This window comes from Malaclemys terrapin, chromosome 22 (assembly GCF_027887155.1).
Source record: "Malaclemys terrapin pileata isolate rMalTer1 chromosome 22, rMalTer1.hap1, whole genome shotgun sequence".
Classification (NCBI taxonomy): Eukaryota; Metazoa; Chordata; order Testudines; family Emydidae; genus Malaclemys; species Malaclemys terrapin.
In genome coordinates this window covers 1732360-2016943 of record NC_071526.1, presented here as the reverse complement: position 1 = coordinate 2016943, position 284584 = coordinate 1732360, and the positions used below count along the sequence as shown (strand labels likewise).

Here is a 284584-nt window from a genome sequence, read left to right as displayed (position 1 = left end):
AGCAGGCCAGCGGGGGGTTAGGTGGTGAAGAGGGGTGTGATGGTGGGGCTGAGCGGGGAGGGGGTGGGTCCTATTTTACTGCTGTGATCTGGTCACCCTATGTGTGCCATTTCTTCCTCTCCCCCTCCCCCCTTCCTTTTCAGCCCACAGCTGTTTCAGTGGGGCAGCGCTGGGGAAGGAGGGTTTGTTTCTGCGGGGCGGGCAGCACTGGGGGGGGCTGTTTGGGGGGGGGCTGGGCAGCACTGGGGGGGGCTGTTTGGGGGGTGGCTGGGCAGCACTGCGGGGGGGAGCGCAATTTTGTATTCTTGCCTCGGGCGCAAAAATAGCTAGTTACAGCTCTGCTGCAGCAGTCTAGGCTGGAGCCTGGCAGCCCCGGGGCAGACACTGACTTTTGAGGAACAGGCGGGCTGGCTGTTGCAGCCAATGCAGCACTTCCGGTGGTTGGTGGCCACAAACAGCTCTTCATGCTCTGCTCTGCACCATGAGGGGCTAGTTCCTGTTCCAGGCCTGCTGGGAATCACCCCCCCCCCCCGCCCTCAAGCAGACACCAGGTACATCCTAGAGCCTCTTTCTCCTGTCTCATTAACTGAGGGGGAGGGGAAGGAGACAGTGGTGGAAATAGTAACTCTGCCTATGGGGAGTATCCCCACCCTGACTGGAGGGAGGGGGCACCCCAGGCTCCTTGGCCCCATCTTGGCCACCCCGCAGCCTTGTTCTGGTTGCCAGCTCAGCCGAGCCTGGCATTGTCCTTTCAGCCAGCCCCAGCTCGATGTTCAGGGTCTCAGCAGCAGCTACAATATTTGAAGTTCACCTGTGAGCAGAAAAGAGACTGACCATGAGCCAGCTCACCCCACAGCAGCACGTCCTGTACGGCGCCGGAGTCCCAGCTTCTGGTGAAATGTCTCCCCTGCTGGAGGGATGCCAAGGGGTGATGGCTGGAGAAAGCTCTTCCCTGCAGAACATCCAGGCAGGCAGTGACCAGGCCATCTTGGCCATCTGCACGGACACTGGCATGAAGCTGGCAAATCCATGGGCCCAGCTGAAAGGCCAGGCATGAGCAGTAACCAATAGGCAAAGCTCTGAAGTCCTGAGGGCTGGAGCTGTGCTTTGCAACCAGGAAAAGGGAAAACTGCTGTTCTTCCAGGGGCAGGAGGGCAAAGCACCAAACTACCAACCTGACCCTGCCCTCCACCGGGCAAAAGAGCTGAGTGGGTGGCTGCCACCTCCACCTGCTGACTCTGCAGGACGCTCCTGCAGGTTCCACACATGACCCCACCTGGTATGTGTCAGTTGGGGGGAACAGCAGGGCATGGGGCAGCCTGACGGGGAGCAGGGGTGTGCAGCATTCCCAGAGTAATGGAAAACACTCAGATGTAAGGGCAGAGGGAACCCGTTTAGCAGGGTCCAGGACAAACCGGCTCTCAACCAGTGATCCTTGGGCTCCACAGCCTGAGGCATTTGCAGACAGATCTCTGGGCCACAGGAAGAGCCCAGGGTCCGAGCTCTGCCGCAAAGGGGCACCGTCCTGAGATCTTCCCCGGGGCAAGGCTGGGAGTGCCCAGTTCTTGGGGGCAGGGGATGGGACGGGGGGGCTGGAAGTGCTCAGTTCTCTTGGGGACAGGGGAGGGGGTTGGGGGAGAGCTGGGAGTGCTCAGTTCCCTGCCGGTAGGGTTGCCAACTTTCTACTCAACAAAACTGAACACCCTTGCCCTGCCCCCCGCCCTGCCCCTCCTCTGAGGCTCCACCCCTTCTCCGAGTCCCTGCCCCCGCTCACTCCATCCCTCCCCTCTGTCGCTCACTCTCCCCACCCTCACTCATTTGCTCATTTTCACCAGGCTGGCTCAGGCGGTTGGGATGTGGGAGGGGGTGAGGGCTCTGGCTGGGCATGCGGGCTCTGGGGTGGAGCCAGGTGTAACAATGCTGGTTCTGGCAGGACCCAACTGAGAGTGCCAATACAGGACAAATCGCTTAAACCAGGGCAGTTACAGCCCAAGGCTGGAGTTTTTCCACCTCTAAGGCAAACGAAACCAGCCAGACAGAGAGGACTTTGGTTTTACCTCCACTGGTTAACCACAAGTCACACAAGCAATTCCCTTAGGCACTCCAGTTTCCCAGTATCACCACCAGTGCCACTTGTTAGGGGGAAGAATGATTATGAAAACCAATACCCCAATAAAAGAAAAAAGGTTCTCCCGATCCCAAAGGACCAAGCCCCAGACCTAGGTCAATATACAAATCAGATCTTACCCACAAATCACGCTGTTGCCAATCCTTTAGAATCTAAAGGTTTATTCATAAAAGGAAAAAGATAGAGATGAGAGCTAGAATTGGTTAAATGGAATCAGTTACATACAGTAATGGCAAAGTTCTTGGTTCAGGCTTGTATCAATGATGGAATAAGCTGCAGGTTCAAATCAAGTCTCTGGAGTACATCCCCAGCTGGGAAGGGTCATCAGTCCTTTGTTCAGAGCTTCAGTTTGTAGCAAAGTCCCTCCAGAGGTAAGAAGCAGGATTGAAGACAAGATGGAGGAGCTACAGCAGCCTTTTATAGTCTCTTGTCATGTGGCCTCTCTTTCTTTGTTCCAAAGACAAACATTCGGGCACATGGCAAGAAAAAACCTTAGAGTTCTGTCCATAGGCATGTTCCTGCATACCTTGCTGAGTCACAAGGTGTGTCTGCCTTCTCTCCATGGGTCAATTGTATAGCTTATGGTCCTCAACGGGCCATCAAGCAGGCTAGGCAGAGCTGATGCCAAATTGTCTGGGGTATCATCCAGAAGCATAGCACACATTGGAAATACAGACCCTATAGAGACAATATTCATAACTTTAAATACAAAAATGATACATGTACCCAGATAGCATAATCATAACCAGCACATCACAACCTTGTCTTAGACACCTTACCTGACCCCCTTTATACAAGATCTGGTGCCACTACAGGACCTTGGTTGCAACAATGATCCATATGGCCCCCAGCCACCGTGATGCCCGGAGGCTCCTGGGCACTGTCTCGACCCTGCACTTTAGGATGGGGTTGATTGTCTGTGGTCCCTGGGAATGGGTGGTGGTGACAGCGAGGCTTGTCAGTGCTGGTTGCTGCGTCCCCTGCCAATGGGTATGCCCAGAAACTGCCCCCCTGCAATCCAGGGAGGGGAGGGGGTGCGGCGTGGTTTGGGGGGAAAGGAGAAGCAGGGTGTTAAGGTGGGAGTTGGTGTGGAAGTTGGCTCAGTGTGTGTTTGGGGGGGATAGTAGAGGGAGATGACAGCCCCAGGGTGAAAGTGAGGGGGGGCTGAAGCAGGGAGATTGAGGAGAGCCTTTCTTTGGGGGTTAGTTGTGTGGGGTGGGGACAGTAGGAGGGACGGGGTGGCAGAGCCCAGGTTGGGATAGGAGCTTGAGGCTGGATTGTGGTGGCCTTTGTGGTAAAGTGCGTCTCTCTCTCTCAGTGGCCCTTTCTCCCTGCAAAAGATGGGCACCAGCAAATTTCCCCCCCACACTCCGCCCCAAAGTTTTGTAAACATTATTGTACCAAAGTAGAAACTGCAGCTTTCAAAAAATGTATTTAGGAAACATAACTTTGGGTGGAGGAGATGGTGGTGGGGAGATGCAGGTGCAATGCCACTGACTGCCACATCCGGGCTTAATATGGCTCATAAGTGTGCTAATTAAGCACTTGTGTTCAGGGCCCCAAGCAGGCCCTGAGTGTTTAAACAAAAAAGACAAAACTAACAAACAACCCCCTTCAACACAAACCAAATTCAATGATATTCTGGGTACATTGATGTTAGCCCAGTTTGTTCTCTGTGGGCTGAATGGAGGTGTCAATCAAGTGTGGCTTCAAATATCTTATTTTGTTTTTGAATAAATGTTTTCATCCCCATCCCGGCAATACCACATTTACTATGGCATCAATGGCGCTATCACGCCGGGCCCACACTTGGAAGGGGCCCATCACGACCACATGGGGGCCCACAAACATGTTTGGCACTGGGCCTACAAACAGTTAATCCGGCCCTGCTGAAAGCTGCTTGCCCAAGGGGCCGGGTGGCTGGTGGTTCTAGGGCAGTGGGCAGCACTAACGCGCATTTGGCCCCTGGGGCTGGGAAGGTTTATGCAGCAATTTTGATGGTTAAATTCTGGCTGAGTGGCCTGCCTGGGACGGGCTGGTCCTGTGAGTGCCCTGGGGACAGCTGCTTCCTGGGGCTGTTGGGAACACACAGGTGACAGCAGCAGCAGCTGACTCCAAACCCAGTGGGGCCCGGCAGCAAACCCTCCCACTCCCAGCCTCTCCGCCCATGGCAGGAGCCAGAGCTTTGTCCAATCATCTTGTCTCTCCTAGCCAATGAGGGTAGCAGGTGAGTGGCACTGCAAAAGGGATGCGCCGATAGGGGGCTGCATGACCCTGCCCCACCCATCGGCTTTGCCTTCCTATCCTGTGGCAAAGCCAGTCCCTTTGTTCTCTGTACAGTGCCTAGCACAGTGGGGCCCTGGCCCAAGACTGGGGCTCTTAGGTGCTATAGTAACACTACCAATAAATAATACGTAGCCAGCACAAAGTGCAAGACGCTGCTCTGGGGAGCTGGCTGCAGGGCGCCAGGTGAAGCTATTCCCAAAGAATCTCGGCTCAATCGCTTTTTGCATCACGTCCAAGGCAGGTGCTCACCCTTCTGCCCATGCTGCACACCGTGTATGTGTCCAGGCACCCTTCTGCCTCAGCTATACACCTCACCGGCTGCCCGCGTGGCGCCGCCAGCGGGGCAGGGGCTGTGTTCAAGGGCTGTCAGGGGAGTATGGCAGTGCAAGAGTTAATGAAATACTGTAGAGTCCAAGGCCAAGTGTGAAACCCTCTGTGCTGGGGTTTCACAGCCAGGCCTGTCTCTGGGCTGCTCAGCCGGGCTGCAGTGACTCATAGCGAACGAGGAAGGAAGTGAGGATGTGTGCGCTCTTTAGGGATGTTACTTAGTGCCAGAGGGTGGGGAAGGCGGAAGGGGAACATGGGCGAGCAGGACCAGCGCACGGGGGAGCTCCCAACACTGCCTGTGGGGGCCAGGGCCAGGCCAGCACAAGCCAAGCGCCCAGGCTGAACTGCTCTTTCCCAGCTGCCCTTGCAGCCAGCAGCGTCCAGCGCATGGCAGTCGCTGCTGATCCGCCGGCAGGAGGAATCAAAACCCAGCACATGGGGCTGTTTCACTTCTCGTCAACAGACTAAGGAGGCCTGGTGGGGCTTAAACAATTTTTTTGGCATTTGTTTTACCTTGGCAGTATCAGTACCATGGGCCCAGCTCCTCAAAGGAAACCAGTGAGAGTTAGGCACCTAAATCTCTGTGACTGTCCTTCCAGTTTGCTGGAGGACCTGGGTTTGCGATGAGCCCTAAGCCACAATGGTGAGCCACAGCGGACAGGTGTTGTTCAGCCTCCAGCGACTGGTTCTTCAGCTCAGGTTGTAGCAGTGTCTGCTTCCAGGCCTGGAGGTTCCCCATTGAAGTCCTGGGGGCTGGCCCCGATGGGGGCTGTCACAACGCCTCCTTATTGGAGAAGGCGGGGATGAGTCCTTGAGCCAGGATGTGAATTAGCTGCTGGAATGAAAGGTGTTAATAAAACCAACCCAATGGGTTCAACCAGTCTGAGGCGAAGCCCCTTCTCCCTTTGATCTGCCCTCTTGGCTTGGGATGGCCCCATAGAGCCTTCCAGCTTCAACAGCACCGGGACATCTAGGGTAAAGCACAGCAGACCCCAGCCCCCTGGGCTTTCCTGGGGGGCAATGGTGACATTTGGGGCCTTATATTCCAGTGATAAAGTAATTAAAATGTATGTATTGGCAGTGCCTGCAATCTCACCTTGTAGAAAAAAATAAAGATGATTTACCATTATAAAACTTTGTTTTTATTGCAGAAGAAACAGCACACACAAACACACAGATGCTTTCCGGGAAAAGAAGAACCAGTGAAGTACAGACTTTCACAACTGTGTGTAGGTCCAGCTATCGTGAAAGTTATCCGAGGGGGTGGAGTGAAGGGGAAACTGAGAAGTCATAGAAGATGGAAAGAAATGTGTGGGTGGAGTTTGGAGGAGCATGGAAAAGAGTTCTGAATGTGCTGCAGTGGAGGTCGAGCACTGATCTGCTCAGTCTGCAGCACTATTAAGGACTTCAGCATCTGCGTTTGCTCCTCCATTACTTTAAGCATCTGCTCAGTTGTGTCCTTAACAAATGCGTGATTCTCTTTTCTGTCCTGCCATTCGGCTTCCCAGCACTCCTTGCATTCTCTTTTTTCTGCATTGGAGCACTGCAGGACCTCCTGGAACAGGTCTTCTTTGCTGTGTCTTGGGCGCTTTCTGATCTGGTGGAGACGCTCAGCTGGAGTGCGTGGGGTGTTCCTCAAGGCCACATCTGGTGAAGCATAGGGGACAATGCACAGAAGCAGGATTAAGTTCACGCACTGAAACATTTCAGTTAAATGCACCTTTTGTAACATTGCCATCACTTTCTCACTGACCCTAGCCAGGCACACATCTCTGCAAACACCCAAAGCATGGTGAGTGTTGGCAGGGGGGAGAGGGCACTCCACATGGGGAAAAAAGCACACACTCTTTGCAAGGGTCATGGTGCTGCATTCTGGGGAACAAATTCTAAAATACTCCCACATTTTTCCACAGGCAGGGGTAATGCTAGCAGACATCTCACTGCTAAGGGTAAGCAGGGAAATGAGGGCACATCTACTCCATGCTTGTGGCTTCCACCCTGCTCCCTATTCTGCTCGCCTATGTGCCACTTTGGTCCCTGCACAAGTGATTGCCGAATGGCACAGGAAAGTTTCCTACAATGGGGGAAGGAACAAAGCTGTTCTGCATGGAACCTTCGGCAGAAGATTGTCGACTACCTCCCGGAAACTTTCCTGGAGATCTCTCTGGAGGATTCCCATGAGATCTTGGTGTGCATCAACACCCTGTTTCACCGTACCGATTAGCTACACAGGGAAACGTCCACCTCACAGAAACACAACCAGCCTCCCACATTTCTATGCCCTGAACCCACCTCCGCACTATACAAGCCACAGCCACTTACCAGATGGTCTCATCTCCTGCTGCTTGTTCAATGAAGAGCAATTGCTGAGACTGGCTAGACACTACTGGAGTGGAGAACAGTTCCTGGCCGCCTGCCCCACCGAGCAACCCCGCTGGGAGCTGCACATCCTCATCTAACTCCACCTCTTCATCAATAACTTCATCCTCTGGGTTATGTCCTCTTTCCGCTGCCTCCGTGCCCTCCGAAGTATCCACGGGGATCTTGGCGATGGAGGTGGGGTAGCCACCGAGGATAGCATCCAGTTCCTTATAGAATCGGCAGGTCGTAGGTGAAGCACTTGAGCGACAGTTTGCCTCCCTGGTCTTATGGTGCGCCTTCCTCAGCTCCTTTGTCTTCGCTCTGCACTGCAGCGTATCCTGATCACAGCCCTTTTCGCACAAGCCTCGAGAAATCTGCCCATAGGTATCCCAATTCCTACAGCCCCAGCACAGCTGGGACTGCACAGCCTCCTCTCCCCATATACTGAGCAGATCCAGCAGCTCTGCAGTGGTCCAAGCAGGAGAGCGTTTGCTGTGATAACCCGCCATGGTCACCTGGGAAGATGCAATGAGAGCTCTCCACCCCGAGCAAACAGGAAATGGAATTTCAAAAATTTCCGTGGCTTCTAAGGGGGAGGGGCGGATGGTTGTTTCCCTGGCTGCAGGGCAGTGCAGTTCAAACTGCTGACCAGAGTGGTCAGGATAGGCATTGTGGGACACCTCCTGGAGGCCAATTCAAGTGATGAAATCAAGTGCGGTGTCTACACTTGCACTTTGTTGACAAAAATGTAGAGGAAAAAGATGTAAATCTCTTGTGAGGGTGGATGTATTTTGTTGCCAAAACTGGGCATTTTTCCCAACAAAAGTCACCTAGCAGTGTGTACGCACTCACTGTTTGGGTTGACAAATGACAGTTTTGGCGACAAAAGCTGATAGTGTAGACAAGGCCTGGTGCTACATCCACAGCTCTCAGCTCTGCCCTGAGAAGTGCACAGGAGCCGCCCAGCGTGAGCTTTGCCTGCAGGAGCCTCAGGGCAATGGTGCTGGCCGGAGTGCAGTGAGGGACGGTTGGAGCATGGGAGCCCAGCGCTGGAGTTGTGGGTGGAGATTAAAAGAGAGTGCTGCCCAGGACGGAGGGCGCTGTGGGGATCACAGGAGAGATGGGGAGCTGGGGCTAAGCTATGGATATGTTTATGCAGTGCTCAGCGCAGAGGGACCCTGGCCACTCCCAGCATATAAATAGTGACAGGAATGGAGGCTAATTTCCTGCATCCTTTGCTCTGGCTTCCTCCTCACCACAGGTGAGACGCCCAGTCAGGGACCTTTTCCCCACCATTCTGCTCTCCCTGCCACACCCCACTTGCCGCAGACGTGGCCAGGGGACAGGGCAGGCTCCCCAGCGGGTGGCTGAGCAGGCAGTGGCAGAGATGCATTTCCTAGGTTCTGGGCTGGCTATGGTTGTCTTTGAAGCCTTCCACTATCACCTGGAGGCTACAACCACAGCAGAGAAGGAAATTACGTGAGCAGGCTGAGAGCTGTGGTGAAACCTGCCACAGACAGCTCTGGTCACAGTGCCTCGTCATGCTGAGCACGGAGCATGGTGAGGCTGCTGCGCGGTCCGTGGAGTACTGCAGAGGGGAGTCCAGGCAGTCCAGGCAGCTTTTCCTTCCCTGCTCTGAACTGCTCCTGTCTGTGGCCCAGGCAGCAGGTGAGCATGAGGAACTCAGTGAGGAAGCACTGTGACAGCATCTCACCCCGAACCCGACTGGAAGTCATTACCATTTACAGCACAGTGAAGGCCCTACATGTCTGAGCACTCACCCAGGCTAGGCTCTAAGGACCTCCCCGTGGGAGGGACGCTGCTACCTGCTGTTCCAGGCTCCCGCGCAGCCCTGTTGCCAGCACATCCAGCAAGGAGGTGTGGGATGTTATGCTCTGAGTGCGGCTGGAGAGGAATGGTGCCGGGGGCCTGTCCCACTTCATCAGCAGAGGAACCCCAGTTCCTGGGGTAGATTCTGGGCCCCTACAGCCTCATCAGCCCTTCTGGGATGAGGGGACCCCACATGATTGCCCAGAGCTGGTGCTACCATTAAGGCAAACTAGGCGGTTGCCTAGGGCACCAAGATTTGGGGGCACCAAAAAGCAGTGCCCCCAATTATTTTTTACAGCGTTCCTATGCCCCCTCCCTGAGCGCGCGGTCGCCACTCCACTTCTCCTGCCTCCCAGACTTGCAGCGCCAATCAGCTGTTTGGCACTGCAAGCCTTGGAGGGGAGGAGAACTAGAGCGGGGGCGGCGTGCTCGGGGAGGAGGCGGAGCAGAGGTGAGCTGGGGTGGGGAGCTGCCACACAGCTCCCTGGGGGGGGGGAGATGCCGCCGGGGGAGGCACCTCAGGGCAGGGGGGGAGCTGCTCCAGGGGGGCGCCTCAGGGTGGAGGGGGGGCGGGGAGCTGCCACAGGGCGGGGGAGGGGGGCGCAAGGTGGAAGTTTCGCCTAGGGCGCGAAACTTCCTTGCACCGGCCCTGTGACTGCCTCTGCTGCTCCCAAGCAGAGGGGCCCAGCTGTCCCTCTGGGCAGGAAAACGGGGCCCCAAACTGCAGTGCCTGCCTCTCTGGGCAGTGCTGGCTGGGCTCAGGCAAGCCCGGGGATGTGACTCACTCAAGCTCCCACAGGGATGCTGGGGCAGAGTGAGGGGCACAAGCTGGACGTGCTGACTTGCAGCCCCCTGCTCTAAGCCCTACCCCGCACTCCCCCTGCCAGGCCATGCACAGCGCAGACCCGGCGGGGCCCTGGCTGGGAGGAGAGCCTTGGGTATCCTTCCAGGGGAAGGTTGGGGGGCTGGTGAGTGGAGCTAGGGGGCCCAGAGGCAGATGGAGGGCTGGTGTATGTGCAACCCCAGACACACATCCCTCCCCTGCTACCAATCCCTCCCTTTGCAAGGGCCCCAGTCTTTACTCCAGAGTGGTTGCAGCTGGCCCTGGCAGGGGGCAGGTTGGCCTCTATTCCAGGGCACTCGGAGCTTGGCCTTGGCTAGACAGCAAGGCGCAGCGCAAGCCAAGGAGACACAGTGTGGAGACAGTCTGGTTTGGACAGGCCGAGATGCCAGGACCTCTGCTAAGCCAATGCACCCAGTTCCTCATCTCAGGGCTCACAGACGAAAACCCCTCCAAGCAGAGCAGCAGCGTCAGCACAGAAAGGCCCAAGCACCCGGAGTGCTGGAACAATTTTTATAGCAGGGGAGGCGAAAGCCATTGAACAAACCTGTAAACGCTGGCTAGGATGGCCGCCGTGCGTTCAGTGGCTTGGTCCAGTGGCCCTGCTGGGGGCTATGAATTTTGGCATGTGAGGCCATGGCAGGGGGGGAAAATACTGTTTGGTGGGGATAATGCACGGGAGCCTAAAGAGAAGGGGTGGAATTCCTGGCACTGAGGCAGCCAGGGCTTTGTAAGAGGCTTGGAGCACTGCCAGCAGCATCCGCCTCTGCTTGGGGAAGGAAGTTATTTCAGTCAAAAGCAGAAGTGAAAGACACAGTGCAGTCCAGAGTGCCCCGTCTCCCCTTACACTCAGATCCCAGCAGAATCACAGGGAGGGTGCGGAGCCATGGAGGCCCTCTCTTTCCAGGAGTATATCTTATCCCTGGACATTGCATCCCTGCCCAGGGTGCTGAAGGTTTGTTCCGGGGTGTACTTCCAAGGTGAGTACCTGCCTGCTTCCTGACCACAGCCAGGATGTCTCTGCTGCTGGTGCCAATAGAGTGGGGCCTAGAGACCCGTATCTGCAAAGCCTTGAACTCCTTCAGGAGCCAGGGAAGCAGGGTGTTGCCTGTAGTCACTGCAGGACAGGGCTCTCTCCATCCCATCCCAGCCTCACCTCATTCTGTGCTAGCAGCATAGAGTGCTTCGATAGCAACCACGCTGCGCCACCTCCCCACACCAGCAGGAGATACTGTGGTGACAACACCCGGCAATGGGGAAGGGTCCTTCTGCCAATCCAGGGCAGGGAGCCTTCACTTGTATCCAAGCAGCTTGTGGAGTGGGCTGTGATCTGACCATTGCAATTCACTGAAACCCCATGCACTCCCCCCGCCAAAGCCTGTCTGTTGGAGTGACACTGGCTCTCTTCTGCCCAAAGGGAAATTAATACAATCTGAACAATGACGAACACAACCCCTCCCCAATCACAGTTTTTATCCCGTAATGGAAGAAGGGCAGAGACTGCATGAAGGAAATGTGCTGTTGCTATTGATTTTACGGGGGTTCTCAGCTACTGCACAATGGGCAGCAGGACGAGACAATTCATTGGCCTCTGGCTCCAAAGTCCCTATAAAGCAGCTGCGCTGTGCCACAAGGCACAGACCTGCCCGCTGAGCTGGAGCTGTTGATTCTCAGGTGGAACACTTCCCGGAGGCAGATGTCGAACTGGAGAGAGAGACCAGCTAGCACTAAGGCAGGCAATGTTAAGATGGAGTTAAGAATATGTAACAGCATGAAAACATGCAGCGCACTCTTCCCTGTAGTGACAGCACGTGGGTTTTATGGTGTTGATTAAGCTTAAGATTTATTATATTTAAGTCATTGTAGGGTTATGGGCCCAGATTAGATAAAACTGATTTTTAAAGGCACATCTAATTTTTTCTTTCTCTGTGTGTGCATGCATGAGTGTTTGTGCATACATGCGTGAGTGTGTGCGCGCACACGCGTGTGCCAGCCCGCACATCTCCCTGCAGGGCAAAATTAAGGTTGTTTGCGTACCCTAGCTGTGCATTTCCATATTTTAGCATGTTTAAATTTTGTTTCAGTTTAACACTAACTTTGAATTGTCTGGGTTTATAATGGTTGGTTGGGATAATTACCCCCTCCCTGGAATGTGTTTTACCCTAAATTACTGACGTGTCCTCTCAGCTTTAACTTCATTGGAAGAATTTCCTTGTTTTTTACATTAAAAATGTCATCCATGGTCACTGCAGTATTGTTGTACCCGTGTTGGTCCCAGGCTATCAGAGAGACAAGGTGGGGGAGGTATTATCTTTTACTGCACCAGCTTCATTCGGAATTAGAGCTTGGTTCAATAGAAGATATTATCTCACCCTCCTTGTCTACCCATGACCGCTAACAACAAACCCAACGGGGATGTTGATGGGTGATGATCTGAAGAGCTGTAGAGTCAACACAGAAACGGCTGGTCTAGTTCAGTCTCCTGTCCCCAGCAGTGGCCAGCACCTTCAGAAGAATCATAGAAGATTAGGGTTGGAAGAGACCTCAGGAGGTCATCTAGTCCAACCCCCTGCTCAAAGCAGGACCAACACCAACTAAATCATTCCAGCCAGGGCTTTGTCAAGCAGGGCCTTAAAAACCTCTAAGGATGGAGATTCCGTGACCTCCAGATGATACTAAACTGCTCAAGATAGTTAAGGTCAAAGTAGATTGTGAAGAACTTCAAAAAGATCTCACAAAACTGAGTGATTGGGCAACAAAATAGCAAATGAAATTTAATGTGGATAAATGTAAAGGAATGCACATTGGAAGAAATAACCCCAACTATACATACAATATCATGGGGGCTAATTTAGCTACAACAAATCAGGAAAAAGGTCTTGGAGTCATCGTGGATAGTTCGCTGAAGACATCCACACAGTGTGCAGCGGTGGTCAAAAAAGCAAACAGGATGTTAGGAATCATTAAAAAGGGAATAGAAAATAAGATGGAGAGTATCTTATTGCCCTTATATAAATCCATGGTACGCCCACATCTTGAATACGGTGTACAGATATGGTCTCCTCATCTCAAAAAAGATATACTGGCTTTAGAAAAGGTTCAGAGAAGGGCAACTAAAATGATTAGGGGTTTGGAACGGGTCCCATATGAGGAGAGATTAAAGAGGCTAGGACTTTTCAGCTTGGAAAAGAGGAGACTAGAGGGATATGATAGAGGTATATAAAATCATGAGTGATATATAGAAAGTAAATAAGGAAAAGTTATTTACTTGTTCCCATAATACAAGAACTAGGGGCCACCAAATGAAATTAATGGGTAGCAGGTTTAAAACAAATAAAAGGAAGTTCTTCACACAGCGCACAGTCAACTCTTGGAACTTCTTGCCTGAGGAGGTTGTGAAGGATAGGACTATAACAGCATTTAAAAGAGAACTGGATAAATTCATGGATTTTAAGTCCGTTAATGGGTATTAGCCAGGATGGGTAAGGAAGGGTGTCCCTAGCCTCTGTTTGTCAGAGGGTGGAGATGGGTGGCAGGAGAGAGATCACTTGATCATCACCTGTTGGGTTCGCTCTCTCTGGGGCACCTGGCATTGGCCACTGTCAGTAGACAGGATACTGGGCGAGATGGACCTTTGGTCTGACCCATTACAGCCATTCTTATGTTCTTATGTTCTCCCTAGGTAACCCATTCCACTGCTTCACCATCCTTCTAGTGAAATAGTTTTTCCTAATATCCAACCTAGACCTCCCACACTGCAACTTGAGACCATTGCTCCTTATTCTGTCATCTGCCACCACTAAGAACAGCCGAGCTCCATCCTCTTTGGAACCCCCTTTCAGGTAGTTGAAGGCTGCTATCAAATCACCCCTTACTCTTCTCTTCTGCAGACTAAATAACCCCAGTTCCCTCAGCCTCTCCTCGTAAGTCATGTGCCCCAGCCCCCTGATCATTTTTGTTGCCCTCCGCTGGACTATCTCCAATTTGTCCACATCCTTTCTGTAGTGGGGGCCCCAAAACTGGACACAATACTCCAGATGTGGTCTCACCAGTGCCGAATAGAGGGGAATAATCACTTCCCTCGATCTGCTGGTCAGTGGTCCTACTAATTCAGCCCAATATGCTGTTAGCCTTCTTGGCAACAAAGGCACACTGCTGACTCATATCCAGCTTCTCATCCACTGTAATCCCTGTCGTCAGGCGTCACCAGTGTGGTGCTCTGCTCTGTTCAATGTTGATAACAGTCGTCTGCGTGTGTTCCCCCTGTATGCCGCCCTGGCTCTGCGCAGATCACTGACACAGCAGATCCCGAGAAAACCACCAACGACCACAGACTCTGATAAGGTACAAAGGCACTTGGCCAGGTTTATTGTCAAACGAAGCACAGTAAGAGTTCCCCACAGACTCTACAGGACATACTATGAATATGTGTCCCCAGCAATGGACCGGCTCAGTCAATGGTGGGACTCTCTGCTGCCCCCTAGGCTGGACAAAGATGTCCACTCAGGGATGCATTCTTATACACAGATACAAACAAGTTACACATCACTCCTGACGCATCGAGGAACAACCCCTCTGCATGTTGGGGTGCTGCCTCTCTCCTGGTACATATTGGTTCGAACAATCAAGTCTATCCATCATATTAACCTTTTGAACCTATCTTTTAGGATGGGTCAACTTATTCCTCATTATCTCTGTGGAATATGTTCGTACTGAACTTTTCTGGTGTCATCCTGGCCCATGTTTATCCTATTAGTGCTTGATACCCTTTAGATATGTGTATACATCCAATTAACAGCCTTCTTCTTGCCAGCTTCTGTGAGCAGGGCCTGCCTCTGGATCACAACTTAACTTTGCTTTATGTTAGCAAAGTCTTGTCCATTACTTTAGTTCAGGCCTTAGGCCTCAGACCGGGCCTCTGATACCAAGGATTTATGTTTCAGGGCCTCATCTTACTACATTCCCCCACTTTTTGTCTTTTTCTGGGGAGGATGTTTACCCATCGTCCCAGAAAAGCATAATGCATGGACTAAAGATAACCCAGTGGCCTAAACACTGTTATGTGGTTACCTTATTTTACCATCCATACACTCATGCCCCACCTGTCTTTAGTCTGCACACTCCTTCGTATGACTGATGGACAGATTTTATTATCCAATTATTTTTAGTCCCTTATGGTGGGCCTCTGAATGTCAGGGCCATGATTGAGGAATGTAGTTTTATGACTGAGCCTTAGAGGTACTCCCAAATAATTCATATATATGAATAATATGGATATGGCGTATATATTTGTAGCGTATATGGGTATATATGTATAGTATGAATGTGTGCATATGACACCACCTTATATCTAAGCATAACCATGTTTTTCCAATCTGGTGTTGTGCTTTGGCCCTTTTACTTTGGTGACACAGATAGAAACACACTCCTATTAGGAAAAAGAACAGGAGTACTTGTGGCACCTTAGAGACTAACAAATTTATTTCAGCATAAGCTTTCGTGGGCTACAGCTCACTTCTTCGGATGCATAGAGTGGAACACACAGACAGAAGATATTTATACATACAGAGAACATGAAAAGGTGGAAGTACGCATACCAATTGTAAAAGGCCAATCAATTGAGATGAGCTAGCAGTAGCAGCAGAAGAAAAAACTTCGAAGTGATAATCGAGATGACCCATAGAAGGTGTGAGGAGAACTTAACATGGGGGAAAAAAATTCAATTAGTGTAATGACCCAACCATTCCCAGTCTCTGTTTAGGCCTAAGTTAATTGTGTCTAATTTGCATATTAATTTGATTTCAGCAGTCTCTCTTTGGAGTCTGTTTTTGAAGTTTTTTTGTTGCAAAACTGACACCTTCAAGTCTGTCACTGAGTGATTAGAGAGGTTTTTGAATGTTATGATTCCTGATGTCAGATTTGTGTCCATTTATTCTTTTGCATAGAGGCTGTCCAGTTTGGCCAATGTACATGACAGAGGGGCATTGCTGGCACATGATGGCATGTAGTTAGGTCCTATGATGGTGTCACTTGAATAGATATGTGGACAGAGCTGCATCGGGCTTTGTTGCAAGGATTGGTTCCTGGGTTAGTGTTTTTGTTGTATGGTGTGCGGTTGCTGGTGAGTATTTGCTTAAGGTTGGGGGGTTGTCTGTAAGCGAAGACTGGTCTGTCTCCCAAGATCTGTGAGAGTAAAGGATCATCTTTCAGGATAGGTTGTAGATCTTTGATGATGTGCTGGAGAGGTTTCAATTGGGGGCTGAAGGTGGCGGCTATTAGGGCAATTGCAGTTATCACCTGTATCATCATTAGTAATAGGCTGAGTGTTTTGAAATACCGGGATAGGCGTTGTTATAGAGTGCTCCACAGTATTATGTATATGAGAAGTAAAATAGAAATCTGGAGTAGTGACACTACAAATGAGGCTTTTATATATAAATGTCTTGTAATTAGTTACTACACAGTACTGCCCATTTATGTTATAGGTTACCCTTACTGCTGGTTGTCACCCTCTGGTAAGCTTTGCTGGGCAGGAAACAGGAACTGCTAGCTTCTGTTCCATGGATTGCATTGCTCTGTGATACACCAGTAGTTGACGTAGATCCAGTTGTTTTTCATGGATGCTGTCTTTCAGATAACCTACTGAATGGACAATAACCAATTTATCAAGTATTGCTGTGTCAGGAGTTAGTATTGGTACCCAGATTGTTTTGAATAACATGTGCCTCAGTTAGGATGCAGTGTTACTGATCCCAAATTGTGACCAATACTAACAGGCAATTTATTTATCTAATTTGTAGTTATTGTGTAACAATGTTTTTTTAACCAATTTGTTTCTCCTTGCCTTCATGTTGTTTGCTGCCATTCGTTTGTTGATTTTTACCTGTGTGTTGGTTAAACAGTTTAGCAAGGTTATGCACATTGTACATGTTGTACAACAATAACACAATACAGCAATAATATAACAGTACAATAATACAGTAGTACAGCAGGGAAGGGCAGCAAAGGGCTGACAGAATTGTGAGGATAAATAGCTGGTTAAGGGAGTGGTGCTATAAGGAGGGCTTTGGGATGTATGGCCACTGGGAGGCTTTCGGGGACAGACAACTGTTCTCACGGGATGGACTTCACCTGAGTAGGGAAGGAAATAGACTTCTGGGAGGGAGGCTGGCTCATCTCATCAAAAGAGCTTTAAACTAGGAATTTGCGGGAGACGGTTGGGAGATGTCCAGTTAATCTCCACGCCAGATTCCAACATTGAAAAGGAGGGTGATGAGATAAGCACAGATATAGCTAGGGGTAAGGGATTGGACATAAGAAGGAGGGGGGGATGGACAGTACGGGGTCCGTACCAAATTGCATAACTAATGGGAGAGAGGCTAAACAGCATACATTAAGATGTTTATACACCAATGCGAGAAGCCTAGGTAACAAAATGGAGGAAATTGGAGCTCCTGGTCCGAGAAATGAAACCAGATATCGTAGGAATAACCGAAACATGGTGGAACGGTAATCATGACTGGGGTACAGGTATGGAAGGGTATGTGCTGTTTAGGAATGACCGGAACAAAGCTAAAGGTGGCGGAGTAGCATTGTATGTCAATAATGAGGTAAACTGTAAAGAAATAATAACTGATGGAATGGATAAGACAGAGTCTGTCTGGGCAATACTCACACTGGGTAAAAGAACTACTAGAGCCTCCCCTGGGATAGTGCTTGGGGTGTACTACAGACCACCAGGATCTAGCCTGGATATGGACAGAGAACTATTTAATGTTTTTAGGGAAGTAAAAACTAATAGGAACTGTGTAATTATGGGAGACTTTAACTTCCCGGATATAGACTGGGGAACAAATGCTAGTAACAATAATAGGGCTCAGATGTTCCTAGATGTGCTAGCTGATGAATTCCTTCATCAAGTAGTAGCTGAACCGACGAGGGGGGAAGCCATTTTAGACTTGTTTTTGGTGAGTAGTGAGGACCTCGTTGAGGAAATGGTTGTAGGGGACAACCTTGGCTCGAGTGAGCATGAGCTAATTCAGTTTAAACTAAATGGAAGGATTCACAGAATTAAAACTGAGACTAGGGTTTACGATTTCAAAAGGGCTAACTTTAATAAATTAAGGGGACTGGTTAGGGAAGTGGATTGGGCTAACATATTTATGGATCTAAAGGCGGATGGCGCCTGGGATTATTTCAAGTTGAAGTTACAGGAGCTGTCGGAGGCCTGTATCCCGAGAAAGGGAAAACGGTTCGTAGGCAGGAGATTTAGACCGAGCTGGATGAGCAAGCGTCTCAAAGGGATGATTAAGAAAAAACAGAAAGCGTACAAAGAGTGGAAGAGGGGAGGGATCAGCAAGGAAACCTACCTTATTGAGGTCAGAGCATGTAGAGATGGAGTGAGAAAGGCCAAAAGCCGTGTAGAGTTGGACTTGCGAGGGGAATTAAAACCAATAGTAAGAGGTTTTATAGCCATATAAATAGGAAGAAAACAAAGAAAGAAGAAGTGGGACCGCTGAAGACTGTAGATGGAGTGGAGATTAAGGATAATCTAGGCATGGCACAATATCTAAACCAATATTTTGCATCGGTCTTTAATGAGGCTAATGAAGGGTTTAGGAATAGAGGCAGCGTGACAGAGGGGAATAAAGGAGGGGGATTGACATTACCGTAGCCGAGGTGGAAGCCAAACTTGAACAGCTAAACGGGACTAAATCGGGCGGACCAGATGATCTTCATCCGAGAATATTGAAGGAACTGGCGCGAGAAATTGCAAGCCCATTAGCGATAATTTTTAATGAATCTGTAAAATCGGGGGTGGTACCGTTGGACTGGAAAATAGCTAATGTGGTTCCTATTTTCAAGAAAGGGAAAAAAAGTGACCTGAGTAACTACAGGCCTGTTAGTTTAACATCTGTAATATGCAAGGTCTTGGAAAAAATTTTGAAGGAGAAAGTAGTTAAGGACCTTGAGGTCAATGGCAATTGGGACAAATTATAACACGGTTTTACGAAAGGCAGGTCGTGCCAAACCAACCTGATCTCCTTCTTTGAGAAAGTAACAGACTTTTTAGATAAAGGAAATGCGGTGGATCTAATATACCTCGATTTTAGTAAAGCGTTTGATACAGTACCACACGAGGAATTATTGGTTAAATTGGAAAAGATGGGGATCCATATAAAAATCCAGAGGTGGATAAAGAACTGGTTAAAGAGGAGACTGCAGCAGGTCGTACTGAAAGGTGAACTGTCAGGTTGGAGGGAGGTTACCAGTGGAGTTCCTCAAGGTTCGGTTTTGGGTCCGATTTTATTTAATCTATTTATTACTGACCTCGGAACCAAATGTAGGAGTGGGCTGATAAAGTTTGCGGATGACACAAAGTTGGGAGGTATTGCCAATTCGGAGAAGGATCAGGATATCCTACAGGGAGACTTGGATGACCTTGTAAATTGGAGTAACAGAAATAGGATGAAATTTAATAGTGAGAAGTGTAAGGTTATGCATTTAGGGATGACTAACAAGAATTTTAGTTATAAGCTGGGGACGCATCGGTTGGAAGTAACGGAAGAGGAGAAGGACCTCGGAGTCCTGGTTGACCACAGGATGACTATGAGTCGGCAATGTGACGTGGCCGTGAAAAAAGCTAATGCGGTCTTGGGATGCATTAGGCGAGGTATTTCTAGTAGGGACAAGGAGGTGCTGCTTCCGTTATACAAGGCACTGGTGAGACCTCATTTGGAGTACTGTGTGCAGTTCTGGTCTCCTATGTTTAAAAAGGATGAACTCAAACTGGAACGGGTACAGAGAAGGGCCACTAGGATGATCCAAGGAATGGAAAACCTTTCGTATGAAAGGAGACTCGAGGAGCTCGGTTTGTTTACCCTAACCAAAAGAAGGCTGAGGGGGGATATGATTGCTCTCTTTAAATATATCAGAGGGATAAATACCAGGGAGGGAGAGGAATTATTTCAGCTCAGTACTAATGTGGACACGAGAACGAATGGATATAAACTGGCCGTGGGGAAGTTTAGGCTTAAAATTAGACGAAGGTTTCTAACCATCAGAGGGGTGAAATTTTGGAACAGCCTTCCGAGGGAAACAGTGGGGGCGAAAGACCTCTCTGGCTTCAAGATTAAGCTAGATAAGTTTATGGAGGGAATGGTTTGATGGGATAATGTGATTTTAGTCAATTAGGCAATAACGTGCCATCGCTGGTAAATAGTATCAATGGTCAATGAGGGTCTGGCTGGAGAATCTTGCCTGTATGCTCGGGGTTCTACTGATCACCATATTTGGGGTCGGGAAGGAATTTTCCTCCAGGGTAGATTGGCAGAGGCCCGGGAGGTTTTTCGCCTTCCTCCGCAGCATGGGGTGGGGGTCGCTAGCTGGAGGATTCTCTGCAACTTGAAGTCTTTAAATCACGATCTGGAGACTTCAACAGCTGAGTTAAGGGAAAGTGGGGGGTCAGCTTTTGTGGCCTGCATCATGCGGGAGGTCAGACTAGATGATCATAATGGTCCCTTCTGACCTTAGAGTCTATGAGTCTATGAGCAATAATACCGTTGTTTTACACAGTAACCAAGTTGAAATTAAATGACAGTTTATCCTGGTCCAGCTAGTGATTTTTAGCTGATTGTTGATACCATATATGGACAATTAAACGGTAGATAGAGGGGTATTTGACCAGTCTCTTATTTATAAAGCCCTTCATTTTTCTTTTCTTGATGCTTGGGGGTTTCTTCACTGTATACTGATATTTTCTGGTGTCTTTGGTCGGTGGGATGCAACTTAAACAACTTTTGTTAGTTAACAGAGTAAAGTTTTTGTTTGTTTTCCTTTTTTGTTTTTTGTTTTCAGTAACCCAAACTTAATACAAAGTTTTACTTAGTTTGTTTACAATGTAATAGGGACAACGTAATAGGGACTGAGTCTTTTATAACACAAGCTGTACTTTTGCAATTGTTGTGTAGACATTCATTTTCATTTGAGGTGCATTACTAATATTTCATACTAAATGTAATGCTTAACGGCTAAAATAAATGCTCACAATCTTCTGTGAGAAGGTGTATTGCTTTTTTTTCCTGCTGAACATTCTGTGTTAGCAAAAGAGTCAATAACATAATTTTTACCAAGCTTTTTAGAGTTAATTTGCTTTGATACTAATTTCACTCTTGTTAACTGTTTAGAAGCACAAACTTTAACAACCACTTTCCATTAACATAACATAACAAAAGAAAAGCATATCAAATTAAACCAAAACAGATTTTAATACAAGTCCATGCAAATACTTTGAGGATATTAAACTTTCATGATGCTTTGTTGTGTTTGGGAGCCAAAAGTGGAAACCTGTTGAAATTGTTTGGTTAGCGTTATGCATAAATTGTTATTTTTAAACATTTTTGCAATCACATTTTTATAACTATATTTAAAAGTGCAAACAAGTTTATAAAAACCCAAACAAGAAATTGACATTTTGTTAATATTATCTTTACCTTAATGTTGAGGTTTCCCCTTACATTTTTTCTTTGAATAACAAATAAAAAAACCTTAAAAAACAAAACACAACTGTGATTGATAAAACAGAATTCTTTTTGTTTGCAATTGAATTATTTGTTGAGGCAGAAATATATGTACACATATTTGTAACTGAAACCTTTTTGAACTTTGCACAAAAAAAGTGGTGCTAATAATACTATGATTATACCCCAACCAGGAACTTAAAATAGTGTGGTACCACATATACATATATTTTTAAACGGGTATAAAATTGACTTTTGTTGCAACAAAATAAAAATAATAAAAAGGAGTCATGTGACACACACAAGACCACACACGTGACATACAGGACTAACTTACAATTAAAAACAAATGGTGCCAGAATTCTATTCATAACTATACAAAATAAGGCAAACAAAAAAAAATAATAAAAAAGGTTAAACATTTGAATAAACTAGTTATTACCTTATTTAAAACTTTTAACATAAATTGATAAAAATATATATTAATATTTGCCAAATTTACAAGGAATTTTGCATTACTTTATATTTAACATTATTTTAAAACTCTGCTATATGGAAATAAGAAAAGTCCATGTTTCAAATATTAGTGAGTGGTTAGGATTAGAAGCAGAGTCATTTCTGTTGCTTGGCAACCATATCTTCAAGAAAGCTAGGAATAATTCCAGCTGTTGCATTCTTGAAGGGTTAAAATAATTAAAAAGGGTTAAAATAATTAACTTACTGGATTTATTTAAAGTTTTTACCTTATTTTTTCTTTGTTTGTTTGTTGTTTTGTTCTGTTTTCAATTGCTTTATCTTTTGGAGGTTTCTGTAAAAACTATAACTTTTAACTTTTAACACACAGAGAGAGAACCAAAGTGAGGAGAGGCGGGGGAAACGGGGGAGTGAAGAGCAGCCTAGGAAGGTAGTGAGACCTGAGTCAAGAGAGATTAACTCTATCAAGGTATTTAAAAGTACAGGCAGCAGCAGCGAGTTTAGCAAACTGAGGAAGCATATAAAGGAAAAAAACTTAACCGGTATGTAAAAATATTTGAGACAGAAGGTTATATTTTTAGATATGAGCGCAGAGTATGGTTCTGTGGGTCAAAGCAGTTGGGAACCAGCAGAGTTGGGAACTGCACCCCTGGTTTTTATCCTGGCTTTGAGAGGAGAGTGGGGGTAGTTACTTGCTCTTACAAAACCTGAATTTGTTCCCCCAGTGTCTGTTGCTTTTGTGTGCATGCCAAATGGATGGCGGGGGTACCCTTTTTTGCTGCAGTTAACTGTTTTTGGGCAATTCCATGTGTTAATGCATTAATTCTAGGTGTTAATCTGCTTAATTTCGGTTTTTTACTTTGAAATTCTTTTTTATTCACTTCCCTGCGATTGAGTCGCAGCTCCTATCTCCTAATGTGCTCTGTGAACTGTTCCATTTTTTCCTTCATCTGATTTACCAATTCAGAGAAAGTATTGTGTGCTACTTTTTCCATTTGTGCACTTACTTCTCCTGTTCTGACAGGCACCAGTCTAGGTGTCAGTTTCAGTTTAACCGGAACCTGGCTTTTATTATAAGGTGGTGGTTGCAATGCAGTGGACCACAGTTCATCTTTGAATTTTGCTATTTTCCATTTCTGTGTCCATTCTTCAGGCCCAGGGGAGCTACCTGAAGCCTGCTGTTGACCACAAATATTTATAGCAGCGGACGGCGTATCTCTTTTTTGTAGGTTTCTTACAGCTGTTTTCAATGTTTTGTTCTGTTCCTGTGCTGGTTGTCTCTGGGCTGCTCACCCCCCTGCAAGGGGGGTGGGAGCATTCCAGGGCTTTGTAGCTTCTTTTCATTCTTTTAACTCTTTTTTTTTGGTTACTGTTACTTGCCCCACCAGTTCAGAGCGGTGCTGTTTTAACAGCCATGGTTATAGTTTGCAATAGTCTACATTTCAAGGCTACTGGCTCTGCCCTAGCCTTACAAATTACATTACATGTTTCTTCCCCATTATATTTTTTAAACTCTGTGGGGATTTGCAGGGAGGGGTTAAGGGGGTTTCCTAGCTTGTGGTTTTCTGTCATGTTAGATGGCGATTCCTACAGCGGACAGCTCGCTTACTCACCAGATCAGCAGTTGTGGTCACCAATGTTGTAACACGTCACAAGTGTGGTGCTCTGTTCTGTTCAATGTTGATAACAGTCAGCTGTGTGTGTTCCTTCTGTGTGCTGCCCCGGCTCTGCAGATCGCTGGCACAGCAGACCCCGAGAGAACCCCCAATGACCACAGACTCCGATAAGGTACGAAGGTATCCAGCCAGGTTTATTGTCAAACGAAGCACAGTAATAGTTTCCCGCAGACTCTACAGGACATACTACAAATATGTGCCCCCGACAATGGACACAGCTCAGTCAGTGGTGGGACACTCCACTGCCCCCTAGGCCGGACAAAGACACTGCCCCAGGGATGCATTCTTCTACACAGGTACAAACAAGTTACACATCACTCCTGACGCATTGAGGTGCAATCCCTCTGCGTGTTGGGGTGCTGCCTCTCTCCTGGTACATGCTGATTCGAACCAACAAGTCTATCCATCATATTATCCTTTTGATCCTGTCTTTTAGGATGGGTCAGGCTGTTCCTCATTATCTCTGTGGAATGTGTTCGTACTGGACTGTTCTGTTGCCAACCTGGCACCTGTTTATCCTATTACAGCTTGATACCCTTTAGGTATGTGTATACGTGCAATTAGCAGCCTTCTTCTTGCCAACGTCTGGGAGCAGGGCCTGCCTCTGGCTCACCGCTTAACTTTGCTTTATGTTAGCAAAGTCTTGACCATTATTTTAGCTCAGGCCTCAGGTCTCATACCGGGTGTCTGATATAAGGGTTTATGTTTCAGGGCCTCATCTTACTACAGTCCCCAGGTTCTTTTCTGCAGAACTGCTGCTTAGCCAGTCAGTCCCCAGCTGTAGCAGTGCATGGGATTCTTCTGTCCTAAGTGCAGGACTCTGCACTTGTCCTTGTTGAACCTCATCAGATTTCCTTTGGCCCAATCCTCCAATTTGTCTAGGTCCCTTTGTATCCTATCCCTACCCTCCAGCATATCTACCACTCCTCCCAGTTTAGTGTCATCCGCAAACTTGAAGGTGTGAGAAACACCACAGCAGGCAGATGTGGGAATAATCTGCCCAATTAAGGCCTCATCCTAATCCCTGCTAATCAGAGACTGATCATTAGAGATTGAAGGTTTGATTTCCCTTCTGTGCTGTATAGGTATTTATACCACACTCATCACCATAGTATCTGAGCACTTTGCAGGAGTGCATTAAGCCACATGACTGCACATGTGTCGTGTGTTTTTGTTCTCTCAACCTTTCCCCAAAGGGAGACCTGTGCAGGGGAGTGTCTTGGTTTGGTAGGGTGTTTTTGTTTAAATAAATATATACCTATTGCAAGATGTTTATATTAGAGACTGCAAGATCAGAGAAATGCCCCTTGCTCTTGGGGCAGACAGTTGTGAGCTTTGTGATGGTCCCTTCCGAAGAGGGTTGTTAGTATTAACTCTTACAATTAAAGGAACCTCCACACTTGTTTTTCTGATTAGCTTTTCAGGCCAGATTCCCAGGGCACTTTGGCTGCTTTACCCCATTCTGGAGCAGCACAAAGTCTCCAGGATGAACTGGCCAGGATAAACTGTCATTTAATTTAATACGCGATGTGGACCTGCGGTTGAAAAGGATCCTGAAAGGAGCAGGTAAGAACCCCTTGATAATCCTTCATGTGGGAACGAATGACACGGCTAGGTTCTCGTTAGAGAGAATCAAGGGAGATTATGCCAGGCTAGGGAAGACTCTCAAGGAGATAGAGGCTCAGGTTATCTTTAGTGGGATTCTGCCTGTTCCGAGGGAAGGGCAGCAAAGGGCTGATAGGATTGCGAGGATAAATAGTTGGCTAAGGGAGTGGTGCTATAAGGAGGGCTTTGGGATGTATGGCCACTGGGAGGCTTTCGGGGACAGACACCTGTTCTCGCGGGATGGGCTTCACCTGAGTAGGGAAGGAAATAGACTTCTGGGAGGGAGGCTGGCTCATCTTATCAAAAGAGCTTTAAACTAGGAAGTTTGGGGAGATGGTTGGGAGATGCACAGTTAATCTCCACGCCAGTTTCCGGTATTGAAAAGCTGAGTGTAATAAGAGGAGACATAGCCGGGGAAATGAGATTGGACATAGGAGGGACAGGGGGGACGAACACAAAGAGGAGCGCAACATACAGTGCTAGTAATGGGAGACAGGCTAAACAACATATATTAGGCTGTTTGTACACCAATGCGAGAAGCCTAGGTAATAAAATGGAGGAATTGGAGCTCTTGGTCCGAGAATTGAAACCGGATATCGTAGGAATAACTGAAACGTGGTGGAATGGCAGTCACGACTGGAACGCAGGTATGGAGGGGTATGCGCTGTTTAGGAAAGACCGGGATAAAGGTAAAGGGGGGGGGGTGGCATTGTATGTCAATAGTGAATTAAGCTGTGAAGAAATAATAGTGGATGGAATAGATAATACAGAGTCCGTCTGGGCGATACTCAAGCTGGGTAAAAGTACTACTAGAGCCTCTCCGGGGATAGTGCTTGGGGTGTGCTATAGACCGCCGGGATCGACCCAGGATATGGATAAGGAATTGTTTAATGTATTAAGGGAGGTAAATACTAATAGAAACTGTGTAATTATGGGGGACTTTAACTTCCCGGATATCGATTGGGGAACAAACGCTAGTAGCAATAATAGGGCTCAGATGTTCCTAGATGTGCTTGCGGATCAATTCCTTTATCAAGTGGTAGCTGAGCCGACGAGGGGGGAGGCCATTTTAGATTTGATTCTGGTAAGTAGTGAGGACCTTGTTGAGGAAGTGGTAGTGGGGGACAACTTGGGCTCCAGTGATCATGAGCTAATTCGCTTTAAACTAAATGGAAAGAGTACCAGAATTAAGTCAAAGACTAGGGTTTATAATTTTAAAAAGGCCAATTTTAACAAATTAAGGGGACTGGTAAGGGAAGTGGATTGGGCAAACGTATTAAGGGACCTAAAGGCAGAAGAAGCCTGGGATTACTTTAAGTTAAAGATGCAAGAGCTGTCAGAGGCCTGTATCCCCAAAAAGGGAAAAAGATTACTAAGCAAGAGACTTAGACCGAGCTGGATGAGCGACCGGCTGAAAGGGGCGATTAGGAAAAAACAGAAAGCGTACAAAGAGTGGAAGAGGGGAGGGATCAGTAAGGAAACTTACCTTAGCGAAGTTAGAGAATGTAGAGATAGAGTGAGAAAGGCCAAAGGCCAGGAAGAGTTGGACTTAGCGAGGGGAATTAAAAGTAATAGCAAGAGGTTTTACAGCCATATAAATAGGAAGAAAGCAAAGAAAGAAGAAGTGGGACCGCTGAAGACTATAGCCGGAGAGGAGATTAAAGATAATCTAGGCATGGCGCAATATCTCAATGAATATTTTGCATCGGTGTTTAATGAGGCCAATGAAGGTATTAGGGATACTAGCACCGTTACAGAGGGGCATACGGGATGGGGGATTACCGCATCCGAGGTAGAAACAAAACTAGAACGCCTTAATGGGACTAAGTCGGGTGGACCGGACGATCTTCATCCGAGAATATTGAAGGAATTGGCGCGGGAAATAGCAGGCCCATTAGCGACTATATTTAATGAATCTGTAAACTCGGGGGTAGTCCCGTTAGACTGGAGAATAGCCAATGTGGTTCCTATTTTCAAGAAAGGGAAAAAAAGTGACCCGGGTAACTATAGGCCTGTTAGTTTAACATCAGTAGTGTGCAAGGTGCTGGAGAAGATTCTGAAAGAGAAACTAGTTGAGGACCTTGAAGTTAATGGCAAATGCGATAAATTACAGCATGGTTTTACGAAGGGCAGATCGTGCCAAACGAATCTGATCTCCTTCTTTGAGAAAGTAACGGACTTATTAGATAAGGGAAATGCGGTGGACCTAATTTACCTGGATTTCAGTAAAGCGTTTGATACAATACCCCATGAGGAACTATTGGTTAAAATGAAAAACATGGGGATCGATATGAAAATCCAGAGGTGGATAGGGAATTGGTTAATGGGGAGAATGCAGCGGGTCGTATTAAAGGGTGAATTGTCGGGTTGGAGGGAGGTTACTAGTGGAGTGCCTCAAGGTTCGGTTTTGGGACCCATCTTATTTAATCTATTTATAACTGACCTCGGGACAGATTGCAAGAGTGGGCTGATAAAGTTTGCGGATGATACGAAGGTGGGAGGAGTTGCAAACTCGGAGGAGGATAGGGATACTCTGCAGGGAGACTTGAATGAGCTTGTGAATTGGAGTATTAGAAATAGGATGAAATTTAATAGTAAAAAGTGTAAGGTTATGCACTTGGGGACGAATAATAACAATTTTAGTTACAAGATAGGGACGCATTGGTTAGAAGTAACGGAAGAGGAGAAGGACCTAGGGGTCCTTGTGGACCGCAGGATGACTATGAGTCGGCAATGTGACGTGGCGGTGAAAAAAGCCAATGCGGTCTTGGGATGTATTAGGCGAGGTATATCTAGTAGAGATAGGGAGGTCCTGCTTCCGTTGTATAAGGCGCTGGTGAGACCTCATTTGGAGTACTGTGTGCAATTCTGGTCTCCAATGTTTAAAAAAGATGAACTCAAACTGGAACGGGTGCAGAGAAGGGCGACTAAGATGATCAGAGGAATGGAAAACCTGTCGTATGAAAAGAGATTAGAGGAGCTTGGGTTGTTTAGTCTGACAAAGCGAAGGCTGAGGGGGGATATGATTGCTATCTTTAAATATATCAGAGGGGTTAATACAAGGGAGGGAGAGGAATTATTCCAGTTTAGTACTAATGTGGACACGAGAACGAATGGATACAAACTGGCCGGGGGGAAGTTTAGGCTAGAAATTAGACGAAGGTTTCTGACCGTCAGAGGGGTGAAATATTGGAACGGCCTTCCGAGGGAAACGGTGGGGGCGACGGACCTGTCTGGTTTTAAGATTAAGTTGGATAAGTTTATGGAGGGAATGGTTTAATGATAAAACATAGTAGCCAAGGAAAACCAAGCAATGGTACATGAACAACATAATGGCCAACAAGGGTCAGGCTAGAGACTCTTGCCTATATGCTCGGGGTATTACTGATCGCCATATTTGGGGTCGGGAAGGAATTTTCCTCCAGGGTAGATTGGCTGAGCCTCTGGAGGTTTTTCGCCTTCCTCCGCAGCATGGGGCAGGGATCACTAGCAGGAGGGTCTCAGCCGATTGAAGTCACTAAAACACAGGACTGGGGACTTCAACGGTAGAGTACAGGGAAGGGTCTTGCGGCCTGCAGCATGCAGGGGGTCAGACCAGATGATCATAATGGTCCCTTCTGACCTTAATGTCTATGAGTCTATGAGTCTATGAATTTCAACGTGGTTACTGTGTAAAAACAACTATTATTGCTGTACTACTGTATTATCGTTGTACTGTTATATTATTGCTGTATTGTATTATTGTTGTACAACATGTACAATGTGCATAACCTTGCTAAACTGTTTAACCACAAGCCACAGCAGCAGTGCAGAAGTAAGGGTGCAATGCTTACTTAACCAATGCTTAACCATTACTTCTGTCTGCTGTTGGTGGTGGTGTTGCCTTCAGAGCTAGGTGCCCAGCCAGCACCCGTCGGTATCAGGCCACCCTGCCAGTGCTTAATTTGTGCCAGGGCTGATTTCTGGCATCTCTTTCAATACAAATTAAGCACTGTGGAGAGGCTATGGTGCCTGGAGGTGTGTGTGTGTGGGGGGGAAGCCCAGGGAGCCCGTGGAGCCCAGGGGTGATGGCGGGCTACCAAAATACAAGTTCATCTAGGGCGTCATTTTTCCTAAGGCCAGCCTTGCTGGCTAGTGTGCTTAATGCTGCTCCTCACCGAGATCCAGTCAGGGGCCTGCAGATTTTACACAGCCCCTGAAACCTGGATGGGAACAAAGGGTGTGATGGGGTAGGCAGAAGCCAGGAGTCACCATCTGGAGATTTCAGAAAAGGAGGAGCGGTAAAGACCTGATACCAGACACAGTGTGGGCCTTCCAGGCAGAGCGCAGGTGTGGGGAGAGGCTGTTGCAGGGTCCAGGAGGGGGAGGCTGTGGCGGGTTGCAGCATCCATGGTGGAAGGGAGTATTGTGGGTTGCCTAGGGTCCATGGGGGAGGCAGAGTCTTGGAGAGAAAGGTGTTGGAGGAGTCCCCTGGAAGGGAGTTGTGGGGGAGTGTCACAGGGTCTGTGGGGGAAGGGGATTGTGGGGGGAGGAGGTCACAGGGGGTGGGGGAAGTGTCACGGGGTTCATGCGGTTGGGTGGATTGCTGGGTCCATTGGGGAAGGTGCTGTTGTGTGTCTGAATTTAATAACAATGCAAGATTGTCAAAACAACAGGCTCAAATGGAATTATTTAATCAATGATTAACACAGCATATAGAGAAAGAAAAGCTCTCTTACCTCTCTGTGTGTAAGGTGAAGAGCTGGCCCCTTTCCTCCCACTGGTGGGGTGCTGGCTAGATGTTCATCCTCATCTAACTCCCCATACCTCTGTCCTTTTTAGGATGTGAGACAAAGCCATTCCCTTTTGGAGGGAAAAATTATTTCCCTACAGTTAATTTCACTGTGTGTTGTTTTCAAATTCCCATTTTACCTAATTACATATGGAATTTCTTGTATGGCATCTTAGGTTGTATGGCATCTTGTATGCCAGATACGCTGAAGGGATTCCTAACTCAGTTATTATTAAGGACACTGTTGCAACAAGCACTTCCTTACGAGTTAAAACATCTTTCGATTTGTCATTATTTCACATATCACAGAAAACATATGCAAAAACAAATACCTCTTATCAATCAGAGCATAACTGAATTATATGTGCCTCCTTATCAATTACCAAGTCTTTGTTCATTATAAGACACTTTTGCAGGGACCTTCATTAGTTTTGAGAGATCCTTTTCCTGGACACCTGGAGTCTCATAGTCTTAGAGGTGCAGGGAATAATTAGATGCAGCCCAATTACATAAATTCCTGAGAATTGCTTACTTGCTAACTACAGGTTCAGGACAGAACTTTCAGCTTCATAGATACAGGAAACTAAAATATATATAGATACACAACATAAAAAGGATTTTGGTTATCATGTAAAAGAATCATGAACATTTAATATATAAAAATCATAGAAGTTAACCGTACTATGGGGAGGTGTCCCAGAGTCAGTGGAGAAAGGGCGTGTGTGTGTGTGGTGGGACACAGGGTCCATAGAGTAAGGGGACAGTAGCAGGTACCCAGGGTCCATGGCAGGGTCCCAAGGGAAGTAAGTTGGGGGCATTTCACAAGATCTGTGAAGGAAGAGAGCTGCAGGGCGGGGTGTCACAAGGACCGTGGAGGAAGCAAGTTGAGAGGAGTCAGAGGGTCCATGGAGGAAGGTAACAAATAGCACTTAAATAAGGAACTATGTTTTGATTGACTGTAAATTACAAAATAGTTCTCAGGTCACCTCAAGTCACATGTGACTATTATCCTGTCATGGAAAGATAAGGTTCTGCTATTCCCAGAGCTGGAGTTTAATACTGAGCAAAACTCTGCCAAATATCATACCCACATTTCTATTTTGCATTTTCATTCTAAGTAATCATACAAATAACTCAAACCCAGTATTCCAACAATTTGTCCCAAACTGTTGCAGAGAAATTGTATGGACAGTTACAAATTAAGAAATCAATGGGAACCCTGTTTTACCTATCTGATAGAACTGGAAGGGACCCTGAAAAGTCATCAAGTCCAGCCCCTTGCCTTTGCTAGCTGTACTGAGTACTGATTTTGTCCCAGATCCCTAAGTGGCCCCCTCAAGAATTGAACTCACAACCTGGAGTTTAGCAGGCCAATGCTCAAACCACTAAGCTATCCCTCCCCCCCATTTTCTTCTTTGATAAATTAAGAACTGAGGAAGATGGCTACATTTATCACCTTGTGTTTAATTATGTAACAACTTTAAAAATATGCATCCTGCTGAGTGTTGTGTCTGTGAGCCCAGCCACACAAAGAGTGGCCAGCCCCACGCACTGCATCTTCACCCTGCCAACAGCCTTGCTCACCCACCCCATTGTCAACCACTGGACCCCCACCCCCCACTCGTGAGCGGGCGGCTGGTGAGCAGGGATCCAGCCAGCAGCAGGACCTGCCAGTACTGAGTGGGGGGAGACAGAAAATACGGGACAATTTGCCTGTTTTTAAGAAAAAGTTGGGACAGCTGCAGGAGGGTTTAACTATGGGACTGTCTCCTTAAATCTGGGATGCCTGGTCACCCTACCTTGAATCATTTTTGTGGCTCTTGTCTGCACCTTCTCCAATTTTTCTGCATCCTTTTAGAAATGTGGACCCCAGAACTGTGTGCAGCATTCCAGTATTGGGTTCACAAATGCAGTATACAGAGGTAAAATCACAACTCTGCTCCTACTCATGTCACCATTGTTTATGCATCCAAGGATCCCATTAATCCTTTTTGTCACAGCATCACACTGGGAGATGAATGTCTCAGTTTTCAGGGGTTAGATATTTGGACAAGAAGTTGAATTTTTCTGCAGAAAACAGACACTTCTTGTGAAAAAATTGGTTAGTGGCAAACCCAATTATATGATGAAAAGTAGTTTTAACGGATAATTTTGTCACTTATGGGGGTTGAACCCCCAGTTCCTTACTAAAGGATAATTTGCTCACTATAACTGTGTGCGCATGTAGGCATGGGCAGCAGGTGAACGTGCCCTTGGGGGAGGCTAGCTCCTGGCCCCTCCCCCTCTGCCCGAGGCCCAGCTTCCTCTGCCCCTCCTCCCGCACTGGAGCCCGGAGCACACACCCCACACACGGCTGCCTCCCCACACCTGGCCCCAGCGCCGGGAGGATGGGTGGCGTGGGTGGCCTCAGCCGGGGGGTCTTGTGCACACTGCGGCACCAGCCTGCCTGCTCCAGCCTCTCAGCCACAGAAGGGAATGGCAGCAGGAGAGAAGCTGGGGGTGGAAGGTGGGCGGGGCCATGCCAGGCTGTTTGGGGTGGCACAGCCTTCCCCTGCCTACGATACCCACTGCCCATACAGGTAGGTATGTTTTCGGAGGTGAGGTGCTTGTGACACAGGCCAAAGGCAAATGACATGTCCAGCTCCTTCTGATGTTCACAGGGCCATGGCACCTGGGTTGACCCAGAGTTATTTTGTCACTCAGTCAATCAAGGGCCAATTCCTTATTTGGCCAGTAAATAATTAATAACGCATTAATTACTAACGTAACCAGTTATACAATCCAATCACATGTTTGGTGACATTTATGTAATCTTACACTGATGAACTTTTACAACATTTTGGCCTCCGAATAAGGCACGAAGACTGAGGAACCAGTTCCAGCCTCAGATGGAAGCTGCCCCACAAGCTCCTCAGGACCAGGAGACACTGCTCTCCTGTCCCCGTGCCATTGGGACGGACTCGGGGCCTGGCTCGAGCCAGCGCGGGGAGCATTGTCCCAGGGGATGGAGGAGGTGCCCTGACAGTCTGTTACCAGCCCTCATGCTGAGACCCTTTCTGCTGGATCACTCCCACGCAGGGCTCAGCAAAAGCAGAACTCTTGGCTCTGAGTGGGGGTGGCTAATCTCTGTGGCACTGAATGAGGACGGGAAATGAATCAGTGTGAGAAAAATTAGTCAGCAGCTTCCCATAAGCTTTAAAATAGCCATTAGGCCGTGTGCTTCAGTTCACTGCACATATAAGGGGACACCTGGCCAGGCAGCCTGCAGCTTTGGGGGAGGCCAGAATGTGACAATTCTCGAGGTACCCAGGACTGCAAGTCAGCCTCTAGCAAGAGCCTTGCCGTGGTGGCTGGGTACTAGCCTCATCACACCACCAGCCTGTTGGCCACTCCAGCACTCTCCTCTGGGCTGTGCCAGCCCCGCCTTCACCTTGCAGGGTAACAAGAGGTGCCCCCCAGGAGCCTCCACAATTCAGCTACTTTCGCCCCTTCCTCTCCCCCACCTCCAGCAGGTACAATGGCTGCCTCCCCGCCTCCAGCAGGTGCGACTGCTTCCCCCCACACCTGCCTCCAGCAGGCACGACTGGCCCCCCACCCCCGCCTCCAGCAGGTGCGACTGCTTCCCCCCACACCTGCCTCCAGCAGGTGTGACTGGCCCTCCACCCCTGCCTCCAGCAGGCATGACCGCTGACCCCACAGGTGGCTCCATCCTGGAAGCCTGGGGGTTCTATGTCAGCTATCTCCCCCCTCAGGACAAGACTTTTGTTACAGTTGCTGGTGTCTAGGCCAGGTCAGGTTGGTACCCAGGTCCCGGGAGCCGGCATCGTTTGCAGTGGAGTCCCTCAAGCCCTGAGCAAGAGAAGCCATGGTGCTCCCATGGCCTTGCTGTCTACAGTGACCCCGCCCTTGGGTGGGGCAGTCTCTGGAAGGCGTTCTCCCTGCTCGCCGTTTCTCTGGCTCAGGAAGTGCCGCCTCGGCCCCCAGCTACCGTGCTCACAGCCACGGCCCCAGTGTCGCCCGTTAATGTGGACGTCCCTCTTTCCGGAGGGGAAAGGCTCACGAGAGCACAGTCACTGCCCACAGGGAGACCTTCTGACTCTTGCTCTGCACACACCTCCTTCCCAGCCCTCCTCAGTCCTGCTGCTGGCTGGAGGGGTCCCCTGCCCCACCAAGGAGCATGCTCCCTGGCCTGGACTGCACAGGCCTGTGCAGCCGCTCCCCTCCTGATAGGCCTGGTGGCTGTCCTCCACCAGTAATAGCTCATTAGCCAACAGGCTCTGGCTGTCTAGGGTGGGAACTGATGCGGGCCCAGCACTGTCATACCTGGGAACATCACAGTCTTTATTGTTTGTCCTTCCAGGGGTGCAACAGAGCTCTTAACCCACTGTACTGATGGGGAGCTGAGGCCCAGAGAGACTAAGGTCCAGAACCCCAGAGGTAACTAGGCACCTGATTCCCACTGAAATCAATGGGAGTTAGGCACCTAAGCACTTTGGAGGCTCTGGGCCGCACTGCCTTGCCCAGGGTCTCACAGGCTGCCTGTGGCAGAGCAGGAGTGGGCCATCCTTCCATCCTTCCTTCTCCAAGGTGTGGTGCTTCCTGGGGAGCGAGGGCCTTGCTGGGGGACAGTGAGGTTCCACCCCGGAGACGGGCTGAGTGACTGCAGCGCTGTCAGTGATGGCTGATTCACTGCAACCGCAGAAATGCCCATAAACCGCCCCCATGTTCCCCTGCAGGGTCTGTGTACGAGATGAGTGGCAGAGAGTGCTGCTTATCAACAGGGGACCTGATGAAAATTATTGGCCTTCGCCTGCAGAAGGTCACCTGCGAGGATCCAGAGACCGGGCTAGCAACAGAGCTGCCTCTGAACTTCAAAGGTAAACTGGGACACCCCACGCCCCACCACACACAAACACACCCCATCCTCCCCCTCACACACCCATCCACCACCCCCTCATATACACACCCCCACCACTACCTCCAGGCCATCCGCACACACACAAATATACACACACACACATCACTGCCTCCAGGCTATCCACACTCCCAGCTCCCCCCGACACACAAACACACATACACACAACCCCCACTACCTCCAGGCCATCCGCACCCCAGCCATACACACACACACACACACACACACACACACACACACACCAGCCCTCCCCTCTCCCCCAACAAACTGCCTCCAGGCTTCATCCATCAGCTCCCTCACACATAAACATCCCCAACACTACCTCCAGCCATCCGTACACACACACAAACACAAATGTACACACACACATGTGCACACACACACACCACTACCTACAGGCCATTCGCACCCCAGCCATACACAAACATACACATACAGACACACAGACCCCCACCCCCGCCATTACCTACCAGCTATCCTCATCCCAGACATAAACACACACACACACAGTCTCACCATCCCCACTCCACCAATATATATAGGCCAGACACGTACCCTGCCATGACATATAGGCTTCGCCCCCCCACACACTCCCCAGCCACGTATAACCAAACACAGCCTGCCCACCACAAACAGGCCCTGCTAGGGTTGCCAACGTTCTGATTGCAGAAAACTGAACATGCTTGTCTAGGGTTGCCAGGTGTCCGGTCAAAAGGGACCCTGGGGCATAGATGCCGGTGCTCGGGGTGGGGGCAGTGCACGGAGCCTCCCTGGCCACAGAGACATGGTGGCTGCTTCCGGGAGCCACACAGAGCTGGGTAGGGAGCCTGCCTCAGCCCCGCTGCGCTGTCGACTGGACTTTCAATAGCCCGGTCAGCAGCCTCCAGGTTCCCTTTTCGACCGGGTGTTCCAGTCGAAAACCGGATATCTGGCAACCCTAGCCCCACACACATGCCCCAGCCACACACACCCTGGCCACCACATGCAGGCCACACACCCCACCTCACCCAGTGGCCCTGCACAGGACACACACACACACACCCAGCCACATATACACATGCCCGTCACCTCCAGGCCACACCCCCACTCTGGCCGCATTTGCTGAGGTGGGCGTGGCTAATCCCCAGCCCCGCTGCTGTTGTGGGGTGGGTGATGGGGTGGGGCAGCCCCTCATGCAGGTGCTGCTGGGATCTGTCCATGGCTCAGGCTTGTGTACAGATGAGGCTCCATTGAGGCTCCTCATTCCTGGGGTCCCTGGTTCAGGGTTGCCTGGCCAGGTTTTCCCAGGACTGTCCCTTTGTTGAGGTAGCTGTCCTGGAAGGCCTGCCTGGGTTCCAGTGCACATGGCCAACTATCCAGTGTGATGGGCTCAGGATCATCCCAGACGCGGCAACTCTGCCTGCCCCACTAACGGTGAGCTTCCTCTGGCCCTCCTGCAGGGCATTTCCAGCCCAGCCGAGACAAGCTGTCATACACGAGCCTGAAGAAGCTTGCCAGGACCAGGCCAGCAGGGCTCCAGGACATGCCCTTCTCCTTCACCTCAGCAGTTGACTTGACCGTGGATGGGCAGGTCATTCCCAAGGGCCAGCCTATTTCCCTGCTTTCGGTGGCCAGGCATGAGGGCCAGGAGTTTGCCAACTGCACAACCACGGGGCCGGACGGGCAGCATTTGCTCTGCCTCCCCTTCTCCCTCCAGGGTCAGTTCCATGAGTGCAGCAGGCAGCAGAGCTACATGCTGAGCCAGGTGCTGCAGTCGGAAGCCCTGAGGGGCCAGCACCTGAAATGCTCTGCACTCGGCAGGCACTCACTGCTCCTCTGCCCCGTGTACGAAGTGCAGGCGATAATGCACAGTGAGTACGGGTGCAGCCGGGGCTGCTGGGGGGGTGTGTGTGTGTGTGAGAGAGAGAGAGAGCTGGATGGAGTGGTGTGTGTATGGCTCCGTGCCTCTGGGTCAGTTTATGGGGGAGGTGTGTCCTGGAGTCTCTGTGTGTGCTAGGGTGATCACCCATCCCTTCTTTTAAGGGGCAGCCCCTTATTTCATTGATTTATCCCTTAAGGCAACCACTCAGCCCTTATTGTAAAATGTACTGAAATGCACTAAAACAGATCATTAGTACGTTTGAAACTTCAAGTTGAAGCTTATGATAATTGAATTGTACACTTGAGAGAACAATCCATGCGATGCGAAGGGAAATAGTGTTTCCCTAAAATGTCCGTTAATGTCCCTTAAAGTTGTGGTTTTTCCTTATTTCCATTCAACGAAGGTGGTCCCCCTAGTGTGTGCCCATCTCAATGTGTGTGTTGCTGTCTCTGTGTGACTTTGTTGGGGAAGAACTTTCCTTTCAATGAACTGAGGCATTTATTTAACTGACGCTATTAAGAGCCCAAATAATCCACATCAGACAATTTAAGCTAGTGGGCCAGACTGGATAACAAAGCTGGCAATACTTTTCCAAGCACCGATGTGAGTAACCAAAATGGTAAATTGTGCAGATCTTCAGAATATGATGGTGTTGCCCCTGGGTTCCCCTGGGCTCCTTGGCCCTGGCTCACCTTGATGGGGCTCCTTGGGCTCAGCTCCTTCTTGCCTGGGGGGCGGGATAAGTCATGGCATCTCCCAAGCGCCACCCATGTAAGACATCAAACCGAGCAGTCCCAGTGAATTGTACAAACCTGCCCCACCCCACACTCTCCTTTTTCACATGAGCAATGGGATGGTAACAATGCTGATATTTACATGGGAACCTAGGAACTGCCAGCCTGGATTCAGAGTCCCACATTCCAAGGCCAGAGGGGGGCATGTGATCATCTAATCTGACCTCCTGCATAACACAAGCCAGAAACCTGCCCCCAAATAATCCTTAGAGCAGAGCTTTTTAAAAAAATCCAATCCTGATTTTAAAATTGTCAGTGATGGAGAATCCACTGTTCCAATGGCAAATTGCTGTCACTGGTAAAAATTTACACCTTATTTCCACTCCACTCTGAACTTGTCAAGCTTCAACTTCTAGCCATTGTTGTGTTACACCTTTCTTTGCTTGTTTGTGTGGCCTACATTCTTTGTTCCTGGATGTATACATTTATATTTAGCCATATTAAAACATACATCGTTTGCTTGCCCCCAGCTTACCAAGTGATCCAGATCACTATGTGTCAGTGACCTGTTCTCTTCATTATTTACCACTCCCCCAATTTTTGTGTCATTTGCACACTTTGTCAGTGATTTTATGTTTTCTTCCAGGTCATTGATAAAAATGTTAAATAGAGTAGGGCCAAGAACCAGCCTCCCTGGGACCACACTAGAAATATACCGTTCGATGACAATTCCCTGTTTACAATTACATTTTGAGACTTATCAGTTAGCCAGCTTTTAGTCCATTTAATGCACTCCGTGTTAATTTTATATCTTTCTAGCTTTTTAATCAAAATATTGTATGGCATCAAGTCAAATGCCTTACAGAAGTCTAAGTATATTTCATCAGTACGTGTAATCTCATCAAAATAATACGGTATATCAAGTTAGCTTGATAGGATCTACTTTCCATAAACCATGTTGATAGGCATTAATTATATTACCCTTCTTTAATTCTTTATGAATCAAGTTCCATATCAGCTGTTCCATTATCTTGCCCAGGATTAAGATCAGCCAGACAGGCCTATAAGTACCGAGCTCATCCCCTTTTCCCTTTTTAAATATTGGCACAACATCAGCTTCCTTCCAGGCTTCAGAAACTTTCCCAGTGCGCCGAGACTTACTGAAAATCAACAATAATCGTCCAGCAAGCTCCTCAGTCAGCTCGTTTAAAATTCTTGGATGCAAGTTATCCAGACCTGCTGCTTTCAAAATGTCTGACTTTAGTCACAGCTATTTACCACCTTCCTGAGATATTAGTGGAATGGAAAGAGTGTTAGCATTATCATCATATGATATGTCTGCATCATCTATTTTCCCCCAAATACAGAACAGAAATATTTATTGATTACTTCTGCTTTTGCTGCAATATTATTGATAATTCTACCATCACCATCTAGTAATGAACCAATACCATTGTTTGCATTCTTTTTGTTCCTAATATACACCTCTACCCCGATATAACGCTGTCCTCGGGAGCCAAAAAATCTTATCGCGTTAGAGGTGAAACCGCGTTATATCAAACTTGCTTTGATCTGCCGGAGTGCGCAGCCCCACCTCCCTGGAGCGCTGCTTTACTGCGTTATATCTGAATTCATGTTATATCGGGTCACGTTATATCGGGGTAGAGGGGTACTTTAAAAAAATCTCATTCTTATTGTCCCTAACTCTGCTGGCCATAGGTTTCGCCTTGTGTCACTTTGCTTCCCTTCTCCATTTTATACAATTCCTAGCTTCTGATTTATATTCATTACTATCAACTTCCCCTTTCTTCCATTTTTTGTATATTATTATTATTATTATTATTATTATTTTGTATAACTGCCTTCACTTCCCCTTTAAACCAGGTTGTTTTTTTAACCAATATGGCCTTCTTCCTTAGTTGTGGAATTTTGGCTTTTTGGGCATGTAGAAAAGTGTTCTTAAACAATTTCCAATTATCATTCACATTTTTCTGCTAAAATTTTTCCTCCCAACTGAGGAACCCAACATCAGACCAAACATACAATAATCTCACCTCCAAGGGTGGCCAGCACCAGATGCTTCCAAGAAAGGCATAAGAATCCCACAGTAGCCAAAGTGATATAATCTGTGCCTTCTCTCCCAGGTCTCACATGGTCTCTAATAGTTAGAGATTGCTTAAATCCTGAAGCACAAGGTTTAACATCCCAGTTCTGTGTATCCCTAGCCTGTTCTAATATTCCAACACTTTTTTTAGTATTGAAATAACTGGATATTCTTGGTCTCCATATAGACTCATAGACTTTAAGGTCAGAAGGGACCATTATGATCATCTACTCTGATCTCCCGCATGATGCGGGCCACAAAAGCTGACCCAGCCACTCCTGGAATAATTTTCTCCCTTGACTCAGCTGTTGAAGTCCCCAAATCATGATTTAAAGACTTCAAGTCGCAGAGAATCCTCCAGCAAGCGACCCCTGCCCAGCAAGCGACCCCTGCCCCATGCTGCGGAGGAAGGCGAAAAGCCTCCAGGGCCTCTGCCAATCTACCCTGGAGGAAAATTCCTTCCCGACCCCAAATATGGCGATCAGCTGAACCCCGAGCATGTGGGCAAGATTCTCCAGCCAGACCCTCCGGAAAAAGTTCTCTGTAGTAACTTTTAATATCCCATCATTGACCATTGTTACTAATTACCAGCGATGGCACGTTATTGACTTATTGACTAATCACGTTATCCCACCAAACCATCCCCTCCATAAACTTATCAAGCTTAATCTTAAAGCCAGAGAGGTCTATAACTATCCAACCCCTTTTTGAATCTTGTTAAATTCTTCACCTCAGCAACTTCTTGGGACAATGAGTTCCATATCTTAAATGATCATCGATGGATGCCTGTGGTAATCCCTCACTGATCTGAGTGGGGTTTTTCACACCTCTCCAAGCTGTTTTCTCAGGCTCTCTGCAGACTCAGCTCTGCATTAGTTACAGTTGGTTCATGTTTCTGAGCTTGTCTTCACAATCATAACAGCTACAGACTTTTCTTAAAGCTGAAAGCTCGGATTGTGGAGCACAGAACATGTCTGAGCGGTGCCGGTACCGTGCTTGGCTGCCACCAGCTGCTCCTGGGCCCTGAGCTGAGCAGCCATAACAGTCTCACTCCTTACAACACTGGCTAGCACAATAGGAATTAGGGATTCCTATTAGACCTATGAGCCCCCATCTTATTCATGGCCCAGGTGCACTCATCACAAGTCATGGGAGGTGTAACGTTCAGCTATGGACAGGGCTTGGAAACATCTGGCTAAAATGGCTCTGCTCTCGGCTATCTGCTCCTCCAGTCTCTCTTAGAGGCATGGGGTAGTTTCAACAGTGCCAACCTCACGTGATCAAAAATCATGACTCACACCCAAAATTCATGAGATTTTAAAAAAAGATTATGTGTTTTGGTATGTCTTCTGGGTGCCAAATTCCCCCTGCCCAGCCAAATGTGTGGGTGACAAGTGGGGCCCAGTGTGTGGGGTGACAAGTGGGGCTGCCCAGTATGTGGGGTGACAAGCGGGGCTGCCCAGCATGTGTGGGGTGACAAGTGGGGCTGCCCAGTGTGTGGGGTGACAAGTGGGGCTGCCCAGCGTGTGGGGTGACAACTGGGGCTGCCCAGCATGTGTGGGGTGACAAGCGGGGCTGCCCAGCATGTGTGGGGTGACAACTGGGGCTGCCCAGCGTGTGTGGGGTGACAAGCAGGGCTGCCCAGCGTGTGGGGTGACAAGTGGGGCTGCCCACACTCCCAGATTCATTGGGTTGGGGGATCTTGGCCCCTGCTGCAGGAGCTCTCACCCCCAGTTTTGCCCATCACCTGTCCAGCAATTAATATTACCCCTCAGTGTCCAAATCAAGCTTGCCCCCGAGGACCGACCTCCTATCAGTTCAGCCCCTCGTCACTTCACTCACCAAGCCCCTAATCTCTCAGTTCTGTTCCACAGCTTCACCTCTGCTCTTCCTGGGGTTCTCCAACCCCTCTCCCAGGCTAGGGGGGCTTCTGGGGTCCCCTTTCCCCCTCCCAGGGGGGATCAGAAGTGTGCCACCTGTCCCCAGGGTTCATAGGAGCCAGCCTGAGCTGCTGGGCTCTTTCTCTTGCTACCTGACCGTGGAGAATGGCTTCAGGTTCTGAAGATGGGGAGACAACTCTTCCTACAGCAGAGTGATTGGTTGCTCAGCCCCAGGAGGCAGGCAAGTGGGGCAGGCAGCCAATCAGAGCGCTCAAATTCATAGAGGGGCAGAGTTTCTGACATTAGCAGCTGGCTCCAGCCCGGCTGAAATCCACCTGCGCTGACAACGCTGCAGTCCCCCCAGGGCGGGGTGAGGGCCCAGTCTTGTGCCTGTCAGTGTCCAGCTGCACGGGAGAATGGTGTCAGGCTGCAGACCTGCATGCTTCACTGAGAGGTATTCCCTCAGCAAGGAACCAGCCCCCAGGAGCCCAGCGAAGCTTAGGGGGTCACACGCCTGAGCATCTGCACAATCTTGTGTGAGCGGCGACTCATTTTGGTGACTCACATGGGTGGGGCCTATTTTGTGGTTGGAGCTTGGAAGAGTACCATTACCTTTCCCCCTAGAGCCCTGCCTTTGTATTTCCCCAGTCCTAGGCTGGTTGCGTGCTGGACCAGTCCCCCACGTGGTGCACAGGCTGCTGGTAGTCTCAAGGAACTGATCCTGCAGCTGGAGATCTCTGTAGCGGATGGATGTCTTGGCCATGCCCCCATAGACCCCATTCACCTCTCAAACTGTGGTTTAAACTTGATTGTAGCCAATTGGGGGATCTAACAGCACTTGGAGCTGGGCACAAACAACACTGGAACTATGTTATAAAACACGCCTCTGCCTAGAATAGCAGTGACCTAACACAGGAGTCCTTAAACTTCATTGCACCACGACCTCCTTTGGACAACAAAAATTACTACGTGACCCAGCCCGGGACAGTGGGGCTCAGGCTTCGGCTTCAGTCCCAGGCCTCAGCAAGTGTAAAGCTGGCCTTGGCAAGCCCATTAAAATGGGATCGCAACCCACAGTTTGAGAACAGCTGACCTAACACATTTATCTCTGTCCATATTGGCCAGGTAGTTAGCCACACACGCACTCTGCCACCAGTGGGGGCAAGCAACTCTACACAGTGTTTCTGTACCCACTGATCAGTGTGTTACAGGACCTCTCCGTGCTGATCCACAGATTCTGATCTAGCCCAAGTAGAAACTTTAGCTCATGCTACAGCAGCTCATGCTTTCAGCTCTGGATGTCCCCTATTCATTCCACAGGGTCTCAGGATGACAGCTGTCATGCTGAGTTTTTAACCAGTATTGGAGCCAGGGTCAGTACATCCTGCCAGCATCTCAGCCTGGGCGCGAGCAGCAGTGCAGACCGGGGCTCTCCCTGGCAGGGAGATAACCCCTGGTTATTGTAGGCTGCAAAAGCATCTGGGGCCTGATTCTCAGCTGGCATCACCAGGGTCAATGGGGTGACACTGGCTGGGGTCGGGACTGCTGTCTCTCACTGCTGCATGTCTCGCCCCTGCAGTGCGGAAGGAGGTGGTGAAAATCCCCTCCACCCTGGAAGTGGATGTGGAGGATGTCACCGAGGAGTCTCAACACATCCACTTCATCAAGCCGCTGATGCTGAGCGAGGTCCTGGGGCTGGAGGGGGCCTTCCCCATGCAGGCCGAGATCCTGGAGGGTCCTGAGTACCCACCTATCTTCGAGAACGACTGGATTCCCCGCCTGCAGAAGGGGCAGAAGATCCAAATCCATGGCAAGTCCTGTGCCTGGAGGATCCTCGCCTCGTCCAGCAAGGGCAGGAGGGGCTCCCGGCACTTCCTGCTCTCCAGCACCTACCAGGGCAAGTTTCGGAGACGCCCCCGGGAGTTCCCCACAGTCTTTGACCTGACAGCGAGTCTGGAGAAGGGTAAGTGCCTGCGGGTGGTGGTGACTAAAGACTGTGAGAGCCCCGAGGAGGATCTGCCGTCTCTCAGCATGGGGGACCGGCTGGAGGTGCTGCACCTGGCCAAGACCCAGGTCTGCAGGCAGGCAGAGCACAAGTCCATCGATGTCCTCCTGTGCAGCAGGAGCAGCGGCGAGGACGAGGAGAGCGAGCAGCTCATGCTGCCGCTGCACCTGGAAGGCGGCTTTGTGGAAGAGATCAGCGACAGCAGGAGATACAGCCTCCCCGAGATAGTGGAGCAGCTTCAGCTGCCCTGCGAGGTCAAGGTGGCAACCAAGGATTCTTCCCTTGCCAATGACGTCCTGGGCTCTTTCTCCGCTCTGCGGCTGGAAGCGCAAATCACTGAGCCCTTCTTAGTGACCAGCTTATGCGAGGCGCCGTCAGTGAGCTTCCAGATCCCCCCCCAATGGCTGGACATGGCCGTGTTCTTCACAGAGGAGCCTGCCCCACCGCAGACATCCCTGACAGACAGGTCAAAAGTCGAAGAGCTGACAGAATCCTTTTATTATCATTTGCTAAAGCTGATGCCTAGCAATGAGGCTCCCCCACCACGGCCCCCCAAAAGAAGGGACATCAGGGACAAAGCAGGCACCCAGCTATCTGGAGCCAACGAGGTAACTGAGAAACCAAAGGTACGAACGTGTGTGTGTGTGTGTGCGCGCGCGCGCAGCGCTTTTACTGCATCTCAGAAGGACTCAGCCGGGCAGCAGAGCACAGGAGGAGCTGGGAAAGAAGGGGACCCCTGCAGAGGTTGGGGTCCTTGCTGGTCTCCCCACTTCCCTGCAGAAATTCTAGTCTAAATTCTGCACCCCAGCTCTCTGGTGTCCATTTGGGACTGGATTTCTTGGCAACTATCCCATGGCTTGTAGTCCACACACCCTGCTACCAGCATCTTCAACAGACTGAGCTACAGCCTTTTATTTTTAAAATAAATCTTATTCCTCTTCCCATTAGCCACTGCCCCCTTTGTCCAAGTCGAAGTGCACACCCGAGGAGTCTGGGCCGCTGTCCCCCAAGTCTAGGAATGTGAGGAGTCCCCCGATTGTCCGGAGCTCCCCGAATGAGTACTCACCACATCAGATTGGCTCGCAGATGGCCTCCAAGCCTAAGAAACCCTTCGAAGAGGTCAGAGGTGAGACTGTCCAATAGACTTGCTGCTGTAGCACTAAAGATGAAAAGGAAGTGCACAGCATGATTCACTGTGGCAAAATTATTAGGACTAATCTGATGACGCTAAGGGAAAACTACTGGGCTGTGACATGGTGCCCCCATTGCTTGGGACGCAATGTTGGACACAATTCTAAAAAGGCAAGTGGGAAACAATTATTCCAAGTGCTGGAGAGGGGGTCTGGGAGTGCTTGACCACTGCAGGGGCCGGGAAGTTCATTATTAGGGGGTTTCCCCTGCCTCTGCAGCATCAACTTTCCGGCTCCTATCAGCCTGCATAGAGATTAGATTTGACCAAGAAGTGGAAAAACCACTTTGCAAAACATTGGGCCATTTGGAATTTCTTCCTGTTTCAAAGGGTTCAAATGTTTAAATTGTTTTACCAAAAAATCTGAATAGTCAGAAGTTAGCTCTCCCCTTTTTGCCACTGAGTGCAATAAAATGAATGTGGTCCAGGGTTTTCCTCACACAGTCCTTTTTTCCTTTTTTTCCAATCTGTAGTGTTTCAACTTTGGAAAAGCTTCCAAGTAACAGAATGACAGTTTCATTTCTCCTTTTGTCCCTTGGTAACTTTTCTAAAGTTGGAGAAGATTTGACAACTTACAGAGGAGAAAAGAGAGAAAAAAAAATTCTAGACCTTATTCATTCTACTGCATTCAGTAACAACAACAACAACAAAAGAGTGAGAAAGGGGGAAAAAACTTGGTCTCAAAAAAAATTATTTCAAACATTAAAATGAAACTTCAATTTGAACAGAAATTAGATTACAATTTTTGTTTAGAACATTTTTATTGACAACAAATAAATGTTTCATGGGAAGATATTGTTGGTTTTCAGAAAACACCATTTTCAGCAGGAAATTTTTGATCGGCTCTAGGGTCAGTGGGATCTGTGCTTGAACATACACAGTACTATAAAATGCATATCAGTACTCTAAGAAAGCAGGGCCTAGGCATCTCAAATTGGGCACCCAAAATTAGTGGACCATATAACAATTTTGGCCTTAACCTCTCTGTGTCTCTGGTCCCTATGTGTAAAACAGGAACAATACCCACCCACCTACCCCTCACCTCACTGAGGCTGTCCAGGCAAGCAACCTTAATTTTGATGCTTCTTAACTTTTGAGTGCTCGATTTTTCCACTTTTATATTCTTTAAAGTTTTGTTAATATAATGTAAGAAGAAATCAGGCTGTTTTGTTAACTCAGGGAGCATATGCAGAAAGGGGTAAACCTTATGCCAATGCAGATAAAGAGAAGTAGGCTACGATCATAAAAACAAATCTCATGCTTGAGGGTGGGAACTGATCTCTGCAGGGGCTGGAAAGGATGTGCCCTCCCACTAACAGCACCCCAAAACTGGCTCTAGGTTCACTGAACTGTTTTGTTTGGCATCCCCCTCAAAGCATCAGATACCGGCCACTGACAGAAGCCAGACACCAGTCTGGTTAGGTCATTGGTCTGATTGAGCACAACATATGCTGCATTCTTAGCAACATGCAAACACACTATATTGCCCATTGCTTTTTATGCTCTTAGCTCCTGGGCTTTTTGCTGTTAGTCACCTTTGCTAGTATTGTATTCAGATAAAAGTATTACTCTTGCCTCTCAACACTGGCAGGGAAGGAGAAGGAGAGCCCAAGAATCTGCCTCTCTAAAGGGTTTCTATACCCTGTACCTCCCTAGTATCTTAGCACATGGAGTCGTCCAGGGCATCCCAAACGCTGTCACAGCACCTGCATGGTATTCTCTTTCCTTTTCCTTTTAGATGCGAATGTCAGTGATGGCTCTGACCACGACTATGAACTAATTGAGGATGACCTTACAAAAACAATTGATAAAATGCAGAAGGCTGTTCTTCACTACTAGGACTCCAGCATACAGGACATGACAAGATGCCAGCCTACGCCAAAGCCACTCCCAGTTCTTAAACTCAGAGATGAGCACTTGCAAAAGCTAAATGCAGCACTGAGTCCTATGAAGTGGCTTCCAACTGCCCTCACCAGTGCAGCCTGAAGAGACAGCTGGGTTCCAGCAGTCACTGCTCCCTTGTGCTGCAAGCAAGCCTGCAGATTCAGAGACCTGTCCTCTATGTACTAAAGCAGAGGGCTGGTGTTATCGGTCCTATGGTAAGCTAAGTGCTGTCCTTAGCTGTGTAGTTTGGAACCAGGGTTGCTGGAACAATTTGTATAGTGGGGGGTGCTGAGAGCCATTTAATCAAGCTGTAAATCTTGTTTATGAGGGAAAACACTTCAAGTCTAGGGGTGCAGCAGCACCCCCAGCACCCCTAGTTCCAGCACTTATGTTTGGAACCCCTGGTTTACACTGGTGCACCAGGACAAATAGGCGGGTTAACCAAGTCTCTCCAATGATTCCCCTAGCAGGCACAGAGTCCCAGTATTCAGGGGAGTCTCCCTTCAATAATTGAGTTGTGTGGATTCAGCTCCTCTGAACTCTGAGATCTACACTTTTGAGCTGAGCAGAGCAAAGCTGATCCTGCATCAGCATGCCAGCTGGGGGACTGTCAGGGCACACTGCTCTCCTGCACCTGCTCTAGGACATTTCAGAAGTGACCCCAAGACAATATACTTGGGGAACAGTTTTAGTAGTTACCCAAGGGATGCGCCATGTTCTTACCCCTGTATAAACCTGTATACCCCATTGTAAACTTCTGGGATGTGGTGCTGGTCCTAGAGCTCTCTTTCTGCATTTATACTTGATCTGAAGCACCTTAATTCAGAGCTATAAGTAAGGGGCTGGAAACGCAGCACCCCTGGCAGGGCCGTCCTTACCCGTACGCAACTGCGTGGGGCACCAGGAAACTTGGGGCACCAAATTTCCTGGTGCCCTGCGCAGCTGCATGCTGCTTCAGCCCTTGCCCCACCTCTTCCCGCCCCTGAGGACTGCAGCAGGGCAGGGCCTGCACTCACCGGCGGCAGAAAGTGCAGGGACCCAGACCCAGCCAGTCCCCCAGAATAGCTAGGGACGGCCCTGACCCTGGAGTCTCGCCTGTGTGCACTCACACCCTGAGGAGGCCCATAGGCAGTCATCTACCAGTTGGTGTGGCAGCGCTTGAGTGATCTTTCACCCGCACTGCATGGATAACAAAGAACACTTTTCTGCAGCTGCTGCATGCTGTTTTGGGTGTGGTTTAATATTGTAGGTCATCTAGGCAGGCCAAAGCTTTCTACCCTGTGTGCCTAAAGTTAGACTCAATAGAAGAAGCTTCATTATGGAATGGTGCTGAGCAGCTCTCACTGTCAGTGGGATTTGTGGGTACATGGCCCTGCTGAAAATTAGGCTACTTTGTTTAGGTTCCTCACTATGTATTTAGAAACTTAACTTTAGGCAGCCAGGTTTGGCAATATAAGCCTCAGACTATCTCCTCCTGTGTGAGAATCAGTACAGCACTGGCATGCAGGGCACTGGGTTAGTTTAGCATAGTTTGTACAGTGCAGTGCTGGCTACAGCTGGGACCCACACAAATTGCTCACACATTTACATAATTGTAGAGTATCGGGGTTGGAAGGGACCTCATGAGGTCATCTAGTCCAACCCCCTGCTCAAAGCAGGACTGAGCCCCAGACAGATTTTTTCCCCAGATCCCAAAGTGGCCCCCTCAAGGATTGAACTCACAACCCTGAGTTTAGCAGGTCAATGCTTAAACCATTGAGCTATCCCTCCCCCCCGGTTGCCCTGGTTCTGAGGACACAACTCAAACACCAAGGCACAATGTCCTATGGAGAAACACTTTGAGGGCTGGAATTAGACACATTCTACAGCTCCAGCTGAACTCATTTCTCCTTTTGAGGACACTGTAAAAAGCTGCAGTTGTGAACCCCATCCCCCGTTACTTTCAGTGAGTTGCTGGTTTGTCTCAGCCATTTTTAGACAACCAGAGGCTACATCTTTGCTCACAGCTGCCAACATTCCACCTGTCCTTCAGCTCACAGGGTATCTCGTGCTTGTGAACAAGCCTGTTGGACTATCTTCCTTTGGCATGCCCAGTGTGATACTTGTGATGACTCTGCTGCGCCCTTGGTCTTTGGCTCTCATTTATAAGGTGGCAAAAAAATAAATAAAATAAATAAATAAATAAAAAGTGTCACAATGCAACCCCAGCAGTTTTATTTAAAGTTTGGAAAAATATCTTGAAGCCTCAGGATCAATATTCTCTATGCAACAAAATGCATGTCACAAACTGCATCAAGGGAGAGGGAAGAGAAATAATTGGATGGCTTGTTTGATTTTAATGGTGTAAAAATTGAGGTTCTTCGACGGTAGCATCATGCAGTGCAGGAGAGCACTTCCCCCTGAAATCTGGACACAATGCAGGCATGACAGGCTTGGTGAAGCAGGGCTGGAAGACACCTGCTGACTGCTTTGAGAAACAGGTAGAAATAGGAATCTAAAGAGAACTGAATCCTAACCCCTCCATCTGACTGAAAGCAAGGCCCTTTTGCTATTCATCCAGCCAAAGGGAGGGTTATACTCTGTAATGTGACTTTAACAATGGTTTTGTGGCACTCCACATTTATTCTTATCTACTCTCCAGCAAGTCTGCTCAGTTTGCCAGCCAAAGATTTTTTTTTTTTAATCTATGAAAGCAGACTGGGATCTGGGGCTAGTGATAGGGCAGAGGGTCTCAGAGCCTAGGCTCCAGCCCAAGCCCAAATTTTTAGCTCAACAGTCCAAGCTGTGTGCCTGAGACTCAGCACTGTGGGTTTTTTATTGCAGTGTAGACATGAAAATCAAGTTAGTGCTTCTGGTTTGTGCATCACTAGAGTCCATACCCCCAAAGCTACCGTACATACCTGTACATCACTTGTCCTCAAACTTATACCCTTGGCTACAGCTCTGCTGCGACAAGAACCTGAATAAAATATTGCATTCAGTGGGCTTGCACAAGCGTAACACAGCAGAATCTGAAGACACTAGAGGGCAAAGCCAGTTCTGTTGATGTGTGAACAAGGAATAATCCAGCTCCAGCTTCCAAAGCTGAACAGCTTCTGCAGTGCCAAACGAGCAGTAAAATCTTACTCTCATTTACATACAAAAAGACTACATAGAAAACATTAAGATTGCAAATTGAAGCAATTGAAATGTAGAAGTGCCAGATTTAAGGTTGCCAATTACAACCCAGCTCCAATCATGATAGTCTGTAATACATGAACATATGCCTCTCCCGCCCCTTTTTTTGGAGGGGAGGGTCACAGAACTCCTACCTCATTTAGTGCACTGGACAGCTGTTGCTCAGATACTCAATCAGGTAGTTGCTGAACCTACGAGGGGGGAAGCCATTTTAGATTTGGCGCTGCTGAGTAGTGAGGACCTCGTTGAGGAAATGGTTGTAGGGGACAACCTTGGCTCAAGTGATCATGAGCTAATTCAGTTTAAACTAAATGGAAAGATTAACAGAATTAAATCAGAGACTAAGGTTTACGATTTCAAAAGGGCTAACTTTAATAAATTAAGGGGACTGGTTAGGGAAGTGGACTGGACTAACATATTTAGGGATCTAAAGGCGGAAGGCGCCTGGGATTATTTCAAGTTGAAGTTGCAGGAGGTGTCGGAGGCCTGTATCCCAAGAAAGGGAAAACGGTTCGTAGGCAGGAGATTTAGACCTAGCTGGATGAACAAGGATCTCAGAGTGGTCATTAAGAAAAAACAGAAAGCGTACAGGGAGTGTAAGGCGGGGGGGAATAGCAAAGAAACCTACCTGATTGAGGTCAGAGAATGTAGAGATGGAGTGAGAAAAGCCAAAAGCCGAGTAGAGTTGGACCTTGTGAGGGGAATTAAAATCAATAGTAAGAGGTTTTATAGCCATATAAATAGGAAGAAAAGAAAGAAAGAAGAAGTGGGACCGCTTAAGACTGTAGATGGAGTGGAGATTAAGGATAATCTAGGCATGGCACAATACCTAAATGAATATTTTGCTTCGGTATTTAATGAGGCAAATGAAAGGCCGAGGAACAGTAGAAGCGAGACGGATGGGAATAAAGGAGTGGGGATTGACATTACTGTATCCGAGGTAGAAGCCAAACTTAAACAGCTTAACGGGACTAAATCGGACGGACCGGATGATCTTCATCCGAGAATATTAAAAGAACTGGCGCGGGAAATTGCAAACCCGTTAGCGATAATTTTTAATGAATCCGTAAACTCGGGGGTGGTACCGTTGGACTGGAGAATAGCTAATGTGGTTCCTATTTTCAAGAAGGGGAAAAAAAGTGACCCGGGTAACTACAGGCCTGTTAGTCTAACATCTGTAATATGCAAGGTCTTGGAAAACATTTTGAAGGAGAAAGTAGTTAAGGACCTTGAGGTCAATGGCAATTGGGACAAATTACAACACGGTTTTACGAAAGGTTGATCGTGCCAAACCAACCTGATCTCCTTCTTTGAGAAAGTAACAGATTTCTTAGATAAAGGAAATGCGGTGGATCTAATATACCTCGATTTCAGTAAAGCGTTTGATACGGAATTCTGAGGAATTATTGGTTAAATTGGAAAAGATGGGGATCGATATGAAAATCCAGAGGTGGATAAGGAACTGGTTAAAGGGGAGACTGCAGCGGGTCGTACTAAAAGGTGAACGGTCAGGCTGGAGGGAGGTTACCAGTGGAGTTCCTCAAGGTTCGGTTTTCGGTCCGATTTTATTTAATCTATTCATTACTGACCTCGGAACCAAATGTAGGAGTGGGCTGATAAAGTTTGCAGATGACACAAAGTTGCGAGGTATTGCTAATTCGGAGAAGGATCGGGATATCCTGCAGGGAGACTTGGATGACCTTGTAAACTGGAGTAATAGTAATAAGATGAAATTTAATAGTGAGAAGTGTAAGGTTATGCATTTAGGGATAACTAACAAGAATTTTAGTTATAAGCTGGGGACGCATCGGTTGGAAGCAACGGAAGAGGAGAAGGACCTCAGAGTCCCGGTTGATCGCAGGATGACTGAGTCGGCAATGTGACGTGGCCGTGAAAAAAGCTAATGCGGTCTTGGGATGCATTAGGCGAGGTATTTCTAGTAGGGATAGGGAGGTGCTGGTTCCGTTATACAAGGCACTGGTGAGACCTCATTTGGAGTACTGTGTGCAGTTCTGGTCTCCCATGTTTAAAAAGGATGAAATCAAACTGGAAAGGGTACAGAGAAGGGCCACTAGGATGATCCGAGGAATGGAAAATCTGTCGTATGAAAGGAGACTCGAGGAGCTCGGTTTGTTTACCTTAACCAAAAGAAGGCTGAGGGGGGATATGATTGCTCTCTTTAAATATATCAGAGGAATAAATATCAGGGAGGGAGAGGAATTATTGCAGCTCAGTACTAATGTGGATACTAGAACAAATGGATATAAACTGGCTGTCGGGAAGTTTAGGCTTGAAATTAGACGAAGGTTTCTAACCATCAGAGGGGTGAAGTTTTGGAACAGTCTTCCGAGGGAAACAGTTGGGGCGAAAGACCTCTCTGGCTTTAAGATCAAGCTTGATAAGTTTATGGAGGGGATGGTTTGATGGGATACAGTGATTTTAGTCAATAGGTCGATAACAATGGTCAATGATGGGATATTAAGTTATTACAGAGAACTTTGCCAGAAGGTCTGGCTAGAGAATCTTGCCTGCATGCTCGGGGTTCAGCTGATCGCCATATTTGACGTCGGGAAGGAATTTTCCTCCAGGGTAGATTGGCAGAGGCCCTGGAGGTTTTTCGCCTTCCTCCACAGCATGGGGCAGGAGTCGCTTGCTGGAGGATTCTGAGCGACTAGAAGTCTTTAAATAATGATTTGGGGATTTCAACAGCTAAGTCTAGGAAGAGAATTCTTCCAGGAGTGGGTGGGTCAGGTTTTGTGGCCCGCATCATGTGGGAGGTCAGACTAGATGATCATAATGGTCCCTTCTGACCTTAGAGTCTATGAAAACTATTGTCTGTAGGATCCCTGCCTTGTTTGTTGCAGAAGTTGGAAGGCGGGTTACTACAAATGAGGCAGGGGACTCATAGTCAAAGCAGTTGAATGCTACCCTAGGAAATGATTCCATTCCCACCTCCACCAGATAGTTCTTCCTTGATGCTGGGCAAGTCACTTAAACCAAACTTCTCCCAGAGGGCCACTATGTGTTCCTTATGTTCTGGGTGCCCATACATGGGCCCGGCCAAGCACTCACTTTTGCTACTGAAGTCAGTGGGAGCTGTGAATATACAAAGTGCTAAAAAACACTAAACACTCAGAAATAAAATCAGGCCCTAGGCATCCAAAGTTGGGCACTTAATAATTTTGGCTTTAAACTCAGCCACAGTTCCCCATCTAAGTTTTTTAACACTCAGTAATCAGCACCACGCAGGTGCTACAGTAACAAATGCTATAAAAAATGCCCCTGGGAAAATTTCTTATTCTGTGCAGGGTTTGGATGGTGTGCAGTAAATAAGCCTGAGGTCCACACTGAAGGAGGATAAAAAAAAAAGTGACTAGATACCCATACAGTGAGCATCATTCATTGAATGAGGTGGGGAACCTGTGGAAAAAAAATATAAAATGGTCATGTAAATAGTTATAAGCACAAGGGGGCTGAAGCAAAGTTCATGGAGGCCACCTTAATTCTGGCATTTCCTAAATAGCAGTGCTTTATTTTTGCAACCTTATTTTTATTTTAAAAGTAGGAAATTATTATTATTTTTTTTTTTAAGAGAGGAAAAAAAGTTCAACATGAACTGTGTAGTGAGCTCCACACGGGTCATCAGCAGAATTGGAACTTTGGAAGTTATCTTTGTTTTTAATAAAGACAAAAATCTGGAGTGTTACATTTAGTTTCTGAACTTTCTACTGTGTTCACATTTTTTGTGAAAGATTAACCCTTTAAAAAAAGTTTACTCCAGAGGCTTCATGCATTTTCCATCGCAGTGGGAGAAAGTACAGGATCTGTTTATTCAGTTCAGGGAATATGCCAGGGGTAAGTTCCATCAAGGTGGAAGCTTTTCTGCCTTTGAGAACGCCCCTCACAAGCACATTTAACCCAAACTAAAAAGCTTTATTGGAATATCAAAAGTTTCATTAACAGGATCATCCTGTAATACAAATACAGATGTAAGAAGTGCAGAAAGTAGACAACTATTCTTAAGCACTGTACCTTGCCAGGCTCTCTAAGAATAACCCACCTTTATGAATTAAACAGGCTGAAGGCTGGCCAAGCTGAGAAGCCATTTCAGAACAATCGGCCAGTGACGAGGCTGGGCAGACCCACTCTCTCCCCCCCCCTTACCAGTGGTGCTATATGAGATGGATACTAGATGAACAAAGGCTCTGAAGCTTCCAGTTCTTCACATGGAGGTCATTTCTCCCCTGAACACCTGGTTAAGCTTTAGTCACTCGGTCTCATATTATTTGAGTCTGGTTAGGGGAATACTGTACATTTACTTTGCTGCTCTTGGTTTGAGAATTCTGAATGCTCATAGAGTAGCTGCTGCTTTCAAGGGATGTAAGTAGCAGAGATCACCTTCTGCAGAGAAAAGCTTGGCAGAGCTACTTTAAGATATGTACACATAGTACTGTAAGTACAGCATAAATTGGTGCTTGCATGGAACCAAACCCAGCAAGATAGGGCAACTCTCAGAAGCACCTTTATTCAGCATCTGTAGATTTATAGTGATCGTCATCCACAGTGGAATAGATGTGTCCCTCACTGCTAAGAAATTCAACCGCTTGCCTGAGGAAGGAAAAACAACCATTTCATTATCGACAGCTTCTTTCTGGGGTGCATGTCCTCAGATCATTGCCACTGCTCTCCTCTAGCATCCCATCCAAATGCTTCAGCAGCCCTTTCTCCACAGCAAGCCAAATTGCTCCGTGTGTCAAAGGGAAACAAAGTTATTCAGGATGAGCACACACCTTCCCAAGGGCAAGCCTACATGGCCCACCCAATAGCTTCCAGCCCCTGCCATCTATGGGAGGAAAACACCACCACTTAACTTTGTTCAGCTAGAGGAAGTAGCTATGGCTACCTTTTGCAAAATGAGATGGGATATAGAAAATGGCAAGATCTAAAATGACATGCTGAGCCCCAACACCTTCTCAACACTCAGGGAGGCTGGGGTGGGGGGGGAGAGGGTAAGAAGCCAGTCCACCCCATTGAATTCTGCCTGATATCCAGGGTATGCAAGATGGGCTTCAAATTCAGATACGTAACAGAAACAGACACATTGTCCATACTACTTTCAGTCACAAGTAACTTACACAAATGTAAAAGCAGTATTATTACAAGCTGATACAGCTCATTGGTGCCCCACTCAACTCCTCAGCTCATCTTTCTGAAGTTTTAAGAAATGTTTAGATCTGGGCTGACACCAAGCATGAGAAACTGGTCAGTGTGAAAGGAAAGTGTGGGAAGGTAATGGCTCTTGCTCTATGTTAATGTGGAGGGAAGGAAGGGCAGGGGGTGCAATATTGCTGTGGCAGAGGAACCAGGAGTGCACAGTAAGTAAACATTTCAGGATATCAAACTGTTTAAAGACAGTGCTGTTCTGTCTTGGACAGACTCATCCCTTTCTGAGAATCTTCCTAGATAAGTTGAGTTTTTAGCAAGATCTCTGGAATTCACCTTTAAGCCTGTTAAGTCCTCAGATGAAGTCATTCTCTGACAGCTACCTGCTAACAGGGCACCTCTGTTTTAGTGAAGTCTTTTCAAATTAACCTCTATTGTAAATAATGGATGAGAGTGAGTATCCCACCAACACCTTGGTGATAGAATTAATGGTGCACTGCTACACAGATATGCTGAGGAAAAAGCAGATTCTTGACCTGAAAGAATTAATGGGATCTTTGCCCCAACATTCACTCCTGTTCCATCCATCAAGATAAGTGAGGCAATATCTGGAGTCCCAGCACTCCTGCATGTTACAGTGAGCCAGTGCATTTCTTTATCTCACTCTCCATTTGTCAGGTACTACTAAGTAGGTTCAGGGAGGACAGCTTTGGGTTCCAGAACATCCTTTGTCTCTATATACTTACTTGATTGTTATCATATTGATGTTATGTAGTTGGGATTTCAGCTCCGTCAGGCTCAAGCCTTCTGGATCAGAGCAGCTTTTAATCAAATTTAACACCTGACAAAGTAAGAAGTTATAGACATGGTTAGCAGTACACTCAGGAGCACAGCAGACTCTTCCATTTCATATTCCCACAGACTTACGTAAAAAACTCCAGACAGCATTGCCTCCACTCCATGCACGTGGCTATTACTGAGCACAAATGTATTCATTCCATTTGCAGAATGCTTGCAACCTTTCCTATTACTGGAGGATGACATATTCCTTCCACAGGGAGAGTTGAATTCCATTTTTAGTTGCAGTCCATGAGTCTGCCATAAGTCTAGCACTACTTACTACCTTCAGGCTACAGCTGAACTCCCACCAGTCAATGGAAGGGTTACAAAAAAGATGGATAGAATATGACCTCTATGTAATAACTAAACTTTGATTTGCCCTGTATCACATTGCATTCAGCTTCACTCAGTGTTCATGCATCCTGATCGCTGTAATGGCAAGTTACTGTTCACACATACCTGACTCTGATGTGCTGTAAGTCCATTCACTGGCACACTACTGCCACATCCATAGCTTGCCATATCACCCATCCCAAAGGAGCCCAGAGACTGAGGCATTTTTGATGTTGTCTAAAGTTACAGAATAAAACAGCTGTGGTCACAAGCTACTTCAAGGCCACAGTAATAAGACAGAGAACATATAAGAACGGCCATACTGGGTCGGATCAAAGGTCCATCCAGCACAGTGTCCTGTCTACTGACAGTGGCCAATGCCAGGTGCCCCAGAGGGAGTAAACCTAACAGGCAATGATCAAGTGATCTCTCTCCTGCCATCCATCTCCATCCTCTGACAAACAGAGGCTAGGGACACCATTCCTTACCCAACCTGGCTAATAGCCATTAATGAACTTAACCTTCATGAATTTATCTAGTTCTCTTTTAAACCCTGTTATAGTCCTTGCCTTCACAACCTCCTCAGGCAAGGAGTTCCACAGGTTGACTGTGTGCAGAACTTCCTTTTATTTGTTTTAAACCTGCTGCACATTAATTTCATTTGGTGGCCCCTAGTTCTTATATTATATGAACAAGTAAATAACTTGTCCTTATTCACTTTCTCCACATCACTCATGATTTTATATACCTCTATCATATCCTCCCTTAGTCCCCTCTTTTCCAAGCTGAAAAGTCCTAGCCTCTTTAATCTCTCCTCATATGGGACCTGTTCCAAACCCCTTATTTTAGTTGCCCTTCTCTGAACTTTTTCTAATGCCAGTTTAGAGACTAACAAATTTATTAGAGCATAAGCTTTCGTGGACTACAGCCCACTTCTTCGGATGCATATAGAATGGAACATATAATGAGGAGATATATATACACACACACAGAGAGCATAAACAGGTGGGAGTTGTCTTACCAACTCTGAGAGGCCAATTAATTAAGAGAAAAAAAAAAACTTTTGAAGTGATAATCAAGCTAGCCGAGTACAGACAGTGTGATAAGAAGTGTGGGTATATATATCTCCTCATTATATGTTCCATTCTATATGCATCCGAAGAAGTGGGCTGTAGTCCACGAAAGCTTATGCTCTAATAAATTTGTTAGTCTCTAAGGTGCCACAAGTACTCCTGTTCTTCTTTTTGCGGATACAGACTAACACGGCTGTTACTCTGAAACTTGTCATAATGCCAGTTTATCTTTTTTGAAATGAGGAGACCACATCTGTATGCAGTATTCAAGATGTGGGCGTACCATGGATTTATATAAGGGCAATAAGATATTCTGTCTTATTCTCTATCCCTTTTTGAATGATTCCTAACATCCTGTTTGCTTTTTTGACCACCGCTGCACACTGTGTGGACGTCTTCAGCGAACTATCCACGATGACTCCAAGATCTCTTTCCTGATTAGTTGTAGATAAATTAGCCACCATCATATTGCATGTATAGTTGGGGTTATGTTTTTCCAATGTACATTACTTTACATTTATCCACATTAAATTTCATTTGCCATTTTGTTGCCCAATTACTTAGTTTTGTGAGATCTTTTTGAAGTTCTTCACAGTCTGCTTTGGTCTTAACTATCTTGAACAGTTTAGTATCATCTGCAAACTTTGCCACCTCACTGTTTACCCCTTTCTCCAGATCATTTATGAATAAGTTGAATAGGATTGGTCCTAGGACTGACCCTTGGGGAACACCACTAGTTACCCCTCTCCAGTCTGAAAATTTACCATTTATTCCTATGCTTTGTTCCCTGTCTTTTAACCAGTTCTCTGTCCATGAAAGGATCTTCCCTCTTATCCCATGACAACATAATTTACGTAAGAGTCTTTGGTGAGGGACCTTGTCAAAGGCTTTCTGGAAATCTAAGTACACCATGTCCACTTGTCCACATGTTTGTTGACCCTTTCAAAGAACTCTAATAGATTAAAAAGCCATGATTTCCCTTTACAGAAACCATGTTGACTTTTGCCCAATAAGTTATGTTCTTCTATGTGTCTATTTTATTCTTTACGATGGTTTCAACTAATTTGCCCGGTACGGACGTTAGACTTACTGGTCTGTAATTGCCGGGATCACCTCTAGAGCCCTTTTAAAATATTTGCATTACATTAGCTATCTTCCAGTCATTGGGTACAGAAGCCGATTTAAAGGACAGGTTACAAACCATAGTTAATAGTTCCACAATTTCACATTTGAGTTTTTTCAGAACTCTTGGGTGAATGCCATCTGATCCCGGTGACTTATTACTGTTAAGTTTATCAATTAATTCCAAAACCTCCTCTAGTGACACTTCAATCTGTGACAATTCCTCAGATTTGTCACCTACAAAGGACGACTCAGGTTTGGGAATCTCCCTAACTCCCTCAGCCGTGAAGACTGAAGCAAAGAATTCATTTAGTTTCTCTGCAATGACTTTATTGTCTTTAAGTGCTCCTTTTGTATCTCAATCGTCCAGGGGCCTCACTGGTTGTTTACCAGGCCTCCTGCTTCTGATGTACTTAAAAAACATTTTGTTATTACCTTCTGAGTTTTTGGCTAGCTGTTCTTCAAACTCCTTTTTGGCTTTTATTACATTTTTAAACTTAATTTGGCAGTGTTTATGCTCCTTTCTATTTACCTCACTAGGATTTGACTTCCACTTTTTAAAAGATGCCTTTTTATCTCCCACTACTTCTTTTACATGGTTGTTAAGCCATGGTGACTCTTCTTTAGTTCTTTTACTGTGTTTTTTAATTTGGGGTATACATTTAAGTTGGGCCTCTATTATGGTGTCTTTGAAAAGTGTCCATGCAGCTTGCAGGGATTTCACTCTAGTCACTGCAAGGCACTGCATTTAGCCGTATGGAATGGAAATCTATCAACCTCATCGGCTACCCCTCTGATACTGTAGTCACTGTACCTTTTAATTTCTGTTTAACTAACCCCCTCATTTTTGCATAGTTCCCCTTTCTGAAGTTAAATGCCACAGTGTTGGGCTGTTGAGGTGTTCTTCCCACCACAGGGATGTTAAATGTTATTATATTATGGTCACTATTTCCAAGCGGTCCTGTTATAGTTACCTCTTGGACCAGATCCTGCGCTCCACACAGGACTAAATCGAGAGTTGCCTCCCCCCTTGTGGGTTCCCGTACCAGCTGCTCCAAGAAGCAGTCATTTAAAGTATTGAGAAATGTTGTCTCTGAATTTCGTCCTGAGGTGACATGTTCCCAGTCAATACGGGGATAATTGAAATCCCCCACTATTATGGAGTTCTTAATTTTGATAGCCTCTCTAATTTCCCTTAGCATTTCATCATCACTATTACTGTCCTGGTCAGGTGGTCGATAATAGATCCCTAATGTTATATTCTTATTAGAGCATGAAATTACTATCCATAGAGATTCTATGGAACATGTGGATTCACTTAAGATTTTTACTTCATTTGATTCTACATTTTCTTTCACATATAGTGCCACCCGCCACATGACCTGTTCTGTCCTTCAGATATATTTTGTACCCCGGAATGATTGTGTCCCATTGATTGTCTCCACTCCACCAGGTTTCTGTGATGCCTATTATATCAATATCCTCCTTTAACACGAGGCACTCTAGTTCACCCATCTTATTATTTAGACTTCTAGCATTTGTGTACAAGCACTTTAAAAACTTGTCACTGTTTATTTGTCTGCCCTTTTCTGATGTGTCGGATTCTTTTTTAGGTGAATGTTTCTCGTCTGATCTGGCCCATACTTTAGGTTCTAGTCAGGAGGAGAGGGTGGAAGAGGATAGAGAATCTCTATCAATAGACTCTCCTCTAAGAGAAGTCTCTGTTCGATCCAAATAGAGTGATCCCAAATAGAGACTACTGGAAGTTGGCTGTACCACAGTGGCAACAATCTCTCTGGGGAAGCCAGGGTGACTGCATCATGATCACGGCAACCTCCTACTTCCTGAAGTTATCTATGCTGCCACATTAAACCCCTCTTCCCCCAAGAACCTCTTATAGAAACAGCCTGGAAAATTATTCTATATAAGGGCTGGAACAGAGAAGAGATACAAGGACATACCATGATGCTTTTTCTGAGGACCATATGTGCGTTGACAATTTCCAATAAGTGTGTGGTGAACTCATTCATATCTTCCAGAGGCATGATCTTAAATGCTACCAGGCTCTTCTTATTCTTTTGGAGAGGAAAAAAAGCAATTGGAAAGATTATAACACTAGGAACATGTTTAATGTCTGCAAAAACACATTGCAACCATAGCCCTAAAGAGCAGAGGGACAGGGATAGGAACAGTGTTTGTTTCCATAAAATCAGTGACAAAGTTATTGAAGTTAGCCCTAATCTGAAACTTATCCAGGAACAGATTCACATTATATGAATGTGACAGACCTTCATGGGAGTAATTTATCTCAAAGATATACCACCACACCACACCACTCCAACAGCATTGTACAGACAAGGTGGCAGTGGCTGTCCACAGCAGAAAATCCTGGAAAGTCCTGTATATCAGAGCCCCTTTAAAAGAGGTATTAATACTATAGAGAGAATTAGAACTCATCCCCTTTTTAAAGCTGTATTAATGGAGGGGCAAAATAGTGCCTTTTCTTTTAGGACTAGATGATAAAGACAGAGTCAGAAGTTTGAGGGGGAAAAACCACACAGGCTTGCTTTCAAGCAAACTAGTATCTGTACAGTGCTTTACACATACAGTGCCACATAAGTGCTTATAATATTACTGAAATGACGACTGTTCAGCTCCTTTCTTCGGCTGCAGTCTTGCTGAGGCAGGGACCATGAATTTGTGTGGTGCCTAGCATAACGGGTTCCCCAGTAACCTGACTGGAGCCTCTGGGAATTACTACCATACAAACAAAAGCATCATATGAGTGACATTATGAGAGGTCAAAGTGATGCTGAGAGATTAGATATCGGAGCCAATTACTTTAGTCAGTAACAAACAACTTGTTGAGCCATGCAGCGTGACTTGAAGGTTCTCTTCTCTCTCTTGCATTTGGGAAGGGGACAGTTTGAAAGGAGAGATTTTCCCCTTATGTTTACTACTGCAGATACAGTGGCAGGGGTGGGTGTACCTAGTTACCTACCTGTGATAAAAATGAATGGTGTGCATGTCATGCTGGATGGCGATACGTTTGTTGATATGAATTGTTATCAGGGTGCCTGGAATGGGCACCTATTAATGCAACATTTGTAAGAAGGCAGAATAGTTAGTAACCAAGTTGGGAACAGATGCCTGAAGGCAGGCATTGGCTGTGCTGGTAAGTGACAAGGTTTGTCTAAAATGAAATATTGCCTCTGAACTGTGTTTCACCAGGGACCTGATCAAGCCCCACTGAAGCTGCTATAGACATGGGTTGAACACAATCAGGCTCCCAGATAGGATGCAATAGAATCCCTAAGCAGGCTCTATTAGAAACAGCAGATAGGGCACACTACGCCTTCAGCAATCATTTGAGACTCTCTATTTAGAAGTAGTCATACAAGTAAAGAACAGGATTCTACCTGGAATGATCGAAGATGACCAGCCACTTTCACGTAAGTTCCTGGGGGCACCACAACATTCTCACTCCCTGCCTCCTTAAAAAGAGAGGGGGGGGGGGGGGGGGGAGAAAAAGATTTTCTTGGTCCTTGTAGTTCCTGTCTCAGTTATTAGCAATATCAAGTTACATAAAGAGAGACACCCATCTTTAAAAAAAATACCACACATTCCTGCTTGGAAGTTCTTTTATCTACTGTTGTTACAAGTAACCCTAATGATCACTGCAGCTTTAACAGTAGGAGAAAACATACTTCTCTATTGGTTTACATTATGCGTTTCACAGCCCTTTGTTTAGTCAGTTACGCTATGTCTATACGGTCAGTCTGTCCCATTTCGAAGGTCCTTCATACAGCAACACAAGAGAAAAAATGTTTTGTACAAGAAGATGCAATTGTGCAGCCATATACATTGACTGGGGGTCTTGGGGCAGACATAAAACCGCCTTTTATTCTGCTGATTGCACTTCAAGTTTACAGTGTCTAATGGTCTCAAACTTGCTCACCTCGGCTAGGTGTTGCCTGTAGTTATATGTTGGCATCCACCTACGAAAGCTCATGCTCCTATACGTCTGTTAGTCTATAAGGTGCCACAGGACTCTTTGCTGCTTTTAGTTATATGTTGTAACTTCTCTTTTAAGTATCAGGCAATGCCAGCCTGCATTACTGTATTGGTATGGGAGAGTCTAAGGAAACTAGAGACATGTCTTAGTTTAAGATAAAGTGGTTTCAGGATAGAGAGGGATTCCATCTCTTCAAATGATACGCTTAGTGCAGTGGCTCTCAACCTTTCCAGACTATTGTACTCCTTTCAGGAGTCTGATCTGTCTTGCGTACCCCAATTTTCACCTCACTTAAAAACTACTTGCTTACAAAATCAGACATAAAAATATAGAAGTGTCACAACACACTATTACTGAAAAATTGCTTCCCTTATCATTTTTACCATGTAACTATAAATCAATTGGAATATAAATATTGTACTTACATTTCAGTCCTCTCACGAAAAGCCAAAGAGACAACACCCTCCTAGTTATACCCAATCAGGCAAAGTGGAAATTCAAATTTGTATCTCCCACATCCTGGATGAGTGACCTAACTACTGGGTATTCTGGGACAGATGGACACAAACACCCGAGCCTGGAACATGCAGTGTATAGCATACAGAGTAGTATAAACAAATCATTAGCTGTATGAAATTTTTGTTTGTACTGACTTGGCTAGTGTTTTTTATGTAGCCTGTTGTAAAACTAGGCAAATATCTAGATGAGCTGATGTACTGCCCAATACCGCTAAGTATACCTCTGGCTGAGAACAAACTGGCTTAGTGTATGTGAGAATAAGACAAGCAGCTCGTCAGTGTACATGTTTTAGGCTTGCTTAAGCACAGCCATGCATGACATTCAAACTAAGTCCCCAGAGGCACCAGGAATGTTTTTATTTTTTAAAAAGGGGAAGAGGAAGACGTGCTCATGGTGTTCAATACTGACTTCTTCAGTTTGGTTAAGGAACAACATTCTTTAAGAATCTTGCCCCATCATCAACATCCTGAAGGATATATACTACAATGTTGGGAGTCCAATAGAATAATTCCCCAGGAACACTAAATATCCCTGCGAGAGGGATGCTCTTCTAGGTTTACATAGGTCAGATAATGTACTGATAACAAGTCTCTTTTGATACAGCCAAATTATCCACTGGGGGATCTATTCTGTTCTCAGAACACAAACAGCTCCCATGCAATAAGTACATGCAGACAGGGAAAGCAGACTCCATAACAGAATAGGTAAAGGAGAATTTTCCAGTGCTCAACAGACCTATTCAAAGGAAGTATTACTAAGAAGTACCTCAACATATCTGGAATCAGATCAGGCATTCGGGGTTAGATTCACAAAGGAATTGCCGAGGCATTGCAATGATGCACTCCTAGAGCCCTGCTACTTAGTGGAATTCTCAACCCCAAGTTAGACACCCAGGCTTCTCACATCTTGTATGGAGAGTTACACACTTAAGAAAGGGATGCTCAGAAGCCAGCAAGCTGAGCAGGGAGATGTCTAAGCCAGCCAAGAGTGAAATACGAAGGAAAGAGGCAGGGCTTATGGCCCACAGGGAAACACCTGCCTCCGCTCAGGATTCTCAGCCCTTTCCTGGAGTTAGGCCCCCAAGCCAGGTCAGCCCTTTCACGAAAAGCCAGAGAGACAACACCCTTCCAGTTATAACCAATAGTGGGAGAATCAGGGTCAATTCCCTGCTTCACATCAAACTGGGGATTCAAACTTGTATCTCCCATATCCTGACCTAACTACTGGGTATTCTGGGACAGATGGACACACACACCCAAGCCTGGAACATTCTTCACTTGCTTCTGTCCCCATCCCACCCCCGGTCTTTTGTGAGGGTTAGACATACTCTGAGCCCACCTGCCAGACTGGGCTCCTCTGGCAAGACATGTGTGGGAAAACCTAATTTGAGAATCGCTCTGGGGTTTTGGCTTGAACTAAGGCTCTGAGCTGCTCATTGGCTGTGGGGTGGTGTCAGGACTGGGTGGCTTTGCACATGCTCACCAGTGGAAACATAAGCACCTACAGGGTTAGGCAGCAGCTGGACAATAGTTCTGAGAATGTCAGTTGCACCTAAATGGTGGACATGAGTTCCTCAGTACCATGAGAATCTGGGCCTTTGGTGTCTTTTCAGTTTAAAAAACAGCAGTCAGTGAGATATTTAATTGAGTTTAAACTTGTGACATCAGTCTCTAGTCCTGCTCGTTAGCTATACTATGGTCTTAGTTTACATTTACAAATACTATTTCCTCCATCATTCCTGGACAGAAAGTATCAGAATTCATACTTATTGTCTCAACCCTAAACCCCAGTTGGTGCTTACATCAGTATCAACCCACTGTCTGACATCCATCGGGGCTGCAGTCATATCATCTATTTTGTAGAGGATGTTGGTTGGTGCTTTCTCTGCCTGTCTGATTATTCCCATGATAACAACCTGCATTGGAAAAGAAACGGAGATCAGTTTACTTGGGGGGGGAGGGGGGGGAGAAGACTTAGGACAAAGAAGTTTAATATTTAACACTTACACACCACCACCTTCCCTCCCACCCATTTGCACAACAAATACCTACTCACCAGCCTTTTTCACTTACCTGCGAGATCTCTACTTCTCGGATCTTGAACGTCTCATCAATCTGCTCAGCAGCAAGTAACTGAGACACTGTACATGGCACAATACTCTGGGAGCGGGATCTCTGCGAACGAGAATTTAAAGAAGACTGAAAATTTCACCTTTTGATCTTTGAAAAAGAAAAAACAAGACTAGAAATTTTATTTTTCCACAAATTGTAAATACTGAAATACACTTGTTAAAGTCTTAAGTTAGGTACTAAAAGCACTTTTACCTGAAGACTAAGACTGTGTCTCCATAACCTTTGTATGTTTCTTATGAAGTCAGCATAAACAAGTAACACCGTTCTAGTTAATTCTCAGCAAAGCACTTTAGATCATAAGAATATAAGACCAGCCACACTGGGTCAGACCAAAGGTTCAGCTAGAATCATAGGGTTAGAAGGGACCACAAAGGTCATCTAGTGAGTCTAATTCCCTGCTAAGATGCAGGATTTGTTGTCTAAACCATCCAAGACAGTTGGCTATCCAGCCTCCTTTTGAAAACCTCCAGTGAAGGAGGTTCTACAACCTCCCGAGGCGTCTGTTCCATTGTCCTACTGTTCTTACAGTTAAGACGTTTTTCCTGAGATTTAATCTAAATCTGCTACGTTGTAGTTTGAACCCATTGCCTCTTGTCCTGCCTGCTGTGGCAAGAGAACAACTGTTCATCTTTTTTATGGCAGTCTTTCAAGTATTTGAAGACTGCTATCATGTTGCCCCTCAATTTCCTCTTTTCCTAACTAAACATATCTGGTTCCTTCGGCCTTTGCTTATATGGCTTGCACTCCCCACCTCTTTGATCGTCTTTGCTCCTCGCCTCTGGATCCTTTCCAGTTTCTCTACATCCTTTCTATACATTGGTGACCAAAACTGGATACCAAAACTGTACTCCAGCTAAGGCCTAACTAGCCCTAAGTAGAGCAGTACCATCACCTCCCGTGATTTGCATGCTATGCCTCGGTTAATGCAGCCTAAAATTGCATTTGCTTTTTTTGCAACAGCATCGCATTGCTGACTCATGTTGAGATTGAGATGTTCAAAGTGATTTACAAACATTGAGGCCATGTCAGCATTATGATTTTTAACTGAGTCTGTGACCAGTTAGTACCACAGGCAGCTCGAACCATGATTTGAGTTCACTTGTTAGGATAGAGATATTCAGGCCTGTCTGCAAAGGCCTATACTTTAAGAATGTAGGTGAATTCTTATCACTAAGCTAGTTATAGAGGTATAAAAGAAAGAATCAAAAAATCACTGTCTGTCTGTGTAAGAGCCTTCTCTTACTGTGACAGTCTGAGCCCTGTTCTTAAGCTAAGGCCTTCGGCTAAGCAGCAGAGGCAGCCATCAACTGGGAAGTGTATGGTCACATCCTCACATTCCAAACTGGTCACATTGAAATAAGGTGCTATTGGGCTGTTAAGAATAGAATCCTGTCCTGATATTCCTATCACCTCCAGAGAAAGGGAAGAGCCTAAAAGATGTAAAAGGAAACTTAGTTTGATAGCATCCTATCTGACAAGAACTCACTTATCAATAGCTGGGATGTGAAATCCTCATTTCTGTATTGTTCTATCACTGTAGTCTTTACTTCCCTATTGTTTGTCTGTATAATCTCTGTCTGGTTCTGTGATTGTTTCTGTCTGCTGTATAATTAATTTCGTTGGGTGTAAACCAATTAAGGTGGTGGGATATAATTGGTTAAATAATCATGTTACAATATGTTAGGATTGGTTAGTTAAATTTCAGTAAAATGATTGGTTAAGGTATAGCTAAGCAGAACTCAAGTTTTACTATATTGTCTGCAGTCAATCAGGAAGTAAGGGGGGAATGAGGGTGGGGGAATTGGAATCATGTTTCACTAAGGGGGAAATGGGAACAGGGACACAGGCAAGGCTCTGTGGTGTCAGAGCTGGGAAGGGGATACTGAGGAAGGAAACTGGAATCATGCTTGCCGGAAGTTCACCCCAATAAACACTGAATTGTTTGCACCTTCGGACTTTGGGTATTGTTGCTCTCTGTTCATACGAGAAGGACCAGAGAAGCAAAAGAGTGAAGGAATAAGCCCCCTAACATCACTCATAATTGATACTCTTAGGAATCACAACAGTTAAGTATGTGCTGCCCTTCCTAGTGGCCTAGGCTGGCACACGGTCATCTTCCTCAACCAAAGGATAACATTGGGTTTGTTTTTTACTGCGTAGAAGGGACAGCCTAACTGAGTTTGTGTAACAGAGTTGGCCTGTCTTCCTCCTTCCTTACAGCTTTCCCTATGCACTCTTGGTATTGGTCCAGGTGCATGTCCTTCATGCTCCATTATCCCCTGCTGAGAACATATGGGATAGCTCTCCTGGTTTTCCCTGATACAAACACAGTAGGCAACATGGTAGATGTTGAGACAAAGGAGTATTTTATACATTCTTTTGTTGTGGAGGTAAAAACGCAGAGTGGACACAGCTCAGCCATGTTTGATGTAACCAGGTCAGTAGTCATAAAATGATGGTTGCAGCTATAGCACAGTTGTGAAGTTTAATTAAGCCACAACATCCTGTGAATGAGGTAAATATCTATTCTGAATGGGGAAACCAAAGTAGAGTATAAATAACTTGCTCAAGCTCACAAAACAAATCAGTGGTAGCTCCTAGGCTGTTGTACTCCTCCCATCACTGCTTATGTTATATTAGGAAGTTTGTTCCGAACGCTGCACGATTTGTTCTGTGCTAGGAGAGGTGTAGATAATCCTTCTCATTCTCATGACAGGAATGTAGAGACCAAAACCCCCAAGGGGAGCTCCCCAGCGTGACCAGGCACTTGTGGGCTAAGCCCAACTCTCCCATTCTCTCAAACCCTTATCTGGACTAGGAAGCACTACATACCTGTTTCTTTTCTCCCTGGGTGGCTGCAGGAGATCCAAACCCCCCTGGGGACTGTGTGTATCCTCCACTAATTGCAGACCCTCCATAGCCACTCTCAAAGCCACCTGGGGGAGAGGGGAAAGAATCAGGGTTAATAACACAGTGCTGCTAACGCCAAATGTTCAAAAGCCATAAGTTACACCCAAAAAAAGTCATGCAACTGGCTTAAAATTAAACAAAATATAGTAAGTTGGGGGGGGGGTTATTTACATTATAATTTTTGCGCTTTTGGGGTCATAATTTCAGGTGTTTTGCAGCAACCATGTCAACTAGAGGGAAAGTTGGGATTCTCACATGTTCACATAACTCCAGGAACTGGAGCTTTAAAAAAGCTCCCAATGTTATTAGACTTGTGAAAAAACAGTGAGCGCTGGCCCCACTGACAATCAGCCTGCTCCCCAGCCAGGAATAACATGAGGCTCTGCACTGGAGCTGAGGGGGTTCCACCAGGAGAGACAGGAGAACACTCCCCCACCCCCCAGCCTTGCTCCCCAGCCTCCTGTGTTTTTAACCTGCACCCAAGTCCAAACCCCATCACAGATCAGAGAAGGCACCAGAACGCTGAGCTCCTGGGGATGCCAGGCAGCAGGCCATGGAGAAGGGCAGCATCGTGGGCTCAGCCATGTACAGGCACCTCACAAGGGAGAGACACATGACTCCAGCCCCACAGCTAGGGGAGAGAGTGCCCCACTGCATCAGCCCACCCCCCCCCTTCACCCCCTGCCAGCCCCTCCCCCGCTTCATCAGCCCATTCCCTCCCCTCCTGCCAGCCCCTCCCCCACTACACCACCTCACCGCCCTACCAGCCCTTCACCCCCGCCACACCCTCACCGTGACTGCTCCACATCATGGGTGCTGCGGACACCCCGCCACACACTCAGCCCAGGACACGCTCGGCTCCTGCCTCGAACAGCTCCTCCGCGCGCCACAAGCAACCACCCAGTCAGCGAGCCCGACGCTCAGGGCTCGCGCCACGCTCCAGCCAATCGGCTCCCACCTTAGTGAGGGGCAGCGCAGGCGCAGCCCGCTCCTTCCGGTGGCTTCAGACCCGTCGAGCGGATGGGCAGCCGCCGCCATCTTTGCTGTTGGCACTGCCCCCTCTGGCCAGTCTGCCAAGCTCCTCCCCGCGCTGCGGGCACGTGCCAGGGGGCTGACCTGGTCGCGTTGCCCTGCCATCGTTAGGCTCCGGGATTAACGGCCTGTATAGCCCAGTCCCCACACACGGGTCGGGCTCGGCGCCGGGTGCTAAACCGGGCCTGGCGCCGAATCGCCCTGCGGACTAGAGTGGAGCCCGTAGCCCTAGCCTGGCTGCTGCCCTCAAACCTAGCGTGAGTTACCTCCTCACCCTGCTGCCCCGGGAGCCAGCACCCACCTGCTACCTCCTAGGGACTTTCCTCTGGGAGTCCCCACCCACCCACTGCATCCTGGGGGCTCCCCTCTGAGCACCCCCATTCCCTGGGAGCCAGCACCCACCTGCTGCATCCTAGAGGCTCCCCTGGGAGCACCCACCATTCCCTGGGAACCAGCACCAATGCATCACATCCCGGGGGCTCCCCGGGGAGCACTGCCCTGCCTAACTGCTGAGAGTTTGGAACCGGAGCTCAGCAATATGGAGGCATTGTGACTCTGTCTGCTCCCTGGGGCATCCTTACATGCCATCCCATTGTGAATTTGGAGGGCCTCAGGCCGAACAATTCCTTCTAGGATCCAGCACCAGAAGCCGTTTGGATCAGGGTACAGAGGAAGGACTTTTTTTTTAAGGTCAGGCTTGACAAGGCTGGGATGATTTAGTTGGGGATTTGTCCTGCTTTGAGCAGGGGGTTGGACTAGATGACCTCCTGAAGTCTCTTCCAACCCTGATATTCTATGACATCCCCCAGACCCTACCATAGTGCCCAGTCAGTTACTGCCATTCCCCCACTCGTGGGCTGGTAGGGGCTATTCTGGCAATGAGTGGGTGGTGGAGCTGTATGGAGAGTTAAGTGTATCTATTTGGGAGCAGAGTTCAGGGCAGGGGGCACAGCCTAGTTGTGTAGCCTGTAACTGACATTCTCTCTGCATCCGAAGAAGTGGGCTGTAGTCTACGAAAGCTTATGCTCTAATAAATTTGTTAGTCTCTAAGGTGCCACAAGTACTCCTGTTCTTTTTGCGGATACAGACTAACACGGCTGCTACTCTGAAATCTCTCTACAGTGTGGGGGATGCTGTGAGGCAGCAGATGGACTGACCCTCCAGTACAGTTGTCAAGGCTGATTCCCCACTATGGCACTTCAAGTGCAGAAGGTGGGGGCCCACAAGGATTCTAAAAATTAATACTGGCCACTCCAGGCTTGTATTAAACTCCCAAGCTTTTCTCTGACCTTGGATTGGTAGATGCTGCCACCACCCAAGTGTAGAACCCCTTTCAGAGCCCAGGAAGGCGCACTTAGGAATTCCGTCCTGTGGGGTACCCTCATTCAGGCCACTTAGCGTCGTCTCTCTTGTGGGCTATAAACTGGAGAACCTTGATTTCTCAGGAATAAAAGGGCTTTAGAGAATTACAATGGTATACTTTAGGTTTTAGGGTAGGGTCTGGGAACGCTATGAGATAACTAACAGCTCACAGGCGCTCTCAGACCATAAATAGCCCCTCCCAGAACGCTTCCATCTTATTGGCCTGGAGCACTTTCAGGACCATGACTTGGTCACCTACTCTGAAGGACGCTCTCTGCATGTTTATCATACCAGGACTTTTGCTCTTGTTGAGCATCTTGTAGATTTTCTCAAGCAAGAGCTAGAGAATCTTTGAGGGTGTTTTGCAGGTTGCTTACAAAGTCCAAAATTTAACCTCCTCCCATTGCTGCTTCACCAACTGTAATGGCCCCTTAACTTCGTGGCCATAAATGAGTTCAAAGGGTGAAAACCCCAAACTGGGATGTGGTACAGCCCTGTAGGCAAAGAGCAACTGCTGCAACACTAGGTCCCAATCTTTGAAGTGCTCATTCACAAATTTACATATCATGGCCCCCAAATTCCCATTAAAACTTCACTAGGGCATTTGTTTGATGGTGGTAAGGGGTGGCAAGCAAATGGTTCAACCCATGAGCTTTCCAAAGACGTTTCATGGTCCCTGCCAGGAAGTTAGTTCCCGAATCCATAAGGATGTCGGAGGGCCAACCTACCCTGGCAAAAATGTCTGCCAATGCCTGGCTCATGCTTTTAGCCCTGGTGTTGCTTAGAGCTACTGCTTCCGGCTATCGAGTGGCAAAATCCACAAAGGTCAGTATGTACAGCTTTCCTCTGGGTGTCTTCTTAGGGAAAGGACCCAGAATATCCACAGCTACACGCTGAAATGGAACCTCAATTACGGGGAGTAGCTGGAGAGGGGCCTTGACCTGGTCTTGGGGCTTTCCCACCCTCTGGCACACCTCACAAGACCGGACATAGGTAGAAACGTCCTTGCCCATTCCCTCCCAGGGGAATGATTTTCCCAAACGTTCTTTGTTCCTATTCACCCCAGCATGGCCACTGGCGTGATCATGGGCTAAGCTCAGGAGCTTTTCCCAGTACTTAGTTGGTAGTTCCAAGTGTCTCTGAGGATGCCAGTCCTCCTGGTGCCCACCAGAAAGGGTTTCCTTGTATACGAGTCCTCCTCCTACAACAAACCTGGACCTATTAGAAGAGCTGAGAGGTGGTGGGTCATTCTGTGCTGCTGTCCAAGCTCCCCTGAGGCTCTCATCTGCTTCCTGCTCTGCCTGGAACTGCTCCCTTGATGTTGGAGACATTAGTTCCTCACTGGATTGTGGACTTGGGCTTGGTCCCACTGGAAGCGATGCTGGTGATGGGGGTGTCTCCATCGACTGTGAACCGCTCTCCGCTGGTGCACTAGGTGGTATTTCAGGCTTCGGTTGAGCTTCTTGCACCGGTGTAGCTGCTGCTGCAGGTGCAGGCTCTGCGGCGCCCTTTGGTGCTGGCTTCCCTGACTCTGGTGCGGTTGCAAGCACGGGCTGTGATGCCGACTGCTCCGCCAGTTCCTATCCTTGGGCTGGTTCTGCCTGGGTCTCAGGAACTGGATCTACAACCGCTGTCATAGACTCTGGTCTGGGGTTTGGTTCCACCACCTCTGGCTTGGTCCCTGTAAGAGGCTCAGAAACGGAGTTAGGTGTGGAGGCCTGTTTAGCCTGGCTGCAGGTGACCATCCCCATCCTTTTTGTAGCCTTACATGGTTGGCCAAGTCTGCCCCCAGCAACATGGGCATGGGATAATCGTCATAGACTGCAAAAGTCCATATTCCTGACCAGCCCTGGTACTGGACAGGCGACTTGGCTGTAGACAAGTTAAAAGAGTTGGCCATAAAGGGTTGCACCGTCACTTGGGCCTCTGGGTTGATGAATTTGGGGTCCACTAAGGTTTGGCGGATAGCTGACACCTGTGCTCCAGTGTCTCTCCACGCAGTAATCTTCCTCCCGCCCACACTCACAGTTTCCCTTTGCTCTCGGGGGTTCTGCAAGGCATCTGGGCCTGAAGGCTCTCGGTGAGACCCTGGTGTGATGAGTTGCAGTCGGCTGGAATTGCAGTCGGCAGGTCCGGGCCGGGGGTGCTGGGGCCAAAGCCGGGCCGGGTCCGGGCTTGGCGTGCTGGGGCCCGAGCTGGGCCAGAGCCGCTGGGGCGGCCGGAGCCGCTGGGGCAGCCGGGCGCTGCTCAGCCCAGGCCGGAGGGAGCCGCTTGGCCAAGGCCGCGCCTCCCCGGAGCTCTCCTCCTCGCGCCCCCCCCCGCCCCAGCTTACCTGCTGCTGCCTCCCGCTTGCCCCTGCTTCTTTTCAGACTTCCCGCGAAGATCTGATTTGCGGGAAGCAGGGGAGGGGGAGGAGCAGGGGGCGGAGCGTTCAGGGGAGGGGAGGAGGGGGAAGACAGCTGCGGGCCGGACAGCATGGTAAGGCTGCAGGGAATGGGGGGAGCCTGGAAGGGGCTTTGGGTGCCCAGCGGCGCTTGGCCACCACTTTTCTATCTATAAATAGCTGACCGGGGGGAAATCCCGGACATTTTTAGATTTTTAAAAATCTCCCCCGGACGGCTATTTATAGACTGAAAAGCCGGACATGTCCGGGGAAATCCGAACATATGGTAGCCCAAGTGTTGTGTAACATCTTTGATTGAGAGACAGCTTTAGCAGTTATGATTGGTCTATAAGTATGGCCCCATCAGAGAGGGTGTAAAGATGATTGGAGGATAGCTATGCTAATGCTAAGATTAGAGGTTTTTAAGGTCAGGCTTGACAAAGTCCTGGCTGGGATGATTTAGTTGGGAATTGGTCCTGCTTTGAGGAGGGGGTTGGACTAGATGACCTCTTGAGGTCCCTTCCAACCCTGATATTCTATGATTCTATGATCCCTTGCGTAATGATTCCAGACATTCTGTTCACTTTTTTGACTGCTGCTGCACATTGAGTGGATGTTTTCAGAGAACTATCACAATAACTCCAAGATCTCTTTCTTGAGTGGTAACAGCTAATTTAGACCCCATCATTTGATATGTATAGTTGGGATTATGTTTTCTAATGTGCATTACTTTGCATTTATCAACATTGAATGTCATCTGCCATTTTGTTACCCAATCATCCAGTTTGAGAGATCTTTTTGTAGCTCTTCGCAGTCTGCCTGGGACATAACTATCTTAAGTATTTTTGTACCATCTGTAAATTTTGCCACCTCACTGTTTACCCCGTTTTCCAGATCGTTTATAAATATGTTGAATAGGACTAGTCCCAGTACAGACCCCTAGGGAACACCACTATTTACCTCTCTTCATTCTGAAAACTGACTATGTATTCCTACCCTTTGTTCCCTATCTTTTAACCAGTTACCAATCCATGAGAGGTAAGCCACAGAAGGGCTACTCTGGGACCCTTAGATCTGTTCCTGGGGTAACACTGAGTGCCCACCACTTAAAAATTGACCATTTATTTTGAAACCTAAGGTTAGGCATTGACATTGGAAAATCTTGGCCTAAGAGACTTGGTCAAGTTCACATGGTAAATGAGTACAGAATAAGGAACCGCACCCAGCTGTCTTGGCTTATGCATCGCAACCTATCCTGCTGCCCCACATTGTTACCCACCCATGCCACTCAGTCAGCCTCTGTGGTCTCCTTGTCACTAGGAAAAAAGGCATGTTCTTAACTCAAGTTACTGCACTTGGGCTACAATCCTAGTGACAAGGCAGGGTGTAGTTTCACACTTGTTAGCAGGTCAAATTAAAGATTATGGAACTCGTGAGGTCCCCGCTCATGTCATGGTGGGGTGAACAGCAATTTCCTCATCCACCTTCCTAGTTAGAAAGCACCAGGCAGGACACCATCCCTTCCAAACCCAACAATCTTTATTAGAAGGGGTCAAAATCATGTCATAAAACCCCTGCAATGACAACAGATTTCATCCTCTTCCAGAGTAAGTTCTACCCACTGAGGCATTTGCTGATGTTGATTTATGTGCTGCATTCTCTGTTTGCACAGGGCTCCACCTAGTCAGAGTCACCAGAGGTGCCCCTGAAAGCTGAGGAGACCCAGCAGGGAGCAGAGAAATAAAAGGGGTTTTGCTGGAAGAGTGGATACAGCTGTGAAGCTCCTGGCTTTAATGCATTCGTCATATTTTAGAAAATCAACTTCCCTGATAGCACACACATGATCAGTCTGGCAGCTCTCGTCACACTCTGTGAGGTCATACTTGACTGAGTTAAACTGATAGTACTGCTGTAAGTAGTGCTTGTCCTTTGATATCTTCTCCAGCACCATGTGCATGGAGCGTGCTGACCCATCAGGCATCTGGAAGGCTTCAGTCAGCCGATACTCTTTCTCCCATCTTGGGGCCACCAGGTTAGCATGGGTTAGGTTTAAATAGTAAGTCACTACATCCTACAGCAAGAAAGAGGAGACCAAGAGGAGTGTTAGGGCAAATGAGCACAGAAACAACACTGGTAATGACCAATTCAGCCAGGGCTGTGATGGGGTTGGGCTTCAGCAGTTTCCCCATCACTGGTGCTGGTGTGGGGCACTTCCGACCACTCCAAACCCAGCTTAGAAGAGACACCAGCTGCCTAGCAGTGAGTAGGTATCTGGCAGGCTCTGGCCAATTCCAGCAAGGCAGTTCTGGCTGGAGGTTGGCTCTGCTTGGGGGCCCGGCCATCATGCTGGGGGCTTTATCCTGTCAAGTAACAGGCCATGTACAAAGGGCTGTTAATGGGGCCCAGGTTAAAGGTATCTCAAACCTGAGTATCCTGCAGGGGCCAACTTTAAAAGAGTTTGACTAAAACTGGATTTGTGCCCCACTTTGCATCCTTATGCTGGATGGAGAAGGGCCAACAGGGCGCTTGTGGTGTTTGTTTTTAGCCACAGAAATATCAGGCTTGTGGCACTTTGCAGGGGGACGTGGGGGAAGGCGCAGGGTTACTGTAAGCATGAGCCCTTCCTGGAGGAGAGGGGGGCAGAATCTTTACTAAGGCTGCCTTTTGCCAAAACTGTTCATTGCTCAGCAAAGTTACCCGGTGTTAACAAAAAGCGAAAGCAGAGCTTTAAACAATCTGGTTAAAACCCCTGCTGCTCTGTCTCCCAGCATTCACTCTCTGGGCTCCTGTGATCTCTCCTTTACTAGAGGTCCCGTTCACAGTGTAGATCAGACCTAAACCATATTCTCTATGGGAGCTAGAGGCTTGCATGTGAGCTCTAGTCAGCTGTGATTTTATTCCCCAAATGGAAGTGTTGGAAGACCCATTGTTTGGGATATTTAAAACCAGACTGGGTAAAGGCCTGCAGAATAAACTGGGAGGAGCAATCCTGCACTGCCCGGGAGGCTCTGATCCCAGCAGCTGGCTAAGGCCCACATCACCCTCCCAAGGTCCCTGGAACTTACTGCCATTGTCCTACTGAACTCAAACCTTCATGTGCACTGTGACACTGGAATATTTTGACCCTGCCTCTCTCCCTTTGGCCTTAGATTAGCGCTGGCTCTGATTTGATAACGCAACTTGGAGGTGTTGAGTGAGCAGCCCCTGGGCTGTTGCAGTCATGCCCCAAGGGGACAGACCATGCAGTGTGGGGGTGTCTCCCACCTTCACTTGCAGGGTGCCTCGGTCATAGTCAAAGACCCGGATCCCAGGGTTGTTGGCACCGTTGTGCACTCCGGGTAGCGATGTTTTCCAGGGCGTCACTCCTGGGGCTAAGAACATGGTGTTGATTGGGGAACCTGAATGGAAGGGCAAAACAAAGCGTGTATGAGTGAGAGGCTAGCCTGGCATGTGGCAGACCCAGTCCAGCTACAACCTCTGTGCTTGTATTGGTAACTAGTCTGTGACGCTGCTGCCTGAGCCACTTACCTCAACCATGTGTCAGTGGTGTTTGTGAATGCTACCTAATGACATCTACAGTGCATGAGCAACAGCCAACATCTGGGCTGACACCAGGATTGAACTGGGGCCCTCCTCAGCTAAAAGCACAACCCTACAGCCTGAGCTAAAGAATCAGGCTCTGCAGCTAGGGACTGCAACAGATTAACATCCTCTGTGACTAGGGCTAGATTAACGCAGGGGCTTTAGGGGCTGCAACCCAGGGCCTTGGGCTAAGGGGCCCCCACAAAAATAAATCCATAATTATATACAATTCAGTGGTCACCAATCTGTCGATTGCAATTGACTGGTTGATCCTGGAGCCTCTGCCAGTCCATTGCGATCTCTGGACTGCTAAAAGTCCAGCGGCGCAGCAGGGCTCAGACAGGCTGCCTGCCATAGCCCCACGTCGCTCGCGGAAGTGGCCGACTGCTGGCACATGTGTGCAGCCCCTGGCAAGGCGGGGGAGGAGGCTCCTCGTGCTGCCCCAGCACCATCCCTGACCAATGGGAGCTGCAGGGGTGGTGCTTGCGGGCGCAGGCAGCGCACGGAGACCCGCTGCCCCCCACTCCCCAAGGGACACGCAGAGACGTGCCACTAGCCAGCTGCTTCCGGGAGTGGCATGGGGCCACAGCAGGCAGCCTGCCTGAGCCCTGCTGCGCCACTGGCTGGGAGACGCCTGTGGCAAGCACCTCCCAGACAGAACCTGCACCTCACACCCCTTCTGCACCCCAACCCCCTGCCCAAGGTCAGACTCCCCTCCTGCTCCCAAACTCCCTCCCAGACCCCGCATCCCCTCCTGTCCCCCAACCCCCTGCCCCAGGTCAGACTCCCCTCCTGCAGCAAACTCCCTCCCAGAGCCTGCACCTCTCCTGCACCCTGACTCTACCTCAGCCTTGAGCCCCCTCCTGCACCCAAACTCCCTCCCAGAAAGAAACTAATATAACAGCTGTTCTAAGGTAAGAAGTAGACTATTTTGAATTAATTTAACTATATTCTACATGTTTTAAGACTGAAATGTAACCACAGAATGGCTTCATGTTAATTAAAAGGCAAGTTTAGTATACCGTTAATAGCCTCGATGCCATTATTGTGATAATTTTGTTTTAAATTAGGAAAAAGACTTTTACAGGGACCCCACAAAATCTAATAACCTCAGACCCCCAGGAGAGTGCCCTGTCTGTGGCACACCAGAGAGCTCCATGACAGACACTGACCAGTGAGTTACACAGGCTGGAAAGATCTGTGCTGCTATCCCACAGTGTCTCAGCAGGTGGGGACAGAGTGCCTGGAGGACAGTCGCCAGCTTCAGGTGGGGCAGTGCACTCTGGGATGTCCTACTGCACAGTGCTGGGAGGCAGGAGGACTCGCCAAACTGTAACATAGGCATGTTTATGGGTCTTGCTACATCATGGTGAAAAGGTTTTCAGCAAAGGGTCCCCTGATTTGGTACTGAAAAGAGTCTATGTGCTAGAATAGACTGGACCAAACCGCCTTCCAGGCAGTTTCAGAAAGTGTGATGCAGAACAAGTCTTTCTTAGCATTTGGACTAATTTCAATAGCATTTGGGGAACGATCACTGAGAACCACGTTCAGTAATGGGATGTTCTCCTAGAGTGGGCAGGGCTGTGGGTGAACGGCGCATAACAAGCCAAGGAACGGTACCTCCATTGCTGTAAACCATCCGAAAGCTGTCAGTGTGATGGTGCCCAAAGAACTGGGCAGCTATCACTCCATGGTGCTGCTGCACGATCTCTGTGTATCGTTTGTTAAAGTGCTTCCGAAACCAGGGTTTGCTCCGCTTCTTCTCAAAGAAACCAGGTGGAATGTGCCCCACAATGTAGACCTACAACAGAAAAGAGCCGGGCTGAGTACAGACTAAGTGCATGCTTCCAAGCAGAGGAGAGGCTCTCCAGGGTTTATAGACTGAGGAGGAGCTCAGCAGCAGAAGGGGCTTACAGGAAGGACATTCCAGGGTGGGAGAAGTCAAGAAAAACAGTTTTACCATTTCTTCTGCTTTTGACGCATTGGTCAACACATCTTCCAGCCACTGGAACTGCCCACCAGGGTCCTCCAAGCCAGCTGTCTGATTATTGCTATCATAGTACAGATTGGTGTTGAGGACAATCATTTGTCCTTTGGTATTGGGACCAAGCAGCTTCTCGCTGTAGAAAGCGCCTGCAAAACACAACCAGCAGGATAAGGATCTGACGGTACACCACTTGCTGGCTTTTGTGCCCCAAATTTCCCTCCTATTTCTACCTCAGGTTTAGCTCCACGGTGGTAGCTGTGATGGGGGCCCTAGACTGGGCAAGGTGCCAGTGGCTGCCAGCACATTGAACACCATGTGCTGTGGACCTGATCTGAGCTTATGGTGGTTAGAAGACCAGAGGCTTCCTAGAGCCCTGCCTGCATCAGTGCTCCAAAGCTGCTTCCAGCCATGCAGCTGAAGTGCTGGTCATGCAATGATGGGAAACATTTTGTAAAGAAGCTCAAAGTGGTCCAGCCCACTGCTCTCCAGTATGTCTGTTTGTAAATACATCCTTTGTTCCTGTTCAAGGAGGACAAGCTCATCTGGAGTAAAGTTATTTCAGGGCAGCCTATGACTCTAGTGTAACCAGCACTTCCACCCATGGCTGCTTATGTCAGCCCAGGATAAGGGAGGCCCTGAGTGGTGATCTGCACAATCTGCGCAAGTGAGTCCAAGAGCTGGAGAGCCAGAGAGAACCACAGGCTCTGTCTGAGTCCAACAGCCTCAGACCCTCATATTCACTACAGCCCAGTCCTATATCTTCTGCACTATAAGGGACACTCCTGGGCCACCCTTCTAGTGCAACTGTGAGAAAGCAGGAGAGATTGAGGCACAAGGAACCATCTTTCCTTTTCTCATGTGTAAGTGAATTCAGAGCTGGCGAGTGGTGCCAGGTTGGCAGCCTATTGCTAGGGCCCTTCCTCTAACTGCAGATATGCCCCAAACTGCCCTATCTGTAGAAGGCAGCACTGCATGGGCAGCATGTCACTGGGGATTCCTCCGCCCTCTTCCCCCAGCAGTGCAGACAGCAGGAGCAAGCCATCCGGAATTGTAGGCATGCCTGCTTTGAATGTTGGGATGGAGGCGTTGCTGAGCCATGAGCGCCACAGTTCAGCTGTTGCACTGTAGATCCTGTGTGTCTTGGCTGGGAACTGGTTCTTGGGATGGAAGTCATGATTGCCCATCGCAGGATAGACTTTAGTGTCTGGAGAAAATCAAGAGAAAACGTGAAGGAACATGTGGCCTGTTTTGGTGCTGGAGTGCAAGAGAGTTAAGGGAGAGGACAGAATGACTTAGGGGCAGGGCAAGAGGCTATGGGGCCCATCAATGCTAGGTCACCCCTTCGCAGGGCAGGAATGGCTGAATGACCAGCATGGTGGTCTCAACCCAGTGGCTGGGAAACAAAAATGCTAATAGGCCTCTTATGAGCAGCCTGAGGCCAGGACTGGATAGGGTTTGGAGTGAATTCCCCTCTCATGCCTGGAGACAGCTACATTGGGGAAAATTGTGGTCTTCTGAACTGCTGCAGCTCCACCAAAATACCTGTAGCAAACCTAGGGAGAGAAACCCTTCCCCCCCCCCCGGGGGCAGAGGGCCAACATGTCCCAATGAAGGGCTACTTTGAGGGCTTTAAGTAGAGTCTAGGGAGGAATTGTGCAGGTCAGTCTTTGGGGAGGAGCTGTTTAGGGGGAGCACTTGGAGAACTGCTTAAAGTCAGCACCTGGGGAGCCATTTATAGTGAGTAACAGAGTGAGCACAAAGGGACAGGGAGTGCTTAGGGTGAGCACACAGGGGCGGGGGCTGTAGGGTGAGCCCCTGGCGAGGAGCTGTTCAGGGTGGGCATTCGGGGGGGGGGTTAGGGTGAGCCCCTGGCGAGGAGCTGTTCAGGGTGGGCATCTGCGGGCAAATGGAAGCTGTTAATTTCCAAAGCCCTAGCCTGGCACCTTTTGCAAACAGTGCAGTCAGTTGCGGGAAATGCTGACTGACTCCACGCTGTCCGTATCTGACCCCTGCAGGAGCATTGGAGGGACAACGCTCATTCAAGAGTGGGCCTTTTGCACTAGGTTTCTCAAATGGGCAGTGGGCAGCTGTGGCTATGGGTCTATGGTAAACCCACATTTGGTTTACCATAGACCCAGTTCAATTAGGGGCCTGATGTACTTTGCTGGGGCATTCCAGTGCTAGGCCAGCATCTCTCCACTGATCTGGTGGGTCCGGCCCTAGTGTTGGGATAATTCCTTCTCCCCATTGCTGAGATGTTCAAGCAGGAGAGGAGGTTTCCAATGATTTTTTTCCACTATTAATTATTCAAAGGCTGTTGCTTTTCCAAACTTCCCCCTTGCAGTGTGTTGCCCATTCAAGCGTGAAGCTAAATCAGAGACCATAAGGTCCCATGCATAGAGTTTATAAACCATAGGAAGCAGGACAAATATGCTCTCATATCCCCCATGTACTAGATTCCTTGACCCCTTAAATGGCTGCCCCTTCTCTAGATCCGCCATCTCTAGCTGGCTGAGCTGATCTTTCCTGCCAGGGGGATGCTGAGTCAGATATTCTCTGCACTGCCACCTTCTTGGTTTGTCAGCTCAGGTAAATCGTACCTGGAAACACCTGTTTTATCAGAGCAGTCAAATTGGCAATTATTTCCAGCACTGCTTCTTCTCCAAGTTTCTCGTTGGGGACATGAGGGGTATCATCACTGGAAAACAGCACAAACATCACATGCAGCTAGCAGTCTGAAAGGGAAGAGTCTGTATGCAGTATTAACCGTGTCAGTCCCAGGATATTAGAGAGACAAGGAGGGTGGGTATAAAAGATATTTCCTCACCCACCTTGTCCCCGGGAAGCGCCTGCACACATAAAAGAAGAGGCAGCATGTAGGTAACTTATGCCTAGCATGTGGGGTGTGATTTCAGGTGAACATTTGGGGAACTGTTCAGGGCAAGAATCTGTTCCACTTTGTTCAGCTTTTTCTTTTTACATTAGAAATCTGGGTCTGGCTGTACTGTGTTGTTTCTGGAAGATGCCATGAGGTTATGAGTTACACATACCAAGAGAGTGAACCCTGATTAACTGAGGGGAAATAAAGCTCTTTGTTTCTGTTTGTTTGTAACTCACCTGCCTGACTGAACAGCTGGAGAAAAGCCCATTTGTTAGAGATACAAACTCCCACCTCTTTAATCAAGGGTTCCCAACCCTGCTCTCTCTGGGTGCTCCAAGAAGGACCTCCGGCAGAACCCACAGAGCAGACTTAACATTCCTCATATGTCAAACAGCCCCTTTTTGAACCAAACCTTCCAGACTCTTCTTTAGTGTCATACCAAGGGGCACAAAGCTGTTTGCAAACCCCTTCTTCTGGTGCCTTTAACAATGCACAACTTTGTGCTTCAATGGCTGTGCTAACAGCATCAGGCCAGGAGAGTGAGTGCAGCCTAGGGGCTGTCAATCATGGTGCCCACTGTGTGACCGCTGTGGATTTGTATGTGTGCAGAAGGGACTCCTGGCCCGAGGTGCATGGTCTGGTTATGATTTGTGTGGGGTACTAGTCTCATTCCGCCAGCAACAGGTTCCTGAGTTGTTAATCTGTTTACCTAACAATAACTCCTTTGTGCTCTGTATTGGTCAATTGTTAATACATATACTGTATACGTTACCAGTTATCTGGCCAGGACATATCTACTAGCCAGGCTGCCCCACTGTGACTCTACCTGACCAACACAGCTCAAGTGTTTATGGTTTCACTTCTATAATAAAGGCTATTGTTTAAATACCTACTGAAGGCTCCAGAATTAGTTATCTCGAACCAGAGAAACCTGCAAAGGAGCACTCTTGCCTGAGAAGAAGTGTCCAACGGATGAAAGCAACTCCTAGGTAGTTGAAATGCCCTGAATGATACACAAGGGAGAACTTGGAATGGCTGGCCATATTTAGCAGCTTCTTCATGAGTGAGGACAGCAACTTCTGCTTCTTTATCTTTGTCTCCCCTATATTATGCATGCAGCTGCTGCAGCAACTTGGGAGCAAAGCCACATATCTCCTCTGTCTTGTGATGCTGCTGCCCTTGCTCCCCAACTCAACACAGGTCTCACGTTACAAGCATGTCCAAATCCCAAGTGGATACTGTAGCAGGACCCTGGAATCTGAATAGCCTCCAAATACAGTTCTGAGATTCACTCTTCCCTAACCATTGTCCCAGCCCAGCCTGTACCTTCTACCAACACTGCTGGGAGCTCTGGACTACTGAGGCATGCGGCAGGAATGGCCATTCTACAAATAATTAGGAGAAATAAACAGATAAGCAGTGTCTTTTTCTTAAAGCCCCAGCTCCTGGAGTCCTGTGATTATGTGAGAATCTCCATTTTCAGTTCTTTAACACAGAAATTTCTAGCTTTCATGGCTATGGACCCTTCAATGACAGATTGCATATAACTCCCTCCCCCCCCCCGACTTTATCATCTTTTACATCTCATGATTTTAAAGCCAGTGTCATGATTTAAATGGGGTTGACTCATGATGCCACTGTGCAAGACATCTGGGATTCTCTGTGCAGCTCTAGTTATCCACTCTCTAGAAAGAAGTATGGGTTTAAGAACCTGGAACAGGAGCAGAGAAGGGCTACTAGGACAATCAGGCAAATGGAGAGCCTGTGTTACAACAAGAGACTAGAAGAGCTTGGCTTGTTTAACCTAGCAAAATGAAGGCTGAAAGGGATCTAACTGCTCTCTATAAACCCATCAGGGGTAAATGCCAGGGAGGGAGAAGGGCCCAGATCCTAAAAGGTATTTAGGTGGCTAACACCCACTGCAAGTTAGGTGTTTAAATGCCTTTGAGGATCTGGTCCAAGAGCTATTTGAGCTAGAAGACAATGTTGGTACAACAACAAATGGTTATAAATTGGCCATGAAATTGGCTCTGTGGATGAGGGGAAAGCAGTGGAGTAGACTTTAGCAAAGCTTTTGATACGGTCTCCCACAGGATTCTTGCCAGCAAGTTAAAGAAGTATGGGCTGGATGAATGGACTATAAGGTGGATAGAAAGCTGGCTAGGTCATCGGGCTCAACGGGTAGTGATCAATGGCTCCATGTCTAGTTGGCAGCCAGTATTAAGCAGAGTGCCCCAAGGGTTGGTACAGGGACCGGTTTTGTTCAATAGCTTCATTAATGATCTGGAGGATGGGGTGGACTGCACTCTCAGCAAGTTTGCGGATAACACTAAACTAGGAGGCGTGGTAGATACGCTGGAGGGTAGGGATAGGATACAGAGGGACCTAGACAAATTAGAGGATTGGGCCAAAAGAAAATCTGATGAGGTTCAACAAGGACAAGTGCAGAGTCCTGTACTTAGGAAGGAAGAATCCCATGCACTGCTACAGACTAGGGACCAAGTGGCTAGGCAGCAGTTCTGCAGAAAAGGATCTAGGGGTTACAGTGGACGAGAAGCTGGATATGAGTCAACAGTGTGCCCTTGTTGCCAAGAAGGCTAATGGCAATTTGGGCTGTATAAGTAGGGGTGTAGCGATGCGGGACTCACCCCTGCGGTGCCTCCTGCTGGCTGTCTGGGAATTGGCTCATTTCCAGCTCCGAAGCGCCCTCGGCAAGCTGGTGTTGTCACCGCTCGCTGGCCCCCGTGTCCCTCCCGGACCCCAGTGTCCCTTTATCTGGGGTGCTGCCCCCTTGCAGTAACCTCTCACTCTCAGGATCTCCCCTCCCCAGGGAACCTCCAACCCCCTAATCCCACCTTGTCTCAGTGCCTACTGCCAGTCATCATTTAGCCCCCGGTCCCTGGGGCAGACTGCAGCCTGTAATGGCCACTCATCATTGGCAAGGGGGGTAGGACCTGCTGCCACTGCCTAGCCCCGGGCTACCCCTTTGCACCCCCAGTACCTGGTTTAGGCCCCACACAAGGCCCTGCACTGACCACCCCGCTACACACACCCCTCCTCAAAATCCCCACCCCTGGGGATGGGGGGACTCATGGCCTGGAATCCCTGAAATTGGCCCTCCAGGGCCGCCCCTCCAGGGCTGACCGCTTCCTTTCGGATGCCTCCCAGTTTCGGGCCATCTCCCGAGCATTGGCCTCCGCCTTGCAGCAGGCTTGCTCCGCAGCTTCCAACCACGCCCTCAGGTCAGCCTCCCCCTGACTCTCCACCCTCAGGTTCTGGGTCCATTTGGTGGCCTGATTGTGGACCACTTGGGTCCCAGCCTCTTTCTGGGCCCACTCTGTCTCCGTCCCTTGGTGTGAGACCTGCCCGGTGACAGTCTGGGTCCTGACCTCTCTCTGGGTTCCCTGCATCCCGGTTGCTGTCTCCGCCATCTCTCACGGGTGACCCAATGGCCGGTCATCCCTCCATCTGGCCGCCTCCACCTGATCCAATTTCGCCCCTTCCGGGACCCCAGGCACCTCCTTCAGCCGCCTCTCAATTCCCTCGAGGGGGCAGTGCCTCCTAATGTGGCCCAGTATGTGTCAGCCCCAGCAGGCTCCCTCCCTCTTGGCTGTCTTGGACCCTTTGGGGTCCTTCTGGGGTCCCGCCCCCTCGCTGGGGCTGACCTGGACCCTCCACCTTGGGCCTGGGCATGCCCACTGCATGTGCCGTTGTCGGCCACAGGCCCAACATGTCCTCAGTCACCTGGGTTCCCTCACCCGGCGGACTCTTGTAGGGACTTGTACCTTCCCCTGTTCTGGGTGAGGCTCTCGGCCCCCATCCCAGTAGGGACAGTCCACCCTCAAATGTCCTCGCAGACCGCAGGCATAGCAAGCCCAGCGCTCCACCACAGGCCTCCTGGCCCTGGCGCTTGGCTTCCCACGCCACTCTCCCTGTTTCCTCCGAAACTCCTATCGGAGGAGTTTTACCAGGGCCCACTGCTCTTCTACCAGCCGGCCCAACTGTCCATGGAGGGCCCACTGCACCTCCCACAGTCTCTGTGGGTCACCAGCCCCCTTCTGCCAGGGCACTGATGCCTGTCCCCAACCAGGGTTAACACCTGGGGCCTTTGCAAAGTAAGCCCCAGTATACACGGGTTCCATTGTCCCCTTCCTCAGTTTCTCCAGGCAACAGTCCCAGTCCTTGTCTTCCCCTTGTATCAGGGGCGGACCGCCTGTGCCCACATTCTCCACCACTTGTAGCAATGCGGGACTCACCCCTGCGGCGCCTCCTGCTGGCTGTCTGGGAATTGGCTCGCTTTCCAGCTCCAGAGCGCCCTCGGCAGGCTGCTGTCATCGCCGTTCGCTGGCCCCCGTGTCCCTCCCAGGCCCCGGTGCCCCTTTATCTGGGGTGCTGCCCCCTTGCAGTAACCCCTCACTCTCAGGATCTCCCCTCCCCAGGGAACCTCCAACCCCCTAATCCCACCTTGTCTCAGTGCCTACTGCCAGTCATCATTTAGCCCCCGGTCCCTGGGGCAGACTGCAGCCTGTAATGGCCACTCATCATTGGCAAGGGGGGTAGGACCTGCTGCCACTGCCTAGCCCCGGGCTACCCCTTTGCACCCCCAGTACCTGGTTTAGGCCCCACACAAGGCCCTGCAGCCTGGGGGGTTGTCAGGCTGGAGCTCCCCAGCCCCTCTTGCTTTTCCCCCAGCACTGCCCTACCTCAGGTCCCTGCTCAGCTCCCAGGCAGATAGGTCCTTCCCTCTCAAAAGGTGTGACCACCCCGCTACAAGGGGCATTGCCAGCAGATTGAAGGACGTGATCATTCCTTTATTTGGCATTGGTGAGGCCTCATCTGGAGTACTGTGTCCAGTTTTGGGCCCCACACTACAAGAAGGATGTGGAAAAATTGGAAAGAGTCCAGCGGAGGGCAACAAAAATGCTTAGGGGGCTGGAGCACATGACTTATGAGGAGAGGCTGAGGGAACTGGGATTGTTTAGTCTGCAGAAGAGAAGAATGAGGGGGGATTTGATAGCTGCTTTCAACTACCTGAAAGGGGGTTCCAAAGAGGATGGATCTAGACTGTTCTCAGTGGTCGCAGATGACAGAACCAGGAGCAATGGTCTCAAGTTGCAATGTGGGAGGTTTAGGTTGGATATTAGGAAAAACTTTTTCACTAGGAGGGTGGTGAAGCACTGGAATCGGTTACCTAGGGAGGTGGTGGAATCTCCTTCCTTAGAGGTTTTTAAGGTCAGGCTTGACAAAGCCCTGGCTGGGATGATTTAGTTGGGGTTGGTCCTGCTTTGAGCAGGGGGTTGGACTAGATACCTTCTGAGGTCCCTTCCAACCCTGATATTCTATGATTCTATGAATAAATTTAGGCTGGAAATTGGAAGAAGGTTTCTAAACATTAGAGGAATGAGGCTCTGGACCAGCCTCCCAATAAGAGCATTGGGGGCAAGAAACCTGACTGATTTGAAGATGGAGCTTTATAAGTTTATGAACAGGATGATATGATGATAGAAGGAGACTGGATCTGATGACCCGGGAAGTCCCTACTGTGTTCCACTGTAACTGAGTGGGGCTCTCTCTGCAGCCACACATTTGCGAATTGCAGAGTAGCAGCTGTTACACTAAGGTGCTCATGTGCACTGTGAGTAGAATTGAAAGGGTTTCTGCATGTGACATCTAATCACAACATTCATGGGGCTTATCGTGTGATCATGCCCTATCTTTCACTGCTATGCCTGGATGTACTCCTTACCCAGTCCAAAGGATGAAGTCCGGATCAGGCAGGATCGCCTTCATGGCATAAATGGAGGAATTTATGAGACTCCAAGGAGAATCACACATGTAATTTCCCCATGTGCCTGCATTGGACACTGGCTTGGAGCCAGCAGACGGACACACATGAAGAGGGTTGGTTGCCACTCTGTATTCTGGGTCCAAATGGAGGTCTGTGATATGCCAAAAGTGACCTGCCAAAGACAGAATAAACACCACAGTGCAGTGCAATCGAACACCTGAAGTAGCTGTGGCAGCTGGGAAGCCATGGGGTCAGAGATCATTATACAGCTATACTTCTACTTCTTATTCCAAAACCAGCGTCAGTCATACGGGAAGTTTACTGACATAACTATCAAGCCTGCAGTAGAGGCTCAGTGGGGAGGGCACTGGCCTGGGAGTTGGGAGACCTGGCTGCAATTCCCTCCTCTGCCACAGACTTACTGTGTGACCTGGGGTAAGTCATGTAATCTCTCCAAGCCTCAGTTCCCATCTGTCACAAGGGGATAATAGCAGTGCCTTGTGTCCCGGGGGTAAATACAGTACAGAGCGTTAGGTGTTCAGATACTGCACTGATGGGGGCCAGGTAAGTACCATAGACAGACAGGATAATACAGCATGGTCCAAACAAACACACACTGCTGGGCAGTGCAATTCAAACTAAGCACTCAGTGCGCACAGCTGCAGAGACTGAGGGTCAGTTAGAGCTAACAACACAATGTAACTGCAGTGGGTGGACAATCCCTGACCTAGGTAATCCCTACCAGAAAGTTAAACATGCTTTGTGCCTTCAATAAACTCAGCAGTGCTGCATCATGAGTCGGTTGGGGGCTTCTACTTCCACCATAAAACCCCGTACTACAGTCAGGCAAATGATAAACAGAATTATTATCAGTGTGACTTTCCAAAAGCAGCCCCCAGCACATAGCCTAGTAGAACCCCTTGCCAAACCAGAGAGCAGTACGTGGATTCTGGGCAGCTAAATTTCAGCTGGGGTTAAAGCAAGGCTAGGGTCAGAGTCAAAGCAAGGAGCCTCCCTGAACTGAGCAATCTGGAAGAGGAAGAGATGGGGGTTGTTCCCCAGGACAGAAAAGCTGCCCTGTGTTCATCTCCCTGTTGTTGCTTGGGGTTTGCAGAAGGGGAATGTGGCAGAGGCTTTGCTGACTGGGGCTGTGTTGGTGGAACAAGGCCTCTGTAAGTGGAAGACCCAGAGAGGATTTTGGGTTTTCTTAATTGCAGCCTCCCGTGCAGTGCCTTAGCCCTTTCTTCTTGGGCAGTGCAGACCTGGTGAACTCCAGCGTTTTGGAGGAACCTCCTGCAGACGGAGCTCAGGTGCTGTTAGTCACCACTGCTCTGTGCAGGTGACTCGGCCACCCTGGCAGTGCAACAGTGGGAGATCTCTAAACATGCTGGTATAGACACTCTCAGGCTGGCTATTCCTGCACAGGGCTCGAACTGGCAGGGTTTCTGCTGGTTCCTTCCCCTGGAGAGGCTGTCCTGGATTCTGCGAGGATGAGTGAACTGTTTCTTTCAAATCTGCAGCAAGACAAGGGTAAGGAAGTTTTCAGGCAGTAGCTGCATGCTGAAGCAGGAACAGACAGATGCCAGGCAACTGCAGGGAGATGACTGTTGTCCTTATGCTAATCAAGTTCCTTGTTCAGTGCTGGAAGAAAGTGACTCCTTCTGCAATTCTTTACTGTGTTCTCTGCACATGGGGGTTCTGGGGAAGCCAGCACTCTCTGAGCTGAAGCTCTTTGCCCCACAATGTTTTTTGATCCCACAGCCACACCCACCTCCTGCTGCCAGGACCCTACCCCCCAGTGGAATCCACAAAGAAGCAGCTGCAGTTTAGTGGAGTGGGAGAATGGAGGAGCAGGCCATAGAGCCAGCAATCCCCTTTCTATGGGCTCCCTTCTGGTTTTTGTTCCTCTTGGTTGTAGCAGTGAAGCGGAGCCCCTGCCCTCCATTTACAAAATGTTAGCCCGGCCTGGCTGTCTGCTGAGTAGCATTTCAGGGGAAGAGTTTAGTTCTGACTTGATCTTCTCTCTGTGGGGAACCATTTCCTTGACTCCCTGAGCTCCTGCAGTGACTGAGCCCTTGTCTACTCTGTGCATGCACACAAACACCATTCCTAGTGGACACTCTCAGAATAGTATCTGGAAAGGAACTAGCTCTGGTCGAAGTCATATTGCAGATGGCAAGTGAGTTCTGGGCTCCATCAGCTACAGGTGAGCTCTTGACTGACCCCTGCCTCTATACAGAAAGGATGGGCTCCACCTAAACCAAAACAGAACCAGACTGGTGGCATGTAAAAATGAACATAGAGATGTTTTTAAATTAAGGGCTGGGGGAAAGCCAGCGAGTGTGGAGAAGCACATGGTTCGGAGAGAGACAGCCTTTAGGGGAGAATTTATTAAAGGGGATTCTCTATATACTAGTAAAGAGAGGATAGAAGTTGATAAAGTACAGGTAGGAACTGAAGAGAAAAAGTCAAACACAAAAAAAGTCCCATTGCTACATCACATAAAGGCAGACAACTTAAGACTGACAAATTTTATAAGTGCTTGTCTACAGATACAAGAATTTTAAATACTATGATGGGTGCACTTGAGAGCCTAGCATTAAATAAGGATATTGATATAATAGGTATCACAGAAACTTTGGTGGAATGCTGATAATCAATGAGACACAGTAATACCAGGGTACAAAATATATAGGAATGACAGAGTAAGTCATGCTGGTGAGGGAATGGCACTATATGTGAAAGAAAGCATACAATCAAATACAGTATAGTCAAAATCTGAGATGAATCAGTGGAGCCACTGGAAAAAGGAGCACTCAGGGAAGACTAGGCCATTGTGGATGAAGCTAAATGAATTATTTGCATCGGTCTTCCCTGCAGAGAGTCTGGGGGACAGTCCCACACCTGAGCCGTCCTTTTTAGGTGACAAATCTGAGGAACTGTCGTAGATTGAGGGGTCAATAGAAGAGATTTGGGTACAAATTGATAAACAGTAATAAGTCACCAGGACCAGATATATTCACCCAAGGGTTCTGAAGGATCTCAGATATAAAATTGCAGAACTACTAACTGTGGTATGTAACCTATCACTTAAATCAGCCTCTGGAAACTGGAGAATAGCTAGTTAAGGCTGAATTTTAAAAAAGGCTCCAGAAGCAATCCTGGTAATTATAGGCCAGGACACCTAACTTCAGTACCAGGTAGATTGGTTGAAATTATCGTAAAGAACAGACATATAGATGAACCTGATTTGTTGGTGAAGAGTGAACATGACTTTTGTAAAGGGAAATCATGCCTCACCAATCTATTAGAATTCTTTGAACTGATCAGCAAATGGGGATAAGGGTGATCCAGTGGATATTGTGTATTTTGACTTTCAGAAAGCCTTTGATGAAATCCCCCACCAAAGGCTCTTAGGCAAAGTAAGGAGTCATGGGATAAGAGGGAAGGTTCTCTCATGGATCATAACTGGTTACAAACAAAGCGGAACCAAACAGTAGGAATAAATGGTCAGTTTTCATAGCAGAGAGAGGTAAATAGCAGTGTCCCACAGTGATCTGTACTAGGACCAGTGCTGTTCAACATGTTCATAAATGATCTGGGAAAAGGGGTAAACAGTGAGGTGGCAAAGTTTGCAGATGATACAAAATTACTTGAAATTGTTAAATCCAAAGCAGACTGTCAAGATTTACGAAGAGATCTCACAAAAGTGGGTGACTGGGCAAGAAAATAGCAGATTAAATTCAATGTTGATAAATGCAAAGTAGTAATGCACAATGGAAAACATAATCCCAGTTATACATACAAAATGATGGGGTCTAAATGAGCCGTTACCACTCAAGAAAGATCTTAGAGTCATCATGGATAGTTCTCTGAAAACATCTGCTCGTTAGGCAACGGCAGTCAATAAAGCTAACAGAAAGTGAGGAACCATTAGGAAAGGGATAGAAAATAAGACAGAAAATATCATAATGCCACTATATAAATCAGTGGTATGCTCTCATCTTGAATACTGCATGAAGTTCTGGTCGCCCCATCTCAAAAAAGATATATTAGAATTGGAAAAGATACAGAGAAAGGCAACAAATATCATAAGGGGTACGTAACAGCTTCCATATGAGGAGATTAAAAAGACTGGGACTGTCCAACTTGGAAAAGAGAAGACGGATATGATATGATGGGGTCTATAAAATCATGAATGGTGTGGAGAAGTGTTATTTATCCCTTCACATTACATAACGTAGGATATGACCCAGTGATCACCCAGTGTAGGGTTACCATTCGTCCGGATTCTGCCGGACATGTCCGGCTTTTTGAGTTAAAAATAGCGTCCGGGGGGAATTTGTAAATGTCCGGATTTCCCCCCCATGCAGAGCGTGCGCGGCTTACAGGGCAGCCGGCCAGATCGTGCCACTCGCACGGGGCTCCGGCAGCCAGAGCCCTTCCTCCACTTCCCCCTTCTCTCCCCTGCAACTTGAGACCACTTCCCTCCTCTCTCTCCCTCCCTCCCCCTCTCTGTATTCGCAGATCGCTGGCCGGCCGTTCGCCTCGGCCTCCGGCAGTCTGGAGCTCCGACCCTGCTCCCCTCCCCCGCTGCCGAGCGCGCTGCTCTGCAGCACGGTAAGGGGGCCAGGGGGTCAGAGAAGCGGCAGGGAGGTTCTGGAGGGGGTAGTCAAGAGACAGGGAGCAGGGGGGAGGGTTGGATGGGTCAGGAGTTCGGGGGGGGGGCTGTCTGGGGGTTGGGGGTGTAAGGTTTTGGGCAGTCAGAGTACAGGTGGGGGGGTCTTAGGAGGGGGCAGTCGGGACAAGGAGCAGGGAGGCTTAGGTAGGGGGTGGAGTCCTGGGGGGCAGTTAGGGGCAGGGGTCCCAGGAGGGGGCAGTCAGGGGACAAGGAGTGGGGGGGAGGGTTGCGGTTTCTGAGGGGGCGGGAAGTGGGAGGGAGTGGAAGGGGCAGGGGCAGGGCTCCTTCTGTCCTCTTTTTTGATTGTTGAAATATGGTAACCCTAGCCCAGTGAAATTAATAGGCAGCAGGTTTAAAACAAGCAAAAGGAAGTTCTTCTTCACATAGTGCACAGTCAACCTGGGAAACTTGTTGCCAGGGGGATGTTGTGAAGGCCAAAAGTATAACTGGGTTCTAAAAAGAATGAGAGAAGTTCATGAAGGATATGTCCACCAATATCTATTATCCAAGATGGTCAGGGACACAGCCCCATGCTGTGGGTGTCCCTAAGTGACTGACTGCCAGATGCTGGGAGTGGACACCAGGGGATGGATCACTTGATAAATTGCCCTGTTCTGTTCACTCTCTCTGAAGCATCTGGCACTGGCCACTGTCGGAAGACAGGATATTTAGGTAGATGGACCATTGGTCAGACCCACTATGGCCATTCTTATGAGATTCCAACGTCCCAGCAGCAGCAGAGTCCCCAAAGTTCTGGTGTACAGTATTTCCAGGATAGCTGACAGGCTGGAGCAGGACTGATTGAGACATGTTACTCTGTTGGCAGCACATCCATCACCCAGCAGGTTAAGGCCTGTCGTTTGGCGCTCCTCCTTTCCCTAAAGGTTTCCCAGTTCCTAATAAACCTAAACCCCTCCTCTAAACACCATCGTCTCATCCACACATTGAGATCTTGCAGTGCTGCCTGTCTAACTGGCCCTGTGAATGGAACTGGAAGTATTTCAGAGCACAGAACAAAAGCTGGCGCCTGTGGGTGCTCATGCCCCCCGGCCCCAGCCCCGCCCCGACTCTGCCCCCTTCCTGCCCCATTGGATCCCTCTCCAAATCCCCACCCTGGACCCGCCTCTTCCCCAAGCGCGCTACGTTCCTCCTCCTCCCGCCTCCCTCCCAGGCTTGCCGTGCGAAACAGCTGTTTCACGGCACAAGCGCTGGGTGGGAGGGGGGAGAAGGAGGACACTTAGGGGAGGAGGTGGAGGTGAGCTGGGGCGAAGGGGGAAGGGTTGGGAAGCTGCCGGTGGGTGCTCCGCACCCACCAATTTTTCCCAGTGGGTGCTCCAGCCCATGGAGTCGGCACCTATGTTTCAGAGAATACCACTAGGGAAGTCCTGGACTTCAATCTTTTCCTAGCAGCCTAAATTTGGCCTCCAGGACCTTTATCCTACCTTTCCCTATGTCACTGGTACCTATATGTCGTGACCACTGGCTCCTCCCCAGCACTGCACTTAAGTCTATCTAGATGTCTCAAGAATCCGCAAGCTTCGCATCCAGCAGGAAATTCACCATGCGGTTCTCCTGGTCATCACAAACCCAACTCTCTATATTTCTAATAACTGAATCCCTCACTACTATTACCTGTCTCTTCCTAATAAGTGGGGACCCCTGCCCCAGAGGGGTATCCTCAGTGTGAGAGGACACCATGACATCATCTGGAAAGATGCTGCCCTTGGTGGCTGCCCTGGCTACTTAGGACAAATTTCTGGCCTGTCTCACTCAGATTTGCTGAGGGGCAGAGACCCCCCCGTCAGTGAACCTGTGTAGCAGCAGGACAGGATACAAGCAGAGAGCTTCTCGAGCACTAGAAGCCGGCCCTGGCTGAGAAACCTGGCAATGCGCTATGGACTTATGTCTGTGATCCGTGCATGATGCAAGTTGCAGGGAAGTGCACTCTGCTCCTCGCTGGAGCTGCAATGCTGAATGTGCAGCTGGAATGGGTCAGGGATCCTTGACTTAACTGCAAGCACACAGCTTCCACCTCCCCCTGGGGGCCTCACACTTGGAAGGGCAGAATTTTAATACCAGGCGCATTGCCTCCTTTAAAGCTCCAACTGTGAGGTGCATTTAATACAGCTATAGAATTACTAGCCACAAACAAGCACTCTCAGTGCAGCCATAGCAATTCAAAGCAGTCCCATAACCACACACAGCTATATACCTCACTAGCCCTTCCCCCACCCTAATCCCGTCTCTTGAGTTATGACTATACTTGAATTGCACATTCCTCAGGGCAGAGTGCGTGTCTGTTATCGTCTGGAGCCGACATATGGTCCCTAAACCCAACACAATTAAAGGAACACTGTTAGCTTGCAGTCTAATTAATGAATTAGGTTGTTCCAGGCCTCTCCCCCAGCCCCAAGGACCTGTCAATGGTTTGTTTTTTTTAACAATCTTTTTTACAATCCTGTTTTTTTTAATATCATTCTCTCCCCTATTGCCCAGTGAAAAACACACACGCACACACACACAGAATCAGCTCCCTTAGCCACCAGCCTCACTGCTGCCAAATAGACCACATGAACAAACTGGACAGAGAAGGCCTTTGCCCTCTAATCTCTCTGTCACTTTGGGGGTAACTTGGGGGTTTCTGGGATAGTCAATACACAAGGTACAAGTACAGAAGAGTGTCTTTTCTTAAGTTCGACATGTTTTTCCAGTAACGGGGGCAGGGCTGAGCTCTCTGCCATCCTACCTAGCCCAATGCTTTCTGCCTGTGCCTCAAGGCAGGGGAGGTCTCAACACAATCTTATGTCAGTGGCCAGACGGAAATAAACCTCATGAATGCCAGGAGAGCCATGCACTGCCCCAGAAGTCATGGGTTTGTTTGTATCTTGCAGCTTGTTTAAAGAGATGTGAGCAAGCCGAGGTTAGTTTAGAAATCAAGTTGTGGCAAACCACCCTTGGAAGAAGGAGCACTTTCCCTAGCCACAGAAAGCTCAAGGAGGCTGTTACCTTGGACGGTGGCAGCGGCAGCAATTCTGCTGTGCATTAGAAGCAGCAGGAATCTCAAGGAATCCATCTGGAACAGGGAGCTCTGACAGCTGCTGCTTCTGACTAATTACCCACTTCGTTGTAGAGAAGAGAACCAATCCCAGGACGTTGTCACCTCACCTGACTCCGTGGCAATGTGTGAAGTGGGAGCACCTCCAGCTTGCGTCAAGAAAGATTTTCTCAGCCAATGGAGGGTCAATTGCAATCAAGTCTGGGCAATGCTGCTGCTGGGAGTCTATGCAGGGAGAGGGGGGCTGTTTGTTCATATTTAACTGAGTGCTCACTTTGCTCTATTTCCTTCTAATACGTCTAGCTACCCCCGTGCGGACGTTCACCCGACAGGCCCTAGCACCCATGCGGGGACAGAGGAGTGGTGGCTTGCACCGCCCCCACTCTACAGCTTCTGAGGGCCAATTCAATCCCTGGCACAGGCAAGGGTGAACTACAGGACCCTCTGAGCTGGTGGCATTCTCCAGGGAGGCATTCCGGCCTCTTTCGGCTGCTTAAGTCAGCAAAAAGGAGGCACAGTGCAGGGGTGAATTCCCCTCTTGGGGTCTGAATATTTAGATCTCTCAAATACCTACCTGCAGTGCAGATTTCAGGTGGCCTGTTTGCTCACCTCGTAGCCAGGCTCAGCATGCTTAGCTCTTCTCTTCCCTCACAAACCACTCCCCTCCCACCTCATCAATTTTGTTGCTGTCCTCAGAATTTGTTCTACTTTCTTGGTACCTTTCTGGGGGCAGGTGCCTAGAACGGCATGCAGAGTTCAAGATTTTGTTGCTCCAGTCCTTCACAGAAAGGACATATCACCTCTGTTGTCAGACGCCAGTCGTATGGTGCTTTGCTCTGTTCAATGTTGATCACAGTTGGCTTTATGTGTGCGTTCCCTCTGTGTGCAGATCGCTGGCACAGCAGACCCCAAAGGAACCCCCAATGACCACAGACTCTGATAAGGTCCGAAGGCACCCGGCCAGGTTTATCGTCAAACGAAACACAGTAATAGTTTCCAGCAGACTCTACAGGACATACTACGAATATGTGCCACCTGACAGTGGACACAGCTCAGTCAGTGGTGGGACTCTCCACTGCCCCCTAGGCCGGACAAAGACACTGCCCCAGGGATGCATTCTTCTACACAGGTACAAACAAGTTACACATCACTCCTGATGCATTGAGGTGCAATCCCACTACGTAGCAAGGTACCGCCTCTCACCTTGTACATGTTGGGTCGAACAAAATAACTCTATCCATCATATTACCCTTTTGCCTGTCTTTAGGATGGGTCAGCTTGTTCCTTGTTATCTGTGTGGAATGTGCAAGTATGCGAATGTTCTGATATCTAGTGTCCAGTACCTTTTAGGTCTGCATCTTTTTGCATCATCAGCCCTTTCCTGCCAGCTTCTGTGAGCAGGGCCTGCCTCTGGCTCACAGCTTAACTTTGCTTTATTAGGGTTACCATAATCCAGCAAGCAAAAAAGAGGACGGGAGGAGCCCAGCCCCTGTCCTGCCCTAGCCCCGCCCCATCCTGCCCTAGCCCCGCCCCTGCCCTCCCACTCACCCCCCTCAGAACCCCCAACCCTCCCCCCGCTCCTTGTCCCCTGACTGCCCCCTCCTGGGACCCCTGCCCCTAACTGCCCCCCAGGACTCCACCCCCTACCTAAGCCTCCCTGCCTCTTGTCCCCTGACTGCCCCTCCTGAGACCCTCCCCCCATCCTAACTGGCCCCCTAGGACTCTACCCCCTACCTGTACCCTGACTGCCCCAACCCTTATCCACACCCCCACCCCCAGACAGACCCCTTGGACTCCCACGCCCCATCCAACCACTCTCCACCCCCTGACAGCCCCCCCCAAAACTCCCGACCCATCTAAACCCCTCTGCTCCCTGTCCCCTGACTGCTTCAATCCCTCTCCCCACTCCTGCCCCCTGTCAGCCCCCCCCAGAACTCCCAAACACCCCCCCCGCTCCTTGACCCATGACTGCCCCCTCCTGGGACCCCTGCTCCTAACTGCCCTCCAGAACCCCACCCCCTACCTAAGCCTCCCTGTTCCTTGTCCCCTAACTGCCCCCTCCTAAGACCCCCCCCCAAATGCCCCCCAGGACCCTACCCCTACCTGTACCCTGACTGCCCAAAACCTTATCCACACCCCCAGAAAGGCCCCCCCGAACTCCCGACCCCCACCCCGTCTCTTGACTGCCCCATCCAAAACCTCCCTGCCCCTTCTCCGACCCCCTGGCCCCCTTGTTGTTGGCCTTTCTTCGCCTAACGTCTCTGTGAACTTGCTCAGGAACTGTCTGAGCCGCTCGTCAGCACGCTGGGCAGCAGGGGAGGAGGAGCTCCAGACTGCCGGAGAGGATCTGCGAATGCAGGGAAGGAGGGAGGGAGGGAGTGATCTCTGCTGCAGGGGAAGCGGAGGAGGGGCTCTCTCTGGCTGTTGGAGCCCCATGTAAGTGGCACCATCCGGCTGGCTGCCCTGTTAGCCGCACGCGCTCTGCATGGGGGGGGGAAGTCCGGACATTTACAAATTCCCCCCGGATGCTATTTTTAGCTTAAAAAGCCGGACATGTCCGGGGGAATCCGGACAAATGGTAACCCTAGCTTTATGTTAGCAAAGTCTTGTCCATTACTTTAGTTCAGGCCTTAGGCCTCAGACTGGGCCTCTGATATAAGTGTTTATGTTTAGGGTTACCATATCTCATAAATAAAAAAAGAGGACCCTCCACGGGCCCTGGCCCCACCCATTTCCCCACCCCAGCCCCGCCCCAGCCCCTTCCCCGCCCCAACTCCGCCCCCTCCTCCCTCCCACTCCCAGTCAGGGGGAAAGGGCTGCCCGAGCGCTACCAGCTTCACGGTTTGCCGGGCAGCCCCCAGACCCTGCGCCCCCAGCCGGCGCTTCCCCAGCACAGCTGGAGCCCGGGAGGGGAAGCGCCCAGCCGGGGGCGCAGAGTCTGGAGGCTGCCCGGCAAACCGTGAAGCCGGTAGCGCTCGGGCTTTGGGCAGCCCCTATGCCTCCAGACCCTGCGCCCCCAGCCGGGCACTTCCCCTCCCGGGCTCCGGCGGCGCAGGGTCCGGAGGCACGGGGCTGCCCAAAGCCGGTAGCGCTCGGGCAGCCCGGCTCTTAAACAGAGCCGAAGAGGAGCAGAGCCTCCAGCCGCCGCGGCTCTGCTCCTCCCCGACTCTTCGGCTCTGTTTAAGAGCCGGGCTGCTCCAAGAGCCGAAGAGTCGGGGAGGAGCAGAGCCGCCATTTTCCCGGACATGTTTGGCTTTTTGGCAATTCCCCCTGGACGGGGGTTTGACTGCCGAAAAGCCGGACATGTCTGGGAAAAAGAGGACGTATGGTAACCCTATTTATGTTTCAGGGCCTCATCTTACTACATTCCCCCACTTTTTGTCTTTTTATGGGGGGGGGGATGTTTACCCATCGTCCCAGAAAAGCATAATGCATGGACTAAAGATAACCCAGTAGCCTAAACACTGTTCTGTGGTTATCTAATTTTACCATCCATACACTCATGCCCCATCTGTCTTTTTAGTCTGCACATTCCCTCGTACGACTGATAGATTTTATTATCCAATTATTGTTTAGTCCCTTATGGTGGGCTTGGGAATGTTAGGCCCGGGACCAATACTGAGGAATGTAGTATTATGACTGAGCCTTAGAGGTACTCCCAAATAATTCATATATATGAATAATATGGATATGGCGTATATATTTGTAGCGTATATGGGTATATATGTATAGTATGTATGTATACATATAACAGCACTTTATATCCAACCATACCAATTCTTTTCCAATCTGTTGTTGTAGTTTGGCCCTCGTGGTACTGCAGATAGCAACCCACTTTTATTAGGGCAATTACAGTTACTATCTCTATCATTATTAGTAGTAGGCTATTTTGAAATACTGGGATAGGGATTGTGATAATGTGTCCCACGGTGCTATATATATAAGTAAAACAGAAATTTGGAGTAGTGACACTACCACTGAGGCCTTTATATATAAATCTATTGTAATTAGTTACTACACAGTACTGTCCATTCATGTTATAGATTACTGCTGGTTGTCACCCTCTGGTAAGCTTCACTGGGCAGGAAACAGAAGTGGCTAGCTTCTCTGTTCCATTGGTTGAACTGCTCTGTGATGCACCAGTAGTTGATGTAGATCCAGTTGTTTTTTATAGATGCTGTCTTCCAGATAACCTACTGAATGGACAGTAACCAGTTTATCAAATATTGCTGAGTCAGGATGTAGTATTGGTCCCCAGGCACTGAACAAAATTGTTTTGAATAACATGTGCCTCAGTTAGGATGCAGTGTCACTGACCCAAATTGTGACCGGTACTAACAGGCAATTTATTTATCTAATTTGTAGTTATTGTGTAACAATGTTTTTTTAACCAATTTGTTTCTCCTTGCCTTCATGTTGTTTGCTGCCATTCGTTTGTTGATTTTTACCTGTGTGTTGGTTAAACAGTTTAGCAAGGTTATGCACATTGTACATGTTGTACAACAATAACACAATGCAGCAATAATACAGCAGTACAATGATAATACAGTAGTTCAGCAATAATACCGTTGTTTTACACAGTAACCAAGTTGAAATTAAATGACAGTTTATCCTGGTCCAGCTAGTGGTTTTTAGCTGATTGTTAACTTAATTGTCCATATATGGTAGATAGAGGGGTATTTGACCAGTCTCTTTTTTATAAAGCCCTTCATTTTTCTTTTCTTGATGTTTGGGGGTTTCTTCACTGTATACTGATATTTTCTGGTGTCTTTGGTCGGTGGGATGCAACTTAAACAACTTTTGTTAGTTAACAGAGTAAAGTTTTTGTTTGTTTTCCTTTTTTGTTTTTGTTTTCAGTAACCCAAAATTAATACAAAGTTTTACTTAGTTTGTTTACAATGTAATAGGAACAACGTAATAGGGACTGAGTCTTTTATAACACAAGCTGTACTTTTGCAGTTGTTGTGTAGACATTCATTTTCATTTGAGGTGCATTACTAATATTTCATACTAAATGTAATGCTTAACGGCTAAAATAAATGCTCACAATCTTCCATGAGAAGGTGTATTGCTTTCCCTTGCTGAACACTTTGTTTCAGCAAAAGAGTTAGTAACATAATTTTAACAAGCTTTTTAGAGTTAATTTGCTTGTGATACCAACTTCACGCTTCTTAACTGTTTAGAAGCACTAACTTTAACAACCACGGCTTCCCATTAACATAACATAACAAAAGAAAAGCGTATAAAATTAAACCAACTATAAAATTAAACCAAAATACATTTTAAATACAGGTCCATGCAAATACTTTAAGGGTATTAAACTTTCATGATGCTTTGTTGTGTTTGGGAGCCAAAGGTAGAAACCTGTTGAAAATGTGGAAACCTGTTGAAATTGTTTGGTTAGCTTTATGCATAAATTGTTATTTTTAAACATTTTTGCAATCACATTCTTATAACGATATTCAAAAGTGCAAACAAGTTTATAAAAAGCCCACACAAGAAATTGACATTTTGTTAATATTATCTTTACCTTAATGTTGAGGTTTCACTTTACGTTTTTTCTTTGAATAACAAATAAAAAACCTTAAAAAACAAAACACAACTGTGATTGATAAAAGAGAATTCTTTTTGTTTGCAATTGCATTATTTGTTGAGGCAGAAATATATGTACATATACTGTATATACTCGTTCATTAGCCCGTTCGTTTATAAGCTGACCCCCCCGAGATGGTTAGGTAAAAATAGCAAAAACCGTATGACTCTTTCATAAGCCGACCCTACATCTCAGGGGCTGGCAAACTTTGGCTCCTGGTCCATTAGGATAAGCCTCTAGTGGGCCTGGACGTTTTGTCTACCTGGAGCGTTCACAGGCACGGAGCCCCTCAGCTCTCAGTGGCCGCAGTTTGCCGTTCCCAGCCAATCGGCGCGCCACTTCCTGCAGCTCCCATTGGCTGGGAATGGCAAACCGCGGCCACTGGGAGCTGAGGGGCTCCGTGCCTGTGAACGCTCCAGGTAAACAAAATGTCCCGACCTGCCAGCGGCTTACCCGACGGGCCGGGAGCCAACGTTTGCCAACCCCTGCTATATTTTAAAAGCTGGCATCACAAGAAACACTCAAAAGTTTTGCTAGAATTATTTTAATGTAATCTAACAAAAAATCTGTTGTTGTTATAATAATAACAGAACAAATCTGTAATTACCTTCAAAATTACAGTCAATATTTAAAATCAGTAAATGGATATTTAAAACAACTAACTTAGAACAATATGAGATTTTAAAAAGTCTTAAAATCCTTCAAAGTCTGAAGCAGTCTCTGATTCACCAAACAGTTCATTAAACTCAGCTTCAGTCACAGCTGCACCTGCATTGTCATCGTAGATGTCGGCAGTGTCATCTTCAGACTCAGATTCCTTCTCATCATCAGCCTCTGTTGTGTCATGATCAAATATGGCATCATCTTCTGACCCGGCGAGTGCATTGCTGATACAGCATTTCCTAAATGATTTTTCTATCATTTCCAAGGGAATGGACACCCACATGTCCTTGATCCACTGGGCAACCAGATTGATTTCGGGCTTCTTAAGATTCCCGCCTTTTGTCAACTTTGCCATGCCTGTGCACATCCATTCAGACCACATTTTGCGTAGCCTGTCTTTAAACTGTTTGTTCAGGCAGACATCAAGTGGTTATAGAACTGAAGTTAAGCCTCCAGGTATTACAGCCAAAGTAGTTTTCATATTCTTGGTCACATTTTTCACCTCATCCATCTTGTGTGCCCTGACATGTCCTAAACGAGCATAGCTGGTTTCTTGAAAAGTGCTCCTGGTCTCTTATTCCACACTTTTTCCAGCCATTCAACAGTCCCACTTTCATCCATCCATCCCTTTTTGTATGCACGTATGATGACACCAGCAGGAAATTTCATGTTTTTAGGCAAGGTTTCTCTTTTAAAAATAACAACAGGAGGGAGCTTTGATCCATTTGCCAAACACGATACAACCACTGTAAAATAGATTTTTTCATGGCCAGTGGTTTTAATTAAAACTGTTTTTCCACCAACACCAGTTTCCGTTTTGTTGCTCAAGAGATCGAATGTCATCAGTGTTTTGTCCATATTTCCTATTTGTGACAGTTCATATGCATATTCCTTTTGATATTTTATAATAAACCTTTGGAAAGATTTGATTTTTTTCTTCCAGATCTCTCGGCAGCTTCTGCGCTATCTTTGTTCATTGCCGAAGACAGAGACCATGACGGCTGATGAAGCGAGTACACCAACCCGCCGATGCAACAAACATTGACAGCTTTACTGACTTGTATTTGTCATCTTTCGACATTTGCAGAGCACACAGATGAATTCCAGTTCTAGTGACAATGTACCCATTTTGTCGACATTCAACAACCCAATTATTGAGATCTTTCTCCAAGTCAGGAAATGAAGTGCACCTTGTTGGACATTTTTTCTTGCTTCTTGGCATGTCTTTTAGTGTTGTTTTATTTTTTCGCCATTCTCTTACTTGCTTCTTGTTGATACAGAATTCATGACCAGCGGCGCAATTATTGTTTGCTTCTGCATATTCAACAACTTTAAGTTTGAACGCTGTGTGATAAGCAGACCCATAATGGGATGTCTCCCAGGAAGCCAATTTAATTTCACCGTTCTTCATTTTAAATACTAGTATGAAAATAGATTATTATTATTGTAGTTATAGATTTAGTAGGACTTTATATCGGAATGTCACCTGCTTTATCACTGTCAAATTATTATTGTTCTTTGTTTATTTTAAAGAGCCCTGTAGATTGGCATGTCTGTGGGGATAACAGGCTATTTCAATTTTATTAGAGATTTCATCGATTCTGCACATTATATTTTCATATTGGCTCGAGACTTATGAGGTCCAATGGTAGAAATGCATGAAGAGATCAAATTACACAGTAGCGGACTGACACCAGTGCTACAGTACTATAGTTAATTGTATTTTTCTGATTGGCTTGTAAGGTGTAGCATTTTGTGAAATGCATGGGTCAAATGTCATGCAGTTCTGCAGCACTGCTCTTTTAGTATTCCTTTCAAGCCAATCTAGTTTAAACAAAGCCTTTGCAACTTTAAAAGACTGCAGTATTGACATCAATAAATGGGTCAGCAAACTTTGGCTCCCGGCCATCAGGGTAAAAGCTGCTGGCGGGTCGGGACGTTTTGTTTACTTGGAGCATCTGCAGGCATGGAGCCCCTCAGCTCCCTGTGGCCGCGGTTCGCCGTTCCCAGACATACAAGGCAGGCGATGATACAGAGGCCTTCTTAGAAAATTTTGAAAGGGCCTGCCTTGGGTACAACATCCCTACAAACCAGTATATGGTGGACCTTAGCAGAGGTGGCAGCTGAAATGCCTAAAGAACACATGAATGCGTACGAACTTTTAAAACAAAAGGCCAGAATTAGAATGGGGCTAACACCTGAGCATGCCTGTCAGCAGTTCAGAGCCCTAAGGTAGAAACCAGACGTGGCATTTTCCTGACATGCCTACCACATTGTAAAAAATTTGAATGCTTGGATATCAGAAGCAAATGTTAAGTCTCTGGAAGATCTCTCTCTCCTAATACAAATGAAGCAGTGCTTAGAGAAAAAACAATGAGGAGTCCTTGTGGCATCTTAGAGACTAAGAAATTCATTTGGGCATAAGCTTTCGTGGGCTACAGCCCACTTCATCAGATGCATGAAGTGAAAAATACAGGAGCAGGTATAAAAATACATGAAAGGATGGGGGTTGCTTTACCAAGTGTGAGGTCAGTCTAACGAGATAAATCAATTAATAGCAGGGTGCTCTGTGTCTATAAAAGTGAAATATTATTACAGTCTCTTCAGTTCGAGTTCTACTATAATGGGATGTCTCCCAGGAAGCCAATTTAACCTAATGATAGTTAAAAGTAAGAACTGCTGCTTAATTGGAACAGTATTGAAATAAATGTAGCTAGTGCCAGGTGCCAGATGCTGAAATCAGATCTCTTATGCACAAATATCTAATAAAGTTTAAGGGGGGTGTTTTCCTTAGGACCTGGGATGCTGAGTCAAGGCGTCTGGGTTCTGGTGGCCTCTGTCTATATGGTTCTAAATTATGAAATGTATGTGCACTAGTTCCAGTTTTTTGCATGGCAGCAGAGTTGCAAAGCCCTGGAATGCTGTGGCTCTTTCTGTTGACTTTTCTCCCCCTTTCCTGTCCTTAACAAACAAACAAAACGGCTGGAAATTCCATACAAAAGTATTTTGAGAGAATGTGAAAGTTGTGTGCTTAAACATTCAAATGTATAACTTTCTGCACCTGAAATGGTCACATGGTGTGGTCCTGCTCTGTGCATGGTAAGCAGCAATTTAACATCAAAGTAATTTATATGACAGCTACACCATAAATCAGCCTTAGAAAACATGCTACAGATGAAGTGTAACAAATTGTAAAGTATTCAGAGAAAAAGGTTAGAACTGAATTGGGACGCTCACTTTTTCCTGGCTACAGCACTGGCAATGTCATTTAGGGCATCTTACCATAATTTACTTTGACCTAGACTAGAAATAAAAACATATTTTATGTCAGATTAAGGAAAAATTCAGTTTTCAATTCACTTGTCCATTTAGAATTCAATTGACAGTTTCCCCATCAGTAAGGTACAGCTGTAGATCTGTACTCACATTCATATTCATTAAAGAAACAAGTGTTGCCAACTCTCAGGGGCAAGTTTTTATGTGCTACAGATAGCTCAATAGATTCTTCCCCTCAGCTAATGTCCTGTAGCCTAGAGATGGTTCCCTGAGCATAAGACAGGAGACCGAGGTCTAGGCCTAGCTCTTCCACTGGTGGTTGTTAATACTTCTGTACCATTACTATTCCTTATTATGAAGCCTAGCTTAATAATAAGAGGCAACTACTTATCCGTTTTACAAATAACTGAGGTTACTTCAGAGAGACAAGGTGTGTGAGATAATATCTTTTATTGGACCAACTCCTGTTAGTGAGAGACAAGCTTTCAAGCTTATACAGAGCTCTTCCTCACATCTGAGGTTACTTCTGGCAGAGTGGGGAACAGAATCTACATTTCTAATATACCAGAGCCATGTTTCATATGCTTTGCTTCATCACCTTTCAGAAGAATTATGTGAAATGATGTACTTGTGTAACTGACACTGACCCAATGTTGCTCTGTCACATGCTCTAATGGATAGAGCACGTAAAGAGATGTAGGCCTCTGCTACTGTCCTCATGCTAACAGAGGTGCCCTGTTTAGCAGCTTGGGCTCATATGTTTACATCCAGAGCCCTGGATTCAATCCCTAGAGACAAATAGAAATTGGGCATTTCTACATGTGACCATGCTGTGTGACCATGCTTGTTAACAGTAACAAGTCACCAGATGGCATTCACCCAAGAGTTCTGAAAGAACTCAAATGTGAAATTGTGGAACTATTAACTATGGTTTGTAACCTGTCCTTTAAATCAGCTTCTGTATCCAATGACTGGAAGATAGCTAATGTAACGCCAATATTTAAAAAGGGCTCTAGAGGTGACCCCGGCAATTACAGTCTAACGTCAGTATCAGGCAAATTAGTTGAAACAATAGTAAAGAATAAAATTGTCAGACACATAGAAGAACATAACTTCTTTGGCAAAAGTCAACATGGTTTCTGTAAAGGGAAATCATGTCTTACAAATCTATTAGAGTTCTTTGAAAGGGTCAACAGACATATGGACAAGGGGGATCCAGTGGACATAGTGTACTTAGATTTCCAGAAAGACTTTGACAAGGTCCCTCGCCAAAGACTCTTACGTAAATTAAGTTGTCATGGGATAAGAGAGAAGAGCCTTTCATGGATTGAGAACTGGTTAAAAGACAGGGAACAAAGCATAGGAATAAATGATAAATTTTCAGAATGGAGAGGGGTAACTAGTGGTGTTCCCCAAGGGTCAGTTCTAGGACCAATCCTATTCAATTTATTCATAAATAATCTGGAGAAAGGGGTAAACAGTGAGGTGGCAAAGTTTGCAGATGATACTAAACTGCTCAAGATAGTTAAGACCAAAGCAGACTGTGAAGAACTTCAAAAAGATCTCACAAAACTAAGTGATTGGGCAACAAAATGGCAAATGAAATTTAATGTGGATAAATGTAAAGTAATGCACATTGGAAAAATAACCCCAACTATACATACAATATGATGGGGGCTAATTTAGCTACAACTAATCAGGAAAGAGATCTTGGAGTCATTGTGGATAGTTCTCTGAAGACGTCCACGCAGTGTGCAGCGGCAGTCAAAAAAGCAAACAGGATGTTAGGAATTATTCAAAAAGGGATAGAGAATAAGACAGAGAATATCTTTTTGCCCTTATATAAATCCATGGTACGCCCACATCTTGAATACTGTGTACGGATGTGGTCTCCTCATTTCAAAAAAGATATACTGGCATTAGAAAAAGTTCAGAGAAGGGCAATTAAAATGATTAGGGGTTTGGAACAGGTCCCATATGAGGAGAGATTAAACAGGCTAGGACTTTTCAGCTTGAAAAAGAAGAGACTAACGGGGGATATGATAGAGGTATATAAAATCATGAGTGGTGTGGAGAAAGTGAATAAGGAAAAGTTATTTGCTGCGTCTGACAAAGTGGTTATTCACCCACGAAAGCTTACGCTCCAATACTTCTATTAGTCTATAAGGTGCCACAGGACTCTTTGTCGTTTTTTAAGGAAAAGTTATTTACTTGTTCATATAATATAAGAACTAGGGGCCACCAAATGAAATTAATGGGCAGCAGGTTTAAAACAAATAAAAGGAAGTTCTTCACACAGTGCACAGTCAACCTGTGGAACTCCTTGCCTGAGGAGGTTGTGAAGGCAAGGACTATAACAGGGTTTAAAAGAGAAATGGATAAATCCATGGAAGTTAAGTCCATTAATGGCTATTAGCCAGGATGGGTAAGGAATGGTGTCCCTAGCCTCTGTTTGTCAGAGGGTGGAGATGGATGGCAGGAGAGAGATCACTTGATCATTACCTGTTAGATTCACTCCCTCTGGGGCACCTGGCATTGGCCACTGTCAGAAGACAGGATACTGGGCTGGATGGACCTTTGGTCTGACCCAGTAAGGCCGTTCTCATGTTCTTAACCACAAGGTTATGCTCTGCTTCTACAGCCAGGAATACAAATGTGGAATCCTCATGCCCAACATTTTACTGCTGTCTCTTAAGTAGCTGTGTGACCCACTGACAATGTGCATGTTCTGTTTCCCTGTATAAGCCAGTCTATGTGGGAAATAACAGCATATCATCCCTGGCGTTACTGTGGATTAGAAAGTTTTGGGTTTAAACCCTGCCTATGATTTTGGGTGTGTGTGAAAAATAGATATGTACAAAAATTAGTATAAGGAGCTTAAGGTTGACTATAATGTGTGGGATGCTTTTATTTTGGAAAACACGTTGAGAGATTAATTTGGTTGTGGTCTTAATGTTTGTTTCAGCGTTTGTCTTGTTCATGAGCGCTGTCTCTTTAAGAACTGGTAGACACTGTAGTGCACAGTGTGTCCGAGCCTGACCGCAACATGTGGCAGACCCTGCCTGTGTCAGCTCCACCCTGGGCAGAACGTGATTTCAGAAAGCAGCCTCATTCTCAAAGGTGCAACATGAGAGCTTCTGGGGACTGGCTGCCCAGGGTATGGCTAAGAAGCTACAGAGCCTTCTGTCTGTTGGGCACAAGTCTGAATCCTGCCCAGTTCAGCAGGGAGTAAAAGTTCTTCCATCTAGTCAGTGACAGATTAGCCATTGGGTCAACAGGGCCCATGCCCAGGGACCCCGGCCAACTGGGGGCTCCCAGAAAAATGGGCACCCCTGTGCCCTGACCCGCTCCACCTGCCCGGCACTTCTGCCGGGGTGTGGGCAGGGACTGTCTCTGTCTGCAGAGTGCCCAGCACAAGAGGGCCCCCAAGCTCAGTTGAGTGCTCAAGCACGAGTTGCTGCCATGGGGGCCAAAATTACAATAAATTTGTGAGAATCAGCACCATGGTAATTCTCTCTCTCTCTCTCTCTCTCTCTCTCTCTCACACACACACACACACACACACACACACTCACGCACACAGAGGAAGTCTGCAAATCAAAAGACGGGGTGAGGGAAACACCCACAATTTAATATTTTTTAAAAAATCTAATGGATTTTGGACAATCTCCTGGCTATTTGGATTCTGACATGATTTTTGAACTTTTGGGGTTGGCAATACTGGAAAGCGTTTAACAATGTTTTAAGGAAAGTATATCTAATATTTGAACTTTATTAAGGTATTTTGAAGAGTGAAATGAATTGTTAGACACAAGCATAAAATATATCCCCAGTGTTAACACAACTCTGGACACGTCCTTCTCAGAGAAACGGCTTCTGAGGCATGAAGGGTTTGATCCTACAGATGTTATTGTATGTGAATAACGGGACCACTTTGCTGTGTAAAGCTCCTCAGCTATGCAAGAGTTCATAGGACTGGGGCCTAAGTCATATGCGTGATGCAAACAAGCTGTGCCACTGCCTCCCTCTTCCACTCACTAGGCGGCTGGGTAGGGGCCATACAGAATCTGGCCCATAATAAATTACTGTTCAGAATTTTCAAAAAAATCCTTGAAATTGATGGTTGGTGGGATGGGGCTGAGAACATTATTAAAACAGAGAGTTAGAGTGAGAGAGAATCTAAAATGGAAGAATCAGACCCAATTGGTGCTCAGCCCATTTTAGGCCACATGGTGAGGCTCATTATTGTACTTAGAAAATGAATTTCATTCTGGCAACAGGGATCCTACTTACTCTCTGCAGAGTTATATAGCCAATAACCACTGAGGCTTTGTTGTTAAACGTTCTCTACAAGAAACCCTGAAGTTTTCTGTCTTGGCACATCCAGAGTTAGGGTGACCAGACAACAAGTGTGAAAAATCGGGATGGGTTGGGGGGTAATTGGAGCCTACCGAAAAAGACCCAAAAATCGGGACTGTGCCTATAAAATTGGGACATCTGGTCACCCTATCCAGAGTTACTAATTTTGACACTACACCAACAAAGTTCTTGTTCACAACTTCATTAATGTTAGCCCTGTGAAATCCCAAATTAGCTGAAAATGATTGAAATGTATATGGAAGTATATTAAAGGCAAGACAATGGATTGAGCAACTCAGAAGTCATGTACAAGAAAAAATATTGCAAATAGCTCATTTGGGTGAAAATTCTTTTATCTGTTAGTATTTGTGGGCAATAAAATATGCTAAAGAACTAAAAATTCTTGCCCTACTGGGATGTTCTATACATCAATATTTTCTACAGACATCAGTCTAACAGCTAATTTGCAATAAATTACCATGTTTATCTTTTAGTAATAAGTATAGATCTGTATAGTACTGTATAACCCTCCCTCCCCCATTTATTTTTCTCAGCAGCACTCACCTTTCACTGTAGGCCAGACTATGTTACCATTTACCCTGAAGAGAAGTATTTATACGCCAACCAACTAAGTGAAATGATACATGTAAATACATCTGATGCATTTTGTAAATACCTAAAATATTACTATTTTCGTTGACAACCAGCATATTTTCTTCAGCAACAGCACTGACAAAAGTAAAACACAAACCCTTTTACTGGAATCCCCTTGCATATGGCATTTCTTTCTCAAATATGTATGTATAGATAACAGTTTATCTGGATTGGTATGGACTGACTAATTACTGACATAAATCAACATTTGATTTTCTTATTCAAATCCAGTGCTTGTTTTGAATTCCAAGTGTGATGAAGTGGGACTGTTCTTAATGTTTCCTCTGAATACTGTGTGGGTGCCTCAGTTTCTGGCCAACCCTCTGTTGCCTAGCAACTAATGGCCAGGCCCTTCCCCCCTGCAAGGGGGTGCTAAAGGTGTGGGAGAACAAAGAGGTCAGGTGACCTCCTAGCCCGGGAAAGGAACTCAGCAGAGAAGGAGGGGCTCAGTTTGGAGCTGGCTGGGGACTAGGAGTGAGGGCAGACGGAGGTGTCTGACTCGCTGGGCCCCAGAATGGACCCGGCTGAGGGATCCAGTTCTCTGGACCTAAAAGCTCTGTTTTAGACCGCGTTCCTGTCATCTAATAAACCTCTGTGTTACTGGCTGGCTGAGTCTCACGTCTGACTGCAAAGTGGGGGTGCGTGCAGGTCCTCTGGCTTCCCCAGGACCCCGTCTGGGCGGACTCGCTGTGGGAAGCGCACGGAGGGGCATATGCTGAATGCTCCCAGGAGAGACCCAGGAGGTGAAGCCGTGTGAGCTTCTTGCCCAGAAGACGGTCTGCTCCGAGGGAGAGGAGGCTCCCCAAAGTCCTGACTGGCTTTGTGGGGAGCACTTCCAGAGCATCATCCGGGGACTCCGTGACACCAAGTAAAATACATTTTTATTTCCCAGGCTGACCGTCATGGCATTCTACTCATCAAACTCACTCTCATTGGACATTTCATCATTGTGAGTGGTGGGTCCAGTGGTCTTGCACTTCTGACTCTATACATAGTGTGTGCATGAAAATCCAGCAACAAGACAGGAACCCCTCCCAGTCTAACATTTCACATGCTTGCTGGGACAATGCCATAGGTGCAGGAACTAGGGGTGCAGGGGGTGCTGCAGCTTCCCCAGGTTTTGCGTGGGGTCCCGGCTGCTGGCCCCATGCCCAGGGTTCTGGCTGCCAGCCCCACGCCCAGTGGCTCCACTGCAGGCCCTGCACCCAGGGACTCCGCTGCCAGCCCTGTGCCCCAGCTGCTAGTCCCATGCCTGGGGGCTCTGCTGCAGGCCCTGCACCCAGGGACTCCGCTGCAAGCCCTGCACCCGAGACTCCGCTCCTGGCCCCAGCCTGGGGCTCTGCACCCACCTCCAGCTGTGGCCCCAGCCTCGGCTCCTTTACCCCATCCGTGTCCCCCACTCCTGAAACCACAGCCCTGCTCCTGGTCCCAGCTCTAGGGGGCAGTGAGGGGCACACACAGATGTGTGTGGGGGGGGGCGCAGCTCAGCACCCCCACTCTAAAAACTGTTCCAGCAGCACTGGACAATGCACTGCCTGCAACATACTGTCTGGTGCTGGACTCATGTCATCCAGGTGAGGGCAAGCTCCTTGTTTACTAAATGTCATCCATGGCCAGCAGGGGAAAGAGCATTCATCCTGTGCCTCATTCGAGCAGGCTGGTAATTTGCCTGCTTGCTGTGCTGGTGTAGAGCATCACATGGTGATGGCAGGCTCTGTTCAAGCAGTGAAGACAATGCCAGGCAGGACATCTTGCATCACACCCCATAGACATCCTGTGTTGGAGCTTGACCATACAGATGGACACACATTACTCAAGCACAAGGAATGTTGAGTCTTGAAGTGTGAAATCTTCCCCAAGGTCTGTGAGAGCGTCAAGAACCCTCGGAGGCAACAGCAAATGCCTGTCTCTTTCCTCTCCCCATAGAAGGCACTTGCCGAATCACATCCTGTGAATGTGTGGAGTCCAATAAGGGAGGTACAGACCTGCGGGCCTAGAGCTGAAGTGACTTTTTCCACTTCAGTCATGTGGCTTTGATCCCAATACTTGTGAAGAAAAGCCAGTTGACTGGCAGTGACTTAAGATTGGTGCTTATGACTGCAGAATCTGGATCTGGGCTCCTAATTTTCACATTCCAGTCGCCCTTGGCTGCATGTTTCACATGATGAAATACATGTGTGTCGTATTCTTCATGTCACAACTGAATTCATCAACATCTGTGACGGTCACTGAACCCTCCTGCGCTGCCAGGCAGTGACATTCCTGTCCATGGGCTATGTAGAGAGTGATGTCCTTGCCTACAGCTTGTAAATCTGCATCTCTCCACACAGTATACAAGAATTTCGGAAGTGCTTCCTTACTGTTGCCATCAGAAAGAAATAAACTTCTTCCGCTGACTGGGGGTTTTCTGGGCCTTTCAATAGATTTGTATAGTTTGAGAACCGCCAGCTGCTCAACATGACCGTTCCACATTTTTTATGCTCACATTCAGGACCGGCTCTAGGCACCAGCAAAGCAAGCATTTGCTTGGGGTGGCACATTTGCAGGGGCGCAAGAATCCAGCATGAGAGCTGAGAACCAACAGGGGGCCCTGGGAGCTGTAGTTCCTTGGTTAGCTCCCTGCCTATAGAGCCAGCCCTGGAGCAGGGAAAGAACTACATTTCCCAGCATTCCCTCAGCCACTAGCAACAGGAAAGGGAGGGGGAAGGAATATAGAACTGAAACCTGCAGCTTGCTGTGAATGGTAGGGACAGAGCCAGCTCTAGGTTTTTTGCTGCCCCCCACCCCAGCCCTGGGCTCCCCCCGCACCTCTGTATTGCCCCAGCCCTGGACTCTCCCCCGCCCACACCCCCTGCCGCCCCAGCTCTTGCCCCCACCTGCACCCCCCTGCAGCCCCAGCCCTGGGCTCTCCCCCCACCCGCAGCTCCTGCTGCCCCAGCCCTGGGCTCTTCCCCCCGCCCTGCACTCCTGCTGCCCCAGCCCTGGGCTCTCCCCCAAAGAAAGAATTTTTTTTTTTTTTTTTTTTGCCAGGGGAGAGCGCGAACGCAGTCCCCCACTACCACAAATTATGCAGTCGAGTTTCCCGCATTTGGGGAGATCGCAGGGGTCAGCACACCCGCAGTGCAATGGATGAGCCTCACCCTGGGAAAACCACCTTCGTGATCATGGTATCTCCCCTGCCAGGTAAGTATTGGGTGGACTAAATGGACAGTGCACCTCTCTATCTGAAGCCTAGCAAGGGAGGTATGTGGATCCCACTAGAATTTAAATGAAAAGTAAGGGAGGGGAGGCTCTACTAGACTGGGCAGCTTTAGATACAGAACCAGGCACGTAGGAGGATTTCCACTTCTGAGCCATGGAAGCAGAAATTGACTTTTCCTTTCCAGATTTAGCTAATATTCAGAAAGGGAATCCAGCACCTGCCTTCCAGATTTGAACACCTCAAAATTCAGGAGTGCTCAAGCTCAGTTTGGGCAGCTGTTACTTCATTTCCCCCAAATCAAATATACTGATCCACTGGAACCTGCTGTAGAAAAAGTAGAATAAATTGAGCAAGAAATGCTTCCCAGTGGTTATTAGGACTGGAATTGCTATTTTCAACAGCCATTGCTTGTTTTATTTTTTTTTTTAGTTTTAGTTGTATTTATTTAAAAGGAAGACAGTGATATGGCATTGGCAAATTCCCCATAGAAACAAAGAGTGGAACAAAAGAATAATAAAGGCACCTCAACTTTTCCTCATTTATGTAGGACAGTCTTATAATAGGCATCCAGTTATCCTCCAATCACACAAGCTGAAAATTGTTCCACTTTACTGCAGTTCTGTAACCATATGGGAACCAATCCTGTCTGGGTTCTGTGCACATCCAAAATTCCTGCTGAATGACCTGCCCTGGGAGCGAGTTACCAGTGACCCAGGACTGGGGCGGCAGGAGAGTGCAGTTGTGGAGGGGAGAGCCCAGGGCTGGAGGGGGGGCAGCCAAAAATTTTTTTGCTTGGGAAACCAAAAAACCTAGAGCCAGCCCTGCTCACATTGGGATACTGATCTGTGATGACATCCAAACAAGTACACTTGTACATTCTTGCAAGCTTCATCGTGTACATTACAGTGGTGTCTGCAGGTTCACCAAATGTTGAAGGACCATCACATAGTTCTTGGATGACAGCCACTCCACCAAACATTATTGCACCATTCTCTGGAACATGGTCAATAAGGCAATGTCCACCTTTGGATTGGTGAAGATTAAGCAGAGCTGATTTGTTGGTTTTTGCCAGAGTACCGTCAGCACTAGCAAGAGGGTAGGAAACTGTTCTACACAGAACATCAAATGAGTCAATAGGGAATGCTCACCTCATCTTTTTGAAGACCTCTAGGTATTCATCTGCTTTATCCAGTGGTGACGATTTAAGAAAAGTCAGGAATCTCAGACACTGCATGCTTTCATACAGAAATTTGTGTGCTCTCATACTGCAATTTTAATCATGACCACTTAGAACACCGCTGACTGATCCTAGAGTGACAACTTCTGACTCTGTCAAGATGTTGCAACGTCCCTGCATCCACAAATCTTTTGCCACAGACACACAGAAATGAAATGCAGGTACGGAATTCGCCAAGCCACACTATCAAATGTCTTGTCTGGCCATTGTCTTTCCATCAAAGACCAAGAGTACATGTTTAATTTCAAGCTGATCAGCTTGAAATTAAACATACTTTGTTTCAAAACAATGTAGACAGTAGATGTGACGTTGCAAGTCTATATAATTTTATAAAAATATGCTAATGAGTGAATATAATGTAACTGGAATATGCTTCATGCAAAAGGTCTCTCGTAAGGTATCATTACAAAGCTTATAATCTATGAGTGTGATCATCCTATTTGTATAAATGTACGACTCTTGTATCTGAAACTAGAAATATGAAATATAAGTCTGAGGGCCTATTGTAATTATGCAGAGTGTGGGCCATTAATGGTGGTTTGGAATCTTGGTGACTCCCATTAACCAGGACCATTGTCTGCAGATGGGTGTGTTTTACCTGTAAGTCTTCTTGTATACGTGTGTGCTGGCAAGTGGGCAATGAAGTCTTGCAGTGACATGTGATCATGTCACCTGAACTGGAATCCATCTTTAACCTGGTGTCTTTCCATTGAGAAGGAGGGGGTGGGAACCCAGAGAGGGACAAAGGGTTCCCGCCTTATGCAAAAGATATATAAAGGGGTGGAACAGAACAAAGGGAAGAGAGGAGCCACCATGAAGAATCCCCGAGCTACCACCTGAGCTGGAACAAGAGCTGTACCAGGGAAAGAATTGTGCCCAGGCCTGGAAGGTGTCCAGTCTGAGGAAAAAACTTACTGAAGCATCTCTGAGGGTGAGATTATCTGTATTCAGTTTGATTAGACATAGATTTGCGCATTTTATTTTATTTTGCTTGGTGATTTACTTTGTTCTATCTGTTACTACTTGGAACCACTTAAATCCTACTTTCGGTATTTAATAAAATCACTTTTTACTTATTAATTAACTCAGAGTATGTATTAATACCCGGGGGGAGCAAACAACTGTGCATATCTCTCTATCAGTGTTATAGATGGCGAACAACTTATGAGTTTACCCTGCATAAGCTTTATACAGGGTAAAACGGATTTATTTGGGTTTAGACCCCATTGGGAGTTGGGCATCTGAGCGTTAAAGACAGGAACACTTCTGTTAGCTGCTTTCAAGTAAACCTGCAGCTTTGGGGCAAGTAATTCAGACCCTGGGTCTTTGTTGGAGCAGAAGAGAGTGTCTGGCTCAGCAAGACAGGGTGCTGGGGTCCCGAGCTGGCAGGGAAGGCGGGGTAGAAGTAGTCTTGGCACATCGGGTGGCAACTCCCAAGGGGGTTTCTGTGATCTAACCCATCACAGTAGACATCTCTGTTAGTCATGCCTCGATGCCTGGGAGGTAATGGATAGCTGACTTCTCGAGAGTACAATCATGTTGAAGAGCAATATGAAAACTTGTCCAGCCAGGAAGTGTCCATGAGTCAGCATTGAGAGCCTTCATAAGAATGTCTGCCAGTTCAGTTCTAAGTGCAGATTCCTGGTTTGCGCTGCACCTGTCAGCCTCTAATGGGGCATGTGCTTCATGACGCAGATTTTGGGGACCTTGCCTCTTGTTCTGGTGGCACTGCTCTATTGCAAAACTAGGAGGTGTTTTAAGAGAATACACTCACCTTTCGGCAATGGGGCTCTGCCTGATGTTGGGGTTGATTCAGTGACGTAGCTCTGCAGCATTATTCTATTTGCACGAAGGGTGGTGCCACGCCCAGATAGAACTTTGGGAGCTTTCTTTGTAAAGTCCACTGGAACCTCATCAGACCCTTGAACAAGCTGTAGTTGAGCAAGGCTCATGTCATGGCAAATCACTGTATTCCAATGGACAGTGTCCCAGTTTGTTTAGCATGGAGACAACTTGAGAGGATTCTGTCAAGTGTCTAATTATCAGTACAAGGCAAAAGGATTTAGGGGTCCATTTTCAACCCTTGGATGCAAGATAAACAATGTCTTGGCAAAGTGATATGCGGGAAGTCCACATCAACTGGAAGATCACATAGCCAGCCAGTGTTGGTGCCTCTGATACTCCAGTAATCCAGGCTATAATAGAATCATAGAATATCAGGTGTGACAGACCCAGACCAGTGGGATACAGGAGTCTGGTAGAGGGCAAATATACTGGTCACTAGATGAGTAGTTTTCTGTTCCCTGAGTGACCAGAGCAGGGGCTGCACTAGAGTAATCAGGAACCTGCTAGAATCAGTTAAGGCAGGCAGGCTAAATAGGACACCTGGAGCCAATTAAGAAGAAGCTTCTAGAATCAATTAAGGCAGGCTAATCAGGGCACCTGGGTTTTAAAAAGGAGCTCACTTCAGTTTGTGGTGGGAGTGCGAGGAGCTGGGCGCACAAGCGTTATCAGACACCAGGAGGAAGGTCCTGTGGTGAGAATAAGGAAGGTGTTTGGAGAAGGCCATGGGGATGTAGCCAAGGGAGTTGTAGCTGTCATGCAGCTGTTACAGGAGGCACTATAGACAGCTGCAGTCCACAGGGCCCTGGGCTGGAATCCAGAGTAGAGGGCGGGCCCAGGTTTCCCCCAAACCTCCCAATTGACCTGGACTGTGGGTTCTCCCAGAGGGGAAGGTCTCTGGGCTGTTCCCCAACCCACATGGTGAATCTCTGAGGCAAGAAAATCCGCCAATAAGCACAGGACCCACCAAGATAGAGGAGGCAGTTTGTCACACTGGTATCAGCAGTGGGATCTTGGAGTGCACAGCGTGGCGGAAGAAGGAGGGTGATTTAAACAAAAAACAAAAAAAAAAGGGAGAGGTTTTTTTTTTTTCCTCACCACAATGGATGACGTAATGCGGGCACTGATACAAGCTACAGCAGCCCAGCAGGAGGCAGTGTGGCTGCAGCAAGAGACTAATCGCCTGCTGATGGACCAGGCTGCTCAAGACCGAGCTATGTTGCGGGAACTGGTAAACCAGGTAAAGACCCTTACAGAGCTGAATCGCGGCCATGATGGGACGCGGCTCATACGGGCCAGCCATTGCCTGCAGAAAATGACACGGGAGGATGATGTAGAGGCATACCTTCTGGCCTTTGAGAGGACAGCCCTATGGGAGGCCTGGCCTCGAGATCAGTGGTCTGGCATCCTTGCCCCATTCCTGTGTGGGGAGGCCCAGAAGGCTACCATGATCTGCCTGAAGAGGCTGCGGCAGTGTCAAGGCTGCTTCCCCACTCTGAACTTTAGGGTACAAATGTGGGGGCCTGCATGAAAACTTCTAAGCTTAACTACCAGCTTAGATCTGGTCCGCTGCCACCATCCCAATGTGCTAATTCCCTTCCCTGGGTAGCCTTGAGAGACTCTTCACCAATTTCCTGGTGAATACAGATCCAAACCCCTTGGATCTTAAAACAAGGAGAAATTAACCATCCCCCCTCCTTCCTCCCACCAATTCCTGGTGGATCAAGATCCAACCCCCTTGGATCTAAAAACAAGGAAAAATCAATCAGGTTCTTAAAAAGAAGGCTTTTAATGAAAGAAAAAGGTAAAAATCATCTCTGTAAAATCAGGATGGAAAAATAACTTTACAAGGTAATCAAACTTAAAGAGCTCAGAAGACCCCCCTCTAGCCTTAGGTTCAAAGTTACAGCAAACAGAGATAAACACTCTAGCAAAAGGTACATTACAAGTTGAGAAAACAAAGATAAACTAACACGCCTTGCCTGGCTGTTTACTTACAAGTTTGAAATATGAGAGACTTGTTCAGAAAGATTTGGAGAACCTGGATTGATGTCTGGTCCCTCTCAGTCCCAAGAGCGAACAACCTCCCAAACAAAGAGCACAAACAAAAGCCTTCCCCGCCCCCAAGATTTGAAAGTATCTTGTCCCCTTATTGGTCCTTTGGGTCAGGTGTCAGCCAGGTTACCTGAGCTTCTTAACCTTTTACAAGTAAAAAGATTTTGGAGTCTCTGGCCAGGAGAGATTTTATAGTACTGTACACAGGAGAGCTGTTACCCTTCCCTTTATAGTTATGACAGGCAGACTACCCCCAGCTGAAAGCAGAGATCCTGGCCAGATCTGGGGTAACAACAGCAGTGCAGGCCCAGCAGTATCACAGTTGGAGGTACCAGGAAGACAAAACCCCACGGTCCCAATTATATGACCTCATGCATCTCACACGAAAGTGGTTGCAAACAGAGTCCCAGAGTCCGGAAGAGATACTAGCGGTTCTGGTCATCGACCGATACATGAGGGGACTACCACCAGACCTTCTTGCCTGGGTAATCCAGAATGAACCCCCCACCTATGATGAGGTTGTCGCCCTGGTAGAGAGGCAAAGGACAGCGAGGGAGCTGACCCGACCAGTTAAGGAAGAGGCACCCCAGGTTAAACTAGCAGCACCAAGCCCTAAAGTTTGGGTGACTGGGCCACCAGGAGGGCCCAGGTGGAAAAAGAGAGAGGTTGAAGGCCCATTAGTGGCCACAAAGAATCAGCGCACTGAGGGAGAAGAGGATCGTGATGTTAGACTGCCCAAACCAAGAGACCGGGGAACGCCTAGGGCTCCATACAGATGTTATGTCTGCGGGGAGTGGGGACACATAGCTGCACAATGTCCCAATGCTGAGGAGCCTATGCAGTGTAACCTGGGGAACTGGGCAGATCCATGCTCCCTAATCCACCTTGTGGGGGTCTCACTCACCCCACATATGTATACCAGACCAGTGAAACTAAATTGGGTAGGGATCACGGCACTGGTTGAGTCGGGGAGTGCTATCACGCTTATCTCAGGGAAGCTCGTGAAGCGTGGTCAGCTGCTGCAGGCTAAATGTATGGGGATAACATGTGTCCATGGGACACTTAGTTACTACCCCACCATCCCAGTAAAAATCGAGATCCAACGGAACACTACTGAGGTAGCAGCAGGTGTAGTCGCTAAACTCCCATACCCGGTGCTCATAGGGAGGGACTTCCCAGGGTTTGGAAACTTACTCCCAGTAGGGGAATTGGAGAAAGATGGGGACCCTAAAATTGATGAGGCATCCACAGCAGACTGTCAACCCCCAATCTTCTCTGAAATATCCCCAGATTTGTTCTCCACTCCCAGACAGGGTAGTGTAGCGAGGCGGTGGGATACTCCACAGTCCCGCTGAGGGCAGAACCTCCCCTAGGTGGACGGAGCCACCGGGTCCGGCACCCGCCCCTCCGAGATCACGGTGCCAACCCGGAAGTATAAAAGCCCGTTCGCAGAGCTCAGTGGAGCCCACGCCGGTGGAGAGAGCAGACGTCTCTGGCCGAGCTCCCGCTTGGGAGACAGCTGCAGGCCACAACCAGCCTGCTGACTTACCAGGCCTGCCGAGCCTACCTCTCGCCCGCTACCCTGAGGAGGAGTGGCCAAGCCTGCCCCGTGCCAGCTACCCCAAGGAGGAGCCGAGCCTGCCCTTTGCCCGGTACCTTGAGGAGCCGATGCTGGTGGAGAGCACCTAGGACACTAGGACGGCCCAGGTACCCTACGAGGGGAAGTGTGGAAGTAGCCCGGGGGCAGCCGATCCCAGTCTGGCTGCTGCACTGCCAGAGCCGATGTCAGTGTGTTGCGGCCAGGATCCCCACTGACAGCAGCGGGTTTCCGCCGCTATTAGAGCCCCGGGCTGGGACGCAGTGGAGTGGGAGGGCCTGCGTCCCCCCTGCCACCCACCCCTTGGGTGGCAGACTCCCCCCCTTTCCCTGGCCTAGAGAGGCTGGGACCTGCTACAAACCCTGACCCAGCCCCTGCTTAAACGCCTGGGTTTCTGACTGACTATTTGCTTGCTGCCCCGCCCTGACCTAGGGCCTGGGCTGCTATAGACATTGCCTCAGCCCCTGCTTGAGGGCCGGAGCCCAGACTGCGTGATTACTGCCCCGCCCTGATTGAGGGCTCGGGGCTCTTTTCGGACCTATTGGCTCAGCCCCTGCTTACGGGCCTGAGCCCCCTAACCGTGTGTCCGTTATCCCAGACTGCCGCCGGGCCAGGACTGCCGGCGGACTAGAACGAGGCGGTAGGATACCCCACAGCCCCGCTGAGGGCCGAACCTCGGCCGAGACTACTACAGGTAGAAAGACAAAAAGGGAAAGAAGGGCAGCTAAGGCCTTGGGAACCTGAATACTGACCCAAAGCCAGAGGGTCCGCTCTTGTAGATAGGCGGACCCACGCAGCTGAAGAGGAGGCCACGCAGGAGGGAGAAGCACCTGAGTCTGACCCCCACCCTAATGCTTCTGAACCAGTAGCGGCAACAGAGACTGGGCCCCTAGATCTTGGGCAGATTAGCCCTGGGAGAGGAAATTTTGGACGGGACCAGGCAGAAGACTCAAGTTATGACAACATTAGGAAGGAGGTGACTGAAATAGATGGGGTCCCCGTGGAAGAAAAAACCCAGGGACCAGGACCCTACTTCATAATGAAGAAGGATCTCTTATACCGGGTTGCACCAGTACAGGGGCAGAAGGTACAGCAGATCCTAGTACCTCAAAAACATCAGAACGCTGTATTAAGTCTTGCTCATACTCATCTTTTTGGGGGGCATTTGGGGGTAGAGAAGACCCTGGCATGAGTCCTATGACGGTTCTTCTGGCCCAGAGTACATGAAGAAGTGCGGAGGTACTGTGCCTCCTGCCCGGAGTGTCAGCTGCACAGTCCCCGTCCCCACTTGAGGGCACCTTTAGTACCCTTTCCCATCATAGAGGTCCCCTTCAAGCGAATACCCATGGACCTAGTGGGACCCCTGGAGAAGACGGCTCGGGGCCACCAATATATACTTGTTGTTTTGGACTATGCTACTCACTACCCAGAAGCTGTCCCCCTGTGGAACACGGCCTCTAAAACTATAGCCAAAGAGCTGGTGGGGATCTTTGCCCGAATGGGGCTACCGAAGGAAATATTAACCGACCAAGGAACCCCATTTATGTCGAAGCTAATGAAGGACCTCTGTACGCTGCTCCATATACATACCCTGAGAACTTCGGACTACCATCCACAGACTGATGGGTTTAACCGAACCCTCAAAGCTATGCTAAGGAAGGTGGTAAGTCGGGACGGGAAGGATTGGGACACCCTACTACCCTACCTTATGTTCGCTATCTGGGAGGTACCACAGGCCTCAACTGGGTTTTCCCCCTTCGAGTTATTATACGGGCGTCACCCCCGTGGCATACTAGATATCGCCAAAGAGATCTGGGAGGAGGAACCCAATGAGGGGAGAAATATAATAGAGCATGTAATGCAGATACGAGACCAGATAGCCTGGGTTACCCCTATTGTACGGGAACATTTGGAGAAGGCACAGGAGGCCCAGCGAACCCATTACAATCGCCAGGCAAAAGTGCGACAGTTCCAACCAGGGGATCGGGTTATGGTGTTGGTACCCACGGCAGAAAGCAAGCTTCTGGCCCAATGGCAGGGGCCCTATGAGGTGGTTGAACCCGTGGGGGAAGTAACCTACCAGGTGCGGCAGCCAGGATGCAGAAAACAAGAACAGATTTATCACGTTAACCTTCTGAAACCCTGGCATGCACAAGAGGAATGCACAACGGCCCAAAAAGACCTAACCCAGGAAAACAAGCCTTCCAAACAGGTGAGAGTGTCTCCCGATTTAACACCAGACCAGAAGAATGAGGTGTCTGAGATGATCTTCTGGAACCAAGATGTGTTCTCAATAAAACCGGGTCGAACGACCGAGACATATCACCACATCGTCACGAACCCTGGGGCCCGAGTAACAATGAAGCCCTATCGGGTGCCAGTGGCAAAAAGGGAGGAAATAAAAGCAGAAGTAAAAAAAATGCTGGAGTTGGGGATCATCGAAGAATCCCACAGTCAGTGGTCCAGCCCAATCGTGCTGGTGCCCAAACCTGATGGCACCACAAGATTTTGCAATGACTTTCGGCGACTAAACGAAGTATCCCAGTTCGACGCATACCTCATACCTCACATAGATGAGCTAGTGGACCGTCTGGGTAATGCCCGGTACTTGACTACCCTAGACTTGACAAAGGGGTACCGGCAGATTCCCCTTGCAGAAGACGCAAAGGAAAAGACTGCGTTCTCTACACCAGAGAGTATTTTTCAATATACTGTCCTCCCTTTTGGACTATATGGGGCCCCAGCTACCTTCCAGCGCCTCATGGACAAGCTATTACGCCCGCATAACATTTATGCTGCTGCCTACTTGGACGATGTCGTCATTCATACCCCAGACTGGGAAACCCACCTGGAGAAGGTGGAGGCAGTCCTCGATACCTTCAGGCGAGCTGGTTCCCCCAAACCTCCCAATTGACCTGGACTGTGGGTTCTCTCAGAGGGGAAGGTCTCTGGGCTGTTCCCCAACCCACCTGGTGAATCTCTGAGGCAAGAAAATCCGCCAATAAGCGCAGGACTCACCAAGATAGAGGAGGAACTTTGTCACATAGGGTTGGAAGGGACCTCAGGAGGTCATCTAGTCCAACCCCCTTGCTCAAAGCAGGACCAATCCCCAACTAAATCTACCACTCCTCCCAGTTTAGTGTCATCTGTAAACTTGCTGAGGGTGCAATCCACGCCATCCTCCAGATCATTAATGAAGATATTGAACAAAACCAGCCCCAGGACCAACCCTTGGGGCATTCTGCTTGATACCAGCTGCCAACTAAACATGGAGCCATTGATCACTACCTGATGATCTAGCCAGCTTTTTATCCACCTTATAGTCCATTCATCCAGCCCATACTTCTTTAACTTGCTGGCAAGAATACCATGGGGGACTGTATCTAAAGCTTTGCTAAAGTCAAGGAATAACATGTCCACTGCTTTCCCCTCATCCACAGAGCTAGTTATCTCGTCATAGAAGGCAATTATTTTAGTCAGGCATGACTTGCCCTTGGTGAATCCATGCTGACTGTTCCTGATCACTTTCCACTCCTCTAAGTGCTTCAGAATTGATTCCTTGAGGACCTGCTCCATGATTTTTCCAGGGACTGAGGTGAGGCTGACTGGCCTGTAGTTTCCTGGATCCTCCTTCTTCCCTTTTTTAAAGATGGGCACTACATTAGCCTTTTTCCAGTCATCCGGGACCTCCCCCGATCTCCACGAGTTTTTAAAGATAATGGCTAATGGCTCTGCAATCACATCAGCCAACTCCTTTAGCACCCTCGGATGCAGCGCATCCGGCCCCATGGATTTGTGCTCATTCAGCTTTTCTAAATAGTCCTGAACCACTTCTTTCTCCACAGATGGCTGGGGGGACTGGTCCAGATGCACAAACTGGGAGGCCAGATCTTGAATGAAGTGTCTTTCTGGGCCTGGACAAAGGTGTGGAGCTGGTGCTGGAAGAGGTAGACTGTGCATCATCCTATTTCCCCGGTGATATCAAATGCTGAGCACAGCATTTTCTTGCACTCTTTGCACTGCTTGTCTATAAAATACCTATAGCAGGTGAGGTGGAACCCCGTGTCACTGGGGATGCCATCAAATTCTTTTGACAGGTGCTGTTGAAATGATTCTGCAATGGATCCGTTATCACCAGGCAAGTTCAACCATGCTTGAGCACAATCACAGTATTTATTCCACCTGCCACATGTAAATGGTCAAGTGGACTCCTTCTTTTTTGAGGCTATATGCATCTAACAATGCAAACAGTTATAAAACTGATTTCAGAGTAGCAGCCGTGTTAGTCTGTATCTGCAGAAAGAACAGGAGTACTTGTGGCACCTTAGAGACTAACAATTTCTTATGAATCTCAGATGATCGACAAGGGATTTCCTGGTCTTTGTCACTACCCTTGAGCTGGCCATATTGGTTCTGCATGAATACATGTTAACTGGTCAAATCCAAGGCCTCCTAACTGTACTACTGGCTCTTTTAAAGTGGTGCATGATGTGGGGCTGACTCTGTACTGCTGTAACTTTCCCATATTTGCACCCTGGGCGCGGAAATGTAAAAAAAAAAGCAAGGTCTAGGACAGAGGTGGACAAATCTGGCCCATGGGACCGTCCTGCCTGGCCCTTGAGCTCCTGGCCGGGGAGGCTAGCCCCCTGCCCCTCCCCTGCTCTTCCCCCTCCCCTGCAGCCTCAGCTTGCCGTGCTGTCGGCAGCGGGGCTGCGAGCTCCTGCTGGGCAGCGCGGCGGCAGGGCTGGCTCTGGCCGGGTGGCGCGGTTGCCAGTCCTGCTGCACTGAGCGGCATGGTAAAGGGGTGGGGAGTTGGGGGGTTGGATAAGGGCAGCGGGTGGTGTGGGGCAGTCAGCGGACTGGGAGCAGGGGGCAGTTGGATGGGGCGGAGATTCTGGGGATGGTAGGGGATGGGGAATGGGGGGGGTTGGATAGGCGTGGGAGTCCCGGCGGGCCCGTCAGGGAACGGGGGTGTGGATAGGGGTTGGGGCAGTCAGGGGACAGGGAGCGGGGGAGGGGGGGTTGGATAGGGGCAGCGTCCGGGGTGTGTGTGTCAGGGGCAGGGGGGTTGGATGGGTCAGGAGTTCTGAGGGGGGCAGACAGGGGACAGGAAGTGGGAGGGGGAGAAGAGGGGGCGAGGGCCAGGCTGTTTGGGGGGCACAGCCTTCCCTCCGGTCTTGGAACCCTGATGTGGCCTCAGGCCAAAAAGTTTGCCCACCCCTGGTCTAGGAGACTACAATGAAGTCACTTCCTGAAAATTGACATGGTTGACAATGTTCATTGCTGTGCCTGCAGTATCCCCTAAAATACTGATATTAATAGTTGCTGCAAGGAAAATGTGGTGGCGCTGTGTTCTTACCCTGTCTTTTTCTTTGAAATTAAATTTATCACCGTTTGAGACATCAAAACTTCCCTGTAAGATGTAGACTTTATGTGCCGTTTTTCTACAACACTGCTGTCAAGGAAAATATGCTGTTTGCCATGAAAACACTTGACTATGAATATTTAGAAGAAATTAATTTAAAATACGCATTTATCATCCAAATACTTTGCCTGGAGTTAAAATGGAATAATGAACAGCTCTACTGACCCATGAGTATTGCTGAAGAGAGATAAATTACGGGCTGGGGTAATGTTTTGCCCCAGTAACTTTACCCAGACAGAGAGATTATTACCAATCCAGCTGATTATTGCACTTGTGACATTATCCCTTTGTATGATCAAGGAGGAAAATATTGGTGTTTAATATGCAGATGGCCCAGACTCCTGGGCGTTAAAAACAATGTAATGCATAATTCAACGATAAAGACAAGGTTTTTGAGCATTTTAAACGCGTTTTCTCCCGTGTCTTATGCGTTCCCTGGTCGTTTCAATACGTTTGGCGGGTAGATTTCAATCATTACGAAGCAGCCCGAGCCCCGCTGCGGCTAACGGTGGGAGCCAGGCGCGCTGCGCCGGGGCCCTCGCTGAGCCCAGGCTGTGCGGGGCGAGCTTCCCCCGCGGGCTCGCAGGTCGCCGCCCGTTCGCCCGCCCCGGGGAGCCGCCGGCCGGACGTGCCCTGCAGGCCGCGCTCCTGCCCGGGCGCCGCCGAGCTCCGGGCTGGAGGGTCGGGGTCGGGCCTGGGCTGCGCGGCGGCCTAAGTCCTGCCCCGTGGCCGCTCGGCCGCGCCCTCGTGTCTCCGCCCCCGGACAAGCCGCTGCCGCCCGCGGCCCGGGAACTTGTCTAGTGCGGCGCTGTGGGGCCGGGGAGCGATCGGGGTGAGCCCGGAGCGGAGGGAGCCGGGGAGGAGGGGGAAGGGGTCAAGGGGCAGGAGGGGATTCAGGGGGGTCCCCCAGGGCAGCCGGGTTCCGGGGGGGGGGGGGAGGAGCCGGCCCCTCCGGCTCTGGGCACAGCAGGCAGAGAGCAGGGCTGTGCAGGGAGAGTGGGGCTGTGGCCCCTTTGTGCCATGGCAGGGTCAGGCCATGGCTCTGGTGGCCCCCAGCCCTCATCCCCTCGTTACCGGTACCTGGACCTGCTCTTCGCCGTCCTGGGCACTGCTGCTTTCTTGGTAGACCTGGTCGCTGATCTGTGGGTGGCCTCCAGCTACATGCAGGCTGGGCACTGTCTCTGGGGGGGGCTGGTGCTGGCACTGCTGGGCCTCTCCTCCCTGGCCATGCAGTTCTTCAGCTGGGCCTGGTATCAGACGGACAACATCGAGCAGGACCTTCCCAGTTGCTGCTGCCTGGCTGTGGTGCACCTCTTCCAGCTGGGCTATCTCTACAGGTAAGGGCACTGCGGAGGTGAATGCAGGTTAAGTGCCCCCTGCCCAGTAACTCACCCTCTGCTGAGATCTTGCAGCCCAGGGCCACCTGTCCTTCACGCTGACCTCAACTAGAGAGGGGTCCAGAAGGTTCCTGCAGGCCCTGCTGCTGGGCACACACAGATCCTGGAGGGAGGAAACTAATGGTGCCAGAGTGAATGGTAATTTCTAGGCACAAGTGGGTGGGAATACCCCTACCTGTTCCCCTGGCTCAGAACTGCAACACTAGCCTGGTGGCAGGTGCTGGACTGGTCTGCACATCCAACAGCACCTTCCCTGTGCCACTGGTGCTCTGCCTTCGCAGCCTTCTCCCCAGTGCGGTGAAGACACATTTCGCCTTGCCTTGCCCTTCATCATCACAGCTGCTGTCACTTCCATGGGTAGGTAGCCTGCTCCATATAGGCTAGATTTGAATTTCCCACTATAATTTACAAATAAAAACTACACTACACTGGAGTTGAGGCTGAGTACATGTCAGTAACCAAAGGGTTAAAATATCACAATGCGGCTGTAATTATCCCCATACCAGCTGTTACAAACTCAGGGTTAAGGTTCAACTGAAATCCAAAGAGCGAGGGTGTGGAAGTGCACAGTCAAGGCACCTGTATTCCTGCCTGGTAGCGAGGCCCCTCAGTAATTCTTAGTGCACTGTAGGGTTGTGGTCCCAGATGAAGCTGATTTTGAAAGACAACGTAATTTTGTTCCTTTTCCCCTCCTTGGTGCCCCTCCATTATACAAATATTAATGTGCTGGTCAGGGACTTGTTCGGTAGGTGGCAGGGCTTGGTTGCGGAGGGGCAACTGCAATAGGTGACAACATAAGGAAACGTCAGAACTGTGAGACTCCCTGGTGCTAACGCATACAAAACAGTGCATGTTTTTGTCTTTATTCCCAGCATGCACAAGGAGGCCAGGTCTACAGTAAGGCTTGGTCTACACTACCAACTTATATTGGTATAACAACGTCCCTCGGGGGTGTGGATCTCCCACACCTGAGAGCGACCTAGTCCCCAGTGTAGATAGTGCTGTTGATGGAAGGACCTCTTCTGTTGCCATAGCCACCGCCTCTTGGACAGGTGATGAAGAAGCTCTCCCTTGGTGTCTTCACTAAGTGCCACAGTGACATAGCTGCACCCTGTGCCGTTGCAGCGCTTAGGTATAGACAGGCCCTTACGCTTCTGCAGGTGTAGCAATGTCAGTCAGAGGTGGATTTGTTTGCAGCACTGCTATTCCGGCAGATCACCTAGTATAGACGTGGCTGTATATATAAAAGTGCGTTAGCCAGTATAGGTGACTTTGCTTGTGGAACTGGTATAAGCAGAAGTTATACCTCCAGGAGGAGGGTTTGCTCGTATAGCTACACTGGCACAGTTATACCAGCAAACCTTTTCTGCTTGAACTAGGCCTAAGTGTGAAACACACTCAGCTCCCTCAGGCCTCGCCTGCACGACCTCAGGTCTGGGGTTGGCTGCACCGGTACAGTCCAGTGGCAAGCGCAGAGAGCAGTGGTTCAGCTAACCTAGTTGTTGAAGCTGTGCTGTTTTCTGGTGCAGAGGAGACCTAAGCTACTGCAGCTGCCTTGTCAGTTCCAGCCATTTCCCCTAAGATGTCCCACCTTTGCTAGCTGGTTTTGCTCTGCTGGGAGTAGTAGCACCAGGAATGCTAGTGTAGACAGTACTCAGAGGCCACCATCCCATTTCCTAGACCTGCTTGGGTATTCTGCTGGCAGCCCCCATATGCTAGTTGTTGAGGTCACAGGGGGTGCTGCAGAGCTAGTAACTAAGAAAAGGCTGATGCAGACAGCCTCAATGCTGTACCCCATGTTCTTCTCTTGGTGGAGTGTTTCATTCATTCTCTGCCCAGGGCACAGAAACAAACTGCTGAAGTTCCCAGGGTTCTCTGCACATTGGGGCTGTGTTTCAGGCCGCCACCGGCAGGTTCAGTATCCTGTGTGTAAAAAGCAATGTCATTTCCTGCATTTGAACCTATGGTTGTTAAAACTGGGCGGACTGTTTGCTGTTCACCACTTCAGCTGATTGCTGGGGGTTGTGCTTTGTTCAGCTGGGACAAGGAAAGTAGACAAGTCACTTTCTCTTTTGGTTCTGGTCCGGTTCTAGTGGATTTCAGGTCACTCTATGCAGTGCTCCTCACTGCAGTGGTTGGGTTGCAAATACTTCAGGGGAATGTTAAACCCAAACCAAAAATTGTTTTCATTGGAACTGGGGAGAAAATGACGCCCCTGGATTTCTTTCTTCTGATGGTGGATTATTAATACAGCCTAAACTTTGGGCCTAAAGTGACTTGACAAGTGAGTGTGAGATCTCAGCCTGTCAAACGCAGCCCAAAGCCCCGCAAATGAGTGACACTCTGAAGTTACTCATGCAGGAAACGTAACCTGCTGTGGGACCCTGGCATTAGCATACGCTCTGTAGCATCCATATCATGAATGCTGACTGGCGACATAGATAGTTGTCCATAATAGATGTCAGGGAAAGGCAGGTACTGGGGATTAAAATGAGATTTCCCTTGACGTGAAGGGCATGAATGAGTGTCCCATTCACTTTGTCCAGCACAGATTTAGAGCTGTCTTGAGGGCAGACTGGCTCTGGAATCCCACGCCCTAGTGACGGACAGACAGAGCTGTGTTTGTGACATTGAGGTGCTGCCTGGTGTAGAGCAGCCTCTCATGGCAGGGCCGTGATGTCTGCACAGGTGTCTCCGTATGCTGAGAGTGGGCTGGCGAGTATGCAGGGCAGAGACTGCACCACAGCAGGAGCGAGGCTACGCTGTCTTCCTGTCCCACGACATCAGCATGCTGCGCCTCTTTGAGACCTTCCTGGAGAGCACCCCTCAGCTCACGCTTGCTCTTTCCATTGTTCTGCATACAAACAAGGTGGAGCTTTTCCAGGGTGAGTGGCACAGCTCCTGGGCATGGTGGGGGCAGGGCACTGGGGATTCCTTATCACAGACCCACCTGGTGAGGAGTGGGTGAGTTGGATAAGGGAACAATTCCTTGAGCTTCTTCAGCTCTGGCTTCTAAAGGATACGAGAGCTGGGCCTCGTTCTGGAGCCCATCAGTCAGACTGGGGAGGTGCTGATTCTCCCTGGGAATGTAGCTTGACCCCTCCTGCCCACAGTGTCTTGTGGTCCCAGCCCTGGGGGATTTCTTGCTAGGCATCGCATTAGCTCAGAGCTGGGGTTGAGCGTCGTGCAGGGCCAGGCTCTAGTTACAGAGCTGCCCAGTGTAGCAGGGCAATGAATCCCTAGAGGCTCGGTACCTTCTGCTTGCATTGGCTCTGCACCTGGGACGCCCTCTGGCCAGACCCTGCAGCGTTAGGAGGGAGGTTGGGATGTGCTGTGCTGCAAGGAAGGGGGTTCTGGCTGCTGGGAGACTGGACTGTTACCTAGTCGCAGGTGTTTCCATTTCATGCTAATGTGCCCATCTCAGATGCTGCAAAGCAGCCTTCTGAGAAGAGGGGAGGGGTTGGGATTTTGGTGCCCATGGGGAGGGATCCTCTCTGGGAGGTGGTAGGCAGAACACACTGAACAAGAGGGGCCAAAGCAGGGCCCTCCATTTAGCCGAGACCTTGCTTCAGCTGGGAAAGGGGTGTATTGAGCCCATGGAGCCGTGTGCCTAGCCAGGTACAGGCGTGGCATCTCCCTGCGTCTGGGCACATGTGGGGTGGGCAGTGCCCTTGGAGATTGATTGGCTCTCAGAGCTTCCCAGTGGGACACAAAACTGGGCCAACCCTGAGTCCCCAGCTCAGTTGAGGGCCAGATGCTATTCCATTGACTCCAGTGGGTCAGGATTTCCCCTGAGTGTTTAGTGCTTGGCTGCAGGGGGCGGCACAAATCCGGCTTGGTTCAATCCCTCCCTCCATGCTGGGCTCCCATAGTCAGGAAGTAGCAGGGTGCCTCTGGCCTTGGCCTCAGAGGCTTGTCACTGTGGCCCAGGTCCTGTGGCTATACCTGACTCGGTCCTAAATGGAGATGGCTGAGTCATCCTCCCAGCCCCATGGTGCCCCCCGGGCCCCTCCCCCCGGCTGTTGGCATCCGGGCCAAGGAGGGCTTCCCCGAAGTCCTGCACTTCTCTTCTGGTGCTGCCCTGTGGGGGTGGGGAACTCCCATTCCAGGCATCTCACAGGGCGCAGAGCATAGAATAAGGGCTGGCCTGTGGCTGGGTACTTCCTAAGCCTTTCTGGGGCTCCCTGAAACAGGAAGTGGCGTGTTTCAGCGCAGACCTGTGGGGCGGGCGAGCGAGGTGTGCAAGGGATCTGAGAGCAGCTGTGACACAGAGCCGTCCTGCTGGGCTGGCTGGGGGGCCCTTGAGAGCAGTGGGCTTTGTTTGTTGATCTAGGGCCTGGTTGGGGTGAAGCCGGCACCTCTCCAGGCTGGTCACTGTTGCCCAGGGCCTGAGCCACTGCCTGATGCCCCATGCAGCTGCCCCCACTGCCTGTGTTCCCCAGTGACCTTTTCTCCCGCTGTTGTCATAGGGCTTGGGATTTGCACTGCCTCCCTATGCGTGGCATGGTCACTACTGGATTATCACCAGTCCCTCCGCTGCTTCCTGTTAGACAAGCATGAGCTGGGCCCGCTCTCCTCCACCATCTACTTTCTGTGGAATTTCCTCCTCCTCTGCCCCCGCGTCCTGGCAGTCGCACTCTTCGCCACACTCTTCCCATGCTACATCGGCCTGCACTTCCTGGGCATCTGGACTGCCATGCTCCTCTGGGTTTGGCTGCAGGACACTGCCTTCATGGAGTGTCCCAGGCGGGAATGGCTCTACAGGGCAACGGTGGCCGTGATTCTATATTTCTGCTGGTTCAACGTGGCCAAGGGGCAGACGCGGCAGCGCAGCGCAATCTATCATGGCTTCATCCTGGTGGACAGTGTGCTCCTCGCTGGCTCCTGGCTCTGGTACAATGCCCCTCTGCGTGAGCGCTCCTATCTGCTCCCTGTGCTTCTCGCTGCCCTGGTCTGCTCTGTGCTCGGGCTGCTGCTGAGAATCACCTACTACAAGTGGCTCCACCCCACGCTGCAGACCCGGCGCCAGGCGAGCTATGATGAAGTAGACACTGCAGAAGGACTAGCCCATTTCCGAGCTAGCCCAGCGCCAGCCCCTGTGAACAGACGAATGTACCAGCTGTCCCAGAACCACTTCTTGGTCTCTTTGCAGGCCGGACAAAACTGGGGGAATGGTGTCCTAGATGACATGTCTCTCTGAGCACAGCTGTCCTGCTCCAGGCAGAGGGATTTACACCTCAGGGATCTGTGCTGGGGGATCCCATTCCAGACCTGGCTCCAGCGTTCCAGGGCCCGAGCACCACACCTACGGAAAGGGCAGCTGTGGCAGGGAGAGGAGGTTGGAGAGAGCTGGGCGGGCCGAGAGCACTGGCACTTAGTAGCTGTGACCCCTGTTCTGGGCTGGCTCTTCCCGTGGGAAAGGCAATGCAGCAAGTGTCACGGGAGAAACCCGCTAGAAGAGTGCTGGCTGCCGAGTGGGCTCAGCAGCATATTAACCCTTTATTGTCAGGCCCCTGCCCCGGGACCTGCTCCCCTACAGCAAACTCCTCACTTCTTCCTGCTCGTTTCCCCCCACTGCCCTGTTGAGCCCCATCCCCATTTCCCTGCCAGGCTCTCCCCTGCTTTGTTTCAGCAGAGTTCAATGGGAAACTGTGTGCTGTTCTTGGCAGGACCTGCCAGATTTTCCATTTGTCTGGGATTTCCCTGCACTTGTGTTTGTTGCTGATTTCAAAGCTTCCCTGTAGTAGTGGGTAACCCATGGCACTGCTGGAGGGTTTTCCAGCCAGCTGCAAAAGGTCAGCACCAGCTGAAACAGTGTGGTGGGAGGGAGTTGGAGGCCAGGATGGACGACTTGTTGGTGCCACCTGCCCCTTATGCCCAAGCAGTACAGGGTGACCCTGAGCGCCCACCCCTAGTAGCCACCCATCTGGTGTTGTGCAGGAGGGTTGGAAATCCAGATCAAAAGCTTCCCCCACAGCCTCAGCCCTATCCCCACCCCCACCACTCTCACACCACCCCAAGGGGCAGGGCAGGGAGCTGTGGGTCTACAGAGGAGATGTGCCTTGTGGGGCAAGGGAGGGAAACCCTTTTCCCCACATGGCCCATACTGGTGAAACATCCCCTGCACCTGGGGGGGGGAGGGGTTTCCCCACCCACCCTGCATGGACCCACGGTATTTCCACACCGTCCTTCAGGCCCATGGGTGGGGGAGGAGTGGAGGCGCTGTCCCCATTATTCACAGGCGAGAGGGGTGCTGTCTTTGGCTGTGGAGTAATTTGTTTCCTCCTCTTTCCATACCTCCTGTGAGAATGACTGTGGGTTGCTAGAGCCCCAGACGGTGGGCAAATGAGTCAGGCAGACACTCAGAAGGGGTTTTTCCCTCAGGCAGGACTCAAATTTGCTAGCGGCCTGGAGCGTCTTGTGTCACTGCCGGGTAGCTGCAGCCCAAAGCACATGCCTGGGAAAACATCATGAACTGGCAGCACTGAGACTGGGCCCACCCAGGTGGGGATGCGGGTAACTGCACACTAGACTGGACTGGGACAAGTACTGCTCCCAGCTGGCCTGTGCAAAACAGGGTGGATTGATTAAAATCAATTATTTAAATCAATTTCTCCATTTGTGCTTCAATCATTTTCTAAAGGAAGTGAGATAAACATGTTGACTTACAACCCCATAGAGGCTTGACACTAGATTTGGAACATCTTTTTGCTACCTCAGAGAGTACACTACAACAATATACATTTATGTAAGCAATTATACAGCTTAAGAATCTGAAAATATTAACTGTACATTTTTAGTATGTTAAATGGTGATTTACTAGATAACTTTTTGCTCATTTGTGTCAAGCTTTGTTAGGATGGTAACTGGAATTTAAACAAACAAAACAATATAAAATTTATTTTTATTAAACAAAACTACCTTAAAAGTTGTTTTACATAAATGTCTTATCAAAACATGTTTCACATTTATAACAATGATTTAATCAAAGAGGGATTAACTGGTCAGTGAATTAAACTGATCATTTCAGATGTTGTGATAATTGGTCTAAAACTTTTGCCTTCTTGAGAATTTACATGGAAAGCAGGGCAAGTTATTTTCAATAAAGAAAGCATGTTATAAACAGGTGCAAGAGAATCAGACCAAGTAAACCAAAAAGGCCATTCTGATATAATCCAAAGACTGTTGAAATTATGCTGGTTAAAAACAGATGATGGAGCCAGAAGTTAATATACCAAGATCGGTGTGCCTTGCATCTTTTCGGTGCACTGTTTACATTCAGCACGTGTTCTTTTTTTTACCCAGAGGTACGGGAATCTCTCAAAACTATTCTAATAGGGTCTTTTTTACAACCTGCAGCCATGGTAGCTATTTCTCCCCCCGTTTCCAGCTGTTGAAATCAGAACTAAGGCTGCACACAAGAATGTTGTTCCTTCTTCCCAGTGCAGTTTTGACACTGCTGTTGCTCCTTTCTGGTTGCACAATCTGCTCCTTCTCCCGTTACATAACTTCCCTGCCCGCCCAAAGAACTAACAGCAATCCAAGACTTCTGCTTGTGTAACCCACATGCCTGTTGCACTGCAGTATTGCACTTGTTTAGAGACAGAGGGAGGCAGTTCAGAAGTTAGTGGATGTCTGTGCACACACGCGAGGCCATTTACTGGAAGTGCCCAGCCCCATTCAGAAGCAAGGGCTAGGAGTTACTAGGCAGATCAGTGTTTTTTCATGAGCTGGAGAATAAGTGTCCATAGCGGATGGAGTCATAAATATTAATAATTTGAGAACTGAGGCCATAAGGGCTCAGGTAGGGACAAGCTATAAAAAAGGAGTATGAGATCCCCACCCCCGAGAAAGCTCAATGGATGATCCTGACGAGATACATGATGGCATATCCTAGATTCAGAGACTGGGTCTTTTGCACCCAGTAGCACATCCCCAGGTCCCCCACAGGATCAAGCCATTAACGCAGCTCCAGACCTATTGTGCCATATTTATAAAGCTTGACCTCAGAAGTTAGAATCGGGGGAAAACATCTTTCTTTCTACAGAAAAACAGCCTTTAACCTAAAGGTTTTGCTAGAGGCTCATGGATTCAGCAGTTATTTTTTATTTAAATGTTTAAGAGAGAAGTAGTTTTGGCTGTAACAGATTTTGTATTAAATTTAGATTTCATTTTAAACAGGTTTATTTTTAAAAATAAAAACAATTTAAACATCAAAAAAATTCCACGTAAGTCACAGAACTCATCAATGTTGCGGCATGAGCAATTGTGGTTCTCTGTCCAGCCCACACAGCAAGCAAGAACTACCCCATGTTGGCAGCCACAGCACAGAGGCAAAAGTCTTGCATGAACCATGAACAGCACGCTCCTCATTCACCCTGAGAGATGGCCCCTCCAGGGCAGGGTTCAGAATTCTCCCCGGCCTATAATCAGCTCCAGGGCTGTCATATTGGATTTTAAAGCCAGCTGGGTGGCTTTAGTGCCATTTACACTGAACATAAGACCGGCTGTACCGGGTCAGACCAAAGGTCCATCTAGCCCAGTATCCTGTCTTCCAACAGTGGCCAACGCCAGGTGCCCCAGAGGGAATGAACAGAACAGGTAATCATCAAGGGATCCATCCCCTGTCGCCCATTCCCAGCTTCTGGCAAACAGAGGCTAGGGACACCGTCCCTGTCAGTGCACAATTCCTGCTGGGTGGGGATGTGACAGTCAGGTTTTCAGAGAATAGACCATAGCAATTATTACAGAAAATAGACTTTATTTTTCCAGTTTATAGGACAGTTCCCATCTCACAGAACATGACTGGTCACGGAATCCACAGCCATTAATGCCCTCAGTCACATACATACACTGCAACCAACACCTGGTTCTGTGTAAGGCATCTGGCGGGTCCAGAGGGAACCACCTGTTTGCTAATATACTCGAGTACAAAGGGGTAATGCAGCCCTGCCAGGGCACTGGGAACCAGCAAGCATCAACAGGCTGGTTTTTAAAGTAATGGAGCTACAGCAAAGCTGAGGACACAGACTTTACCGACTCAGCCTGGAGGGCAGAGGAATACTCAGAGGGAGCATCTTAGGGGGCTGTGCCGCTTAAATTACAATCAAATCGAAAAATAATCAAAAAGCAACAAAACAGCAGGCATTTTCAAACAATCCTCTTCTGAAGAGAATCCCACGCCTGCCAGCTCCCTAGCGAAGGGACAAGTCTCACAAATGCAGCCAGCCGTGGAAAGAATAAAACAGCCAGGTTAACCTTTATTAATGTAACACAGAAATGTACCATCAACCTCCTAGTAGAAAAGTATTTTACATACATTCGAGGAGACATCGTATAAATATCGCTAAGAAATATCACTGGCTGCAATAGTTTCACACTCAGCCTAAGTTTTGCTGAGGTCTTAAAGGTTCCTTAAAATAATCGGAAGTAAACAAACACAAAGCAAAGCCTGCCAGCTATCTGACTGCTCAGTACCTTGGCTTCTACGCTCACTACGAGCACCGGGGGATCCCCCCCAAGGCAGGGCTCCCCTGCAGTTCTACTTTGTACAATGACTGAAGTGAAGGGGGAGTTTTCCAAGGTTAAGGCACAGGTTTCAAATCCCAAGTTAAGCTCACTAAAGTATGACACATGTTCCAAACAGGCTCAGTTTCACAGGACAAAGTGCCTCAAGCATGTTTACAAGAGAGCTTCTGGCCAGCTAGTGACCCTCACCAGTGAGAGATGCTTATGGAAACCAGAACGGATTCTCCTTTGATCATCCAAAGTAGACTTCTCATCTTCAGACGCACACAGCATCTGTGTCTTTGGAAACTATGCATTTTCATGTGGCTAATTTCCTGCTGGCTCCTCTCCATTCTCAGTGGTTAATGTAGTAGCTAACCCTTCTATGGCCTTTATTTTACAAACAGGTGCTTTAAGGAGCTGAGAACAGGGCAACTCCAGGACCTCCTGTCACACATAGGACACCCCTCGCGCCACACTCCTCTAGCCTCCCCAAACACAGGGGCACCACCATATACAGTGCATGCCTACCCCGCCCCGAGTCCTTCTCCCCCAGTACACAACATGTTAGGAAGAGCAGGGACAATGGGGTCTCCTCCCAGTGTCAGTGTGTAAACCTCACTGGGGTAATGGCAGCAACACGAGCAAGAGACGCTAGTGTATCTGAACACTACATGACCAGGCAGCCTCCCTCAGGCTGCCAATGCAGGGAACAAAGCAGTAGTTACAAATACAGACGTATTTCCAAACATTAGGACAATTCCCATATAATGAGCCATAAAGTAACTACTCACTGTTGAAACTGGCGTCACAGATTCTCTACCAGGGAAGATGCTTCCCAGACTGAATGGTTTCTATGTACACGGCACTAAACACATGGAAGAAGTCTCCTGGGGAGCCAGCTACAAATGCACCCAGCTCTGGAGTATATCAGCTTAAGGTCAGAGTGCAAAGCTAGTGCCTAGTGAGTGGATATTACAAGAAAGGCAGGCTCCTAGTCCCAGAGCTCCCTTTGGCAGTTGGGAGAGGACATTGCTTATTTGTTGTTTTATCAAGGAGGTCAAAGATCTAAATATACCTGAAATCCAGAGACCTCCATGCTTTCCCAGTTCTCACCACTTTGGCTCTGCCTAGATTAGCAAACCCATCCAGCTGTCCCAGGGTTAGCAGGGTTGGGAGCCCTAGTCTAGAGAGGCCACCTGCTTGCCACCAGTTTTTCAGTCATTGTTTCTCCTGACCCTGTTCAGAGCTGACAGTGCTTAGAACAGTGGCAGCAGCCAGCGGGCTCTCCACAGGAGGCTCCAGCACTGCCAACACCCGTGCAGCTGAGCTGGTGCTAGCCATAATGCCGAATTCTCAGAAAGTGTCTCTGGCACAGACACTTTCCTTAGAAATGCATGAGCTTGATGGCATGGGGGAGTAGGACAGACACTTTGGTAGCTATGGCCAAAACAAGCAGCTGCTCAGTGTCCCTCTCAGTGCGTAGCTCTGTGGAGTGAAGTGCTGAGCTTCCCAGACCATCCCCTCTATAGGTTCCAGATCAGGGATCAAGGGCTGTCTAGGGAGCTCAGGATGTCTAAAGATGGGATCCTCTGGATACCTCAAACCTTTCGTATCCCAGCTGAGCACGAACAGCAGAGAAGATGCGCTGCTGCTGGGCATGAGAGGCTCCTACATTGTACACAGGAACCTCCGAGTAGCTACATGTTCAGGTGCTGCCTTGGCACATGCTTAGGAAAGAGGCAGAAGAATTTCACATGGGATGGGGAGAGCTATGCAGAACAAAGCCCTGCAGATAACACTGGAACTGGCCTCTGACATGAAGCCCCTGACTTGGAGGTGACAATCTCCAAGGTCTAACACATGGCTGGTACTGAGCAGGGTGGTGTTAAGATACAGGTCTTCTCACTGGGAGTTGATGTCACTTACGCCCTAGCAGAAAGGTCAATGTAGCTACAATCCGTGTCTGGGTGCAGTGGGGGTGGATGGGTGAGTGTCTCCACTCATTGCTAGTGGCTCTTGGTCTCAGTTGTCCTAGAAAACAGAATTCCACTGACAAATGGATTTTTGTTGGGTGTAACTGGGGCTGTAGCGTAGTGGAAAGAGAAATCCAAGCAACTGAACCTGATTCTGCCAACAGGAACTTAATGGACACGGATGGAACTGGAAGAAACAGCCCAGAAAGCCCACTGACATTTCTTTTCCTAATATAATTTGAAAGAATAATTGTGCCTTAAATCACTGGTGGCCAAGTGAAGAATCTCCCACCACATCAGCAGTGCTGAATGAAATACAGCACATGTTCCTGTAGTGCCCATCACTCTGTAGTCCCGATCACTGGCCATTGGCGAGGCTAGAAATTGGTAATTCTTAGGTGGGAGACAGGGCCCAGGGGAAGGGGTCTGTGGTGACTGAATAGAGACCCAAGTGTTCACTAGGAAAGCCGATCTTTTCCTATACGGGGAACTACAAGTCCCGGATACATGCCCTTCTCCCTTGTTACTATTCAGTGAAGCTGCCTTGGAACAAAACAATCTAAAGAAATGGCACTAAATTAACTCTTCTGAACAGACGGGGTGGGGGAGGGGCTCATTTGCACAGTGACAGAGGTATATTTGTCATTTTCATTAATATTTCCCATGAAAAATTAACAGACTTTTTGGCCTTGCAAGATGGGGAAAGTTCAACCCTGCCCCAGATGCTAGACTCTTTTCTATAAAAATAATGTCTATACATTCACTGTGGGGTCTATAATTAAGTTGGTTAGAATGGGAGAGGGATCTTACAAAAGTCTGCTGTTATTATATTACCACAAGGATATGCACAGTGAATCTCTGGAGATTACCAACAAGAGCTCCTTAACCTCAGCCATTCCTTTCTTTAGAAAACAGAGAACCATTAAAGACTGTAGCTATACTGTGTCTGCTGCTTTGGGTAAACCCCTTTGTACCTGGCAGTACCCGTGCTCCTGAGGAAGTGACTGGGTGTCACCTCCTACTGTAGAGTTTGCATAAGCTACATTTCTTCATCAAGGTGAAAAGAAAGCTCCCAGATAGACAAGATTTCTGCCCCTCCTGGAGAGGGGCTTGAAAGGAGCTACATTTGCTCTTCTCAGCTTCTTACAGGAAGTCTAGCTCGAGGGCCTGGTGAAGGGACACAAGGTCTGCATGGTTCGTGATCCTCCAGAAGGGCATGTTGTGCTGCAACAGACAGTTACAAAACCACTGTTACAGAACAGCTATCCATCTCCACATAGTCACATCAAAGAGCACAGGTCGAGTTTGACAATGCAGTCCCAAAGCTGACAGGCCCCAGCATACAGTGGGCCACCAGGATTCCGCTGGCCTGTTCCCGCCTGTGCTACCCACACCTGTGTGTTCAGGGTGACCAAGACTGCAGTCAGCCGGGTTACAGAAGGTGCTGACCTTACAGAAGGCTTTGGGCAAGCTGCTGCTGCTCTCAGAGGAGAGTTTGCTGCACAGTTTACAGGAGGAGCATGCTTAGATGAGAAAGCAGTTGCATGGCACACAAAGCTCACAGCATGCATGCAAGTCACGTCTGCATAATGACTGTTCAGACAGTGACTTAGTGCATGTGAGAGTCTCTCAGATCACATAGTTAGCAGGATTGGATTGAACAAGCCTGAACAGCTTGCTTAACCAAACTGTCAATACCCACTATTAGTCTAATTTGTAAAACTGAGAGGGGTTAACCAGGAGCAATCTAGTATCTAACGATTGTTAGGAACGGAGTCCTCATTCATTTCAGAGACCTTGCACCTCACCAATCAATGTAATATAGTAACATTGTCTGAGGATGATATTGTACTAACAGTCTATGAATGCAAGTTAAATGCAGCCAAAAAAGGAAGCACCCAAGGGAGACATTAAGGCTGAGAAATCAAGCCCTCAAGAGTCAGGTAATTCTCCAAATTAAAGGATCTCCCAGCACGTTAACTCTACTATACGTATACCCACTGTTAAACAGCATAGCTTGGGGGAAGGGAAAGTAGGGTTATTGTCCTCCCAGCAATTATGTTTCTTTGAGATGATGTGGTCAGTGTGAATCCCACTGTAGGTTCGCATGCCCCTCTGGTGTGAGATTGGGGTCTTTTGAGCAGCATCCATCGAGGCTGTGCATGTGTCCCATGCCCCCATATGAGGGCATAAAGGGAAGGACAGCCATGACCCTCCTTCAGTTCTCTCGTAATTCTCCCTGGATAGCGGGACAAGGAGTCTTGGCTGTATCAGTCAAACAGGGATTGAACTGAAGCACTGCTGTCCCGAACCTGTGGAATGTTTCACAAAGGTCAGTGGGTTGCTCCACATGGCTGCCCTACAGAGATCAGTATAGTTCTGCAGCAGGCCAGAGATGTTGCCTGTTCCTGCTGGAGTGTGCCCTGATGTTTGGAGGGGCAAGCTCAGCAGCTATCTGATAGCAAGTGGAAATGCATTGTGTGATCTCCTTCGAGATTTGCTGGGATGAGATGGCTTGGCCTTTCAACACATCACATATGACCACGAAGAGGAAGAGAGAGGTCTGAAATGCTTGGCCTTGCTGATGTAACAAAGCAGGGCTCTTGGAACATTCACAGCATGAAGTTTCTTTTCTCCTAGCAATGAGTACAGCTTTGGGAAGAGGACTGGTAATGATAGAAACTGGTTCAGGTGGAATTCTGAACTTAGGGCAGTTTCATCACCACTGTGTCTCTGTGGAAGGGTGTACATGGCAGTCCAGCCAGGAGAGCTTGCACTTCACTGACTCTGTGCTGACGTGAAGGCTATGAGAAAGGCAGTCTTGATGGTGAGACGGCACAATGAGCATTCCGCTAATTATTCTCAGGGGGACTCCATGAACTATAGGAGAACCACATGAATCTTCCATGTGGGAGTAGGGTCTCTTACTGGAGGCAGGTCTGGAGAAGGCCCTTGAGAAATCTTGACACTATAATGGTGTGAAAAACCTGAGTGTACCTGCATTGGAGTGTGGCACACTGATACTACTGCCAGATGGCCTTTAAGGGAGCTAAGGCCTAGTCCTGCCTGCTTCAAGGACCAGTATGTAGTCCAGAATCTTTGGTATCAGGGCCTTAGCTGGGTTTACATCATTTTGAGTTGTCTACATGGAAAATCTTTTCCACTTTGAGGAGCAAGTCTTCCCACAGGAGGGTTTCTGACTCTGTAGAAGGATCTCCTGGACCTGCAGGGAGCAGTCTCCATCAGTCCTGTTGAACCTTCCAACATCCAGGCCATCAGATGCAGCAACCACAGGTCCAGGTGCAATACCAGCCCCTGGTTCTGCAATTGCACATCCAGGTAGGTGGAAAAGTGTATTAGTGGGAATGTCTACAGGAGACCTGACAGCCAAACTTGTCTCAGCCAGTAAGAGGTTATCATTATGATCATAGCTTGGTCCCATCTGATCTTGGATATTGAGACCACTGAAGTAGAAAGATGTCTGTAAGGGAGTGGGACTAAAACCTCCCATGGAGCAGAAGTCCTTGCACGTGGCATTGTTCACCATGCAAATAGGCCTATGGTGGGAATAGCCCACCAGCAAAACACTGGGTCTAGGGATGGATTTCCGCGTTCCTGCTCAGGAAGGTGCCAGGTTGTTGCTGACCCCTGTTCAGTGCAGAGCTACTGGAATCACTGGGTGTCAGTGGCACCATTTCCAGAACACGATCACCTCCAGGCAGGAAGGAGATGATTGAGTACCTCCCTGCTTGTTTATGTAGCGCAGGGATCGGCAACCTTTCAGAAGTGGTGTGCCGAGTCTTCATTTATTCACTCTAATTTAAGGTTTTGCGTGCCAGTAATACATTTTAACGTTTTTAGAAGGTCTCTTTCTACAAGTCTATAATATATAACTAAACTATTGTTGTATGTAAAGTAAATAAAGTTTTTTAAATGTTTAAGAAGCTTCATTTAAAATTAAATTAAAATGCAGAGCCCCCTGGATCGGTGGCCAGGACCCGGGCAGTGTGAGTGTCACTGAAAATCAGCTCGTGTGCCGCCTTCAGCACGTATGCCATAGGTTGCTTACCCCTGATGTAGAGCATCACCAGAGTATCGTCCATAAGGATCTGCACTGTGGCATTCCAGAGGGCAGGCAAGAATGCTATGCAAGCCAGCCTGATGGCTCTTAGTTCTAAGACATTCACATGGAGTTTTAGATCATCCTGAAGCCAGAAAGCTTGCATCTGCAGGTGGTTCAGGTGGACACTCCAGCCTGTGACCAGCACCATCATCAGGGAGGGGACTAAGAAAGGTACCCCTTTTCTTACGTACAATGGGTCTAGCCACCATTTGAGGTACTGCAGGACATGGGGTAGGTCCGAGACTTGTTTGGTCATAAGGTGCCGAGATGGGGAATAGACTGTCCTCAGTCAGTGTTGCAGGAGGCTGAGGTGAAGTCTGTCAAGTAGAGCCACATATGTGCACACGGACATAAGGCCAAGGGTCTCAGACATGTACACACTGTGGTTGTTGGCCTTGTCTGCGGGTCACACACTACAACTGCAGGGACCGGAACTTGTCCTCAGTTTGGCAAAAGCTTTCCTCAAAGGAGCTGAGCAAAGTTCCTTTGAACTCTTAACGTCTGTGCCGGTACAAGAGACAACGTCTCATGGTTCACCAGGAGTCCCAAGTGGGAGAATGGAGTGAGGATATGAGCTGCTTTGGTCTCCCCTCAGGATCTGCCTCTGCCCAGCCAATTGTCTAGATAAGGGGAGACAGATTCCTTGTTTGCTTAGATGGTTGGCCACCACAGACAGACGCTTGGTGAACATTCTTCACTCCGTAGAGTGTCAAGAGAGCAGAACCCTGTACTGATGATGGTCGGGCCCCACTGCGATGCTCGATACTTCCTGTGGGCTGAGCGGATGGCGATGTGGAAGTATGTATCCTGAAAATCAAGAGCCACAAACCAGTGGAGCTTGGAGCCAATGGAGACAAATATTACCATCCTGAACCTGAGATGGCATATGTATTTGCTGAGTCTCTTCAGATCTAGGATAGGTGAAGACCCCTTTTCTTCTTTGAGACAGGGAAATATCAGGTTTAGAAGCCTCTTCCCCTGCACTCCTGAGGTACCTCTTCTATGGCTCCTAGGCAAGGCAATGGGGGCCACTTCTGTTCGTTATAGGCTCTTGTTAAAAGGGTGCCTGAAGAGGGATGGGGCGGGGGTGGGTGGGTATGAGGTAGGGAATGGAACTGGACAGAGTAGCTCTGGGCGATGATCTCCAGCCCCATCTGTCTGTTGTTAGCACAGACCATGCCCAGTGGAATGGGGTGAGGTGGCTTCCAAAGGTCATGTTCAGTGGACTGGTTATGCAGTTCTTGACTGTCCAATCAAATGTGCTGATGGGTCATCATGGGGCTGAGGAGCAGGAGGGTTGTTGACATGCCTTGTACCTTTGCTGGCCTGGTACTCTGAATGTCTGTGGTAAAACGGGATATGCAGTCTCTGTTGGTGCAATGATTGAGAGCAGTATGCATTTCTAGAGGGTGGGGAGTGTAGTTTCCCAGAAAGCATAGGTCGCATTGGAATCAGTGAATGTAGGGTGCTCTCAGTCCATTCACTGAACTGCTCTGAAGCCTCGAAGGACAAGTTCTGGTAGTTGCTGGCCAGACCAGTGCCAATTCAAGTATGCTGGAGGTTAAGTCTGTAGAGACCCTCTGGTTTATTGGTGGCACTGCTCATAGACCTCAGTGGTGACGGGTCTCTGCTAGACTCCAATAGAGAGGCATGTCCTGGGGATAGTGAAGAGGACAACATTTCTTCCATAGGCAGCATTGATAGAAAAGGTGGCACTGGTATCAAGGAGTGTGTGGGTGCTACTGCGTATGTCTGTGCCGACTGCGGCTCTGGTGCACTCCCAGTCTGTACTGCCAGTACCAGAATCGACATCAATGGAGGTACGTCTGGTACCTGTACCAGTGGAGTCTGCTGCAGCACAGTGTTCTCCTCTCCATTCATCTTCGGCGCCACATGCGACTTGGTCGGCTTGTCTCCCAATGTCTTCTTGTGATCCTTATTATGGGAGGACACCGAGCTCCTGCCCTGATGGCTAGGGAGACCCCTCTTGAAACCCTATTTCTATGTCTGGGCTACTGATGGCTTGGCCCTAATGTCCACACTGCTGCCAGTGCTGGCTCTGGCTTTGGTGCTGTTTTGTTTGCACAGGTCTTTGGCATGGCCTGCCTGTTGTGCTGGAAGATGCAGGCTTGATCACTAAAGGGGTCTGAGCTTGGCTCTTCTGCATCCAATGCCACTCTCATAGCTTGCTCCAGAAGACAGAGATTCAGCCTCATATCCCTTGACTTGTGGGTTCCTGCAGGAGGATAGGCAAACCGAGTCTTTGCTTGGGATGCGAGGCTCTCCCCAGCAGAACAAGTACCTGCTGTGCCTGTCGTTCAGAGGAATCAGCCCATCGCAGGAGGAGTGGGGCTAGAAGGCAGCATGTTTTGAGTCTGCCATTCAAAGCTCCTGTACAGGGGGGCTGTCTCTATGGGCAGGTTGTACAGGGGAGCTGCAAGCAACTGTTAGTTTGACAAGCGCTAAGAACAGAGTAGGCCAATAAAAATAAAGAATGAAGGTGGTTCTGAAGAATCTCAGAAGATCTGAAGGAGTTTTTTGATAAGTTTAGCTGGAGTGAAAGACTAGTGGGTCGGACACCATCTAGGCTGTCTCGCAGCCATGGGTGGTAAGAGGGAATTGAGGGAGGGTTGCGACTGCCTGTCCTTTCTGACCTGGCAGGGGAGCACAAAGAGACACAGGGCACATGCTTGTCCCTGCCAAGTACTGCAATTCAAAAGAATCCAATGTCATGTATGTGAGACGCATGCACACCTACAGTGGATCCTCACCAACGTACACAATGGTGAACACTACAGGAGTGCAATGTGACAGAGTTAATGCTGGTAATGGCACCAAAAGGTGAAGAGGCCAAGGGATCACAGCTACATAGAGGCAAGAGGGGAAGAGCAGGGATGGAGTGCACGTCACAGGAGGATCGGTGAGGAGCTCCACACCACTGGGGAGCAGTCAGGGAAGAAGAGCCAAGCCCCAGAAGCAGAGTCTGTGGAAAAGAAGAGCAGTGGCAGCCCAGCCTCCCAGTTCACATCAGCCCCACAACCTGGGCTGCAATCCCAGACACTCACCTGTTTAGCTGCTATCTCTTCATCGCGCCCATCTCCGATCACCACGTATGTTACTTTCTTTCCAAATCGTGACACAATCCTCTCAAAACAGCTCTCTTTACCTGCCAAAACACACCCCAATGGTGGATGCTCGTGGGAGCAGCACTATCCATCCCAGCACAGGCCCACCCTGCCTGGCCAAGGGCAGACTCTCGTTTGGTTCCTTTCACAAGGCTACCATCTCCTCGGCAAGGACAGAACACCTGCTTTGGACTCTACTGGTAAATGATTAGGGGTCTGGAGCACATGACTTATGAGGAGAGGCTGAGGGAACTGGGATTGTTTAGTCTCCAGAAGAGAAGAATGAGGGGGGATTTGATAGCAGCCTTCAACTACCTGAAGGGGGGTTCCAAAGAGGATGGAGCTCGGCTGTTCTCAGTGGTGGCAGATGACAGAACAAGGAGCAATGGTCTCAAGTTGCAGTGGGGGAGGTCTAGGTTGGATATTAGGAAACACTATTTCACTAGGAGGGTGGTGAAGCACTGGAATGCGTTACCTAGGGAGGTGGTGGAGTCTCCTTCCTTGGAGGTTTTTAAGGCCCGGCTTGACAAAGCCCTGGCTGGGATGATTTAGTTGGGGTTGGTCCTGCTTTGAGCAGGGGGTTGGACTAGATGACCTCCTGAGGTCCCTTCCAACCCTGATATTCTATGATTCTAAGCTGTTCCTATTCACAGGAGCAGCTGGAGAGAGCCAGGCATCAGGGATTTCTCATTTGCACAGTGCTGATTTCCTATTGCAGGATAGAGAGATGGTCATTTTCAAAGCACACAATACAAATGCTGGCTCCTTCTCTGATGGGGGAGCCCCAGTCCATGTCTTTTTCAAATCCAGTACTGGGCTGTCTAGAAGGATGAGCTCACAGCCACTGCAGACTAGAGGAGCTGGGCACCAGGGAGAGATTTGTCTGTGCCTGCCACTCCCTCCCCAAGGATTGTCTGGAAACACCAAGCAACTATAGATCTAGCTCCAGTGACTAGATGGGCCCATCTGCCATATCCAGGCCATTTGAGGGATGCAAGCCAAGGGGTTCCCCAACAGGACTGCTAGCCAGTTCAGACATCACGCAGCTGCTATGCCATTCCTGAGAGGGTGCAGTACACTCCTCCACCCAGCTGGCTCTACTGTCCGGTGCTGAGGAGGGTAAAGTCATGGCCTACCCTCATACTCTGTCAGGTATCTAGCTCCCAGAGGCATGCCAGCAGGGCCTGTGCTCTCCATGGGATTCTGGCCAGCAGCACCAGGGCCCTCCCTTCTCCTGCACATCCCAACACAGGGCTTGACCAAAACTGGAGATTGAGAGGGACAGTGAGACTCTGCCAATTGAGCAAAGCCTCTTTCAAGTCCCTTTCGCAATGGCTCTCTGTCTGCTGCAGCACTATATGTCAGGTGGCTGCAGACTCTTTATTTCCTAAAGAGGTTTTACTGAAGAGTCTAAAATCTCAAATATCTACAGATAAGAATGTGTTAAAACAATCTGAATACTTCAGGAGTTGTACTGAAGCCATATTCTGTGCTGTCTGTGGAGTGCCCAATGACAAGGATGAGGGCAGAAGTCCTCAATTGGCAGTCTTGGGCAGTGCTGTTCAAACTTAGCTGTGTTACTGGGGACTTGTCTACATTAGGGTTTTTTGCATCTGGGCAGCTACCCGAGTGCCAAACTAGCATGGATGTTCTGCACCAGTGTAAAATGGGGTTTACCCCAGGATAAGCTGTGAAGGTACAAGCCCTGCATTATGCTAGTGCAGTCCATCCACACTGGCAATGTAGCAACAGTGCTAAAATCCCTGACATAGTTGAGCCCTGGCTCTTCCTCTAGAGGTCCCAGCCAGCACTCTCAAACAGGCACCCCTGGCAACAACAAAGAGCTATTTGGAGCAATAACCTTACCTATTTTTGTAGCACTATAAATATTTTCAATGGGGAACACTTCTCCCAAGCCGTACAAGAGAACTTTCGCAAGAGCTGGCACCAGCTGTGTCGTCGTGATCAGGACATTCACACAATTTTTTCTAAAGGGTAAAAGAAGAAACAATGAAAACCAGCCATGGCAGAGGGTGCAGGGGCTGGCTCTGGACAGCTGGCTTAGGCAACCATAGCAGGGGCCATGTGCTCTGCTGGACACTGCTGTACTTTTCAAAGCAGATCATGATTTAGCCTCTCTCTTTTTGCCTGCTGAAAAAGTCTCCTTGCTCTCCCCTTCATCCCTCTCTTACATTTAGCACTTTTTGTACATCCCTCCTCTTCTTTACACTGCATTCAGTGCCTTTAACAGTAGCTGGGCTCTGTCTGTCACTACTGCTTTCTGTTCCAAGTCACTGACATCAGCACTCAAGTCAGTTTGAGTCTGAGCTAAGAACACAGCAGCAAGGCAATATGCTGTCATGCAGAAGTCCGTCCCTCACTCCCCTGGGGTGGGGGAGGCAGCACCTTTGGCCACTGGGAAAGGAGCACTCAGTTTCAGTTCTGAGCACTTTCAAGACATTAACAAACACCTGCCGAAGCCAGGCCCAGCATACAAACAGAGGGCTGCTGTATCCCAGGTCTCTGAGGGGGGAGGAAACACAAAGTGGGAGGGAACAGAGATAGCCCAGGGGATCCAAATGCTGCTAAGGAATAGGTAGCTAGAGGAAGTGGTGCATGGGTACTGCAACCATTAGCTGCAACCTTTTGCTCTGCTTTTTGGCACTGGTGTGTTGCCATAATGCTAGGCAAGTAGCAAGGTAAGAAGATCACTATGCCTGAGCACCCTGCCCCTCCACAAGTTCTGCTGAGTTACTCTCTGTTCTGATAGAGGCATGGGCACTGCAGCGGGGCCTGGGCAGCTGGTCACGGACAGTTACTGTTGAGTGACACATACTTGGCCCCATTTCCATACCTGGACTGTATGAGAAGTAGGGATTTTAATGCAGTTCCCAGCCAGGAATCCGTTAACACTTCTATATCAGCCCGTAGTCTCTGCAAAGCTTCCCTCTTCTGTGGGCTGAGGAGGCCTATAGGAGGTGCAGACAAACAAAAAGCTCCTTAGAAAACCACATTTCCCCAAGTAGAAGTATTGTCCAATGCAGAGAACTGCCCCGTTCGGACCTCAAGGTAACAGCGGTGCTTTCTGGTCTGACTGGCTGGAAAAGGCATGTTAGAAGGGTTGTTTCAAACCTGGCTGTGAGATTAGGAAAACAACAGCTGGTAAATCAGTTTCCATGCACACAGATGACATGGCTGGGAAGTCAGGATTGTAATTGGAGTTTGAATTCTAAGGAGTGTGGGGAAGAGGAAACAGGGCAGGCATTTCATGATACTTTGACATGATTGTGTAAAACTAGCTCTTAGAGTACTGACAGTACAATCTGTTCCATTTTGTTCCATTCCAAAGTGCACTGAGTGAAGGACAAGGAGCTAGGTAGGAACTCCTGGGTTGTATTCCCAGTCCTGACACTGACTTACTACTGTGTGGCCTTGGGCAAGTCTATAATCTCTATGTACCTGAACTTCCCCATTTGTAAGAAAGGAAAAATGCTGACCTAACATCCTCGACATTGGGGCAGAGATATCTGTGCAGCACACTGAAGCAGTAAAGCACTATATTTATAGATTCATAAGACCTGAAGGGACAATTCTGATCATCCCGTCTGACCTCCGGGATGTCAGAGAATTCCATCCAGTAAATCCTGTACCAAGCCCAGAATGTATGTTTGAGAGCTAGAATACAGATCTTTTAGAAAGAGACTTCCAACTTTAGTTAAAAGACGTAAATACAAGGGTTAGTAGTGCTGTCACCAGTACATTTGCACATCCCACTACCGCTCCTGGGTTAGTGTGGGCAATACAGAGTTTTGGGGTTGTTAGGAGAACACTTTTTGTGGGAAGAAGGGAAGAGAAGAAACTGGATAAGGAATTCAAAGAATTCTGCCAACAAATGTTAATAAAAAGACGTACCAGACTGTGGGCCCAGCAGTCTGAACAGTGCACACAGCGCACATTTCAGGAAAACTCGCTGCAGTTAAGGATGAATCCAGTGAACCTAGGGAGACCTAGGCAGCGTGATAACGTGCAACATTTCACACTCCTCACCAGCTAACATTGTGCCAATTCACCTCAATCCTGACCTCCAGCAACTCTAGTCCAGCACCATACCAAACAAGCTAAGCCTGGCTAATGCAAACAAGGCCTAACACGCTGCAATTCCAGTCATGGGATTCTCTATCTCACTTCACAGACCAATCTCATTCTGCACTCTGTACTGCTGAACAACCTTTCGAACATCTCCCTTTTTCACATGGGAAACAAATTAAGGTTTGTGAAAATAAATGTTGAATGTAGAATGATTTATTTCAAGCTATTTAAGGTGAGCAATATGCAGCTATTTGTACAAAAGCAGCTCCAATGGGACATTTTACATTTAATGGAAAGATTATAACTGCTAAAGGCACTGGAGGCTGATCAAGGCGACTTACATAACTAGCAAATCGCATCAGATTGCCTTTCAGTTCTGGCCTTTCAGTTCAGTTCAGAGTCTCAATGTGTGGATGAGACGATGGTGTAGAGAGGAGGGGTTTAGATTTATTAGGAACTGGAGAAACTTTTGGGATGGGGGAGCCTATACAGGAGGGATAGGCTCCACCTAAACCAAAGTGGAACCAGACTGTTGGCACTTAACATTAAAAAGGTTGCAGAGCAGTTTTTAAACTAAGAGATGGGGGAAAGCCGACTGCTGCAGAGGAACACGTGGATCGGACAGAGACTTCTCTTAGAGGAGAGTCTATTGATAGATTTCAGAGTAGCAGCCGTGTTAGTCTGTATCCCCCACTCTCACAGATCTTGGGAGACAGACCTGTCCTCGCTTACAGACAACCCCCCAACCTGAAGCAAATACTCACCAGCAACCACACATCACTGAACAAAAACACTGACCCAGGAACCTATCCTTGCAACAAAGCCCGATGCCAACTCTGTCCACATATCTATTCAAGTGACATCATCATAGGACCTAACCACATCAGCCATACCATCAGGGGCTTGTTCACCTGCACAACTAACAATGTGACATATGCCATCATGTGCCAGCAATGCCCCCCTGCCATGTACATTGGCCAAATCGGACAGTCTCTCCGCAAAAGAATTAATGGACATAAATCTGACATCGGGAATCATAACACTCAAAACCAGTGGGAGAACACTTTAACCTGTCTGGTCATTCAATGACAGACCTGCGGGTGGCAATTTTGCAACAGAAAAGCTTCAAAAACAGACTCCAGCAAGAAACTGCTGAACTGGAATTGATATGCAAACTAGATACAATCAACTTAGGCTTGAATGGGGACTGGGAATGGCTGAGCCATTACAAACATTGAATCTATCTCCCCTTGTAAGTATTCTCACACTTCTTATCAAACTGTCTGTACTGGGCTAGCTTGATTATCACTTCAAAAGTCTTTTTTCTCTTACTTAATTGGCCTCTCAGAGTTGGTAAGACAACTCCTACCTTTTCATGCTCTCTGTATGTGTATATATATCTCCTCAATATATGTTCCATTCTTTGCATCTGAAGAAGTGGACTGTAGCCCACGAAAGCTTATGCTCAAATAAATTTGTTAGTCTCTAAGGTGCCACAAGTACTCCTGTTCTTTCTATTGATAGAGATTCTCTAGGTTTTAGTCAGGAGGAGAGGATGGAAGAGGATAAAGTAGGGGCCAGATCAGACAAGAAACATTCACCTAAAAAAGAATCCGACACATCAGAAAAGGGCAGACAAATAAACAGTGACAAGTTTTTAAAGTGCTTGTACACAAATGCTAGAAGTCTAAATAATAAGATGGGTGAACTAGAGTGCCTCGTGTTAAAGGAGGATATTGATATAATAGGCATCACAGAAACCTGGTGGAGTGAGGACAATCAATGGGACACAATCATCCGGGGTACATAATATATTGGAAGTACAGAACAGGTCATGTGGTGGGCAGGGGAGTGGCACTATATGTGAAAGAAAATGTGAAATCAAATGAAGTAAAAATCTTAAGTGAATCCACATGTTCCATAGAATCTCTATGGATAGTAACTTCATGCTCTAATAAGAATATAACAGTAGGGATCTATTATCGACCACCTGACCAGGACAGTGATAGTGATGATGAAATGCTAAGGGAGATTAGAGAGGCTATCAAAATAAAGAACTCCATAATAGTGTGGGATTTCAATTATCCCCATATTGACATGACTTGACACATGTCACCTCAGGACGAAATGCAGAGACAAAAGTTCTCAATACTTTACATGACTGCTTCATGGAGCAGCTGGTACAGGAACCCACAAGGGGAGAGGCAATTCTCAATTTAGTCCTGAGGGGAGCGCAGGATCTGGTCCAAGCGGTAACGCTTGGAAATAGTGACCATAATATAATAACAACTTTAACATTCCTGTGGTGGGAAGAACATCTCAACAGCCCAACACTGTGGCATTTAACTTCAGAAAGGGGAACTATGCAAAAATGAGGGGGTTAGTTAAACAGAAATTAAAAGATACAGTGGCTAGAGTGAAATCCCTGCAAGCTGCATGGACACTCTTCAAAGACACCATAATAGAGGCCCATCTTAAATATATACCCCAAAATAAAAAACACACTAAAAGAACTAAAAAAGAGCCACCATGGCTTAATAGCCATGTAGAAGAAGCAGTGGGAGATAAAAAGGCATCTTTTAAAAAGTGGAAGTCAAATCCTAGTGAGGTAAATAGAAAGGAGCATAAACACTGCCAAATTAAGTGTAAAAATGTAATAAGAAAAGCCAAAAAGGAGTTTGAAGAACAGGTAGCCAAAAACTCAAAAGGTAATAACAAAACGTTTTTTAAGTATATCAGAAGCAGGAAGCCTGCTAAACAACCAGTGGGGCCCCTGGACGATCAAAATACAAAAGGAGCACTTAAAGACAATAAAGTCATTGCGGAGAAACTAAATAAATTTTTTGCTTCAGTCTTCACGGCCGAGGATGTTAGGGAGATTCCCAAACCTGAGCCGGCTCTTGTAGGTGACAAATCTGAGGAATTGTCAGAGATTGAGGTGTCACTAGAGGAGGTTTTGGAATTAATTGATAAACTTAACAGTAGCAAGTCACCGGGACCAGATGGCATTCACCCAAGAGTTCTGAAAGAACTCAAATGTGAAATTGCGGAACTACTAACTATGGATTGTAACCTGTCCTTTAAATCGGCTTCTGTACCCAATGACTGGAAGATAGCTAATGTAAAGCCAATATTTAAAAAGGGGTCTAGAGGTGATCCCGGAAATTACGGACCGGTAAGTCTAACGTCAGTACCAGGCAAATTAGTTGAAACAATCGTAAAGAATAAAATTGTCAGACACGTAGAAGAACATAAATTGTTGGGCAAAAGTCAACATGGTTTCTATAAATGGAAATCATGTCTTACTAATCTATTAGAGTTCTCTGAAGGGGTTAACAAACATGTGGACAAGGGGGATCCAGTGGACATAGTGTACTTAGATTTCCAGAAAGCTTTTGACAAGGTCCCTCACCAAAGGCTCTTACGTAAATTAGGTTGTCATGGAATAAGAGGGAAGATCCTTTCAACGATTGAGAATTGGTTAAAAGACAGTAGGGGCATTGCCAGCAGATCGAGGGACGTGATCATTACCCTCTATTCGACACTGGTGAGGCCTCATCTGGAGTACTGTGTCCAGTTTTGGGCCCCACACTACAAGAAGGATGTGGAAAAATTGGAAAGAGTCCAGCGAAGGGCAACAAAAATGATTAGGGGGCTGGACCACATGACTTATGAGGAGAGGCTGAGGGAACTGGGATTATTTAGTCTGCAGAAGAGAAGAATGGGGGGAGGATTTGATAGCTGCTTTCAACTACCTGAAAGGGGGTTCCAAAGAGGATGGATCTAGACTGTTCTCAGTGGTACCAGATGATAGAACAAGGAGTAATGGTCCCAAGTTGCAGTGGGGGAGATTTAGGTTGGATATTTGGAAAAACTTTTTCACTTGGAGGGTGGTGAAGCACTGGAATGGGTTACCTAGGGAGGTGGTGGAATCTCCTTCCTTAGAGGTTTTTAATGTCAGGCTTGACAAAGTCCTGGCTGGGATGATTTAGTTGGGATTAGGTCCTGCTTTGAGCAGGGGGTTGGACTAGATGACCTCCTGAGGTCCCTTCCAACCCTGATATTCTATTCTATGATTCTATGACAGGGAACAAAGGGTAGGAATAAATGGTAAATTTTCAGAATGGAGAGGGGTAACTAGTGGTGTTCCCCAAGGGTCAGTCCTAGGACCAATCCTATTCAACTTATTCATAAATGAAAGGGGTAAACAGTGAGGTGGCAAAGTTTGCAGATGATACTAAACTGCTCAAGATAGTTAAGACCAAAGCAGACTGTGAAGAACTTCAAAAAGATCTCACAAAACTAAGTGATTGGGCAACAAAATGGCAAATTAAATTTAATGTGGATAAATATAAAGTAATGGACATTGGGAAAAATAACCCCAACTATACATGCAATATGATGGGGGCGAATTTAGCTACAACTAATCAGGAAAAAGATCTTGGAGTCATCGTGGATAGTTCTCTGAAGACGTCCACACAGTGTGCAGCGGCAGTCAAAAAAGCAAACAGGATATTAGGAATCATTAAAAAGGGGATAGAGAATAAGACAGAGAATATCTTATTGCCCGTATATAAATCCATGGTACGCCCACATCTTGAATACTGCGTACAGATGTAGTCTCCTCATCTCAAAAGAGATATACTGGCATTAGAAAAGGTTCAGAGAAGGGCAACTAAAATGATTAGGGGTTTGGAACAGGTCCCATATGAGGAGAGATTAAAGAGGCTAGGACTGTTCAGCTTGGAAAAGAGGGGACTAAGGGAGGATATGATAGAGGTATATAAAATCATGAGTGATGTGGAGAAAGTGAATAAGGAAAAGTTATTTACTTGTTCCCATAATGTAGGGGCCACCAAATGAAATGAATGAGTAGCAGGTTTAAAACAAATAAAAGGAAACTCTTCTTCACACAGCACACAGGAACTCCTTGCCTGAGGAGATTGTGAAGGCTAGGACTATAACAGGGTTTTAAAAGAGAAATTGATAAATTCATGGAGGTTAAGTCCATTAATGGCTATTAGCCAGGATGGCTAAGGAATGGTGTCCCTAGCCTCTGTTTGTCAGAGGGTGGAGATGGACGGTAGGAGAGAGATCACTTGATGATTACCTGTTAGGTTCACTTCCTCTGGGGTACCTGGCATTGGCCACTGTCGGAAGACAGGATACTGGGCTAGATGGACCTTTGGTCTGACCCAGTACGGCCGTTCTTATGGCCAATGCATTTTCAACACATAAAAATGATGAAACATGTCACCGGAAGAGTGGCCATGTCCCTGAAGCTAGGAAATGGAAACAATGAAGGGTCTGGGCTCTCCCAAAGGGTGGATCCCATATGCTGCCTTAAGGGGTCGTGACTTTGCTAATGCCCAAGCACCAGGACAAGTAAAAGTTACTGAATGTGGAACAGCTTCTAGCAAGAACCCCGCTTTATGCATGATGCTCAAACTCCACCCTGTGGTCAAGGTTCCAGCACTTGTGCACACAGGTGTGGCCTGCACTCACCTCCAACGTTGCTTTTGTGCTTGTCATAGATCTCTCGCACTCTACGATAGCGGAAAGCCAGTTTTCTCATCCAGTCCACTCCCCCCTGTGCCCCCACGGTGGAGCTGTTATTTGTGTTGCTTCCTGAGCCACTGAAGCCGTCCGTGGAGAAACTGTAGTTACTAGAGCAGAAAAACAAACCTGTTACACAAGCTACAGCAGCAGGCTGGCTGACACCCTCCTAACTGGTGGTGTTCTAGTTTCACTCTCTGCCCATGGCTGATCAAGCCTCTGGGACCACCAGTCCTTCCCCCCATTGCAGGCAGGACCTGTCTACACTAAACAGGCCTGTTCCTCAGCACCAGTGAAGATGGGGACTCTGTGCGCTCACTGGGCAATTTACTTCAATGCTCAACTGGTCTCACTACTGCACCTGAACCGTTGCATTTGAAGTGTGAGATTATTCCTCTTGCACTCCCTCAACTACAGAAACCGTCTTCTCCTCCCTCAGCTAACACCTCCCAGTTATATAGCATTATATTCCCCTTTAATCACCTCTCCTCCAGGCCATAGTAATCAATTGTAATCACTCTCTTTTCATAGGTCTCATCTTCTCTCATTGGCATCATTCTTCTCAACCCTCAACTGAGGAGACAGGAAGCACTCCACGCAGCGTCCCCAGCACAGTCTGAACAGGTCAAGAGGTCTTTGCTTTACTGGAAATGCCTCTCTCTACACACACATAATGGCACTTGTTTTTGCACTAAGGCTTTCTAAATAAGTCACTTTCCCTTTTTCACTGCTGAGCTCGAACTGCCACATTTCCTGGCTTCGAGACACTGGATTTTTTTTTTTTTTTTTAAGTGAAAAGTTCTAATAAATTTGTTTAAATTCAAATATGTATCAGATATGTATCTAGAACCTAAACTACATAAAAGCTACCTCTGAGAATCCCTCCTGGTTTAGGGCATCTCACTAACCTCACGTTGCACTTCAGATCATATTGTATTGAGATGCACAAGCCAGAGACTGCCTGTAGGAGCCCATTAGCTATCTTCCTCATTTGGTGGTTCCCCATTAAGATCTTGCTGCCTCTCAGCCAATGTGTTCGTTTTCTTTGCAGTTGCTTTCTGACTTCCTGCTTTCATTGGCTTCTATACAAAAAGGTTTCACTGAAATCTAGTTAAGTCACATTTAGGGTATGTCTATCCTTACCTCCGGGTCCGGCGGTAAGCAATCTATCTTCTGGGATCGATCCTGGAAGTGCTCGCCGTCGACGCCGGTACTCCTGCTCCGCGAGAGGAGTACGTGGAGTCGACGGGGGAGCCTGCCTTCTGCGTGTGGACCCGCGGTAAGTTCAAACTAAGATACTTCGACTTCAGCTACGTGAATAACGTAGCTGAAGTTGGGTATCTTAGTTCGAAGTGGGGGGTTAGTGTGGACCAGCCCTTACTGTGTTACCTGTCTCCCTCAGGCCAGCAGATTTGTCAAGTGCAGTCTAGGTTTACTGAGCCCATGCTGCTTACTACCCATAATTCTTTCCTCTAGGTATTTAAACAATTTTTTCATAATTCAGTCCAAGATTGTCTGGTACTGTATTACACTCAAACTAATGCGTCAGTAGTTCTCCCATTAAATAGACTGGAACCGAATCTGCCTTTTCAATTGTCAGGTGATAGGGTACAATTTCCAAGGTAAGGACATGCCATTATAAATGCTGTCAGTGGTATTCTCTAGCCTGTTTACACTTCACACCTTGTTTGCTTTTTTGCACCAAGTCGATGCATTCACAAACATTACCATAACCATAGCCTGGTCTCTTTTTCTGAAGGGTTAATTTGGAAGCCAAAGTAGTTCAAATTATTCCTTTCAACATGCTTTTCCCTGAACTTGTCAATACCCGAGTTCATCTGCAAGCATGTTGCTCAGTCACCTAGTTGCGTTAGGTTCCTCTGAAGTTCCTTGCAGTCTTCTGTGACCATTTTAACTTAATTATATTGGTGTCACTTAATTAATGGTCCAACTGTAGTTATATCTCAGACCGACACCTGAGTGTTATGTGAACCCAGATCACAAAAAGCCTCTCCTCTTGTGTGCTCTAAACCCTTTGTGTAAGGGGTCAAGAGGCTGCTTTGCTAAACCCTATCCCAGCTGACCAGTTTCCATGTGAATAGCTGAAATTTTAGAAATTTGTCTTTCGTTTCTCTCAGCACTGTGCACTTGCTCTCACTATCCTAATCTGGGTAAACTGGGAGAGGGGGGAAAACACTTTCTGAACCCTCTATGGCTGCTTAATCTCTTTGTGGACAGTTTCTTTGGTGTAAATTCAATCAAGCCAATTTGCAAAGACCATCATATATGGAGGGGCAGCAGCCAGTCCAAAACCTGACTGCAGAATGGTCTGGCGAGAGCAGAGCTGCCTGTATGGGAGGAGATTCAGGCCTAGCAAGTGTGAAGGACACCCCTGCCAGGGAGAAGAAATGAGATGCCAAGGACCACCGCCACCTCCCCTCCCACAAGGAGAAGCACAGATACCACCCAGACAGCTGCACCCATCTTGTCTCCTCAATATTGTTCTAATATTGCTTTACTTTGAATCAAAGTGTAGAGATGGCCCAGGGAAAGTGGGAAGCTTAGATTGGGAGATGGCCCCTCTATGATAAACTGTGAGAACCACAAACAAAGGAGTAAGCCTGTGCTGGCCAAAATGATCTAGAAGGCCTTTCTAGCTTGTGTCAACCATTCGCCCTAGGTCACAGCTGCACGGTGTCATGTCAAAGACTCTGGCAGGACTTTCAGAGGGCAAGATCTCAGACTTTGAGCCTGTTTCAACCACCAGATAGTACAACTGAGCACACAAGTGGTTATGCTGAATTGTTTGGCTAAGAAGCTTCCCCTTCCCCCACAGCCTCTCTTGTAGTAAATCTCTCAAACAGAGAAGCACTAAACCAGGTGCTCACTCCACACACGTCTTGAATATACCACCTTAAGTCTTGTCCATTGTCATCTGATGCAACATCTTCTACATGCACCTGGTCACACTCCTGTTGAAGACAAAAGACCCACAGATTGCTGTAGCTGAGGAATGCACTGATAGAACAGAAATTGGCTGGTTGTATATGTACAAATCTTAGATTACCCAACAGGATTAGCAAACTGGTTTAGATGAAATCTTCCATCCTGTCTCCCAAAACGAACCTTTCTGAGGTTCAAAGAACTTCAGTTATCTTCGCCTCTCACATTTCAGATTTCATTCCTCAGCACCTCTGCACTTGCAGGTTCTGGCCAAGACTGGAACTTAAAGTACCAGAAATGTCTGGACAGAGTTTGCTCCCATGACATTTCAATTCAGGTTTGCGACTCAAAGGTTCAGAACATTTGAACAAATAATTGAAATTGTCAGAGTTTACCCTGACTGAACTTCTGATGCTCATTTAGAGTGACAAAGTGAGTGAGGTGGACCAACTGTGAGCCCCACACAGCATGTCTATGCTGCTGTTAGAAACCCACAACTGGCTCATGCCAGCTGACTCAGGCTCACGGGGTTTGGGTTGTCGGGCTGTTTACTACAGTGTAGACTTCTGGGCTTGGGCTGGAGCACAAGCTCTAGGACCCTGCGAGGTGGGAGGGTCCTAGAGCTTGGGCTGCAGCCAGAGCTTGGAGTCTACACTGCAATTAAACTGCCACACAGTCCCAGCCCAAGCCAGCTGGCACAGGTGTCTAGTGCAGCGTAGACATACCCACAGAGCTCTTCTTCAGGTCTGGGGGAGGTACTCCGAGCATCATAGCTACATGCAAGGTGGAACAGATTGTTCAGCATAAGTAATTAGTACCTATTGTAAGGGACAATTCAAGGTAGAGTGGCCCGTTACACCTCTGCAGTTATAGGACACAAAGAAGGGGTTAGTGGGTTACAGATTGTTATAAGCAGCCATAAATCCAGCATCTCTGTTCAGTCTGAACAGTTTCAGCCAAAAAAAAGCAACTCCAAACCTGAAAACAAATTTTGAAAATTTAAAAATACATCAATTTGACATTGTTTCAAATCAACATTTCAAATAAAATGTTGGTTTGAATTGACATTCAAAACATTTGTTTGAGCCAAATTAATTTTTTTCTTGTTTTTTTGTTTTGTTGAGAAAAACAGAGAAAAATCAGTTTTGGTTTGAAACTAACCTTTTTATTTTGTTTTTATGATGTTTCTGTTTGGACACCAAACAAACAAATCAGTCATTGGCTCGGTCTAGTTAAAACACTGGTGGCTGCCTGGAGCCTAGTCTAAACTACTGATCCCAACATCGCTCTGCCCATTTGAGCTGAACCAGTGGTAGCAAACATGAGGAACTGGAGAAAGAGCCCAGAACAGACACCACCAAGGGACCAGGGGAAACTTTGAATATAGTGCAGGACACAAACCTAAGTGCAGAGGTCGCAATGTTGTTGATGGGAATTGGGACCCACGGACCCTTTGGTGCCAACTGGCAGAGGGCACAGAGTGTGCAGGGGTTTTACAGGGATCCCCTGGATCAGAGATCTGCATAATAGTTCACCAGAGGGTGGCATGTGAGATATGATTCTTAATAATCATAGTGAAATGTGTGTACAGATAATATTTAAGGCATTATGTATCTATACTAAAAATTATGTTCTTAAAAGTCTTGAAGTTAAGGCAGGTCACCAGGATGTGAGAGAGCTGCGACATTCTCCTTTCAGGCAGGAGGTAACAGATATCTACCTACCTGTCTGGCCATTTGAATATTGAAGGTGAATTGCTGACTGTATTTAAGATACATTTTTTCTGTAATACTTTTGTTCTGAATAAATACTTTGCTTTATGAAGGCTGGCTAGTCAATTGCCTCAGAGACAGTAGAGCTGCAGGTGCTGATCTAAATTCAGACGTGCTGGGACAACCACAGTGAACTGCAGGAGAAATTGCAGCTGAAATCCCCAGTCTAAAGGGAGAAACTCACAGGACTCTGCCCTGAGAAATGTCTCAGACTCTACCCATCAGTTAAGTGGGATGCCAGCAAAGAGTCTACAAAAGAGTCAGAAGTGCAATAACGTCGGAAACTGTGACAGGTGGCAATAGGGAGATTATAGTCAATTCAAAATCCTCACTTCAATGCCTTTAATTAGCCCAAAGTGCATTTCCTACAGTAGTAACATCATAGAACATGTTTACACTTGTATCAAATTCAGGTTAATGCAGGCAAGATTAAGCAATCGCTTATAAATGTCAAGGCAAAATCATTTACGTAGCTCCTTCTACCTTGGAACACTGAGTTGCCAGCAAGAGAGACTGTATTTTGGGCTTTACCATCTCAGACCATCCAGACTGCACTGTGCGGAGGAGACCTGATAAGCATCATGAGCTGGAATGGTGACATAACTTGACTGCTTTCTTTGTAAAGCTCAAAGCCGAACAGGGCCAGCAGAAAATTAACAAAAAAATACGTTTTTGAAAACACTAATGAAATATTTTTAATTTTTCTAATCTTTGCATTTTTAAAAGCAATTGTGGAGTACACTGAGATGCTCACACATGTAATAGCTCATGGTTCCTGACCTAAACCCAGCAGCTATAGTGTTATTTTTTAAAAATAGAACTGTATACTCAGGGGCAATGTAGACTAGAATTTATAGTAAGGGACTAGACGTCAGTAAGATCTGATTTCTATTCCCAACCATTTATTTGCAGAATCTGAAGTACTTCCACACCTCCTTGGGGTAAGCCATATTTATTATATATAATATTCTAATTTATAATGAATGATTATGATTGGCTGAGTAAAGTGAGGCCTTACACACCTCAACAGCATTTCTGTATTTGTCAATTACAGCAAGCTGATTGACAGAGTACATTCCATTTTGTATGATCTTGGCTCACACATCAGCTTTGTTCCTGTACAGCTTTAGTTCTGGTAGATGCTATTAGATTTTCATATTAAGTTCTGCTTCACACTTGTGTTTGTCATTAGAAATAGTATTCTCATCAGGAAGTTTCTGATGTTTAGGTTCCTGAACAAACAACTGGCACATACCTCTAAGTCATTGAAAAATAAGTGTGTGTCGGCCACTTCAAAAATCATCTCCTCCATTGTCAGACCTGAACCAATCACTAGAGTTGGGTCCTGGAAAACAAGACAGGAAAAGAAAATTTTGCCTTGGTTCTGTACTAAAATAGAGATAAACCTCTTGCCAATGAAGTTTCACAGGATTCCCACTGGATCCCAAGGCTAGAATGTGCTGGCATGGGGATTTTTTTTTCATACCATTCAATTGTATGGATTGTAATATTCCAAAAATATTGTGGGCACTTGAAGAAAAGCCAGATTCTAGTAAAGTATCAAAGCAAAACAAATCAAACTCCAGCGCTCTACAGTTTGGACAGATATACTTCCAGCAGCAAAACAGAAAAATTATTTGTGATTGTTCAGTATGTTTCGGAGAGGCTCTATTTATCTTCACTCTATATTGGAAACTCACTTATTCATACTAATGCCAGGGACATGCTTTGTTAATTAATGGAGTTAGCAAGAAAGTGACCACACAATAAAAAAGCAAGCTTAATGTGCTTTGCTCATTTATTTTGAAAATTATAGAGCAGCTGTAATACTGACATATTTTTAAAATGTAAAACAAATATTTTTATTTTTAGTTTACATTTAAGCACTTAAAATATTTGACAAATGAAACCTCCAAATGATTAAAGTTATTATATGATCTCAGCACAAAGGGGCTGAAATTACACAGTGCATAATCCTTAATTTCTGCCAGCATCTGCACTTCAAAAATACATCAATTCATAGCCTTGTACTTAATTAAAATGAATGTGTTTGCAGTCTTCACCTCCTAGCTCTGTAGGTACTTGATCTAGTATTCTCTTCTTTGAAGTGGTTACCCCTTTGTTCAAATAAAAGGGGAGGTTACTTACCTGTAAACTGGCAGTTCTTCAAGATGCGTGGTCCCTATCTGTATTCCTCTGAGGGTTATGCGCATGTGCCATGCGCCCAGAGCCGGAGCTTTTCAAAATAGTAGTGTCCATCAGTCTGTGCAAGTGCCTCTGCATTGCCTCGTGGTTTCGCCTGAGGCGACAAAGGGCAGAGCGGACCAACTGCGTCTCCAGTTCCTTCTCCACCACAGAGGGGAAAGAGGGTGGAATTGGAATACAGATAGGAACCACACATCTCAAAGAAAAAACGGTTACCTCTCGTAACTGTTGTTCTTCGAGATGTGTTGCTCATGTCCATGCCAATAGGTGTGTGAGCATGCCGCGTGCATGATCGCCGGAAAGCTTTTCCCCTAGCGGTACCTGTCGGGTCAGCTATGGAGACCCCTAGAGTGGCGCCTTCGTGGCGGTGTATATATGTCCCTGCCGACCTGCTGCCTGCTCAGTTCCTTCTTGCCAGAATACTCTGACAGTGGGGAGGCGGGTGGGATTTGGAATGGACATGAGCAACACATCTCGAAGAACAAGTTACGAGAGGTAAGTAACCGTTTTTTTTCTTCTTCGAGTGATTGCTCATGTGTATCATCCCTCGACTGCTGGGTGATGGCATAGTGGGAAGTGAAGGTGTGAACTGAAGACCAGGTCGCCACCTTGCAGATGTCCTGGATAGGGACCTACGCCAGAAAAGCTGCGGACACCATCTGCGCTCTGGTAGAGTGCGCCGTAATCGGAGGGGCTGGAACTTTGGCCAGGTCATAGCAAGTCCTGATACAGGATGTGATCCATGATGAGATGTGCTTGGACGAGATTGGGAGCCCCCTCATTCTTTCTGCGATAGCAATAAAGAGCTGCGGTGACTTACAAAACGGCTTTGTGCGTTCAATGTAACATGTTAAGGCACATCTAACGTCCAAGGAATGGAACATGTGCTCCCTGTTAGTGGCATGGGGTTTAGGAAAGAACACAGGTAAGAATATATCCTGGTTCACATGAAACTGGTAGACAACCTTAGGCAGGAATGCAGGGTGTGGGGGCGTAGCTGCACCTTGTCTTTATAAAATACCGTATAAGGCGGTTCAGAGGTCAGTGCCCTGAGTTCGGATACCCTTCCAGTGGAAGTTATAGCCACCAGAAAAGCCACCTTCCAGGAAAGGGTGGAAAGAGGGCAGGTAGCCAGGGGCTCAAAGGGGGGCCCCATGAGCGAGGATAGGACCAGGCTGAGGCCCAGGGGGGAACAGGCTGACATACTGGAGGATAAAGTCTGTCCAGGCCCTTAAGAAACCTGCCCACCATGGGGTTACCGAACACTGACCCATCCGCCGTTCCCAGGTGAAAGGCCGAAATGGCCACAAGGTGTACCCGCAGGGATGATATTGCTAACCCCTGGTGTTTGAGATATAAAAGATAGTCCAAAATAAGGAGAATTGGGGCTGATTGTGGCTCAGTTCCCCTTTGTCGAGACCAAATGGAGAAATGCTTCCACTTAGCCAGGTAAATGGCTCATGTGGAGGGTTTCCTACTTCCCAACAGGACCTCCCTCACTGAGTATGAGCACTGAAGCTCAAGAGGATTCAGCCATGGAGTTTCCACACCATGAGGTGGAGGGACTCCAGGTTGGGGTAATGTAGACAGCCGTGGTCCTGCGTGATTAGGGTCGGAGAGAGAGGGAGCGCTACTGGTCCGTCCACTGAGAGGTTCAGTAACATGGTGAACCAGTGCTGGCGAGGCCACGCTGGCACTATGAGGATCAGGGAAGCCCTGTCCTGACGAGTCTTGAGGCGCATTCTGTGTATGAGGGGGAATGGCAGGAACGCGTACAGCAGCTGACCCGTTCATGATACGTGAAAGGCGTCCGCGGTGGAGCCTCAGCTGTGGTTCAGGAAGGAGCAGAATCTCTGGCACTTCCTGTTGCTCTGCATTGCAAAGAGGTCCATGTGGGGAGAGCCCCATCTGTAGAAAATTGAGTGAGCGATGTCCAGTCTGAGGGACTACTCGTGGCCATGGAACGAGCGGCTGAGGCGGTCTGCCAGCTCCTTCTGCGCCCCCGGAAGGTGTGACGTCTGCAGGTGTATGGAGTGGGCGATACAGAAGTCCTACAGCGTGAGGACTTCCTGACAGAGGGGAGAGGAGTGAGCATTCCCATTTGTTTATATAGAACATCGCTGCAGTATTGTCCATGATCACGGATATGCACATGACCTGAAGACGAGCCTGAAACGCCTGGCTTGCCAGGCGAACCGCCCTCAGCTCCCTCACGTTGATGTGCAGTGATCTCTCTGCATGGGACCAGAGGCCTTGGGTTCTGGTATTGCCCAGATGCGCTCCCCAACTGAGTGCTGAGGCGTCCATAACCAAGGAAAGCGTGGGTTGGTGTTTTGCAAAGGGTACACCCGCACAAACCAGCTGTGGTTGCAGCCACCAGTGGAGAGAGTAGAGAATGCGAGGTGGGAGGGTCACTATTGAGTCCAATGGGTCCCTGCCCTGCCTGTGCACCTGCGCTCTCCATGCCTGGAGGGGCCGCAGGCGCAGCCTGGCGTGCTGTACCACGTATGTACAGGCCACCAGGTGCCCCAATAGTCTCATACAATTTCTGACCATGGTTGTGGGGAAGTGGAGAAGGGTCTGGATAATGTCTGTGAGCGCTTTGAAATGCGGTTCCAGAAGGCATGCCCTCACGTGCGTGGAGTCCAAGAGAGCGCCGATGAACTCTATCCTTTGTGTGTGGGTCAGTGTGGACTTGGGCTCGTTCAATACAAGTCCCAGCCTATGAAACGTAGCCCAGGCCACGGACATGTGCTCTGCTACCTGTGCTTGGGACTCGGCCTTGATGAGCCAGTCATGCAGATACGGGAATACCTGCACCTGGCGCTTGCGGAAGAAGGCCGCCACTACCGTCATACACTTGGTGAACACCCGGGGGGCCATTGACAGGCCAAATGGGAGTACCCTGAACTGGTAGTGCCGGCCACTGACCATGAATCTGAGAAAGCGTCTGTGGGCTGGGATAATAGCAATGTGAAAGTATGCGTCCTTCAAGTTGAGGGCGGCGTACCAGTCTCCCGGATCCAAGGAGGGAATGATGGAGGCCAGAGAGACCATGCAAAACTTCACCTTTATGAATGTGTTGAGGTCTCATAGGTCCAGGGTAGGCCAACGCCCACCCTTGGCCTTGGAGGATGAGGAAATACCAGGAGTAGACCCCCTTGCCCCATAATTCCTGAGGAACCTCCTCTATTGCCCCTAGAGCGAGGAGCAATTGCACCTCTTGTAAAAGGCGTTGCTCGTGAGAGGGGTCCCTGAAGAGGAACGGGAAAGGGGGTTGGGAGGGCGGGAGGGAACAGAATTGGATAGAATATCCTGCCCCCACCATGCTGAGGACCCAGCGGTCTGACGTGATCTGAGACCAAGCGCGGTAGAAGCGAGAGAATCGATTCACAAGGGGGGGAGGGATAAAAGATGGCAACTGGTGCACCGGCCTCGGGCGCATCTTCAAAAGTTGGGCTTGGGATCAGGGGGTTGTTTGGCTGAACCCTGGCCTTGGCCTGAGGAGGACTGAGGTGGGCACCTCCTATTATTTCTGCCCCTCCTCCAAGGGGGATCTTGCCAAGGAGGCCCCGGGTAGAGGCGGGACGGGGGCTGAGGTCTAAAGGACTTTCTCTGAGGCGCTGGGGTGTGTAGGCCCAGAGACTCCAGAGTCGCCCGAGAGTCCTTCAGGCTGCACAGGCGCGTGTCCGAATTTTGGGTGAACCGGCCCTCAGTCAAATGGGAGGTCCTGTATAGTGTTCTGGACCTCTGGCGGGATACCCGAAACCTGTAGCCATGCACTGTGCCTCATTGCTATTGCGATGGCCTTGGTTCAAGCCGCAGAGTCTGCCATGTCCAGGGCTGCCTGGAGAGCAGTCCGAGATACTACTCTACCCTCCTCAAGGAGCACACCAAACTCCTTGCACGAATCAGCTGGGATTAACTCCTGAAACTTAGCCAACAAGCTCAAGAATTAAAAGCTATCGGCTAAGTTCTGCCTGCTGATTTACTACGTGAAGCTGGAGCCCACCAGTTGAATAGTCTTTACGGCCAAAGAGATCTAGTTTCTTGGCGTCACGTGACTTAGGTGCGGGACCTGGTTGTCCTTGTCACTCCTTGCGGTTTGCCGCATCAACCACCAAAGTCCCCGGTTGGGGGTGGGTAAAAAGGTGCTCATAGCCATTTTGCGGCACAAAGTAACGTCTCTTGACCCCTTTAGCCATTAGTGGTATAGAGGCCGGGGTTTCCCAGAGCACCTTCATGGTATTCTGAATTGTCCTTATGAGGGGACCCTAGAAGGACCCTCGGGAGTGAGGATGTCCACCATCGGATCTGAATCCTCCATAACCTCCTCTGCCTGGAAGTTGAGGTTAACGTCCATCCTCCGAAGGAGGTCCTGGTGGCCTTTGGTGTCCATTGGTGGTAGAGTGGTGGAGGTGCCCGCCACCACCTCGTCCAGTGAGGAAGAGGAATTGGTTCCCGGGACGGGGTCTTCCTGCCCCTCAGGTTCTCTAGTTCCCAAGTACCTTGGAGCAGCCCACGACCGGAGAATCAGGTGCCACTGACATCGGTGGAGATGGGGCTGTGATTGTATGTGGCCTCTCAACAGCCATGTCCCGTGCTGGGTCCTCAGGGGCCCTAGGGGTGTAGCGTGCCATCGACGTCACTGATGGAGGGGCATGGGGGGCCGATACCACCGATACCGGCCTAGATCCCTGACCTTGAGCCTGGTGGTAGGCCCAAAAAGGCCACTGCACTCGGCCCTGCCACTGGGGTGGCCAAGTGATGGCCAGTGCCGGTTGTTCCGCTCGCCTATGGTGCTGGGATCGGTGCCGGGACCGGGAACGGTGGTGGCTGCATCAGGACACAGACAATTCTGCGTCTGACTCTGATGAGTACTCTGTACCCGACCATGGGGGAGCAGAGCCTGACAGTGCCAGGGAGCGGGACCGGGGAGATGGAGATCGGCGCCGTAACATCATGGGCTTCCCCCAATGATGAATCAACGGCGGTGCCACCATTGGTGCTGTGATGGGTGTCGGAGTTGTCTGGGGTGCCAGGCACGACGCCACAGTCAATGCCGTCACTGGTGCTACTGGCATTGCCTGAGTTTGCGAAGCCGGGTACTGCACCGTCATGCAATGAGGTCTCGAGCCGCCTCCTATGTGTCCAGAACGGAGGGGAGGTCAAGCTTGTCCTCCAAATCGTCCCGGTTAGGAGAGTCTGTTCTCGACGGAGTCAACGGCTCTGCAACTGGGGCCGGAGTCAACGGCGCCGGTTCTTGGGGACCAGACCACGGGTGTCCCACCAAAGGACGCACCCCACTGGAATCTCTCCTCGGCTTCCTGACAGGGGAACGTCCCCTTTCTGGTTTCTTTTTCTTATGTGGCACCGGGGACTGTGAACGGTGCCACCACGTGGCACTGGCCTTGCGGGCTGGGGAGCAGTGCCGGTGCTCCCTGGCGGAGTCCTTCCTCGGTGCCGGGACATCCCGCACCGAGGCCGGTGCACTGTACACCAAGGATGCCAGTGTTGGCTCTGGCTGAAGGGCCGACTCTATCAGGAGGAGCTTCAGGCAACAGTCACGCTCCCTCTTAGTCCTAGGTCTGACCCTCTTGCAAATAGGACACTTATCTGTCTGATGGCCCTCCTCGAGGCACTTTAGACAGGTGGCGTGCGGATCACTTGTTCGCATAGGTTTTTCACACCTCTCGCACGCCTTAAACCCAAGACCGAGGCAAGCCCCAGCGAGTGAAGAGCAGGGGGAAAACCCCCCAAAGTAAGCTAAACTAACCTACACTATTAACTAACTAACAACTATTGAACTATTTACATGGAAAAACAAAGGAACCACTAAGTAAGGCACTTGCAGAAGCAAGAGACTGAGCTGTTCCAATGACCGTCATGGGCGGTAAGAATGAACTGAGCAGGTGGTGGGTTGGCAGGGACATATATACACAGCCATGAAGGCGCCACTCTAGGGGTCTCCACAGCCGACCCAACAGGTACCACTAAGGGAAATCTTTCCAGCTATCGTGCATGCGGAGCGTGCACATACCTACTGGAATGCACATGAGCAATCACTCAAAGAAGAACCTCCAGTTACAGGTAAGTAACCTCCACTTCTTCTTCTTCTTCTTCTTCTTCAAGTGATGGTCCTTATTGTATTCCACTGAAGGTGATTAACAAGCAGTACCTATGTAGTAGGAGTGTGCAAGGAAGATGATGGAGAACCGTGGAATGGCGGACTACTGCACTGAATGAGGTGTCCATTGCAGAATTGTGAACTAAAGCATAATGAGAAGAAAAGGTGTGTACCGAAATCTATGTGGCCACCTTACATGTCTGCAAGGGACACGTTGTGGAGTATGGAGGTAGTTGATGCTTGTGCTCTTGTGGAATGGGCCCATATCCCACCTGGTGGGGACTGTTCCGATAATTGATAGCAGAGCGTAACACATCCGGAGACCCACTTTGAGATTCTCTGGGTGGAGATGGTCTGGCCTTTAATTCTCTCCACTATGGCAACTAACAGTCTAGGAGACTTCCAGAAGGGCTTTGTCCTCTGTAGGTAAAAGGCATGGGTCCTATGGACATTGAGAGAGTGAAGCTACCGTTCCTCATTTGAGGTGTGTGGTTTGGGAAAGAAGGCTGGCAAATGTATAGGTTGATTGAAGTAGAAGCGGGAAACCACTTTTGGTAGAAATTTAGGATGCAAGTGCAGCAAAATTATATCCTTATGAAAAGTGGTGAAAGGGGGGTTTGCCATCATGGCTCCCAGTTTGCCAACTCTTCTTGCAGCGGTGGTAGTCACCAGGCAAGTGACCTTCATAGAAAGAAGAGAAAGTGGTGGACCATAGGTAGCATATGAATCCTCAGACTCAGAGGAACCAGAGTCTTAAATGAATGGGGGTGCCGATGGAATAGGGTATGCTGTAGGAACATGACCAGAAGGAGGCAGATCTGATGTAGGAGAGGGGGTCCTCTTAGCAGGTGAATGGACCAGAACACACGGAGACCTTATCCATTCTAGGGCACACAGTTTGTGCGGCCCAAGAGCACATCCAATTCTCCCTGGCTTCAACGGCACCTGGTTCACGGACGGAACCAGGGCCAGTAAGGGTACCTGCCTCAGGACAGACAATTCACGCTGCGCCAGCGAAGCCATTGCAGGAGGGATGCGTGGTTCAGGAACCGGGATTGGTGGATCTGGCGAACGATGTGACTTCTTGTCACTCTTGTGGGCTCCACCATGGCCAGAACTCACGGCAGTGTAGCATCTTTCTTGGATCTGGAGGAAGACTTACTGCCATGCTTATGCGCATGCTTCTGTGTTTCATGGCTAGGCCCCAGCATCGGGTCCATAGTGCTGGTACAGGCAGAACTGGACTGGGACTCCACAGCAGGAGGTGCACTCCTGGATTGCTCAGGCCAATGTATGGGGGCAGGTGAGGGTTCCCCAGCCAGGATCCAATTGCGGTCCCATGGCAACCTCCATGAGGTGCTTCTTAAGGCACAGAGAAGTCTGACTTCCTGGGTGCGGGCAGGGAAGGAAAGGCATGCATATAACCCTCAGTGGAATACAACAGGACCATCACTCGAAGAAGGAGTATGCATTTTCTACTTCTTTCACCTACAATTAATGTATACTTATTGATAACATTTATGATCTTACCTCTGAGAAAGAGGTAAGACAATATTACCTTTCCATATTTCTGGGCGTACGACCCTGTGAGAAGGGAATGGAAAATGATGATGGTCTCATCCAAGTCCCATAGAAACACTCGCTGGGAAAGGAATTACAAAAGGAGGTTAATCTTGGGATATTCCAACTACCATGCTGCAGCAAACAGAAAAATCATAGAAACGTGGGGCTGAAAGGGACCTCGAGAAGTCATCAAGTCCAACCCCCTGCACCGAGGCAGGACCAAGTAAACCAAGACCATCCCTTACAGGTGTTTGTCTGATTTGTTCTTAAAAACCTCCAATGACAGGGATTCCACAACCTCCATTGGAAGCCTGCTTCAGAGCTTAACTACCCTTATAGTTAAAAAGTTTTCCCTATATCTAACCTAAATCCCTCTTGCTGCAGATTAAGCCCATTACTTCTTGTTCTACCGCCAATGGACATAGAGAATAATTGATCCTCATCCTTATTATAACAGCTTTTAACATATTTAAAGACTTATCAGTTCTCCCTCAGTCTTCTTCTCTCAAGACTAAACATGTCCAGCTTTTCCTCACTGTCAGCTTTTTCATCATTTTTATTGCTCTCCTCTTGGACTCTCTTCAATTTATCCAGATCTTCCTTAAAGTGCGGTACCCAGAACTGGACACTGCACTCCAGCTGAGGCCTCACCTGTGCCGAGTAGAGCGGGACAATTACCTTCTGTGTCCGATGATATGTATACATGTAAAAAGCCACATGGCGCAGCTGAGCTGCTGTAGCACTTCAGTGCGGACACTCACTACAGCAAAGTAGTTAATCTACCTCCCCGAGAAGCAGTAGCAAGATCAATGAAAGAATTCTTCTGTTGACCTAGCAGTGTCTACACCAGGGATTAGGTTGGCATAGCTATATCTCTCAGGGGTGTGGATTTTTCATACATACAACACCTTCTGCTAACACTCCCTAGCATGGTACCAACTGCCTCACATTGTTGACTCATATTCGATTTGTGATCCACTAGAACTCCTAGATTCTTTTTAGCAGTTATTCCCCATTTTGAGCTGTGCATTTGATTTTTGCTTTTTAAGTATATTACTTGGCACTAGTTTTGTCTGAAATCAACAAGGTGGAATTCAGTACAGTTCTGAAATATTGTATTGAATTCTAATCCTGTCCTTTAAAGCACTTGGAACCCCTCCCAACTTGGCATCGTCCACAAATTTTATAAGCATACTCTCCATTATCCAAGTCATTAATGAAATATTGAACAGTACCACACCCAGGACAGATCCCCGCGGGACCTGATTTGACACACCCTACCAGTCTCACAGCGAACCACTGATACGTACTCCGACTAGTCTTTCAACCAGCTGTGCACCCACCTTAAAGTAATTTCATCTAGACTACATTTCATGAGTTTGCTTATGAGAATGTTGTGTGGGACTGTGTCAAAAGGTTTACTAAAAAGCAAGATATATCATATCCATTGCTTCCTCCTTAATCACGAGACCAGTAACCCTAACAAAGAAGGAAATTAGGTTGGATTGGTATAATTTGTTCTTGAAAAATCCAAGCTGGCCATTCCTTATAACCTTATTATCCTCTAGGTGCTTACAAAAGGATTGCTTAATAATTTGTTCCAATATTTTCCCAGGTACCAAAGTTAGGCTGACTGGTCTATAATTCCCCACATCCTTGTTGCTTCCCCTTTTAAAGTTAGGTACTAAGGTTTGCCCTTCTCCAGTCCTCTGCAACCTCACCTGTCCTCCAGGAGTTCTCAAAGATAATTGCTAACAGTTCCAAGATAGCTTCAGCTAGTTCCTTAAGTACCCTAGGATGAAGTTCATCAGGCCAAGCTTGCTCTGTCACCCACTTTGTGGTTAGGTGGAGTGTCCCCTATAGGAATGGCCCACCGCTCTTTTATCGAGCTCCATCAACAGTGTCTTAATTTTGTGCCTCTGGTTAGAGAGCGGCATTTCTGGACTTCCAGTGCTCCTCTTGTTTTTTACCCAATTATCCCAGCCCCTTTCCCCTGCCAGAAAGGGGAAGGTAGACACGCTGGCATGACTGCTCTTCCAAAACGACTAATCAGAAAACCAGACTGTTCACTTACTTCCAGTTCACTGTCCTGAGGGGAGGAGGCATCTGCTTTCCTCTTGCCCCTGTTTTTCCCAGCCATGTTTTTCCTAGTCTGCTCATCTAACTCTTTACTGGCTGTTGCTCTTGGCAAAGATGGACTTGTGGATGGATCTCCTAAAAGAAACACACAACACTGTTCCCATCTCATGATCATACAAAATAAGCACCCAGTCCCAACACACCTCTCCTCCTGACAGCTCTTGGCCATATATCAGAGTCAGGACACACGAGATGTTATTGCACCTCACTGAGGCACCAGCAGCTGAATACCTACATAGAGCAAATGCATAGTTTTTCTGTCCAGTCATGTCAATACACACCCATCTCCCCAGTCAATTCAGCAGTAAGCCATGATGGGGGCACAGTCAGACGGTACATCTACAGTGCTGGCCCAGGTCAGGTGTCTCAGGTTTGTGGGGCTTGAGATATGGGACTAAAAATTGAATGTAGACGCTTGGGCTGCAACCCAGGGTCTGAGACCCTACGAGGGGAGGGCCTCAGAGCCTGGGCTCCAGTCAGAGTCGACACTGCAATTTTTACCCCCACAGCCCAAGCCTGTGTTAGTTGCCCTGGGCTCTGAGATTTGTGCCATAGATTTTTTTTTTTTTTTTAAATAGCGTAGACCTGGGGTCAGCAACCTTTCAGAAGTGATGTGCCAAGTCTTCATTTATTCACTTTAATTTAAGGTTTCGTGTGCCAGTAATACATTTTAATGTTTTTAGAAGGTGTCTTTCTATAAGTCTATAATATATAACAAAACTATTGTTGTATGTAAAGTAAATAAGGTTTTTACAATGTTTAAGAAGCTTCATTTAAAATTAAATTAAAATGCAGAGCCCCCCAGACCGGTGGCCAGGACCCGGGCAGTGTGAGTGCCACTGAAAATCAGCTTGTGTGCCATAGGTTGCCTACCCCTGGTGTAGACATACCCAGAAATGAATGCTGTTAGCTGGCTAAGGTACAAGATCAATGGCAGAGTTCCTCCAGCCACCTAAGAATTGTACCAAGAATAAAACCCTCCTCTGCCTTACTGCTATTAGAGCTACTTCTATTTAAATTTCATTTAAAAAATGGTAACTCAATATTTGTAGAGGGTTCCTGCAAGACCCTGAGCCCTGAGAAAGAGTTCTCTTGGAAAGGATTCTGACCCATTTTAGAGTACACTTATTATTAAGTTAGTTCATCTCACATCTCGTTTCCCCCAGGTTCCTGGGCTAGTTGGATGCCTTTCCTCACTGCCCATCCCCCAGCAGTTAGTACCTTGTACCACTTTCAATGCAGTGTGAAATAGGAGAGACTCAACAGGGAGTATTAAACCACCCCTGTTTAGTTAACTGTTGCTGGAGGGCCAAGAGATCCTGCCAAAAAGGCAGCAGGTCTAACAGGTGAGGTGCAATAGTAGGCATTAATTTCCCTCTTTAAAGTATTTTAAGCTACTGAACTGGGAGCCCTAAATCTAAAATCAGGTTTTTTTAAAGCAGCAGCTAGTTAAACTCGGCCCCACAACTTTCTCAGCCTTTGCCAAGCAGCCTAGCCAGGCTCTGGCTTAACACTCCTCCCACAGTGGCACATCAAAAGGGAAACCACCACTGCCCCCTCAATCCTACTGCGAGGGGCTCAGGAAGTAATAGAGCCGTCTCTACCCCTGTAAGAAAGGGATGTGGGCTTTTTGGTGATGAGGTCCCAATCATGCACTATTGTGAGTTGAATCATGACATGACATCAGCAGAAAAGGTCAGCCAGCCAACGGGAAAACAGCTTTAGACCAACAGTTAAATCCTTCTCGGCTACATTTGCTGCATCTTTTAACTAAAATACCTGACAAAAGACTGGGGAAATTAACGGGACACACAAAGACATTTATATACAAAGTACTTTCTGGAATTTCTCTTTTCCTGGTTTCTACCTCAGATCAATGAGGAAATTTCACCCAACAATTCCAGCATGAAGGCCAATGAGTTGTAGTTAAATTAGGGCATTTCTTTTAGAAGGACATCTGATCTTGATTTAAAGAGTCCAAATGATGGAGAATTTACTGCATTGCTTAGCAATCGGTTTCAATGGTTAATTACACTCACTATTAAAAAAAAAAAGTATATCTTAGTTCCAGGTGAACTTTGCTGACCAACTCCCAGCCACTGGATCTTGTTATGCCTTTGAATGTTAGATTAAAGAGCCTGCTACAATCAGAAATCTTGTCCCTGTAAATATTTATAGATGAATGATAAGATGAACAGGTTGAGCTCCTTCACCACTCGCAGCAAGGCAGGTTTTCTAGGCCTTGAATTATTCTTACAGCTTTTCTCTGTTTTTAAAACATCCTTCCTCTCTTGGTGCCTCATTTTCCCAGCTGTACAATGTGGGTTTTGTAAAGTGCTTTCACATCCTCTGACAGGGCTGCCAATTTCGTTTGGATGTATTCTTGAAGGTTTCATCACATGACAATCTTTAATTAAAGATGTTTCTTTAATTTCTGGAGATTCCAGGACAATTCTGGAGGTTGGCAACCCTCTCCCCCTACATATGAAATCTCTGTGTGAGACTATGACACATACTAGGGGATAGGACACTTCATAGCTTGTGAAGGCTGAGTTCATTGCACCCACCAGGGGCTTACTGTATCCCTCCATCAGCCCCCTGTGGGCCACCCTCCCATCCCCCTCTACTTTAAGGACTCCCAGCAACTCTCCCACACACCCCTCACACCAGGGGCTCTGTGTGCCCCCATTTCCTCCTCCCTCTATACCAGGGTCCCCCATTAACCCCCAAGTCAGGGGCTGTGTGCAACCCATTCCCCCTTCTACCTCAGGCCAGGGGCTGTGCACGCCACCATTTCTTCCTCCCTCCATTCCAGGATCCCCCATTCTGCCTCCTATGTCAGTAGTTTTGCCCTGTGTGTACCCCATTTTCCTTCATACCAGGGTCCCCCTCCCAGCTAGGGTCCCTCATTCCCAAGGTGTTCGCATCCCCCTTACTCCTATACCAAGGTCCCCTATTCTTTTCCCCACTGGGATTTTCTGCTATCCCCTTCTTCCCCTCATGTCAGGGGCACTGTGCATGCCCCCATTCTTCTCACCCCCAACCATGGCTCTGTATGACCCCCCACCTTTATTCATCATTATTATTTCTCTTCTTTCTGCCTGGGAGTAAAGTAATTCAGGGTGTTAACACATTACACTCAATTGGGGGGGGGGCAGAGATTAGATGCAGGGTACTGTTATGCTGGAAGATACTCATCGGTGTAATCTGTCAGTTCTTTGATCTACAGCCAATTGCACAGGTACATGAAGCTGTGGCTGTGCTAAACACACGGTAACGGCTCCATGTATCCCCCATTTTCCCCTTCCTGGTTTTCCAATTTCCCCCCAACACAACAGGGTGCACACTGATACCTAGAACATTTGCTGAAATTAGGAATTAATTGGACAGGGCATTCAGAAGTTATCCTGTGACAGACAGACAGGCAAATACCATCAAATTGAGTGTAAGGCCTCAAGCTCAGCCCATAAATATAAGTGCAAAGTGAGTGTGTCTTTTTCCCTCAGGATCTCTCCTCATAACCTTCCCAACCCTAACTTTCACCAGCTCATCCTACCATAGCCAAGGGAAGAGGTCATCACGGGGAAGTTGGGTCTATCAGAGTAGAGAGGGGCAAAACATCTGCTAATTTAGAAAAGAAAATGTCAGCTCCCCTTCCTCTGCAGAGCCTGGTTTAACTTTCATTTCCCTTCCCTGAAGGGCCTTAGAAACAACTAATGGGATGGCTCTGGGTATCGCTTAGAGCTAGAGGAACTGTGTGAAACTTGATCCACTCAGAAAGGAGTCTTTACTTAGCGCACGTTTGTTTCCCCTCACTGGAAGAAGAAAGTTGCTTCAGAAGCACTGTGAAAAATGGATGTCACCATGGGGGAACAGGCAACAAGCAGAGCTGCCTTCATCAGTGCCAGTTAATATGACAAAGGGGATTGGAGGAAGGCAAGGGAAGAATTTCATGAGCAATGCTGGGAAAGAACTTGTTCTCATGCAGAGACTTTCAGAGCTAAGGAATCCCAGATGCTTTGCACAACTCTGAGTTAGATGCCCGCAGTGCAGTGACACAGCTGCACTAGCTCATACATGAGAGCATGTTATTGAGAGAGGGAATGTTGGCCATTCCCCCAAAATTATCTTTAACTTTTATTTGAAGTGTTCCAAGGGATCTTTAATTCCCACCTGACAGCAGCCACCAGAGACAGGCAGAAGTTTAATGCAGATGGCACCTATAACCATATGACCTCCGCAGTCTTCCACATCATACTGAAGGGTGTGTAGTGGGAGCATAGGATAAAGAATGGGTCAGGCAACCAGATATTTTAGGCCCAAAGGAGAAACAAAATGGCAAAAATCCTTCCCTGAAAATGGACGGAATATGCGCTGCACACATCAACACACAACGATGCCCCTTATTACACTTCTGAATTGCACTCCCTGCTAGGCCCGCCAGCGTGCTGTATAACAAAGGAGGTCTGAAATCCACCCTACTAAAGCTGCAGCACTTACCAGATAAATGTCTATGCGCCGTCCGCGTAGGCACCATGGCATTTGCTTTTTCAATTGGATATGTGGTGGTTGCTAACATGGTACTCTCCAGGCTGCTATCCGCTGGCGCTATAACCCCGAAGCCAGAACTTGGGTAGCATGGCTGGTATTGGCTTTGGCCAAGAATTGTGTAGGTAGGATATTCCTATTCAAAGAAAGGATCAAATAAGATAGGAAAAGGCTGTTCCTCAGAAAACACTGAAAACCAAATGGGCTGCTGGGCTAGAATGCCTTTGGGACAGAGAAGCGCCAGCAAAAGTTCAGGCTCTCTCTGCTTTGGCCCCCAGCACCGTGAGAGCGCTCTACGGCAGAAAGAGCTGGTCCCCAAGGGGGAAAGAGCAAGTAGGCAGACAGGATCGCCCACTCCAAACTTACGGAGGGAGAAGAAACAGTGTTGCCTGCTATGAATGGTTTTTAAATTCCAACTATATCAGAAGGGTTCTCCCTCTCTGCTCACCATCTTGTCAGACTCTTTGGATGCATCCCCTTCCCCTTTCCTTGCTGAGGGAGACTGAGAAGGGTTTAAAAAGCTGTGTGACTATATTCTTCGCTGTAGAATTCTACACTTGAAAATTAGGTTGGCATAACTACGTCGATCAGGGCTGTTCAAAATCTACCCCCCTAAGCAGCGTAGTTCAGTTGACCTAAGTCACTGTGTAGACAGAAGAATTCTTCCATTGACCTAGCTACTCCTGCTTGTGGAAGTGGATTCCCTACACTACCAGAAGACCTCATCTCAGTGGTGTAGGTAGCGTCTACGCTGAAGCGCTCCAGCTGTGCTGTTGTAGTGTTATAAGTGTAGATAAGCCCTAAGCTAATGATAGTTATGCTACTTACACTTCTGTAGTGCCTGCCACACAGGGATCTCCAAGTGCTTTATGGTTACTGACCCTCACTTCTCTCTAAATTGACAGGGTGGGAAACTGAGGTACAAGGAAGTGAAGTGACTTGCTCAAGGTCCCAAAGAAAATCTGTAGTGGTCAGGAGAATCACAGAATCATAGAATATCAGGGCTAGAAGGGACCTCAGGAAGTCATCTAGTCCAACCCCCTGCTCAAAGCAGGACCAATCCCCAGACAGATTTTTGCCCCAGATCCCTAAGTGGCCCCCTCAAGGACTGAACTCACAACCCTGGGTTTAGAAGGCCAATGCTCAAACCACTGAGCTATCTCAGCTATCTACTGACTCCCAGCCCTGTACTTTAACCACAGAAGTAATTCTCCACACACAGTGAACTTGCTCTCTGTAAATCCAGTGCCCAACAACAAAATTTTGAATTTACTTCATGCCCCAACTAGATGTCCCCATTGGCAAGAAAATGCTGCAGTGAACAAGCTCTGGGGACCATTTAAAGTGGTGACAAATATTTAGCCTTAAAATACTCAAGTACTTAAAAAAAATGAATAAACAGTTACACTCCAACTACTGTGATGTCAGAATATTTGAAAATAAAAGCTACACCAGATATGCCCGAGAGAAGAAAAGCTAGCAAGATGTTTTACCTGGTGCGAGATGCTGGCTACAGCTGGTGTTGAAATATTGACAACAGTCGAGGACGTGGAGACTGGGCTAGCATTGGTAGTTGATGCTGTAAAAAAACAAATAAATCAAAGAATGACCATATGTTAATATATTTTAATAATGTAAAAGGGAGAAGACCTATTGTAACTGTGAAGCAGTCACATTTCTAGTCCTAACTACACTAACTAATAGCTTAAACAGAGTTTGCCAGGACAGTAGGGATGGAGCGTAATGTTTTAAAACTATGTTTTTATAATGTGCTATATCACACTTTTCATAAGGCCTTGCCCCCTCCATTCCTGCCACGCAAATAGTGCTAATTAGGTTAATGTCATGTGTTTTTCTATTAATTTGTATTTCAAATTTTGGGACAACAAAGACCAGAACACAAGATGTATTTGTCTGTATTTGTTACAACAGATAAAAACAAATAAATCAATACTAACAGTAAGAGATCTGAATAGCATTTAAATTAGTTCTGATAACATTTTTATCCAACATTGTGGATGAGGCCTTAAAATATTTGATCCCACTGAATTCAACAACTTCAGGAAATACTAAAACCCATTTAAATCATTACATATAAAGCTACTTCATACTGAGAAACTGTTGGTATTTAACCTTTGAAATCCATGTGAAATTACAAGTATTTTCTGGAACAGGTTCCTTGAGATCACTGTTGACAGCAGCTCTGTGAGACAGACCATGCACTTACAGATACAATTTTACTAGAACAAATATTTTGAGATGCTTAGCAACCCGGTCTATAGAAGGGTTGCATTTTCAGCCAATTTTAGTTCACCTGAATCCCTGGAGGCGCCTCCCTTTGGGGAGGGATGTAAATTAGAGCATTTATGGTTTTCAAGTAGCAGAATAGTCAGATTAGACTGCGGTCTGCTTTGGGTCTCAGGCGGCCGAAACCCAAAATGACACGTCCAGTGAAATCCAAAAGTACACATTAGGTGCAATCAGAGAATGCCATTATGCCTCCGTCATGCCTGCCCAAACTCCATAAAAACAAAGGTTCCTGGTAGCACAGATTGTAAAGAAATCTTTGTGGAAACTGCACAGTATCATCCATCTTATCACCTGCCATAAAAAAAATAATAATTTTCTACAGATACCACCTGTGGAGGAATCTCAGCACGTGACTGAAAAACAACCCAGGCTCTTCAATGGTTTGGTGTTTTCCCATCCTTGAGAGAGGCAGCGGAAGGGAAGAACTCACACCAGGCCCTTCCTGTCATTGCATGCTGCCTCCTGGTGAGTCTAGATGCTGCCCTTTGAGGATTCCAGTCAGTTCCTTCAATTTAGTAGGAGTTGAAGCTCCCGAAAAGAAAAACTGATCCAAGATGTGCCTTAGAGAAAAAGGAAAATCCCGGTGCAAGAAAAAAATACCCAAGAAAGGTGACCTTCCCTCAGAGAGGTGAGAGAGAACCCTCCAAGATGGCATCTCAAGAAACGCAGAATGACAGTGAGGTAATTCTCTCTTCTCTAAAGACACCATTGGTGCAGGAATGCCATCCTGAAGAGGAAGCCCCACAGAAAGAGGAGTTTAGCACATTTAGAAGATGCCCTTTCTCAAAACAACACACACAGCACAGCTGTTTGGAAACTCTCCTCACCAACCCAGAAGCAGAACTCTGCAATGGATCCTGTGGAAGCCTCAGAGGAATTTCATCACCTTGGGATCCCTGCACCCAGACAGAAGCCTTAGCAAGGAAAGGGGAACATGGGGAACAACTGCACAAGGTGATGTGTTCTTGGAGAAAGAGAACCAACTATTTATTGTGAGCCCCACTCGGGTGGAATCTCTCAATGGGAAACATCTAGTGCCCTGCCTCCGCTCCATCCACACTGGCAGAGCCATTGGCCCCATGCAGAATCCATTAAGACCTACAGAAACTCCTTTGAAAAGTCTGTGGGGAGGAAAATCTGATTCCTGCTCCCAGTACGGAGCTAGGAGAAGCCTGAGAGCCCGCAGAGCGGGGGAGGGAGGGAATGATTGGGGAAGCTGGTCAGGAAGCCAGGACACCTGTAGGATCCTCTGGGGAAACCTGCAAAGCTTAAGAGCTCTGTAGGGCTACAGGAGTCACTAGGGTCAAGGTGAGGTGAAGTCCTTGTGCTGCTGCTGTGCCCCCACTGTTCATGGGTACCTACGGTGGCACATTGTAAATCCCTCACCTTTGTGAACAGTACAGAATGGTTTTGTAACACTAACCATAACAGGATTTTCCATCTTTATCTCAAGTCCCAGGACTTGCCCTTGCCTACCCCTTGGGATCAAAGAAGCATCTCAGATTTGAGCAAGGAATTGTCTATGGCCACAGGCCACACACACACTTTCCAAAGTTGAAATAAAAGATTTTTGAGGAGTTAGAGGGGAGGCCAAGATCAGGCTTACAATGGAAAGCAAGTCTCAGCCTTAACCAGGGACAGGAGGCTGCTGCTCCATTAAAATGGGTCAAAGAAACTATAGAAAGGAAAAAAACAAATTGGGATTCTGGTAGCAACACAGACATGCTTCCTCTTGTTACCCAACACCCTGAGGATATCGCCTTGTCATGGCCCACCTGTTTACATATTGTAATGTACCAAGTCTTTAATAGGGTTATATTAAACTGTGTCAGCAATGCTCTTTCAGCAACCGCCTGACACAGGTTACCCTGAGGGTCAACAATTCTTCTGTGTGTGTGAGTGCCACAAATACAGCAACATTGTTCTGCCCTTCTGACATGCCAAAAGGAATTATCCCCAGGGCCCATGTTTAAATGGAGTCACAGAGATTTGTGTCTTCCTTCTGTTATCCCACCCCCAGTTTTCTTTATTTCTCCCTCCTGTTTCCAGATTGCTTCTCCAGACCCTGCATCTTCACCGCCCCCCTCACTGCTCCATTCACCCCAGAATGCTCTACTTCAACCATCCTAAAATGCCCTATCCTGCTCTGCTTCACATGCTAAAAACAGAGAGCCGAGCAAAGCAAAAGTAGAATTGACAAATTTTGTAAGTTTGACTTGGCTGCTTTGCTCCTACATGGAGTGGAGCAGTGAGGGAGGCAAGGAACAGCGGTTCCTTCCACATCTGACCAGACTGGTTTGTGCCCCCTCTGGCATGCAGGGTGGGAGTTGCGGGTTCCCGGGTGTATACATTAGCAAAATTAGCTCAAAGAAAATCATCTGCTTTTCAGCTCCAGGGGGAGCTTTTATGTTCATCTGAGTACACTACCCAAGTTTGCTAAGTCAGTAAGTGCACCTGGGCATTCACCAGAGTCCTGAGCCATGGCATTACTTAGGCAGAAGTCTGAAGACCAAAACATGCAGAACTTGAACTAAAATACATATCAACTGGGCCAATAATACAGCATAACCACATACCACTGAATACATATTCTCCTGTAATTTCTGTCAGGTTTTTTAGGGTTTGTTTTAAAGAGCATTTATTCTGAATAATTATGCTTAAGTAACATTAAGACTCTAGCTGCCACCTTATCTCTCTTAGCCCCTTTGACTCTGAAGTCAAACAAATGAACAGTCTGTTCTACTAAAGTGCTTTTCCACTCCTCCAGCTCTGCCCTTGATCCTTTCCATTTTGGATTCTGCTCTTTCCACTACATTAATGGCCTCTCCAGGATCACTACTACTGGCTTTCTAATAGCTACATCTACAGGGATCTTACTTGCCCTCATCTTTCTTGCTTTCTGTTACTTTTGACACAGCTGATCATGTTCTCTTCCAATCTCATCTCTTCTGTGTGTCAGAGATCTCCGGCATCTCCTCTTACCTTGCTGACAGCATCTTATTCTGCAGCATGTCCTTTAATAGGGGAGGAGCAGCTCTCTCTTGGTGTCCCAAATAGTTCTAGGTTTCAGAGTGGCAGCCGTGTTAGTCTGTATCAGCAAAAACAACGAGGAGTCCTTGTGGCACCTTAGAGACTAACACATTTATTTGGGCGTAAGCTTTCGTTCTGTTCTCAATATCCACCTCTTCTCCTCTCCCAGTGACCATAACTTCTTGGATACTTTCAACTACCACCTCTATGGTGAGGTTACCAAATCTACCACATTCACTCCAAAAACTGACCTGATCTTTCCTCCTAACCCCACCATTCCATCTCCCTTCCTTTTCTGTCTACACTGACAACTTCTCCCTCCCTCTCTTCCAGGCTCATATCTCAGTGCTCCCTCCTCCTCCCAGCATCCAGTGCCTTGCTAAATCCTAAAGTTTTTCTTCCTACTATCCCCCAAATTCACCCTCCCCTCACTGTCCCCAAAGCAAAGACCTCTCTCATCTTTCCCTTTAACCATCTCCCGCCTGGCCAAATGCCGCTGCTAAATTTGCATCTCCCCTGCTCAGACCACACCAGCCTTTTCATTCAGACTTCCTGTCATCATCAACAAGCCCTACCTAAGCTTGCCCCTGGTTACATCTAGCATGGCCACTCACACATCCACAGAACACCAGACATTCCAGTACTTCTGGGAATGATGTGAGCCGACCCCCACTTGTGAGATCTCGCACGCACCATGCCACATGATGGACACCATTTTGAAAAGCGTGCTGCTGCACCCCATGCAGCAAGATTATGCCAGAGGGCAGGGGGCTCTTCAAAATGACATCCCCCATCCAATACCTGGTGAAACCACATCCAGTTTGGTCTCAGTACCGGACGGGGGACAATCCTTAGAAAAGCAGGACTGTCCGGCTTAAAACTAAATGGAGAGCCTGCCTAGCTAAATCCCAACTCACTCCTCTCTCCCTTCCCTGTCCTCTTGCCAGCCTATCTCCTTTTGCCCCCTCTGGCTTTGCCCTCTTTATCATGCTGCCCTAAATCCAGAACATTCTCCCTCTCCTCATCAAGTGCCTTCTCTCTCTTTCAGCCACACCTCTTAATCTCCTCCCACAACTCCAGTAACCATGGATGAAGTTACCATCCTTCATGTCACTCAGGCCCATCCCTGCGGGTTATCTTCAACCCGGCCCTCTTTCTAGAGATGTATGACCAGGCAGTGCCTAAACCCTGCCAATTTTTCCTGAGTAACATCCTTTCCTCTCCATCCACAACTCCCATCCAGATTCCCATCACCTTGTGTCTTGACTTCTGTACCCTCCTCTTTTCCAGCCTGGACAAATCCCATCTTGCCCCATTTGTATCCATTCAAAGTGCTGCTGCAGAGATCATTTTCCTAGCTCATGGCTTCGAGCACATCACCCCTCTCTCTGCATCCCTCCACTGGGTCCCCGTTCTCCACTGCACCAAACACAAAACTATTGTCTTCACTTCCAAGGCCCTTCAAGCCTTACCCCCACCCATCTATTCTCTGTCACGCGATGGTGATGCTGCTCTGCCCACGATATTGGCCTTCAATGCCTACTGGTTAACCTTTCAAACGCACCTTTGGGCTGTCCCCCCGGCTGCCTCTAACACTTGGGAGGAGCTGCCTGGAACCATCAGCAAAGCACCTTAGTATCTTCCTTCCAATCCCTCCTGAAAACCCCCTGATGCCTACAACGGTTAGGCAGGTTGTGACCACTGCCTATCATGGTGAGTAGTGCTGTATGATTGTTTCTTGGTTCTCCCCTATCTGTCTGTTCTATTCACCTGTTCTCTAATCTGAGACTTCAATTAGAAGTTCTTTGGAACAGAGACTATCTTTTTGTTATACATGTACCAAGTCTACCACAATGGGGTCATAATCATTGACTGAGGCTCCTAGGTGCTACTACAATACAAATAAATAATCCCTCCTTCCTTCTCCTCACTACTAATCCCCGCCTCTCTTTCTCCTGAATTGCCGTCCCACGTCTTGTCTTTCTGTCTCATTCTGATGGTGGTGATGTGGGGTATGACAGAAGTAAGGAATAGCTCTTATCGGAGCTTGCAAAACTCTCTCTAGAAAATGTCATTATCTCTATATGATGAGATGATAATAGTGACCGTGAAAAAAGCTGGACAATTCAAAGGGAAGACTGACACTTTCCAGAAAGCATAATTATGCTCTGAAAGGCAGTTCCATCCAAAGGATAACATGGGGCTCCAAATTTATACTCTCACTGCGTATCAAATGCGTACAGTTTGTAAGTGAAGAACCTCAAACTCCAAGAATCTGAGGGTCAAGTTGGATTTCTTCTACCTCTCACATCACCCCCGGTGAGCCTGTATTCTGCAATTGGAACTTAGATGGCAATTCTAGTGATGATGCAGGACACAGGACAGCATTCAGCAACCTCTTACATATCATCTTATTTTTATGGCAATTTCCAAAGAAGTGAAAATTTATTTTTGTCAACAAAGGTACACGCAGAGCAGCTTCACTGAAAGGTGCCATTTCTAGACAGACAGTCACTTTTCCATTTTAACTCACAACAAATCGATGTTTCCAGTGGTCCCTTCTAACCCTATGATGGGAAATGAGTTCAGGATAAATGCATCCTTGGGCCTTTCCTGATCACAATGCAGTGAGCTGAGAAAGCATCCACCTTAATGATGCACTTCATCAGCTGTACAATTTATGTCATGTTAAAGCCCACACAAATGAGAAACTAGCACTTCTTGAAATTCCTTTCTGAAAAGGCATTTCTAGGAGGTTCTCAAAAATCCGAGAAATTTGTCAAAGGATGAATTTTCACCGGAAAACACATTTTCACTAATAAAATGGCAAAAATCAAACCTGAAACAAGTAACTTTGCATACATTTTTTTCAACTAAGCAGCACTTTTACTTCCCAATATTAAAATGTGAGTCCCTGGCAGGGGGTGGGTGGGTGGATATTTGTATCCAGCTCCAGTGTCTACAGCTTCACTTTCTAGCTGACGTTGTATAGTGAAGCAAGCACACACACTGGTACCCAGTGCAGACCATCTCTGCCACCCTAGCTAGCACACAGAAAAGAATACCCTTTTCCTCAAGAAGCAACACATGAATCTTAGTAAAACAACAAAGAGTCTGGTGGCACCTTAAAGACTAACAGATTTATTTGGGCATAAGCTTTCGTGAGTAAAACTTGTGAAGTAACTCCCTGCTCTCCATGTGTCTGTATATAATGCCTGCATCTGTAGCTTTCACTCTATGCATCCGAAGAAGTGAGGTTTTTACTCACGAAAGCTTATGCCCAAATAAATCTGTTAGTCTTTAAGGTGCCACCAGACTCTTTGTTGTTTTTGTAGATACAGACTAACACGGCTACCCCCTGATACATGAATCTTAGTGCAACTCATGCCCAGGACTGCTAAGAAACAGCTTGAGTTACAAGAGCATTCTGAGGCACGGCATGCAAGTGAGCAACATTCAATCTCCTCTTTCCACCCCGCTTTTGTTCTTCACGCTGTTAGGATTCATCAGCATGGCATAACCCGGCTGGGTGCAGGCAGAGCGCTATATAGAGTACAAACCACACACACAACACACAGGGTCTGGAGCGTACAAGAAGAGAAAAATATGGCTTGCAAGGCACAGAGAAGCATGCACAAACCAAGAGCAAACATGCTGGCCTCTTTATTTGTGGTATCTGGACACGAATAGGTGAAGAGAGATGTAGATAAAAACCATGCCAAGTTACCTTGAATAGGATAAGAATAATGTGCTGGGCAGGACTGGCTTGTGGTTAACCCTGTAGTGCAGGTAAGAACATTGTGCTGACTTGGAGATGGAGTCTGAATTAAACCACTTTCAGGTTTCATACCTGGCCACAGTGCACCTGAATCAGATAAATTGGACCAGTTACAAACAAATACGCTGGGACCAAACAGAATGCTTACTACCTGAGAACAGTTTGTCTGCTTGTTACCAAAGTAAATGACTGACAAAGTCACATATAAAAAAATAATATTGCTTTTATTTTGCAATAGCAAATTCCTGATTCTCGGGTTGGATTTGAGCTGCTGAGATAAAGCTAGCTGAAAAAGAAAAGCTTAGAGACCAGCAAGGGTAGTTTCTAAACCTTTCAATGGAAAATTCTTTGACCCAACAATAGGAGCTATTGCAATGCTGGCACCAAGGAGCCACTCATCATTCTCTGGGACTTGGACTGCTACAAAGTGTTCTCAGTAGCCCAGACTGCTACTCAGTGAGATAATGATCCAGCACTCATTTAGTCAATGGCAGTCCTTCCATTGGCTTCAATGGACACTGGGTGGCTCCCACAGTATTAAAGGGGAATTCAACTTCCTATCTAGTACTTAAGAAAAAAAAAAAAAAAAAAAAAGACGAATTAAAAGTAGTGTCAGATCCTATACCTGACCCTGAATCTCCTGCCGATTCATGTAGTTTTACAATTACACTTGACTATTTGTTTTTAAAAAATTATTTCCCTTGTTTCTGTGCAAAAACTGACAAATGGGGGGGAAATGACTGACTGCCTTCAGGGGAAAACAGTGAAATTGACTGCATAGGCAGGGCTCACAAATGCACAAAGTAAACAAACTGCAAACAGGAGAATAAGTTTTTCCTCAAATCTCTTACAGGTATTGCTTAAGATCACTAAAAAGAACAGGAGTACTTGTGGCCCTTAGCGACTAACAAATTTATTTGAGCATAAGCTTTCGTGGGCTACAGCCCACTTCTTCTGATGCACAGAATGGAACACACAGAAAGAAGATATTTATACATACAGAGAACATGAAAGGTGGGAGTAGCCATACCAACTGTAAGAGGCCAATCAATTGAGATGAGCTATCATCAGCAGGAGAGAGAAAAAAACCTTTGAAGTGATAATCGAGATACAGACTAACACGGCTGCTCCTCTGAAACCTGTCCTTAAGATCACTGGAATTGTAACAATAGTGGCACACGTATAGCAGTATGACTTCTCAATGCACATGTCCCTTTAAGGTTCTGCCTACTGCACTCAGGTGGGAACTGAATCAGCACGAACAGCATCTCAACAAGGCAGCCTAGTCAGGAGCAGGGTTCTGCAGACCTCCTAAGCTCCTGATTTCAGCTGCTTTCTGAACTAACTCCAACATCAGCAATAACAAAACAATTGGAAATGGCAGAAGTGCTAAATGACTTTTTTGTTTCAGTTTTCACCAAAAAGGTTAGTAGCAACTGGATATCTAACACAAAGACTACCAGTGAAAATGAGGTAGTATCAGAGGCTAAAATAGGGAAAGAACAAGTTAAAAATTACTTAGACAAGTTAGATGTATTCAAGTCACCAGAGTCTGATGAAATACATTCTAGAATACTCAAGGAACTGACTGAGGAGCGATTTAAGCCACTAGCAATTATTTTTGAAAAGTCATGGAAGACGGAAGAGATTCCAGGAGACTGGAAAAGGGCAAGTATAGTGCCCATCTATAAAACAAGGGAATAAGGACAACCCAGGAAATTACAGATCAGTCAGCTTAACTTCAGTACTCGGAAAGATAATGGAGCAAATAATTAAGCAATCAATTTGCAAATATCTAGAAGATAATAAGGTGATAAGTAACAGCACGGATTTGCACAAGGGCCAAGGGGCTGAGATAGAACTGCTAAAGAGACTCTTCATTTTCTGACAGCCTCTTCCCCATTTTAACTGGGAAATCTTACAAGTAGGATTACTTTTGTTTGTATTTAATTTCCAAGTTCCTTCTTTTACTTTTAAGTAGAAGAGGACAGAGGAAAGCAAAACAGTCTCATTTGTCTGGCTCAAGGGCAGCTACCAGCTTCTAGACCTTTCCTTTACCTTTAAAAAAAAAAAATCCTTCCTGTGCCAATGTTGGTGTATAGGGCAGAAGCCAGCTTCTTCCATTCCTCAGTCATTTGCTGCTGCTTCCATTTGTTCTGTGGTGTTGAGATAAACTATTCGGCCGTCCCTGCTAAGGGTTCTTCTTAAGATTTCTTTTAGGCACCCTCATTTCCTCACACCAGTTGGTTTCCACTTGACAGCTTCATGTGGGAGTCTGTGTGTTGGAGTACTGCAGAAAGAGATCTGGGGGTCATCGTGGATCACAAGCTAAATATGAGTGAACAGTGAAACATGGTTGCAAAAAAAACAAAAAACAAAAAAACATCATTCTGGGATGTATTAGCAGGAGTGTTATAAGCAAGAAATTAGAAGCAATTCTTCCACTCTACTCCATGCTGATTAGGTGTCAACAGAAGTATTGTGTCCAGTTCTGAGCGCCACATTTCAGGAAAGATGTGGACAAATTGGAGAAAGTCCAGAGAAAAGCAATAAAAATGATTAAAGGTCTAAAAACATGACCTATGAGGGAAGACTGAAACAATTGGGTTTGTTTAGTCTGGAGAAGAGAAGACTGAAAGGGGACATGATAACAGTTTTCAAGAACATAAAAGGTTGTTACAAGAAGGATGGAGAAAAATTGTTCTCTTTAATCTCTGAGGATAGGACAAGAAGTGATGGGCTTAAATTGCAGCAAGGGCAGTTTAGGTTGGACATTAGGAAAATCTTCCTAACTGTCAAGGGGGTTAAGCACTGGAATAAATTGCCTAGGGAGGTTGTGAAATCTCCACCATTGGAGATTTTTAAGAGCAGGTTAGACAAACACCTGTCCTACAATTCTATGATTCTACATGCCCCAAATATATCCAGCTTTTCCTTCCGATTCTGGTGGAAACAAGCTGCTGGCTGGTGATTCTCAGATCTTTTAACTGGTGAAGAAATCTTTCCAATCAATGTCCAGAATCTTTCATAGGCACTTATTTTTGAAGGTGTCTAATTTTCTGTCTAACGTCTTAATAGACCTCCAGCTCTCGCAGCCGTATTTTAGCACCAAAATTATGTCTGAACTGAAAATTCAGAGTTTTGTTCTGGTGATGTATATATTTGATTTCCATACGTTGTTGAGTTTAGTAAATGCTGTGGATGCCTTTCCTACCCTTGATGTCATTTCCTTCTTGAGGTCTCCATTGGCTAACATGGTGATTCCCAGGTAGATGAACTGTTCTACTTTCTTGATATTTCTGCCTTTTAATGTGATGTTAATGATTGCTGTCTGGGTTTCAAGGATGTTTGTTTTAGCATAACTAATTTTGAGCCCTGCTTGGTCTGCTTTTTTTGCCAAGTTGTCTGTCTCTGTTTGTAACTTTTCAGGGGATGTTGTTCAGTAGCACAATATCATTAAAGTCTAGTTCTTCTAGGCATTTGTCACCTATCCATGGTATACCGGTATTTGTGTTGCTAATACACTTCTTCATTATCCAGTATATGGTGATGCCAACCAAGAGCGCAGATAAAATGCAGCCCTGTTTCACGCCACTGTCCACACTTAACCACTCTGTTGCTCGGTTGTTCATCCTTACAGACTACTTCACATCTTTGTATGTGGCCTTAATGAATTTACGTAATGCTGATGGAAATTGCACAGTGATGTGTGTATCCATGAGAAGCCCATGACAGAACCTTCACAGCTCAGCTGGGTTTGAGTTATCACACTGAAAGAAACTAGTTTTTAAAAGTAGGAAGTAGTGTATTTTTCCCAATTTGATATACCATATACACTCATTCATTAGCCCGTTCGTTTATAAGCTGACCCCCCCAAAAATGGATAGGTAAAAATAGCAAAAACTGTATGACCCTTTCATAAGCCGCCCCTATATTTCAGGGGTTGGAAAACTTTGGCTCCCAGCCCGTCAGGGTAAGCCGCTGGCAGGTCGGCACGTTTTGTTTACTTGGAGTGTCTGCAGGCATGAAGCACCTCAGCTCCCTTTGGCCACGGTTAGCCGTTCCCAGACAATGGGAACTGTGGGAAGTGGCGCGGCATGCCAGGTAAGCACCCTGGCAGGCCGGGCCAGTTTATTTACCTGCCGCGTCCACAAGTTTGGCCGATCACGGCTCCCACTGGCCATGGTTCACCGCTCCAGGCCAATGGGGGTGCCGGGAAGTGGCGCGGGGCGAGGGATGTGCTGGAGCGGTCAATGGGAGCTACAATCGGCTGAACCTGCGGATGCAGCAGGTAAACAAACTGGCCCCGTCTGCCAGGGTGCTTACCCTGGCGGGCCGTGGGACAAAGGTTGCCAATTCCTGTATTAGAGATTCAATTCAATGATTCTATAGAGTTTAAAATCATCAAATTTTGGTGTAGACCCGTTTATAAGCGGACCCCCGCTCTTTGATGCGTCACTTTTTTACCAAAAATATTCAGCTTATGAATGAGTATATACGGTAATTCAAAGATGGCTGAACACAACTGGCTCAAATTTGCTGAAGAAAACTCTTCATTTTTGGGCTGAGACCAAACATGAAAAGAGGGGTTCAGAAGAAAACTCCTTTTTCAACCCTAACTACAGTGATCACTAAGCACAACTGCTATAAAAATACCTACATATGTTAAGGTGATGTAACGTATCTTACAAAGCCATTCACGTTATTGTTATAGAGAGCAAGGATAATGCCAAACTTAAACCATTTGGGCTGAAATTTTCCATGCTGGGCATCTACCTCAGATGTAATTTATTTATTTATGAAAGTTTCAGCAAAAGTGGTTCAGCTGTCCATTAGGGGGAAATGCACAGAATCACAGGACTGGAAGGGACCTCAAGATGTCATCTAGTCCAATCCCCTGCACTCATGGCAGAACTACGTATTCTCTAGACCATTCCTGACAGGTGTTTGTCTAACCTGCTCTTAAAAATCTTCAATGATGAAGATTCCACAATCTCCCCAAGCAATTTATTCCAGTGCTTAACCACCCTGACAGTTAGGAAGTTTTTCCTAATGTCCAAACTAAACCTACATAGCTGAAATTTAAACCCATTGCTTCTTGTCCTATCCTCAGAGGTTAAGAACAACAATTCTTTTCCCTCCCTCCAATTTGTTCTTGACAAATCCATGCTGACTGTTACTTATCCCCTTATTATCATCTAGATGTTTGAAAACTGATTGCTTAATTATTTGCTCCATTATCTTTCCAGGTACAGAAGTTAAGCTGACTGGTCTGTAATTCCCTGTGTTGTCTTTATTTCCCTTTTTATAGATTGGCACTATATTTGCCCTTTTCCAGTCTTCTGGAATCTCTCCCATCTTCCATGACTTTTCAAAGATAATCACTAATGGTTTAGATATTTCCTCAGTCAGCTTTTTGGGTATTCTAGGATGCATTTAATCAGGTGCTGGTGACTTGAAGACATCTAACTTGTCTAAGTAATTTTTAACTTCTTCTTTTCCTATTTTAGCCTCTGATCCTACTTCATTTTCACCAGCATTCACTATGTTAGATGTCCAATCACCACCAACCTTTTTGGTGAAAACCAAAACAAAGAAGTCATTAAGCACCTCTGCCATTTCCACATTTTCTGTTATTGTTTTTCCCCCCCTCATTGCTCTCCTTAAAAAAATGGAATAACCACTTTATTGAGAAGCTCTAGTGCCATCATGCATTTGGGGTCAAAAATGCATTTTTTCCCCATCCTTCTGAAAGTCTGCTCAAATTTAGCCAAGTTTGCACATGCTCAGTAGAGTTTTGTCGAGTCTGCCAGGGTTATTCTCTATCCATCCACATGGAGTATGCTCAGTCCCCCTAGCTCCTACCTGTTGACCAGCCTCAGCATGTGACATCCCCAGAGAGTGACATCATCCTGGGGCTGTTATTAAATATGTTAATACAATACATCTTTCAATGCCTACCTCACATTTGGTTAAGGACAAAATTTAAAAAATTAGGAACCTACCATTAGGCTCCTAAATCCATACTCAGACAACTAGTCGGGTTTTAAATGGTGCTGAGAATACAACAGCTCCTACTAAAGGCTATTCCTGGGGGAATTCTGCACCAAAAAATTAAAAATTCTGTGCCTGACATTTTAAAATTCTGCAAAATTTTGCATATTTTGTCAAAATAACACAATATAATCAAGCCAGTTTCAATTATTTTGGTAATTTATTTCAAAATACTTGTCAGCAAGCATGTCTGTAACAATACAGACAAAAAAAAAGATTCTGGTAATTTTTTTTTTTTTTACAAATAGATTCCTTACTAGGCATATTAATACAGAACTTTGAATAATTCATTCAAACTACAAAACAGAAACGTACTTCCTGCACCCATCAGAAGCAATGCAAAGGCTTGGGGGAGTTAGGGGTAACAGAAAAACTGAGGGAGAGGAAAGGAGCCTGGAGTGAACCTGGTGGGTTGTTGGATGTGGGTGGGAGAGGTATGGAACAGGGTTTTTTTGGGGGGAGGGGAGGGACTGCTAGGGAGTTGGGGAGCCTCCTCCATGCAGACCCTTGCTGACCCCAAGCCTCTCCCATTCACAGGACCGGCTCTAGGCACCAGCAAAGCAAGCAGTTGCTTGGGGCGGCAGATTTGCAAGGGGCGCAAGAATCCAGCCTAGGAGCTGAGAACCAACAGCTGTAGTTCCTTGGTTAGCTCCCTGCCTATAGAACCAGCCCTGGAGCAGGGAAAGAACTACATTTCCCAGCATTCCCTTGGCCACTAGCAACAGGAAAGGGTGGGGGGAAGGAGTATGGAACTGAAATCTGCAGCTTGCTGTGAATGGTAGGAACAGAGCCAGCTCTAGGTTTTTTGCCCTCCCCCCCCCCCCCCCGCCCTGGGCTCCCCCCGCACCTCTGTAATGCCCCAGCCCTGGACTCTCCCACGCCCAGACCCCCTGCTGCCCCAGCTCTGGCCCCCAGCTGCACTCCCCTGCCGCCCCAACCCTGGGCTCTCCCCCCACCCGCACTTCCTGCCGCCCCAGCTCTGACCCCCACCGCACCCTCCTGCCACCCAGCCCTGGGCTCTCCCCCAAAGAAGGAATTGGGGGGACTAAATGGATGGTGCACCCCTCTATCTGAAGCCTAGCAAGGGAGGTATCTGGATCCCACTAGAATTTAAAATGAAAAGTAAGGGAAAGGAGGCTCTGGACCTGGGCAGCTTTAGATACAGTACCGGGCACTTAGGAAGATTTCCACTTCTGAGCCATGGAAGCAGAAATTGACTTTTCCTTTCCAGATATAGCTAATATTCAGAAAGGGAATCTAGCACCTGCCTTCCAGATTTGAACACCTCAAAATTCAGGAGTGCTCAAGCTCAGTTTGGGCAGCTGTTACTTCATTTCCCCCAAATCAAATATACTGATCCACTGGAACTTGCTGTAGAAAAAGTAGAATAAATTGAGCAAGAAATGCTTCCCAGTGGTTATTAGGACTGGAATTGCGATTTTCAACAGCCATTGCCTTTTTTTTTTTTTTTTTAATTTTAGTTTTATTTGTTTAAAAGGAAGACCGTGATAGTGCATTCCCCACAGAAACAAAGAATGGAACAAAAGAATAATAAAGGCACCTCAACTTTTTCTCATTTATGTAGGGCAGTCTTATAATATGCATCCAGATATCCTCCAATCACACAAGCTGAAAATTGTTCCACTTTACTGCAGTTCTGTAACCACATGGGAACCAATCCTGTCTGTGTTCTGTGCACATCCAAAATTCCTGCTGAATGACCCGCCCTGGGAGCGAGTTACCAGTGACCCAGGGCTGGGGTGGCAGGAGGGTGCAGTTGTGGGGGGTGAGGGGGAGAGCCCAGGGCTGGGGTGGGGGGCAGCCAAAAAAATTTTTGCTTGGGGCAGCAAAAAACCTACAGCCGGCCCTGCCCATTCATTCAGGCCCTGTTCCCTCACTCCACATCACCATGTGGCTCTGCAGCCTTCCTCTCCCATCCCCATGTGGCCCTGCACCCCCACTCCCATTCAGTCTCTGGCTCAATGCTGTCACCCCACTAGCTCCTGAGCTCACACTCCCAGGCTATCCAGCTCACTAGCCATTAACACCAGTCTGTGACACTCTTCCTCCCCCTCCCCCCGCAACCCTGTGTGCCCCACTTTGTTTGTCGTAACCAGGCTCCACGGGCAGGGTGCTGTGATGAACTTCTACTCCTGGGGGAATTCTGTGCCACTGCGCACAATTTCTGCCCCCCAGAAAATACCGGCGGCCTGAGAAGTGCTGCAATTCTTCCTTTTGCCCACCAGAGGCTGCTGTGGTGCCAGAACAGCCAGCAACTGGCTGCATTCATGCTGCTGGCTGTTCTGGCACCATAGCGGCCTCTGGTGGATGAAAGGCAGAACTGCAGCACTTCTCAGGCAGAATGTATTTTCTGTGGGAAAAAAATTCTGCAGCCAGACATGAATTCTGCATGTGCACAGTAGTGCAGAATTCCCCCAGAAGCATTAATGGCAATGGGAGCTGCAGGGCTCTTAGTGCTTTGGAAATCAGACCAATTCTTTAGATGCCTAAATATGGACAGACACTAAATCTAAGTGCTGTTGTTTAAAATCTTGGCCTAAACACTTTCACAAAAACAAACAAAAAACGCCCAACCAAATTCACACACTGTTAGGATAATCAATGAAACACATGTAGGAAGACAAGAGAACACACAGAGCAATACATATTCTTCACGTTTACAGTAAATGAACTATCAGGGTGCAGGTCATCTATGGTAGCAACTGAATGAACCTCTAAACAAATGCTCAGATTAACAGAAAACTATATGTGAATCTGAAACAACGTCCTGAAACACAGACCGGATACACAGCAAGGCAGACACACATGCACTCAAGACCATAGTCTGGGAAGTCTGCAGAGGCAGACTGACATTCTTGTTTCATTTTGCTCAATACAGCCTGATTGTTCTATGTATTCCTACAGCGAACAGAGTGTTCATGAACAGTACATGTGAGTGAAGACCTAGCTATCAAGAGAGCTGCAGCACAGTAAGTTTCTCTGTGCTGACCCCCGCTTCACCCCATGGATGAAATGGGAATTCAGTCTCCACCACCCACACGGATCTCAGGATCTAGCAAGATGGATGCCAAGGGGGGGCAAATCCAATGTAGGTACCCACTAGGGACTCTGCTGACACCACCAATTCAGTTGACCTCTTTCCATGAACGTCCCCAAAATGGTAATAAATCTCGGTCATTACTGACACAGTCTGGGCTGAAAGTGATGAAGCAGCAAGTCCTCAAAGTCACCCAATTCCCACCACTCTCCAAAGAGCCAGAATTTCTAACAGCCACTCCTACACACATACATCCCCAAAGACTCCTAGTTCTATAGCTTTCATCCAGCTAGTGTCATGAATCTGTCACTGGAGATTTTTAAGAACAGTTAGACACACATTTGTCAGGGATGAGCTAGATAATACTTAGTCCTGCCTGAGTGCAGAGGGCTACACTAGATGACCTCTCGGGATCCCTTCTAGTCCTACGATTCCATGATTCTATCAAAGGGTAAATTTCTCAACACTAGTGCAGAAAAGAAGGTGGTCTGGAGGATTCAGACCCTCAATATATAAGTGATTAGATGAGGAATCATTCCCACTAATATCAGCTTTTTTTTTTTTTTTTTTACACATGCATATTTTGACCCAAGAAACACCATTATTCTCCCATTTCACAAATGAGATAACAGAGTTTGCACCATTTCAGCAGGCAGAGCTGGGGATAGAACCCAGGTCTCTAATAAAACTGAGCCAAGTCCCTTCCACTTTGCGAATCTTTTAGAAGCAACATGGCAAATTAGACAGTGTTGCCAACTCTCCCAGGTTTACAGTGATAGAGGCAGTTTTGGCCCCTACTGAAGGAGCTCTTGTGAGAGGAAGAGCATGTTACTCTCTGTCGACTAGCCCATACAAGGAGACATGACATACACACATTTCAGTGGGCTTCACAAGTATTGTAAGACAGCAGTGAGATGCTAGGCATCAGGATTGGTTAAACAGCATAGTCAAATGTAATGATGCATCTCTTGGGGTCATCTGTGGGGACTGCTCCCTGGACCGTGGATATAAAATCATGAGCCACTACCACTTAAGCTGAAGAACTAGATCTCTTCAAATGGACGCAGCTGCAGAGTACTATGTGGTCCAGCTGCTAACGGGTGATAAAGCCACACTGTTTTCATGTAAGTTACAGAAGCAAACTGCCACCCACACACTAGAGAGGAGGGGGGGGGGGGTTCAAAAATCAGAACACAGTCCAAAAGACAGGATTAAGTTTTGTTTCTCTCATTACTTTTGCGACACCCTTATGATTTCTTGGGGTCTGACTCAATTTTTTAATTTTGGGGGTTTGCAATATTAGAAAATGAGAAAATCCAAAGGAAAATTCAGTCATACAATCACTCATGACACCCTGAAATGGCTAATGCAGAACTTAAATGTTACTGCAATGTAACCATCTGTTTCAGTGGTTTAATACATAACAGGAGCTATGGAGCTAAATATTATTATTAGCTGAGTAATCTCAAAGACAGTGTAACAGGCAATCTACGTGCAGTGAAATGCGAGGTGAGGCAACAGGTCTTTTAATACTAGCCAATAGGCCAGTACTAATGTACCAGCAAAAAGGAAAGAAAGATGATACCCAGTGGAGAGATGTTAGATAGGGCAACACTGGAGAGGTGCTTTGTCCCATTTCACCTGGTACATAAATCAGCACTGAAGCAGTCAAGTAATAATTCGAGAAAACTGTGATCCTCAAGTATCAAACATCCCTGCAGTCAGCTTGCCAGTCCACTAGAATTAACTGTGACTACATCAGATTTTTTTACAAGATCTATTTAACACATCCCCACCACAGAGACAATGCACTTTAAACCTGAACAGCTGTCAACTAAACACACTATTCCCTCATTTCCAACTGTTCTATTATTGAAAGCCACGCCTGCGGTCTCTTCTGTAAAATCTTCTCTCTAACACATCTGGAAAGTTTGCTGGAAAAGCAATGGGCATGGGAAGTACAATTATATACATTGTTTGAAGAGACAATTTAAAACTTGACAACTTTTCTGTTGACTCCTTACCAAAAGGAGGTAGTCCGTAGGTCTGGGTTGTCTGAGGGTAGATGGCATAGGGCTGAGTCTGCTGTAGCGCTTGGTACTGAGTCTGACCAGGATAAGGGGTCATCGTTTCTGATATAGGTACAGAAAGGATATGTGCATATGGCCTATAAAAAAGAATTAAAATGTTCACATTCTGCAGCTCTCATCATGCACATCCTGAAAGGGCGCTTTAGAAACATGTGCTAATTATAAATACAGGAACATGTACTTTTTAAGGAACTTAGGAGGAGAATATAGCAGCTGACAGAAGCTCCTGGGTCTGATTTTCCGCCACGCCAAGCATCCACATCTCCAAATGAAGTCTTAGAGAGCTGTGGGTACTCAGCACCTCAAGGAAGTCAGGATGCTTTCCCACAGTTTTTAATAGTTTCAGAAGAGTCGAAGTGAGTTAGTAGCAAGCTCCACTGGTTTCAGTAGGATTTGAGCACAGAGATCCCATAGAAATCCCAGCCAGCATCATTAATATCAATTAATCAAAGGGATACACTGTTACAAACGTTTAATGGTTAAAAAAGTAAAAAATATTCCAAGTTAACGAAAGCCATCCCATCTGCTTGGCAATAATGCAATGCCTTAGAGCTTGATCATACTACAATTTGTAAGTGTTTTAACACGTTAATACACGACTGCAGTATGAGGTTATGAGACTGCATGAAAGCAAATATGGAGAATTAAGGTATCTAGAAATTATTGTGCAATGGGAGAAAATACTAAAATCTACAAGTATAGAAGAAGGCTGGGACATCCTATGATGAAAATCAAGGTGATGGCAATTTGTCTTAAAACAAGATAAAGAACAAGCAGATGACAATGTGGCTTGAATCTCTGAGCTGAGGTTTAAAAAACTGTACTGAAGGGACAGAGCAGGGAGCAACTGAATAAGAATACACAATCAATAAAGGCATTCCAGCATCTCAGTGAAGGGCACAAAATCTGGACAGAATACATGATAGGGAAAGAAAACAGCAGAATGAGCTAATGGTAGCTAATAAGGCTAACAATAAGAGAAGGGTTTTATAATAAGGATCAGGGAAAAATAAACTAGCATGAAAGTAAGGCCACTAATAAATTAGGAGGGTGAAATAGCAGTAACACCTCTTAAATGGCTTATTGAATGTTTTTTTAAAATCTAGTTTCATCAAGAAAAATAAAGGAGAGGTTTGGACAGTTAGGAAGTAATGAAGACCTAATATTAATAAGAACCAGGCAAGGGAACACTTAGGATTTCTGTGAGATCCATTTCTCTACTTTCCGGATGAAAACGCATCCTACGTTTGTAAGCTTACCAAACCATTATTTATGAAAAGTTATGGAGTACTGGTGAGGTACCAGAGGATGGTGGGCAGGGTGAAGGCAGTATCAATCCTCAAAAAAGGAAAGACAAGTGATCCTAGAAATGACCAAAAGGAAACTCTACATTCAACCCCTAATAAAATGGAACTTAATATGTAAAGTAAATGGTAAACATCTAGGCTAGGGTTTTCAAAGGAGGCTAAAAGGGCCCCAAGTCCCAGTGACTAGGATCAGAATACCTAGCTCCCTTTTGAGAAAATATCAAACTATGTACGAAGAGTACACTGGAGATGTAACCCATCTGATTATTCCCATTTCCTTTACATTTGATGCTGACAGCTCCTTTTCCCAGGTATGCAAGTGCTTAGATGTCATCAATGCCTAAATAAAGAGGAGACAGTTGAAGCTAAATATTGGTGAGATAGAAGGAATGATGATGGGTAGAGGGAAATATCTATAGGAAGGAGCAAACACCATAACATCTTCCATCAAGGGCATCTATTCTCCAATCATCAAGATAATATGCAGCGTAGTGCCCAGAACCCATGACTGAGATCAGGGCCCATTGTGCCAGGTGCTGTACATGTATACAGTAAGAAACAGTTGCTGCCTTGAAGAGCTTCCAATCTTAGACCCAGCCTTACAAACTCATGCAAATGGTTAATTTTACATAAGTGAAACCATTAATTTCAGCAAAATTTCTCACACGGCTAAAGTCAAGCAGGTACATGTTTACAGGACATGGGGCTAAACCAACAAGACATACACCAGGTAGAAGAAAGGGAGTATTATCCCCATTTCACAGATGGAGAACAGAGGCAAAGAGAAACTGAGTGACTTGCCAAGGGTCACACAGAAAATCTGTGGCAAAGCGAGGAACTGAACTCAGATCTTCTGAGTCCCAGAGGGGCCTTCCTAGATACCTCACTGCTACCAGATATCCAGGTAACCACAGCTGGTAAAGATACCTTTTTTCATCCGTGGTAAATCAGATGGATGAGGACCTGGCATTGTGACCTGTGCACTGACAACCTTCGGGCTAGAGAATTTTTCACTTGACCAGAGATGCACTGCAACCTGAGAATGAAGGCACCAGACTGAAAAGGCTCGTCATGGTTCAGAAGGCAACAGTTTGCCTGCCCATCAACATAAACTGCCAGATTTCCTACTTTTGACCCTCACACCTGTCCTCCTTATTTTTTTCTGTTGTCCACCATAATTATTTGAGTCCTGGGCTCAGTGGATCCTCGCCATAGGCTGGGGGAGAGTCCTTTAGCTGTAGGTGGGCTTGCGCCTGCCCACCTCCTGGAAACCAATAGGAGGACCTTCTTGTGGCGTGGAGCTGCTGCTACTGGGCCCAGAGCACCCTCTTCAGCTTCGTGTGGGCCAGATTCCCTCCCCACCCCCCACTACCTCACCGGCTGGTTCTCTTGCTGGCGACTGTTGCTCCTTGGGGAGGGGGACTGAGGACCCCGACACTGCTTTGCTACCACCTGTGGGGTCCCTCCTGGCTGTCTGCTAGTTGATGCTGCTGTTGTCTGGAAGCCTGCTGCTACCTTGGGGAGGAAGAGGAGGACCTTTGCTGCAGGGAGAGCATGCAGGACCACTGCAGGACACTGTGGAGGACGACTTACTGCAGGACTGAGCGACTTTTTCCAGCTTTGCTCTTGTGGTGGTGGTAGCTACTGTTGCTGTGGGGTGCAAGGGGAGCAGCGTGAAGCCCTCCCCCTGGTCCATCTGCCCTTCCCTCCCATCACCACTACCACTGCTGCTGCCCCCTCCATCACTCCCCACCTACCACCTGGACCTGTTCCTCATCCCTCCACTCAGCCACTTGCCTTGCCCTTTTCTTCCCACCATTTGGGACTGCAGCAGCAGCAAACAAGGACAGCGTTGTGCAAGGGCACGTGGGCACAAATGCCTTTCCCCTCCCTTTAGACTTGCCCTCCTCTCCTCTGCTCCTTTCAGCTAGTGGACCTCCCTCACCCTCTGCTTTGCCCACCGGCCTTCCCGCAGCAGTTTGCCCTCTGACTGCCCATATTTGCCCCCCTGCCCTCCCGCTCAGGTCTCATAGCAGTTTTTCTGTTTGTTTGCCTGCCCCGCTCCAGTCCCTGGGAATTTGCCAGTTTGCCTGCCCTGCCCTGGCCCCTGCAGTTAGCCCCTTCAGTTTTCCTGCCCCGGCCTGCTTCCAGCCCGTTCCTTTCTCCACTGCCCTCCCTCCCCCATCATCCAGTCACCTCGTTAAGTGAGCCCATGTCTCACCCCTATGCGCTTGTACCCCTTCCCCTTTTATGTTGAGCTCCTTTGTTCACTGCACCCCCCCAATGATATTATAGTCCTTCCTTTTCCCAGGGCAGCCGCAGGCTCCGGTATTTCCAAAACGCGTTGGTAATCGCGTCCCTCCCCTACCTTGATTGGTGTCCCCAAGCTCCCCGCCCCCCGTGGCGCCCTCCTCCCCTGCTTGCAGCCTATTGGGGAGGAGTAGTTGGCCTTTCCTCCTCCCCTTCCCTTCCTTTTCCCCCCCTCCTTCTGGTGTGCATCCCTGTCCCTTCTGAGAATGGTGGGGGAAATAGCAGGTGAGCCCCCCACCTCCCCACCCCGGTTGACCCTGCTGCCTCCCCTCAGCCTGCTCCCCAGGAACATATCTACCCAGTGTTCCAGACACAGCCCCCTAACACCGGTCAAACTCAGAGCCCCAGTCCTGTTCACAGCCCTTAACCAAGTGAGCCTCACCTACCTTACTCCAGAGCCCTACCATGACAATTTCGCTCCTCAGGGACAACGGAACTGTCAGTAACTAAGGTCAAGAATTATTCAGGGTGCTAAAAGGAACAGAACTAGAAGCAATAGAATAAAATTAAGAGAAGGAACAATAAAGATGACTACGAGAGGACACATCCAGTTACTGTGACTGTGAAACAGTCTCCAAAGGGAAGTGGGGGAAGCTCATTCACTTGGAATATTTAAGACTAGAGAAAACAAAGCACTGGAGACAACAGGGAATCCTTCTGCACTCATTTACGTGAATTAGATCCTAGGTACAATTTTCAAAAGGACATAAGTGACATGGGAGCCTAAATCCCACTGGAAGTCAGTGGGGCTTTGGCTCCTAGATCAGTTAGATGCGTTTGGAAATTTTACCCCTTTCCTTTCTCTCTCTCCGGTGTGTCTGATTTTATACATAAGGAAACTATTTCATTTTCACTCATGTCCAGTTTGTTCATTCACTGAATACCTTGGGCTTGAGTCTATAATACCTTATATTCTCAGTCATTACCAAGTGACATGATACCTTAGCAATCACTAAAGGCCCAATCCAACTCCCACTGAAGCCAATGGCAGTCTTTTCATTGGCTTCACCATGTGCTGGACTGGGTCACATATGCAGCAATGCCAATTTGTTGTCTATAAAAATACCATTCTGCAATGTTAAAGGTTCTGCTAAATGCAGGTTGAGATGGGAGGAGGGGAAGGTTAACGTAAGAATGGACATAGTGGGTCAGACCAATGTTCCATCTAGCTCAGTATCCTGTCTTCCAGCAGTGTCCGATGCCAGATACTTCAGAGGGAATGAACAGAACAGGGCAATTATCGAGTGATTCATCCCTTGTTGTCCACTCCCAGGTTCTGGCAATCAGAGACTAAGGACACACAGAACATGGGATTGCATCCCTGACCATCTTGGCTAATTAATTGTCATTGATGGACCTATGCTCCATGAACTTACCTAGTTCCTTTTTGAAACCAGTTATAGTTCTGGCCTTCTGGCCAACACTCCCGGGAAGCGAGGTCCATAGGTTGACCGTGTGTTGGGTGAAGAAATACTTCCCTTTCTTGGTTTTAAACCTGGTGCCTATTAATTTCATTGGGTGACGCCTGGTTCTTGTGTTATGAGGAGGAGTAAATAACACTTCCTTATTCACTTTCTCCACACCATTCACAATTTTATAGACCTCTATCATATCCCCCCTTAGTCATCTCTTTTCCGAGCTGAAAAGTCACAGTCTTTTTAATCTCTCCTCATATGGAAGCTGTCTCATACCCCTAAATGTTTTTGTTGCCCTTCTCCATACCTTTTCCAATTCTAATATATCTTTTTTGAGATGGAGTAACCAGACCTGCATGCAGTATTTCAGGTGTGAACGTACCATGGATTTATATAAAGGCATTATTGTAGTTACTGTCTTGTTATCTATCTCTTTCCTAATGGTTCCTAACATTGTTAGCTTTTTTGATTGCTACTGCACATTGAGCAGATGTTTCATAGAACTGTCCACAATGACTCCAAGATCTCTTTCTTGAGCAGTAACAGCTAATTTAGACCCAATCATTTTCTTTGTATAGTTGGGACTATATTTTCCCCATGTGCATTACTTTGCAACTATCAATGTTGAATTTTACCTGTTGTTTTGTTGCCCAGTCACCCAGTTTTGAGAGATCCTTTTGGAACTCTTCACAGTCTGCTTTGGACTTTACTATCCTGAGTATCGTCTGCAAACTTTGCCACCTCACTGTTTACCGCTTTTTCCAGATCGTTTATGATTATGTTGGTTCCAGTACAGATCCCTGGGTGACACTGCTATTTACCGCTCTCCATTCTGAAAACTGATAATTTATTCCTACCCTTTGTTTCCTATCTTTTAACCAGTTACTCATCCATGAGAGGACCTTCCCTCTTATCCCGTGACTGCTTACTTTGCTTAAGAGCCTTTGGTGAGGGACCTTGTCAAGGCTTTCTGTAAGTCCACGTACACTACATCCACTGAATCACTCTTGTCCACATGTTTGTGGACTCCCTTCAAAGAATTTTAATAGATTGGTGAGGCATGATTTTCCTTTACAAAAACAATGTTGACTCTTCCTCAATAAATCATGTTCATCTGTGGGTCTGATCATTCTATTTTTTACTATAGTTTCAATTTGCCTGGTACTGAAGTTAGTACTGGTCTATAATTGCCAGGATCGCATCTGGAGCCTTTTTTAAAAACTAGTGTCACATTAGCCATCCTCCAGTCATCTGGTGCAGAGGCTGATTAAAGTGACAGGTTATGTACCACAGTTAGTAGTTCTGCAATTTCATATTTGAATTATTTCAGAACTAAATCAAAGGTTTTAACAGTTTAGAGAAAAATGCTGTTATAAAATTTAGAACCAATTTTTCAACTTACTTTGCAGAATATAGCTGTGAGGTATAGTCATTTGGTGACCTTGGGATGTAATCAGTGCATGTCAGAACTGAAAAAGAAACATTTTATACAACAGAATTGTAAAGAAAGGATTTTTTTAAACTACACAATTACCAAAAAAGTAACAAAACTTAATGAATCACAGTGAAACATTAGCATGTCCCACAAGGTGTTCTAACCTGACAAACCATGTAGCTGTTAAGTTTTTGGAGTGCTTTGGATATATGGCTTAAAAAATGTTTACAAATATGTTTAAACAGGGTGAAAAATGTAACTTCCTGCCCCTGCAAATAAGTGCATCATTCAGAGCGGCAAGTTGTCCCTTCACAGACAATAAGACCAGAATCTATGGCTTTCATTTCCTTGATTTTGGGAGTGTGACAAATCCCCTGAACATTCTACAGTTCTGCACGTGCACCAATGCTTCATTTCAGCATGCACTGCACTGAAAATCCCCTGGAACCCAGCTGTTACTGGAGCAGCTATGGTGGCTAAGGGATAGAGAGACCGCGAGGCCAAATTGAGCCAGGCTCTGCCCCCAGACACCTCTCCCCTGCCCCCAAAATACATGGGCCCAGCAGCCCATCTTCTCCCTCTGGTGGCACCACATTAGGCAGGATCCCCCAACCCATCTCTTGGGGGACAGGACAAGAACTCATGGAGCTGAGAAACAGCCTGGCTGCTGCCAGAACAGCTGTAGCAGCAATGGAGAGAGCACCAAGCTTTACCACCTGCTCTGGATCCTTCACATGGCCCTGGCAGCCCACCTCCCCCTTGGGGACACTACATGAAACAAGAGTTCAGGGGCAGCATAACAGGGCCAGTCTGAAAACGCATCCACTTAGCCTCAACGCCTGTTCAGAAGAACCTGCTATATCTTGTCCTTGGCTATACTGTCAGTAAAAGGGGGCTACTTAGTCAAGTATTGCTTCTATGGGTTATCCATCCTCCTCTAGTGGCTTGTTCACATACAGTAACAGCCTTCTGCTGCCAGCTAATGTAGTTAGCCCTGTAGCTCAAGTAGTACATCTGAGGGGCAGTTCAAACACTGTTAATGTGAAGTTTATTACAGTTGTACATGCCAATGTTTTTACTTTTTTCTGTTTAAAAAAGCAAAAGGAAATTTAAAAAGTTATTCAGGTTGCAAGGGCAAGCACTCAAAAGTGCAGAAATCTCATATTTAATGTTCTGCGTGTGCCTTATGATACACTCTATAATTACATGGTCACCTACTGTTTTTTCCACAAGACCTCTGCCTCATTCAGTGCACAGGGCAGTTGGTGTTCAGGGAATGAATCAGGGCTGTGCAATAAATGAGGTCATTCTAGTCTGTGGGCTCTTTGCCTCATTTGGTCTAGAAGTTGGAAGGCACACAGAGAACGAGGAAGGGAACTGGAGGAAGAAAAAGGATGGTCCTGGGGTAAAGACAGTTAAATGCTACTTAGAACTGGCTTCTATCCTGGCTCTCCCACACACTTCCCATGCTTCTTAAACCAATATTGTTGGCAGCTGACCACTGACTGCATGCCCCTCACTTTCTGGGTGCCTAATGTGACGACTTGGGGTTCCGGATGCACAGAAGTGCTGAGTGCTCAGAACAGTAAGTCAAGTCAATGGGAGCTGTGGGTGCTCACCACCTCTGGCAGCAAGGCAGTAAGATGTGGAGTTGTAGGCACAGGAGTTGGCAGTCAGGATCCTGAGTTCGGATTCTGGCTCTCCCACTGATTCAACATGCGTCCATAAACCTCTTTCTTTGTCTCAGTTTTCAGAGTTATGAAATGGGGATGATAAACACTCTCCTACCTCACAGGGAAGTTGTGAATATGAATTCATTAGTGTCTGTGAGGCTTTCGTACTACATCAATGAGAGCCACAGAGGAGCCAATGAGCATATTACTAACTCTGTAGTCAGCGCAGGGCTTGGATGGGGCATAGTAAATAAGGCAAAGACCACACATTGAATGATGAGCATAAGAGCGGCCTCATTCCCTGAGCGCAGTCTGCCCTGTGCACTGAATGAGGCAGGGGTTCTGTAGAAATAACAGGATGTGATTATGTAATTAAAAAACTGTATGCACTAGAGGGCTAAATTACAGTTGCATAGACAACCTTCAATTGACATCTTGACTTTGCAACCAAAATAACTTTCTTTTAACTTCGTGTTTTGGGATATAGTTTAATTATATGATGTAATCCAGTCTGATATTACAATCCTGCAAACATAATCTGGACCTTATAGAAGCTAATGAAATAGCTCCCTCTGCTGCTTAATATTAACTACTGAATGTTGTGGGCTATGAGTAGAGATGATAAAGAAAGTCTCAGGCCTTGTCTATACAAAGGGCTAGTGTGTGGCAAGACGGGATGTAAATCTACAGCGCACTAGCTTGCCGCACACTAACCAGCCGTGTGGGCCCTGCAACCTTAAATTAAATGTTCCCTAGTGTGCTTTGACCTATTACTAAACAGCAGTAGGTCAAAGTGCACTAGGGGAGAGGTTATTTTCCTGTAACTGGAGATTCTTTGAGACGTGGTTCCTTTCTGTATTACACTGTGGGTTACACATGCGCACCCATGCGACTGGATTGAAAGTAGAGTCCACTGGTCCACACATGTTCCCTGACTTGCCTTGTGCTGCCGTCCAAGGCGATAAAGGGCAGGACAGACAGACTGTGTCTCTGGTTCCTTCTCCACTGTGAATCAGACAGATTCAAAATACAGGGGAAGGGCGGGTGGGTAGTGGAATACAGATAACAACCACAAATCTCAAAGAATCTGCAGTTACAGGGAACTAATCTCCTCTTCTTCGAGTGATGGTCCCTATTGTATTCCAGTGTGGATGACTGGCAAGCAGTACCTTAGTTGGAAGAAGGTGCAAGGATGAGGGTGGAAGGGTCGTGCAAAGAACCACCATGTCAAAGGATGCATCTGCTGCCAAGTCCTGCACCAAGGCATAGTGTGTTGCCAAGATGTGGACAGAACCCCACGTGGCTGCTTTACAGGTCTATAAAAGGCACAACTTGAAGGGATGCCGTGGTCATAGCTTGGAGTGAGCTCATACCTCTATTGGATGAGGTTCGACAGATGGTAGAAGAGTATAATGCAGTTAGAAATTCATTTGAAAAATTCTCTGGGTGGAGATGGCCTATCCCAAGTCTCTCTGCTACCTCAGTAAATAAACTTTCTGATTGGTTTCATTCTCTGCCGGCAGAAGGCTACAGCTCATTGGACTTTGAGGGAATGGAGAAGACGTTCTTCTGCAGATGCGTGTGGTTTCGGGAAGAAAACAGGTAGGTAAATGGATTTGTTAATGTGAAACAGATCACCTTAGGTAAGAATTTCAGGTGTAGGCATAAGGAAACCTTATCTTTGTGGAAGACTGTAAATGGCACATCTGCCATCATAGCATCTGAGTTCCCCTATCCTCCTCCCCAAAGTAATAGCAACAAGAAAGGCGACCTTCATGGAGAGGAGGGACATAGAGCAAGATTCTATTGGCTCAAAGTGGGGTTTCATTAATATCGAGAGTATCAGATTCAGGTCCCATTGAGATGCAATTGTTTGGAGAGGTGGGAAGGTTCTGACGAGGCCTTTCAAAAATCTAGCAGTTAGTGGGTGTGTAAAAATAGCGTAACCTTCCATAGGAGGATGGAATGTGCTGATCGCCGCTAGGTGGACTCTCAAAGCACTGAGGGCAAGGCCCAATGCGTACCAGGATAGAATGTGGTCCAGGATTGGGGGAATATCAGTTGCTTCTGGTAAAACTCTTATGTTGTGCCCAAGACAAAAAACATCTCTACTTAGCTCAGTAATATTGTCTAGTGGAATTTTTTCCTACTGTTAGAGAGAATGTCTTGTACCACTGAGGAACATGCCTGTTCTATAGTTGATGCCCGTCCAAGTACCATGCACTGAGGTGAAGTGGACACGGATTGGGGAGCTTGATCTCGCCATTGCACTGTGTCAAAAGGTCAGGAAGTACGAGATGGGGATTGGTGGCCAGGACGACATGAGCAGAAGATTGGGGAAGCAGAATTATCTGGGTCAGAAGAGGGCGATCAGAATGACCGTTGCCTTGTCTTGATGGAATTTGTAGAGCACTTGAGGTAAGAGCGGTACAGAAAGGAAGATACAGTTGAGCTGGTGTGATCAAAAGAGAAGGAAGGCCTCATCCTGACAGCAGTAACCGAAGGCTCCCCTGGAGCAGTATGTGGTGCACCTGCTGTTTGTCTGAGAAGCGAATAGGTCCTTGGTTGCGGCCCCCCATTGCGTGAAGATGTCATGTAGCACTGCGTTATGAAGTTCCCACTCATGATTGATCGCAAAATGACTGCTGAGTGACGTTGTGAGAACATTCTGTGTCCCCGGAATATAGGCCGCGGATAGGCTAATCTGATTACTGATGAATCAGTTCCGGAGTTTGACCACTTTTGCACATAGAGAGGTGGATCTCACTCCTCCTTGTTCGTTGCAGTAAAAGACTATGGTGGTGTTGTCCAACATGATCAGGACATGATGAGAGTAAATGAGTGGAAGAAAGGATTCACACGCTCTTCTTACTGCTCAAAAGTTCTCGGACATTGATGTGCATTCTGGATTCTTAAAGTGTCCATTTCCCTTGTGTGGTATGGTCATCGATATGTGCTCCCCAGCCGAATAGTGACATGTCAGTAATAACAGTTCTGTCAGGGGAAGAGGGAAAAAATGGGGACTCCCACACACATGCGATGTGGGCCTGTCCACCATAGGAGGGATGACAGTATCTTGGGTGGGACTGTCAGCATGAGGTTCATAGAGTGATGATTCAGTGAATACACTGACTGAGGCCATGTCTGCAGGCAGAGAAGGTGAAGTCTAATGAAGGGGGTCACGTAGGTGCATGAAACCATATAGCCAAGTAGAGAGAGGCACATCTTGGCTGGTACAAAATGGTTGTTTGTGATGCGAACTATGACGACATTCATTGCTTGAAATCTGTCTGTAAACAGATATTCCTGTGCCGTGATAGAGTTTAGGGTAGCTCCAATGAAGTCCAATGACTGCGTGGGATTGAGGATTGACTTCTTGATGTTGATGCTGACTTCTAGTGAAGCAAGGAGGCTGAGTAACATGAAGATAGATGAGTGTGCTTCTTGGCAGGACCAGGCGGCTAGGAGACAGTCATCAAGGTATGGAAAACCAAGGAAACCATAAAGCCTGATGCGAACTTAATTTATTTTATTTATTTTAACTGCTACTACAGAAAATACTTTGGTGAAGACTCAGAGCAGTAGCTATCCCAAAAGGTAGTACTCTGTATTGGAAATGGTTGGAGCCCACCATAAATCTGAGAAAATGTCTATGGGCAGGGTGGGTTGTCGATGTGGAAGTAAGCATCCTTCATAATCGAGAGCCGGGAACCACGTGCCTTTTTCTAAGGATGGAATTATTGCTGCCAATGTGACTATGCGAAACGTCAGTTTGCGGATGAAGCAATTGAAGTGGCAGAGACTGAGGTTTGGTTTCCAGCCACCCCTCTTCTTGGGTATGAGGAAGTAAGTAGAGTAGAACCTGTTCCTTGATATGCTAGAGAAACGTGTTTTATTGCTTCTCATTGTAACAAGGAGTTCACCTTTTGGGTAAGAATACTGTCGTTAGAGTGGTCCCCGAAGGGGGGTCTTAGGTCTTCTTCTCGGGCCAGTGGGACTTAGAATGCGCTTTGGCCCCTGGGGCTGAGCTGGTGGAGGGAATGTCCAGTTTCCTGAACTTGGAGGAAGACTTAGTCCCAGGCTTATTGGAGTACTTCCTAATCTCCCAACAAGGCCTCATCATGGGGTCGGGGTGGAGGGGGCATCAGAGTCGGACGTACACCAGGAGGCACACTCCTCGCAGAATCAGGCTGATGTACGGTGGGGAAGGAGGGCTGACTGCAGTCTCATGGTCACCTCCATGAGATACTTTTGGAGATGAGGTGCACAGCCCTCTCGGGTACAGTTGGGGAAGGACTGCACATAGCCATGACGTGAGCTTCTCCCAAGCAGTAGAGGCAGCGTTGAATTGGTTGTTGCTGACTGAGAGGGACAGCGGGCAAGAGGCGCAGTTTGAAGCCCAAAGTCCTTGTCATAGTCTGGTATCTGAACAGGGGTACGAATGGGGGCAAGAAACTCCTGAAGTCCTCACTAAACTGTTAAAACTATTAACTATTAAAACTAGAAATGAAATAAAACTAGGTGAACTGCCTTAAAAACTGATAAAGCTATTTACAACTGCAATTAGAACAGCATGAGAGAGGACACTGAAGGTTCTGACCCAGACCATGTGGTGGTGAGAAGGAACTGGAGATGCAGTCGGTCCACCCCACCCTTTATATCACCTTGGATGGAAGCACAAGGCAAGTCAGGGCACATGCATGGAAACAACTGACACTACTTTCAAATTCTCTGACTCTGAGCGCATGATGTGCAAGCATAACCACAGTGGAATACAATAGGGACCATCACTTGAACTTTTAGTGCAGTAGCAAGGTCCACACAGCCAGTTAGTGCACAGCAAGCAGAGTGCACTATAGATTTATACCTCCGCTTGCTATGCACTAATTCTTCATATAGACAAGCCCTCAGTGGACTGTAGACAGTATGCACCATGGAAGTCCTCAAACGGGGACCCTCACAGAGTTCTATTCTGTCACCTCTTGTTCATCTGTATTAAAGGCACTAGGGGACATTTTTAGGCATTCTGAACTCCAGGGGTATCAGTATGCTAATGACACTTAGCTCCACATCAAGTACAGAAGATGTACTCCCCTTCCCACCTCTGCCACTGTCTCACTGTGACACCTTCCGCGAGTTATTTATTCTGCGTCTCAGTTTCCCATCTGCAAAATGAAACTACTTACCCTCACAGTGGTTTTGAGAAACTTTTTCTGTAAAGCTCTGAGAGCTTCAGATTAACTGTGCTTTAGCAGTGCAAATGATTGTAAAAGACTCCACTCAATGTTTGTGTTGAGGTAGTGACAATTTATGAGAGACAGTTCACATTCATTTGTCATTACCAAACAAAAGTCCCTGCCCAAAGGAAATTACAATCTAGGATTTAGACAATGCACAAAGAGGAATGAACAGGCAAACAGGGGTATAGGGAAGACACGGTAATGATAGAGGCAGAAATGTTGCATTAGTAGTCACAGGTGGTCACCAACCTAACCAAGGCCAGGCAGTAATGATTTGTAGGCATCGCAGCAAAGGCAGGTTTTAAAGAGTGATTTAAGAGGTTGCGATAGTGCCTTTGTGAATTTTGACCAGGAGTTCTTCTCAAGAACAGGGATGTGCGTGGGAGAGGTCAGGAAGGTGTCTGTGAGAGAAACTGACAGGAGGGAGATGGAGATTGGCATCATTAGTGGAGCAAAAGCAGGGGATGGCCTCTGATAAGTAATTAGATTTGAAAGATAAGGTGGGGTAAATGGTGCAGGACCAAGAAGTTTGTGCTTGGTGCAGAGGACCCAATGGACACAAAGAAGGGAGTGAGAGGGTCAGAACGAGCCTTACTTTCACTTGACATGGGAAGGTTTGGGCCAAGGCTTGAAGATTCAGATTTCTGATCACTGACTTCTGTGGTGCTCACTTGACTGAAAGGATAAAAGCACACATTAGCTACCAACATCACTAATCTGTGCACTAACAGCACGGGAAATTTTAAGCAATTGATTTTGACCTTCCTAGCTAACAATGGCCACAGGCTGCTAGGGAAACACTCTGCATTCTGCATTCTTTCACATATACCAACACACTAGAATCTGAAAGATATCCTTGCATCTCTTTGTACAAACCTCAAATCCTCACTTCCTTCAGAGTATTAACTCACTAATTTTCTCAAAATAATAAACTTTTAATAGAACACGGAAATCTAATATAAGCTTTGTTGTAATGTGTAAATGTGAAAAATCCCAAAGGGACAAAAATAATCCATGTCACAGCTGAGTCGTGGGTGGCCAAACTTAGTAGTCAGAGCCAGAGTCCATGGTCACAAGACATGGTTTAGGAGTCAGCTGGGTCAGGATACCAGGAGCTGAGAAGCAGGAGACAAACTGGGGATCAGAACCACAAATCAGGAACCAGAGTCAGGCTGGATCAGGACCCCGAGAGGGCAGAAAACCACAAATCAGATGCCAGGAAGTCAAGCAGCAGGAGCAGGAAGCACAAGACCCGCAGTCCAGAATGGGGTGGAGCCCAGTTGTTTGGAAAGCTTCCTGTTCCTGCTGCTGGCTTAAGTAGGACCAGCCAGCCAGTCAGCTGCTCCGGGACTCTGCCAATAGGACTGCAGGGGCAAAGCCTCAAACTGGAGCTAGGCTTCTTTGGTCCCAGGCAGGCGAGCATCAGCAGACTGCCAGATGGAGGGCTGGAGCTCGGCTGCTCCTGGAAATCGTGCAGACCCAGGTTTGAGACTCATGGGTCATGACAATCCAATTAAAGACAGAAAGACAATCAGAAAAGACAATGCTGTCCCACTCATTTTCTCATACAATTTGATATGCATAGTGTGACAGTGTACCCCATAAGGCTTTATGGGCGGGGTGCTCAGAAATGTATGTATGATATAACTGGAATAGGGTTTTGCTACATATGCCATGTAACATATCTATGTAAAGGTTATGATCTACTGGTTATGTTCATCCTAGTTGTATGCAGGCACCATTTGTGTGTTCAAAGTTATGAATATTGGCTTTATAATTGCTTGATTTCTAAGTAGCCTTAGTTACAACATTTGGTCACTTCTTGGGAAAGGAATGTGCAAATTAAGTGCTCAGTCAGGAAGCACTTAACAGACAAAAGAGCTTGGAAGACTCCAATCCACATAAGAAGTCTACCTGAGGACGTTCAAGGTAGCATGTGGGTAATGGCTGCTACCTGCAAGTCCTGGGTCATGCATGGGCATGTGACTGGCCCATGTGATTCCAAATCTCCATTTTGTGACTGGATTCTACACAGGGTGAGGAGGGGGTCTCCATCCACAAGAGAAAGTCTATTTAAATCCCTGGGAGACTCCTCCCTTTTGTTTTCAGCTGGCTAAAAAAGGAGCCTCTCCACCCACCAGGATACTTGAAGAAAACTGGAACAAAGGACAGTAACTACAGGGGGCGTGAGTGATTGCTGGACCCAGGCTAAAAAGAGATTAGTCTATAAAAGGGAGCATTCTGGAACTGGTGAGGATCTTATCTGTATTTAGTTTGATTAGACATAGATTTGCGCATTTTATTTTATTTTGCTTGGTGACTTACTTTGTTCTGTCTGTTACTACTTGGAACCACTTAAATCCTACTTTCTGTATTTAATAAAATCACTTTTTACTTATTAATTAACTCAGAGTATGTATTAATACCTGGGGGAGCAAACAACTGTGCATCTCTCTCTATCGGTGTTATAGAGGGCGAACAATTTATGAGTTTGCCCTGCATACGCTTTATACAGGGTAAAACGGATTTATTTGGGTTTAGACCCCATTGGGAGTTGGGCACCTGAGTGCTAAAGACAAGCACACTTCTGTGAGCTGTTTTCAGGTAAACCTGCAGCTTTGGGGCAAGTAATTCAGACCCTGGGTCTGTGTTGGAGAAGACGGGAGTGTCTGGCTCAGCAAGACAGTGTGCTGGAGTCCTGAGCTGGCAGGGAAAACAGGGACAGGAGTAGTCTTGGCACATCAGGTGGCAGCTCCCAAGGGGGTTTCTGTGATCCAACCCGTCACATTTAGTGCTTCTCTCTAAATGTAGTAATAGTGATTAATATTATCAAAGTAAAGATGTACTTAAAAGCAGCTACTAAGCAAAAACTATGTACCACTGAATTAATTCCAAAATAAAAGATCCTATCAGTCAGAGAATTCCTTACACAGTGAATGGTTGTCTCACCTGACTGCTCCATGGAATGTATTAAATAAAGCACTACAACGCAATATTAAAAGCAAGATGTAAGTTGATGCTATTTAAATTCTATGCAGTCATTCACAGAAAATCCTTTTGGCAAGATTTAGCATTCTTAAAAAAGCTCATTGTGTCTCAAAGAATATTTTTGTTTAAAACAGAAATTTCTCAAAATTGTGTTACTTGACAAAAGGAAAATAAATGATAAAAGCCCATGTCTTGTGAAAAATGCATACAGCAACATAAAACTGCTTTCTCAACTGAAGCATACAATGAAAACAAGAAACTGACAATTGGTGAACACTAATATCAAAATCAGTACTACACACCTTAAGTTTTGTTCTCCAGATTCCTGCATCTTGGCCTTTTTCACCTGCAAAGATGAAAATGTTCAAAGACACCATGAGAGAGATCTGTCCTTGACAATCTCTGTACACAAGTGACAGGCTGCAGTTACAAGCTAATCATTGTTTGCAACACCGTTACTATAAGTAGCTGTTTAAATTCAAGTAGCCTTGTGTTTGAGTCCTGGAGTTAAATAGTGAAACCTGTAAGTTCCCTGATTTAAACATCTATTGCTACCCCAGAATTTGTTTGCAAGGTTGCTTTTTCCCCCGTCTCCCTCCCCCATGCCCCTACACATTTTTTTGCACTGGGATACTCAACTCCCAAGGTTTGATAGGGACTGTTCTTTGTAACCCAAGGAACTCCGTTAATTCTAAAACAATTCTATTCTCAACAGATCTAGCACTCAAACTGCACCCAATGCTCAGCTGCCATGAACTAGATTCCCTTACCCTCTCCCTAGCAAGGTAATACTTGAAGCAAGAAGTTTAAATCATTTCTTTGTTCACAACAGTAGCAAATCAGAAGTCCCAAATTGCATTTTAGAGTAAGAGAAATTAAACTAGTATTTAATACTTCATTTGTGGATGGCTCACTAGTCTAATGGTAGCATGATGTGCTATTGTAGGGGGATCAATTTAAACACAGATTTGGTCAGTCACTTCTGGTCCAAAATGGACTGGGATCCTATGAAGACTTTTAAAAAAACAACAAGGAGTCCGGTGACACCTTAAAGACTAAGATTTATTTGGGCATAAGCTTTCGTGGGTAAAAAAACCTCACTTCTTCAGATGCATGGAGTGAAAATTACAGATGCAGGCATTGTTATACTGACACATGGTTTGGGCAATGTCCCCATATCTACTCTAGCGACACCATCAGAGGACCAACCACATCAGCCACACCATCAGGGACTCATTCACCTGCACATTTACTAATGTGATATATGCCATCATATGCCAGCAATGCCCCACTGCCATGTACACTGGCCAAACTGGACAGTCTCTAATAAAAGAATAAATGGACACAAATCGGACATCAGGAATTGTAACATACAAAAGCCAATAGGAGAACACTTCTATCTTCCTGGACATTCTATAACAGATTTAAAAGTAGCCATACATGATCAAAAAAACCTTCAGAAACAGACTTCAAAGAGAAACTGCAGAACTAAAATTCATTTGCAAATTTAACACCATTAATTTGGGCTTGAATAGGGACTGGGAGTGGCTGGCTCATTAAAGAAGCAATGTTTCCTCTCCTGGAATTGACACCTCCTCATCAATTATTGGGAGTGAACTACATCCACCCTGATTGTATTGGCCCTGCCAACACTGGTTCTCCACTTGTGAGGTAACTCCCTTCTCTTCATGTGTCTGTATAACAATGCCTGCATCTGTAATTTTCATTCCATGCATCTGAAGAAGTGGGTTTTTTACCCACAAAAGCTTATGCCCAAATAAATCCGTTAGTCTTTAAGATGCCATCGGACTCCTCGTTGTTCTTGTGGATACAGACTAACATGGCTACCCTCTGATACTATGAACACTTTGTGTCTTGTTTCCAATTTTTAATTTTTATAACTTCAGCTTCCAGTCCCCAGATCTTGCAGTACTTCTCAAACAAGCCATTTAAATTCTCTTAATCCTACCTACCCCCGAGAGATGCTAGCATCCCATCTTCCCTTCTGTGCAAATAGAATGTATCATAATGGACATAATCCAAAATTACCCCTGCAATTCATTTTATTCTTATATGTCTCTAATACAAAGCATGGTGATCTGTCATCACACTAATTTTGGCTCCTTCCATGCAAATAAGCTACCCGCATGATCAGGACACAGAGAGCAGGAGTGTCCAACCTTTTCGAACTGAGAGTCAAAATATTTCAGAAAGGTCAAAGTGCCCCAGTCAATTTGGAGCACTCTCTCTGCTGCCTTCTTCTCCCTTTGTGTTATTCAGGTGTACCATGCTAGAGAGCAATAACTAACTGATGGATAGCGGGGGTGAGAGGTAGCTGAGATCTCACCAAGAGTGGTCGTGTGGGGCAAGAGAATTGCCCTCTACTAGCTCATATATGGCCCATAGGCCAGGGGTTCTTGCAACAAAATTTTTGGTGGCCTCGGAGCGTGGCCACCAACTCTTGCTGGTGGCCGCACTTACACTTTTTCCTAAAATTATTTATTTTTCCTAAAATTAATAAAATAATATGCACATATATACATCCAAATCATTGTAATTTATGTAAGGGTTGGGGTTGGTTTTTTTTTGCAGACTCAATAATAAAAATCTTGCACAGTTATCTCTATTCTTTACTGGACCTAACAGAACAGAAACACAAATAAGGTGCTCTTGTCTTTTTTATTATTGTTTCTTTTGCTTTTTGGGTAAAAGTGGTTGTCTGTATAATGATTCTGAAGTAAATTTAAAATGCTTTTACATAATAGAAGTCCAAATAATGAAAAACATATCTGGGTGGCTTGGGTCTGGGGAGAGAAAGGGAGGCACGGTTGTGGCTGCTCCTCCGGGCAGCTGGGGAGGGTGGGGGGAAGGGCAGGTCTCAGGGCTTCAGCCAGCCCAGGGCTCCTCCGGCCACGGCGGGTGGGGAGGTGCTCAGGGCTTGTAGCTCCAGGTGCAGGGGGCGGGAGCGCAGGCAGAAGGGGTGCAGTCAGGGGGCTCCAACAGCTGCCCATGCACCCACCGCTCACCTTCTCCCCCCGGGCCCGCCTCCTGTGTCCTTCCTCACTCCCCGACCACAGACACCCTCCTGCCCGTCACGAGAACTCCCACTCGCTGATGGCTCACTGTTCACCTCCTCACCGCCCCGCTTGCAGCCAGATCCCACTCCTGCCTCCTCACCCTGCTGCTGGCTTGCCGCTTGCCTCCTTACTCTTCCGTCAACCCCTCCACACATGCTTCGCCGCTCACCTCCTTACTCCTCTGCCAGGGCCTCCGACCTCACTGCTTGCCTCCTCCCGCCGCCCCCTCCCGATCCACCCGCCACTCGCTTCCAGTCCTCACCGCCCCTGCTCACCTCACCTCTCGCCTCCTTACCTCCCCTCACCTCCCTAAACCCCCTGCCACTTGCCTCCTCACCCCCCCGTCCACCAGCCTCCAATCCTCACCCCCTCCTCCTCACCGCCCCTGCTCACCTCGCCTCCTTACCCCCCGCCACGTGCCTTCTCACCCCCCGTCCACCCGCCACTCGCCTCCAATCCTCACCCCCTCCTCCTCACCGCCCCTGCTCACCTCGCCTCCTTACCCCCCGCCACATACCTCTTCACCCCCCGTCCACCTGCCACTCGCCTCCAGTCCTCACCACCCATGTTCACCTCGCCTCCTTACCATCCCCACTTGCCTCCTCACTCTCCCACTTGCAACCAGACCCTCCCCCACCCTCCTCACCCTGCTGCCTCCTTACTCCTCGCCGCTTACCTCCTTAATCCTCCGCCAGCCCCCCTCCCCCACCATTCACCTCCTCATCCCACTGTCTGCCCATGCTCACCTCCAGTCCCCACCCCTCGCCTCCTTACCTATCAGGGAAAACATAATAAATTCTACCAATGCCTTACACCCTTTACCCCTGCCTGTAAGTAGCTCAGTAATGAAGAATCAATATTTCATTGGGAGGTCACCTCCTAACAATGGCCCAAGACAAGATGCCGATGCCAACATCATTCACTCTCCCAAACCGCCTTTGAGGCCCTTACCCATGTGGCAGCCTCCACTAGCCTGCAGCCCACAGCAGGAGTGGCTCCAGACTTGCCCTGCTAGCATTCAAAAGAGGCTGGTTCAAGGCAGTTAGTATTAGTACACCACAGCAGTTAGGAGCCCCAGCTATGGAGCAGGACCCCATGGCACTAGCCACTATACAAACACAAAATCAAAAGACAGCCCCAGCCCCCAAAGAACTCACAACCAAAGCATAAGACAAGAGATAACAGATGGAGACAGACAGATGAGGGAGCACAAGGAAACAATGAGACAATATTGGCCAGCACGACAGGCAGTAAGAGGCAATTGCTCTTTCTACTTCAGGTTGCTCATACAGTAGTCCCATTTTCCCTCCGCTTCTGTCTAGTGTGTGTATACCTACAATGGCAAGGCAGAAGTGGGATTTGTTGTAATAGCAACTGGTGCAGAAAATCCTGATTCCCAGAGATGCTGTGGCAAAAGGCACAAGTGCTCTCAAAACTGCACTTAGTAGTTCTGGGTATTCCCCCCTCATAGGTTTGTGTTTCAATCACCTTTAAATGTTATGTTTGATACCCCATATGCTTTACAGAAACCGTGCTGGTGAATGATTCCACAATGTTCTAGGAACTAAAGCAGTTCATTTTCTGGCAGATATATACAGTGGGAATAGTTTGCTGGAGCAATTTAAAGAGAGGTCACATGTCAGTTTAAATGCTACAGGAGTGCACAATCCGTATCAACAGAGGAATTTTGGAGTCAGATAAAAAGATGTTGTGCATAGTTTGGGAGAAGATTCTGCTCCTCCTCTGACCGCTCAACCAGTAGCCACGTAACTCCCTGCTTCCTCATTCGAGGAAAGAAAATGCAAAGTGAATGTACTTGGAAAGCAGTTTCCTCCTCTCCATACTTCTCTCAAGTTGTCTCTTTTCCCACCTCACCCTACCTCCCTGATTCACCATGCGTATCCCTCCTCACCTCGAAAGCTCTGCGGGACTCCCCGCATGCCATAACGCATGCCATAATGCCTATCAGTACTGGGGAAATTCAAGTTGTTTAATGTCTGCATCAGAATAATGAAAAGATAAAAAAAATTCCACTTAGCCAATATTATGAAGGCACTGGTCATGGCTCCATAGTTAAAGTCAGGCAATGTATGCAGAAAGTTCAATAATTAAATAATTCCACCATCAAATCCCCAAAACTAGTCAAAGACAGTCATTGCTGCAAACAGACAGATTAAAACAGAAGGGGAGTTCTAAGTCAAGCCTCTAGAAGTATGATGAGCCTAACATTTACAAAAACTGTTAAGAGGTGAGATCGCCTCATTTTCTGAACCTTCATATTTCCCCAAAAATAGCTTATCTAGTTTTCCTCAAACTTCAGAAAAATCTGACTCTAGCACAGGATCACACAAGTAAAGTTTCAAACCAATTGGTTTAGTTTTGGAGAAATTAGGGGTAAAGGGGTCAAAATAAGTTTATAAGTAGGAGCTGAACTTCAACCTTAACTATGGAGATAAGAGGTCTCTATATTCCAAACAAAAAACCAAGTAGGTTATTACGATTGTAAAGTCAAGCACGCAAAGATTAGAAAATACCAGAATTAAGGACGCCATTACAACCTACACTTTGACGTTTGTGTGTGAACTTTCTTTCTTTTTTTAAGTGCTAACATGGGCTTTTTTCCCCCTCTCTCTCAGATTCCAAAGCTAGAAAGATTCATTGTGATTATCTAGTCTGACATCCTGTTCAACACAGGCCATAAACCTTCCCCAAAATAATTCTTGTTTGAACTGGAGCATATCTTAAAAAAAAAAAAAAAAAATCAGTCTTGATTGTAAAGTTGCCAGTGAATCCACCTCAACCCTGGGTAAACTGTTCCTGTAACCAAATACCCTCACTGTTAAAAATGTATTCCTTACTTCCAGTCTGAATTTGTTTAGGTTCAACAGTCTGCTTGACTGAAAAGCCCATTATCGTATATTTGTTTCCATGTAAGTACTTACAGACTTTAATCAAGTCACCCTTTAAACTTCTTTGTTAATCTAAATGGTGAACTCAAGCTCAGTCTACTATAAGGCATGTTTTCTAATCCTTTAATCATTCTCATAGTTCTTCTCTGAACCCTCTCCAATTTATCAACATCCTCCTTGACTTCTGGACACCAGAACTGGACACGGGATTCCAGTAGTGGTCAGACCAGTGCCAAAAACAGTGGTAAAATAACCTCTACTTCTACTCAGGACTCCTGTTTATACAAACAAGGATCACATTTGTCCTTTCGGCCACAGAATCACACTGGAAATTCATGTTCAGCTCATTAGCCACAATGCCCCCCAAATCTTGTGGAGCATTTCCCCAACCACATCCCCAATTCTTGAGGCATGCAGAGGTGGAGTATCACTAATTCAATCATCCTAAGGAGGGGAGTTAAGACTCCAGCGGACTTTATGAGCACATAAGGAGGCCTTTACCTGCATAAATGTGCTATCCACCAGGTGAGCTTTGTGAGCCTTGTCAGACCTCCCCAAGATCTACCCCTTGTAATCCTTATATTTGTGGCACTCCTGCAAGCCACAGAAACTTGGGCGTACGTGGAAGATGGTGGTGAGTGGGCATTCAGCAAGGGAACATAGGTAGACTTCAAAGAGTGACGAGGGCTAGGTGGGGGAGATAGAAGGGAGTGCTGCAGAGAAAAGCTGAGTGGTAGTACTTCACTTCTGAACCTAATGAATCTCCTGTGGAGTCCTGCTGACATGAACAACAGGAGATGTGTCTTCTCTTCCTGCTCCTGAGCATTCCCTTACAACACAGACCAATTTGCTCCTGGCAGTTCTGCCCTTGTCCCCCAGTCAGAGACCTGTCTTCCACAATGCACAACTCCAGAAAATAGCTGATTCCTCATCAGAGAGCTAGGGTTAAAGGAACAAACAGACCTAAGTGAAAAGAGCACTTAGGAGGAGCTACAGGCACAAAAAGAAAAAGCAACCAGGAGACACAAGTTCTTCCCGGCCTTCTCCACCTGGCACACTTGTGTTTCAGCAGCAGTCCCACTGCTGTGAACCACCGAAAGACAGAAGGGGGTGGAGTGGATGAAAACAGCTTTTGCTGGCAGGACAGTCTGCAGGAGGGCAGAATCCCCAGTAAATCATAGCAAGGGATAGCTCAGTGGTTTGAGCATTGGCCTGCTAAACCCAGGGTTGTGAGTTCAATCCTTGAGGGGGGCCACTTAAGCATCTGGGGCAAAACTGGTCCTGCTAGTGAAGGCAGGGGGCTGGACTTGATGACCTTTTGGGATCCCTTCCAGATCTATGGAGATAAGTATATCTCCATATTTTTTTTTTATATTAACATCCTGCCTACATACACCTCATCAGGTCCCCTACACACCACCTCTCCCATGAGCCTTAGAAAGTAAGTTGGCCCCTACACCTACAACCAGCTCTCCCCATCACTTATGTCCCTTGGTGAGACTGCTGGAAGAAGCTTCCTAATCACTGACCCAGTGGGTAGGCTATAGTTTGAGGTCTCCCTCTGCAAGTGAAATGGACAAAGATTTAGCTTAAAAAAAAAAAAAAAAAAAAAAAAAAAGTTGAGGTCCACACCAATGTTCCAAATGAAAAAGTTAATGATTAAAGTGTGACATGATTTGATCGAACTCCGGGGTTCAAAACTACATTGCAGCTAATCTAGTGTCCAAGGATCCAAATCTCATCTCTTTCCTTTCTAGTTTTTATTTTATTTTGCTACCAACTGGCAAAAAAAAAAAAAACAACAACACTGATGAACCGCCCACCTCCTCATGCTAGGGTTTCATAACTGAAAAACCCCTTGTCCAAAAGCGTCAAATTTTTGTAGAAAAATTCTACCTCAGTCTAAGACTTAACCTACTAGTTCTGAGAATGAGATTTTTTTTTTTATCTATTTTGGAGGTAAAGTCAGAATTATAATGGAAATTTAGTTTCAACTTTACAGAGCAACTGTAATGTCTCCGTAATAGTTTAATAGATTAGCCTGAACCATTTGCATGCTGTTTGTAACTCCAACAATAGGGCTCCTAGTTATAGCAAAAGAATACAACAGAACGATTGGCTGTGAATGCAACAGCAGTAAAATAGTGCTCCAATCTCAGCTTCCGAGATTGCAGAATACCGCCCAACACTGAAAGCTCATGCACAAGTGAAGAGCAATGCATTTTTCGGTCATCACTCTAGCCCGATGGTGGCTATTCCTCCTCTCAGCTCTGGCAGCAGCAGCAGCTCTAGCTTTCTTGTTGCTGGTGTTTATGGGAAGTAATCACCATATTGGAGGGCAATATATGCAGGATGTCTATGATGAGTATTCAAATAATATTTTAAAATTGGCCATGCTCATGAGATTTTATTGATTCTTGAAATTTTTATCTCAATTTTGCAAAACTGTCAAGAAAAATTTACCAGCCGTGACACAAAATCTACTTGCCCACCTTTTGCCATGCTGGGTTAGAATAAGTTACATATAATTATATCACTTTTAAAAAAAAAAAAAAACAGATCACGGTATGGGATTACTTTTGAAAATTGTAATCCCGATAAATAATACAATAACTTTTCATAAGAAACAGTAACCCTTGGATCATTGACCATCACTCTTGCCACATACCTACCTCCCACTTTTGTCTTCAATTCCCAGTCCTTCTCCTGGGAACCCCAAACCACTGAGTGGCAGCCCACACTATGCAGCAGACAGCCCCCTCTTATTGTTGCAAAGCACTTGGAAAGAAAAGAAGGGACAGCAAAAAACAGCGACTAAATTGTCCTGCCTATCAAGCTGTCAGGATGCAGGACATAACCTTTATGGTGGGATATTTTGAGATGGGTAACAATCATACCACACAACATCTATAAAAAGCAATTCATGTAAACTTCAAGCAGACATTACAGTTATTCCACATTTGAATAATACCGACTGAAATAGGAAATAATAAATTGTCTGGAATTACTCCTTTTTCCCCATTCTTCCAAATATTTTGGTAAAATAAATCAGATAAGTAATCAATAATATGTAACACTATCTTTTGTACTAGTAATCAATAGTTTGTAATAGATTACATTTTCAAAGTAACAGTTGCCATAATTAATCAAAGGGGGAAAAACTGGGAACCCAGATATATAAAATATCAATCAAATGCTAATGAGCTAGTAGAATTTTGCAAGGGTGAATTCATTCCTTTCCTTATTTTTAAATGGTAACACACGGTTTCAACAATGCTCTCACTGTGAAAAATAATGTTAGCTACATTCATTAGTTCCCTCCTTCACTAGGTACAGGTGACAAACAAATATTTACAGGCAATACAAATAGCACATCAGTGCAGTGGTCAATCTATTCCACTAGTCCATCTCGGATAGTGGCTACTAGGAGACTCAGAGGAAATTGCAAGGAAATTCATAGTGGGTAATTTTGGAATAATCTGCCCATTGAGAAAGTTTCCTCCTAACTCCGGTCAGTGGCTGGCTTATAAATGAAGCATGAGGATTCATAGACCTATGGATGCTATTATGGATGTTTTTATTACCTATATAAATGTCTTATCCTTTTCTGAATCATACAGAGCTCTGAATCTCAACTGAATCTTCTTGTGGCAGTTTCCCACTCGTGTGTGTGTAGTATAGGAGAGTATTTCTTTGATTAGTTTTAAATTTCCTGCCTTTCAGTTTCATTGAATGCCCCCATGTCAGTTTATCCATTCTTGTGATACACGAAGAGTTACAAAATATTAACTAGATTTCTCAGATTGAAGAACTGTATCTCCTCCAGTTAACTAGTCTGAACATCCCCAAAATATTTCCTATGCAAAGATTATTAAATCTACAATCCTCCCAAAAATACCCCCATGTTTTCTAGTACATTTGATAACTTCAATATAAAAAGTAGCCACAGGCTACCATAAAAATGAAGTCATGTTTTCTTGTTTTGTTTGCATCAAGCTTGACTGAATTCTAAATATAACATTGTCATTAATTTTTTTGTTTGTAAAGTAATGTGTTTAATTATTACACTATTGCATTTACTTTAAAGTTAGATGTAGGACTTTTATATCAAATATGCTGACTATTATCCTGCATTCACATTTACTCTTCCAGAACTGACAATAACATTCCATCTAAGTAATTTAAAAAACAAATATGCACTAACATTTCAAATATCTTTAAGAACTTTGTTGACAAATTTTCTATCAAGAAAAGCATGGTCAGTGATAAGAAGCACCTCTGAGGAATTTTGAAACTGTAAATATAAATAGCAAAAATTAAAATGTCTTGTTTTTGTTACAGTATTTAAATCAGTTATTCACCCTAAAAATCTTTATTAGCAGAACTTTGGTTTTAGGATGCAGCAAATAGGATTTAAAATCATATATCACTCCAACCATACTTCTTATCTACAGACATTGTTGAATTAAATTAAAGGTGACAGTACTGCTTTCCTGCAACAGCTGCTCACAATGTATTAGAGAATAGGGAACTTCTCTAAGCTCTCCAGGGTACCAGAAGAAATTAAAGAGCATAGAGTTTACAGTAACTATTTTACAAGTGCTATCTTAAATAGTAATTTTTCATTTTCTATAAATGGTTTGAAACCATGTATTTCATTTTACAGGTTCTGAACAAAGCAAAAATTTATTATCCATGATTTTAAACGAAGATATTATAAACTTCAAATGTACCTATCTACTTGTTTTATTACTGTAGTTTGTATAACCCAAGTTAGGCTAATGCCCAATATATTTTACCAACAGGAAGAATGATCCCCACATCTAGAAACACACAACAAATGTAAGGCATATTTCCTGTTATCCATTAGAATAATCACAATTGACTTTTTTTAGATTACTGACTTATTTTCCAATAATTTATAAGATTTTACAAATATACTTACAGGTTGTTCTGGTAAGTCTTGTGCCTCTTCCATGAGTATTAATATTTTTAATATGCTTAAATGTTTAGATTGTGTGTCTTCATCTGCAGTCTTCAAAGCCTGTTAAAAAAGGTGTTCATAGCTTTATATACTTTGTGGGGTGCTTATCATTTAGGCTATCTGAGAATATTCATTTCTATATTTTCTGCTCTCAAGCTTTCTAAAGTCATGTTGCCATCTCTAAAATAAGAGACCAAACTCGCATATGGAGGTTTTCTAAAACAAAGATTTACCATTAAGCCCCAAAGACATAAACAATGGTGGGGGGTTTTTAAATGCACGTGGCACATTTCTACTGCATTTCACTTGTAACATACTCACTATAGAAGCCAATATATTAAACATTTCAATCATACACGTGCGCTGTGATTGTAAAAACACTTTAGGATTACCAGAGTTAATTTAAGTGATCAACTCCAGGCTACTATGTCAGTAAACAGAATGATACAATCTAACCTGTTTTAATTTAGAACATTTACATAACTGTCACACAAAAAATCAGGACATGACTCACAACTAAATGTTTCTACAAGCAAGACTGATTATTAGCAATAACTATTTAAATTGCACACTTAAAAATGAGTAGTCGGACCTTTTACTTTGAAAGAAAATTTAATTTTAATTTCAAAGAAAGTAAAGCTTTTAGTACTAAATGCTATCTGTATTAAGTGCCGACTGTAACAAGCAAGAGTCAAGACTCACTGGAATTACCATAGAAAAGTGAGCGTTCTGAAGGAGACTACTTTCAGAATCGTTTTACTGAATTCCTATAGTCTGCTACTCAAAAAATAAAAAAAACATTACTTCCGCAGTGATTTTTTCATTGGCTGGCTTTTTGGCATTTAAAAAAATAAAATCCACTAGACTTATGCCAACAAACAGTACCAACAGGATGCAAAATGTAAGAGGTTGAATAGTGACACCCAACTTTGAATATGAACCATTACAGTTTAAAGTTTAATTTCTCTTCGATTACCTCTTTATCTCCAAACCACTGACGTAAAAATCGTCAGCCAAACTCTGTTCATAACACTGAAATCAACGAGTGTTTCAAGAACTGATTTACCTTCAATATGCATTCAATGGAGTAAGGCACTTCTCCCATGATGTACACTAAGATATAAACAATTTCATACCCTCCCTAAAAATCAGTCTTTCCCACAAAAAGACAAATGAAGCACACAAAAGTAGTACACAGCCATTTTACAGCTAGATTAAAGGAACCACAAAAAGCACTGAAATAATACATCATAATTTAGGAATACATAAATAACAGCAATGTTCATAATTTATTGACTGTGTTAGACTCTGATCCTGTCACATTGCCATGGGCTTCAATGGAAACAGGACTGGCCCTATATTCATATCATATAGCCGCTGTTCTCTCAGCATTTAGATTCTTATATTTTGCCCCTTACTGTGGTATCTGAGCATCTTCCAGATAATGAAATTATCCCAAAGAAAAAATAAATAGGTCAAGAGGTATGACCTTACACAATATACTCAAACTGAGCCAAATAATCCAGTTCAGTTCAAACCAAAACTAATTTTTTAAAATTTTTCTTGGAAAACAAAAAATGAAAAAAATTCACTTTGGGTCAAACAAAACCTGTTTGACCTGAAATTTCTCAGTTTTCCATTTTGGGGTTGGGGTCGGGAGGGTGTGTGTGCGCGTGCGTTTTATATAAAAAAATATATATATAAAATTTACTGTGTATAGCACACACCGCACAGCAGATGAAGGAGTGGGTGGTAGACTGAATTTGTAGTTTGTCAGTTTAAATTCATAGCATCATCTTACATATAAAAAGTTCGTTTCCTTTTTAATTGTAATTTACTCCTTTTAATAAATAAAGACTGGAAAGGAAAATTGTTGAATTTAAAGATTCTTGAAATATTTTCAGAACTACAGAGTAAATTCTTTGAAAGTTTACAGCTGAAACAAAAAGAAGAAGATTACTTTACAAATCAGATTTTGATTCAAATCCTATCTAACATTTTGACCTAATGCTTCCATTAAAAAAAAAAGTTTATTTGTTTTGGTTTTCTACAGAAAGCAAGAGCGAAAACTTTCTTAGTTTTCTGATCTGGATTTTTAAATTTTTTATTTTATTTTATTTTCAAATAAATCGAAGGCCAAATTTGTTCTCACAAATGCTGGAATTAGCATTGAAAAACTTAATCCAAACTCACATCTAGTTTATAGAGTTACAATTACAATAAGAAGAGCCTCCTTTTCAAATAAATAGGACAGCTTGCTACCATGAATGCAGAAAGCTTTTCCAAATCAAACCATTTACTACACCAAAATCAAAATGAAATCAAAATGGAGAAACATCTTGTCCAAGTGGCAACTGAACTTGAGCCAAGACTGTTTCCCAGAGGAAAGGAGAGTGTGAAACATTTGCTATAATGAATAGCCATTTAAACAGAGGACATCCTATAAAGACCAATCCAAGTTGTAGCTAGGGTTACAGAGAAGCACACAGAACACAACCAACGGAAGAGAAAGCAGGCATTACAGGGGTTGGGATAACTGTAGTGCAGTTGGATAGAGGATTAGGAGTTCTCTAAGCAACATAGCTTTTTAGTTTAGAGTGTCTGTTTAATGTTTTATTCACCTTTTGTCAGGACACAAGATGGGTGGCATATGCCATATTATTTAGCAAACACACACCTTTGCTGGCAGAAAGTTGGTAAAAAAGTTAGAGAAAATGAATTCTAATTTTCACCATTTTTACTACAAACTAATTTCAAAAGCAGATTTTTTAACCATTAAGGTAACCATGCTTTGACAACTGTATCTACACACTTTCCAGTGGACAATCGGTAAAATATTATTGTATTGGTTTTTAAAAAAAACACCCTCAGCATCCCTAGGTCCCCTATGTAGTCTGAACTGTTGTACTGTTTCATTTAGTCCACATACTTGGGTCTTCAAAGCTTCCAAATGATGGCTAACCTCATAAAAACATGAAGTCAGAGCTCAACAGGTTAAGAAATCAGAGTATTTTCAGGAGGAAAGTAACTGGTACCTGTGAATATAAAGCTGTACTGTATACAAAACATGAATAATTCAAAAACCTACAGCAAGCCACTGAATTACAGGAAAAAGAACGAGGAGTACTTGTGGCACCTTAGAGACTAACAAATTTATTTGGGTATAAGCTTTCATGGGCTAAAACCCACTTCGTCGGATGTATGCAGTGGAGAATACAGTAGGAAAATATATATACACACACAGAACATAAAAAAATGGGTTCTTTTTGCTGATACAGACTAACATGGCTACCACTCTGAATGACAGGAGGCAGTCTGGAGTTTCAAGATTCTGAATAAGATTTGTGAAACAGTACATTTCTTTTTTTAATTGTGAAAAAAAATAATTGTTTTATTAAAGGACACAAGTTCAGTGAACTGAACTTCAAGAAACAATATTCTACTAAAAATAAATAGCAATTTTCATCAGCTGCAAAATAGAATTACGAAAATATAGTGACACACTGAAATCTGAATCAAATTAATAAAGTTTTAGTGCTATTTTATTTAAACCTGATTTGTAATTTTATTAATTAATTTAAGATACTTTATCATCATTATGGGCAAATAGCGGTTTGCTAGAGCCAGTATTATTAAAAAAAAAAATTCCAAAAAGATAGATTCTTTACACACCATTTTCTTTAGTTTGTTCAATTTACTGAAAAACCATTCTCCTAAACTTCAAAATAAAAGACACAAAAAGCAGAAGCATGGACTATAACATTTCATATATCAATTTCTCTAGCTTCTGTTTCTATAGCAAAATTCTGACACTGTATCTCCATGCCAAACGTGTGTTAAAAGTGCTGGCAAGTAAAAAGAGTCTTGTTGCATTAAATCCTATTTTAAAAATCTTAAACAGGCAAGTTTGGAATGTTAAAACTTAGTAAGGATGGAGATAATTCCCTCAGCAACCCAGACTGATATTAGTAGCAAATAGCAATCTCCTTTTCCAGAACCATAGGCTTTGGCTTTGAGTCTTTAAAATGTCAGCTGGAACTCAGTACATCTCTCAAACTGCAAATGATTAAAGTTAAAGATACTGTGATATGAATACCACCAAATAATTAAAATATCAGTGAAAAGCACTTTAGATACTTTTTTATTAAAAAACAGTCCCTGCTTTTTGGCTCAAACCGTATTTGCCTGAATGTATACTTTTCAGATTCTACACAATTTCAAATAATGAAATTAAAGTTATTAAATAGAAAACTGTAATGAAATATTTCACTATGATACACTTTGAGGTTTTAAAATGTACAATATTTAACACATTTATTTCAATCCCTTATCCCCCCCAAGGACCACTAATATAGTGTTTCTGCATGTGGTAGCAATTAATTCTGGAATGAAGGGGTTAAAATAATGCTAAGGCTCTGAGCTACAATGGAAAAAGAGACATTTCATGATGATCTGCCCCATTTCTCTACCCTATGGGCAGACGGAATTAGACCGGAGACAGCTCTGTTAGGTTACCTAGTCCATCATCCAACCAATGCAGGATTATTCCTTAAAATATACTTCAACACTTCAAAATTTATGGTATTGCAGAGTGCTCAGTATTCAGAAACTGTGCAGTGCCTAGGCACAATGAGATGTGGAAGATCCCTGAGGACACACTTCTGTATTTAGTGTCTGTATTTTATTTCCTTTAGGGTTTCACTGAATTAAAAAATACAGCAGAGGGAGACAAGGACAGGAACACTAAATTAGTATTATGTACTGTATTGTTACCAGGTTGTCTTACACTGACATTGTAGAAGATCCAAAAAGCAAGTGCTAGTTTTACTACTGTAACAATGATTCTGTGCCATACTGTCACAGTGCATAGATACACTAATGCAGTAGTCATAACATGGAGTTAAAGACTCCATATGGGAACCACAAAACAAAAAAACTGTAGTTATTTAAAATTAAGTCCAATTGTGATTTATAGGCTTGTATACAAAGTTTTAATACAGTGTAAAAAAGAAAAGAATTGGAAAGTGACTTATTTATTTATAAAAAGCAACAGAGAGTCCCTGTGGCACCTTTAAGACTAACAGATGTACTGGAGCATAAGCTTTCGTGGGTGAATGCCCACTTCGTCGGATTTATTTATTTATAGTTGATATCAAAAGCTGCTTCTGTGAAATAGCTAATTCCCCTTAATTAAGTTACAGAAAACCACACATTTTATGGATACTATACAAACTCCACTGATTTCTTTATGATGCATTGAATCTGTTTTATTACTGTCACTTTTGCTCTGGGTGTTTAATTTCCTTTTCTCCATACGATGATTATTGTACAATACATACAGCACCTACTAGATTAGCATGTCTTTGAGCAGTGATAATATAGCACAGAATCTCAGCAAATTATTCAAGCATTTGTGGCTTTCTGGACCATCTATAATGTCAATAAGAAAAATTCTGTTCACATTCACTTTGTACTATAGTCAAAGGATCTATTAGAAACACTATTAATATAAAAATTCAATATTCCCACATGTGCCTTTTTAATACCATAAACCAACAAAGGAAATAAAACACAGAAACTGAATGCAGTGAAGGAACCTTAAGGGGTCTGCCTTTAAAACAATCTAAAGCAAATAAATGTAGAGTGAAGGCTGCTGCTTCCTACAACATAGGCAATACTGGTGTGCAGTAGGCTGTAGATAGTAGGCATAAACAGAAGCTGAAGTTGCTAAAATAAAAAATGTCCATACTAATACAGAGGGACAAAATTTCCTATTAAAATACAGGGGGATAAAAATCCATATTTGCCAATCGGAAAAGGAGTCCCTAGGGGAAAAATGCTGTCAAGATGAGAGACTACAAATAAAGTAACCAGTAAAACTTAAAATAAACTGTAAAACACTGAAGACTTAAGCCATTTCTTAGCAAACTCTACCTCTAAAGTCCGTTTACAGTATTTGTACACATTATTATACATCTCCTCTTTGCAGAATGAATATGCCCAGTTTTCCAGTGACAATGCTGACTACAGAAAAAACTGTCTAATGCTATCTATGTTCTAGTTAACAGAACAAAAGTAAATATAATTGAGCTAGACTAGCCTAGTTGGCATTTTGAGATAAGAGACCAAGGACGCTCAACTTCCTCTCTTATCCTAAAGAGAGCTGGACCCTTCAGGACAGGGTTGAGGCAGATTACTTAGCGAGATTGCACTGTTACAGCCTCTCTGTGGCTACACAGTAGTTGGAGGCTCTCCCACTCCAGGACTGTCAATCCTTTTGTCAGCAGCAAATTCTGTCAAAAATTGTACTGTCATGATGAGAAAAAAGCTAACAGAAACTATTCAAACAAGGTTCTATGCAAACTGCTTTCAATTTAGTTTGACACTAAAGGGTGGAGTAGGCTAGACCCAAAAATTCACCTCTGGATTGCTGTATTTTTCAATTCACCACTCTCACACTGTAAAGCAAAGGTAAAAGTTTGAATAAGGGTATGTCTACACAGCCAACATTAAAGCGCTGTCGTGGCAGTGCTTTAACGTGGCTGTGTAGTCGTGGCTCCAGCACTGGGAGAGAAACCACCTCTGCGAGGGGAATAGCTCCCAGAGTTGGGAGCCTGGCTCCCAGCACTGTCTACACTGCCAATTTACAGTGCTGAAACTTGCATCATTTGGGGGTGTTTTTTCACATCCCTGAATGAGGAAAGTTTCAGCACTGTAAGTGGCAGTGAAGACAAGCCCTAAAAGTTTCAGTCATTGCTTCTATCCCAAGGAGGTAGTTAAATTATTAAATGGTTAGATCCCAGAAGGTCAATGATTGCACTGAATCTATTGTACAAATATCACAAGGAGGTTTACATGTTTCCGCCCCGACGTATACTGTACTGTCACTCTTTTGAGGAATCAGGAAGTAGAACCACTTAAATAGGTAAGAAGATTTCTGTATTTGCATTGCTAATTGCTTTATTAGTCTGAATTTGGAGCCAGAAGATGGTAACTTTTCATTCCCCACACAATGACCTCTGTTCCTCCATGTCAGAATACAGGCAGGCATGCATACAAGCAGAGAGAGAGAGAGAGAGAGGTCTCCTTCCTGATCCAAGAGAGGACTTCCTTGTGCCCCGGTCCCTACCCAAAGGCCAGTTCAGATGGGTTCCTCAGGTTTTCCCACTACTTCATTAATCAGCTGGCCAAAATTTTCCCATTTTTCATTCAACTCCCAGCATTCATTTCCATTAGTGACATCCTATTCCCCACATCCAAGTCCTTTTCTTCAATTAATCAGTGTTCTACCTGGAATCAGCCAGCAAGGGGCCTCAGTTTAGTTCCAAATTTAGACAATTTTCCATTTTGTTTTAAGTTCAGACCTATGTGAAATGAATTAGGGCTTCAGCTGGAATTCTTACTGGTAGAGCTGTCTAGGAGTGAGTAAATCTGAGGACTAAACTTCACTTTTTCTCTCCCTGAAGGGGTCACTGAAGGGCAGAGGGATGGCAGGATGTGCACCTGGGGAAGCTTGTGCCTCCAAAACAATGCAAATAGATAACTAAGTGGACAAAAAGAGGGCTTGATTCTCTAGAATGGTCAATCTGGCAACTTTCAATAACACAAAATTCACTTTAAAAACATGCTCAGAAGGAAAAGTAGCAGCAGCATTCAGTGACCAATATTAACTCCAGTGATACAGAAAAAAAGGCTTTTAATAAAATGTATATGCCACTAAGAGATGAGAGAATTTTAGAATTTTTAAGCAGATAATTCCCCTTTCAAAAGTAAACCCTGAAGTAGGATTGAAGGATCAGATGCCATCTGAATCCAGTGATTTTCAAAAACTAATTTCAAAAATTATATCCAGGATACACATCCAAAATTTGGCTACCTTCAGACCCTCCCACCAGATGTGAAAGAAAGCCCTTCTCCCCCCATCCACATATATTTGCCTGAATGCACTGGATTTACATTTTAATATCTTTTCCATGTGAGAAGTTGTAAAACCCCATGGAACCAGTATCTTAGTGATTCTCTTTAACAGAAACACCAACAGGTGAGTTAACAGCTCTGTTCCAAATTTGGGATCACAATTCAAGAGATTTCTCCTTTCTCATTTTATCATTTAACCACATTTATACTCCATATTAAATTTTATTAATTCTATATAAAACCTAGAAATTAAATCCTTATAGCCCGAGAACTAGAATATTAGGGATTCCACTCTAGAAAAAGGTTGTGTTTTTTAATAGATCCATAATTGCACAGGACTCCTTAAGAGTTCTAGAAAAGTCTAATTAAAATTAGTCCTTTTATATTAAAAGAAGCAATCTTTGCCCTTTAAATTAGCATTTTTAGATTTTAACAGAAGATTAACTTTTCTTCACGATAGCTTTTTTGGGGAATTGCGTCGCTCTTTTTCTTTTATTAAAACTTCAAAGTTATGGAATCTGTGTTTTACTATTTCACATGAAATTTTAGTTCTGTTCTAGTATGATAAAATCATTTTATTCTGAAGGCAGAAAAACACTAAAAGTAAAATGAATCTCTTGGAAAGGCTGGAGTATTCCTGATTGCTTAGGAACATATATAAAGATTTGTCAATATTCATAAGATCCCATACGCTGCCAGGTAAATAACCAAAGAAATGCTTATGGCTTTTCAGTACTTTGGAGCAATATAGCCAATATAATATGATTTAGTTGGTGTTGGTCCTGCTTTGAGCAGGGGGTTGGACTAGATGACCTCCTGAGGTCTCTTCCAGCCCTAATCTATGATTCTATGATCCAGGTCAGCTGAACTGTAGATTTGCTGAGTCACTGATTTTTATTAAGAAACCTCTGAAAGTAAATAATCTAACTTCTCAAAGCATTTAAAATGTAATAGACTGTAGTTCCCCTTTGGGTTTTTTAAATATAAAAATAATATTTAACCTTAATGAAGCATTATTTTAAAATGGTTTATGAAAATAAGTTACAACCTATGAGGAGACATGAATGAGTGAACAGAGGTTAGTAGCACTACTGGTAAGGGCAATCTTGTTTTCTAATGATTACACGTTATGTTAAGAAGGAAAACATTTACCTGCAGCATTATGGCACAAACAAGAATGATTAGGTCATGTTAGGATATACGGTTAACCTAAAAGAGTAATGTGTCAATATGTAAACAGCCTTACAATCAGCAGCAGTTATCACGGCAGCTTTAGTCTTTACGCTAATACTAAAAGCTTCCTACCACCTGAAAAAAATCTGTCTGAGACATCACAAACCCAACAGCCCGCAGCTTTCCTACGAGAAGTGAATTATTTGCCATTCTTCTTACTTCAGCTCTTGTGTCTTAAATTTAAGTACAAGAGAAATTCCTTAAACATGTGGCCCAGCAATGCAGACTGAGTCAAAGATCATGAAAAATGCTATTTGGCAGCCCCAGGCAATTATGAAGGACATGAAACAACCAGATCATAAAGCAGCTCAACGGGCTAACAAAAGTTGAGGGCATTCAATTACGTGTTATTTAATGTGCCTTCCTACACTTAAAAAGATGAGGTTTGTGTAAGGGAGGAATATCTCTGATGGGAAAAATAAAACATTGGGAACCCAGCTGGGAGGTAAATTTAACTCTTGTTTATGATTTAGTACAAACCGGAGAACCATAACACGTTAACATTAGTCAAATTAATATATATTTTTAAAAGACAAAAAAGAACAAAGACATCAAGGGCAACAGCAGAGCTTTCTTGGGGGCTGGTCCAAGATTGTGGAATGAACTCTCCAAGGAACTAAGGACCATCATAATCCTTATCACCTTCCACTCCAAGAACAAACATGTGACACATGTTAATACAAATTATAAACAGTCACATTGCTTAGTAGTATTACCATAACACCTAGCACTAGTGGAAGGCATTCAGACACTATGGTGATGAGCATGGTATAATAATCTATATACAATGGACACCAGGCAGGAAATAAACCAAGGTACAAACAAGCCAAAAAGCTGCGTACACCAAGATTATTATTTTTTTTTAAGTACTGTAGTATAATTGACTAAGTCAGTTCAGGGAAAAACATACACCGAATCTTTCATTTCTTCATGCTCAGAACTACTCTGTAACAATGTTCCTGAGCCCCATTCATGAATAAATCCACTCTATTTGCTTTATTAGAAATGTAATTTAAAAATTTCCGCACACAGAGTTCCCCCCCCCCCTTTAATTCCCTAAGCACTTAGGACAGGGGTCGGCAACCTGCGGCGCCAGATCCCTTTGGCTGCCTGCATGGGGGCAGCCATTTTTTGAGGGGGTGCGAAGTGCAGGCTTTGGCTGGGAGGCGCTTACCACAAGCGGCTCCCAGCCAGGGCGCAGCAGGGCTCTGGCCCCATGTCGCTCTCGGAAGCAGTGGCTGCTGGCATGTCTCTGTGCACCACCCCCGTCCTCACAGCTCCCATTGGCCAGTTCCCAGCCAATGGGAGCTGCAGGGGCAGTGCTTGCGGGCATGGGCAGCGCACGGAGACCCGCGCCCGCCCCCTCCCCAAGGGGCGCGCAAAGACGTGCCGTAGCCAGCCACTTCCAGGAGTGGCATAGGGCCACCGCATGCAGCCTGCCTGAGCCCTGCTGCACTGCTGGCCGGGAGCTGCCTGTGGTAAGCTCCTCCCGGCCAGAGCCTGCACCTCACATCCCCTCCCGCACCCCAACCCCCTGCCCCAAGTCAGAACCCCTTCCTGTACCCAAACTCCCTCCCAGACCCCGCACCTCCTCCTGTACCCCAATCCCCTGCCCCCTCCTGTTTATATTCAAATTCAAATGGCAGAAGTCGCATTAAAAGTATTGGTGAGTAATAATAACTTTAATATGTTCAATTATTATTAGTTGATAAATTCTAACTCTACAAGTAGCTTTGCGTGTGATGCGGCTCTCAAAATATTTTGGTCCAAGATAAAAAACAAAAAAATGGCTCCTCTTTGAAAGGCTGCCGACCCCTGACTTAGGATCATGGTGATGCATTCCCTCCAGCTGAGGAGAGCTAGCTCTCCACAGCCAGTTAAATACCCCTCCTAGGTTGCACCAAGGGTGTCTGAATAAAACATACAGTTAATGAAGCTAGGGGCTATATTGACTTGCCTGATAGCATTCCCAGACAGGGAATAAAGAACCAAGTTTGAGATGCAAACTCTGATCTCCTTAATTGCTCCTTAAAATAGCAGTCGTGTTATATGAGCCATCTATTTTATTTCTGAAAGGAAAATGATCCAGTGTGCCAAAGTCCAGGCTAAAAACCCTCTGGGGCTAAAATGGAATTATGGATTACAAATATTAAAGCATTTAGTTTGCACACTTGTGTAAAAATGTAAAGAAAGAACGAAATCCGTTGTAGCATTTTTACTAGAAGAAACTATAGAATCATAAAACTGGAAGGGACCTCGAGATGTCATCTAGTCCAGTCCGGTGCACAAATGCCAGGGTTCAAAACCTTACTGCTAGTTAACATATCCATCATGTCCCAAGAATTAACTTCAGATGAAATATTCTGTAGTAGAGGTCTGACTGCAGGACAAGAATTCCTGATTATTAACCCTGTCTGACACTACCTACCTCTGTTAGCAAGTCATTTAACCTCTCTAACTCAACTCAGTCTGTTACACAGGTACAATATATAGCTGCCTCACAAGTGTGGGGAAATAGAACGGGGGGGGCCTTCTTTTTAATAACCAGAGCTTTGAATCTGAAGGCCCCGAAATAAACCCTCCAACAGAGATCTGTTATGCTGACTGCCCTTACACAGAGTAGTACAGGCCTTGGCCTGAGCAAGACTGAACAACACGGTTCTCTGCCAAACTCGGTCAAGGGTAATGACCAGAGGGGGAGTGGGGGGGAGGGGGGGAAACACAGAACAATGCTAAAGGCTACAGCAAGAAACTGCTTTAACAATATAATAATCGCAAGTTTATGAAACCGCTCGAAAAATAGAATATCCGCTTACATTAAGAAATTGCTTTTGCAAAGAGTTAATCATTCTTGCAGTTGCAGCTATCCGCAACATTTTCCAATTCCAGCTATCTGCAAATTAACCATAGATCTTCTTTTAGCGTCCCATGATACCCCCCCCCCCCAACCCTTAACCGAAAAACCCCGGAAAATAAGGTGTGCCTTGCCGAGAAATGTACCCAAACTGATGCCAAGTACCACCCCTGGGGAAAACCGCCAAGCGCCCCTCTACCCAAATAAACACCCACTTCTCGGAAAATAATGAGGAAGGTACCGGGGGGGGCGGGGGGGGGGGGACACCTGATCCCAACCCCAGTTTCTTAACTCATGACGTATTGTTTGTACTTTGCTTGCGGTTTAATGAAGTAAAAACCCGCCTGCGAGCGGCCATCGGGGTGTCAGTTTTCGAACTGCACCCCAAATGCGTTTGGTACGTATTGCAATAAAGGCCTCAGGCTCGGAGTCTGTGAACTAAAATCAGTGCGTGGGTGATTCTTTCCACGACACAAGGATGTTGTGAAAAGCAAAGTAATTTGAAGATGAAGTTCATTGTACTTATAATAAACTAGTCACATTGTTAAAAGATGGAACATAGGTTGGATATTTTTGGCAGATAGTTTAGTGCAAAGAGAAATGAAGATTATGGAAGATAAGTAAATGTCAGCAAAAACCAATCACTTTATTTGGAAACCTTAAAGAGCAGTTTGACATGTGGACTCATTACCGGATAGCATAACATTAACAAATGGTTTCATCAGGTGGACAAATTGAATCACAAGATCAGTATTTAAAAGTGATCATTTTAAAATTCCAATTAACTTTTCACAACAAATGCTTTTCAGTGTACACTTAGCTGGAACAAAGAATATATTGGTCATTTTTGTTGTTTTTATTTCTCTAACACTCATACAGTGCTCTAATGTTTGGATTGCAAAAACAGCTGGGGAATTTTAAATGGAAAAACTTGTTTTCCCTGGAATTTCAAAAAACATAGTATATGAAAGCAAATCAATTTTCATCTTATTTATGCAAAATATTTTTTTCTTTAAACAAAACCTTACATTTTGAGCCTAAAACATCCCAAATGTCCCTTCAAACTAATCTAGAGAGAACAGAATTAGATCACAAACATAAAATTATCTACCCTTACAACATTTTCATTTTTAGCTACCTGATAGAACCCTCTTGGTCACAGAAACATAACATTATAAGCAACAGCAAGATTATTTCCTGTTTTGGTAACAACTGAATTTACACCTTGATCAAACACGTAGTTTCTAAATTCACAATCGAGTTACAACTGTGCTGAATAAATCGGATGTCCAGAGTATAATTGTTGTTTTCAGTCAACATGCAATGATGGGGTCCCTAAACACTGCTCTGTGAAACTAAATTATGCGCATGTGCTATACACATATCTATCTACTCACGCAAGCAAGCCATGTCTCTGTGGCTTGTATGTACTTTTATACATACACAGAAAATATATACAATTGCTAGGATTGCATCTTCTGAGGGAAAATCTATCCAAAATAAAGTTTACAATACTCTTTTAAATGCATTTTAAAAAACCACCACCACCCTCTACAGGCCACTGCTAAACTTTTCTTGTAGCTAACCTTTGCAGACTGCACTGCATGTTAAAACACAATAGGTAAATAGCTTTCCAGAAAAAAGCCTTTTCAGAGCTCTAGCAGGTCAGCTCACACAGCCACAGCATATTAATCACTAAGAGTGTCCTGTACTTATTTACCTTAGGCTGCCCTCAATTTTATTTTCAACAAGAAGCAATAAATATTTTGCAAATGCATGTCTTGACTTCATATGTTGACTATTAAAGGGCTGCCAAGATCCAGCACATTTGAAGATTAATCTCTAAACAGATCTTGCATCATTTCCCCAAATCTGTTTAAGTGCTCAGCCATAAGCCACAACCATATTTAAAACATAGTAACTATGGCAAACTTAGTGATTTCTCATTATTATTTTGCTTTAGGAGTGGCCATGATACTTATCATGGTGCAAGCAGTTCTAGGACATCTAGCAATTTGCGTCTTAGCAACCATAGATTGCCATAGTAACCCACTCAAAAATTTAAAGAAGGAATGAATTCTTGGGTAGTTTAGTATTTTTACTAAAAGAAAATTGTTTCAACATCAAATTTCAAAGCTTTACTGCCAGTTAACACATCCATCATGTTCCCAAAATTTACTTCAGAAGAAAGATAGTATGGAAGTAGTGGTCTGACCACAGGACTAGAGGGCAGGACCTCATTAGTTCTAATGCCATCTGACACTTATCTCCCTCTGTTAGCAAGTCGCTTAACCTCACTAACTCACTCAATCTGTTAAACAGGTGTAATATTTAGCCACCTCACAAGGATGTTGCAGAAAGCATAGCCATTTGAAAATTAAGTGCAAGTTATGTGTAAGTATAATTACACAAAAAAAGTCTTTAAAAGAACATTAGTAAGGTTGTTAGAGACTAACAAATTTATTAGCGCATAAGCTTTCGTGGGCTACAGCCCACTTCTTCGGATATGCATATGCATCCGAAGAAGTGGGCTGTAGCCCACGAAAGCTTATGCGCTAATAAATTTGTTAGTCTCTAAGGTGCCACAAGTACTCCTGTTCTTTTTGCGGATACAGACTAACACGGCTGCTACTCTGAAACCTGAAATTAGTAAGGTTGCAAAGCTAAGCACTCCATAGTTAGGAATTCCAGAATGAAGGTTGTCTATGCATATACATAATGATACAGTCTTTAAATTATGTGATTACATACTGTTTTTTCCATAGTTGCCCTTCCCTCATTCAGTGCACAGGATTGAGGTTGCTCAGTGAATGAATCAGTGTTGTGTTGAGAAGGAGACTGTTGGACCCTGGCCTCATTTTTGTTGCAGAAGCTGGAAGGAGCGTGTGACGGTCTATACTGTTATGTTCACCACTTTTACAAGACTATGTTAAATTTTGTACAAAGTATGCCTTGTGAGGTATCACTTTAAAAGTCAATCTGCTAAATATCATTATCCTGTTGGACTATGTATAGCAACACTATATGTGCAGTTATGAGACTCTACTATATGATTGTTACTGAAATATGCTGTAATTCTGGGTAACACTCACAAAGCAGTTTTTCAGTGACAAAGTTACACTGGCCCCAGCCAGGTGTTAAAGAGCTTAAGCTGCCATTCTGCAGCAGGGGAAGGTATAAACAAGAAATTTTCATTTAATCATGTGGACAGTCCAGAGACTGCTTGTCGCCTGCACCCCAGCTGTGGGTAATCCTCAAAGAGGGGAGGGCGACATAAGAATGAGAGATAGTGGACTCGAATTTACCTCTCTCACCTCTGCTCATAAAATATCAGGGTTGGAAGGGACCTCAGGAGGTCATCTAGTCCAACTCCCTGCTCAAAGCAGGACCAATCCCCAGATTCCTAAATGGCCCCCTCAAAGATTGTACTCACAACCCTGGATTTACCAGGCCAATACTCAAACCACCGAGCTATCCCTCCCCCCCCGTCACGACATCAACTCCTCTCAAAAAACTGAACCCAAGCTGATAGGAAACCGAACCTGTGAAATTTTCTGCAGAATATGGTGAGACAAAACCTTTTGCTTTTAAGTTCACTTAGCTTGTTACATTAGGTATTAGCTTGCGTTTTACCCTTTTATTTTCTTTTGTAACCAATCTTTCTGTAGTAAATAAGTTAAAATAATAAGATACACTTAACCATTGTGTTTGGATTACAGTGTGTGGGAAACTCCAGATGGGATAACAAGGCTGGTGCATTATTATTTTCCTTTGATGAAATGACAGGCTTTATGAGCGTCAACTGTTCAGTACAAGTCGCACATTTCTGGGTAATTTCACAGAGTGTAGTGAACTAGGAGGTCTAGAATCATAGACTATCAGGGGTGGAAGGGACCTCAGGAGGTCATCTAGTCCAACCCCCTGCTCAAAGCAGGATCAATCCCCAACTAAATCATCCCAGCCAGGGCTATGTCAAGCCTGACCTTAAAAACCGCTAAGGAAGGAGATTCCACCACCTCCCTAGGTAACCCATTCCAATGCTTCACCACCCTTCTAGTGAAAAAGTTTTTCCTAATATCCAACCTAAACCTCCCACACTGCAACTTGGGATCATTACTCCTTGTTCTGTCATCTGCGACCACTGAGAACAGTCTAGATCCATTCTCTTTGGAACCCCCTTTCGGGTAGTTGAAAGCAGCTATCAAATCCCCCCTCATTCTTCTCTTCTGCAGACTAAACAATCCCGGTTCCCTCAGCCTCTCCTCATAAGTCACGTGCTCCAGCCCCCTAATCATTTTTGTTGCCCTCCGCTGGACTCTTTCCAATTTTTCCACATCCTCCTTGTAGCCTGGGGCCCAAAACTGGACACAGTACTCCAGATGAGGCCTCACCAATGTCAAATACAGGGGAATGATCCCGTCCCTCGATCTGCTGACAATGCCCCTACTTATACAGCCCAAAATGCCGTTAGCCTTCTTGGCAATAAGGGCACACTGTTAACTCATATCCAGCTTCTCGTCCACTGTAACCCCTAGATCCTTTTCTGTAGAACTGCTGCCTAGCCATTCGGTCCCTAGTCTGTAGCAGTACATGGGATTCTTCCATCCTAAGTGCAGGACTCTGCACTTGTCCTTATTGAACCTCATCAGATTTATTTTGGCCCAATCCTCTAATTTGTCTAGGTCCCTCTGTATCCTATCCCTACTCTCTAGTGTATCTACCACTCCTCCCAGTTTAGTGTCATCTGCAAACTTGCTGAGGGTGCAGTCCACGCCAACCTCCAGATCATTAATGAAGATATTGAACAAAACCGGCCCCAGGACCGACTCTTGGGGCACTCTGCTTGATACTGGCTGCCAACTTGACATGGAGCCATTGATCACTACCCATTGAGCCCGATGATCTAGCCAGCTTTTTATACACCTTATAGTCCATTCATCCAGCCCATACTTCTTTAACTTGCCGGCAAGAATACTACGGGAGACCAGATCAAAAGCTTTGCTAAAGTCAAAAATAACACATCCACTCCTTTCCCCTCATCCACAGAACCAGTTATCTCGTCATAGAAGGCAATTAGGTTAGTCAGGCATGACTTGCCCTTGGTGAATCCATGCTGACTGTTCCTGATCACTTTCTTCTCCTCTAAGTGCTTCAGAATTGATTCCTTGAGGACCTGCTCCATGATTCAGGTGATGCTGACTGGCCTGTAGTTCCCTGGATCCTTCTTCCCTATTTTAAAGATGGGCACTACATTAGCCTTTTTCCATTCATCCGGGACCTCCCCCGATCTCCACAAGTTTTCAAAGATAATAGCCAATGGCTCTGCAGTCACATCCGCCAACTCCTTTAGCACCCTCGGATGCAGCACATCTGGACCCATGGACTTGTGCTCGTCCAGCTTTTCTAAATAGTCCTGAACCACTTCTTTCTCCACAGAGGGCTGGTCACCTCCTCCCCATGCTGTGCTGCACAGTGCAGTAGTCTGGGAGCTGACCTTGTTTGTGAAGACAGAGGCAAAAAAAGCATTGAGTACATTAACTTTTTCCACATCCTCGGTCACTAGGTTGCCTCCCTCATTCAGTAAGGGGCCCACACTTTCCTTGACTTTCTTCTTGTTGCTAACATACCTGAAGAAACCCTTCTTGTTACTCTTAACATCTCTTGCTAGTTGCAATTCCAAGTGTGATTTGGCCTTCCTGATTTCACTCCTGCATGCCTGAGCAATATTTTTATACTCCTCCCTGGCCATTTGTCCAAGCTTCCACTTCTTGTAAGCTTCTTTTTTGTGTTTAAGATCAGCAAGGATTTCACCGTTAAGCCTAGCTGGTCGCCTGCCATATTTACTATTCTTTCTACAAATCAGGGTGGTTTGTTCCTGCAACCTCAATAAGGATTCTTTAAAATACAGCCAGCTCTCCTGGACTCCTTTCCCCCTCATGTTATTCTCCCAGGGGATCCTGCCCATCAGTTCCCTGAGGGAGTCAAAGTCTGCTTTTCTGAAATCCAGGGTCTGTATTCTGCTGCTCTCCTTTCTTCCTTGTGTCAGGATCCTGAACTCAACCATCTCATGGTCACTGCCTCCCAGGTTCCCATCCACTTTTGCTTCCCCTACTAATTCTTCACGGTTTGTGAGCAGCAGGTCAAGAAGAGCTCTGCCCCTAGTTAGTTCCGCCAACACTTGCACCAGGAAATTGTCCCCTACGCTTTCCAAAAACTTCCTGGATTGTCTGTGCATTGCTGTATTGCTCTCCCAGCAGATATCAGGGTGATTGAAGTCCCCCATGAGAACCAGGGCCTGGGATCTAGTAACTTCTGTTATTTGCCGGAAGAAAGCCTCGTCCACCTCATCCCCCTGGTCTGGTGGTCTATAGCAGACTCCAACCACAACATCACCCTTGATGCTCACACTTCTAACTTAATCCAGAAACTCTCAGGTTTTTCTGCAGTTTCATATTGGAGCTCTGAGCAGTCATACTGCTCTCTTACATACAATGCAACTCCCCCACCTTTTCTGCCCTGCCTGTCCTTCCTGAACAGTTTATATCCATCCATGACAGTACTCCAGTCATGTGAGTTATCTCACCAAGTCTCTGTTATTCCAATCACATCATAATTCCTTGACTGTGCCAGGACTTCCAGCTCTCCCTGCTTGTTTCCCAGGCTTCTTGCATTTGTGTATAAGCACTTAAGATAACTTGCTGATTGTCCTGCTCTCTCAGTATGAGGCAGGAATCCTCCCCTCTTGCGCTCTCCCGCTCGCGCTTCCTCCTGGCAGTTGAATGCTGTCCTAGAGATTTGGATTCTGTGCTCTGCCTCATCATTCCCGTATGATGCTGGACAAGCCGCATAAGCCAAACTTTTCACAGCTGGCCATTAATTTTATGTTCCTCATTTTCTGGGTGCCTGACTTGAGACGGTTGGTCTGCTTTGCAGATGCGCTGAACACTCACAGCTGCAACTGAATTCAACGGGAGCTGTGATTTGAACATACAAAGTGCTATATAATCAAGGTTACAAGAAAATCATGTGCTCCAATTTTATTGCAGAAACTACACTTTTAAACACACACCACAACATTCTATAGCTACTGTAAATTTGAATGGCATTGTGACCCTATCTGCCAGTTTGCCACACCACTCACTCACAAGGTCATAACATTGTTCACTCAAATTTAAACCAGCTTCCCTTTCCACCATGATAGAAGGGCAGCCATGCCAAATTTGAGTGAGTGGTATTGTGACCTGGTACACTCAAATTTGGCCTCACACCAATTTTAACCAACTTTAACCAACTATGACCACAACTTTTGAAACAAACAAATCATAAATTTCTTATAGCTTTAGATAGCATGTTAAATATTCTGAAAAATCAGGCCCTACGTTTCTCAAATTGGGTTCCAAATATTATTGGATACTTTCAAGCATAACCTCTCTGTGCCTCAGGTGCCCATCTATAAAATAGGGATTATAGCACCCGATGATGGGGGCCACTCAACTCTCGTAAGCACTTCCTGTTGGCCAGGTGCAAACCTGCACTCACTTTCTCTTTTCGCAGTACCCCTTGTTGGCTGTTGCCCTCATGAGGCGGGTCTTCACTGGCTCAGCCCTCCGACTAAGTCACACAGTTAATATGCATGAATGAACAAACCCCTTCCAGGGTAACAAAGTCCAACAAATGGTTGGTCCTCTCTAGGGTCTTCAGGCCCATCTCTGGGCCTGTTTAAACTCTAGCCCCCTTCTCAGGCTCCAAAATGAAACGTACCCCCTTCTCGGGGCTTTGGCCACTCTGCTGGTGGCGGAGTGGGCGGCGGGGGGGGGAGGGGGGAGACGACCCAGGCTTGCCCACTACTCTGTTTCCCAACCCAGGGACCCCCTACAAGTAGCGGCCACATGCTGCTTTCTTTACTAGTTGCTATTGCTGCATTCCCTGGGCTTCTTCCCACTCTGTCCCATCACCTTCTTGAGCTCTCCATCTGTTCCCTGTTTAAGCAGGATCTCTCCCAGGCCTCCTTGCCCAGAGAGTTTCTCAATCTCTGTCCTGATTTCTCAGAGTCTTCTCTCAGACCTCTTTGCCTGGAGAGCTTGTAACAGTCTCTGCCACCTTTTAGTCAGGATTCTTTCTCCCAGGCCTCTGCACCTCGAGCATTTCACTGTCCTATCCCTGCCTGAGCAGGGTTTCTCCCCAGTCTCTTTACCTGTGGAGTCTCACAGCCTTCCACTCCTTCCTCACTCTTCTGGTCTCAGCCAGCAACTGACCTGCTTAGGCCCTGCAGCTCCTTTTAACTGAGCCGGTTGGACTCTGATTGGCTGCTTCCTGTAACCTTTCTAGGTAGGCCTGGAGGACCCACCTTCACTGCTCCTTTCTGGGTCGGGCTGGGGTGTGGTAGGATCATGAGGCCTCCAGCAGGGGGCCTCAAAGGACCCAGTACAGCCCATCACACACTCCCTCACCTCAGGGGCATTCTGAAAATAAATTCATTAATATTTGTGAAGCACTCAGATATTGTAGTGATGAGCACCAGTGAAAAGCCTGTGAGGAAATTAATAATTCTGCTTTGAGAGCAGGGTTTGAATAGTATGCAGTAAATAAGGCCAGGGGCCGCACATTAAACAATAAGGAGAAAACAAAATCTTGAATAGCTGCTCATTCAGTGAACCCTGTCCATCCCGTGCACTGAAAGAGGCAGGGATCCTGAGGAAAAAAAATGGTATGTTACTATGTAATTGAAGACTGTACCATAATGCATATGCACAAGAGGGCTGAATTAAGGTTGCACAGGTAACTTAACTTTAATTTTAGTAACTTTGGAGTGCTTGACTTTGCAATCTTAACAGTGTTCTTTTAATGTAATTTTGTGTGTGTGATCTTCTAGGTTTTTAAAAAAGCAAACTGAAAAAAAATAGAAATTCTATCACGCAGCATCATACTGACTGCCCACATGATTAATCGAAAGGGTTGGAACCTTTAGATCCACCTCACAGACCTCTGTCACTTGAGCTAATGGAGTAAATGATAGTAAGAGTAAGTTGCTATCCTCTGGGTACACCAGCACTAGTGAGGGCTGGGACGCTTTGCCAATGGGTTTCACAGATATTTGCTGACAGCAGAGGAAGGATGAGACTCAGGGATCTTGGGTCCCATCCCAGGCTCTGGAGGGGACTGTGTTTAGTAGGCACAAGTACTTTTTCTTATAAAATGTATTTGGTTCATCTTTCACATGTATTTCAGCACTTGAACAAGCACTTGAACAATATAAGTCTCCATGTGCCCGTATGCCAATGACACCAACAAACAATATAAGTTTAAGAAATGAATATTACAACTCTAACGTCTACTGTAAATTAATACTATGGGAGTGATGATTAACCTGGGAGGAGAAAAGAAGCTTTCACTGGGATTTAAACAATCTTGAAGACTTACTACAACTGCTAACTCCAGCTGATTTAATAGTTTTATTATTAGTTCTTTATTTTCTGAGCTTATATTGCTCTCTCACACCTTCTATTGGTCACATCATTTTAGAACAAAAATTTGCCAAAAAGATCTGCAGACAGAGAGCTCTAGCGTGCTTGCTGAGGCTCGCTGCTGTTTGAAAAAGCGGAACAAAATTAACATAACTCTTATCAGTTTCATTGATGCTGTTCAGGAGCCTGTGAGGAGGATTTAAACCCAAGTATCATGTCAGTTTATGCCTTTACTACTTTGCAAAGCTATGAACTGCAGTGGAAACAGGACCTGAAGCTATTCACAAGGTAAGACCAACATCTCTCTCTCTCTCACACACACACACACCACTGACCCCCAAGAGGGATCTCTCTCCCCCTATTCAGGACCCACAACACTGGGAAAAGCATATAGTAGGAAACTCTAGAGCAGGCCTGCACAACATGCGGCCCGGGGGCCGCATGCGGCTCGCGTGGGCTCACTGTGCGGCCCGCGTGGGTTGAGTAGGTGGGCTCACTGTGCGGCCCGTGGGGGGCGGGAGGGTGAGTAGGCAAATGAGCAGGCAGTTGCAGGGAGTGAGTCGGCGAGCCGGGGGACGGGGGCTGAGGAGGCGAGCGGCAAGTCGGTGGCTGACCTGTTCTACTGATCTGGTCTGGCTCCCATCCCCTTTCCCAGGGCCAGCTCCAGGCACCAGCAAAACAAGCAGGTGCTTGGGGCGGCACATTTCTAGGGGCGGCATTCTGGCACCGGCCATCATAGGCGCCGACTCTGGGGCATAGGGAAATAGTGCCCCCGCTGCCCCAGCTTGCCTCCGCTCCGCCTGCTCCCCTGAGAGCACCACCGCCACTCCGCTTCTCCCCCCTCCCTCCCAGGCTTGCCGCGTGCGAAACAGCTGTTTCATGCAGCAAGGCTGGGAGGGAGGACAAACCGAGCGGCGGGGCACTCGGGGGAGGCGGCAGTGGTGGAGCGGAGGTGAGCTGGAGCGGGGAGTGGTTCCTCTACCCCCCCCGTTACTTCCTGCACCCCCCCACCCTGCTCCACTTGCTCCCCTAAACGCGCTGCCGCTCCACTTCTCCCCCGTCCCACCCAGGCTTGCTGCATGCAAAACCACTATTTCGCGCAGCAAGGCTGGGAGGGAGGAGAAGCCGAGCGGCGGGCACTCAGAGGAGGCGACGGCGGTGGAGCGGAGGTGAGCTGGAGCGGGGAGCGGTTCCTCTACCCCCACCCCATTACTTCCTGCTTTCCCCGACCCTAGCTCACCTCCGCTCCGCCTGCTCCCCTGAACGCACCACTGTTCCACTTCTCCGCCCTCCCTCGCCTGAAGCGGAGCAGCAGCACACCAGGGGGAGCAGGAGGAGCGGAGGTGAGCTAGGGCGGAAGATCACGGGGGGCCCACAGGAAGCAATGGTGGGGGGGAAATGCGGCATACCGGGGGAGGAGGCAGGGCTGGGGATTTGGGGAAGGGGTTCAGAAGGGGTGGAGTTGTGGCGGGGCCGGGGGCAGAGGGGCACGAAAAAAAAGCGGGGAGCGGCCAAACATTTTTTTGCTTGGAGCGGCAAAAATCCTAGAGCCGGCCCTGCCCTCTCCAAGTGTTGCAGCTGTCTGGAGGTGCTGCCTTCCACACCTTCCTCATTCACACTTCATTCATTCAACAGGGCAGGGCAATTGATTACAAAGTGGGGGGGGGGGAGGTCTTATTCTACTTCTAGCAAAAAGACACTTTTCTTTTACCTTAATTATACTACCTTTGGGGCCCGCTATAACAAATTACCGAGGTTCAATACTGCTGTTTCGGTGGGGTGACGCTGGGGAAGGAGGGTTTGTTTCTGCGGGGCAGGTGGCGCTGGGGGGGGGGGTGTTTTTGTGGGGCGGGTGGCGCGGTGTTGTGTTTTGGGTGGCGCTGGGGCAGGGTTGGCAGCTCTCGGGGGGTTTCGGCCCTCAGCTGTTTTCTTTGAAGTAATATGGCCCTCGCCACTTTATGAGTTGTGCAGGTCTGCTCTAGAGGATGGAGAAGAATCAGAAAACTCCTCCCTACCAGCACCTGGGGAAGGGGAGAAGTTGCAGATTTATTAGACACCATTGAGCCAGACTAATGCAAAAAGGTAGAGACTCCAGTCAGGGTCTAGCGACAGCACCCTGACACAATCCTGAGCTCCCTCATCCTTCTCAGCCACTATTGGCAGGTGAACCCAAGCGTCTCACCAGGACCTTACATATTGAGCCCCCCATCCCCATATCTTTTGTATCTTCCCCTCAGGCAAGCAGCTGTGATAAAAACAACCTAAAGGGGCTTCCGGGTTCACTGGGGAGAATAAACTTAAAACTCCTATTTTTCTCCATCCCTCTCTCCACAGCTAGCCCAGCTGCCTTTCTGGCAGGCATTGGGATCTTTTCAAGTATTAATCATAGTTAGGCTTGGAAGGATTAGATTTTTTTCAACAAATGTCAATAAACGTTGATTTCACCAGACACACAAACCGATTAAAAAGATATTTCCATTGATAATAATGGAAGCTTACAGATAGGCAAAAAAAGAAAAATACTGCTTGAGAATTTATTAGAGTAATTTAAGGCTATTTACTTCATATACTTCAACATGCAATATTGACAAATTAGGCTTTAATGGTTATAAAGCTTTAACTTTTTGAATTTCAAACATCTACTGTCATTAAAAAATTGTCTGATCCCCTCCATGATTTCCCACAATTGAAAATTTAAATAAAAAATAAAAATAAAATCCTTAAAAATGAACGTATTTATTGTCCATTGAAATTATAAAAAAGTAAAAATTGAATTCTGCCAAGCCTAACCATAGTTAGCGTAAAGTTGTTATTGCTGACAGTCTCAGATGTAACCCAGAGACTTTTCTGAATATAAAGTCCAGACCAGGTTAGTACTACTTTACCTAAACAGAAATAGAAGTATATGGTTCCTTTACTGAGAGTGCATCAAGTTCACTTACTCTCCTGGCTAAGGTAATCAGTATCAAAAAGGTTACCTTGAGGCATAAAATAATGGCAAGGCATCTACAAGGATTCAAGAGGTTTAGTGAGGGCTTGCAGCTATGGTAACCAGATTTTCACAGTGAAAAACAGACACCTATTTCTCCTCTCTCGCTTTCCCCTTGTCCTTCAATCTACTCCCGCCATTTCTTTTTCCTTGTCTTTCAATTCTATTACTTATTTTAATTATTTAAGTGCCATCTGGTTACTTTATAAAACAAACAGTTTTTCATCAAAAACCATTTTAAAAAGCTTACACCACACTCAGTCCATTCAATCGCTGCATGAACAATAGATTAACCCCCTAGATAATAAACACTTCCACAATTCATTTAGTTCACATAAATGCCTCTTCTCCAAATGCCAGAGGAGACGAAGATGGATTTCACGGAACTTCATTTGGCCACACATTTGCTCTCAGCCCTTGGCTTTCTATTCCTCCTCCCTTCTCCTGCACCCCACAGACAGATTCCCATTTGTCCCCCCAGACCTGACACTCACAATCCCTTCCCCCCAAGAGCCGAGCCACAGGACACCTCCCACCCCAAACACCAGCCTCCCTTACCCCCCGCCACAGAGCCCAGCTGCGGGGCACCCCCCAGACACCAGCCAACACTCCCGACAGAGCCCAGCCACAGGGCAGCCCATCAGACACCAACCCCCACTCCCTACAGAAACCAGTTGCAGGGAAGACCCCAGACACCAGCCTCCCACGAGCCCAGCCGCGGGGCAGCCACCAGACACTAACCCCCCCTCCCCACACAACCCAGCTGCAGGGCAGCCCCCTGACACCAGGCGCCCCTCCCCAGAAACCCCAGCCGCAGGGCAGCCCCCCGACACAAGCCCCACCCCCAGACCGGGGCAGCCCCAGACACCAGCACCCCTCACCCCCACAGCCCAGCCACAGGGCACCCCCAGACACCAGTGCCCCTTGCCCCCACTGCCCAACCACAGGGCAGTCCCCAGACACCAGCCGCCTCCCCCCCGCCCCAACAGAGCCCAGCCACAGGGCAGCCACCAGACACTAGCGCCCCGTCTACCCCACCCACCCACACAGAGCCCAGCCACAGGGCAGCACCTGACCCAGACGCCAGCATCCCCAGAGCCCAGCCACGGGGCAGCCCCCAGACATCAGCCTCCCCTCCCCACAGAGTCCACCTGTGGAGCAGCCCCTGGTTACCAGTCCCCACTCCACAAAGAGCCCAGCCATGGGGCAGCCCCCAGACATGACACCCCCACCTCCCGCACAGAGTCCAGATGCAGGGCACCCCCAAACACCAGCCCACCCCTCCCCCCCGAGAGCCCAGCCGTGGGGCAGCCCCCAGACACCAGTCCCCCCGTGCCCCCAGATCCGAGCCGAGGGCAGTGCCCTGACACCAGCTCCCCCACCCCCCGAGCCCAGCTGCGGGACAGCCCCCTGACACCAGCCCCCCCTCCACAAAGAGCCCAGCCATGGGGCAGCCCCAGACAAGCCCCACCCCTGCCCCGAGAGCCCAGCTGCAGGCCAGCCCCCAGGCACCAGTCCCCCCGTGCCCCCAGAGCCCAGTCACGGGGCAGTGCCCTGACACCAGCTCCCCCACCCCACAGAGCCCAGCCACAGGACAGCCCCCCAACGCCAGCCCCCCAATCCCCTCAAAGCCCAGCCGTGGGGCAGTGCCCTGACACTAGGCCCCCCCCCCACACACAGAGCCCAGCCACAGGGCAGCCCCCTGACACCAGCCCCCCTCTCCCCACAGAGCCCAGCCGCGGGGCAGCCCCCTGACACCAGCGCCCCCTCCCGACAGAACCAAGCTGCGGGGCAGCCCCGAGACACCAGTCCCCCCCTCCACAAAGAGACAAGCCATGGGGCAGCCCCAGACATGACCCCCCCCAAGAGCCCAGCCACAGGGCAGCCCCTTGCCACCAGCCCCCCCCACAGAGCCCAACTGCAAGGCAGCCGCCGACACTAGCTGCCCCCCCTACCCCCACAGAGCCCAGCCACGGGGCAGCCCCCTGACACCAGGCCCCCTCCACACAGAGTCCATCCAAGCGGTAACCCCCTGACACCAGCCCCCCCTCCCGACAGAGCCAAGCTGCAGGGCAGCCCCGAGACACCAGTCCCCCCCTCCACAAAGAGACCAGCCATGGGGCAGCCCCAGACATGACCCCCCACAAGAGCCCAGCCCCTTCCTCATCCTTTGCAAGAGCTGGCTGGGTCTCTGACCCTCTCTCCTCTCAAGAGAATGGGGATCAAACAGCATGCAACCTCCAGCAACGCAAGGCTGGGCACTCCGCTCATTGTGAACTGGGCTCTGCAGAGTGCAGAGGCCCCTAGTGCAGCCAGAATTTCTGCGGGGGAAACAGGGAATTCTGCAAAACTCTGCATTTCGCAGTAGCACAGAATTCCCCCAGTAGTAACTTCAGAATTGCAGCCAGTGGCCTGGGTTGGGTGAGCTGCTGCCTTCAGATGGCAGCAGTGGAGATGATCGGCCCCGAGGCTCACCACTAACCACGGTCAGTGAGTCTCCAAATCCAAGTTAATCTGAGTCTATGTGCAGGGAAGAGAAATAGCCAAAGGATTTATGCAAGTGTGTGGGGGGACTTACTGAGAGGACAGCAGTAAAGGAAGTAGAGTGGAGAGGAGTTCAGTTGTAGTGACAGGTAAGGCATGGGCTAGTCCCTATGTCTCAGCCGGACTGCCAATTTTACTGACATAGCTGACCAACATGCAGGGTTTACAAAGTTGGACAAAATACTATTTTTGTAAAGCTGATGGGGGCAATATGACAGGCCCGGAAAGCCTCACTTGCAGAACTAATCATAGAATGTCAGTGTTGGAAGGGACCTCAGGAGGTCATCTAGTCCAAACCCCTGCTCAAAGCAGGACCAACCCCCACCAACTAAGTTTGTGTCCCAATGGGTTTTTTTGACCTAACATTTTTTCCAAGCTACAACTTTTAAAGAAGTGAGAAACACGTGAGCGGAAAAGACTGGTGGTTTCAAAGAAGTTGAGACCTCAACCACTGTAGAAAAGTTCCAAAAGAGATTTTTGTGCATTTTTCATCAATACAAGAAGATTAATATCTTGATTCCTGCACCACATAAACCAAGTCCTTCTGATACTGAGGTATTCTCAGGTGAACAAAGGGATTCTCGATTTCAGGAGGAAGTTAACAAGATCCTGAGAATATCTTGATTGCAATAAATCTTTGGTTCCAAGCATTGGCCACTAATCTCTAAACATCCAGATGATTCAAGAACCCTAGCAAAGGAGGTCCTCTCATGTCTGAAGTTTCCAGGGATTAGACTGAAATCTGAAACAGGCTGGGAAGCCAAGAATTCTGAGGACAGTGAGGAGTGAGCACTTGGAGCACTTGGAGGGAAGGCATACAGCTGCAACTTTAGGTTATTTCGCATTCCCATATCTTCCCCTCATTTGGAAGCCAATATAGAGAGCAAAAGATCAGTATTTTTCTGTTGCCCTGGATCACTAACAAGTTCACCTAGTGAGAAACCCATTTGGTGCTCAGCTCCTTGAAAACATCCAGACTGTAGCGTGGACAGTGGGTGTGCTGACATCATGGTTACTGTCTACCAGATGTCTTGGGCCTTGCAATGATGAGGTCCAAGGGTCAGAGTCAAAGCAGCAGCTCTTGGGTTCTGGGCTGCATGGCCTAATAGCCAGAGTCAATACAGTGGTCCTTGAGTTCAGGGCACCTTGGCCCGGTGACCAGAGTCAATACTGCGGCCCTTGAGTGCAGGGTAGCGTGGCCTAATGGCTAGAGTCAATATAGCAATCCTCAGATACAGGGCAGGGTGGTCTAATGGCCAATACCTGAGTGGACTCCACCAGGAGGGTGGCGGCCCGGGTATGGGGCCTGGACCCACCTGACTCCACCGGGTCCTGACCCAAGGCCCTAACAGTGGTGGAGTGGTCTGCCACTGGGTCAGCAGGGAATCCCACCAAAACCCACTGACCTCACACAGGTGGGAGATACCAATCGCTCACTCTCCCTGGGTGGGAGATACCAATCGCTCACTTCCTACCACGCTTAGTGAAGCTGCAGTTCATGGGGCATCGGGATCCCTGGTCTCCTCAGCACAGGTACTTCCCTGGGGCTCCGTTGGCCACAGATCTCCAATCTGGATCTCGGGATTGCTGGTTCCCACAAGCAAGGGCTGTGACAGTTCCTCAGCTGGAGCCTCCACCAAAGGTCCTTCCTCTCTGGCATTCAGCCCAGACTGAGCCGAGCTGCTCCCTTTTATACTAGCATAGCACTTGGAGCATGCCCAGTACGGTCTGAGGGGCGGGACTTCCTCCACCCATAGTGTGGCATATGCACACCCCCTCACACTGATCTAATTCTCAATTGCTCAGTAATGGGTCTCGATGACCGTGCCAGTTAGTTCGAAAGTTCATTTTGCCTTGTATGTAGATAGCTTTCATCAACAGGCCTTGGGCAGCAGTAATAAGATCCTGGTGGCTACTTCAGATCAGGACCTGCTCTTATTCCTCCATGCCAGTCTATGTAAGCCTTTTTTGTTTGTTTGTCAGTGTCATGAATCTGTATGTGGTAGAGTGCTCCCCTGTAATGACAGCTACCAGCACATTATCTGTGCTTTAGTATTTTCCATAGTCTGGAAGCTGTCAGATATATTCCACTTTAGATTTCATGAAAAGTTACTGGCAAAAACCTTTGATGCCAGAATCCAGGAAGACAACTCCACCTAACTCACCACAGTCTGTGACCAAAGAAAAGGGGTTTCCCAAACTAATAATACCATAGGGAGTCCACAGCCCATTTCACTGCCAGTGCTTCCTTCTCTATAATGGACTATATGTTTTCTCGAGGGAACAGCTTCTGGCTTATATAAAGTAATGGGTGTTCCTCTCCCTCAATCTCCTTCAAAAGGACTGCCCCTAGACCCAAGTCTGAAGTATCAGTTTGCAGGATAAATCCGTTTGAAAAGCCTGGATTAAAAAGGACCAGAGCTCCTGCAAGATCTTGAAAGCCTTGTCATCCGACTACTCAAACCTTCCTTTCTTTATAAGGTCTGGGAGGTAGGCTGCAATTGTGGGAAATCCTGGCACAAGGCGCCAATAGTATCTGCCAGACCCACTAAGCACTGGATTTGTTTTTTTGTGTGGGCACTGGACAGCTGTCAACACTTGGACGTTACTCACTAGTGGCCACAGACAGACCCCTCCCATGGTGTATCTCAAAAAGGTGACTTTGTGGTTCCCTATTTTATGGTTTTCCTGGGTAGTTTTTAGGCCAGCATGTGCGAGGGCCTGGAGCACTGCTCCGAACTGCTTTATGTGGCTATCCCACTCCGGACTGTAGAGGATGTCATAAATAAATAAATAAATAACAGTAGTCATCCGGGTAGGTGACTACATACTGTCCATTCCAGTTGTAGTACCCAGTACATTAGCCACTGGTGTGTCTCCTTTGTGATCTCCAAGTAGTTGAGGATGGTGGCCTTAATTCTGGGGTAATCCTGAGTAGTCACCAGGTTGATCTCCCAATAGACCAGCTGGGAACATTCGGTCAGATGAGGGGAGCCAACAAGATAGCCCAATACTCTGGGGCCACCGTGTTGCTACCGCCACCCACTCTAATGTCATAAGGAATGCCTCAGGATCATCACCAGGGCCCATTTTCATACGCTTCATCAGGATCAATGCAGTCGATGGGGTTGGGTTTTAGGTCTGTGCTGTTGGATTCCCTGTTGCTCCCCCAGACTGGAAAAAGAACAGCATTTATTGCACTAGGTGTTCCTGCAGATGCTGTTGCTGGGCTACTAGATCACTAATCAATTGTTGCTGCTGTTGTTATTGAGTGGCCAACTGTTGCAGCAACTGTTACTGTTGCTGCTGGGCAAACTGAGGGATCTCCACAACCCATTTTAATAATCGAGGTCCATTATTTTTTAAGCAACATCATTTTCCCTTATCCCAAGGGCTATCAACATGCCCATATTCTCCACCAATTGTCATGAATCTGTACATGATAGAGCTTCCCCTTTAGGAGATGCATGTGGTGCGCTCACATGCGAGTCTAATTACTCCCACCCCAGTGGGTGCTGCAGAATGTCTTTCTAGACAGCCAGTGCTCAAACCTTCAGCCCCTCTCTCAGGGTCTCATGTGAAACAACGCCAGTCAATAAACAAAATTCAACCAAAGAAAGAAAAAGAAAAAACAGTAGACCGCTCCTTTCAGGGAGATGGGCCCCTCTTCCTTCAGAGGGCCCTAGGAATTCCACAGCATACTCCAGAGGTCACTGGGGCTCCAGTTTAAGTCTGACTCTTTTCCCCCTTTTTGTTCAGGGAATCTGCTCCCACATTCCATGAGGGCAGAGGCTCTACAGGCTGCCAGCCCTCTCTTCAGCGTTGGACAAGTTCAACAGCCTGTTACCTTCCCAGGGTTGTCCTCATCTGAGCAGTTTCCTCCTCTTAACTCCTTCAGTCCTGGCCTGATCTGTAGATGCACAGGGGCAGGGCCACTCCAGCTCAAAACAGCTCCTTAATCTCTTCCATGCTAGTGCGGAGTGTGTATGCCCCGTCACAGTCACGTTTGATATGCCAGGCTGAGACACTGCAGAATTTCGTGAAGTAAGGACTCTACACTATTTACGACCATCTTTAGCGCCAACAAACGGATATTGTGATGAGTTTCCCCAACAGGATCATTTTTCTTGATTTTGGCTCTACTCCAAACAAAAGAGTCTGCCAGGGATTTTCCCTGAGCTGGTTCATTTTTTATTTCCACCATTTCTGGGAGAAACAGTATGAGACATATTGGTCCTGAAAGTTCCAATGTTTAAGAAGGAACATTTGCAGGGATCCCCAAAGGTGTGTGACCTATATTATGGCGTTTACACAAAACCCCCTCATGCTGGTCAGGGGCAGGCACGGCAGAGCCAATACAATTAGAGATCGGATCAATGGGTTGATCACATTTAGGATCTTGATTAACTTCTCTTGAGAAAATAGGAGTCTTCTATGTCTTAGGGAACTATCTGATGAATAATGTTTTTCAAAAAGGAACAAGGGAACTCTTTTGCAGGTCAATAATGAAATCATGACATAATCACTAAGGAGTCATCCTGATTGTGTGGAGTACTGCACAACAGTACCTTTATCATTACCTTTGCTGGCTCAAACAGATCATCGGAATGACCATTAGATTTGATCACAGCAGAGATGACAGACAAAACAGTACTGCTGATCTTGTGATGACCTGAAGCACAGGCCAAACCAATTTTGCTGGTCCTTTTACTTCAAAATGGAGGAAGTGTTGGCGTCATTGTCATATGGGCACATGGAGAGAGGCTTCCTTCAGGTCAGCCGAACATGTGTGGTCTGGGCAATTACTTTCTGGACCAGGAGAACCAGTTTTTCCCATATCCAATTAGGCCTTCATGACCAATAGGGTTAGTGTGGCTAGGTAAAACATTAAGGAGAAACCTCACTGTCTTTTGGATACTATAGGAAAATGGAGTAAAACCTTTAGAATCTCTTTTTGGGACCCACCAGAATTAAAGCCCTCCCACCCCCCCTCCCAAGTCCAGAAGTACTGCATCCACTATTACCTTTATATCTTTTACTATTATTATCTAGGAAGGCTTGGCTTATTCCCCTCGCAGATCGGGTGGGGAGCAGGAGTTTGAGAAGCTAGGAAAATCAAGGTGAGGGGCTCCTGAAATTTTAAGAGCTCCTATAATTTCAAGAGCTCATATATTAGATCATGTGCCCAAAAAAGATTAAAAAAAGAATCTCAGCCTTCTCCTTCAATCCTTGAAGTTCCTGGGCTAACAACAATTCTTTGTTTGGGAGTGTTCTCCCAAGAGCTGCTCAGGGAGAGCTGTGCTGACTTGTAATAGGGAAGTAATTTTTGCTACATTTTAGTAAAAGAACTGGTGATTAAGTCTAGGTCAAAAATTTATGTTGCTTTGAAGCGACCTCTAACCTCTCCTTCCATTGTGCAGTGAGTTATTTATAATTTACTATTTTTCCCAAGTGATTCTGGTGTAAGAAAAAATACTGTTCTCTTCTTTCATTTCATTTTAAACCAATCCCATTTGGTTAAGGAGGAGAGTTTCTCAATCTCTCTCAAGCAGATTAGGTCAGCAGTGAAAAGACCAGTATAATCCAACTCAGATGATTATACTGGAGAATTTTCAGAGAGGAATTCCTTGTGATGATATGACATCTAGGCTGATAAGAATGATATTCCAAAGACAAAGCGGTACTGTGAGTTTTGACCTGATTTTGTTTCAGATTATGGTTCTTGGAGGAGAAAGATCTGCGATAGTCTCGGGTATGAGGAATACTGATTTCAAGACTTGGCATGGGGTGGCTTTTGGAAAGTAAATGTAGCTTCCTAGCCCAAGAGCAATTTGAGAGCTGTAGTTTACAGCTCCAAGGGGATGGAGAGGCCATCTTCTGTACCCATGTGTTGTATCAAGTTTGGGACATCCCCAAGAAAGGATGTAGACCTTGCACAATCATTCAAGTCTTCTTTTGAGTTAAAGTTTAAACTATTGAGGTAAAAGATGATGGCTTGTCTGAGGAATGGAAAGAGAAAACCCCATCAGCTTAGTTACATGGCCTAGCCAGAGAGCCTGATGAGTAAAGACCCTGAGGAGAAGATACGAGAGCTGGGGAATGAGAACAGGAGTGGAGCACAGCAATTAGACCTCACCCACATTAGTAATTTGTTATGCCATTTGTGGGCATTTTCTTCCCACAGCACTAACCTTGGCATCAGTCTTCATAGAACCATAGACTAAGGTCAGAAGGGACCATTATGATCATCTACTCTGACCTCCTGCACAACGCAGGCCACAGAACTGTATCAAACCTATGTCTGAGCCATTGAAGTCCTCAAATCATGGTTTAAAGACTTCAAGATGCAGAGAATCTTCCAGCAAATGACCCATGCCCCACGCTGCAGAGGAAGGCGAAAAAACCCCAGGGCCTCTGCCAGTCTGCCCTGGAGGAAAATTCCTTCCTGACCCTAAATATGGGGATCAGCTAAACCTTGAGCATGTGGGCAAGACTCACCAGCCAGACACCCAGGAAAGAATTCTCTGTGGTAACTCAGATCCCACCCCATCTAACATCCCATCACAAGCCATTGGGCATATTTACCGCTAATAGTCAAAGACCAATTAATTGCCAAAATTAGGCTATCCCATTATACCATTCCCTCCATAAACTTATCAAGCTTAGTCTTTAAGCCAGATATGTCTTTTGTTCCCACTACTCCCCTTGGAAGGCTGTTCCAGAACTTCACTCCTCTGATGGTTAGAAACCTCCGTCTAATTTCAAGTCTAAACTTCCTGATGGTCAGTTTATACCCATTTGTTCTTGTGTCCACATTGGTACTGAGCTTAAATAATTCCTCTCCCTCCCTGGTATTTATTCCTCTGATATATTTATAGAGGGCAATCATATCATCTCCCCTCAGCCTTCTTTTGGTTAGGCTAAACAAGCCAAGCTCTTTGAGTCTCCTTTCATAAGACAAGTTTTCCATTCCTCGGATCATCCTAGTAGCCCTTCTCTGTACCTGTTCCTGATGTGTCCCCACCTTATAACAGTAATTCTTGTTATTAATCCCTAAATGCATGACCTTGCACTTTTCTTGAATGGCATACTAGTAGGTCTGTGAGTAAGCAATCTGCTGAGTTTGTACAAGTAGCACTGCTTCATGAAGACCTTTCTGCAGCTACATTTGGAACAAGAGATAGATCAGACACTCGAGGTACCAGAGTGGTAAAATGGCATCCCTTTGAGATGTACAGGAACTCCTCACTTAACGTTGTAGTTACGTTCCTGAAAAATGCAATTTAAGTGAAACGATGTTAAACTAATCCAATTTTCCCATAAGATTTAATGTAAATGCGGGCAGTTAGGTTCCAAGGAAATTTGGGGGGGGCAGACAAAAGACATTATATACTGTACAGTATTGTACTGTGGTTGGGAAGTGCCCCTGGGTTACCGCACACAGGCACAGCCAGCTGCAGGCAAGAACACTAGGAAGCACCTTTGCAGGAGCAGCGGCAGCTTCCCCGGAGAAGAACAGGCGCCAACTTTGCTGGGGGATGCTCCAGGCCCGCCTCTTCCTGTCCCCACTCCACTTCAGGCCCACCTCTTCCCACCCCCACTCACCTCCTCTCCGGAGCAGCCGCATCCCTGCTCCTCCTCCCCCCGCCCACAAAGTCCTAAGCTGTTTGGCAGTGCTTAGGACTTTCTGGGACGGAGGGGGAGGAGTGGAGATGCAGCGCTTCCCTGCTCCTCCTCCTCCCTCCCAGAAAGTCCTAAGTGCCACCAAACAGTTTGGCGGTGGGGGAAGAGCTGGGAGGGAGGGGGAGGAGGAGGAGAAGAGGAACTTGTGCAATGCTCCCTTGTAAAGTCACTGCTCTTCCACAGAATCTTACAAACAGTGGCCAGAGCAGGCAGCCAAACGAGGTTATAAGAGAGCATTGCACAACCCTAATCCTCTGCCCAGCCCTGAGCCCCCTCCTGCATCATGAACCCCTCATTCTCAGCCCCACAGCCCTCACCCTTGCACCCCCTCCTATCCCCAAACTCCCTCCCAAACCCCCTCCTCCTTCCCACACACCCCCTCCTGCCCTCAAACTCCCTCCCAAAGCCTGCACCCCCTCCCTTTGCACCACCTCCCACCCCCAAACTCCATCCCAGAGTCTGCACCCCTCACCCCCTCCTGCACACCCACCCCCTGCCCCAGCCCAGAGCCTGCACCCAGCACCCAAACTCTATCCCAGAGCCTGCACCACTCCTGCACCCTAATCCCCAGCCCAGGACCTGCACCCCAGACCTCCTCCCCCCACCCAACCCCCCTCCCAGAGCCTTAGGCAGATGGGGGGGGGGCGGGTTCTGGGCACCACCAAAATTTCTACAACCCTACCACCCATGCGAGTGGCTAAGGGTCGGGGCAGTCAGGGGACAGGTAGGATCCTAGGGGGGCAGTTAGGGTGGGGCGTTCTCAGCAGGGGGCAGTGAGGGGACAAGAAGCAGGGGGGGTTGGAGGTTCTGAGGGGGGCAGTCAGGGGGCGGGAAGTGGGAGGGAGTGGATGGGGGCGGGGCTAGGAAATATGGTAACCCTAAGAGAGAATTCACAGCAAGAGAAAGATGGAAGGAAAGTGAAAAAAGGCTCTCCTAAACCTACTAGTCATAGGACCCACCAGCAAGTGCAATAGGTAATGCTCTGGTAAGAAGACCGGTCCTTACTTGCAGCTGCTCAGATTCTTATCAGAGTGCTGTTCCTGAACATTGCTTGGAAGGTCACGTTTATACATAGGTCTCTAGCTAGCTGGCTTCTGATAATGTCACTTTTCAAACTTGAATAACGAAGATTTTTAGAAGACCTAATCACTGGACTGGTGTAGTACATGGCATGTACCAGCCTGCCAAGTCTCAGTTTTAATTAAAATTCAATTTGTTTTTTAGTTGAAAGTAGAAAGAGGAGCACTGAGCTTTAATAACAACAACAAAAAAATACTGTTTCTGTCAACTAAAAAGACATCTAAGGTGACTTAGGCCTGTTCTACACTACAAAGTTTTACTGGTAAAACATGCTTTATTTTGGCACATCCTTGTGAGCATCCATACTCAATTTTGAATCCTACTGGTAAAACTCTGACTTTCTGATCAAATTACGCCACCTCCCCAAATGACAGAAGCCACCTACCAGCCCTGTTCCACCAATAAAATGCCTGTGTCGACACTGCATTCGTAAAAACAGTCTTCCAGCACATTCTCACAAGTGCCCCTGTCCCCACAATAGTGACTGCTCTGGCCACAGTTCTGTTCTTTGCTGCCGACTGACTGGAAGCCTTTGAAAATCCCAGAGTGTTTTTGAAATGCTTCTCTTCCTGATAGCCCACCTGGCTCCATCTGAAGCTGCAGGAAAGCCATGTGCTGCTGCCTGATCCAGGAAAGAAGTCTTGGTTTCTGTCTGCCTGTGGTGAGAAAAGGCAGTGCAAGCCCAGCTGAGGAATACCCTCTGAAATAATTTGGACATGGCAGAGAAGATGTCGCAGTTGGGATACAAGAGGGATGAGCAGTGTGACAGACTGAAAATTTCCTGCAATATCCTGAATGAACTTTACTGAATTAAGTTAAACCTTACTGAAATTTGTTTTAAACATATTGGAAGTTCACTGTTAAAGATCAGCAGACACTCCTTTCCACCTCGTGACAACATTTCTCCCTTTGCTTCACAGATATTATTTAAAACACAACAAACAATAACAACAACAATAGGAATATTTGGCTCACAGAGATCCAGCCTAATCATGAGGCACCTCCAGCGTCCTTTCAATCTACTAAATGCACATTCAACAGTCATCATCCTGCACCTGCTCACGTGGTAGTTAGATCTTTCCTTGCTGCCATCCAGGTCCCTGCTGCACGGTCTCATGAGCCAGGGAAGCAAACAGTAAGCTGGGTACCACTGAGAATCACAGTTGGTACTGCAACCCCACCAATGTTAATACATCAGTCAGGGGAAAGTGTCCCTGCTTGCAGCTTTTCAAGAAGTCCTATACTTCTAAAGATGTGAGCACAATGCACCTTCCCTGACTACCCAATGTTCACATCAGTGAAACATCCCTGGTGATCCACCGATGCTTGCATAACCATGGAGAAGTACCCCTTCTATTTATAGTCTCAAAAACAAGGGGGGGGAGGGAGGATTATCAGAATGGGGATGTGTGTCCTATCATCTCACCACAGTTTGGGAAACCCACTGCATAGTATCTCTATTATAATATTTCTCTATTATTTCCTACACATTGCCCAGATTGAGTCACAGTCCTTGGCAGCAGGACGTGCTGAATGGCTTTGCACATTTAGATGATGACAGCCCTACTGTAGATTTTTCGACACCAAACTGATTGTCCATAGATCAACAGCAATCAGGGATGGCAAGATTCCAGGGTGCGATCGTCACCCACTTTTCCACTGTCAAAAGCAGCTCTCATTTTGGTATCTCTGCACTGGAGGACTGGAGAAAGCTCAGTGCACAACTTCAGGAATGTGGCCTTCCACATGTGAAAAATTTGCATCCACGGCTGATCATCCCAAATTTGCATCACGATCTGATTCCACCACTTGGTGCTCAACTCACAGACCCAGAAATACCACTCCACTGCATGTACCAGGTCAGAGAATGCCTGCAGCAGCTAGCAGTTGTCAGTCACTATCTGCATCATCCACTCCCTCCTTGGTATTCCCGTTTTCACTGCTGCATGGCTGGCGCTGTGGTAGCTGTTGAAGTTCCATAAACACAGAAGAATTTGGTGCCCAGTCTCTAAAACAGACATGAGAACTCCATTGATCTGTTCAGCAGCCATGCTTCTGCCAGTGAGATGGCAAAAAGATTGAAAAGTAGCATGAAGAAGAACACATGGATGTAAGAGAGGAACTTTAGGAATTTTATAAATGGCACAAAAAGAGAAGATTACGGTATCAAACGGAATTGTGGGCGTTTAACGCCAAGTTCCCACAATTCCCTGAGAGGAGTGCTGGTATCCCCCAATGCACTCCAAAAACCTCCCACAAGAAAACACACTGGACAGTGGCACAGGAACACTGGGCTGCCTACCCACAGTGCCCCATACCATCTTCTGATGATACAACCACTTTCAGTGAGGACATGTGGCACTGGCAAAGGCAGTCATGCCCGCATGTGCTCTAGAAATACTGCAATGCAGAGAGCTGTATGTGGACAAAAATGCTACTGATAAAGCTTTCTAGCGTAAACATGGACTCAGATTATAGCTGGAGAAGATATTTGTGATGGGATGTAATCCCCACACTGGCCCTGCAAAAGCTGAATTAGACCCAGTGGCCCAAATCAGCCAATTAAGCTGCAAACTGGGGACCTTTAGGCTGTGTGGAGGGAGCTAATTAGAAGGAAGCTCACCTGTGAGGGGACAGGAGGGGATTCTATAAAGCCAGGAGGCCCGCAACCATGTAAGGATCAGCAGGGAGGAATCCTGCAGTCCCTCTGCCTGAAGTAGGGGAGAAGCAGCATGGTAGGAAGGAGTCCAGGGGTAAGAACAGTAAGGTTGGGGTAGATGCAGACCTTAACTGTTTACTAAGGGCCCCGGGTTGGCCCTCAGAGTAGAGGGTGGGCCTGGGTTTCCCTGCCAACCGGTATTACTAAGGGTAGTGGATACAAAGCCTGTTGGCATCACTGCGGGAGCGACAGTCAGGGCGGCAGGCGTGAGGGCTGCCTGATGCTCCTTCTGGAGAGAACCTTTAACGACCAACGTGGAAGGGGAAATTGCCGAGGGACCTGGACAGACGGTGGAATCCCGAAGAGGAAGCTGCAGCTCCCGCAGTGAAAAAGAGGGCACAGAGTGAGAAAGAGACAATGACAAAGTGCAACCTCAGGAAGGGGCGTCGGCCTCAGAGCTAATACCCAGAACCACGAGGAGGAGGCACCCATCGAGCACTGTAGACGACCCCATCACAATTGGTGGTGAATATGGGCATGATAGTCATCCCTGACAAAAGGGATCAGTGACAGACTGTGCATGATGAGCACCCCAAGGTGAGGTGTTAGAGACTGTAAGGGAGTCGAACGTTGACAAAGGGGCCATAACAAAGAAAGAACCCCTAAGGGAAAGAGAGATGGAGATTCCTACAGTACAGACTTCTTTTGCCAAGGGAAGTTATCCCATACCAGAGTTGATGCCGGAGGTGCCACCCTAACAGAAGGGAGATCATAAGCAACAGGGATGGGTCCATGCTATATGGGGACAGATACTGGAAAATCATCAGAGACTGTGGGAGACCCAAGTATACTTACAGGACTATTTGGTGAGAGTAGCTGATCAAGACCAGCAGCTGTATAAAATCCTACAAGAGGGAAGTTGGAGAGGTTGTAAGGGCCAGGTGCTCCAGGACTAGGAGGCCAGAGGCCAATGCAGAAGGCATTATAGCTGTGAGTGCAGGAAACATCTGAAGAGAGGGTGCCCCTATTTAGATAGAGATAAAAACCCTGTGACAATCCTATACACCAAGTTTCTGCCTAATGCAGGTTAAATTAGCCAAGTTACAAACTTCACAATACCCAGCTTAATACTGTGAAGGATATGGGTGCAGCTAGCCCTGAACTGTGCCAAATACATCCAGATATCAAACAATAATTCTGAACACACTGATTAAGTCCTTTCCCACAGCACTGAACAATCAGGACAGTGTCCAGATTATTTATTTGATATTTTACTGCATTCCAAGTTCTCAATATGCTGTAAGTTTCTGTATTAAAAATGGATAGCCACATTGTAGGTGGTGTCAGGGTGCGAATGGAAAAGGGAAGTTTACATCAAGATAATGCAGTAGTCAAACTGGCCATCACCTCCTTGTGCATCTCCCTGCCTTTAGACCAGTGGTTCCCAAACTTTAACAACCTATGAACCCCTCGTGACATTGCAGTCTATATGATTTTATAAAAATATGCTAATGGGTGAATATAATGTAACTGGAATATGCTTCATGCAAAAGGTCTCTCGTAAGGTATCATTACAAAGCTTATTGTTTACTGAGTGTGGTCATCCTATTTGTATAAAGTATCATTTTTGTATCTGAACCTAGAAATATGAAATATAACTCTGAGGGCCTATTGCAATTATGCAAAGTGTGGGCCATTAATGGTGGTTTGGAATCTTAATGGCTCCCATCAACCAGGACAATTGACTAGATGGCTCTGTTTGCAAGCAAGCCTTCCTGTGAGTCTGGCTGGGAGGAATGAAGGCTTGGGGGTCTTACAGTGACATGTGATCATGTCACCTGAACTGGAATCCATCTTTAACCTGGTGCTTTTCCAGTGAGGGGGGGGGTGGAAACACAAAGGGACAAAGGATTCCCACCTTATGCAAAAGATATATAAATGGGTCGAACAGAACGAAAAGAGGAGCCATCATAAAGAATCCCCTAGCTACCACCTGAGCTGGAACTAGAGCTGTACCAGGGGAAAGAATTGTGCCCAGGCCTGGAAGGTGTCCAGTCTGAGGAAAAAGCTTACTGAAGCATCTCTAAGGGTGAGATTATCTGTATTCAGTTTGATTAGACATAGATTTGTGCATTTTATTTTATTTTGCTCGCTGACTTACTTTGTTCTGTCTGTTACTACTTGGAACCACTTAAATCCTACTTTCTGTATTTAATAAAATCACTTTTTACTTATTAATTAACTCAGAGTATGTATTAATACCTGGGGGAGCAAACAACTATGCATCTCTCTCTATCAGTGTTATAGAGGGCGAACAATTTATGAGTTTACCCTGTATAAGCTTTATACAGGGTAAAACAGATTTATTTGGGTTTAGACCCCACTGGGAGTTGGGCATCTGCATGTTAAAGCAGGAACACTTCTGTTAGCTGCTTTCAGGTAAACCTGCAGCTTTGGGGCAAATAATTCAAACCTTGGTCTTTGTTGCAGCAGACGGGCATGTCTGGCTCAGCAAGACAGGGTGCTGGGGTCCCGAGCTGGCAGGGAAAGCAGGGGTAGAAGTAGTCTTGGCACATCGGGTGGCAGCTCCCAAGGGGGGTTCTGTGATCCAACCCAACACACCCCTTTCACTAAAATGTCAAGTCTCGCAATCCCCCTCCTAAAAATGAGTATTTCCAGGGATTTTCTCCTTTACCTGAGTATAAATTATAAAAGCAGTGATCTTGGGAATATAAAATTTGTTTTTATAACATGCTTATTACACACCATTATTAATCATTATAGTATTTTTATTACATTATGAAAATGGCAACACTCGTCCAAGATCTCACTTTCGTAGCTTGTGTCACTTTGAATAAGCCTTTTATAAGACAAGGCTCCTGTGTTTCATCAAGGAGTATCAGATGTGAAACAGCATAAAGGTATTTAAGAAGCCAACTCAAAGAGTTCCTCCTACACAAGCATTCAGGTCTTCAGGCAAACAACGCACATTACAACAAAGCTTAAACTTGTTCATAATAATTTTAAAAACAATATTAGCTGCCTATTTCATTTTAAAAACAGCAAAAAATATCCACCTCCCTTTCCATTTCTTATAAGGAGTCTTGAAGTTTAAATCTCCTCAGTGTGACAGATCTGCTTAGCTCCTGGAAGTCCAGGGGCTCCGGGCTGCTGGCCCTGTGCTGCCCGGGATCCCTAGGGACGGACAGCTCTGTCCACTGTTAGGGAATTTCCCCCCCAACCCAAGAACCCCCTGTAACATTTCGCAAACCCCAGTTTGCGAACCACTGCTCTAGACTCTCCAAACCCTCAAAATGCTACTGTTAAAAAAGAGAGAGGGAAAAAAGGGTACCTTGCCTGATGCTCTGATCACATCTAGTATATCTAGCTTTGGCTTCCCCACACCTTTATCTCTTTTAAATTTGAGCTCCTGACCTGACCTTTACCTTCAAAGCCCTTCACAATTCAGCACTTCCCACTGAACTGATTTTACCTCTCAAAGCACACAATGAGCCACCTCCCTAGCTGCATTTCCCAGTGTCACCTCGTGGCCTTTTTCCTTGCTGCTGTTCACACCCAGCTCACCATGCCTCGTCTTCTTTCTCAAGACTCTCCTTAAAACAAATCCCTTCTGTGAGATATATAAAACCTTACTCTTGCTCTTATAGTGGAAGTATCCAAGTTACAAACCCACAAGGTACATGAATGTATTACTAGCCAAAGTAGATATTGCTGTAATCTTTGTCCTCTTTTTCCCCCCACCTCCTTATTGATCACTATAATGCATCATCACATTATGTAGTAACCTGGGTCGTGATACTGCAAGCTGATATCTAGTGATAGATCTTTATGCTCATTTAGAGCCCCACTGACCTCATCCACATGGACACAGAAGTCTGTACGGATTAGCTAGTGGGATCAGGGCTTCAGACTGTTAGTCCTTGGGCAGGAACATTGTCATTTGTCTCAGACGTGCACTGCCCACAGTGGTACTAAATAAAAATTAGCAGTCTCTGCCAGTAATTGTAGAGTTTATGGGCTTAGGAAACGAGAGTTCCCTTAAGCAGTCTCTCCCCATCATAAAGATCTGTTATAGCAAAGCTTGACACTATTTCAAACCACCTCATGTATCTCTGACTTCCTAATATTGTAACCTTACACCCTGATTTGGCATATTAAAGAGGCAGTCATCTTAAGTATCATTTTTACAAGTTTACAAAGATTAAAACTGAAAATGTTAAAAATCTAATTAGCTTTACACCTTTAATGTCATTTACTTTTTCCATTTCTCGCAGGGAGGACAATGAAAGTAGTTTTTAGTCAATTTCACATTCAAATTCTCCTGCACTAGCCTAGCACTGCAAAGCATGAAAAAAAAAAAATCTACTGGTATCAGGTTGAATTTTTCCAAATATTAATTCAGGGGCAATTTTGACTTGCCAATATACCGTTGACATCAATGTACTGCATACATTTCTAGCACACCTCAATACCCAAGGAGAACAATATTTTGGAACCACTTTATCTTAATGATTAGATCTGTCCATCAAACAAAAACATTCCAATCTGCTTTACCCAGCCTTCCTGTGTGTCTTTGGATCCTGACCAAGATCAAGCTCACCATAAATCCAGGACAGTCATCAGCTGTTTGTGGGGCCCACTATTTACACCAATAAGCTCAGCCTGCGGCACATGAAACTAAGAAACAGTAAGCTAGCTTATCATGGAGATTCTTCCACAAATCCTATTACCACACACTGCAAAATACGGATACTTTTTTATATACAGCCCAATTCAAAAGTTACCCTACAACTAGACATTAAAGGTTAAAAATGTTTACAGATGGTAAATGAATCAGGACTGAGAATTATGGTCAGCCAATATCTAGGACTTGCTACAGTCAGTACCACAAAATGCAAAGCACACAATTCTAGGCTGATGGGCCAGTGACCATTTCAAAGTCCAATTTCACATAAAGTTTAAACCATCTAAGCCATAAATGAGTGCTCACTCCTAAAATCTTAAGTGATAAGAAGCATTAAGGTCTAATTAAAAATTTGTGAAATATACTGTACGCAATCAAAATCACATCACAAAAGGGCACAACGGTATTCACAATGACATGATTTTAAGGAAAGGAAAGGCCACGGCTACATAATGTCAGCAGAACAGCAAACTTTTCCCAGATAGTGAAAATTAGGATTCCTGTACAGCTACAGACAGAAGTCACCATAAGAGAAAAGTGAATTAAAACTCCTCTAATTCTACAACATTCTTTCTGAGATGGCGTGACCAATACAGCACACAGTGTCCAGCTAAGGGTGTAACACTGATTTATATAATGGTATTACATTTTGTCTTTAATTCTCCATCCCATTTTTATGCGCCCTAACATCTTGTTTCTTTTTACTATCAAAGGGGTAGCCGTGTTAGTCTGGCTCTGTAAAAGCAGCAAAGAGTCCTGTGGCACCTTATAGACTAACAGACGTATAGGAGCATGTGCTTTCGTGGGTGAATACCCACTTCTTCGGATGCATCCTCCTATACGTCTGTTAGTCTATAAGGTGCCACAGGACTCTTTGCTGCTTTCTTTTTACTGTAGCTGCATATAGAGAAGAGGTTTTCATTTAATTGTCCACATGCACATGCTTTCTTAACAATCTGGAACTCTGTATTTAGAATCCAGACAATACATCACAATATGGTTAATGCTCTATAGGCTTTCATGCTGCACAAACAGAGCTAGCCACAGGTACAGAAAGTAAGTCCATGTTTAGAGGCTATTGGAGTTGGATGGAAGGACTCAGCAGGGAAATTGGTACATTTATAGGCACTGACCGTTTCACTGAGGCTGTACACGAAAGAAACCTTCACATTAATTTGTACGGCTCGCTCAGGGGCTATCCCCCCTCCCCCAGCCAGCCCTTAGTCACTACAGTGACCACAAGCCCACTGTCTCCTAAGCTCAGCTGCCATACACTCCCACCCAGCCGCGGCCCCACAGGAGATCCATCTCCGGGCGCTCCGGCCCCGACCCACAGCGGAGGCCTGGCGGGGTGAAGTAGCAGCAGCGCCGTGGGGACCGCTCAGTTCCCGCCTGCAGGTCCCGGGCAGGGGCTAGGCATGTCCACGCGGAAGGGGGGCAGGACACGCGTGAGTATCTCTCGTCGGGGGGGCTGCTATGCTGGGGGTCCCTGGGTCTCGCGAGATGGAGCCTGCAGAGGCCAGCGGAGCAGCCTCTTACCGTGAGGCGGCAGCTCCGGAGCCGACCCCGGCAGTGCGTCCCGTGGGGGACATGGCAGCGGCCGTGGCGGTCGGTACAAGGAACACTCAGCTCGGAGCCCAGCCAGGGCAGCGTAACCCGGAAGCAGAACCCCGCTCAACCGGAAGTGACGCTAGGGTGGGGTTGGGAGCGGCCCGGCTCGGCTTGGTTTGGTTCTTTCTTCGGTCTCAGCTCGAGCGGGGAGCTGGGCCGGGTCAGGCCGGATCAGCCTGTGGAGCCGGGGCGAGCTGTGGGGAGCGCGGGGCACCTGGGTTAGTGCCATAAACCAGGCGAAAGCGGCACCTCGGCCTGAGGCCCGCCCGCCTCCCCTTTGTCGGTGCCCCTCCAGGTACCAGTCCGGCCCACGAGGTGTCACCCAGGAGCTGCTCAGTGCCGGCTCGTCAGCCTGCCTAGGACCGGGCGTCTGGCGCAATAGAAATTGTATGGCGGGCCATGAACGCTCACAGAATTGGGGTCTGAGTGCTGGAGCTGGTGAGGGCTCGGTTTGGAGTGCAGGCTCTGGGGTGGGGCCAGAAATGAGGGAGGGGGCTCTGGGCGGGGGTGAGGGCACTGGCTGGGGATGAGGTGTTTGGGGTATAGGAGGGGGCTCTGGGCTGGGACAGATGGGTTTGGAGGGCGGAAGGGGGATCAGGACTGGGGCAGTGTGTTGGGGTTACCACAAGTGGCTCCCGGAAGCAGCAGCATGTTCCTTCTCCAACTCCTACACAGAGGTGTGGCCAGGCAGCTCTGCACACTACCTCTTCCGCAGGCACGGTCCCTGCAACTCCCATTGGCCATGGTTCCCGGCCAATGGGAGCTTCGGGGCAGTGCTTGAGGTGGGAGCAGCGTGCAGAGTGGAGTCCCCTGGCTGTCCCTACGTATAGGAGCCGGAGGGCCATGTCGCTGCTTCTGGCTCCCAACCCTGCTCCCCCGCTGGAATGCCAGAGCGGGGCAAACCCCAGACCCCGCTCCCCAGCAGGAAATCACAGGCAGGAGTAAAATGGCTGGCAGCCCAAATCCAGCCCACAGGCCGTAGTTTGCCCACCCCCTGCTCTGCCATGTCATGACATGCAGTGAAACAGTCGGGATGTGTGGAGGAGGCGTGCTGTCTATTGCCGAGGTGGCGAGCGCCACTCCTGCCTGATGCTGAGGTTTGCTTACTGTACTGGTAGCTGAGCACCCAAGCTAGGCATGACACAGGAACAAGTGAAGGTGCCCATGGGAGCTTACAAGGTGAGACCCTGATCATGCAGTGGGGTCGCCAGGGCTGGTGTTAGACTTTCTGGGGTCAGCAGTCAAAGCCCAAGACCAAGCCTCACCGTCTGGAGCTGAAGACTGTGCCCCATTGCACTGGGCCAAAGCTGAAGCCTGAGTCTCACTGGCTGGGTCCAAAACCTGAGGACTACATCCCTTAGTGGCAGGGCTCAGGTCACAGGCCCCCTGCCTGGGGCTGAAAGCCCTTTGGCTTTGGTTCCCCCGCCCAGAGCAGTGAAGCTCAGGCTTTTATTGGACCAGCTTCTGTTAGTGGATGGGACAAGCCTTCAAACTACATAGAGCTACACCCACCTGAGGAAGAGCTCTGTGTAGCTTGAAAGATTCTCCAACCAACAGAAGTTGGTCCAATAACACTGGTCTACAATTTTTGAGAAGTCGTCTGCTTCAGAGATAAAATGTGCTATTTATTATGTATTTTGATGTGCTGAATTCAAATATGACAATTAAAACAACTGGCTACGGTTTCTAAGATATTTAAGTTTACACATTTTATGTCTATGTATATTGTCAGGTTTCAGAGTAGCAGCCGAGTTCGTCTGTATCCGCAAAAAGAAGAACAGGAGTACTTGTGGCACCTTAGAGACTAACAAATTTATTAGAGCATAAGCTTTCGTGGGCTACAGCCCACTTCTTCGGATGCATACACGGGAGTATATATGCATCCGAAGAAGTGGGCTGTAGTCCACGAAAGCTTATGCTCTAATAAATTTGTTAGTCTCTAAAGTGCCTCAAGTACTCCTGTTCTTTTTATGTATATTGTGTAGATAGAGTTTTAATCATAAATTGTAAACCTAGGTCTTTTCATGTGTTTATGGTTGTTTTACATGATAATATTTCACCTGTCCTGTTTATGTAACACTTTAAAAATCAGCAAAAGAAAAGCAAAAATACATAAAATTTATTATGAAACAAAAGGCAAAAAACTATTATGTACATAGTTTAGTCCTATTCAGTGTCTACTTGACGTTTCTTGGCTCGTCTCTTGTATTCATTAAATGGAGCATCTCTTGTCACTGTCCAGCAATAGTCTGCAAGCATTGATGGGCTCTATATTGCCCTGATAGCGTTTCTCCATTGTTGCAATGTCCTGGTGAAATCGCTTGCCGTGCTCGTCGCTCACTGCTCCGCAGTTCGGTGGAAAAAAATCTAGATGAGAGTGCAAAAAATTATCTTTAGTGACATGTTGCAACCAAGGCTTTTGTATGCCTTGAGGAGGTATTCCACCAACAATCTCTAGTTGTCTGCCTTGTTGTTTCTGATAAAATTTATTGCCACTAACAGGAAGGCTTTCCATGCTGTCTTTTCCTTGCCATGCAGTGCATGATCAAATGCATCATCTCGAAGAAGAAGCTCACGAACCTGAGGACCAACAAAGACCCCTTCCTTTATCTTAGTTTCACTTAACCTTTGAAATTTTCCACAGAGGTACTTGAAAGCTGCTTGTGTTTTGTCAATGGCCTTGACAAAGTTCTTCATTAGACCCAGCTTGATGTGTAAGGGTGGTAACAAAATCTTCCTTGATTCAACAAGTGGTGGATGCTGAACACTTTTCCTCCCAGGCTCCAATCATAGAATCATAGAATATCAGAGTTGGAAGGGACCTCAAGAGGTCATCTAGTCCAACCCCCTGCTCAAAGCAGGACCAATTCCCAGCTAAATCATCCCAGCCAGGGCTTTGTCAAGCCGGGCCTTAAAAACCTCCAAGGAAGGAGACTCCACCACCTCCCTAGGTAACGCATTCCAGTGTTTCACCACCCTCCTAGTGAAATAGTTTTTCCTGATATCCAACCTGGACCTCCCCCACTGCAACTTGAGACCATTGCTCCTTGTTCTGTCATCTGCCACCACTGAGAACAGCCGAGCTCCATCCTCTTTGGAACCCCCCTTCAGGTAGTTGAAGGCTGCTATCAAATCCCCCCTCATTCTTCTCTTCTGGAGACTAAACAATCCCAGTTCTCTCAGCCTCTCCTCATAAGTCATGTGCTCCAGACCCCTAATCATTTTTGTTGCCCTCCGCTGGACTCTTTCCAATTTTTCCACATCCTTCTTGTAGTGTGGGGACCAAAACTGGACACAGTATTCCAGATGAGGCCTCACCAATGTCGAATAAAGGGGAACGATCACGTTCCTCGATCTGCTGGCAATGCCCCTACTTATACAGCCCAAAATGCCGTTAGCCTTCTTGGCAACAAGAGCACACTGTTGACTCATATCCAGCTTCTCGTCCACTGTGACCCCTAGGTCCTTTTCAGCAGAACTGCTACCTAGCCATTCGGTCCCTAGTCTGTAGCAGTGCATGGGATTCTTCCGTCCTAAGTGCAGGACTCTGCACTTGTCCCTGTTGAACCTCATCAGGTTTTTTTCTGCCCAATCCTCTAATTTGTCTAGGTCCCTCTGTATCCGATCCCTACCCTCCAGTGTATCCACCACGCCTCCTAGTTTAGTGTCATCTGCAAACTTGCTGAGAGTGCAGTCCACACCATCCTCCAGATCATTAATAAAGATATTAAACAAAACCGGCCCCAGGACCGACCCTTGGGGCACTCCACTTGAAACCGGCTGCCAACTAGACATGGAGCCATTGATCACTACCCGTTGAGCCCGACGATCCAGCCAGCTTTCTATCCACCTTACAGTCCATTCATCCAGCCCATACTTCTTTAACTTGGTGGCAAGAATACTGTGGGAGACAGTATCAAAAGCTTTGCTAAAGTCAAGAAATAACACATCCACTGCTTTCCCCTCATCCACAGAACCAGTTATCTCGTCATAGAAGGCAATTAGGTTAGTCAGGCACGACTTCCCCTTCGTGAATCCATGCTGACTGTTCCTGATCACTTTCCTCTCCTCTAAATGTTTCATAATTGATTCCTTGAGGACCTGCTCCATGATTTTTCCAGGGACTGAGGTGAGGCTGACTGGCCTGTAGTTCCCCGGATCCTCCTTCTTCCCTTTTTTAAAGATGGGCACTACATTAGCCTTTTTCCAGTCATCTGGGACCTCCCCCGATCGCCATGAGTTTTCAAAAATAATGGCTAATGGCTCTGCAATCTCACCCGCCAACTCCTTTAGCACCCTCGGATGCAGCGCATCCGGCCCCATGGACTTGTGCACGTCCAGTTTTTCTAAATAGTCCCGAACCACTTCTTTCTCCACAGAGGGTTGGCCACCTTCTCCCCATGCTGTACTGCCCAGTGCAGCAATCTGGGAGCTGACCTTGTGCGTGAAGACAGAGGCAAAAAAATCATTGAGTACATTAGCTTTTTCCACATCCTCGGTCACTAGGTTGCCTCCCTCATTCAGTAAGGGGCCCACACTTTCCTTGATTTTCTTCTTGTTGCTAACATACCTGAAGAAACCCTTCTTCTTACTCTTAACATCTCTTGCTAACTGCAACTCCAAGTGTGATTTGGCCTTCCTGATTTCACTCCTGCACGTCTGAGCAATATTTTTATACTCCTCCCTGGTCATTTGTCCAATCTTCCACTCCTTATAAGCCTCTTTTTTGCGTTTAAGATCAGCAAGGATTTCACTGTTTAGCCAAGCTGGTCGCCTGCCATATTTACTATTCTTTCTACACATCGGGATGATTTGTTCCTGCAACCTCAATAAGGATTCTTTAAAATACAGCCAGCTCTCCTGGACCCCTTTGCCCTTCATGTTATTCTCCCAGGGGATCCTGCCCATCTGTTCCCTGAGGGAGTCAAAGTCTGCTTTTCTGAAGTCCAGGGTCCGTATTCTGCTGCTCTCCTTTCTTCCTTGTGTCAGGATCCTGAACTCGACCATCTCATGGTCACTGCCTCCCAGGTTCCCATCCACTTTTGCTTCCCCTACTAGTTCTTCCCTGTTTGTGAGCAGCAGGTCAAGAAAAGCTTTGCCCCTAGTTGGTTCCTCCAGCACTTGCACCAGGAAATTGTCCCCTACACTTTCCAAAAATTTCCTGGATTGCCTGTGCACCGCTGTATTGCTCTCCCAGCAGATATCAGGGTGATTAAAGTCTCCCATGAGAACCAGGGCCTGTGATCTAGCAACTTCTGCTAGTTGCCAGAAGAAAGCCTCGTCCACCTCGTCCCCCTGGTCTGGTGGTCTATAGCAGACTCCAACCACGACATCACCCTTGTTGCTCACACTTCTCAACTTTATCCAGAGACTCTCAGGTTTTTCTGCAGTATCATACCGGAGCTCTGAGCAGTCATACTCCTCTCTTACATACAATGCAACTCCCCCACCTTTTCTGCCCTGCCTGTCCTTCCTGAACAGTTTATATCCATCCATGACAGTACTCCAGTCATGTGAGTTATCCCACCAAGTCTCTGTTATTCCAATCACATCATAGTTCCCTGACTGTGCCAGGACTTCCAGTTCTCCCTGCTTGTTTCCCAGGCTTCTTGCATTTGTGTATAGGCACTTAAGATAACTCAACGATCGTCCCTCTTTCTCAGCATGAGACAGGAGTCCTCCCCTGTTGCACTCTCCTGCTTGTGCTTCCTCCCAGGATCCCATTTCCCCACTTACCTCAGGGCTTTGGTCTCCTTCCCCCGGTGAACCTAGTTTAAAGCCCTCCTCACTAGGTTAGCCAGCCTGCTGGCGAAGATGCTCTTCCCTCTCTTCGTTAGGTGGAGCCCGTCTCTGCCTAGCACTCCTTCTTCTTGGAACACCATCCCATGGTCGAAGAATCCAAAGCCTTCTCTCCGACACCACCTGCGTAGCCATTCGTTGACTTCCACGATTCGACGGTCTCTACCCCGGCCTTTTCCTTGCACAGGGAGGATGGACGAGAACACCACTTGCGCCTCAAACTCCTTTATCCTTCTTCCCAGAGCCACGTAGTCTGCAGTGATCCGCTCAAGGTCATTCTTGGCAGTATCATTGGTGCCCACGTGGAGAAGCAGGAAGGGGTAGCGATCCGAGGGCTTGATGAGTCTCGGCAGTCTCTCCGTCACATCGTGTATCCTAGCTCCTGGCAAGCAGCAGACCTCTCGGTTTTCCCGGTCAGGGCGGCAGATAGATGACTCAGTCCCCCTGAGGAGGGAGTCCCCGACCACCACCACCCTCCTCCTCCTCTTGGGAGTGGTGGTCGTGGAACCCCCATCCCTAGGACAGTGCATCTTTTGCCTTCCAATCGGTGGAGTCTCCTTCTGCTCCCTTCCCTCAGATGGGCCATCTAGTCCACTCTCCGCATTAGCACCTGTAGAGAGAACATGGAAACGATTCCTCACCTGTATCTCCATTGCTGGTGCATGGACGCTCCAATGACTGTCAGAGTGGCCAATCTTTCTTGATGTAGTGGGAATCTCTTGCACAACTATCCCATTCGCAGAGAAAACAGCAGTACTTTGTGTATCCAGTCTGCAGACCAAGCAAGAGAGCAACAAAGCTGCCACTGATGTTGGTCATAGTTTATGCACTTCAAAAGTTGTTTCATGTTGTCATAGGTTTCCTTCATATGGACTGCATGACCAACTGGAATTGATGGCAAAACATTGCCATTATGCAGTAAAACAGCTTTAAGACTCGTCTTCGATGAATCAATGAACAGTCTCCACTCATCTGGATCGTGAACGATGTTGAGGGCTACCATCACACCATCGAGGTTGTTGCAAGCTACAAGATCACCTTCCATGAAGAAGAATGGGACAAGATCCTTTTGACGGTCACGGAACATGGAAACCCTAACATCACCTGCCAGGAGATTCCACTGCTGTAGTCTGGAGCCCAACAGCTCTGCCTTACTCTTGGGTCGTTCCAAATCCCTGACCAGGTCATTCAGTTCACCTTGTGTTATGAGGTGTGGTTCAGAGGAGGAGGATGGGAGAAAATGTGGGTCCTGTGACATTGATGGTTCAGGACCAGAAGTTTCATCCTATTCCTCTGCCTCGTCTGACTCAAGTGAAAATGATTCTGGTGCATCAGGAACCGGCAGTCCTTCTCCGTGGGGTACTGGGGTATAGCTGATGGAATGTTTGGATAATGCACAGTCCACTTTTTCTTCTTTGACACACCTTTCCCAACTGGAGGCACCATGCAGAAGTAACAATTGCTGGCATGATTTGTTGGCTCTCTCCAAATCATTGGCACTGCAAAAGGCATAGATTTCCTTTTCCTGTTCAACCACTGGTGAAGATTTGTTGCACAAGTGTTGCAGCATATGTTTGGGGCCCACCTCTTGTCCTGATCTCCAATTTTGCAGCCAAAATAAAGGTGATAGGCTTTCTTAACCATAGTGGTTATACTGCGCTTTTGTGATGCAAAAGTCACTTCACCACAAACATAGCAGAAGTTACCTGCACTGTTCACACAAGTACGAGGCATCTCTGCTCACTTTGGCTAAACAGAAATGTGTCCCTTTGCAAAATCAAACACTGACAAATAAGCGAGCACGACACTGTATGATTTCTAGAGCTGATATAGGGCAATTTGTTCAGCAGAGTGATGTAAGCTTGGTTATGATTGCATCATCCATGACTTCTAGGAATAACATGATGCACTTCATATCATGTATGACGCAATGTCAGCTTCAGATTGCATCATTCATTGTTTTGCCTAAAAAGCAAGTACTGTCCAAACCCAATCATAGATTTATTCATAGGTCCAGTCAAAGATGTATTTTAGTCATTTCTGGTTTAAATTGAGATCCCTTCCCTTTATAACTCACTTATCCTCCGCCATTCCCAAGTCAAGGGTTGTATATACTGACCCAATAGCATATCTTGAAGACTAGAGCCCATCAACAATTTTAAGCATCATTTTCGTTCTCAGTGACCCAGAATTAGTAAATTTTGACTACATTTATTTCAGAAGCATTTTGGCTGTAGAGCAGTGTAAAAGATATTACCTCACACACTGTCTCTCTAATAAAAAAAAAAGGGTGGGGGCAGCAGAGGGAGAGAAAGGAAACTAGGTAGAACAATGGTTGCAGTAATAAGATCATACAGGTACGCTGATATTTTACTTAAAAAAAAAAAATTGTACTCAAGGCATAGTGAATGGTAGGAGGGATGTGAAGGAAGGGGAGAGAGGTTGGCGTATTAGTTAGGTTTGGAAGCTAATTACAGGTGAAATGAGCAGAATATAAGAAAGTTTAGAGGAGGAGGAGAAGGAGGAAATTAAATGAAGATGATAAATTTCCCATTTATTTTTCATATTGCTCCTGAATGCATTGGTATATTTTCAGCTTTTGATTATCATCCAAAAAAGTTCTGCATATGATTAAACTTTCTAAATAATTTTCTCTGCTCAGTAAGCAAAACATATCTCAGAAGTGTTGTGACGCCTGTTTGTAAAACACTTTGAGAACCATGGATGGAAGGCACCATAGAAGTGTAGCGTATTTATTTAATTTTCATGAAGTGTGGCATTCAGGAGGACTTTGTTAGAAATTAGGGAACATACTTGATAGCCTTAATACTTGTCAGGCTTTTTTAAATTTCACATTACAATATTCACTGTGTTTTTATTGAATTCAGTACACTCCCTTTGACTTGACTATATAACATAGTTGCAAGTCTCTAGAGATACTAGTTTTTCAGAATGTTCAACTTTTTAAGACTATTCAGGTTGCCTCTTCTATTGAGTGAAAGTATCAACACATCTTAAGGGAAGGTGCACTGAGTTGGGAACTTTACAGACTGCTGTTTGTATTTCTGTGCACTTCATAGCCCAGATTATAGACCAAGACCTCATGCCTTAATCCTAGAAGGTAGTCAAGTGGTAGCCACCCCATTTTACAAATCACCAGAGAGGTTGCAGTTGGGAATAGAACTCTAGGAATAGGTGTCTAATACGATAGACCCTATTTTTAGCTGCTGATCTGCACTGCCTGTCACACTAAATGTGCCACACCTATGTGTTTTTGTTATCTTATTGCTAACCACTAGATTACACTTCCTTTCCAGATTCAGGGATAAAACTGCAGATATTCTGCCTAGCAAATAGGTGTGTGAATTACTCTCTGTATATGTCAAGACTCCCTCTAGGGCAGGGATTCTCAAATGGTGGTACGTGTACCCCTGGGAGTATGTGAGACATCTCTGGGGATAAGTGGGAGAAATTGTGTAATGGTGGATTTTATTTATTAATTTTATTGTATTTTCATAATAAGCTACTCAGATGAAACTTTAAAACTCCATGGGAATTTGTTATATAAATAGGGTAGTTAATTTACTTCAAGCTGTACCAATAAGATCACAGAGATGCTGAGGTACAGAGCCATTGTCTCCAATCACCGTAAAGCACGGATTCAATTGCCTAGCAGCTATCCATCTGAGGGTAAGAGTGAAATATGGACAAATGGTTAAAGACAGGTAGTGTTAAGAACACACAAATTGTCAGTGATGAGAAGGGTAAAGGTACGCAGGAAGCTGGATGTGGAAAGGGGTACATGGGGAGCTGGTAGATCTCAAAGGGGTACGCAATAAAAAAAGTTTGGGAACCTCTCCTCTAGAGGCTGATCCGCAAAAGAGGTAGTAATGTTCTTGTGGCTCAAATACTACAGATCTGTTCTAGGAATCTGCAGTTGCTGGGTGGCAGGGGTCTTTATGAAAACAGACTTTATAAAAAGTGAAATAAGGACAACCCGGGGAATTACAGACGAGTCAGTTTAACTTCTGTGCCTGGAAAGATAATGGAGCAAATAAATAAGCAATCAATTTGCAAACACCTAGAAGATAATAAGGTGATAAATAACAGTCAGTATGGATTTGTCAAGAACAAATCATAGAATCATAGAATATCAGGGTTGGAAGGGACCTTAGGAGGTCATCTAGTCCAACCCCCTGCTCAAAGCAGGACCAATTCCCAACTAAATCATCCCAGCCAGGACTTTGTCAAGCTGGGCCTTAAAAACCTCCAAGGAAGGAGACTCCACCACCTCCCTAGGTAACACATTCCAGTGCTTCACCACCCTCCTAGTGAAATAGTGTTTCCTAATATCCAACCTAGACCTCCCCCACTGCAACTTGAGACCATTGCTCCTTGTTCTGTCATCTGCCACCACTGAGAATAGCCGAGCTCCATCCTCTTTGGAACCCCTCTTCAGGTAGTTGAAGGCTGCTATCAAATCCCCCCTCATTCTTCTCTTCTGGAATCATGTCAAACCAACCTGATAGCTTTCTTTGACAGGGTAACAAGCCTTGTGGATGGGGGGGAAGCGGTAGAAGTAGTATATCTTGACTTTAGTAAGGCTTTGGATACTGTTTTGCATGACCCTCTCATAAACAAACTAGGGAAATACAACCTAGATGGAGTTACTATAAGTGTGGGTGCATAACTGGTTGGAAAATCGTTCCCAGAGAGTAGTTATCAGTGGTTCACAGTCATGCTGGAAGGGCATAACGAGTGGGGTCCTGCAGGGATCGGTTCTGGATTCAGTTCTGTTCAATATCTTGATAAATTATTTAGATAATGGCATAGAGAGTAAACTTATAAAGTTTGTGGACAATACCAAGCTGGGAGGGGTTGCAAGTGCTTTGGCGGATAGGATTATCATTCAAAATTATCTGGACAAACTGGAGAAATGGACTGAAGTAAATAGGATGAAATTCAATAAGGACAAATACAAAATACTTCACTTAGGAAGGAACAATCAGTTGCACACATACAAAATGGGAAATGACTGCAGAAAGGGATCTGGGGGTCATAGTGGATCACAAGCTAAATATGAGTCAACAGTGTAACGCTGTTGCAAAAAAAGCAAATATCGTTCTGGGATGTATTAGCAGGAGTATTGAAAGCAAGACACGAGAAGTAATTCTTCTGCTCTACTCCACACTGATTAGGCCTCAACTGGAGAATTGTGTCCAGTTCTGGGCGCCACATTTCAGGAAAGATGTGGACAAATTGGAGAAAGTCTAGAGAAGAGTGACAAAAATGATTAAAGGTCTAGAAAATATGACCTGTGAGGGAAGATTGAAAAAAATTGGGTTTGTTTAGTCTGGAGAAAAGAAGACTGAGAGGGGACATAACAGTTTTCAAGTACATAAAAGGTTGTTACAAGGAGGAGGGAGAAAAATTGTTGTTCTTAACCTCTGAGGATAGGACAAGAAGCAATGGGCTTAAATTGCAGCTAGGGAGGTTTAGTTTGGACATTAGAAAAAGCTTCCTAACTGTGAGGGTGGTTAAGCACCGGAATAAATTGCCTAGGGAGGTTGTGGAATCTCCATCCTTAGCGATTTTTAAGAGCAGGTTGGACAAACACCTGTCAAGGACGGTCTAGATAATACTTAGTCCTGCCTTGAGTGCAGGGGACTGGACTAGATGTTTTTTTTAATGATATAATTCACACAATGAAAACACGGCCTTTAAAACGATTAAACATAGTTTGTTGCTTATGGTTTTAGAGAGACAAGGTAAATGAGATAATTTATTGGACCAACTTCTACAGTAGAAGCTCAGAGTTACAAACACCTTGGGAAGGGCATTGTTCATAACTGAAATTTTTGTAACTCTGAACAAAACATTATGGTTCTTTCAAAAGTTTACAGCTGAACATTGACTTAATACAGATTTTAAACTTTACTATGCAGAAGAAAAATGCTGCTTTCCCTTTATTTTTTTTTTGTAGTTTACATTTAACACAGTACTGTACTGTATTTGCTTTTTTTTTTTTTTTTTGTCTCCGCTGCTGCCTGATTGTTTACTTCCGGTTCAAAATGAGGTCTGTGCTTGACTGGTAGGTTTGTAACTCTGGTGTTTGGAACTATGAGGCTCTACTATATTGTTAAGAGAGACAAGCTTTCAAGCTTGGCAGTCGGTAAAAAGCGGAGTGCCCCAAGGGTTGGTCCTGGAACCGGTTTTGTTCAATATCTTCATTAATCTGGAGGATGGCGTGGACTGCACCCTCAACAAGTTTGCAGATGACACTAAACTGGGAGGAGTTGTAGATACGCTGGAGGGTAGAGATAGGATACAGAGGGACCTAGACAAATTAGAGGATTGGGCCAAAAGAAATCTGATGAGGTTCAACAAGAACAAGTGCAGAGTCCTGCACTTAGGATGGAAGAATCCCATGCACTGCTACAGACTAGGGACCAAATGGCTAGGCAGCAGTTCTGCAGAAAAGGACCTAGGGGTTACAGTAGACGAGAAGCTGGATATGAGTCAACAGTGTGCCCTTATTGCCAAGAAGGCTAACGGCATTTTGGGCTGTATAAGTAGGGGCATTGCCTGCAGATCGAGGGACGTGATCATTCCCCTGTATTTGACATTGGTGAGGCCTCTTCTAGAATAGGGTGTCCAGTTTTGGGCCCCACACTACAAGAAGGATGTGGAAAAATTGGAAAGAGTCTAGCGGAGGGCAACAAAAATGATTAGGGGGCTGGAGCACGTGACTTATGAGGAGAGGCTGAGGGAACTGGGATTGTTTAGTCTGCAGAAGAGAAGAATGAGGGGGGATTTGATAGCTGCTTTCAACTACCTGAAAGGGGGTTCCAAAGAGGATGGATCTAGACTGTTCTGAGTGGTAGCAGATGACAGAACAAGGAGTAATGGTCTCAAGTTGCAGTGTGGGAGGTTTAGGTTGGATATTAGGAAAATCTTTTTCACTAGGAGGGTGATGAAATATTGGAATGGGTTACCTAGGGAGGTGATGGAATCTTCTTCCTTAGAGGTTTTTAAGGTCAGGCTCGACAAAGTCCTGGCTGGGATGATTTAGTTGGGGATTGATCCTGCTTTGAGCAGGGGGTTGGACTAGATGACCTCCTGCGGACCCTTCCAACCCTGATATTCTATTCTATTCTTACGCAGAGCTCTTCTTCCGGTCTGGGAAATGAGTGTCACAGCTAAATACGAGGTGGAACAGATTGTTTAGCATAAGTAGATAATACCTATTTCTCAGGACTAGTGTGACACACTGTACCTCAAAGTAGCACTCTGGAACCCCCATATTGACCACTGTGATATGATTATGATATTTTTTGTACAAAGTATACCTTGTGAGGTATCATTTTAAAAGTCTTGATCTGTTGAACATTAATACCCTGTTGGATTGTATGTACCATCATTGTACGTGAAGTTATGAAGTATTTGTGTGTGTTTCTGAAATATGTTGTGAACATCCACAACCAGCCTTTCAGTTACAACAAAGGAGTAGCCATCGGTAGCCAGACAGCATTAATGGCTCATCAGCACCCATCAAGAAAAGAATCCACTATCTCAGAGACTCCTTAGAGTGTAGATAAATCTCTGATAATTTTCATATGACTTTACATTGTGCCTCTTTATATAACCTTGTGGTGGGTCTACCCACGTGTGACCTCTGTTTTCATGGGACTTTGTATCAAAGCCTCATTTAGAAACTTTGCATTGCCCTTGGTATAATATTATAGCCCCTAAGGATAGAATAAGATAGAAGAAAAATTTCTTTTTGCTAGCAGTAGAACAAGAGCTCTCCCCCCCCCCCCACTCTTAATCAATTGCCCTGTTGAATGAATGAAGTGTGGATGAGCAAGGCATGGAAGGCAGCACCTCCAGACAGCCTCAACTGTTGGAGAGGGGCTGGGAGCCAGACCCAAGGACAATAAAATGTATCAAGTGGGCTCATTAAAGACAAGCAAACATACCGACGGCCTCGGGGGTTAGAAGCAAGCACCTTCTTTTGGAAACACCCTCTTTGCAGCATTGGGACAACACTCAAAAGAAAGCAGCACAAAGGACCAATGGACACAGACACAGAGTTTGAATCTGGTATAGATTTGCATAAGAGGAAAGCTGCTATACAAGTGAGGTGTCTTGCAGAGGACCCCGGGTCTCGTCTTGTCAACATGGGAGCATTGATCCGAATCAGCAGAAGCCCGGCTCCGCCCCTCCCCCATCTAACTCACCTGGACAGTGAAGTTAAGGGGAGCAACTAATTGGTAACAAGAAGACGGAGTGTGTTTGTGTGTGTGTGTGTGTGTGAGTGTAAGTGTAATATATTATATGCATATGATACAGTGTTAAGGAATACATGTATTACTAATAAATGTGGCGTTTTGCCTTATTCCCCCTGAAAAGATCCTGTGCAGTACTTTAAGTACAACAAGAGAAGGCACGTATGCAGTGGAGACTGCTTGACCAGTGGGGACTTCCTGATCCCCTCGTCACAGCAAGGAGGAAGAAAGTATAAAAGAATAGAAGTGATATAATCACTTAGCCCCTCTCTTTCTCTCTCCCCATCCCTCTAACTCAACACCATAGAAGAATGTCTGGAGGACAAAGACTTTGAACTGGGGAAGTTTGGTTGCAGGCTGGAAGGTAGTCCCAGACTGTGTATTGAGGAACTGTTACCTGCTTGTACTATCTGTCAGGGTGAGACATTGTTTGATTCAACTGTTGCTTAGACTAAATTTTAGGATTTAGAATGTGTGTTTACTTTTCATTTCAACTATCTCTGACCTTTATGCCTACCACTTATAATCACTTAAAATGTATCTTTCTGTAGTTAATAAATCTGTTTTATATTTTACCTAAAACAGTGTGTTTTGGTTGAAGTGCTTGGGAAATCTCAGCTCTGGTTAACAAGTGCTGTTGCACGCCCACTACCCTTTTGTCGGAGTGGCAAACTAAGTAATGACCTTATACTGGCCAGGCTTCTGACCAATGCAAGACGGTACAGTTTTGGGGTGCAAGACTGCGGAGCTGGGGGGAATTGGTTGGAACCTCTGTATTGATGCTTCATGCGTGACTGGGAAATCATTCATGTAACTCAGTTGGGTGTGTCCCTGTCTGTGGATGTCTGTATAAGTGCAGTGCCTATCAGAGGTTTGTAGCTTGACATCAGCATCACAGTGTGAGAGGCAACCCAGGTTGGTGGGTTCAGAGGACTCAGCGATCCCACAGTCCAGGTTGCACCCTGGGGATCCCGTCACAGCCCGTCAAGGTGAAGTGGTCTGTTAACACCTCTTCAGTCAGGATGGGGAGGGGTTAGTGAACTATAGATAGTTGTAATAAGCCACAAATCCAGTGTCTGTATTCAATCATTTATTTTTAGTGTCTAGCACAGCTATGAATTTAAGCTCCCAGAGTCACCATTTGAACGTGGGGTGCAGTTTCCATTGAGGATGCGGTCTGAGAGGTCAGACATAGAGTAATTGCTTTGTGAAAAGTGTTCACCCACAGGTGATATGGTGTTTTTGTCTTTTATCATCGTCTTATCATGTGAGTTCATTTGATAGCATAGTGATTGTCTCATTTCACCCACATAGTTGTTGTTGTGGCAATTAATGCACTGGATGAGGAACACCACATGTGATAGGCATACGTAGGACCCGTGGATCTTGAAAGGTGTGTTGTGGGGAGTGTTGCTCATTGTAGCAGTGAAGGTATGGCTACAGGTTTTGCATCTGTTGTCTTGGCAGGGTCTAGTGTTGCTATGAGTTGCTGTCCTGGTCTGTGGGGAGCTTGCTTCTGATGATGAGCTTGGAGGGGTTGGGGGATTGTTTGAAGGCCGGAAGAGGGGGTTCGGGAAAGATTTCTTTCAGATGTGGTTCCCAATGAGAATGGGTTGTAATTGTTTGATGATACCCCATATGGGTTCCAGTGTGGGGTGGTAGGATTAGCAGTTTGTGGTCGGAGGAGGTTTTATTTTTGTAGTGAAGCAGGTTTTATCAGGGTATTTGAGTGGCTCATTCCATGATGCAATCTACTTCTCTGGTGGAGTGTCCTTGTTTGGTGAAGGTGGCTTTAAGTGTGTGTTAAGGTGTATATCCCAGACTTTCTCCTGAGAGCATATTCTGTAGTATCTGAGTGCCTGGTGTAGATAACAGATTTCTTGGTGTGTTTTGGTTGGTTACTGGATCTGTAAGGTAGGTGTGGCAATCCATGGGTTTCATTTATATAGTTGTCTGTAGGGTTCCATTGTTGAAGCTAATCATGCTGTCCAGGAAATTGACACTAGTGTGAGAGTGTTCTAGAGAGAGTTCAATGGATGAGTGGTAGTTATTGAAGTTGTGGTGGATATCTATGAAGGTCCTCTGTCCAGAGGATGAAAATATCATCAATGTAGATCAGGTATATCATTGGCTTTGTGGTGCATTTGTCCAGAAATTCTTCTTCAAGGTGGCCCATGAAGAGATTGGCATATTGGAGAGCCATCCTAGTACCCCTGGCTGTTCCCATGGTTTGAATAGCATGTTTGTTGTTGAATGTAAAATTGATATGGGTGAGGGGATGAAATGGAAGAGTTTGGCAATGTGTTTGGGGTGGATATCTGAGTATTGTTCATTATCTTGTAAATATTGGAGGCAGGCAATGATGCCATCATTGTGAGGGATGTTGGTGTATAGGTAGGCAAGGATAGTGTTCTGAGGGAGGTTGTTAATGTTGCAGTGTTTCTGGAGGAAGTGAGTAGTCTCCTGGAGGAAGCTGGCTCTTTGTGTGGTGAGTGGTTTGAGGATGCTTTCTATGAGTACTGATATTCCTTCAGTAAGAGTGCCATGGCCAGATCTGATGGGTCTGCCTAGGTTCCCTTGTTCATGTATTTTGGAAGCAAAAAGGTCCCTGGGGTAGGTTCATGGGAGATGAGGTTGTAGAGTTTCTCTTGGAGTTATTTGGAGAAGGATTGGATAATATCCTTACATTCCTTGGTAAATTG

General features: G+C 46.6%; 5 protein-coding genes and 1 non-coding gene across 13 annotated transcripts; 2 read left to right on the top strand and 4 right to left on the bottom strand.

The window, feature by feature from the left end:
• Nucleotides 1-10633: 10633 nt before the first annotated feature.
• THEMIS2 (thymocyte selection associated family member 2) lies at nucleotides 10634-48558 on the top strand. 4 transcript variants are annotated; one of them, XM_054012033.1, is made up of 6 exons: nucleotides 10634-10753; nucleotides 34555-34695; nucleotides 36173-36583; nucleotides 42892-43925; nucleotides 44266-44443; nucleotides 46245-48558. In XM_054012033.1, exons 1-6 carry the CDS (start codon nucleotides 10660-10662, stop codon nucleotides 46343-46345), a joined length of 1959 nt encoding a protein of 652 aa, XP_053868008.1. In that variant the 5' UTR covers nucleotides 10634-10659; the 3' UTR covers nucleotides 46346-48558. The 4 variants fall into 4 exon arrangements, with proteins under 4 accessions (XP_053868008.1, XP_053868010.1, XP_053868007.1 ...); XM_054012035.1 differs by having other exon boundaries at nucleotides 42892-43943; nucleotides 44266-44436; XM_054012032.1 differs by having other exon boundaries at nucleotides 42892-43943.
• A 4927-nt stretch (nucleotides 48559-53485) lies between these two features.
• RPA2 (replication protein A2) lies at nucleotides 53486-68577 on the bottom strand. The gene is made up of 9 exons (XM_054011824.1): nucleotides 68467-68577; nucleotides 67597-67700; nucleotides 64705-64806; nucleotides 64434-64547; nucleotides 61518-61592; nucleotides 60060-60173; nucleotides 56030-56140; nucleotides 55477-55571; nucleotides 53486-54175 (listed from the first exon to the last, which is right to left on the bottom strand). Exons 1-9 carry the CDS (start codon nucleotides 68483-68485, stop codon nucleotides 54091-54093), a joined length of 819 nt encoding a protein of 272 aa, XP_053867799.1. The 5' UTR covers nucleotides 68486-68577; the 3' UTR covers nucleotides 53486-54090.
• A 5395-nt stretch (nucleotides 68578-73972) lies between these two features.
• Nucleotides 73973-94548, bottom strand: SMPDL3B (sphingomyelin phosphodiesterase acid like 3B). Of its 2 annotated transcripts, XM_054012140.1 has the most exons (8): nucleotides 94377-94548; nucleotides 86648-86861; nucleotides 80621-80718; nucleotides 79081-79224; nucleotides 77994-78166; nucleotides 77654-77834; nucleotides 75716-75849; nucleotides 73973-74522 (listed from the first exon to the last, which is right to left on the bottom strand). In XM_054012140.1, exons 1-8 carry the CDS (start codon nucleotides 94441-94443, stop codon nucleotides 74142-74144), a joined length of 1392 nt encoding a protein of 463 aa, XP_053868115.1. In that variant the 5' UTR covers nucleotides 94444-94548; the 3' UTR covers nucleotides 73973-74141. The 2 variants fall into 2 exon arrangements, with proteins under 2 accessions (XP_053868115.1, XP_053868116.1); XM_054012141.1 differs by lacking the exon at nucleotides 86648-86861 and having other exon boundaries at nucleotides 94377-94455.
• Nucleotides 94549-111997: 17449 nt separating this feature from the next.
• On the bottom strand, nucleotides 111998-112161 carry LOC128827944 (U1 spliceosomal RNA). Its single transcript, XR_008443132.1, has one exon. It is a non-coding gene; the product is annotated as a U1 spliceosomal RNA (small nuclear RNA).
• A 13115-nt stretch (nucleotides 112162-125276) lies between these two features.
• On the top strand, nucleotides 125277-134875 carry XKR8 (XK related 8). The gene is made up of 3 exons (XM_054011624.1): nucleotides 125277-125665; nucleotides 128414-128610; nucleotides 130195-134875. Exons 1-3 carry the CDS (start codon nucleotides 125349-125351, stop codon nucleotides 130923-130925), a joined length of 1245 nt encoding a protein of 414 aa, XP_053867599.1. The 5' UTR covers nucleotides 125277-125348; the 3' UTR covers nucleotides 130926-134875.
• A 90-nt stretch (nucleotides 134876-134965) lies between these two features.
• EYA3 (EYA transcriptional coactivator and phosphatase 3) lies at nucleotides 134966-267856 on the bottom strand. 4 transcript variants are annotated; one of them, XM_054011620.1, is made up of 18 exons: nucleotides 267724-267856; nucleotides 223018-223116; nucleotides 212389-212432; nucleotides 209694-209773; nucleotides 202153-202219; nucleotides 195653-195795; nucleotides 184466-184603; nucleotides 176892-176977; nucleotides 175351-175534; nucleotides 170786-170925; nucleotides 168707-168790; nucleotides 160072-160161; nucleotides 157015-157073; nucleotides 154051-154211; nucleotides 147311-147425; nucleotides 146323-146444; nucleotides 144397-144497; nucleotides 134966-138432 (listed from the first exon to the last, which is right to left on the bottom strand). In XM_054011620.1, the coding sequence occupies exons 2-18, from the start codon at nucleotides 223048-223050 to the stop codon at nucleotides 138352-138354; spliced, it is 1728 nt and encodes a 575-aa protein (XP_053867595.1). In that variant the 5' UTR covers nucleotides 223051-223116; nucleotides 267724-267856; the 3' UTR covers nucleotides 134966-138351. The 4 variants fall into 4 exon arrangements, with proteins under 4 accessions (XP_053867595.1, XP_053867596.1, XP_053867597.1 ...); XM_054011621.1 differs by lacking the exon at nucleotides 267724-267856 and adding an exon at nucleotides 262335-262411; XM_054011622.1 differs by lacking the exon at nucleotides 223018-223116.
• Nucleotides 267857-284584: the final 16728 nt, after the last annotated feature.

Bases quoted from the DNA above. Each gene is read 5' to 3' on its own strand.
- THEMIS2 (XM_054012032.1), top strand. From the start codon at position 10,660: ATGGAGGCCCTCTCTTTCCAGGAGTATATCTTATCCCTGGACATTGCA. The intron at 43,944-44,265 runs GTACGAACGTGT...TCTTCCCATTAG, and splicing joins AGGTAACTGAGAAACCAAAG to CCACTGCCCCCTTTGTCCAA. The intron at 44,444-46,244 runs GTGAGACTGTCC...TTTTCCTTTTAG, and splicing joins ACCCTTCGAAGAGGTCAGAG to ATGCGAATGTCAGTGATGGC.
- RPA2 (XM_054011824.1), bottom strand. The intron at 61,593-64,433 runs GTAAGCACCAAC...TCTCTTTTTAAG, and splicing joins GACAGTGGGTTGATACTGAT to GAGGCAGGGAGTGAGAATGT. The intron at 60,174-61,517 runs GTAGAATCCTGT...CCTCTCCAAAAG, and splicing joins GTCATCTTCGATCATTCCAG to AATAAGAAGAGCCTGGTAGC.
- SMPDL3B (XM_054012140.1), bottom strand. From the start codon at position 94,443: ATGGATTCCTTGAGATTCCTGCTGCTTCTAATGCACAGCAGAATTGCT. The intron at 86,862-94,376 runs GTAACAGCCTCC...TGTCTTTGGCAG, and splicing joins TGCCGCTGCCACCGTCCAAG to GTCACTTTTGGCATATCACA. The intron at 74,523-75,715 runs GTGGGAGACACC...TTCTTGCTGTAG, and splicing joins GAGGCACCCTGCAAGTGAAG to GATGTAGTGACTTACTATTT.
- XKR8 (XM_054011624.1), top strand. From the start codon at position 125,349: ATGGCAGGGTCAGGCCATGGCTCTGGTGGCCCCCAGCCCTCATCCCCT. The intron at 125,666-128,413 runs GTAAGGGCACTG...ATGTCTGCACAG, and splicing joins CAGCTGGGCTATCTCTACAG to GTGTCTCCGTATGCTGAGAG. The intron at 128,611-130,194 runs GTGAGTGGCACA...CTGTTGTCATAG, and splicing joins CAAGGTGGAGCTTTTCCAGG to GGCTTGGGATTTGCACTGCC.
- EYA3 (XM_054011620.1), bottom strand. From the start codon at position 223,050: ATGGAAGAGGCACAAGACTTACCAGAACAACCT. The intron at 157,074-160,071 runs GTATGTGCCAGT...TGTCTTCAACAG, and splicing joins TATTTTTCAATGACTTAGAG to GAGTGTGACCAGGTGCATGT. The intron at 146,445-147,310 runs GTATGGAAATGG...TTTACCCTTTAG, and splicing joins CTACTTCTCATACAGTCCAG to AAAAAATTGTGTGAATGTCC.